This window comes from Furipterus horrens, unplaced genomic scaffold (assembly GCF_987537825.1).
Source record: "Furipterus horrens unplaced genomic scaffold, mFurHor1.1.pri manual_scaffold_2, whole genome shotgun sequence".
In the NCBI taxonomy this organism is placed as follows: domain Eukaryota; kingdom Metazoa; phylum Chordata; class Mammalia; order Chiroptera; family Furipteridae; genus Furipterus; species Furipterus horrens.
The window spans coordinates 144,015,034-144,232,115 of record NW_028327172.1 but is presented as its reverse complement, the minus strand read 5'-3'; the positions used below and the strand labels follow the sequence as shown (position 1 = coordinate 144,232,115).

Sequence of the window (217,082 nt, the reverse complement as noted above, 5' to 3'; positions counted from 1 at the left end):
TTACATATATTTTAAGGTTTTATAAACCCTCCCCACACACTTATAAACTGTTCCCAGTCCCTTATTAACCTTTCCCACTCCCTTATTAACCTTTTCCACACTTTTATAAACACTACTTATGTTCTTAAACATATTCTACACTCTTAAACCTACGTAACTTTAACAACATACGTGTACAGCACAGCAAAATCCTGCAATATAGTGAAAAATCAGCGATAAATAATTAAATATAATATTTTAAAAAATCCCGCAATACAGTGAGGCCATGATAAGTGAATCGTGATATAGAGAGGGACTACTGTACACCAATGTTCATAGCAGCATTTATTCAATATGGTAGCCAAAAGATAGGAGCAACACAAGCGTCTATCCGCCCACGAATGAATAAATAATATGTATATATGTATGTGTGTATGTATATGTACATTGTATTATTATTTAGCCATAAAAAGGAATTCTGAGACCTGCTTCAACATACACAACGCTAAAAACATTATGCTAAGTGAAAGAATCCAGACACAAAAGAACAATATTCTATGATTTCATTTATATGATGTATATAGAATAGGCAAATTCTTAGAGACAGAATAGAAGTTACCAGGGACTGGTGTGGGAGGGGAGAATGAGCATTATTGTTTAATGGGTACAGCATTTGTTTGGAATAATAAAAAGTTCTGAAAACAGTGGTGATAGTTACACAACATTGTGAAATACTTAAAGCCACTGAATTATACATGTAAAAATGGTTAAAATGGTTTTATATTATGTTTATTTAGCAACAATAAAAATAAAATTCAGCTCTTACCATCTTCTTTATACTCTACTCTTCTGCTAAGTTTTAGTTCTGGCTTTTGCTTAGTTATTGTTGATGATGGTTGTGCCTACGTAGTGTTTTCTTTAAGCCAATGATGTATTTCTATAAAATAAAAAAAAATCCTCATTTTTTAAATTTACAAGACAATTACTGGACTATTTCATTTCCTCCTAGACATTCTCTTTTGCAACTATCATTACCTCCTACCCACTCAATTCCATGTAAGATGAACTTGTTGAATCCTTTGTTCTGAAGTAGTTCCAAGAAACTCAGCTCAACAAATTCTATCATTTAAAACTGGTAAACTATTTCCCTCAGCCTAAACTAAGTGTAATGGGCAAAAGGGTTTTGGACAGGTGAGATGTGCCTAGCACACCTTCCTCCAAAGAAGCCCTTTTTTTCTTTCTTTTTTCTTTTTTTTTTTCTTTCTCCTAATATGGAACATTGAAAAATTAATCCTGCCTTTTGTCATCTAGTAGTTATGGATTGAATGATGTCTTTTAACCCTTTTCGCCAAATCTGTTGCCCCCAGAACACAACAAGGATGCCAGCCTGTTAAACCAAGCACGCCGTTGTCCGGGGACAGCCAACTGACCTGGAGTCTGCACGATCCTTCCCCATGTGGGAAGGCCACCCTCCCCTCCACACCCCCACTATTATTAGGGTTTTTTGGACCCAAGGGTAGGTAGGATGACGACCATGTCCAGCTTGAAGCAGCTAGAGGAGCCTGAGACCTTCGCCCATTGTCCTTTACAAGATTACAAAGGGTCTTAATATCTGAGAGGGGGGGGATAGTTATTTTTTACGATCCAGGGGTATGGACTTGGGGGGGGGATTGCTGGGGGAGGGAGATGCTGGGTGGAGGGGAGTAAAGGGGAGAAAATTGGAACTATTGTAACAATATAATCAATAAAATATATTTAAAAAAATAATAATAAAAAATAAAACTGGTAAACTGGTGATGGATACATAATTGTTTTGTTCAAGCAAGCCTGTTTTTTAACAGGTGAATTTGTACAAATGGTGTCAAGATAATTCTGACTCACACAGAAGAAAGAAGAAGATATAATGAAGCAGCTGAGTGAAAGTTTAAAAACATAAAAGATGAACACTTTTTTCAAGTTCTTATTCCTCAAATTTTCCAATCCTTACCATAATATATCAAAAGACCTATAAGGTGTTTGCAGTTTAATAGAAAAAAATTTCCTCACAATAATCAAAGACCTTTGTGTTAGGTTATTTATCCAAAATTTTGCTCTAATGATAATTATCTTCAGACAATATATTTAGATTTATTGTAATCTACTGTATATGTATGCAGACTATTTGAAGGGCTTGCAGGCTTTGCAGTTCTGTAATCAATGTTGTGCTTTGTTTGGCATGGCACACATCTTTATAATATACTTATTTAATTTACAAAATAATTTAATTAGAATGTTATTTGATCCATTTAATATTTGAAAACACTTTAAGAATAAAATGTAAAATATACATATTTTATGATATGAAAATTTCATAGATAGGAATCAAGTCACAAAAAAGTCAGGCTTCTTTTCAGAACTACAACAAATATGTAATGTTACTTATAATTCTTAGCAATTTAGAGTGTAAATTTTATATTTATTCACTCAAATATTCTCAAAAATATATTCTCTAAGGCATCAAAATTTTTTCAAAAATACATAGTAGAGAAAAAAGACAGTTCTTAAAAATCCATTAGTATTCCGATTTCAATGCAAAAAAATTAAGAGTTTTTTAATAAGCAAATCCTGGAAAATTAAGATTTGTGTATGTATAAATGTATAAATGTATAGCAAGTATTGCTATAGTAAATATTATCATCAAAAACTATACAAATTCACTTTGTGATATAGTTAAAATGACACTGCTTTTTAAAAAGACTTTAGATCAATTTAACATTTACAATAAAATTGAGAGGAAGGTACAGAGATTTCCCATGTACTCCTTGTCCCCAAATATACATAGCCTCCCCATTATCAGCATCCTCTGTATTCTGCCTGTTGTCCCTCCCCACCCTACCCCAACCATTGATATTATTTTTGATCTATATAGTTTCACCCTTTCCAAAATGTCATATAGTTCAAATCATACAGTATACAACCTTTTTCAGACTGGCTTTTTTTATTTAGTAATATGCAGTTAAGTTTCCTCTGTGGCCTTCAAGGCTTGATAGACATTTTTTAGCACTGAATAATACTTCATTGTTGAAATTACCAGTTTATTTATCCATTTACCTGCTGAAGGACATCTAGATTGCCCAGGTTTTGACAGCTATGAATGAAGCTGCTAAAAATATCTATGTTCAGTTTTTGTGTGCACATAAGTTCCCAACTCCCTTGGGTAAATACTGAAGAGCCTGATTGCTGGATGGTATGGTAAGAGTATGATTAGTTTTGTAAGAAACCATCAAATTGTCTTCCAAAGTGTCTGCACCATTTTGCATTCCCCCCAGCAATGAACGAGAGTTCCTGTTCCTCTTTATTCTCACCAGTATCTGGTGGTGTCAGTCTTTTTGTTTTGGTCATTCTAATTAGTATGTAATGTTCTCTCGTTGTTTTTAATTTGCATTTCTCTGATTACAAACAATGTGGAGCATCTTGTTGTATTTCACTTGCCATCTTTATAATTTCTTTGATGAGGTACCTATTTAGGTCCTTTGTCCATTTTTAAATTGGGTCGCTCATTTTTAAATTTCTAATAGTATTTTTTTTTTATGTGTTTGGATAACAGTATCAGATATATTTTAAAATTTTTTCAAGATTTCTTCTTAAACCCATGTGTTATTTACAAATGTGTCATTTAATCTTCATATAGTTTGGGATTTTTCTGTTATCTTTATGTTATGGATATCTAGTTTAATTCCATTATGTTATTAGAGCAGACATTGTTGATTTCTACTCTTTTAAAGTTGCTGAAGTGTGTTTTAAGGTCTAGAATGTGGTTGATATTAGTGAATGTTCCATATAAGCTTGAGAGGAATATGTATTATGATGTTATTGGAAGAAGTATTCTATAGATACCAATTATAGCCAATTGATTGATGGTGTTGAGCTCAACTATGTTCTTACTAATTTTCTGTCTACAGAAACTGTCAATTTCTGAGAGGATAAAGTCTCTAATATAATAGTGGATTCATACATTTCTCTTTGCAATTCTGTTAGTTTCGCCTCATGTACTTTGATGATTTTTACTAGAAATATACATGTTAAGTAAGAATTATGTCATCTTAAAGAATTAACTTTATTATTATGTAATCCTTTTTTCTTTTTGTTTTGTTTTTTACTTTTTTATTGAATTTATTGGTGTGGCATTGACTATTAAAATTATATAGGTTTCAGTTGTATAATTCTAAAATGCATTATCTGTATGTTGTATTGTGTGTTCATCATCCAAAGTCAAGTCTCCTTTCATCACCATTTATCCTCACTCTACTCTCTTCTTCCGGCCCTGGCTGGTTTAGCTCAGTGGATTGAGCGTCGGCCTGCGAGCTAAGTGTCGCTGGTTCGATCTTCCAGTCAGGGTACATCAGAGAAGGAAAACTCTGACTCCAAAAAACCTCCGCTGCCTTGCGGCATACCTCTTCAGGGGAAAGGCTAAGGGAGTAAACCCCGACAGAAAATCCGGAGCCGGAGTCCCTAAGGCGGTTTGACGTTGTAGTCAACACCGGCAACTCCTGCGGCGCACCTGAAGCCAAGCTGTATTGACTCCGTCTTTCCCTTGGATCCTTCAGCTGCGAAGAGAGGGGGGGTCTGCTGCATGGGCAACAGCAGACCCTCCATATCACCCTGCCCAGGCTCTGTAGCTTCAGCGTCATCGCAAGATGTCGATTCAACACGGGAGGAGACAGATACCGTGTCACTCCCGAGTCGGACTGCACAGCCATTCTCGGCGGTGCAGATAGACTCTTAAGAAGCTACACCATCGTCTCTCGAGACGGACGGCTGCCGACGACTCTCTTCTTCCTCACCCCACTCTCTTTTCTTCTGGTAATTACCATACTGTTGTCTGGGTCTATGATTTTTTTTTTCTTTGCTTAAAACCTTCACCTTTTTCTCCCAGACCCCCAACACCCCGTCCCTCTGACAGTTGTCAATCTGTTCTCTATCTGTGAGTCTGTTACTATTTTGTTTGTTAGTTAATTTTGTTCGTTAGTTTATTTTGTTCATTACATTCTACATGTGAGTGAAGTCACATGGTACTTGTCTTTCTCAGACTGGCTTATTTTACTTAGCAGAATGTTCTCCAGGTCTATTCATGCTATTGCAAAGGGTAAGATCTCCATGTTTTTTTTACAAGGATACTGAGTAGTATTCCACTGTGTAAATATACCACTCCTTTTTCTATCCACTCATCTACTGATGAATGCTTGGGCGGCTTCCAAACCTTGGCTATTGTAAAGAACACTGCAGTGAACATAGGGGTACATATATTCTTTCAAATAAGTGTTTCAGGTTTCTTCAAATAAATTCCCAAAAGTGGAATTGCTGGGTCATAAGGCAGTTTCATTTTTAAAGAATTTTTAAATCCTCACTGGAGGATATGTGTATTGATTTGAGAGAGACAGAGAGAGAGAAACATTAATGTGTGAGACAAATATCAGTTGGTTGCCTCCCATATGAGCTCTGACCAGGGATTGACTCCACAATGTGGGGATGTGCTCTGACCAAAAATCAAACCATTTGTTGTATGGGATGATGCTCCAGCCACCTCAGCCACCCAGCCAGGAAGAAAAGTAAGCTTTTCAAAGGACACAAAATTGATACGGGCCTTAGTGTCAACAACCATTAGAAGCTATGAGAATAGCAATATAATTTTAATAATATAACTTTTAATCACACACTGTAGAACTATAAATATTTCATTAGCATAACTTGCTGCAATTTCTATTACATACCACAGACTTGACTGTTATAAACATGTATATACTCTTAAAATAAAATATTAAAGTAGGTACTCAATAATTTTCCTCCTACATGTGATCTTTTGTACATGTCTTCATTATTTGTATAAAGTGTTACAAGTTTCCAAAATATCAGGCATATCCACATTCAAATATAAGATACAAAATGCATTCTAAATTCAAGTAAATAATATTTCTCTGTATGAGCGCTATTCACACTATATATTCCAATAAAGGTAAATATAAATTTATACAATATATATTTATATTTAAGGTTATTACAACTACTTAGTTTTAGGTCCTTAACAAAAAAATATTATGTCATAATTTAAAATAAATTATTTGTATTAAAATCTGTAGAGTTAAGTATTATAAGTTTGTTAGATTATTAAACAAGCTATCCTCAGGCCTTCTTTTAGGACTTTGGAAATTGATGAATAACTCAGAAAGGTAAACATACAATTAATGTCTTCAAAAACTGCTATAATATGGTTCTATGAGAACTCACAGGGGACACTCAAATGCCTGATTAATGAATACTCACATGCACGTTAATGTGTATATTCAGTACATTTCTTGCTTCTGAACATAACACTACTTGATAAAAATTTACAGTTTGCGGTAAACTGAAGATTTTACATATTATTTTTTACAAATTCATGGTAGAAATTATTATTTTTGAGGGTAAGCAGGGACACAAAAGAATACAACAGGGTTTATCTGTCCAATTTTCCCAGACCATTTGTGAATAAACTATTTTTAGCCCATTGTATGTGTTTGCTTCCTCTATCAAATATTGATTGACTATAAAGGTGTGGGTTTGTTTCTGGGATCTCTAATATGTTCCACTGATCCATGTGTGTGTTTGATATTAGATAGTATAATTCGTCCAACTTTGTTCTTCTTTCTCAGGATTATTACCAAGCGAAAACGGGGTTCTTCCATGTGGGGCCTTGGTGTAAAACCCAGCAATTAGTGTTGAGGAAAATAGGTTTTTATTTACAATATTCCAACCTGGGGAGGGCTGTGAGCATTCTTGCTCAGCACCCTGCTCTCCCACGGGACCCCAAAACCATGCCCAGAAGTTCCCCATTCCTTATCTGTCAGCTCTATCCAGCAAAACATGTGCCATGTTGCACTGGATCATGGTTAACTCCAAGTTTTAACAGAGTTTTTTCTGCCTGTGCCAAGTTCCAAGAATCCGGAAGTCCAAAATTCTAGGCTTTGGAGTCCACTGAAGTCGGCACGATGAAAGCAGCAGCAGCAGGCCGGCTTTCTTACTAGCCCAGGCTGCATGGCCTCCCTTTCCTTCTTCCAGACTGCATGGCTACGTGCCCTTTCAAAACCACGTGGTTCTTTCCTGCCTTTCAAACCCACATGGTTCTCCCCCTGCAAACGGCTGCCTCCTTATTTTTAAATCCCTGACTGCGGCCTGAGACGCAGTGGGTGTGGTAACTGGTTCTGACCATTCGCATAAACTTGTGCAGGTCCCACATGCTCTCTCCTCACCATACTATGGTCAAAACCCTCCCATTTCCTTTGGAAGAACCAAATCTATTTGCATAACTAAGACCCTAGCTACCAGCCACAGGTATGCAAAGGTATCTTGAAAGCTATCCCCTTCCCTAAACCACAGGCTCTGGGGAATTTTGGGGACTCTGTTCTGTAACAGGATCACTGTGTTATGCAGGGTCTTTTGTGGATCCATATAAAATTTTAAAATATTTGTTCTAGCACTGTGAAATACATCATTGGAATCTTGATAGGAATTGTATTGAATCTATAGATTGCCTTGGGTAGTATGGACATTTTAATGATGTTAATTCTTGCTATCCATGAACAAGACATGTGCTTCCACTTATTTGTATCTTCTTCAGTTTCTTTCTACAGTGTCTTATAATTTTCCAAGTACACATCTTTTACATCTTTGGTTAAGTTTATACCTAGGTATTTTTTTCTTTTTTGAAGCAATTACAAATAGGATTATTTTCTTAATTTCTTCCTTTCCAATTTGGATGCTTTTTATTTCTTCTTCTTGCCTGATTACTATGGCTAGGACTTAGTACTATGTCAAATAAAGAAGTGGGGAGGACATCCCTGTCTTATTCCCAGCCTTAAGGGGAACACTTGTAGTTTTTGTCTATTGAGTATGATGCTGGCAGTGGGTTTGTCATAAATGACCTTTATTATGTTTAGGTATGTCCCCTCTATTCCCACGTTGCTGAGTGTTTTTATCATAAATGGGCAAAGGATTTTATTAGATATCTTTACATGTAGAAAAATGAAACCAGACCCCCTTCTTACACCACACACAAGAATAAATTCAAAATAGATTAAAGACTTAAATGTTAAACCATAAAAATCCTAGAAGAAAACATAGGCAGCAAAATCTTGGACATTTCTTGTAGCAATATTTTATCAGATATATCTCCCCAGGCAAAGAAAACAAAAGAAAAAAAATGAGACTACATCAAACTGAAAAGGTATTGCACAGCAAAGGAAAACATCAACAAAATAAAAGACAACTCACAGGAAGGAAGATGCATCTGATAAGGGGTTAACATCCAAAATTTATAAAGAACTTACAAACTCAACACCAAAAAAACAAAAAAATCCAATTAAAAAATGGGCAAAGGACCTGAATAGACACTTCTCCATAGAGGACACACAGATGGCCAATAGACATATAAAAAGATGCTCAACGTCACTAATCATCATAGAAATGCAAATTAAAACCACAAGGAGATATCATCTCACACCTGTCAGAATGGCTATCATCAATAAATCAACAAACAAAAGTGCTGGTGAGGATGTGGAAAAGGGAACCCTTTTGCACTATTTGTGGGAATGCAGACTGGTGCAGCCACTATGGAAAGCAATGTGGAGATACCTCAAAAAATTAAAAATGGATCTGCCTTTGACCCAGCAATCCCACTCCTGGCAATATATCCAAAGGAACCCAAAACACGAATTCAAAAGAACATAAGCACCCTTACATTCATTGCAGTGGTATTTACAATTGCCAAGACATGGATTCAGCCCAACTGTTCATCAGTAGGTGAGTGGATAAAGAAACACTGGACTTGTGCTCGCTTTGGCAGCACATATACTAAAATTGGAACGATACAGAGAAGATTACCATGGCCCCTGCGCAAGGATGACACGCAAATTCGTGAAGCGTTCCATATTTTTAAAGGAACTAGATAGGACAAAGAGTAGAATAGTAGTCAATAGGGGGGAGGGGAGGGAGAGAAGGGGGATAAGTAAGGGAAGGGTTTAGTCAAAGAACCTGTATAAATGCCTCATGGACATGGACAACGGGGAGGGATATGATTGCGGGAGAGGGGGTGGGTAAGGTGGGGGAGAGAAATTGGGGGAAAAGGGGACAACTGTAATTGAAAAACTAAAAAAAAAAACAAGAAACACCGGACTTTTACACAATGGAATACTTCTTGGCCATAAAAAAAGAAGAAAGTTTTATCCTTTGCGACAGTATGGATGGGTTTGGAGAACATTGTGCTACGTGTAATAAGCCAGTCTGAGAAACACAAATACCATATGATTTCAGCCATATGTGGAATCAAATGAACAGACTGAACTAACAAGTAAAATAGAGACAGACTCAGATAGAGAGCAGGATGACAGCTAAGAGTAAGGGGGAGGGTAGGACGTGGAGGGATTGAGCAAAAAGGAAAAAGGACAGTAGTGTGGTGATTGCAGGGCAGGGGAGGGGTTATTAGGGGACTAAATGGTAATGGGAAAAAAATACCATAAAAAAATTTTTAAACAATGTTTAAAAAGAATACCACAAGAAAAGTAAAACAATGTATTTTGCTCCTTATCTTTCTTTAATTTAGTACAATTTAAAAAATACTACTGTTTGCCTGACAACAGAAAGAAAACATTCCCTCCCTCATTTAACCCTCTCAACCTATTAAAGTACTATTATTATGCTCATCTTTTACATGTAGACATGAGAACTTACCCAAAGTGATAAAGCCAGAGGCTAAGCTTTCAGCAGCTGCAACTAGACCTCTGACAGTGTGAGGGAAAATCATAAAGCATGAAACAGTGACTGGGACTTTAGTGGACAATAGGAGTGGCAGCCAAGTTTGGTTATCCAGCCTTAAGCTATTTGTTCCCAGAGATCATTGAAGAGACTGGCTCTGTAAAATGTTACTCAGCATGTATAAGTCTCTCACAAATCTTTTTAGCATCTGAAAACTCACATAAAATGAAGAGCCCCTACTATGAATATTCAAGAGAATCCCAACACAGTGAAGGCAAATTACATAATTATGTATCTAATTATTTACATCCAGATATTCATTATATAAAATTACATAGGACACTAGTGTATTTGCTGTTACATTGGTAACAAACTAATTTTAAACAGGGCTTGTATATGATTATTTTTCTGATGGTACCAAGTTCCACAAAATACTCTTATTTTGAGATTTATATCTTGAATTTATGACTTCCTATTACAAAAGTTTTTCTAGGTATTACTGATGTACCTTTTTTTTAAACTTTACTACATGCAATACATTCTGATATTTATTTTTAAGTATATTTTATTGATTATGCCATTATACTTGTCCCAATTTTCCCCCTTTATCCCCCTACCCAGCAACCCCTTCCCTCCAGCAATCCCCCCTTAGTTCATGTCCATGTGTTATGCGTGTAAGTTCTTTGGCTTCTCCATTTCCTGTACTATTAACATCCCCCTATTTTGTTCCTACCAATTATGCTTCTTAATCCCTGCACCACTTCTTCCATTCTTCCTCTTCCTTCTCCCAGCTGATAAGCCTCCATATGATCTCCATACCTATGGCTCTATTTCTATTCTGGTTGTTTGCTTAATTTTTTTAGATTCAGTTCTTGATAGATATGTGTTTATTAGCATTTTATTGTTCATAGTTTTGATCTTCTTTATCTTAAATAAGTCCCTTTAACATTTCATGTAATAATAGTTTGGTGGTGATGAATTCCTTTAGCTTTACCTTGTCTGGGAAGCACTTAATCTGCCTTTCCAGTCTAAATGGTAGCTTTGCTGAATAGAGTAATCTGGGTTGTAGGCCCTTGCTTTTCATCACTTTGAATACTTCTTGCCAGTCTCTTCTTGCCTACAAAGTTTCTTTTGAGAAGTCAGCAGATGGTCATATGGGAACACCTTTGTCTATAACTCTTTTCTTTACTCTTGATGCTTTTAAGATTTTCTCTTTATCTTTCACCCTTGGCATTTTAATTATGATGTGCCTTCTTGCGGTTCTCTTTGGGCCCAAATTGTTTGGGACCCTCTGTGCTTCCTGGGTTTATATGTCTATTTCCTTTGCCAAATTAGGAAAGTTTTCTTTCATTATTTTTTCAAATAAGCTTTCCATTTCTTGCTCTTCTTCTGGAATGCCTATGATTTGGATGCTGGTACACTTAAAGTTGTTCAGAGATTCCTAAGCATATCCTCATTTTTTTGAATTCTAGTTTCCTCTTTCTGTTCTCGTTGAATGTTTATTTCTTCCTAATGTTCCAAATCATTGATTTGAATCCCATCTTCCTTCCCGTCACTGTTGGTTCCCTGTGGATTTTTCTATTTTCACTTAGTGTAAGCTTCATTTCTTCTTTTATGTTGTTGCCATACCTAATGAGATCTCTGAGCATCCTGATGACAAGTGTTTTGAACTCTGTATCTGGTAGGTTGGCTATTCCTGTTTTGTTTAGTTCTCTTTCTTGGATTCTGTTCTGCTCTTTCATTTGGGCCATATTTGTTTGTCTCCCTAATTTGGCAGCCTCCCTGTGTTTGTTTCTCTGTATTAGGTAAAGCTACTTTGATTCCCTGTCTTAGCGCACTTGTTAAGTTGTGTGGGGTGGAACCTTAGATATTCACCAGGGTAGGGTGACTCACTTCACTCCTTTGTGACTCTGTGTATGGGGAGGGCTCAGAGAAGGGACAATGCCCACTGCCTGGCTTCTGGGGCTTTGCCCGGAACTCACTTCATTTCTAGTAACTTCGTCCACTTCCTGTTTGTGACTGGCCCCCATCCAGCTGCTGCCCTGGTGGTGAAACTTAGAGTGGGTGGGTTTGTGTATGTTCTAAGTCCATGCAAGTCCTTTAAGAGGCAAAAATCCAGCAGTTTTTTTCACCGCTCCAACCTCCACTAATTTTTACAGCCAGAGGTAATGGGGATTGATCTTTCCAGTGCTGGAACCCTGGGCTCTGTGGTCTGGCCTGAGGCTGGGATCTCTTGCTCCCAACATATCCCTCTCCACTTTTATCCACCACATGTGAATATGGGACTATCCTTTCTACCACCACTGCAACTACCTCTCCATGCCACACTGCCCCACCATGACTCTACCCCTCTTACCCCTCTGGATGAATGTGGCTTCTTTAAATCCTTGGTTGTTGGACTTCCATACAACTCAATTTTCTGACAGCCTGGGTGTTATTTGTTTTGAGGTCAAGTTGTAATTCTTTCCATGGTTGGATGAGGAGGTAAAGCATGTCTACCTGCACCTCTCTCTTGACCAGAAGTCCCTCTTAACTTTATTATAGTAAAAATTCTTTATGTTAGTACTTTAGTTCTAATGAAAGAGCTAAGCCGTAAACTGAGCCAAATATTTGTTAAACAGAATTCCTTTTTATGCTTAAATCAATTAGTTACATAAAAGTCACTTATGACAGTAGAATGAAGAACATAATTCAATGTTTGAGGAAGACTCTAAAACTGCAATTCAGATTTTTAAAATGTATAAACTAAAAATGACTGAATAAATCCAGGTTTATGTTCTAAAAATTAATTTAACTATTTCTTAAAATGTTCTTTAATTTAATATATGATTAATTTACTATAAATTATAAAAATCTCATTATTGGACTTAGTGGGGAAACATGTTCTCATTTTTTTACAGCATTTATGAAGGAATGTTTTAAGAAAGTTGCAGAATGTGTAACTAACTGAAATTATCTACTAATATTTTCAAGGGATCCACAGGAGCCAACTTATAGAAATATAAATTTACTTAAATTTAGCACCATTTATTCACATTTAAAAAATTTATATTAGGGTTTTTTAATAGTTTATTTTCTACAATCTAATTTTATTTCTTTATATATTGAAAAAATTAATAGCCCAGAAAATAATAAGAATACAAATGTATACACGTGTATAATAAAGAGGTTTGATGACATTACATTCTCTTTTTAAAATGAAGACAATTCAAAGGTAGAAAACACCCTGAATTTGGTTAAGTAATTGAAGTAAACATAAGAGAGAGTCACCAGTACATTTTTGCAAAGGCCTAATACAGGGGTGATAGTTCCCAAGTCAATGATTAAACTAAGTCTGACAAAAATAAAGGGTAAATCCTGGAGCAGGATGCCCAGGGAATTCAGAAGAGGGTTCTGGGGAGTGAGTATAATTCGCAGAAGAGAAATAAAACTGAATATATAGACTGGGTATAGCCAGGCTGACTTGTACACAGCTTGATGACCAGCCACACGCATCATTTCTATGGTGTCCGACCACAGCAAAAAGCTCCACAGGAAAATCTCCGCACGAACATCCTGTTGGGACATAGTTCTCAGAATTCCAGATTGGAAGGATGGCTCCTGGGGTCCAGCCTGCTCAGGAGCAGGGCTCTGCGTTATGGCTACTGGTGGCAGTGATACTGCTGTCCTCTTGGCTGGCTGGGGACACTCAAGGTTTCCTTCATTCTGCTTCCCTTCATCCATCACAGTTTTCATTCGTTGCAAAGTGGAGACATGGATATGCCTATCTTCATTACCTGAAATAAGTTTATTTATTTATTTTAATTTTATTTAAAATTTTAAAATTTTAGTTAACTTGAAAAGATTTTCATTTTTTCAATTATATCTAAATTTAAAATAAAATAATAAAACTGTAAACGTTCTTTTATTTGAGGTCCATTATATACATGGAACTTTAAGTAATGGGCAGCACACTGAAAAAATAGACAGAGAAGGCTCTTTGTGTCTTTGCATGTTCTTATATATGGATCCTAATTCATTTTTACCATTTAATAATAATCGCAATTATTGGTCCCTGGGTAATCGCTTTCACAGATTATCTCATTAAATTCTCAGAGAAATTGAGAATATGGAACTGGGGGCCAACGAGGTAAAATGATACCCAAATTCAAATACACAGTTAGTAATGAATGAACAGAGCTGGAACGGACACCCAGACCTATTTTATCCCAATTGACAATCTCTGAATTTTATGGCTGCTATTACTTATCTAGAGGCAATATATCATGTGCTAATTATAAAACATACACATACCATAAAATCAAATGAATCTAGTTCAACAGCAAATCAAAGTACAATGATCCAATCTTGTCATTTAATAAGAGGTCCACTGAAATTACTATAACCCAACCCAGATCTTCAGGCTTGGAGTTTAGTGCTAAGAGAAAGCCTTAGTAACGGGTGACATTGTGAATCAAGGTTTTAAACCTATATTTCTTACACTGTACTCTACATCCTCATGACTAATTTGAAACTAATACAAAAAATATATTGAATGAAAACTGTAATTACAAAATAAAGTTTAGAAAAAGATATTAAACCTGTTCTTTCCCCAAAGCTTTTGAACTTTGGTTAGACCAAAGTGTCTGAATGAGTAGAGCATTTTCTGATCAACATTACATTGTGTGTGTGTGCATGCCTCTTTGTGTACACATGGGTGTTGAGATTAGAGGTTATAAAGAGATCCTCAAACCTCAAGACTTACTAACAATGTCCATATTATGATTTTTATACATGAAAAAGGCATAGCATATTATTTTTCAAACATTTATCCATGTCACCATTTTTGTTGCTAAGAACTTATTCGTCCTTGACAAAGTTTACTCAGTAAATATGCTGAGTTTCCATATTTCTTGATAAGACAAAATTTACAGGGAGTCATTAGATTGAATATATATAAAGGTTAAAGAAATAAAATCAATAAACTTTGTTGAAATATATTGAGCTGAAGTAAAAACATTTTAAACTATTATGATTAATAAAATGTTTCATTACTATATATAGGTATTGTTTAAAAGAAAACTGTTTAAAAATTTTAAGTGTGAGTTGAGTATATTCATAAACCGAAAAGATAATGTAAATTCTTACTTAATAAAGTAAGTAATAATGTGAAATATTACTTACTTCTGGAATGAATCATTCATAAATAAATAGTAGGATCCATGACCCTTTGAAACTTCTTTACCAACCTTTGATGTCACCATGGCATGAATGAGTATCATTTAATAAATAATACTCAACTAAGAGGGAACATTATATACTAATTATTATTATTTTAATGTTCATAAAACCATCTCTTTTTAAAAGCAGTTGCCCCTTGGCATCAAGCTCTCATTTTACAAAAAACACCAGCACAATAAATATTTCTTAGAGTATGTCACATCCTAGCAAACTCTCCTTCACCGCTCTTAGAAGAGAAAGCTGTTTGAATGAGAATCCAAATTCTTTTTTCAACATGAAAAACACAATGTATAATATGCACTTTTGAAGATGATTGCGAAGTCAGCATTGTTTCAGTGCCAGGAATTGGCAACCTAAGTGACTCATGAACTTTTAAACAGTCAGTAAGAATCTTAATACCTGTAGATATGAGCTGATGGACGCACAATGAATTCTTAGCTAGAGTCAGTTTTTAATGAAATGCTAAGGTCCCTATCCATGTATATTTGGTGAAATCCAAGCCCAGAGCTTCTTATCTCTCCACAGCTCAATAGGGACCAGTTTAAGTTTGGGGATACAGGGACTCTGGTGTTCTCTTTCCAAGTGAGAAGCACTAAAACTATTAGCTGGAATGTTTTCCTGGCCTCTCAGAAGGCGAGGTCAAGCTGAACAAATCAAGAAATCGTTTGGTCATTAGGATAGACCAGCAAATTTATCCCTGGGCAATTTAAACTTTCCTGTATTTAATACCATTCCCCTTGGATCCTTGATTAGTTTCCCTCTGAATTATTCGTTTTTAATTTTCACTTAAACTTGGAATTCTTTTTGTTATTGTTGTTAGCTGTTAGTGTTCTATTTAGGTAAAACAATGTTGGTTTGTGCAAAACCCATAAAAGACATAAGCATGAAGAAAGATCTACTTGCTTGGAGGTTCACATTGCCCTATAAAAACTAAAAATAGCAGCCATTCTGTGGCACTCCCCAGACCAAATGCCAGTTGACAAAACAACTTTTTGCCTTCACCATGAGAGCTAAATAATTAAGGAAATGTAATTTTGATATAACAGATAAATGTTTAAGTAGGTAACTCATAGCTATTTTACTTCATTTTTTCTCTATAATCATGTATTTCTATCTCTAACTTGTTTCCCAGAACTTTTAGATGGCTTACAGGGAAACATAAGTACAAAATAACAAATCAGTAGTGAGTAATTTTCTAGAGTGAGCATACATTCCTTTTGCAAAAAAGAAAAGGAAAAGAATAAAAGTTATTTAAATAAAAGAGAAAGAACAAAAGAAGAATTACAAGGAAAGGTACCTAAGAACAGGACAGGAATAAGGCTGATACTAAAAAGGCAGCATTTAGGCTCCCAACTGCTATGAGCAGACACATTTCAGAGGGCTGTACCAGGCTTAGGCTGGGCATGGAGAATGAAGTAGCAAGTACAATGGAAACAGTCCCCGTCTGCACCACTCTACGGCTCCTGTGATCACATCGATAAACACAGAAGAATAAATTGTGGCAAGACTGTAAAAGGAAGATGAGTTCTGTGATGAGAGACAATTGCAGGGAGTCTGAATTAAACAGGGGGTCAGGATGGTTCAGCTGAGAAGTGAGAGTTAAGCAGAGATGTGAAACTAAGTAGAAATGAATTAGATGAAGAGTGGAAGAACTTGTGTAAACAATTTTCCCCTAGAGTGATTGAACGAGAGTTTGGAAGGGGGCCAGAGCAGCAGAGAGGGAGGAGGGAAGAGGAGAAGAGCTAATATTTATTAAGTTCTTTGTATATACCAGGCACTGTTGTAAGCCCTTTCGATCCATTAATTCACTTAGTCCTTATAAAAATTCTGATGTAGCCCTGGATGGTGTGGCTCAGTGGACTGAACACTGGCCTGTGAACCAAGGGTCATTGGTTCAGTTCCCAGTCAGACCACCTGCCTGGGTTGCAGGATGGGTCCCCACTTGGGGGTGTATGAAAGGCAATCACACGTTGATGTTTCTTTCTCTCCCTCTTTCCCTCCCTTATGCTCTCTCTAAAAATAAATAAATAAATAAATTTTAAACTCTATGTAGATACTATTATTTTCCCATTTTAAGGATTAGTAAACTGAGGCATAGAGAGATTAACAGTTGTTTTCAAGGTCACACAATTAGCAGGAAGAGAGACCAGACCATGAACCTCAAACCCTTAACCACTACAACACATTGTCTATGTCTGAGTCAGATTAAGTAGAACTTTATGGGCAATGATCAAGTTGCATGGAAAGCCACTGAAGATGAAAGGAACCCAAGGAAGCCAGAGAAGTCATGAAACACCAGCAGAGAGGCTCTTGAGGGCTGTACAGGGAGCTGATGAGAAGGGAAGTTGTTACTCAATTTATGACGACTAGATCAAATTACAGAATTATTCAGAAAAAATCTAGCTAGTCTTGATTGAGTCGCCAAAATCTGTTTATTTTTTATTTTTTCTGAGAGGTAAATGTTCCAGAGGAAGTTAATGATTTAGACATAACATTCTGGGGGGTGGGGTGGGGGTCTGGAAAAGTTGAAATTAACAGTCTTATTAAATTTTTTTTAAAAATCATGAAGCACACAAAGAACTTTTAGTCACAATACTCTTAGAGAATAAAAGAAAATGCAATAAAATAGACACCAGAGCTGTCAGGTGGGGGGAGGGTGATTGGAGAGCTGGGGAACGGTGGAGGGACTGAGAAAGAAAAGAGAAAATACTCATGGACATAGACACCAGTTGGGGATTGCTGGGGGTGGGGGAAGGGGATAAATGGTGATGAGAGGAGACTTGACTTAGGGAGGTGAGCACACAATACGGTATACAGATGACGTGTTGTCAAATTGTGGGCCTGAAGCCTGTATGATTTTGGTAGCCAGTGTCACCCCAATAAATTCAATAAAAAAGAAGAAAAGAAAAATTAAAAAATTTAAAAAAAAATAGACACCAGGGCAATTTATAAACATTGTCATTTTGATACTATCCATTGATTAAAATCACTGTACCATGTATAGTTTATTTCCTTTGAGGAACGTAACTGAGGTCAGTAAGACAAGTGATCAATGTAGAACCCAGCACCTACCTCTCAAGGTGGTAATGATGAAGGAACCAGTCAACATTTGTAAAGCATTTAAAATGGTGCCTGATACATAGAAACAGCCATATGTTTGTTAAATAAATAAAGTAGCAATCACTAAACAACTTACTGTTTTAAATGAATTAGAATAGAATAGAAAATATCAGAATGCAGTAAATAATAATAGTGATTACAGTGTGTTAAACTTTGGTTATAGTTACACTGTTACTCGGTATCTCTTTTTCCTGGGAGGTCAAACCGTTTGAGAAATAGTGTCACACTACAGAGTCTTAACAAGATCATGAGCTTAATTCCCATATTTGCCTGTCCACATCACAAAGAAAAACGCTAACCCACAGATACACCCTGTACAGCAGTCAAGAGCCTACCATGTGCATCTTCTCCCAAGTCCACGATCAGTGTTGAGTGACATCACCTTGATAGCTTGAAATTGGTCATGGTGAGAGTACTCACAGCAGAAAAACTGGCAAATTCTACAAATCAGGGCTATTGTCTGTCTACAGAGACAGTTGTCTAAACATTGACCAGTACACTTGCGCTCAAAACTAGATGCAAGTTTTCACCAAGATATAGTAAATAATAATGCTAATGAATTCAAAACATATATTCAACCCAACATCAGTTCTAGGAAAGGGCCCATGGGCATACGTTCCCAGCTGAGACAAAGTACCAGCAACTTTAAGAAAGGCATGGAGCCCTGGCTGCTGTGGCTCAGTGGATTGAGCGTCGGCCTGCAAGCCAAGTGTCACTGGTTCGATTCCCAGTCAGGGTACATGACTAGGTTGCACATCAGGTCCCCAGTTGGAGGCACAAGTGAGAGGAAACCACACAGTGATGTTTCTCTCCCTCTCTTTCTCCTTTTCCCTCTCTCTAAAAATAAATAAATAAATAAACAAAAACAAACAATTTAAAAATAAATAAATAAAGTACATTAAAAAGAAAAGAAAGGCATGGACCTGGAGATTGTTGTGCTAAGCAAAATAAGCCAGTCAGAGAATGATAAATACCATATGATCCCACCTTTATGTGGAATCTAATGAACAAAATAAACTGATGAACAAAATAGAAACAGAGGCATGGTCACATTATGGAACAGACTGACAACTATGGGGAGGGAGGTGAGGAGGGACTGGGTGAAAGAGAGTGAAGGGATCAGCCAAAGGACATATATGCATGACCCACCGACACAGACCACAGTGTGGTGACGGCCAGAGGGAAGGGGGAGTAGGGGCTGGGAGGAAGGGGGCAAAGAGAGGGAAAATGGGGACATCTGCAATAGTGACACTATTGCAGTCAACAATACATATAAAGAAAAAAAAGGAAGAAAGGCATTATTTTGTTATCCAGTAAAAGCAAAAGCCCTAAGATTCAGTTTCAGTTCCCTGCCAGGCATTGCATAAATCTGACAGTAAATAAATGTAATTTTTCTGGATTTTAGGCAATGCGAAATTGCAGACTCATCTAACACTGGACAAGAATTGCTAAAAATTGATAATATTACATATTTTAAAATATTCCATTTTTGAAGATTAAGAAAATTTTCTAATCTAATTTTTTTAATATTTAGTTTTTCATGTGGGATATTCTGGCCCTCCTACTTAGTTGGTATGTGTTTACACTAGAGAATGTGATTTGATTTACAATATATAAATTAAAAAATCATTTTTATGTATTCATATAAATATATATTTACCATAATTAATAATTATATTAATGTCGATAAAGATAATAGCTAATATGCAATATAATATGTATTAATATATTATATAATATCATATTGAGTATATTTAAATGACCCAGAAATTGTAAAGTAAAATGTTGAAAAGCATATAGTTATTTTATTTCCAAATATAAATAATTCTAGACTTTGAAATTGTTTGCAATGCCTCTGCTAGTAAAGTGCTTGGATGCAGAGCAAAGCTAGGAACCCCAGCATGAACCCAATCTGGGCAACAAAGCAACAAAGACAGATAAATGGGAATGAGTTGATATGTTGCCCTTATAGCACTTCCCTCAGCTTTATATGTATTTGTTAGCATAATTTATTGATGTGCTATTCTGTCCCCTAGACTGAGAGCTCTTTTCACTCACCATGGTACTCCCAGCACCTAACAGAGCCAGCACCTAACAGAGTGCCTGGCATGGAACAGAGTCTCCCTAAAGATTTACTGAATAAAAGATGGGGAAAGTTCCTGTTCTGGAGTCTATTGGTAAGAGGAAGCAACGGACATTCTGGGGTGAGGGGAGGAAAGTCTACATTAAGGCAAGTAAGCTAAAGCATAAAAAGGAGTTGTATAAATGTCTAACCATTATGCTATTAAAAAAATTAAAAAGTCCAACCTTTCATGTAGAAAAGCTGAACTCAGAGAAACAGAAAGTAAAATGGTAGTTACCAGGGACTGGGGGATTGGAGAAGTGGGGGGATGTTGATCAAAGGGTATAAACTTCCAGTTATAAGCTGAATAAGTTTTGGGGATCTAAGGTACAATATGGTGACTATAATTAAGAATATTGTGTTATATACTTGAAAGTTGCTAAGAGAGTAGATCTAAAATGTTCCCACTACAAAAAAACAAAAAAGGAGAGAGAGAGAGAGAGAGAGAAAGAAATGGAAATTATATGAGGTGATGGAGATTTTAACTGACCCTATTGTGGTAATCATTTCACAATATATAACTATACCATATCATCACACCATTCATCTTAAACTTATACAATGTTATATATCAATTATATTTCAGTAAATCGGGGAGGGGGGGAATAATGCAGCATAACGAACAGGCCAAATAACAATACTCCACACCCCTACCCTCAACCCCCAAATCAACAGGAAGAAGGCCTTTGGAGTCCTGCACAGGAGGACTGATCTGGCCAACAAGCTCTGGAGAACATTAGGAGCTCCTGGCTGGGCAGCCTGCAGACCTGCATGGCTCACTGGTAAGAGAATACGTAACATGACTTTGGGCTCAGCAGAGCATGCCCATATGGCATGGCATTTGCACGGCCCAGCAGGACTTGGGCTGACATGAACGGGAGGTGACACTGAGAGCAGCAGCAGCAGTCACGGGTCAGAAGTGCCAATGTGCGATTCTGAGAACATGGTGTTAGGGAGTTCAAAGCAAGCAACTTCTGAAAAGTCCATCATCCCCAGACATAGGAGGACCTGGTGTCCGAAAAGAGCATGTGGTAGCAGTCTCAGCAAAATGGTATTCCTGTACATAAGACCCCACTAATAATATACACAACATGTAAACAAACGAAAGACCAAAAATGTGTGTAGGCCATCAGCTCAACAACCGATTTCACTGTCTTCAATCCTAGACAAAAAAATCTAGATTTAATTTTTGTTGGTTAATAATGACATAAAGAACAAGGCTTCATATTGTAAAGTATGCATGGTGCATTCATGTTTTCTTGTTTGTATCAGCCTCCCCAAAATATTTATTTTGAAAATAGCTTGCAACTTTCAAGAATCTGACTCTATATCCTAAATTATTCATAATTTTTATCCATGTAGGAAAAATTTGACAATTAACACCAAATTGTTAATCATGTAAAGCTGCCCTAATCCATGAGAGCCCTAGCTCATGATTTGATAGCACTGGATGTCCTCATCTTTTGGGATCACTGCAACATAGTTTCTGGTCCAATCCACGTTGACCATATCCTGGCAGCTCTACTTCATTGGAATGTGTAAATCAGAAATTCTACCTTTCTCACACCCCAGTCTGGCGAATGGTGTGAGATGAGGAAAAAAATCCTGGAACTGACACAGATTCCTGAAACTTCCCTCTTCTAAAGAGCGAAGGGAGGGTATGAAAGGAAATACTTCCCCTCCTTGGCCATAGCCCCGAACACAGTGTTCCTCATACGTGCTCTCTAAACACATTGCAAAACACAGCATTGAAATCCAGCTCACACATGGGGCTCATATTGTATAATAAGCTTTTTCTTAAAAAGAAGCAAAGGGGAACTCAAAATGCTATTCATTTTCTGCAGAGAAAATCAACATCCCTCTTTTTTTTTGTCTTTTTCCTCCTGTGGAATCTCTCACATTTTATTTGGATGGATGATGAACTCCATTTCAAGGAAATCTGAAAAGCAGTTTCCTTTAGGAATTGGGATGTGGTCTCTCAGCTTTTAACTCATTATTTATCTCAGTTGTCTCAGTTCCTGCTGCTTCTTATAACCAGGGTGGACATCAGAATTGCTTGTGGAACTTTAAAAAATTACAGATTGCCAGGCCTTAAAACCTTGTATATTCTAGGAGCTAGAATTTGCACAATGCAGGCATCTGACCTAAAGATACGGTCACTTATGCTAAGGTCCCCTGATGTGCTGTTGATCAGTAGGTAGAGCTCTGCCAATGTGTTTCAAAGACCCTTCTGGGGGTTCTGGAGGGTACCTGAGGGTAAGAGCTTCTTGCACATAATTGAAAAGGTGGTCTGTGATTCACTAGGAATAACTAAGACATTCAATAAAAATCATTATTGTCATTCATTTAAGAAATTATGGTTTGGTAAACAAATAAAAAGACAAAATAGATCAGAAATGGATCTTTTTCTTCCTTCCATTCCTGTTCTAAAAACTCCCAACCTGGATCAGTCTTACAATCAATGCCCAGATGTCTGAGTATCATTGAAGAAAAGTCACATAATCTTGATAGGACCCAGGACAAAATCCTGGTTGCTACCCTTTGCTATACCTTAAGCATTGCTCATCTAGGCACATCACTGTCCATGACCCACTGTTTCCACTTCCTACAACAGTTACTCCAAATCTTGCCCATCCTATCACAGAGTCTCTCCCTTTCGTTCTTCACCATTTTTTTTCAGCAGATAGCCTCTCTTCCTATTTCACAAAGACCTTGAGGCATTATGAGGTTTAAATTGGCCCTGCTGTCTTTCTATCTATCCACTCCAATTATATTGCATGAGTGTGAATCACCTAGAGGGCTTCAAAAATTACTAGTGCCTAGAAGCCACTTACTCCCCAAAATAATAATTTAATTATTTGGGCTGCAGTCTAGGAGTCAAATAAAAATAAGTGGAAGCATATACTATGTTCATAGATTGGAAGAATTGACATCATTAAAGTGCCCGTACTACCCAAAGCAATCTATAGATTCAATGCAATTCTTATCAAAATATCTATGGTGTATTTCACAAAAGTAGAACAAATACTCCAGAATTTTATATGGAATCACGATGACCCCAAATAGCAAAAGCAATCTTGAGAAAGAAGAGCAAAGTTGGGGGAATCATGCTACCTAATGTCAAACTATACTACAAGGCTATAGTAATCAAAATAGTATGGTACTATAATAGAAACAGGCATATAGATCAATGGAACAGAATAGAGAGCCCAGAAGTAAACTTATGTCTTTATGGTCAATTAATATTTGACAAAGAAGGTAAGAACATACGATGTGCTAAATACAGTCTATTCGATAAATGGTGTTAGGAAAATTAGACAGATACCTGCAAAAAAAAAAAAAGTGAAACTAGACCACCATTCACCATGCAGAAGAATAAATGCAAAATAGATTAAAGACTTAAATGTTAGACTTGAAACCATAAAACTTCTTTTAAAAAAGCATAGACAGTAAAATCTCAGATATTTCTCGTAGTGATATTTTTTCTGGCAAGGGGGAAAAAAGAAAAAATGGAACTATATCAAACTTAAAAGGTTTTGCACAGCAAAGAAAACAATGAACAAACTGAAAAGACAACCCGCAGAATGGGAGAACATAGTCACCAATGATACATCTGATAATGTATTCAAAATTTATAAAGAACTTACACAACTCAGCACACAAACACACAAAAACCAAGGAATTCAATTTAAAAATAGGCAAAAGATATGAATAGATACTTTTTCAAAGAGGACATACAGATGACCGATAGACATATGAAAAGATGCTCAATGTCACTGATCATCAGAGAAATGCAAATTAAAATCACAAGGAGATATCAGTTCACATCTGTCAGAATGGCTATCATCAATAAATCAATAAATAACAAGTGCTGGTGAGGATGTAGAAAAAAGGGAACCTTTGTGCACTGTTGGTGGTGATGCAGATTGGTGCAGCCACTGTGGAAAGCAGTATGGCGTTTCTTTAAAAAATTTAAAATGGACCTGCTTTATGACCCAGCAATTTCAGTTCTGGGGACATATCCAAAGGAGCCCAAAACACTAATTCAAAAGAATATATGCACCCCTATGTTCATTGCAGCATTATTTATTATAGCCAAGATTTGGAAGCAGCCCAAATATCCATCAGTAAGAGTGGATAAAAAAGCAGTGGTATATTTACACAATGGAATACTCTCGGCCATAACAAAGAAGAAAATCTTACCCTTTGCAACGGAATTGATGAACCTGGAGAGCATTATGCTAAGTGAAATAAGTCAGTCAGAGAAAGACAAATGCCATATGATTTCACTCATTAGTGGAAATCTAATGAACAAAATAAACTAACAAACAAAATATAATCAGACTCATAGATAGAGAACATACTCACCAGCTGTCAAAGGGCAAGGGTATTGAGGAGTTGTGTGAGAATGGTGACAAGATTAAGCAAGGAAGGAAGGAAGAAAGGAAGGAAGGAAGGAAGAAAGGAAGGAAGGAAAGAAGGGAAACAAAGGAAGAGGAACAAAGAAAGAGAAAGAAAGGAAGAAAAGAAAAAAGTGCATAGACACAGAGTATGCTTATTTCCAGAGGGAAAGGGGTTGGGGGAAGTACTGGAGGGTAAAGAGGGGATAAATGGTGATGGAAGGAGACATGACTTGCAGTGGTGAAAACACAATAGGGTATACAGATGCTATATTGTATTATTGCACACCTGAAACATATATAATTTTATTAATCAATGTCACCCCAGTAAATTTAAGTTTGAAAATATTTTTGAGAAAATAATTGGTAAATATTTATATCACCTTGAAGTGAAAAATAAATTTTTTAGCATAACACCAAAGACAGAGTCTATAAGGAAACATTAATAGCCTGGATTATATCAAAATTAAGTATTTCCTATATAAAAAACACCATAGTGAAATGAAAAGGCAAATATTTCTGAAAGATATTACATATTATACATTTAGGACAGACAAAGCCTGACATTCTTACTATTACCCGAATTCATGAATCAGTACTGTAAAAAAAAAAAAAAAAATGGACATGGCAACAGAAAAACAGATCAAGGACATAAATATATGATATAAAAAAATAATACAAATATCCAATAAACCTATGATAAACTGTGTAACACAATTAATACTTTAAGCAAATTATTAAAACAATAAGATTATTTTAGCCTTTGAAATTGGCAGAGATGAAAAGGAATAAATTATCTAATGTTACAAGTTTGAGGAGGAACAGGTTTTTCTGACACTGCTGTTTAGAGGGTAAAGTAGGGCACTCTTTAGGGAGAGTTACTGATTGATTGACACAAAACCTTAAAACTCTGGATATACTTGAAGTCAGGAATTGTACACCTAGGCATTTAATCTAAAGAAACAATCATTATGCTGTTGAGGTCTTACAGTACTTGGCCCAAGTCTCTGGGTATTAAGGAGACTACACAGAAAGAACTGGACTAGGGCCACTGCAAGCAGATTTATTTGAAAACCTAATACTGCCAACATCATATCTGGCACCTCTTACTGATGTGATAGTGGAAACCAACTCCTCTGAAAAGCTCTGATGTTTTTACTCAAATAGCCTGTTGATCTCACCTCTAGCAAGTTGTCCCTGGCTCTGCAGATATACCTAATGTAGCCAAACTATCTTGTCATTCTGTACAATCCCCCACAACCCCCTGCATATTTGCCTGCATATGCGGCCAGTCCATAATAGTCCTTTTCTTCTGGAAAGCATTGCTGCCAAAGAGTCAAGCATGTGCGGATGCCCAGGGTCTTCTGAGGACACTCTGTAGTCATCATCCTGATACCATTCAGCTGTCGTCCAGCAGCATAACTGCTGTTAACATAACTCTCTCTGTACCCAGCCTCTGCCTGGCTAGTCACCTGGCAAAGTGGCTTCTGACTCCCATACACAGCACAGGATCCCCCTAAACACAGACCATCTGCACTATCTATATACCAATTATATTATTAGCTAATAAATCATGGCTCATCAATATAATGGAATATTATTCAACCAACAAAAATGACACAGCAGAAAAAGAGGTAATAATAAGAATGATACCCATGACATCTTGTTAAAGAAAAAAAGGAAGTTACAAAATAGGTTTTCTTAAGAATGCCCATCAAGATGCTATCAGTTGTAAATCTCTAAAGTGTTAAGAGGATGGCTGATTTCCATTTTCTTTTTTCCTGTGTCTACTTGACCACGTTTTAAAATGAATATGTATTATTTAAATAAAAAAAAGAAAATAGTAAAAATAAGACCGTTCAAAATAGAACGTTAAAAAAGTGATGTGTTTTGTGTGTGCATTGGGCCATAAACCTATGTGTGTGTAGACCTGCTCTACTGGCAAAGCTGTATTATATTGTGTTCTGTATTGTGTGTTATGTTGTCTTCTGTTGTATTATATTGTGCATCATATTGTATTTCATGTTATCGCAGAGCAGCAGCAGTCACAAGACTTTGGATGGGGCACACTTTATCTCTAGGTGGTGTAACGTCATGAGGCCCAGGGAGCCAGCAGCTGGAGAGGCAGAGAAGCGGCCACCTAAGTTACAGTACTGCCTTGGAAACAGATATAGCATATGATTCTAAAGGAGATCCTAGATGAATGGTTTTCAATCATTAGCAGAAGAACCATTTTTCAAATGAAATATTATGTAAAATACAAACTTCTAAACAAACAAGAACTGTTGCTCTGGCTCTAGTAGGAATTGGGGCATCCAGAAGTTTTCAGAGTAGCCCTTGAAGCAATTTCATAGATTTCCAAACTGACCATTTGGAAAAAAACAGTAGTTGGTGTTAAGAAGGCAACTTCCATTTCAGCAAGGTTTGTCAATTCAGGGTGTGAAATCCAACTGGAGATGTTTTTACTACCAAAACATATACACCTGACACCATAGATAAAATAAAGATTTCCCTCATCTGTGGCCCCAAAGTATTTTAACTATTATGTTCTGTGATACCACTTACAACATGGTGCCTGAGCAGGGCTTATGCTGTTCAAATGAGTCCTGCAGGTTGGACTGAAAATTTGTGCCCTGTCCATGGACTTCTTTATGTATCTTGTTAGCATTCGCTGGTTGATGTAAGGGTTAAGGGATCTAGGTGGAGGGCAGGGAAGGAAATCTAAAGGTGACCCTGATCTGGGGTTCAGACAATATAGACAAGCCTGATGTAAGGAGAACCTGAGATCCTCACGGGGAGAAAAAGAAGCCATGAGATCTAGTGACAGGAGGGAAGTGGTGTTTCCAGGGGAGTCGAATGGCCATAACCTGAAATCACTAAAGCTCAGTCAATCTGTTAGTACATAAGCACGCTGGGAATAAAAGGCTTATGTTTCCTTATGAAAATAGCTATTTCATTACTCTGTTTTGCCTTCCTAAAAAAGTAGACCTCAGTGGAAGAAAGTCAGTATTCCAACTTGTAAAGGAAAGGCAACCAGTGTACAGCTTCAGCAGAACATCAAGCAACATTCAGAGGCAGCAGCAGCAGTATTGAGTGTTCAGAGCATTGTGTCAATCAGGAACAGAAGGAAAATAGCACGTCAGATTGTACATGAGACTGACGACTAAGAGAAGAGCAGGAGCAACAGGACAGTTGACAGTCTGGACAGCAAATGGGACCACAGGACAATCACTTTGTGTCTACTTTAAAATGAGAGAGGGAAGAATGGGAGAGGAAGAGAGATGGAGCTCCAAGAATTAAAGGATGGGAGTGAGTTGCAAAATTCAAATGGAAATGTTAAGACATGCTCATTTGTACACAGATACTACTAAGAGCTGGGGCAACCTATATTTTATATTCTTTTTATTTTTTCCACAGGATTGTAGCTTGACATTACAGTAAGTCCTCACTTAATGTCATTGTTCTGTGACATATAACCAAACCAATTTTACGACATTGAACTTAACGTTATTCGAGGACTACGTACATCTGTGACACTGCCTGCCTCGGATGTCTATGTACCAGAAAACATTCCCACTTGAGGCTCGGGCTACGAGCAATGATGCCCTTAGACATATGGCATAGTAATCACTTGATACTCAGGTATTTCAATTGGTACAGGACGTAAGCAAAAGGGATTCCTTGGTCCAGTGAAGACTGCTTTAAGCATAAGCATATTTCCTATGAAGGATAACTTTCATTTTAACGTTTGGAAAAGGAAAAGCTATGTGATGATCAAACTTTGGTAGCTTGAAATTGAGCGCAAGGAACATTCAAGCATTGCAGATGACCTTAGTTTCATCTAGTATAAGGTCAAAACTGCTACAAGCCTAAAGGGAGCCAAATTATTCTAAACCCGGTTGTCACCCACCCTTCACTACCTCTTTGATTTTGACGTACCACACACAGTGAAACCATATTTATAGCTTACTTGCTTATTCAGATTTATGTATTACAATTTACATGTTAATGAATTTATGTATTAATTTAAGTTTCAGAACAAAAATACAAATTTCCCATGGATTCAAAACTCACGTAATTGATTTTATTAGTATGCATGCTAAAATAAGTATTGGAGACTATTTTAGTTCAAAATTTGCATAAAAATTAGGTGCACAAATAATATTTACAAAGGTATTTTGAGTGAATGCTAGTTTTTTAAAACACTTTTATTAAATGGCAGAGATTTTAAAACAGAATTAACCCTCTCAAATTTGGACAGAGAAGAGCACTAGCAGGAGGTTCCTCAACTAAGAAGACATGGTTATACACAGTGTCTATAACCTGACTTCTTCTTTGGGTTTTCTTATTTCGATTCTAAGTGTCATCATGACTTCTGATACAGAAAAAATTTCCCTTTAAAAATCCAACTCATCATTTAATATATAAAGTGCCACTAACTTCTTTCCAAAAATATAAATGTGCATTTTTAGAAGAGAATTTTCACTAAAAACTTGGACAGAAGAGTTCACATTCCCATATAAAATATAGAATCATTGAAAACAGTGCAATTTCACAATACATTTATGCCATTAAGGAGCCTAGAGAAATAGCAAAGGGTTTGATAATTCCAAAATCTCCTCAGTTGAAAAAAGTACATTTGACTTTGAAGGGCAGATGTAACGTAGGAGTACCATTTCCTCAAAAGATGGCCACTGACTGCCATCTTATCTAACTTGTTATGTGTGTTGTGTTAAACATAACCATTCACCACCCCCAACCAAAGGACAAAATGCAAGCTATGAAGCTCAGAGTCTCAGATTTCCTGGTGGTTTCCAACTCAGCTTTGCTTTTCAATTTGAGGACTAAAGAGTGACTGACTAGAAGGGTGGTGGCTCATAACGCACAAACTGATTGTCAGGTTTTTTGCTTCCTGGATGTAGTAGTCATGCTTGTTACTCCAAAGCATTCTCCTGACTCACTCAATTTACCCCATCCAGCCTGTCAGGAAGTGATTAGACAAAATACACTCATATCAAATACAAAATCTTAGTCATGCAATAACTCTGGCATAGAAAATAGAAGTAGTGTGAATTAAACAGATACTATCACATGAAATTAAATGAAAGTTGAGGGAATTTAGTGTTGACCAAACAAAACAGTCAATTAACAAAATATTAAAAAAAAAAAGGGCCAACCCTTATTGTGTTTTGACTGGTCCCATTAGAAGAATGTGGTATATCTTGTTTTTGTTCTTATTTGTTGTTGTTTTGGTGCGATCTTCAGCTTTTTGACAGTCCACCATGAAAAACAATTCTCTAGGATATAACTGCAATAGTCACATTAATTCCTGAATCAAAGGTATCTAAACTAAACTCTTTATATATTCTTCCAAACTTAAGGGTTTAAGAGAGTTCCTAAAAATACAAATCTATAATATTTTATTTAGATAATTTTCTTGCTAAACATTAAACTTTTGGTATTAAGTATTTGGTAACTTTATCAGTACTATCGAAATGTAAGTTAGAAATAACAATAATTGTCTAGTTATCAAAGTAGTTTAAAATAATTATATTTAGAGATCTTCATTTACAATCTTGCATCTGTAATGGTAGCTCTAAGAAGTTATCATTAAACATGTCAGTAGATAACAAAGTGGTAGAAAAGTGAACAGTATGTCAAACTTTTTAAAAATTTATATTTAAAAGAATACTCACTCTTTTGCCTCCCTCTAAGAGAATACATCCTGAGTTTTTCAATAATGTCAACCATGATCAAGGAAGTCAGAACCAGAGAGACTGGCAGGTCAGGCAAGGTGTCAGGTAAGACATCAGCAGTACCATTAATATTCTTTTGAACCTGTTTTGAGAAAACCACTTAGAAGCATTAAATTTTTTTGCTTTCTTTTTTAAAAATTCTTTTAATCATCTGAAAGCAGTGCTATATACATTTATTAAAAGACTAAAAGCTAGATTTTCATATTCTCAGCTATTCAACCACACAAGGTTTTGAACCATTTCTAAAGATGTAAGAAGGATTTATATCAATGAAAGAGTTTTCAGTTCAAGGTAATGTATGTGAATATAACATTGGGCTCCTGGTAGTGGTGGAATGGGCAATTTCTTCCAAACCTGCTGCTAAGCAGAGCCTCTGAACGTCCTTGCTCAAAGAGCTATGGGGAAAAGTATTAGAGTTTAGGCTCTTTCAAGACAGGAGAACCCAGGTAAACCCAGCTAGGCTTTGGGATACTTTCTTCATCTGATTACGATATCTACAAAAAAAAAACCTTTTGGCAAGCATCATATTAATGGTACTATGTTCAGAGTTTTCCCTCAGAAATTAGGAACAAAACAAAGGTTCCACCATGACTATTTCTATTCAACATTGCCCTAGAGGTTGTAGCCAGTGTAATAAGGTAAGATAAAGAAATAAACAATATAAGCATTGGTAAGAAAGAAAAACAAAATATCATTATTCATAGACTATATGATTGCATATGAGGAAAATCCCCCCAAAATGTATTATTTCTGCATACCAATAACAAAGAGAAAATGATATTTTAAAAAGTGATACCACTCAATGCAACTTCAATCAAAATTTCAAGTTTTTGTGGAAAATGATAAGCTGATTCTAAAATATATATAGAAATACAAAGGGAAAGACACTAGAAAAAAAAGAAAAGGATATGAAGATTTACTCTTCTGGATATATAGAGCTATTATAATGCTACAAGAATTAAGTCAGTGTGGTGTTGGCACAAGAATAAAAAAGTAGGTAATGGGACAGAACAGAAAACTCAGAAATAGACCATGTATATATACACCTGATTTATAACAAAAGTAGCACTACAGAGAGATGTGAGAAAATAGACTTGTTAATAAAAGGTGCACAGTCCATTGGGTGTTATTTGGAAAAAAATAAATAGAACTTGCCTCCCTACTGCATAATATGTACAACAATTAGCTCTACAGAAATTGTAAATCTAAAAGAGAATGGTAAAATAGTATTGGACTCAGAATATAAGAGAAGATCTTCAGGACCTCAAGATTCAGATTCACAATATGACAAAATCCTCTCAAGAAAGTTACTGAAAGTACTATCCATAAAGGAACAAAACTGATAAATTGGATTATTTTTAAATCAAGAACATCTCTTTATCAAAAAATACCATTAAAAGTATTAAGTCACAGAATATGAAGGTATTTGAAATACATATAATCAGTGAAGAGCTTGAAATCTGAATAATTTTCCAAATCAATTTAAAAAGATGGGCAACACAATAGGAAAAATAGGCAAGAAAAGATGTTCAATTTCATTAATTATTAGAAAATGAAACTTAAAACTACAATGAGATTCAAGAATATATCCATCAGAATGGCTAAAATAAAAAGATTTGCAATGCAAGTCTAGTAAGGATGTAGAGCAACAGAAATGCTCATTTTCTGCTAGTGTGGAAGTCTAAATTGCTATAATCTCTTTGGAAAACTGGCTTATCTGTTACATTTAAGCATTTGAATATCTTATGACCCATCAATTCTACTTCTGCATATTTAACCAACCGAAATGCTTCCACATGTGCACCAAAAGACAAATGTAAGGATGTTCACAGCAGCATCACTTAAAATAGTCAAAACTGGAAACATCTGAACTGGTCATTGGAGGTACAACTGATAAATGAATTGTGATATATTCATAAAATAACTCCACAAGAATGAAAATGAATGGCCACAGTTATACACAAAAATATGAATGCACCATACTTGTGAATAAAAGAAGCCAGGCACAAATTAGATAGATAGATAGATAGATAGATAGATAGATAGATAGATAGATAGATAGATAGATAATTTGATATCCCTTTGTAAAAAGTTCAAAAACAGACAAACTAATCTGTGGTATTAAAAGTGAAGGCAGAGCTACCTTTGGGGAGGAGATAGTCATTGCAAGGAACATGGGGTGGCCTTTAGGCAGCTGGAAAAGCTTTATTTTTTGACCGGAGCAGTGTTTACACAGGAGTTTGCTTTGTGGTAGCCCATTAATATTGTATATTTACGCTTTATGCACTTTTCTTTTTGTGTGTTACATTTCAGTGAAAAATTACCCTCGTACTCACCTCTCTCACAACACTTATAGTGAATCTAATTGTCTGTTTTTCTCTATACTATCAGTATATTACTAAAGACCAGAATCTCTGTCAGATTTCCTGAGTGGTTTATACCCAGTACCTAACATAGTGCTTGGCATGTAATATGTACTTAATGATATCTGCTCAACATATAAATGAAATACGCAAAGTCATTTAAGTTGTGTACCTTGAGAAAGTGAATATTTCATCTTTCACAGTACCTTACAAATAATTAAGATTAGTAGGGCATTCTTCTTTGAACTTCTTAAATAATAAATTCTCACAACTTGGAAGTTCTGCCTTTAATATTCCTGTCCTGCAGACATCCATCCATTAAGTCCTTTTGAAGTTGCATTTAGTCAAAACATAAAGTTATTTTCAATTAAGTATCATGTGCAAATTATTTGTCAATAGACATATTATCAAAGGCCTTAGAATGTAGGTAATTTTTCACTGGAATATTCTTCTGTTTCTTTAGAATTGAGTATGGTCATGAGAAACATCAGGTTAGAAGAAATAAATGTAGATCTTTGCTTTTAAAAATTATTTTGAAATAACATTTCTGCCTTTCACACACAAACACAGAAGTAATCGTCTTAAGAATTGGTTGCTAGACATTCCTCCATAATCTCAGCGGTAACAATGACTTTGGTGTGTATGTGTGTGTGTGTGTGTAATATATTTACACAATTTGGAAGAAGACTGGATAAAATAAACTAAGAAATTTGCTGGGCACACCACTCGCTCTAACAGGAAATCTTAAAAACTCAAAATCTTTCAGCAAAAGAAATAACAATTCCATACCTCAGTCACTGCTATAGAAAAGCTGAAGCTGGGGAGTGTGGTGAACACTACACACATCATCATAACAGGTCTCCTAGCAAAGGAGAAAAAAATAAGCAAAGCAATAATGTACAAGATCAACAGTTCCTGTTACTTTTTGCTAATTTTGCAGTTCCTGTTCCATTCATCTATAGTTTTTCTAAGAAGCTACTGCTTCCCTATTTCCATTTCCCAGATGCTTGACTATGGCAAAGAGGAACACATGCAACAACCAGAATGCTTTTCTGGGACAAAGGGGGATAGATTTCCAAATAATTAATAAATCATAGACAACCAAATGCATCACAGGGCAAGACACATGGCATGCAACATTTTCACAATTCACTAGTTAGGATCCCTCTTCAGAGCTCAGGCTCTTGTGCCAACTGGAAAAAAGAACAGCGTGACTTTTTCAAGTTCTGTTATGCCCAGTGTTGTAAAATTTATCTTTAAAAAAAGGAAAAAGCATTTAGAGATGATACTTAGATACTTAAGGATGACTTAAATTGAAAACATTTAGATATTATTTACTTGAAAAATGTCATATATACATAAAAATAACATAAGTTTTAAAACTTGATTTTGGACCACTTCTTAAACCTTTCAAGGTCAATAAATCAAATAGTTATGAGATAGAATATGTATGTAATAATCTATCTTATAAAGAAGAAAATTTATAGATACATTTAGCATCATTAATTTTGGGGAAAACAAAATATACTCAAAGGTTTTCTATAATGAAATATTTTACCACCTCTTTTCTTAAATAGATATTATATGAATTACATTTATAGGATAGTGTATATCTAAATACAAAAAGTGTTGCAGTTCTTCAAATAACTAAGAATTTCTCCTTGGTCCTGACATGCATCCCTCTAATTTCATCCCCATCTCAGATGTTCTAGGTTTAGACACAATTTATAGGGTGGGAGAGCTCCTCTCCTGTCACCAGACCTAGCACAACCTGCTAAAACTGTAAGTATGATCAGATTTTAAATACATAGCTTTGCCTCCCTTGTGAGTCCAGATCCAGGTTCCTGCAGTGCTCAGCTCTCGAAGACTGGCTAGAACATCCAGAATCCTCTTCTCAGCTTGCCACCTGGAACTATTCCTGCACCTCTTCTTTATCTGTACTATCTTCCTTGATTATCTCAGCCAACCCCATTGTTTTAAATACCATTCACTTGCCAATGACTCCCAAACATATTATAATGCATATACAAGTATACTGGCCTCTATCCTGAGCCCTGGACCTGTACACCCAACTATCTGGAACTGCCAACTGGATTTCTAATTGGCAGCTCAGAATTAACATGCCTAAAGAAGAACCCACATGCTTCTCCACACCTGTTCTGGTCATCTTCACATGCTGTCTGATTTTACTGCCAAAATACATTTGAATTCATCCTCTGCTATCATCTCTCATCTGCAGTATTTTCTAACCAGTTTCCTGTTAGTGCCTCTATTCTTATCTAGCAGCATTTTCTCCATGGAGTCAACAGTCATGTTTTCAAATGTGAAACATATTATCACTGCCCTGCTCAAAAACCTCCAATGCTGGTGTTGGGAGTTATTATTTATTGATTACAGAGTCTTAGTTTGGCAAGATGAAAAATAATTCTGTGGATAAAGGGTGGTGATAGCAGCACAACAGTCAATTAGCATAAAGTTGAAACCAATTACCCCAGCCTACATGCTCTGCATGATGTCACTTCTCTCATCTCCCCTACTCTCATCCTCACTTAGAATGACCTACATCTCTAACACCTACTTAACTCTGACCATATTGGCTTTCTGGTTATTTCCTGATCACACCAAGGTTGCCACACCTCCAAGTCACATGTTGTCCATTCCTTTTGCCAGGGTTCTCTACTCCTGGATATTCCATGTCTGGCTTCTTGTTGTTATAAAAAAATGTACATATATAAATATATATGGCTACCAGAAACTCTGCTATTTCTTTACTTGCTTATTGTTTGTTGTGTCCCTCTTTGCCCATATCCAAGGTAAGTTCCTTGGGAGCAGGGGCCTTATCTAATTGTCTACTACTTATTCTTCACCATCTAAAACAATGTTTTTCAACTTTTTTGTGCAATAAAACTTCTGGGACTCTGGTATGTCCTATGGAGTCTTCTCAGAATAGAACTTTTAAATGCATAAAATAAAATAACACAAGCAATTAGGTTGAAAAAGTAGTCCAAAACCTTAGAATTTTTTGACATTTTAATAAATGTATCTATCTATGAACAGAGCGTCTTCTTATTTTCTTTGAAGTGAACAATGTAGTCACTGGTGGAAACTGTAATCACTCATAACTTCACGGTAGTGAAGATCATAACCCTTGTCCTGCAGTATCTGCAACACTTGTAGTGGGTGCAAGATGGCAGCAGAGTAGCTTAAAGTTACACGCACCTCCTACCAGGACCAAACTGGAATTACAGCTAAAATATAGGGCAATCAACATTAATAACCAACTGAAAACTAGCTGAAGAGAAGTATCATAGCCAAGGATTTATAGGAGAAGTCACATCAAGACTGGTAGGAAGGGCAGAAAGTGGAAAAGAGCTGGTCCCGTCCCACCCCTATGAGTGGTGGCTGAGCTTTCAAGGGATAACTCAGCTGCAAAGGTTTCCCATCAGGAGGATGGGGATCTCAACCCCACACTGGACTCCACACTAAGAGCACCAGAGCCAGGAAGAGGCATCCACATAAAACCTGGCTGTGAAAATCAGCATGGACTTTGTCCAGCAGGGAGAGACTGGAGTTGCTAGATACACAGACACACTCTTAAAGGGCCAATGTACAAAATTTCATTTGTAGCCACTCACACTATGCTTCCGTAGAGGGAGAACAGAATGGGCTAGAGTCATATGAGGGCAGAATGGGTGGGGTTTGTGGCTCTGGGGAGAGAGCAGAAAGGAGAGCCATCAGAATCCATGTGCTGAGTCTCTCACCCACACCACAGATGCCATCTTTCTTGTGTGGAGCACTTGTTTCCTTATGGCATCAGCCTGGGAGAATGCAATAGCCTCACCCTGCAAAGCTCATGCCCTGCTGGGATGTCAGCTGCCTCGGCTGTGGTGTAGAGGGGATGTCAGTAAATAAGTTGTGTGGCTTTAGGACCAGAGGCCATTCCCCTCCATTTTCCCATGAACCTGATTGGTGCCTCAGAGAAGAACCACTAGCCTTACCCTCCCAACTCCTAGAGGCCCTGCCCTGCTGAGCTCAGTCTCCTAGCACAATCAGGGACAGACTGAGTTATGCGACTCTAGGACAGGGGCCATTTTTCCCTCACATGCACAAGCAGTGCAGAGCAGTTCCCTCCCACAGCCACAATCTTGGTCTGTTTGGGCCTGATAAACTTGGTTGACCTCATCCTGATGACTCTCTGAGACCCAGTCCCAACATGAAAGTCTGTGGGCAACTGGCAAGGGGCATCTGGACTAAATATTCCATGGGACTTTTGCTGAAAGGCCTCAGACCTAGCACTGGCACCAAGTTTGAACCTGTATCAATCTGGTGAACACCACTCACCCTTACTAGGTGACTCACTAAGAACCTACCTCATGCAACTCAAGTATACCAGAGACTGTTTCAGTGACTGAGCCTAACAGGCAGCAAGCAGGTGGAGGCAGGCAGATGTGGATCTTAGGATCCCTTGGGCATTTTGCCGACTGGCCTCTGAGTTCAGTGCTGGTGGAAGCTGGCCTTGGTGCACAGCTAGGTCCTCCACACACATACCAAGGCCCAGCAGAAGCAGCCACAAACTATGGATCTCTTTGTAGCTCAAACAGGTTGCCCAGGGCCATCACAGGCAGCATCTAACATTGGTCTGAAGCAGAGTACCTCCCAAGAGACCACAGAACTAACACATCCAGAGGCCAACTTCAGACAACATTGAGATTCAATTGGCTTCACAAGTAGCATATCCAAAAGGAGGTTTCAGCAGGCACCACAACCTACTCAGATGAATTCTGCTTTATATGGTCAGCACCTGCACAGCAGCTCATACACTGTAGTCAGTCTTGATACTCCCAGTCAGCCAGCTAGAGGATCAACATCATGCACAAACGGGCCAATAGCAAACAACACTCAGTTACAACAGCAGAGCTCACATAAACCACACAAGGAACACTCCTGGAGCATCCACCTCAGGTGATCAAAAAGATTGTGCTACTGGGTCCTACAAAACACCCACTACATAAGGCCACCCTACCAAGACTGGGAAATACAGCAGACCCAATACGCAGAAACAAACACAAACAGGCAGCCAAAATGGGGAGACAAAAAAAGACCCCAAGTGAAAGAACAAAAGAAATATCCATAAGGAGATAAATTAAATGGAGACAAGCAATTTACCAGGTATAAAGTTCAAAAATATGATTATAAGGATACTCAAGAAATTTAGTGAGAGCTTCAAAGAACTTAATGAGAACTTCAACAGCATGAAGAAAGACAGAGATCATAAATAAATAAATAAATAAATAAATAAATACAGTCAGAAATGAAGAAACAATATCTGAAATGAAGAATATACTAGAAGGAATAAAGAGTAGGTTGGATAAAGCAGAGGAACAAATGAATGATTTGGAAGACAAGGTAGCAGTAAACACCCAAATGAAACCAGCAAAAAGAAAAAATAATTTTAAAAAAATGAGCATAGTTTAAAAGACCTTGGGGACAACATGAAGCAAAAAAAATCTGCATCATAGGGGATACCAGAAGATGAAGAGAGAGCAAAGGATTGAGAACCTATCTTAAGAAGTAATGGCTGAAAGTTTCTCTAACCTGGTGAAAAAGACACACAAGTTTAGGAAGTACAGAGAGTTCCAAACAAGGTGAACTCAAAGGACCCATACCAAGATACATCATAATTAAAATGGCAAAGTTTGAAGAGAAAGAGAGAATCTTAAAAGCAGCAAAAGAAAACAGTTTACCTACAAAGGAGCTCCCATAAAACTGACAGCTGATTTCTCAAAAAAGGTATTTTAAGCCAGGAGGGATTGGCACGGAGTATTCAGTGATACAAAGCAAGGACCTACAATCAAGACTACTAACCCAGTAAGGGAATAACTTAAAAATGAAGGAGAAATATAAAGCTTCTCATACAAGAAAATGCTAAAGGAGTTCATTACCACCCACCCAGTATTTAAGGAAAGGTTAAAGGATCTTCTTTAAGAAGAAGAATTAAAAAAGAAGAAGAGGAACACAGTTATAAAGAATAAAATGTCAATAAATACACACCTACCAATACTCACTTTAAATGTAAATAATTTAAATACTCCAATCAAAAGACTTAGGGTAACTGAATTGATAAGAAAACAAGACACATATACAAGGTCAGTCCAGAAAGTATTCAGCCATGTAATATGAAAAATAGAGACATTTATCGAAGAAGATACAAGATACAAGAAACATTGTACATGGGTGATGACACCTCAGTCCCTTTCAAAGCAGGCACCTTGGGACCTCACACAATTCTCCCAATTGCCATCAGTTGCCCCATCGTATTTTCCTGAATCTCATCAATGGTCTGAAATCTCTTCCCTTTCAAAGATAATTTTAGTTTTTGAAAAAGCCAAAAGTCACAGGGTTCCAAATCTGGGCTGTAGGGGGGCTGAGTCACATGGGTGATTTGATGTTTTTCAAAAAAACTCTATGAGAGATGTGGTGCATGAGTGAGAGCATTATCATAATGAAGTTGTCAAGCACCAGTTGCCCATAGCTGCGGCCTTCTGAATCATCAGTATGGTTCCATGGAGGAATGTTCAAGCTTAATGCAAAATTGGATGCATATTCATTGTTCTGCTTGCTTAGTCATTTTGAATGCAATGGCCACACAGTACACATGCTCACTCAACAGCATCTACCAGCCCCTACTGACTAGTACAATGAAGTCATTGTTTACGCATGCACATTTCAGTCCACTCTCCTTGGCTATCAGGTTGTATCGATGTTGTGCAAACCATCTTGTTATATTAACAATGGCTGGACATTTTCCAGAAAGATCTTGTATATGCTGTTTACAGGTACCCATTTCAGAACAAAAGATACACACAGACTAAAATCTAAAAATTGCAAAAAAATATTTCATGTGCTCTGGCCACATGGCTCAATTGGTTGGGACATCAGTCCATATATCAATAGGTTGCTCATTCAATTCCCAGTCAGGGCACATTCCTAGGTAGTGGGTTCACTCCCTGGTAGGGGCACATATGGTAGTCAACCAACTGATCTTTCTCTCTCACATCGATGTTTCCCTTTCTCTCTTTCCCTTTCTCTCTCTCTAATAGAAACATGTCCTCAGGTGACCATTAAAAAGAACATATTTTACGCAAATGGAATGGAAGAAAAAGCTTGGTTAGCAATACTTATATCTCACAAAACAGACTTTAGAACAAAGGCTATAAAAAGATACAAAGAAGGACACTACATAATGATAAAAAGAGCAATTCAACAAGAGGATATAACCCTTGTAAACATTTATGCACTCAAGATAGGAACACCTAAATATGTAAAGCAAATCTAATGGATATAAAGGGAGAGACTGACAGTAATATAGTCATAGTAGGAGATTTTAACAAACCTATGACATCAATGGATAGATCTTCTAGAAAGAAAATTAACAAGGAAATGGTGGCCTTAAATGGCACACTAGATCAGATGGATTTAATTGATAGCTTCAGAGCATTTTACCCCCAAAACAGTGGAATATACATTCTTTTCAAGAACATTTCTTAGGATAGATGACATGTTAGGACACAACACAAATCTCAATACATTTAAGAAGATTGAAATCATATCAAACATCTTCTCTGACAATAATGATATGAAACTAAAAATCAATCACACACACACACATAAACCCTGAAACACACAAAGACATGGAAGTTAAATAACATGTTACTAAACAATGAATGGGTTAACAATTAGATTAAGGAGAAATTCAAAAGTTACCTTGAAACAAATGAAAATGAGAACACAACAACCTAAAATGTATGGTACACAATGGAAGTAGTCCTAGTAAGAAAATTCATAGCTGTACACACAGCCCTCCTCAGAAAAAGAAAAATCTCAAAGAAACTACCTAACTTTACAATTAAAGGTATTAGAAAAAGAACAAAAAAGCTCAAAGTGAGTAAAAGAAAGGAATTAATAAAAATCAGAGTAGAAATAAATAAGAGTCTAAAGAAATACAAAAGATCAATGAAACCAAGAGCTTGTTCTTTGAAAAGATAAACAAGATTGACAAACCTTTAGCCAGACTCATTAAAAACAAAATAAAACATAGAGCGAACCCAAATAAATAGAATAAGAAATGAAAAAGGAGACATAACAACGTACCACAAAGAAATACAAAGGATTGTAAGAAAATATTATGAATATCTATATGCCAACAAATTGGACAGTCTGAAAAACATGGATAAATTCCAAGAAACATATAATCTTTAAAACTAAATTGCAAAAAAATCAGAAATCTGAATAGACTGATTACAACTAATGAAATTGAAGCAGTAATTAAAAAAAAAAAAAGCTCCCCCAAAAGTCCTGGATCAGATGGCTTTTCAGGTGAATTTTACCGAACATTGAATGAAAAACTAACACTTATTCTTCTCAAACTATTCCAAAAAGTTTAAGAGAAGGGAAGACTCCCAAGCTCATTTTAGGAGGCCATCATTATCTTAATTCCAAAACCAGATAAAACATTACAAAAAGAATTCATATGCCTATTCCCTGGTGAACATGGATGCTAAAATTCTCAATGAGATATTTGCAAACTGTATCCACCAATACATTAAAAAGATCATATACCATGGTCAAATGGGGTTTATTCCAGGGGTGCAAGGTTCATACAATATTCATGAATCAATTAATGTGATACACCACATAAACAAAATAAAGAATAAAATTACATGAGCATATCAATAGATGCAGCAAAAGCATTTGATACAATCCAGCATCCATTTATGATATAAAAAAAAACTCTACAAATTGGGAATCGAAGGAACAAACCATATTTGAAAAACACACAGCCAACATTATACTCAATAGGCAAAAACTAAAAGCATTTCTCCTAAGATCAGGAAAAGACAGGGATGTCTGCCTTCACCACTTATTCAACATAGTACTGGAAGTCCTAGCCACAGCAATCAGATGACAAGAATAAATAAAATGCACCCAAATTGCAAAGGAAGAAGTAAACTGTCATTAACTGCAGATGACTTGATATCATATAGAGAGAACCCTAAAGATTATACCAAAAAGAAAACTACTAGAAGTGATAAAATAAATTTAGTAAAGCAGCAGGATGCAAACTTAATATTCAGAAATCAACTGAATTTTTATACACATAATAATGAACTATCAGAAAGAGAACTAAGAAAACAATCCCATTTACAATTGCATCAAAAAAATAAGATAAAATACCTAGGAATAAATTTAACCATGGAGGTAAAAGACTTGTACTAGGAAAATTATAAAACATCAAAGAAAGAAATTGAAGAGAATACAAATAAGTGGAAGCATATATTGTGTTAATGGATAGGAAGAATTAACATAATTAAAATGTCCATACTACCCAAAGCAATCTATAGGTTCAACACAATTCCTATCAGGACACTGTGGTGTATTTCAGAGAACTAGAACAAATATTCCAAAAATTTAAATGGAATTACAAAAGACCTTGAGTAGCCACAGCAATCTTGAGAAAGAAGAACAAAGTTGGAAAAATCTTGTTACCTTTTATCAGACTATATACTTCAAGGCCATACTAATCAAAACAACATGGAACTGTTATAAAAAGAGACATGTAGATAAATGGAACAGAATAGAGAGCCCACAAATAAACCCATGTCTTTAAGGTCAGTTAATATTTGACATACCATGAGGTAAAGACAGTCTATTCAATAAATGGTGATAGAAAAATTGGACACATACAGAAAAAAAAAAAAAAATAAGAAGAAAGAAAAGAAACTAGACTACCTTCTCATACAATACACAAGAATAAACTCAAAGTGGATTAAAGACTTAAATGTTAGAGTCAACACCATAAAATCCATAGAAGAAACCATAGGCAGTAAAATCTTATACATTTCTCTTAGTAATTTTTTTTTTTTTTTTTTGCTATATCTCCACAGGCTAGGGAAACAAAAGTAAAAGTAAACAAATAGAACTACATCAAACTGAAAAGACAGCTCACTGAATGGGAGAATATATTCATCAATGAAACCTGATAAGAGGTTAATATCAAAAATTTACAAAGAACTTATACAACTCAACACCAAAAAAAGCAAAAAATCCAAATAAAAAATGTGCAAAAGACCTGAACACACACCTCTTCAAAGAGAACATACAGATAGCCAATAGACATATGAAAGGATGGTTAATGTCACTAATCATCAGAAAAATGTTAATTAAAACCACAAGGAGATATCACCTCACATCTGTCAGAATGGCCATCCTCAATAAATCAACAAAGAACAAGTGTTGGTGAGGATGTGGAGAAAAGGGAACCCTCATGCACAGTTGGTGGGAATGCAGACTGGTGCAACCACTGTGGAAAACAATATAGAGTTCCCTCAAAAAATTAAAAATGGAACTGCCTTGTGACCCAGTAATTTCACTTCTGGGGAAAACTCCAAAGAAACTTAAAGAACTACTTTGAAAGGATATATACACCCCTATGTTCATTGCAGCATTACTTACAACGGCCAAGCTATAAAAGCAACCCAAGTGCCCATCAGTAGATTGATGGATAAAAAAGCTGTGGTACATTTATATAATGGAATACCACTTGGCTGTAAAAAAGAAGAAAATCTTACCTTTTATGACAGCATGGATGGACCTGGAGAGTATTATGCTAAGTAAAATAAGCCATTCAGAAAAGGCAAGAACCATATGATCTCACTTTTATGTGAAATCTAATGAACAAAATAAACTCACAAACAAAATAGAAACAGACTCATAGATACAGAGAACAGACTGACAGCTGTTTGAGGGGATGGAGGTTGGGGGCCTGGGCAAAGAAGGTGAAGGGATTAAGCAAAAACAAAACTCATAGACAGGGACTACAGTGGTTCCCAGAGGGCAAAGGGGGGTGGGGTGGGAGAGACAGAATAAGGTAAAGGGGGTCAAATATACGGTGACAGAGGAGATTTGACTTTGGGTGATGAACACACAAAACAATATACATATGATCTCTTATGGAATTGTACACTTGAAACATATATAATTTTTAACCAATGTCCCCCCAATAAATTCAATTTTAAAAATCTAAAAGACACTATATCATGATATGACATAATCTAAGGGATATGAATAAATCTATGTAATAAAATTACTGGTCCCGCTAATACCTCTATAGCTTTATCAACATTCAAAAAAAAGAAATGCTAGCTTTCAATTTGAAGTTAGGAAAAAAAATAATAAAACTTGTTTCTTAGCTCAGTTCAAGAATGTCATGATGCTAGAGAATGTCTGGAACATAATAGGAATTCAATAAATACTAATGAAACAAACAATCATTAATAAATAAATACTAATCCAAATCTCTAGAAATAATGATAACCTATATTTGAAAATTTTGATTTACTGCTAACATATGTTTATAACTTATTAATGAGCATTATGAATTGAATTCTGTTCCCTGAGAAATGTATGTTGTAAATCCCAAACCTTAGTACCTCATAGTGTAACCTTATTTGGAAACAGAGTTTTTAAAGAGGTAATAAGTTAAAATGAAGCCATTAAGGGGCCCCTAATTCAAAATGACTGATGTCCTTATAAAAAGGGGAAATTTGGAGAAAGATATACACAGAGAAAAGATAGATGAAGAAACACAGAAAGACGCCACATAAAGATGAAGGCAGAGATCAGTCATGGTGATGTATCTACAAGCCAAGGAACGCTAAAGAGGGCCAGCAAAACAACAGAAGCTAGGAGAAAGGCCTGGACCAGACTCTCCCTCACAGCCCTCAGATGGACCGACTCTGCCAACACCTCGAGCTCAGACTTCCAGCCTCCAGAACTGGGAGACAATGCATTTTGTTGCTTAAGTCACCCAGTGAGAAGTACTTTGTTGGCAGATGCAGGAAACTAACACAGAGCCTGCTTTAGGGAAGCAGGGTACTGCTGTAACAAATAACTAAAATGTGGAAGTGGCTTTGGAAATAAGTGATGGGTAGTATCAAAGAGTAGGAAGATGCAAGATAGAAAAAGGTTAGATCGCCTAGAAGAGACTGTTAGTGGGGATCCTTATGAGAGTATGAAAGAAAAGAGGAGAGCTGCAGAGAAAACCTCTCTCCCCCGAAAGAATACACATATTGTGAATAGATGTTCCTGAAAATATGAATGTTAAAGGTGCTCCTGGTGAGGTATCATATAGAAATAAAAATGATGTTATTGGTAACTGGGGGGAAAGAGATCCCTTTTATAAGTGGGCAGAAACCTTGGCTGAATTGTATTCTGTGGGGTAAAAAGTAGAACTTCTAAGCAATGAATTCAGGTCTTTAGCTGAGGAGATTTCTAAGTGAAGTGTTAAATGTACTGCCTGGTTTCTCCTTGCTGATTACAGTAAACTGCAAAAGGAAAGAGATAAATTGAAGAAATTATTAAGAAAAAAAAAGCCAGAACTTGAAGATTTGGAAAATTCTCAGCCTATCCATATTGTAAAAAATGAGAGAGTATGTTCTAGAGAGAAAACTAAGGGGGTGGTTGGTGAATCCAATTAACCACCTCAGCAGAAACCCCCCCCCAGGTTGCACTGAAGAGGGCCAGAGAGGGGAGGAAATGAAGGAAGGCTGTCAGCCTTCTGGGATTCAATAGGCAGGAAATAGGCTGATGGACATATTTGGATGCAAATATGGCTTATGCTTCAAGGAAAAGGAAGAATGACTCTGATGGTGTTTCAGAGGTCCCAGATGTGCCAGGGCCATCACCAAGGGGGTCCAGAGGTTCCCTCTTTGACTCCAAAAGGCAAGGCTGCAGCCCATGGCCAAGGGGGGTGAAGCCCCCATCCTGATGAGCCCAGAGGACAGAGCATCCGGTCACAGTGAATTCACAGCCTTAAAATTTAATGAAATTTGCCCTATTGGCTTTCAGATTTGCTTGGGACCCATGAACCCCTTTTTCCTTCCAATTTCTCCCTTTTGGAATGGGATGTCTGTGCTATGCCAGTCCCACATGGCATATCTGAGAAGCAAATAACTCATTGCCTTGTTTCATGGCTTTATAGACAGAGAGGAATTTTTGCCCCAGGATGAATCATACCCCGAGTCTCACCCAAAACTGATTAGGATGGCTTAGACAATGAGGTTAGGTGAGATTTTTTATTTAAGAGTTGATGCTGGAATGATTAAAACATTTGGAGATGTTGGAATGGAGTAAATGCTATCTCACACATGGGAAGAATATGAATTTGTTGTGTCTGGGGGGGGGGTGGCAAAAGGCAGGCTGTTATCAGTTGAATTGTCTCCAAAAAAAACATATTAAAGTTCCAACCCAAAGCACTTCAGAATGTGACTGTATTTGGAAATAGGGTCATTTCAGAGGTAATAAGTTAAAATGAAGCCATAATAGCAGGCCCTTATCCAACATGACGGGTGTCTTTATAAAAGGAAAGATTTGGAAATAGCCATGCCAAAAAGAAGACCATGTGAGGAGCCACAGGAGAGGGACATGTGAATGTGAAGGCAGAGCTCCATCAGGTGATACACCTACAAGCCAAGGGATGCCAATGAGGGGAGAGGCCTGGAACTAATTCTCCATCAGGGACCTCAGAAAGAACCAACTTTGACAACACTTTGATCTCAGACTTCCAGCCTCCAGAACTGGGAAATAATAAATAAATTTCTGTTGTTTAAGCCTCCAAGTCTGTGGTACTTCATAACAACAATCATAGGAAACCAATCCAAAGAGTAATAGCATTTATGTTAGAAATATCATAGACATTTCTTTCAAGATGTACTCAAGCTGAAACTAAAACAGGACTGAAACCACAGGACAGATTGGCTGAAGAGAAGGACATGTGGGCTTGGTGTAACTGCCAATGAAAGGCTGAGTTAGGGCACTAGCTCTGTGTACATCTGTAGTAAATTGTCAAGAAGAAGGACTCTCCCATGATCAGGCCTATGAAGAAAGACCTGTGCTCAGCCATAGTGAGTTTAATATTCCTGTTTGTGCAGCAAGAATTCTTGCCCTGAGATTTATCACACAGGAAGCATGGTGAGTGGAAAGGTTGGGTGGTAACTTGGGAAACCACTCCACTCAGAAAATCACAAAGGTTCTCTTTTACCTAAACCATTAAGTCAAAGATTCCTCCCTGCCTTTCAAGGCTTCCCACAAGGTGACCTTCACTCTGCAACATAAAACAATAGCACTCTGACTTTACACTCACCACAGGAAACTTGCTATGCCAAGTTCTGTAGAAAAGCGTTTTACAGACATTACTCAAACCCCACAACATCTCTCTGTGTTGGGGCATCATCCCTATTTTACAGATGAAGAAAGTGATAATGAAGTTTTGATTAATTTGCCCAAGATCCCATAGCTAGGTGAAAGATGAGTTTTAATCCAGGTCTTTCTGATGCCAAAACTCACCTTCCTACATACTCTGCAATCTGTCCAGGCGATTTCTCTCTACTCCCCCCTTTCTCAGCACATTGGTCTTCTTATTCCTATATCAGCTCATTACTCAGACTCATCACCCACTCTGGAATGTCTTCCTGCTCCCAACTTGGCTCAAATCCAGCTTTCCTTGTGAGAATTTCTCTTACTACTCCAAAGCACAGTGCTCTCTTAATAACCCTGAATCCACACACATCTACTGAATACCTGCTGAGTGCAGGGCATCGTGTGGTGGGGCTGATGGGGTGAGATAGAGAGTAGGAAAAGTGAATCAAAAAGGGCATCTGGGTGGCTCAGTTTGTTAGAGCGTCCTCTCATGCACCAAAAGGGATTTGATCCCCCTTTGGGGCATGTATGGGAGGCAACTGATAGATGTTTCTCTCTCACACCAGTGTTTTCTCTCTCTCTCTCTCTCTCTCTCTCTCTCTCTCTCTCTCTCTCTCTCTCTCTCTCTCTCTCTCTCTCCACCCCTCCCCACCTTCTTTCTCTCCAAAATCCAAATGTATCCTCAGGTAAAGATTTTTTTTTTTTTTTTAGGGGCACCTTCCTCACTATTAGTGCAAAATTCTTATGACTCTTCTCTGGGCTCATCAAGGACTTGTGGCAGTCACATACTGTTTAGTGGTTTAGTGTATATTGTTTTACATTACTTGCCAATATTTTCATGTGTAACTGTGCAGTCTCCACAGCTGACTACAAGCTCCCTGTGGAAGGAGACGATACCTAATGTGTATTCAGGTATTCCCCAACAGTAGCCTGGGAATAAAGAATCTTTGCAAGGGGGTGGTTTGGAAAAATAGATAGAAGTCAGAGAATGGAGAATCTTGAATGCCAGGCAGTCAACAACTATTCAGTAAATGTTTATTAAAAGGGGGACTGAGTGAATGAGAAATAGGAACTGCAAGTTCAGATAGGCCAGTTCACAGCTCTTCTAACACACCCTGAGAGTGGACCAGTGGATCACTGTCAACCTGGAGGATTTCTAGAAAAACTGTCCCATCAAATACATTCCTAGTAATTCTGGGAGAAGAGGAAGATATATGTGTTTATCTCATCTGCAGAGGACACAAAATTAAATGGGACAGCAAGCATTTTGAATGACACAATCAGGATTTAGAAGATTGCCATTGATTAAAAACATGACTAAAATCCATGAATGATATTGAATAGGGATAAGAGTATATTATTGAATTTGGGTTTAACAAATAGTTCAAGTATTCACCCACTGTCCTATTTATGTAAACTGTGTGAGTCCCACACTCTGTTTTAAGGATAAACACACATGTAAGACACACTCTGGCTTTAAGGCATGTACAGGCTATGTAGTTGCTTAGTCATAAGATGAGGAAATTGTGCACGGAGAACAAGTTTTCCAAGGAATTTTAGTCAATCACACCCTCAGTTATGAAACAAGGAACACAGCTACCACTGAAGTCAATACATTGCATCAAGAGCTAAAGTCAATAGCTGCATCAAGAGGACATCAGGGTATCATGAGGTCACATCCAGACACTAACAAGCCACCCATCATCCCAAAGAGACCTCCAAAAGGGAAAGGTTGATGACACCTGGACCCTGAAGAAGAGAAGAATTAGCAGACTGTGATGAGATGTGGTTGAGATGACAGAGTGATAGGCTATTCCAAATATCTGAAAAGCTTATATATATACAGTGAGCTCAGAGAAGTCAGCCAGGAGATAGAATTTTGGGAATCATTATGCAAGTGGCAGTTTCTATTATCAGAGCCAATGAGAGTGCTTGAAAAATAATGAAAAAGGATAATCAAGGGGCACTGGATAGTGCTGCTGGCCATGGCCAAATTCACAGGCAAACACAGGGTAGAGGACCTGCAGCCTACAAAAAAAAAAAAAAATGGGGAGGAAGTCACATGGTGGCAGATTTTATTTCAACACAGGGAAATAAGAAAGACTGTGCTCATAAGTAGAGACAAATATAGTGAATTTCCTTTAAAATCAGAGGTCAGCTGTCTATCTGCATTGTGAGAAATAGTATAGCAGAAAAACTCTAAGGCGCCATCCAGATTTAGGAATCTGTGGTACATGTATTGTCAACACTGAATTGTACAAGTAAGGGAAGAGTAGATCTTTCAGGGGTGGAACTGACATGCAGAAAACATTTTCCAAGGAGCTTATTTACTCTGAATAAGGATGTCACAGGAAAGGGGGAGTGGAGAAAAGTAAAGGACAAGAACACCTGTTGGTGAAGGTGACCCAGGCCCCAGCATTAATTAATACAATGCTCTTCATGCTTCCTTGAACAAAACAACCAGGACAATGATGTGACAACGCACTGGAACTGAAGGAAATTTGGGGAGCCACGTCCGTGTGAGGCAGCTCTGGAAAGAAGGGCCTAACTAGAGTGAGAAGTGTCACGGAGAACCAAGAGCTGAGGCAAGAGCGATGAAAGAGGAAGAGTTAATGGAATCTGATGATTTATTGTGTAGGCTGGGGAAAAAAATGCAGAAGTAATTATACTCTGGCAGATTTACTGCATATGGAGGAGGGGCAAGGAAGAGAAAGCCTGTAATCAGGTACCATACAATTACTGCTACTGAGTATTTAAGAGGATGACAGATCAACTGAGAGAAATGGCAGTGATCTGGGAAGAAGTAACTAATAAGCAACAGTGTTTATTTAGTCCATGGTAATCTATGATGACGTTCTCAGAGGTGCTGAAAAGAGCAAGCTCTATTTCCTTGAGGTTAGCCAGTCTTCCCAGCAGTGCCCAGATGTTACTGGTGTCGTGCCTACCACTGTGTGTGCTGCTGTGGAACAGTAAGGTGCTCTGGAGACAGACTCCCTGGGGTCAGTGTTGGCTCCAGTACTCACTGGCTATGTGGTCTTTTAACCTCTGTGCCCCATCTTCCTCTTTTGTAAAATGGGCACTGTAAGTGTTCTTACATATAAGGTTATAGAATTAATTACGATAATACAAGCAATGTGTTGACAACGATGCTTGGTACATAGTAACTGCTCAATAAATATTTGCTCTTATTTTACTATGACTACAACTACTATTACTATTACTACCACTACCTTAAATAAATCAACAGCAAAATCTCATCAGATATGTTAAGGACTTCAGCAAGGTAAAATGTAGTATAAAATGTGGAGTCTTTGAAACTTGGCCCTGCTCAGGATTCCAGACACCTCAGGTCTGAAGTAATTAAACTGTGAAAGACTTGAGAGAATTCCTGAAATTTAACCCTGGGTCCCACAGTAGCGTGGGAATCCTGACAAGCCCTCCAGTATTATCATGTCCTGAGGGACCCTCGTCTCAGAGGTCTGCAGCAGTTTCTGGCTAGCCTTACTCAATGGTTTCACGCATTCACCGTTATTACATGAAAGGATTTCTTAGTTATTGGGATATACCATTCAGTCTGTATATACATAGCTTTTCTTCATTCCCCAAACCATCTCCCTAGTCTGCTATGAATTATGACAGGCATTCCTGAAAAGGAACAGTCATTCTAAAAGAATGAGGAAGTGTTTGACAAGAATAAAGGAACATTGGGTTAAAGTTCAGACCCTGCTGTGTATCTTCAGCTCTCTGACATTGTTTCCTCCTACATAAAAATGGAAATTACATCTGTTTGGTCAACCTCACAACACTGGTATGCGGGTCAAATGAAAAAGTGAAATATAAAAGCATTGTATATATGCAGAACACCTTAAAACAGGGGTATCCCCCCTTAGGAAATGGGCTACACAGCAGGAGGTGAGTTTGAATGTAATGTGCTTGAATCATCCTGAAACTGTCCCCCTTCCCTAAAATTGTCTTCCTAGAAACACTGTCCCTGGTGCCAAAAAGGTTGGGGACTGCTGCCTTAGAAGATATTTATGATGTCACTCTACTGGCCCTAATATTCTCAAAGGAAAAGAAATACCTGTAAGATTCTCCAAACTTGAAGAGTATTGCTTAAATAGCATATAATTTTCTTCCATTTAACCAGCTTTATCATCACTTTCACCACTTCTCAGAGTCATTCTGAGGATTAAACAAGATCATATTTGAAGTGGAAACACTTAGTTCAGCCTGGGGTAATAACATTATCATTCACTTAGGTGCCAGGCACTACACTCAGAACTAATGTGAATAATCTTACTCAGTTTACCAAAGCAAAACTCCAATGAAGAAACTAGGCTGTCCTGTTTTGATCATGAGAAAACTAAAATTCAAAGAATTTAAATAACTCACACAAGGTGTCACAGTCCATGCCAAAGCTGGAATTTGAACTCAAGTCTGCACCTCTCAGCTGTACTTCCAGGGCACACCCTTTACTGGCTGGTGACTCACTCTGTTCTGAAACCAAACTCATAGGCTCATGAAGCCAATGTAGACCTGTGGGGAGGTTCTCAAATAGGCCCATCAACAATATAGCTGTGAATGCTAAGGATCTATGAAATTTCACATAAATAACTATTTATTCTTCAAAAAATAATTTATATTTCTAATACCTACTTTCTCTAGTAGCAATTATTTTTGCATCATCTACAGCTAGCAATTAAGATATATGATATACTCTATATCACCACATATATTAAAATATCCAAATTTACACTTTTGGGAATCATACATAAAATCCAAATATACACCTTTGGGGGAAATGTATGCTAACGACACTAAAAGGATCAAATTTTTCTTGAAACACTCTTGACATTCAAAGTCAGAAAGAATAAAGAAGTTTCATGAGACACAGGAAATATCACAGAATCAGACCAATCTGCACTCATCAATCCCAGTTCCACCCTTACGAAATTTATCACTTGATGGAGTTAATCATTTCTTTGAGTTTCTATTTCTTCATCTATAAAATGAGAACACTAGCACATAACTTACTAGGTTGTCGTCAAGTTCAAATGCAATAATACAGAATGCATGAAACTCCTAAAATAGTGCTTAATAGTTATTTCTTCTCTTCTGTGCCAGGAAGATGGCACTCATGCCATGAGGCCATGAGGGAATAGTTTTACAGTTTCACTGAAATTATAGATAACCTGTCATATATCTAAAACTATTTAGAACATTTATGGTCAGCCACATCCACAAGCAGAAAGGAAAGAGCAAAAGAGTATTTCCCAAAAGAAATTACTGAAAGATGTAATTGTTGAGACAGCCCAGGACACCTTAATACAAAGGGACAACCTGAACCAGATGTATGAAAGAATACATGTGCACTGGGGAGTAGACGTGAAACTTACTCTCTTCCTTATTCGCAATTGCCAAGAGCCTGGGACCTTCAAAGAGGCAGGTTAGTGTCACAATTATGGAGTTAGAGGGGCCTAGGTCCAGAGTCTGGCCCTTCCTCTCACTAGTTAACTGACTGGGGAAGTTGCATAACTATCTAATCATCAGTTTCCTCTTCCAAGTAATAATGACAAATTTATGAAAATACCTATTGCATGATGTGGTATAGGATGAAATGAAGTTCATATATAAATTTCTTAGCACATAAGTGAGCAGTAAAGAAACAATTATAGCTTAATGATAATGATGATAGGTGATATGGGAAGCTTTGCTGCATTAATAATATTAAGTACCTGGGATCTTAGGAATTTGAACCAATATAAGAGAGAGAAGGAGAGGGAGAGAGAGAGGAAGAGAAAGCTGCTTCCAGGGCTGCCACGGCCAATTTCCTATTGGTTTACTCCAATCGTCATTTGAACCTTCCACCATTCCCTCAAACCTCCCTGGCCCAGCCAGGAGAGGCAGACAGTCAAAGCAACTCCCATGGGCTATGAGGAATGGAGGGCCCAGCTCAGCTCCAAACCCAGCCCTTAGGTGACCTAGAGGCTTTGGGTCAAGGTTTGGAAAACCCCTAAACCACACTGATAAAAGCAGTGCCAACCGAATGGTTTATTTCCCAAAACCCCTCAGGAGCTCTGCCCACAGGGAACTAGAAGTCTCCTAGCAAGTATGATTCTTGAGGCCACCTTGGTATCAGTATTTCAAAAGCACTTCATTAACTCCGCACCCCAGCTCTCCCCTTCTGCACCCTCCCAACAGTGTTTCTAGCTATATCTGTATTTATTTTCACATTTCTACCCTTGATTATGTTAAAATTCACAGCTCCTTGCTTTTCAAATGCATTCTATGCTGTTCAACTTTTAAATAAAAGATCAGAATGAAAGAAAATTTAAGTTATCAAAGAAAACATAGAAATCCCAGATGAGTAAGAATCAGATCTGAAGATCTAAAAAGAGAAATATATTAGTATCTGAGATTATTTGCTCTTAATAGCTTTACATGGGTGAATACATTCCTTACCTAAATTGTCAGTTAAATCAATATTAAATCTTAATTTATTTAAAATATTTTGTATTATTATTGAAGTACTTCTGCCTCCCCCCACCAGGGGAACAGAATTTATCAATATAGTAAAGTATTATTTTTTAATCTAATTAAAGGACCCAGTTGCCTAAAAAAATCTCACTTGGTTAATGGTCAAAGGATGCCTGAGACCTGTAAAACATGCAACAAAGCATTTAAAAATAAACATTACTTAAGCTTTATAAAAAATTAAAATTCTATATTATAACCTGTGATTGTGATTTCTGTAAATTATCTGTGATAACTTTATGCAATAGAGTGTAAAAAGGAAATAGGTCCAACATTTACTACTCAAGGTATCATGGATTTATGCTAGCTCCTATTTTCTGAACACCTGTAACTAATTATTTTCAGCCAGTAAAAATGACCCTACAAAAATATGGAAGATAAGATACTATAATATCAATACATTTATAGAAACAGTGATCGTCATTTCTCCTTAATCTTACATTATGCACATTTCCGCTATGCTAACACCTTTACACACAGTACACGAGAAAGTATCTTTGCAAGCATCCAAGGGTCTCCCTACTAAAGAATTCTTTTACTTACCATCCTTTAATTTTTTTTGAAAGATGATGTTTCTTGTACAAGATAACTTTTATGGGAACCCAAAGCAATAGACTCACTGAAGCCACATAGGCAATAGAACAGGAAACGATCAGCCAATAATGAGTTGTTTCTGCTCTGTTCCTTGTTGTTTGATAGGCAGTGGCAAACTGTTCCATAGTCACAAGCGTGGGGATGGAGAAAGCAGCAAGCTCAAGAAGCTCAAATACCACAAGCTTGATTATCCTCCCAGAAGCCATCCCGAGGAAATGTGGCTGCTGAGACCAGATGCTCCCTTCTGACTGTCAGCAGCGTATGGACACAGATACTGAACTAGGATCAAGTTCCTTGTACTCAGATCACGAACCAATGACTTTTTATTATTTTATTGACCCTCATATGGTTCAATGATTTTCCAACTTAACAACCAAGGTCTCTTAAAGAAGCAGAGCTGTTGTGGAAGTGATCGCCTAATGTGTTTGCATATCCGTTATTAGTAGTCAAATAAACTTCAGAACATACATTGAGGCATTGTTAGAAAGAGGCCTTTTAATATAGGTTTTATTGCTAGTTTGAGCACCAAAAAATGTTTATGTAATATTTAACACTTTGTAAGTAGAATCATTGCAAGAATATAACTTTAAAGTTAAAGGGGAACTTAACCTCCTGTAATTTTATATCTAAGCACATTCAGACAAAGCATAATATCTAAAACCTGAGTCTTCAACTTGGAAAAAAACCCTCACTTCTCTTCAGTGTGCTTGAAAAGGGAGCTTGGATTTACTTTGCCAACTTTCTTCCTGGTACTTGATTGTTTATTTGTTCTTACACAGTAATTGCTATGTAACACAGACTGACATTTTTATTTTGCTAGTCAGGAAACTAACATGGCAATATTAGAAATCTGTTATCAGGATTCGTACTAAATTAAGAGCTATCTACATCTAGCGCCAAAGCATATCAAATACTTGAAACACAACAATCGTTTCCATGAATATCCTTCCTTAGCACCTGTGATGAGCACTTTACTAGGCGTTGGGGTGTGAGGATGAATGAGTGACGACAGAAGGTTCCTGCCATGAAACTGGTCACAGTCCACAGGAGGAAACAAGCCTATGAGCAACAAAAAATAACTGAGGTCAGAATTATAACCTAAATGCTATGGTGACACAGAAGAGAACTTCCTCTCTGGGCTGTGGGAAGGGGAGGGAATGTTAAGAATGAGGATTATGGATGGCAGGTATCAGGGCGTCAGTGACATTTCAGGCAGTAAAAAGAAGCAAGGGGAGTCTGGAATGGGTTACAGAGTCTAGTGAGGCATGTGGCAACAGGGGAAGGTAGTGTTAGAAAAGTCAGCTGGGGTTGGAATGTAAACATCCCTGGTGACTGTGGTGGAGGAGGGGGAGATGAGGGAGGGGGAGGGAGGGTATAGGGGAATAAATGGTGAGGGACAGAGACTTGACTCAGAAGGATGAATATACAATACAATATAAAGATGATGTATTATAGAATTGTACACCTGAAACCTAGTTTTACTAACCAATGTCACCCCAATAAATTCAATAAAAAGAAAAGTAATTATTGATTAGTAAAACTTACTAATGCCATTTAATTAAATTTTTTTGGCTGTTTTGTAGTTCCTTTTTTCCTCTCTTGCTATATCTTCCTTTATGAATAAATAATTTTCTGTAATGAAAAAATAATGTAAATGTCCCATGAAGGATTTGGGGTGTATATGTAAATATGTGCAACTTTTTCAGAACAGAGGAGTCCCTTAATCATCTGGAAAGGAGAGTGAGTGCAGGTGTGGAGGAAGGACAGGAACAACACTAATCTGGAGGCAGGAAGTGAGCTGGGAGCCACAGAGGCACCTGGGTGAGAGATGAGAGCCTGTCTATGGCAAATGGAGCGGGAGTGATGAGTCCTGCTCCACAGGCTTGCTGTGCAGATGGCTTCCCTGTACCTGCTGTCACACTGGGGCCAGCTAGCATTTCTCTAGGCTCCTCTCTCCCAAGGCCCTCTGCAGGAGTGGCCCTGTACTGTCTGGCTCTCCAGGTGAACCCAGGATTCTGGTGATGGCTGTGAGAAATAATACCTCCTCCCTCCCCTACTGCAGGGTAATTAGCCGGATGGTTCTCCTCAAGCTATTTATTGTAGTTTTTCACTTGAACCTGAAGTTGAATTCACTGAAGTTTAGCAGAAGTCCTCTCAATGAAAGACTGAAAGACGAGACTTGAAAGAATGGTGACAAGAATGTGGACGGATGGGACAGAAAGCCCTGTGAGCAGTGGTTCTGTGGCCAAATATTTCTAACATCATGTAATTCACATCAATTCTCTATATCATCCCTAACAAAATTTTTTGTTTAAAAGATAGTAGATACAAATTATATGTTAACCTCTGAACCCTTTACCTTGAGTCATCAGATGCTATGTTGTATTACAATTTCTTGTACAAATTTTGTGTATTAATAGGAATTGTGACCTGATTATTTGAAGACAGTTGTTAAATAAAAGTACCCCAGCTCCAGGGAAAAGAAACCTTGCCCAGGTCTATAATTACATGTTATTAAATGCTAACATTTTATTTCCATGTATGGGAATTTACAACTGACACTCACTTTACATTTTTTTACTTATCCTTTTCCTCTGGTTCCTAATCTCTCCCCACCTTCAGCTTCCAAGACCGTGTGCACCAAGAGGGTGAGCACTCCTGTGGTGAGGCCTGCAGCTCCCTGGAGAAGGGGCTGCTGTGAAAACCAGCTGTGCTTTCTCTGAGCACGAGGAAACTTGTGAGTCTCACTCTCTGTCCACAGTGAGCCCAACCCCTTGTAAAGGGAAGAGTGTGTTAACATGGTTCATTGAACACTTATTGTGTGCAAGTCATCGTAGACACACAGCCCGTAATGACTTCCACTCTGGTTGGGGAGATGTCACAAATGTGCAGGTAAGACCTGAGAACATTTAAGAAGTGAGCTGGGCAGGTTAGGTCTGTAAAAGTGCTGTCCTGCCCACAGTCATAGATCCCCTTTCTGCAGCCACATCTGGATGAACAGGCTCTGGGCCACAGAATGTCCAGACGCCTAAGTATGGCCTGGCAAAAACTGGGCCAATCACTTTCTCACCCTTAGGAATTTGAACTCAGAAACATGGGGAGAATTTGATAAGTGGAATTAAAAGGAGGCCATGATTTTAATCCAGTCAGGATTAGAGCAGCCCAAACTGTCTGTCCTAGAACCACTCCTAGCAAGTCACTGACGCTCAGTAACTACTTGCTGAGTGAATGAATGAACAAATGAATGAGTGAACAAATGGAAGCCAAATGATGAAGAAATATGAGTTGTTGAGTACGAAGCCAATACAGACTGAAAAACCGCTGGAAGAAGTCAACAGGGGAATGCAAGCACACCGAGAAAGACCAGTCCCTCAGTTGAACTTCCCAGTTCATGAGTATTCTTACAAAATGGGACCTTTGTTCTTTGTAACCAAAAGGGCTTGAGTATAAGACAAAAGAATATGCTTATGAGCAGGGGCCAAGTATCATATAGAAATAATATGTAAAACTACTGAATGATTCAGAGGAGAGGACAGAAAAAAAGAAATAAAAGAAGAGTTATCAGCGAAGGCCCCTTGGAGGAGATGAATTTCAGCATGTATTGATTTTTCTGTTGACTCAAAACAATATCTATCTATTGCTACAGCATCTTCTCTGTATCATATAATGACATTTCCTTTGAAAAATAGTCCTAAGGATGTTCATGATGTAGTGAGTTGGGAAGAGGGCTGGCAGAGAGAAGCAAGTGGCCGATGCTATGCATAACAATATAAATGACACAATCTCATTTTCACTTTAAAATATAGTTGCAGTTTTAAATGCAAATTAAAAATCCAGAAAGACACTCATCAAACTCTTAATAGTGCTGACCCTGGTGAATGGGTGAGGTGGAGTGGAGGGGTTTTTCACTTTTATTTATTGATATCTGTATAGTTGCAATATTTCACAGGCAAAAAATTAGAAAATAATTTTAGACTAATATAAATCAATTAAACAAGGCAATTCCAGCTGAATAAAAATTTAGTGTTCTATTTTTTTTTTTTTTATCTTTCCTTTACTAATTTGTTTTCCCTAACCCCTCAGTAGAAGCAAAGTAAACAATCCCACTTCCCCTCTATCGCTTTAAGGACAATACTAGTGAAGTAGACTAGAGGCAAGCAAAAGACAGGGGGAGGCCTGGGCGTTTGGTGTGGAATTTGATTGCCTTCTACTAATCTCATGAGGAGAGTGTGAAAAAGTACAGCCTTCATCCTCCAGTCCACAATTTAAGGCCTTTGTGAATCCTTTCCTTGCTCTCCTCCTCCCAGCAGAACTGAACACTCTCTCCTTTGTGTCAAAACACCTGTTCACTAGTCTGTGTTCATTCAGACTTCTATTGCAGCACCTCCCTACCTGTGCTGTTCACGCCTGGGTCCCCTACAAAACCCAAAGCTCTTTGAAGGTAGAGAATATCTGCTTTTATCTTTGTATCATCATGTCCCAGCACCATGCCTGCGGAAGGAAAGAATAAACAGATGAAGGGAAAGAGAAGGGGAGGGCAGCAGGGGAGATGTGTGAGGCTTTGAAAACGGCTCACTCATCTTTTATTCCCCAGGAATGCTGTCCCTCACACTGACCTTCAGAAGGAGAAATCATGTACCACTTGCCGCAGCACAGTCCGTTCTCTCACGGGCTTCGGTTTCCTTGTGTGGCCCTCGTTACAGCCTTCATTCTCCATCTTCCACAGTCGTGGCTTCTTGTTTCTAGCAAAGGGAGAAAAGAAGCCCCTGAGGACTGCAGTTTCTTAATCTCATCATGCATGTTAGGAAAAGACTGTACACCCCTCGGCAAGTACTCACAAAGACTTTACAGGTCCCAGTGTTAGAGTATCTTTCCCAGCTTTTCTCACTCATGTACCCTCCAAAAGGCATATTCAATAATGGATTGAACCATTAACGAAGGAGGCCGGTGAGGACTGTCTGGTATTTATTTGCCTGGGCCAGGGCACAGCCTTGAATTATTTCAGAGTCCTCAGTCTTTCTAACGTGTCCTTTGTCTACATTATCCTTAACAGACTGGGAGGCAAGGAAGTTTTCTTCACGAGGGATAAAGGAATTAGCTAGCTTGGCAAAGAAAAAAAACGCCATTAGCGATTATTCCAACATTAAGCTACCAGGAGAAACTAATGCCGGATCCCAAACATGGAGAAAAAGGCAAAGACAGATGAGGGAGGGTTTAAAATCACCTAACCTTCAGCTGGGACCAGTTTATGCCAATCCTGATTCTTTTCCTTCTAAGCCCCCTGATGAATCTGTCCTGCAATTACACCACCAGTAACTGGAAGGACATGAAGGGGGACATTTCCAAACCACCCAAATTCTTTACTTGGATTCATCCAAGACTGATTCAGAAAACTGTGCCCCCTAGTCTGCTCTTTAATGCTGGGTTTAACGACTTCCTGGTAGGAAACAGATTTGGTTTTCTGAAGCTGGGTCTGTGGTGGAAATACTGAGTCTTGTGGTTAGAACTCACTTCCATGTAGGAGTGTTGATGCAGTGGTTTTTATTTTAGTAAGCAGAAGATATCATGCTGTCCAGGGGAACACCTGTTCTCCACACTTCCAACTGTCATTTCCTTCCTGCAGGCAGGAAGTCAAAATTGAAAATCTCTTAAATTGTTAGTAAGACCATTTGTAATCTCAAGGTTTGTTCATTGTTTTCTGTGCAGAGTCTGTGAAACACAATGTACAAACTGCCAGGAATGTTCTGGCATATCTGTGGTTTGTTTCCTGCCATCAGAGGAGGTCGATGTGCAAAGAGGCAGGAGCCGGTGGCGCGAACCCACTCTGTGGATCCAGCCGGATCTGTGGAGAGCCTGGGGAGGAGGTGAGAGCGTGTCCCCGGGCCTCATTTACTGATTACTTATAACTTCCAAAATACATGTCATATTCTCACAAGCAGGTGCCACCAAATAAATCACCTGAAGTGAATTCAGTGAGATTGCTTCAACATTTCATAATGTTATGTTATCATAGTCCAAACTACACTAAATTTGTATTATGGAAAAAATATATAATTCCATCTCTCTGGCTATTAAATAAACAAATTTATAAAAGCAACGGTTTCACTTTTGGAACCCTTTTAATATCCAGTATTTATCTAATGACTCTATTCTTGAAATTAACAAAATGTAGAGAATGTTCTTACTTTTTAAAAATAATAATGCTCCGTTATATGTTTTTCTGTTGCAACTGTCCAGATCTCAAAATGAAAGGAAGAACGAAAGAAAGAAGGGAAGAAAGAAAGAATCAAGACTTCCCATCCCACTACATAGCCATCATACAAATTATGTGTAGTGGCGTATGACTAAATCAGAGCTAAGAATTAAAAATAGAATTTTAAAGGGAGAATTTAAGATCTTGCTTTTCAGCATTGTCATCAATTTCGCTCAAAAAACTCTTATTTAAAAAGACATAGAATATTAAGGAAAAGAGGAAGTGACTGCGTTCTTTACAACGGTTCTCAGATTTTATTTTTCAAGAGACTACAATAATTTGAGTTGATTTTCCAATATTCCAAAGTAACAACTTTAAGCAAGAGATAAAACCTATATAAATGTACATAAAAGTTTTAATTGTGTACATTCACCCCAAAGTTCACAAAAATTATTTAACCTAAATTTCCCAAACCTTAACTGTTATAAAATTGATATGTTTGCTGCTCTTCAACTTTTTCCTTGCTTATGGTAAAATAACTTGAAATTAGTAGTCATCCCCATATTCTACAAAGCATGCAGAAATGACAGCTATCCAGTTCTTTGGTTAATGTAGATAAAATAGTTTCCAAATGGTTTACCTAAATGCAGTGCTCTCTGACTCCACTGGGTGGTGCAGGTTTTGCTTTAATCACAGTTTTTAAGTGGCTATTTTAAAAGATATTGTGGGTTTGGAATCTCCTAGCCTAAATTACCCTTTTTAAAATTTAGACTAGAAAGGTATATGAGTGACATATCTTCTTATACTACATATATTAGACCCATTTTGTTTTACAAACATTTAATAAGTAAGTCAACTTATCTCTTCTCTGGCTAAAGGCCCCCAGTGGCTTCCCTCTCATTTAGAGTAAAAGCCCAAGGCTGCACTGGAATTTTCAAGACCCTACACAATCTCTCCCCCACCACCTCTCTCTCCAGCTATATGTCCTGTCACTCTCACTGTCCTCCTCAATATTCTTCACAGACACCTTCACACACATATTCTTTACCCCAGCCTTTGCTCTGGTTGCTCAGTTCCCCAGCTAGCCAAAAAGCCAACTACCTCACTTTCTTTAGGGCTTTATGTAACCACAATTTCTCAGTGAGACTGCTTTTCCAAAATTTCAATACACCCTCCTCCTCAATTTCCTAGCCTTCTCCCTGCTTTATTTTTCTTCTTATTACTTAACAAGAATATAATGCTTATTTGATGTATTTATTACATTAATTGTTGCTTCTCCAACTAGAACATAAGTTTCTTTAGGGTGGGAATTTTGCCAGTTCTGATTTCTGTTATATACTCATGCCTAGACTAGTGCTTGGCACATAATAAGATCTCAATAAATATTTGCTGACTGAATGAGTGACAGAGTGAATTCACAAATGAACTGAGTGGACTCCTTCTCATAGCTACTATGCTAATGCTGGGGTTAAAAAGGTGACCAAGACATTCTCTCTGCCTTTACAGGCTTATAGTCTAGTTGAAGAGAGATATTTCCATTATAATTTCAATAGAAGCACAATGAGAGATGTATGCTCAGTCATTATGGAAGTAAAGAAGCAAGGTATATGGTCAACCTAGAGGTTCAGGTAAAGTGTCCTGAGCAAAAAAAAAGGCACATTTGCTGTGCTCAAGACACTAGTCTAAGTAGACAAATGTAATATTCATATGCAATAATCAAAATGAAATTTAAAAATATCTTAAGACAAATGAAAATAAAAACATGACATACTAGCCCTGACTGGTGTGGCTCAGTGGATCGAGCACAGACCAGGAACCAAAGGGTAGCCAGTTCAAATCCCAGTCAGGGCACATGCCTGGGTTGTAGCCCAGGTCCCCAGTTGCGGGCATGTGAGAGGAAATCACACATTGATGTTTCTCTCCCGCTCTTTCTCCCTTCCTTTCCCTCTAGAAATAAATAAAATAAAGTAAAATAAAATAGAACTTGACATACTAAAGCGTACGGAATACAGCAAATACAGCAATAGAAGGGGAGTCTGTATAGATAAAAACTACATTTTAAAAAATCCCAAAGAGACAACCTAACTTTACACCTCAATTAACTAGAAAAAGAAAATAAGCTCAAAGTTAGCAGAAGAAAGGATAAAATGAAGATTAGAGAAGAACTAGATGAAATAAAGAATAGAAAAACAACTAACACTGACAAAGATAAGAGGTTTTTTTGAAAAGATGAGCAAAATTAACAAAACCTTAGCTAGACTTACTTTGAAAAAAACCTGAGAAGACTCAAATAAATAAAATCAGAAATGAGAGGAGATTTTATAATTGATGCCACGGTGGGGGTGGGGGGGGGTATCATAAGGGACTGTTAGGAACAACTATATAACAACAAATCAGACAGTTTAGGAGAAAAAGATAAATTCCTAGGAATGTAAAGCTTAACAAGACTAAATTAAGAAGAAATAGAAAGACTGAAAGATCAATAACAAATGAGACTGAGTCAATAATTTAGCATGTCCCAACAAAGGAAACCCCAGGACCAGATGGCCCCATTGGTGACTCCTATCAAACATTTAAACAGAATACCAATCTTCTTAAACTCTTCCAAAAAATATAAAAGGGAACACTTTCAAACTCATTTTAGGAGGTGAATATTATTACCCTGATATCAACACCAGACAAAAATACTACGAGAAAAGAAAACTACAGGCCAATATCTCTGATGAGCATGGATGTAAAAGTCCTCAACAAGATATTAACAAACTTAATTTGACAGCACCTTGAAAGGATTATACACCATGACCAAGTAGAATTCATCCTTGGGATGCAAGAATGGTTCGATATACACAAATCATTCAATGTGACACATCACATTAACAGAATGAAAGGTAAAAATCACATGATCATTTCAATAAATGAAGAACAAAGCATTTGATAAAATTTAGTACCTTGTCATGATACTTGCCCTCAAAAAAAGTATCGAATGAATTTTCCTCAACTCAATAATGGCCACATATGAAAAGCGTATAGCTAACATTGTCCTCAGTGGAGAAAAACCAAAATCTCTCCCCTTAAAATCTGAAACAAAACAACACTTGTTAGGATGGTGTATATATATATGCACACATATATGTATATGTATGTTGGTTAGGGTGGATACAGAGAAATTGGAACAACCCACTTCTAGGTATATATTCAAATGAATTGAAATTGGGATCTTTTAAGAGGTACGTGACTCCCATATTCATTGCAGCATGATTCATAACAACCAAGATATGAAAACATCCCAAATGTTCATAAGAGATGAATGGATATAGAAATTGTGGTATATACAAACAGTGGAATATTAATCAACCTTAAAAAAAAAAGGAAATCCTACTACTTGCAACAATACGGCTGGACTTGGAAGAAATGCCAAGTTGAATTAAGTCAGTCATAGGACAGATACTGCATATTCCTCTCCCATGAGGCCTCTAAAATAGTCAAATGTATAGAAGTAGAAAATGGTGTTTATCAGGGGATGGAATTAGGTAAGAGGAGGTGTTGTTCAATGGGTGTAAAGTTACAGTTATATATATATGAGTACGTTCTAGAGAGCTGCTGTACTGCATTGTGCCAATAGTCAACAAGTATTGTACACTCAAAAATTTGTTAAGAGGCTAGATCTCATGTTAGATATGCTTACTAAAAAAACAAAACACAAGAAAACTTTTGGGAGTGACTGATATATTTATTAACTGTGGTGATGGTAACAGGAGAGTGTACCTGTATCCAAACTCACAAAATTATATATATTGTGTGCAATTTCTATACTCCAATTATAACTTCAATAAGGCTGGAAAAAATTTTTGCTCCAAACATTGAAATGACTGAATACTATATCAAACTTCCCAGTTGCAAGCAATATTAGTCCCTACATCTTCTTATGTACTTAATATATTACTAAATTCTACCTTGTGCTCTACTTTTAAATGTACACATTTAATTTCCTCACACAGTTATTACCTCCTTAAAGGCAGTGACAGTAGCTTGCTGTGTTGCGGGGACCCCACCACCAACCCTAGTTTTGATGATTCACTAGGAGGACCCACAGGGCTCAGCATACTGTATTCATGGCTACGGTTTATTACAGAAAAAGGAGTCAACACAAAATCAGCAAAGGTAAAGTCCACAGGTAAAGTCCAGGGGAATCCAGGTATAAGCTTCCAAGAGTCTTCCCCTGGTAGAGTGACACAGGATGAGTTTACTTTCCCTAGCAACATGTGTGACATGTGTCACATGTTGTTGACCAGGAAATATTACTACACTTCAAAGCTGGGGCTTTTATTGGGGCTGATCACGTGGGCACTCTTTCTGTCATGTAACCCAATTCCAGACTCCCAGAAGGAAAGCGGGTGTTCAGCATAAAGCACATCTTTTGTGCAAACAGTTTGGGCACAGTGAACCACTTTTATCACTGCTGGGAATGGTGGGAACCCTCCCCAAATTCAAGTTCCCAAATGCCAGCCAAGGGCCAACCTCATAAACAGGACTCAAAAGACAGCATTCAGGCCTGCTACGTATGCTCTTTCCTGCCCACTGAGTCACTGTTAGAACCACCAGTGCTCACACATCTGATGAATTCCATTTTCAGCTTCATGCTATTGCGAAAATGAGACAATGGGAATCAAAGAAATAAAGTGTCATAGTTGTAAAGAATTATGCTTACATGTTAAAAATGCTGGCGTGTGTTTTTAAAAACTGCATGTCTTGCCACTTCATGAATTATGTTGTTTTTCCTATATTACTTAAGCTTGGATAAACCAATTTCATATATTTAGCTAATCACCATACTAAACACAGAAGTAAACCAAACTTAGTGGTTAAATCATTACTGCCACAGAGGTAATGGTCCAGATATGACTTCTATTTTTAACATCTATTTTTATATACCAAAAGTATTTAATCTATATGACTTTCTTCTGTAGTGATAATACTTCAAACTGATATCACAGTCAATATTAGACTGTTGATAAATTGATTCAGACTAGAAACAAACCAATTAGGCTCAATAATTAAAACCTTTGAAAATGACTTGACAAGGTAGCTGCTGGTAGAATCAAGCTGGACACTGAGGACGTTTTCGTAGAAGACTGTGAGCTCCGTGCTACTGGAATGACCTTTACTGGTGTGAGAAATAAAGCTCACAATGAAAACACCGGGACACAGGACTTAAGCAGTCAACGAGGCATTTTTTTATTCACGGATTTGCAAGTCTGGGCGCAGCCTAACAAAGGGCGCGCGCCAGGGCTTAAAGCCAGCCGCTTTTTATCCTAACACAAGAAAGAATGAAAAAAAAAAACCCTTTCTTTCCCCTCCCCTTCCTCTCCGTTTTTCCCTACTGGATACGCTGGAGTTACAATCTAACGCGATTGACTAAATCAACTAAGGGTAGCAATTAGCTCATCAATAAGTTTCCTTAACTCGCTGACCATGCATAATTCCCAGGTGATAAATATTCCATGTGGGTGCCCCTCACACTCTGGGTTAACTCTGACTGTTTATGTCTCTAGTCTCATGTCTCCAGCCACAATTTCCCAGGTGATAAATAATTTTTTAGCTCTGACAATCTGTGTCTCTAGCCCTCTTGAAAGTTTTCTTAACCTGCTTACCATATTCTCTTTTGCTGCTAATCACTTCTTACCGATCTGAGTGTCATTTTTCTTACCTGTTATCTCACACTGGGTATGACATGTCCCAAATTATGCTCTAAACAAGAGGCTTGTCCTTGAAAACAAAAGACGATGCACCTTGACAGATCAACAGTCTACTTTATCTTTTTTCTTTCTTTCTGTTTTTTTTGTTTTTGGAAGGTGCCAATGGATGTAAACTATGAAATTCTGCCTAGAGCATTCTCTTAATAAACTATATTCTGTGTTAAGAACTCATATAGTCTTGAAGGAAGCCATGAAGTTTCCTTTGATTTACTTTTCTGTGTGTCCAGAAATATAAATGGTAAAATCTGTTCATCTCCACAGCTCCTGATTATTATGGGCAAAGGCTCAATTAGAAAGGTGGACCAAGTTTATGAGAGGCCTTGAAATCTAGGCTGGGCTCTTTTAAACTGATTCTATAGGACAGAGGTTTGGAAGATAAGACACTAAGGGATCTCTGAAGTGCCCAAAATTACATGTAAAACTGTGGATAGGAACACATCTCTGGGGAGAGAGCCCATAGTTTTCTTCAGCCTTTCAGGGGCAGGTGTGACCCCAGAATGTTTGTGAAGCCTAAGGGCCAAGTGTTCAAGGAAACTTAGGTCAGAAGGAAGGTGCATAGTAGTATCATTGATTCCCAAATGAATGTGACCATGTGGATCACTTGACGTACTTGTTAAATTACAGATTTCCTCTCCTACCCCAAAATCAACAAACTCAGAATCTCCAGGCAAATGGCTTGGGGATCTGTACTTTACCAGTTAGTCCTGTGACATAAAGCCAGGTTAGACATTTTTAAACTCTATGATTTTTATGGGCCTAGTGCTATTGGTAAAGGCCTGTGATACTCTGTGTCTCCTGAGGGTTGATAGGAAAACGGTACTTCCCAGAGTAACCAACCTGTTGCTCACTTTTGTCTCATGAGATGATACTACCAGAAAATAAAGCTGTGAAGCTCTTGCATGTAGTTCTCTTCTCCAGGAAATGGAATCACTTTTAAAATATTGACAAACACCCATGATTCATTACTTATATCTCTAAAAGTGAATTAGAGCAAAAGACAGAAGTTATGCTCCCAATACATACAGCATGTCAGAAAATTATCAATTATATGTTCTATAACACACCCACCTTTCAGATTCTGTGGAGATACATCAGTTGCTGCTCCTTTGATTGTTGGGCAAATCCAAAATACTCCACCATTCAGTGAATCAAAATTCTAAAAGGTAATGCTTCACAAATTTCATGAATAATGAGTCATTAATTGACTACCCTGTCTTTCCCAAATAACCTGCCTACATAATCTTCAGTTATATGTCTATTTTAGATTTTTCAGAATTTAATCTCAGCAGCAGCACCTACTGGTAATTTAAATACTTTATGTAAATTCTTAGTAATGTTAATACTAAACAATTAACTTGAAAACACCTAGAACACATTGGCTTTTCATAAAATATGCATGATAACTGATAATGGAAAATTTTAGTCTTTTTACATGTGGTGGTAATCAAATTGCATTAAATGACAATGCATGCTTCAATCCTGCTATGGAATAAATGAGATTAGTGTCCTTATAGAAGAGAACCCAGATAATTGCCTACCCCTTTGTTCTGCCATGTAAGGTTGTAACAAGAGGGCCTTCTACAAACACGGAAGAGTGTTCTCACCAGACACTAAGATATGCCAGCACTTTGACCTTGGACTTTCTAGCTTCCAGAACTGTGATAAATAACTTTCTGTTGTTTATAGCCAGCCAATCTGCAGTATTCTGTTCAGTAGCCTGAATGGACTAAGACATGTCCAGATATGGTTCTAGCATGCTGGCTATTTTCTATTTGTCCCACTACCCTTCGATGTATTCTCTATCATTTGGTATTCCAGTTGGCTTCATCCAATGAGATTGGCAGGTCGGAGGGCACTAGGAGACACTGGGTTATTTATCCCAGTCACTCTGTCTTGCCTGCTGTGCCAGTCACGGCTCTGTCACTGTCCCTCCTCCATAATCTCCAGCTCCCACTGGGCTCCATGCATGTGTAAGTCCAAACAGCTGCCCCTTTTGGCCCAGGAGTCATGACAGTAGTGGATGCTTCAACAATCCTTGTTTGTCTCCTTAGTCTTCAGTAAATAGTTCTTACATGAAAGAACTAGTTGAACCTCCTGAGTGAATGCTGCTTCCTGCCTGGGCCCTGACAGATATATAGAGCTCTGGAGAATCATCTTGCATACAATGCAATTGATAGTTCACTCCATACTTAAGTGAATATATTGAAAAAAATATTGTTCTAGGGACAACACAGGGACAAAGATGAAAATGATCCCATTATTAGCTTCAAGAAACTCATACTATTACCAAACAAAAGTGGGATTTGGTTGCCTGATCACAGGCATATCCAAAGACAAAGGTTGTTGGGGAAGGAAAAAAGTCTGTTAAAATGTTGCATAATTTGGAGGAATGGGGAACTCCTCAACTCCAGGCCAATCTCTTCTGCAAAACACAGGAAAATACCCATCAGTTCCTCAAAAGACTGAAAACCGAAATCATGCCCAGAAATCCCACTCCCTCCTTCTCTGTCAATTGGAGACCAAGGCTACTACATGGACAGCCCTCTGGCTTCAAGCTCCCTGGAGTCTTCATGTGGGGCTGGCCACCATCACCACACCACTGCTTCTCGCACCTGGGGGCCTGGGGTCATTGCCAATCGCTGTGGCCAGAGGTGTGGGGGCTTCGTCATGCTGGCCATGGGGTCTGGTGCCCGCCACCTGGAAACGCGGCTTTCAGGGACCACCAGACCCTCAAGTGTTCTGGTTCACACATCTGTGGGGTAGATCCCAGAGGAAGAGAGAAGCAAGTCTCTGCCTTCCCTCCACTTAAGTCTCCTGGAACAAATTCCATGCACTCTGGAAGGGTTCAGCTCCACCAGCCAATCCTGTCCTTTTCCCAGGCTAGACTGATAGATCTTACTCCAGTGTAGCACCTCCCCTTCACCATGTTGGCCTTTAAGGTACATATACCTGGGGTAGGAGGGCTTTTCCTTTTGTCCATCACTCTCTAACCTCAGAAGACTTTGTGCAGGGATTCCTCCTATCACATTTCTGCCCAGAGGTAGGGAAATCTGTCAGCATAGACAGTTAGCACTGTGGCTTCTATGTTGCTGCCTCAGGCACTTCCTGTGACCTCTCCCTCACTCTGAGGCCTGGCCAGGCACTAATATCAAAACTAACATATAGAACAGGAGATTTGGGTTGAGAAAAACTTATAAGAAAAATTATTTAGTGTAACTAATTTCTATACATAATTTTATTAATTTAGGTGTCACTCAGGTAACCATTTGGCCATGTCCTCCACAGCCCCCAGATTAGAATGCTAAGATTTATTTAAACAACCTTAAATCAGGTAAAAACCTGAAACCAATTACTTAACCTGAAAATATACGAGGTCTGTCTGGGAGAAATCCAGCCATTGTTAATATAAAGAAAACAGTTTGCAAAGCATCAATCTAACCTGGTAGACAAGGAGAGTGGACTGGAATGTGCATGTATAAACAATGATGACTTCACTGTACTAGTCAGTGAGGGTGGAGATGCCATTGAGTGAGCATGTGTACTATGTGGCTGTTGCATTCAAACTGACTGAGTAGAACAAATCGGCATCAAATTTTGTGTTAAGCTTGAATCTTCCTCCATGGAAACTATTTGGATGATTCAGAAGGCTGAGCTATGGGCAACTGGTGACTGGTATCTTATCATGACAACACACTATGCATCACATCTCGTGCAGTTTTTTGGCAAAACATCACATCACACAGATGACCCATAACTAAAATCACCTTTGAAAGGGAAGAAATTTCAGGCTGCTGAAGATTCAGGGTAATACAATGGGACAATTGATGGTGATTAGGAGAACTGTGTGAGATCCCAAGGTGCCTACTTTGAAGGGGACTGAAGTATTATTGTCCTATGTACAATATTTCTTGTATTTGCTTCAATGAATATCTATTTTACATATTATATGGCTAGATACTCTCTGGACAGACCTCGCATACTTTTATATTCTAATGAGTTATTCTTACAAATGATTACCTTGAAGTCCTCCTATGGAAGACACACATACACACACTAAGTACAAAACCCTCCCTTAGTGCTAAGATTTTGCAGAGCAAGGACCTGCCTCACACTCATTTTCATCTATAGTTTTCAGAGTCCTCACGGTAGTGAATTAATTTTTTAATGACAGAGAGGAGTACAGCAGTGGGTGAAATACAAACTTTACTTACGTTTAAACCCAGCTATGCCACTTTCTAACTGGATGATCTTGAGCAAATTTCTATATTCTCTGCCTCATTTTCCTCACCTATAACATCACCCTAATTTGAGTGAGTTATCTGAAAAGCATCTAAAGTGGTATTTTCTCACAGTAAGAACAATGCAAGTGCTTATTAATAAAGTGACGTTTTTACATTGCCTAGAAGCTCTGTGGTTGGAAATGACCTTAAGAGATGTAATTCTCTTATTTTACCAATAATATAACTGAAGACCAGAGAAGTTAATGCAATAAGCTAGTGTAGAAGGTGTCACTGATCCAGATAGCCACACTTTTAGGAAAACCTACTCATTGACAGAAGATGCTTTAGAAAAAAATGGAGTGCTCTTATCCAACAAATTTTTTTTCCCCAGAGTACAAAAACATATGGACACCCTATACATTCTGGAAGTTTCAGTCATGAATGGATTAATTTCTCTCCCAGTAAAAGCAATGTCTTAACTTCATCATTATTATTATTATCCAACACAACTGTCCCTCCTACGAAGACTCTGAGATCTTACCTCACTTGACAGCTAACAAGCTAGCTCTGCACAGCTACAAGAATGCTAACAAGAGATACACGGTGCAGGGGGACAAGACTAAGAACTGTATTATTTACAGCATTAGCAGTAGCTAAAATATCAGCATTTTCTGGTGCCAGTCCCGAGCACGGGAATGTAAGCAGATAAGTCAGACGACACCTGCACATGCAGTGAGGTGCAAAGCGAAAGAGGAACCCCGAGTTTAAAGAATGTTTTACATCGGTAAGCTTGCCTGCACCTTGCTCCAAAGGGAGACACCATCTCTATCCCCCGAGGCTGTTTGCAATACAAATATCCTTGAAAAGATAGTCTAGAAAAAAAGTGCCTGCACTTGCTAGATGTGCAGAAACACAAGACTGTGGAGAATTATCTCTGGATATTTTCTACCATTCATTTCTACAGCATCTTAATTTGGGGCAAATTTGATCACTCCAATTAATCTGTTTGACAAAGGCAGGGATCGATCTGTTTGTTTCATACAGCATTTAATTAAAACGACAGGAACCAGGCAGCAGGATGAGGCCTATTGTAACCATGTCCCGGAGCCTGCACCCGTCAGTTAAACAAATCCTGCAAACCATCAGGGCTCACCTCCAAAAATCACTCTCCCAGAAGTGGACCTACACAGGGAAAAAGTAATAGTTAATTAATTGTTCGGAGCATGAAACCAAACAAGGCCAATTACGCTAACCTGAACCAAAGCCTTATGCATTAGCAGGGGACAATTTGTTTAAGGGGCTATAGTGCTCCAAATACATTGGCTAAGCTTCACTCTCCCTAGTAGATCCTCTTTTGCTAGACTTCCATAGTTTCACACTGCTCCTCCTTTTCCCAGGCTGTGTTTTCCATTACTGAGTAACAAATTAATGCACATTTAGTAGCCTAAGACAACATCGATCTATTATCTATCTCAGTTTCTGTGGGTGAGAAGCCTGGGCACGGCTGAGCTGGGCCCCTGCAGGCTACTGCACACAGGCGGTGTGGCCAGGGCTGGGTTCTCATCCAGACTCAACTCAGGAAGGATCTGCTTCCAAGCTCAGTCATGGAGCAAGACAGTCTTATACACATATTCACAGGAGCAATATCCTATTACCTTGCCACAGTTCCTTGGTTATTAGCAAGTGTAAGTCCTGCCCAAATTTAAAGGGAAGGGATTAAACAGAGGGATGAACATCAACAGGATGGGATCATGGGGAATCCACGCTAGACTCTAACTGCCACTTCATGCCAGCATATTCTTGAGAATTACATGGTCCAGTCCTAAAAGTCTTAGATCAGCACTGTCCAATAGGAAGAGAATGTGAACCACATAAGTTTTCTAGTAGCTACATTAAAAATAATTAAATACACAAACACATCACAATAACACTACTTAACCTAATGCAATGGTTACAATGAAATATAGTCCTACCAAAATGATAATTAAAAAGAAAACTATTTTTACATTGCTTCAGATTTGAAATTTAAGCTAATTCAAATTTAAAATTCAGTTCCTTAATTGCATTAGTCCATCACAAGTGTTCAACTGTCCAACTGGACAGTGCTGCTTTAGATCCACTCTCTTTAAAGCAGGAATCAAAGCCTCAGATTTTATCACTAAGGCTGAAGCCAATATGAGTGGTGATAAAATGCTCTCCTTGACCAAACTTAAGTCAGGTTCCTCTAAACCCTTTTCTCAACTAGGCCATTCTCTACTTGCGCCCATACTTGCCTAAGTAGCCAGTTTTAGCAAGAATCCACCCACCCTCCTTTATAACACACAACACCCTGGCCTGAACTCAGCAAGAACCACCTTACTCTTGCTGTCTCCTTAGTAACTTTCTATCTACAGAACCCCCTCCTCTGCTCCTCAGCTATAAATCCAGTTGTGTTTATTGTATTCGGAAATGAGGCCTGATCTATGCGGAGGCCACCTTCTGCTCTACTGCAATAGTTTCTGACCCCATTAACTAGTGTCTTGTTCTGGTTCTCTTTGACAATGGGAGGATGAAAAGCTGTAAATAAAGGCTCAATGGCAAACCAGACAGCGTGGCCAGTGTGAGAAAAATCCAGGCATCATATTGTTAGATCATCTATTTTCAAGAAGCCAAAAAACGATTTTTCACGGGAAACCACCCAGTCATATATACCATTTACTTAAAAATTTTAAACTCTATGAAGGCAAAATAAAACATGTTGACTGTATCTGGCTGAACCACCAGTGTTTAACATGCACTTATTTAAGGTGCCCATTTTTCTACTATGGTTCATTCACTTATTTTTCAGTTTACTCACAAGAGGTAATATTACTTACTTCTGAAGTTTGGGGGAGTTACATCACTGACGGCATTCAGCAACAACCATCCAGACAAGAAAGGCTTCTCTAAGGCTGTGAGAATCTCTCTTCCCCAGCCTTCCCTTTGAGATCCCACCCCATGCCTGTCCTTAGTTTCTAGACTAAAGGGAAGTCTGCGAGGCAAGCAGAGAAGATCACCTAGTTTTCATTAGGCTCTCTTCCCTAAACTCTCAAATGTCAAGGAAGAAAAAAAAGGGTGTGTTTTTCTGATTAACTTTATTTTGTTCTTTTGTACACTTGCCACTTTCCCCATGTAAGAATGCAAAGAGCAAGCAAGGAGGCGAACAAGCTTACCTTGGTGCTTCCTGGAGATGAACTAAGATATAAGACTTGAAATTGCTGGCATCATAAGGAAATGAAAATGTAGTATGTACTTGGAAACCCACAGAAAGGGTAATATAGGGAAAGATCATTTCATAGGGTGCTTGTGGATGAGGAAAAAGACCACCCCCCTTCCACTCCCCTCCACCCCACCCACCAAAGGCTGTGCTCTAAAAACAGATGGTTGCTAAACTACCTTCTCAGGATGGGTACAGGGCTTTGATCCCCTAGGTGAGTCTCTGTGAAATAAAGATAAACGAATTTAAGGATTATGTTGAATAAACACCAAATTAGCCTGGGACCTGTTTCAGTTCAGCCTTGGTGCTTCCAGCCATAGTCAGAAAACCACAAAAATAGGTGCTTAGGAGAAAGGGAGGAGCTGTGAAACTTTCATCCTCTCAAGGGTCAGGTGAAGAGGAAATTTGAACTGAAGCTGAAAGTTATAAAAATGGGGGGACAGATAGAGCTCTCAAAAAGAACAGGAGCCCTGGCCAGGTGGCGCAGTAGGTTAGAACCCTCCGGTACACCACAAGGTTGCAGTTTTCATCCCAGGTAGGGAGGCAACTGATGGGCGTTTCTCCCACAATTGCATGTTTCTCTCTCTGAAGTCAATAAAAACATAGCCTCAGGTGAGGATTAAAAAAAAAAAAAAAAAAAAGGAACAGGAGAGCAGGAGAGCAAACGGCCTAAGTTGGGTCCTCTGAGGTTGAAATAAGATAAGCCTCACTGCTTAAGAGTAGATGGAAATTCCGGAACCACCAAGGAGTTAGGCACTAAGCTCTGAGAACCTACATTTGGACTCTTTTGAGTGTGTCTTCCTATAAAGCAACCATGATGTATGAATCCAGCATACCTTTAACACAGTGCTGCACCACTTTGGTTACATCATGGATTTAACAGAGTTTAGATACTAGCCTCCACCGGCAACTCCTGCGGCGCACCTGAAGCCAAGCTGTATTGACTCCGTCTTTCCCTTGGACCCTTCAGCTGCGAAGAGAGGGGGGGTCTGCTGCATGGGCAACAGCAGACCCTCCATATCACCCTGCCCAGGCTCTGTAGCTTCAGCTTCACTGGAGAGGACACTCCAGCGTCATCGCAAGATGTCGATTCAACACGGGAGGAGACAGATACCGTGTCACTCCCGAGTCGGACTGCACAGCCATTCTCGGCGGTGCAGATAGACTCTTAAGAAGCTACACCATCGTCTCTCGAGACGGACGGCTGCCGACGACGACGAGATACTAGCCTGGCATCCCAATCACCAGGTTTAACATGGTCCCTCAAATGCTTCCCATACTAGGTTACAAATAAATTCAGGGAACAGATAAATTAGGCATGACATATGTAAAAGACTTCCTAACGTATTATATATCAAATTTTGACACAAGTGGACCCATTATTTTCTTTATTGTTCATGATTTTAATGTTTCTTTATTGATATTTGTAAATAAATTGCTTTATTTTCTGACCTGTAAAGGTATTTAAATACTTAAGTAAATGCCTACCATATTTAGTGCTTTAACATGTAAAACTTTTGAAAGCAATTAATAAACTTTGAAAACCTGGGATACAGTCAAGTTAACCAAAGAATAAACCTAAACAAAAATCAATGAAAATGATGTAATGGCTATGCCTATTTTAATCAGAAAATGTTTATCCTTAATTCTCCTCTTCTCTTTCCTTTCTGGGGGGAGAGGGAGAGGGCAGGATGGTAGGGCATATAATTTTTCATAGACTGAATTTAAGCAAAATACCAAATTCTTTTAATGTGCTCACATTTAATTGGGATACTTTCAGATCTGATAAGGGGGAAGACAGTTTTGTATCCTAGATGTCCTTCACTTTTATCAACTGCTTAAAAATATAAAAGGCATTTTTCTAAAATTAGAAATGGTGAGTAGCACTCATTCTCCATCTCTAAATTTTAGTCAGGTTTGATATAAAAATTGTTTGGAAAACACAAACCTGTTGCAGAAGATGGATATACTAGGAAACAGTATCAGCAAAACGCAAATTTGTTTATGTATGATTTTGTCCAAGAAACCAGTGAAATTTAGAAAATTGCACCCAGCTGAACTGAGCTATGGAGGAACACATGGAACACACACACACACACACACCTCACACCACTACCACCAGCACCCTCGCAAGGTTTACTGCCACGTCTGAATTAAACTCACCCACATCCGGTGTCACAACTTGACCTCCAATTGCAGCAGTCCTTCCTTCCACCTTCACAGTAAAACTCACAAGACACAACCTTTCCAAAAGCTTCTTCCACAGGCACGCTTCAGGTTTTTGAAGGTAAAATGCCACATTTTATTGTAATATTCATGTGTTTATTAACCATTTAACATGTTTATTAAAACTGTGCTTTTTATTAGATTCCTATCTTTATTCTAAAGTGTGTCGTTGCTGAAGTGTTGGTGTTGTGCCTCTAACCCCACAAGCCCTCAGGTTTTTTATTTCACAATTATGCACAATACAGTGATATTCAGAACACTGCATTACAGCAGAAGTCACTGTATTCTACTATGAGCTCCAGTTCATCAAAATTATAATTCAAGTCCAATATACAAGTTATCTGCTAGAAATCACTGCCAATGTTCAGGTTTCTCTGATTAGTAAGCATTCTGTATAGAATTTTACATTTCTCAAACAACAGCTCTTAGAATAAATATCAAGAAAAAATAAGTTATAAGCAGCATTTGATTAAAAAGCTGTGAATTACTAAATAAAAAGCACATAAGAATGTCACTTTCAAAAGATATTAAACACAGTAATTAAGATCAGGCTACTGTATTTTAATTTAGTAATACTTACCTCTTAGTCAAAAATGGAAAATATCACTTGATTTTTTAATCTCAAAATGTTTACTTTTGAAAAAAACTCCTAAAACATATTACCTAGGATCAGCTCCTTTAGCTATTAATCTATCCTCTTTGGCTCAATATCTTGAAAACAATTTTCCTGATGATTTTCCATTATGACATTGTATTGGGTTGGCCAAAAAGTTTGTTTTTTTTTTCTGTAAGATGGCTCTAGTAGTGCTTGTCTTTAAATTCATTCAAAACAATTTTGTTAGACTGTATTGTGACAGCTGTCATATTAGATGCACTTTTTAAAAACTTATCAAAATCAGTGAATTTTTGTGTAGCCATTTTAATATTGAAGATGGAAGAAAATATGCAACATTTTTGGCATATTATGCTTTATTACTTCAAGAAAGGTAAACATGCAACTGAAATGCAAAGAAAAGATTTGTGCAGTGTATGGAGAAGGTGCTGTGACTTATCAAATGTGTCAAAGTGGTTTGCGAAGTTGCATGCTGGAGATTTCTTGCTGGACAATGCTCCATAGCTGGGTAGACCAGCTGAAGTAGATAGAGATCAAATGGAGACATTAATTGAAAATAATCAGTGTTCTACCATGTAAGAGATAGCACACGTAACTCCAAATACCCAAGTCAATAGTAATTGCTGAGAATGAAAAACGTGTTTTATTTTATGGAAAAAAATCATATGGACTTTTTGGCCAACCTAACACTTACCCTTAGGAGAATGTACTTAATCCTTATAAAACACATAATGAAATAGTTAGGAGTACAGTTTACAATGTCTAGAACTTGTCTATTCACACAATTAAGTATGTGTGCATACATATATAGGTGTAACTACACAATAAACATGTACCTATGTATATGTAAACATACATAAAGAAGCAAATGTGACAATATGTTAATGACCAGTGAATCTAGATGAAGAATATGTGGGTGTTCAATGTATTATTCTTCCAGTCTTTCTGTAGGTGTGAAAATCATCAACATAAAAAGTTTCTAGGAAAAGCACCACTTACAGCATCAGATACTTATGCAAGTAGTCAACTTAGTTAATACCCTACTCCCTTTCTCTGTTTAATCTAAACATCTACAATAGTGGTCTCCAAATTGGGTATATACACACATCTTAGGGCACAGACTAAGAAAACTGGAGATATGGGATAAAATATTTGATTTTTCTATTAATAATTTTTTCACTCACCCTCTTAAGACTTCTATTTTTGGTATGTTTTAAAACGTACAGTATATATTTACACAGAACTTGTACAATTTATAAATACATACACATACATATTTTGAGGCTATATAAAAAATATTTGTTACTGATGAAGGTATAACAAAACCATTTTTTTAAAAGTCTCTGACCACCAAAAGATCATTAAAACCAGTACCTTTTACTTTTGTCCAGGGGCTTGCTGACTCTTATTACTTTAATAAGTAATCCTTATCAGAAATACTGTGAGTCTCTAAGAAGCAGTTAAACAGACAATGATGGCAGTGGAAAGTATTAGCATAAGCTAGAGTCTGAAAATCATCTAAGTTCAGTATGACCATAAGTCATCACCAACGAAACATTAAATTTTGTTCAGCAAGGACACCTAAGATTTAAACACTGAGATTTAAAATCCTCTAGACATAAAAATATATTGTTAAAGCCAGGGACACTTTAGAAAAAAATTACGTTTTATAATTTTAAAGGAAGATCATACTAAAAAAGAACACATAAAACTCAGACAGCTTTGCTTAAAAACCAGGGAGGATATGTCATTACATATAGTATAGGAAATAATCTAGATACTTGATAAGGACATGTAATCAAATCATTATTCTAAAACAAAAAATAACTAAACACAGATCTTTAAGAAACGATTTAAGTAATTTTCTTCTATATCTGTTATTCTAAGGGGTATAAACAGTTAACAAAAAAAAAAGAAAATTTCAGAAAATGATACAATAGTGAAAAATTTAAGCTATATTATTAAATGTTTTAAAAGTGATAAAACAGGAAACTGTATTAGTACAATTGTTACAGGAACTAAGAAAATGTATGAGAAAAAGAAAACTGCTTTTCATGTACTAAGTAGATAAAAATATGAACAAATTACATCAATGGACTTCATTTTAAAAATAAATTTATAGTTTTTATAGTTACATAGTTTATCATAAAGGGTACTAATTTGTGTTATATAAACTTGAAGCTTTGGACTAAAAATATTTTCAAGCTGAATTATAATGTCATATATAAAAACTGTATCAAAAAGAATATTAGTGGTCTGTTAAGCATTTTAAGTATAATAATTAACAGGTAAAAAAACAAAGCTTCAGAAGTTTTTAATATAAAGAAGTCCCTCACTGGGGAGAGATAGGTAACAGTGAAGAGGGCCACAAAGTTAAAAAACATCATAAAATCACAGTAAGTAATGCACTACATATTGTTCCTAGCAGGTTTAGGGCATTACTATATTATCATATCCAACTAGCCATGGGGTTTGTTGACTATTTATGCTAGATAGTAACTGAACTCAATTTTATTTAGATGTCACTGATTTATGGCTACACAGTTAAAACTTTGTAAAGGAAATAAATAGAGAAGTAAAATTTGCTTCACAGAAATTCGTATTATAGTAAACAATCCTATTCTTTAAAAAAAAAAAAAAAGAAACTGTTACATTTTAGAGAAAGGTTTTTTTTGGGGGGGAAAGTGTAACATACACTGGTCCCAGAACAAACTTACTGTGCTCCTAACTAACTGGTCCTTCCCTCCTTCCCTATTTCTGTCCTCGCCATGTCATCTAAAAGACAGAACACCCAGTGGTTCCTTTTCATTGAAATTTTTCCATCTGGTATTTTAATAGCTAACAAATGAAAAGCACAAACTAGTACAGTATCAGTATTAAGCATCCATCATTAAAACCTTTATAAGCATACTAATAAGTTTAAAAATGTATGCATATATTGTAGCAAGGGTAGCTTTTTTCAATTTTACCATTCTTGGACTTTTTACAGGGTAAAAAGTAAGAGATTAATTAATTTTATAGCATGAAAGATATTAAAATAAAATGGGGAATGATACATTTGCCATTGGTAAACATAAATTTATTAAAAAGACAAAGAGAAAAATAGAGTATGATGGGGAAAAAAGTATATCAGTTAAACTAGAATATTCAAATTGGAATAAAGATTATGATGTTTGACAATGTTTATCAAAAGAAACCCCTACATACTAAAAATTTTTAAATGTAAAGTTTGAATTCAACTTTAAAAATTTCTATCAGAGGGCAACATACCTAGAGTCAGGAAAACAACATCAGGGTAAAACGCTTATGTTAAAGATGGTGCTTTAAATTTGGAACCATAATTCAGTCACCATTAAGAGTCCTTGCCAAAGATGAAACCATTTATCAAAAGGGAAGGAAAAAAGTTATCTGATTATAATAGTCTTAGAAAATGAAAATTAAATTTTCATTTATGGTGTGAAATCTGTTACAGTAAATCAATTCATTTAATATGATGCTCAACTTTTCAGTTGATAGTATAGCACAACCAGGAAAATTATAAATATTTAAGAAGATTAAAATGTAAGTGGAAAACATATTTCATGTGGGTTAAAAAAAAAGCATTCATTGAAAAATACTCCTGACTAGGAAGCCAACATAATTCCATTAGAACTTTAAAAAGAGAGAAAGAGAAAGAAAGAGGGAGAGAGCAGCCCCATCCAGTTTGAAAGAATAAACATACAAACTGTTAAGCAAAGTAGGAATATTGATTACTTTGAAACATCTGCTTATATCGATTTTAATGAAGAATTAAAGGATACAATGTGTTAAAGACATATTTAAAAGACTAATAGTGGAATAACACAAATGAATCAAAATTTTAATATCCTACATAAGTACAAGACTTTGAAAATGTAGTGTTATTCACGGTTTCTTTCCAGTTTAAAAATTTCTATCCATTGCCTCTATCTTTGGTGTCACTGCCACCAATAAACACAGTATACAGTTGATAAACCTAATTACTATCTTCAACAAGGAAAAAAGTAAATCAACATTATTTCTTTAAAAATAAGATATAAAGGATGTGATCCTACTTATTAAATTTTGTCTCATGGTCCCACGATACTCTGAAATATCATGCCAAAATGTATACATTTAAAAGGGAACATCATTTGCTATAACTGCACCAAAAATTTAGCTACTGTATGCTGGTGTGATGACAGCCAGTAGTATGCAGAGGCTACAGAAAGACATAATGTACATGTTTATCTCACCATCAGTCAAAGGAAAGTTCAGTTTAATGTAAAAACTAAAACATCTGACAACAGAATGCTGTCGTGTAAATATGCTACAACTTTGTTCTCTTGAAGTTTAAAAGGATAAAGTAATTATCTTAAATTTACACAAAACATTACAAAACATGGTAGTTGTTCATGATTAAAATAAAATAGCAACGTAAATTAATTTAAGTGTTAAATATATTCACATGATCACCACTGTGATTCAAAATGGCCACTAATGAAGTTACATAGCAATATATGTACATAACATTTGCCACAACAATTTTTTTAAGTTCGACTTTTTGCAGACCAGGTAATTTTATTAGACAAGTAATCTTTTATCAATTCTTTCATATTATGAAAGGAATTAAATGTTGTTACGTAGTTTCATTCCTCTGGGAGGGGGAGGTGAGAACCTCTAAAGAGTCAGTGCAAATTGAAGAGTTCTAATTTCTTGAATATTTGAACTTGTTGACCAAGACAGATTCCTATAAGCTGAGGATAAACAAACCTTAAGACATCAAAGAATCATGTAACAATGTCAGCGGCATTTAGCAGATCAAAGAGGAATCCCAAATCCTATAGCAGAGCCTTCTGAGAATATGGTTGCTGTGGCTGAGGTGGCTGTTGACTGCCTCCTGGTTGAGGCAGCGCTGAGGATGTGAAATTATAGTTTGGCACATGGGACATATTAGTTCCTGCATTCTGGTATATAGTGACATCAGCAGCAGCAGCAGCAGCAGCAGGAGGACTGTATACTGAAGCCTGGTTGGGATATGTATTTCCTTGAACAGAACTGACCATTGTGCTGTAGAAAGAAAAAAACACTTAGATCAATATTGACTTACATACCCATTTAGAGATAAATAGGAAAAGCTATTCATTAAACATTCATTCAAACCATTCAATAAATATTTATTAAATAGCCATAATGAGTCAAACATTGTTTTTAAGGTACTGAGATATTAAAAAAGAAGAAAAAAAGTCCCACTCTCATGAAGTTTACATTCTAGTAGGAGAAAAAATAAAGTAGGAGAACTAAGAAGTCCTAAGACAAGAGATTCTGCCTTATACACAGTATGGTAGGAAAAGGCATTTCAGATAAGGAAAAATTTAGGCAGAGACCTGAAAAAAGTGAGCGACGGAATCACGGTGATTATATAGGAAAACCAGCTGATCAAGCAAAGAGAATGGCAAGCACAGAAGCCTTCCACAAAAAAAATACCACACATGTTGGACCAGAAAGGAGACCATGATGGCTGAAGCAGAGCAAGCAAGAAGGAGAGTAGCATACGCAAAAGCGGCAGAAATAAAGGGGAGAGAAGCCTTAGAATATACAGTGCTGTACAGATAATAGCAAGGATTCCGGATTATATTTGAGTGAGATGAAAAGACACTGGTTGATTTTGGACAGAAGAATGAGATGATTTCACTGAGGTTTTAACAGGTTCACTGTACGTCAAGGATAGAAGCAAGGATGTCTGACTGGGGCTATTACAACTGTCCAGGCAAGAGCTGACAGGAGGCTAGAGCCGTGGTGGACTTGGTGAAGAAGACGGGAAAGGGTAAGATTTTGAAGGCAGTGCCATCAAAATTTTCTTTTGGTCAAGAATGTCTGAGGTTTTACAACAGCATTATTGGTAGAAATAACTGATAAGAGTGGCCATTTGCAGAAAAAGACTATTACAGATGGCAGATAAGGAGCACAGTAAATTTGAGGAAGGATAATCAGCACAGTTTGGACATGTCAAGTGAGATATCTAGGAGATGAACAAGAAAAGATAATGAAAGTTGGTCAGCTATCCAAGTCAGAAACTAGAGGAGATTTAGGACTAGAAATATTATTTGGGAGTCACCAGCATATACCTGGTATTTAGAGTCAAGGGCCTGAATAAAAAGAATCCCCCCCAGGGAATGACAACAGAGTAAAAAGCAGGCCATATTTTGAGCCCTACACTTAGAAATCAGGAGGATAGAGAAGCACTAGGCAAAGAAGATTGAGGAGTGACAATAAAGTAGAAGAAAAACTAAAAGAATGTCATAGTCAAGTAAAGAAAGTACTGCAAAAAGAAAGTGATCGTTAAATCTGGCAATATGGAAATCACCAGTCCTTGATAAGAACAGTTCTGGTGGAGTAGGGGAGATGAAAGCCTGATAACCTTGTACTTATTTCCTTGAAAATATAGAAGCAAATACAAGAGATCTTCCTTCTACTCCCACATTTATCTGTTCCTACACACATACATACGCTGTGCCTTCCCTCCTGCAGTAACTCATTAGCGGTCAGTGCTCCCATGCAAGGCACCCTCCACTTGTGCACTGCTTCCACTACACCAGAACATTTCCTTCAGAGTTGTCTTTATCTACTGTCTCTGCTTCCTCCTTTCCATTCCCAGCCTGACACTTGAGTTTCTACCATGTATAAGACACTAGCTATATAAAGAGAAATACTAACAGCTTTAATATTGAGATTTTCCCCACATTTCTATTAAAAATGTAAAACAAATTACACAACAGGAGGTTTTCAAATTGTTGCCTATTTTTAAACTTTTCTTCAATTGCTAGATTGTTTATAAATCAATCGCTGGTAAACTCAATGCTCTAGGACTCTGCACAAATTATACAATTCATTATCATAACTGACGAGTCTTTTAGTGCTACATTACACCCAACTAATGGACTCACTTAAGTAATGTTTAAAGTCACCATCATTCCATATGTGCTGCTTTGTGAGATAAAAAGTATTACAAGTTAGATTTCTTGATGAAATTATTTACATTAAGGGCTACAATACTGCTATAATATAATGTAGGGACTAAGTGCTAAAGCTCTGGAGGCAAAATGCCTGGTTTTGTATCTTAGCTAAGTCGAACCTTAGTCCTCCCTCCAATGCCTCAGTTTTCTGATCTATAACATGTGATAATAGTGTACCTACTTCTTCACAGATTATTAGAGTAAATGAGTTAATATGTGTAAAGCATATAATACAGTGCTTAGCATTTACTAAACATCACAATATGTTAGTTAATATGTTAGTTACTACTGTAATTATTTGTACTTTGTACTGTATTCCTTATCTCAACTTTTAGTTTCACCATTCACCCAGTTAACCAAGGGCAAAACCCAGCAATTCACCCAATACTTCTCTCTCTCATATCTGCTCTGCACTATGTCCCCACCTTGTCACCCACATGAAATCTTTTGCTAATCTCCTAAACAACTTTTTCATCTCTATCATTATATCTTGCAGTTAGACACCCATAATTTCTGGTCTAATACAGCCTCTTAGCTTCTCACCTAGAAACTATGCATTCACCTGTCTTATTGCCATTTAAAGGTCTTTACAGGCTTTCCCAGACAAGACCCCATCTTCTTAACATGATGCCTAGGAACACTCATTATCTTTGTCAATAACTCCAAGTACATCTCTCACTTCTTCCACCACAGCTTTTAATCCTTTGGTAACATGCATTTTCACAACTCCATATGGGTACCGTACCATCCCACACTGCAACAGGTTTGCTCATGATAGAAAATCTTTCTTACTTTTTTTCCCTCCACTTAAAATAACACAGCTTGAGCTTACTTTCTCAGAAATCTTCCCTTTACCCCGAGGCTCCTAAAGCACTCTGCATGTATCTTTATTTGTATTTTATGTTATAATTATAACTTATTTGTATGGTTTTCTCTACTAGCCAGTAGGCACATGGAGGCTAAGAAATTCTAAGTCAACAGTTAACTAATATGACCAGGGAGCCAAGTATACTCATTGGGGAATGTACAGTCTCTACCATAAATGGTACTGGGAGAAGTGGATAACCACATGCAGAAGAATGAAAGTGGACCCCCGTCTTACACCACTCACAAAAAAAAAGTAACCTGAAATGAGTTAAAGACTTAAATTTAAGAGCTGAAACCATAAAACCCCTAGAAGAAAACACAGGAAAAAGACTCCTTGACAATGGTCTCAACAGCGACTTCCTGTATGTGACAGCAAAAGCACAAGCAACAAAAGCAAAAATCAACAACTGGGAATGCATGAAACTAAAAATCTTCTGAATAGCAAAAGAAACAATCAACAAAACTGAAATACAACCTATGGAATAAGAGTAAAGATCTGCAAATCATCTATCTAAAGAGGGATTAATATCCGAAATATATACAAAAGTCACACAACTCAATAGTAAAGAAACTAATGACCACATTAAAAATAGGCAGAGGAACTGAATCCATAGTTTTCCAAAGAAGACATACAAATAGCCAGTAAGACAAGAAAAAGTGCTCAGCATCACTAATCATCAGGGAAACGAAAATCAAAACCAAAATGAGACACTACCTCACACCTGTGAGAATGGTTATCAAACACAAGTGATGAAAAGTGTTCGAGTGTTGGCAAGAATGTGGAGAAAAGGGAACCCTTATGCAGTGCTGGTGGGGATGTAAATCAGTGCAGCCACTTGGAAAACAGTATGGAGGTTCCTTAAAATATTAAATATTAAACTATCATATGATCCAGCAGTTCTACTTATGAGTATATATCACAAAGAACTGAAATCAGGATCTTTTGGGGGACTTGCATCCCCATGTTCACTGCAATATAACTCAGAACAGCCAAATGCGGAAATGCTCAAAGTCTCCATCAACAGATGAATGGGTAAAAAGAGGTGGTGGATGTATACATACATACAGACATCACACACACACACACACACACACACACACACACACACACACACACACCCATATACTATGGAATATTATTCAGCCACAAGAAAAAGGAAAATTCTGCCATTTGTAACAACTTGGATGAGACTTGAGAGCATTATGCTAAGTAAAATATGTAAGACAGAGAAGAGAAATACTGTATGACCTACTGTGGAATCTAAAGAAAGTCAAACTAAGACAAAAAGAGTAGAGTGGTGGTTACCAAGGGTTGGAAGTGGGAAAACGGGGAGATATTAAGACAGTGGATACAAACTTCCATTTATAAGGTGAGCAACTTTAGGAATTTAATGTATAGCACAGCGATTTTACCTAATAATACTGTTATCATATATTTGAATGTTGCTGAGAGTAAATCTTAAATGTCCTCACCATACAAAAGAAAAGGTAACTATGAGATGGGATGTAGTTGTTAGCTAATGCTATGGTGGTAATCACTTTGCAACTTACAAATGTATCAAATCAAGTCTTATACCTTAAACTTACATAATGTTGTATGTCAGTTATGTCTCAGTAAAGCTGGAATAGGGAAAGAAACACACTTGTATGTCAAGTGTCTAGCATAGTGTCTGGCACAGACTAAATGTTCAATAACCAATCATTTGTTTAATGCTTGGAATAATAGACAATTAAGTATATAGCTTTGGTTGCCTGAGTATTATCATCACCACCATCACTCCAGGTGGGTTTAGAAAACTGCATCCGCGCTATCTTCCCCGATTAATCAGTAAGATCATCCTAGGGTGACACAGTCTGGAAAAGAGACAACTCTAGCACCAAAATTAATACGTAAGAAAATAAGGAACTGTCTCCTAGATATGAACTAGAGCCACTAAAAAACCCTGCCCACCAAAAAAATTTAAAAAGGTTGTTCAAATGGAAAATACAATAATTAATAAATAATGCAAGAGTAAACTGTTCCATGTACTTACAACTATAAACCTACTTTGACCCATCCTGTGTAATTGTTCTTATATAGTGTTATACATTTATATATCCTTTTAAAAACTGCCTTGAAGCCTTTGTCAAGAATTCAAAAGTATATCCTAGTGATCAAACACAGCATTTGAAATTCTCATCTGAAACACTTATTTATCAAATACTTACTGAGTTCCAACCAGGTGCAAAATTCTGTGCTATACAGTGTAGTTGTAAAGGTAAAAGAGACTCAGCTCCAGCTCTCAAGGTAGCTTAGTGCGGATACAGATAAGTCTAAAGGTAATTACAAGACAGTACAGTGTGCTAGGGTCCTGTGATAGTAAGAGAGCCGGAACACTGCTGGGGTGGTGGAAAGGTGTTCTAGTGAAAACAAATCTATGAACAAATAGGAATTAGCCAAAGACAGTGAAAGATATCAAAGAAATGCTCTACACAAGCACCTGTTGAAGTGCACATGTGTTTCTGGAGGGCTGACATTAATAGCTAGTTATCAGTAGAGTCAGGCTCCGAAATACAGTGCAGGCCCTGCAACAGATATTTCACATTCGGACTGCAAAAGCAGAGAGAAAAATCCCCACAGAAGAGCAGCAAGGTGTTACAGCTCTACAGCACAGCGTGTTTAAACACCGTGCAAGGGATTCTCTCATTTACAAGGACATTTCTCAAGGCCCTGAACTAAGAAAGGGTCTCAAGTAATCTCCAGAACCAAGATGGTTAGAGCAGAATGTAACACGCTAGCAGAAGACTAGCTGGGAAAGAGGCAGCATTTTGGGATGACACTAAAATATTTAAGAGATTCCTATATAGCTCATGCACACTGGCTGATTTCTCAACATCTACCTCTACTCACTTTGTATTTGGTTTTTAAGGTAGCATGCTAATCTTCTGACAATAGCTGTTCCTTACTTGTTTCTTTTCCATATAAGGGCATTCATTTTCCTAGGACAAAAGAGCTACACCTAACTTATTTGTGTGTGTGTGAGCTACTTTCAGTAGGGTATATCCTGTTTTTTGATATCATAATAGGCTTCCTTATTACCCTCCCTCTTAAGGTCCCGTCACAATGCTAGATGTGACCACAAAATGTTTGCAAATCTCTAAGCATCCCTGTAGTGTGACTCTTTTGAGGAAGACTAAAGCAACAGTAAGGTCAGTATAGGAGAATTCCTGGGCAACTCCAATATTAAAGAAAAGGTTTCTAGAAATTGCACCTGTGCTACCAAGAAACTTCTACTTCAGTCAGAATATCATGACTTCTAGAATTACCCACTAATGAACTCTAAAGCCTATCTTTTGTTTTGAGGGAAAGACTTCAGCTAAGATTCACGATGAAACAGAAAAGGGATTTATTTTACACAATATAAAATCATTTAGCTACATGATAGAGGGCATTATAAATAAACAGCCAAAACAATGAGCCATACTATCTATGTAGTAAGGCTCTTACCAACTGTTAAGATAGTAGCACAATCAGCAAGTGACAAGACAACAATCATCTTAGCACTTCTGTTCAGGCCTAAGAGACTCACTGTTATATTCAGATACTTGCCCTATGAACCACAGGGGCAAATAACTTCTTGCACCATCTCTTTTCAAATAATTTATCTTGCAGTGGAATTTATCTAAATTCCAACACAAAGCAAAAAAGTCTTTAAGAGATGCTTTAAGAGATGGCCCAGAACCATAAATTCTGAAACAATAATGATAAAAACATTTTGACTTTCTATGAAATTTGTGGAAAGTACTTATTAACTAATTTTCATTAAAGTCCTTAGCAAGTACCATTATAGATTGAAATAGGAACAAAAACAAATTATGACAGAGTTAAAACCAGAATACAGCAATTCAATGAGACAGTAAGAAAGACAGAGGACGAGCTTGCTGGTTAGCAGTATAACACTGCAGGTGTTCCTGGAGAACCCATTCATCACCACAAATGGGGCTAAGCTTCTAGTATCAGTGATGACATCTATTACGCAGTTTTCTTATCCAGTTCTTACGGTTACAAATGATCAGGGGCACTTAAGAATTTTAATAGCACTAACTCCAAAGAACAGTCAATAATGAAATTACTTAGGGTAAGAAGCCTGAGTCTGCTGACTAGGAAGGGCTGGGTTTGCAGATGGTGGAAGTGCTCCTTGGTTGAGAGAAGACAGCTGCTCTGGGGGAAGGCTGTAGCTCTGGAGATGGCTCATCTGGGCATTCCCTGCAACCAGGTAAGCACCACTCTGAGGAGGCCCTGGATACACCTAGAACAGTTCATGACAAACATACATTAGATTTTCTAAGATTTTTAATAGGTATGCCAAACTCTTTGTAGAGGCATTCAGTTACAAAAAGAACAATTGCATCCCTAAAATCTTTTTTATAGCTACATCTGTTAACAGGCATTTAAAAAAATATTTTTCAATGAAGTTGACTTCTGATGATTTTATTTTTAGGCAACACTGGCTAAACTTGTGTATCTCTATCCAGCAGTAAAGGAACTTATCTCAAATCTTTACAGTAATATTACTCTTTTTTCATATTGGTATTTTTAGTACTCTAAAAGGAATACCAAAGGTTGTTTAAGAAGTGTCTTATAGAAGTGCTTATAAAAACAATTTATATTTCTTAAATTACTGCTTACTGAATACAAAACAAACTTTTTAAAGTAGGATTCAGGCAGCAAACTTTCTTGTAAACGTCCAGTGAATAAATATTTTAGGCTCTGTGGGAATATAGTCTCTGTCACAACTACTGAACTCGACCAATATAGAAAGCAGCCAGAAACAATTCATAAATGAAAGAGAATGGCTGTATTCCAATAAAAATTTATTTAAACAGATGGGACTGGATTTGGCCCTTGGACCGTTATCTGCCTACCCCTGCATCTAAAAACTGTTATCTGTGGCTCAGTTAATTGGATTGTGTTTCCATACACCAAAAGGCTGCGGGATTTGATCCCTGGTCGGGGCATGTATAGGAGAAAACCAATCGATGCATCTGTCTCTCTCTCTCTCAAATCAATAAACATATCCTAGAGTGAGGATTAAATAAATAAATAAAAGTAAAAACTACTTGTTTGAATATAAAGAGACTGATGTCTTAAATTCCCAAAGCCTTAAACTTGCATCATGTTCTAGTTTTCTGTAGTACGTGTTCATCATATCCTTCCATTTCACATGTCTGAGGATAGAACTCTACTATCTATGTAAGTAAGGCTCTTATCAACTGTTAAGATAGTAATACAGTCAGCAAGTGACAAGACAACAATAATCTTAGCACTTCCGTTAAGGCCTAAGAGACTTACCAGGCATCAGAATTCAAAAGGTCTTCATTGTAAACACAGCTATTCCAGTCCTCATAAATGCATTATTTTTTACTTTGCAAATTGAACATGAAGGGTTGTCTTACTTTCTAGCTCAAACTGATACTAAGGCCGATGAGTAGGTGTCATCTAGCCACACATTACTCAGGACTGACTGCTCATCTCCAGGGTTCTGGTCCCTCATTTCACAGTAAATTAATCTAGTCAATGTTTGTGCCATTCTAATGGAAAAAATGGAGTGCCTGGCTAATTACTCCCTGTGCCCGGAACTCACTGAGTTTGTGGGAAAGGAGCTCCTCAAAGAGTTGCTTGAAGTAAAGACATGGAAAGGGCTCTGTATTGCATTGCATGTGTTATGTAAACAAAGGGAGGAAATCAGATTAGCTCACTATAAAATCGAAAACAGTAGATACCCAGAAGGACTTATAATAATTAGAAATTTTACTGAGACAAAAACTGCAGTTCTTAAGCAGATAATTACAATAAAGCTTTAAAAATATATAGATGTTTGGGCCTCCCTCCTGAAGATTTTGATTAAACAGGTCTGGGTGGAACCAAAGCATCTGTATCTTTTCAAAAAACTTGATGGGTGAGTCTGATGTGTACCCCTGAAGAAAAATAATTTAAAAAGAAAAGAGCTATTGATATAATTGTATATTATACATTGTATTTGTCAAGTAAAAAATTCTTCTAAAATCTATTTTTATTCTAAACATTACTTGTAGAAAGTTTCACATTTTGAGAATTTAAAATGATATACTTGAGTTTTTAAAAGTTTACCTGAGAAGCAGAAACACCAGATGACTGCATATAATATTGCTGATTCTGTAATTTTGCATACATGGAATACATTGGGTCTTCATTCATTAACTTGGTATACAGTGAAAGTGCCTCCATCACTTTAACATTAAGTTCTGAGAGCTCTGAATGTTTTCTGAAATATTATACAATAATTTGAGACAAAACTGCTATTTAAAATATACAATGTTCTAAACAATAATACACATCAAAACAGGCAAAATAGCAAAAAGTGGTATAAGCAGACATTATTAAAAATTTAACCTTGTGCCAGAAAATAGCCTATATTTTAACTGCAAGGCTATCAAAACTACGATTTAGGTACTGTGCTAGGACAGCTTATCACATGTGACTTGACTTTAAATTATCTAGGGTTCCCTAAATAATAACAGATGAGTCATGTGAGCTCTGGTAATGCTACTTATAGCAAACATGATTATAATATTTAACCCTTAGTTTTAAAAAAGACTAATACAGTGAAGGTCAAATAAATTCTTACTCAAAAAAAAAAAAAAAAAAGACTAGTCTAATTCCCAAATCTAATAGAAAACAAGTAAATGAGAACTGATTCCTTTAGCACATAAAAAATAATGAACATTAAAAAATAAAGTAAATCAAATGAAACAGAATAGAAAAATTAAGAAGTAAAATAAAATAAATAAACAAAAATATTAATAATATAAAACGGCAACTCTATCCCAGTACACAGTTTACAGAGAGCTCCAGGGAAAAAACTACATACTACAGAGAGGGAGCATGTTCTTTTACCTATCAATATCTTCCAGAGCTCCAGGGGAAAAAACTACATACTACAGAGAGGGAGCATGTTCTTTTACCTATCAATATCTTCCAGCTTTTCATCAATGAGAGGTCCCATCTGGTGACACATTGCTAAAATGGCAAAATTTGAAGAAATATAAGAAAACAGCAACAAAAAAAAAAGCGAAACTCTGATTAAGATTCATATAATTTAAGAAATACAAGATATAATTTGGAGTAATAAAAATTATATTAATAAGCCTTAGACCAGAGAACCCAGGATTGATTTTCTTGATCTCAAATATATTAAAGTATCAATATTTATTTGACAACATTCTAAAATGTTGAAAAAAAAATGAATATTTTGAATAAAATAGAAAAGTATAAGAATGTGAACTCTACCAAGGGTTTAAATGGCATATAAATGTAAGACTGTGTCATAGAAGAGTGAGAAATGTAAATATTTTTTATATTACTCATTATTTTATTGAAATACAAACCATTCTGTACATTACAGTAGATATGACCTCTAATTTTCCTTTATTTGCAAGGTAAATGAAAAACAAGGTTTACCTTCAAGATGAAGTAACTCTGGAAGATCTGGTTGATCATCACTGGGATCTGTACTTTGCAACATCTGCAGCAATTGGTCCATTTTATCCTACAGGAATGAAATAGTTAATATAAAAAGCAACAGATTATGCAACAATAGGTACTCACTTCGTAAATTAGATAATGGATAGAGAATTTTTGTAATTCACAGATATGGAGACTCCAATTTTGGTTTTATGTATTGAATATCTAAGTACCATGTGAAGTTAGAGCCTTGAAAGCTCTACCTACTTGTTTTTGAAACTGCTTACAGATATCCTCTTACATGAGAAGAAACAGGACTACATTTAAACTTATAACGTGAGTTTTTCAATCTCTTATGCCATGTTAGTTAATTACACTTTGTTTTGAAGCAATTGTAGCCTTGACATGCTAACAGGTGTAACCTCTCTCTCAAAATGGCATTACTTATGACTAACAACTCAGTTATTACTTCTCCCCCAGGGTGAGTACAACAGCTGTTCTAGTAAGGCATAGCTCAGCTATATTACAGCTGTTCTCTTTCTATGTGGGGCCAAAAGGACTACATTTCCTTTCCACTGATGTTTCAGTGTGTGGTTTCTCTATTCTCCTATGTGGGAAAGGCTAGGAGGCATCTCAAGGCAACGACTTAGATCTATTTCAGAATCTTTTGTTGTAATTAACCAATGGGATTAATGAAACCATTATTACATAAATATCTCTATACATTATATAAATATTTATAAGTAGATTTTAAAAAATAAAAATATAGAGCTCACATACCGAAGAATACTACTGTAATAATTACAAACTTTTCTTCATGCATGGTTTTTACATGGTTATTCTATTAAACTGAGATATATTAGATAAATAATATAAAAACTACCAATTCAAAGCAAGGTACTTATTTAACCCGATACAAAAACTCTGTACTATAAGTAAAAGAACAGTCTGAGAGATAAATTACTAGAGTGAGAGTGACACAGCATATAAGAAAATTTCTGAAGTCAAAAGAATTTTATATTTTGAAATTGGTATTGTTCAATGTAAAAGATTCATAATTTTCATTGTAAGTAATCTAAAAAAGAAGGCAACTAACACATGAATAATTTTTGTTGTGTGTACAGAATACTACATTCTATTTGAAATTACCTACTATCAGAAAAATAAGGTATCTAGATAGACCCCTAAATTGACCTTACATGCATTTTCTTAGTTAATACGATCAGCTAATTAACTTTCCCTGACTCAGGTGGTTTCCATGCTCCTACCAGTTTTCTACAATCTATTTCTCTAAATGAGCACTCTTTTCAGCTTTCTGCTTCTGACTCCCCCAAAAGAAGGCTGAAAATCTATAAATCCCCTCACAGATTTTAAAGATTACATCTCATTTTTCATCACAAGTTTAAAATGTCACCAGGAATATAATTTCCAGAGCTTTAAATGTGGACATTGTAAAATAAAAGTTATGCATTCTTTTAAGTATATCTCCCCCCAAATCTCAAAATAGTGTTTATAATAGCAAAAACACCATAAATAACTGAAAAGATCTTAGTGTCCAACAACAGAATAATCAAGTCATGATATATCCGTTGTATAAAATATTAAGCAGAAATTTAAAATAATGAGACACAACTACATGTGCTGACATGGTAAGAACAGGACTATATTTACATTTTTCATAATAACAAAATACATGCATTAATTTTTTAAAAGAAGACAAGAAAAACATTTCAACGTCAATACCCAATATTAAGTGCTTTTATAGAGGAAATCACTTACTTCATCAATAAAGGCCTGTTCCGGCTCTGGCTCTATTGTTTCTACCTGAACATCATCACTAAATTGTACCGTCTTCTTCTCCGTTTTTACTGTAAAACATGGAATATTTATCTTTTCCTTATAACAGATTTAAAATTCTATTTGAAAACACTTTAAGTTCGAAGAGAGAATTTGAGTTTTTAAAATATTCCTCAAGCTGAGAGACTCAATTTGAAGAATAATTAGGTTGCAGATTTAGGCAATAATGACAGAACATTGATTCATATCAAGATTTCTTAATTTTTTCTTCTAGAGTTTTTACATTTTCCATAAAAGACACTTTACTAAAAATAAGATGTATATTTCTGAAAAAAAAAAAAAAAAAGACTAATCACCTATTATACAAGAGAGGTTAGTAAATTGATAAACACAAAGTTTTACATTGGCATACATAAATTGTGAAATTTTAGATAAATTCTCTTTTTAAATTATACATTTTTTTTCAAAGAAAAATCTCATTTGATTGACCATGCTATTTCAAATGCAATGAACTGGGAAGCTAGCTGTATGTTCTTCAGCATGACACTCTGACTTTTTACTAAGAGAATGACATCCAAGATAGTGGAGAATCTGACAAGTGGCCTTGGCAGGGATCTGAATTTTCCACTTTATCATTCTGGTTTTTTGTTGTTTTTTTTTAGTTACATTATACTTTGCAATGAAAAAACTGATTAAGGGATCCACAAACCATTGGCCAGAAACACATATTTCTCTTGTTCAACAAAGCAAACTTTAAAAATCTAGTCAATATAACTAATTAACTGGTACACAGAGGATATGATTAATACAGCAATTAACTTTCTCCAAAAGAATACCCAGGCACAATACAGCTTAAACAAAAAGAACTTCCTCTCTGAATTTTCTATCCTTGTATCAACATGGTCTATCAGTATTCATAAAACTACTAAGAATCAAGATAAAAGGGGGGTGGACATGGGGTAGAATTAAGGGAGAGAAATAATATCTATTAAATTATTTAATGTGCTTAATGGAATACATATTATATTTCCTTCAATGAATCTATAATACATTCCTATGAGATGTGCTCACTTCATAAGATGTTTAACAATGGCTTAGAAAGATTACAAATTCTTGCATAGGTGAAAGCTAATAAATGGCAAAGCTTGGATCTGAATGCCAATCTATCTGGCTGTATTAGCCCACACTACTGGAATCTGGCCTGTGATTTCACTCTGAGAACAAGCAAGCACATCACTTACATATTCTGTGTTGTGTGATTTAATATAAAATGCAAAGTTTGATTCATCCCATTCAAATCATCATAAAGCAAAAGTTTGCATATAAAAAAGTTTCAAAAAGTTTCAGCTGATTTCATTTTCCCATGGGATAAAAAAAGAAATATCTGCTATACATATTGCTTCTTATATCCTGAGCTACTAACAAGCAGAAAGCTGGGAGAGCACCATTGTATTGTCTGCTACGCGTAAGAGACACATGGTAGACTCACATCCTAACAGCTGACCATGCACAAATTTGCAGTGTTTTTTTTCTCATAGAAACTAATACTATTACTATGTGTACATGTGTATATGAACATTATGTGTGTATATAAAAATACTATTATATATACAAAAGATAAAGTGCTTTCACAATATCTTAACTGCATCTCCAAAACAAAAGCAAGCTAAGGAGGCCAGGTATTTCTACTTGACACATTAAGCGAAGTAGGTTTCTGTTTCCTCACAAAAAATTATGCTGCAAGGATCACCCTAGCACTTGTTTTCCAAACTCAAGAACTAAAACAATTACATAAGCTCTGCTGCTCCTGTTTCTCTTTTAGGCGGTCCACAGTGAAACACATGAAATGAGCTGAAATACTCATTTTAGAGCTGCAATGCTACATAAGAGGAAAAAGATGAGATGGCTAGATGATCTACATGAGCTTTTGGAGCTCATCCTGAATAGAAGTCCAAGGCAATTTTACCTTCCCAACAGTTGATTCAGGACAAGAAAACCCAAACCCCAAAAAACCAACAAAAATAAGCACCACCATCAGCCCAGACTAAAAGTCAGCACAGTATGCAACTGCCGTTTTAAAAAGGTTCTACAATATGTTTCTTTGAGTTCTAACAATAAGGAACTCTATTAAAAGAGGAATGGGTATCATAAATCTGTCTCTATAAAAATGTCAAAAAAACAATCTGGCAACAATTATGCGAGGGCATTGTTTTATCGAAGATTCTTAATATCTGATTTGTTGTTAAAGCCGTCTCTTGAAAGAGAAGTGTTTTTATGTTTTTAAAAAAAATGTATCTCCTTATTGTTAATCTACGTATCTCTATACATATTTATTGTATAAATACTTACATATATAGCTTGCATTCTGGAAAAGATTCAGTACTTGTACTACTGGAAATAAGAAGATGACTAACACAAAAATGACTAACACAAAGATCTCTTTTTAAAATTCTTGTAAACTCAAAAAGATCTAAGGATCTTGCAGTTTATAACTTTGATTTCTTCTACCTGTCATTATATAGACAGATAAGCTGAGCTAAGATATTCTGTCAGATAACTGTAGCTTACTGACTTATATACAAAAATTCTAAAGATTTCAATCACTAACAAAAATCTTTCTAGACTAGATTATATTTCTGTTTCCTTAAACAGAGGCAGGTTATGCCTTAATCCTGATGACTCAAACTCATTATGAAGATTCATTAAAGTACATGATTATGAAGAAATACAGTCAACTGTCTACCAACATTTTGATAAGCTACCGCCAGTTACATCTCCTGCAACTATCATGCCTGGTCAGTAATATCACTTTTTCCTTGGCCCCACTTTCTACTTTATTTCTATTAGTCAGCAAAGATTTGGAAACCAAACAACTATTTATATGATGAGTTATGGCTACTTCTGAAAATGAAATGAGGGTTTACGATAGCATTATTGTTGCTTAGAGGCCACAGCTCCCAAGTTTGAGGGCTACAACATTAAAGAAATGGTCTCACCCTTGAATAAGAATTCTCTATGAGGTTACACTGCATTTTGTCACACTTTTGTCAACTGATAATAATAAAAATACATAATGCATAAGTTCCATTAACACTTTTTAATGTGCACTTTTACAATAGCACATATCTACATATATATGTGTGTGTGTATAGATATCTATGTTTTTTCCTAAGAAAAAGTCCATAGTCTCTCTGAAGATAATCTTGGTAGACAAATGATTGCAATTCTTACATGATTTCTGGTAAATAATCTACTGAGCAGGAAGCTGCCTTTTTAGTCAACATCTTGAAGGCACTAACATTTGAAAGTCCCTGCTCCAGAAAGTTGAATTTATTCAACTTTCATTAAGAAGAGGATTACTGATTATCATCCATCGACAGACTTGAAGATACTTACTCATTTCTGGTTCAGCAGTGAGATCTGCAGTCACAAAATTAGACGGAAATAATCCCATGCCTTGATGAGTTTCACCTTTCCACCAGTTGGGATCACTATGAGAAAGAAGCAAACAAACAAACAAACAAAAATATATATAACAAAGATTTTTATTTCTATAAATCTTTCCCTTTCATAGTTTTAACTTACATTATTAACCAGACTTAAATCCTACAACAGTCCACTAAAGAATGAAATGAATGTATCATTATTACAAATAGGAGATGAGGCCTCAAAGAAAATAAAAAGTTTTTAAACACAGTTCTTTATCTCTTAGAAGGCTGGTGAAGGTTCTGAGGATCTAATATAAGGCTCTGACCTCTCTGCCCAAAACACAGGCCCCTGCTCTTAAGAACTGCCAACTTCAGGTGGTTTACGGGCTCCAAAGTAAGAATCTTTTGTTAATAAGATATATGGTAGGATTTTAATCAAGATGCCCATTCTAAATCAGTGTTCTATCTAGTACATATCAGGCAATTTTTCCCCACAAGAAAAGACATGACAGATACTATTTATAGCACAAAACATTCACAAGGAACAAACTTCAAGGTGCATACCCATGTTCTCCACTGTATCCCAATGTCTCGTATAAGAAAAGCTGGCAAGCTCTCAATATGTATTTTAAATGAATGAATAATCAAGGTTTTGTGCAATTTCCAGCAAAACAGTTCAAATGTAACTTCATTTTCTTCCATTCAAGAAATTGTATTATAGCGTAATATTATAGAAATAACCTTAAATCTATTTGAATTTCTTTTTAAAAACCATTTGCAAGGTTTAGTAGTTCATTATTAGTAACAATTTTCATGTAATCATAAAACTAGTAAAAGACAGACGCATTAAACCACCTCTCCTATAAATGTATAACTCCACATAAAATGAAATTGTTCAAAATACACTAAATGATAAATTCACTATATTCTGTATTTCTTACAAATTTCATAAATACATATACATACTTGATATATTTTCTAAAAATATTGTTTTACTAATGTTAGATGAAACCAAAGATAGATTAAACTACACCTCCAAAAATATTAAAACTATTTAAATATTATAGATAGGAAAAAATTTACACTACAAAACAAAAACCCAGCTAGTATGACATAACCAAAGCAACCAACTGTCATACAAAGAAAAAAGACAGCTGGGTCAGTATTTTTTTAATAGTATCTGGTGACAGCATTCAATAGGAATATTATGAAACACAGAAGTAACATGTTATATGTTTTCATATGAATGTTCCATCACCTGTCATCAAGAACTGTAATAATTTCGCCAGCTTTAAAAGTAAGTTCATTATCTTCAGCAGCTTCAAAGTCATATATAGCACGAACTTTCCGGCCTTCATGCTGGTGGTTGGTTAAGAGACTTGATGTGCTTGGATACAAAGTGGAAAGGGTGGTGGACTGCTGCCTTTGTTCCTTCAGGGACAACTCAATAGCTAGAAAATAATGTGTTTAAAGAGACCCAAAATGTTAATATAGTCAATAACCCCCAAAAGTACAAAAAGATATCTGAAGGTAAAAAGTATTCTCTCAACAGTGTAACTGGACACTAGAATATATCCTGACATAATATAATGAACAAAAATAATTTCATCTGTTTTATTCATTCATTCACAACTGAAAGTTCAAAAAAATAAACTAAAAAAATTGAACAGCCTGATGACAATTTTTATTGAACTAATAAAATTTAAATAATTCTGGGTAATAAAAACATAAAAACTCTTAGATCCATTTTTAAAATTTTAGCTGCAGATATATTTTGTTATCTTTTTAATGTATTCCTATAGCTTAAGTTCCCAAAATGATAATCAAAATCACTTGGGAAGTCAAGAGTCTCAAGCTTCATTGGGAACTTACTAAGAGACTCAAAGGTCATAGCCAGGAGCCAGTCAGTGTTTTATTGCTCCAAAGATAATTCTTACATAATCAGTCTAGGAACTGAAATTTAGAAATAACTAAAGACTCACCTAACAAATTCCCCCAAATAGATTTCAAATGCATCTCCTTTATCTCTACCACTCCTCCCCCAATGCAAGCCATCAATCATCACATGCCACTCAGGCTCTGCAATGTCATTTTAGGGATTGATTACCCTGCTTTCAAACAAGCCTTAACCCCTTCTTACCTCCACCTCTGTTCTAGATCAATAAAGGACCTAATGAGAAAATAAAACTTTAGAACTATTTAAAAATATAGAAAAAAATCTTTTATGATCTTGGGGTAGAAAAAAATACCTTAATACATAAAAAAGCAAAAATAACAGAAAAGCAAAAATTTGACTACATCAAAATTTATAATTTGTTTGATAAAACACACCATTATCAAAGTTAAAGCAGAAGCCAAAAATCAAGAGTAGATATCTACTATAGATATAACAGGCAAAAGATTTGCATCCAAAATAAAAGACTTTCTAGATATTTTGGTTTAAGGAGACTCAACAGAAAAAGAGACAATCAGAACACTAATAAACACAAAAAAGGACTCAACCTCACTAGTAAAAAAGGAAATAAAATTTAAAATAATGGTACATCACTTCAAGCCTATCAGATTCATAAAACTTAAAACTCTGACAATTCCAATTGTTGTCAGGAGGTTAAAAATAATAATAGCTTTCATATATTGCTGATGGAAGAGTAAATAAAACTATGTAGCCAAGCTGAAAATGTGCCTACCCCTTGAGCCAATAATACTTCACTTTCAGTCACACAAAATGGCCGCCAAACATGCACAAGGATATTAATACAACATACTTGCTATAGTAGATATAAAAACCATAAAATCCGATGTCTACCAGCAGGGAAAAGAAACTATAGTACGTATTTATTAATATGCAGGAATATTAGATAGCATTTAAAACAAACGTGGTTTATATGTCTAATCATGAATAGATCTCAAATGTTGTATGTAAAAGCAGGTTGTAGGTAGATGATACCTAGAGTATATTAGTTATGAAAACAAATTTTGCGGGACACAAAAAGTTTGGTACAAGTTATGAGTGTTTGTGGGTAAATTATGTAGTAAAAATACTGACTGGAAGGACATACATGTTGCCTCAGGAGAGGAGAGGAAAGAAGTGATACTGAGGAGGAGAACAAAGTAGACTTCAGCTTTAGCTGTAAAGTCCTATTTCTTTTATTTTAAAATATCTCAGGGAAAAAAAGTATTAAGAGACCTATCTTCTTGTCACCATCAGGAACTTAAAGACATACCTTTTGCTAAATCTTCCTCCTCTTTTTTGTTAGCCACAGTACCAGGATCCTTGGCTACCAGAGCTGGGCTGGCTTTTGCTTGTTCTGCAGCCTAACACACAAAAAGAAATACAATATTTGACGGTTGATCTCCAATATTCCTACCCCATCTAATCTACAAAGGTGCAAGAACCTTCTTGTCAATCTAAGACAAGCTTCTTAAGAATAAAGAAATCCAAATGAAGCAGCCTGAGGAGAGGAGTTAGCATTAGAGAAAACGGACTCAGGGCAGTTGCACACTTAAGAAGAGCCAACAGGTGCACATTCTCCTGGCTGAGGGTGCACTGGGCTCTGCAGACCCATGAATAAATTCCTCGCTTTACTGCTCAAAAAAAAAAAAAAAAGAAGAGCCAACAGCTTAACAACACTGTTGCAGATTTGTGTAGACATTAAACTAAAAGCAGGCAGTACACAAACCAAAATACACTAGGGACTAAAATTTCTAGAAAAACTGTAAAACCAGAAAAGGGGCTGAGAGAGGGCAGATAGTTAAAAAAATTTTTTAAGTATGTATTTAGGAGTTATACTTTATTGCTTGCTTCCAGATCAAAAGTCAGGATGCTATCTTTAGAGACCCATATTTATATATAACAATATAAATGTTCATAGAGTTATACTATTTGGTAACCAAAGTAGAGGTAGTTAATTCTGGGAATTTATTACTGTCCATCTTAAACATATTTTGTAAATAAGGTAGTATACAAGTAAATAAATATGTAAACTGATTCACGCTTATGGAATTATAAGCTTCTAAACCTCGCTGACCTCTTACTTTTTCCATGGCAGTCAAGGCATATCAGACTGCAGCCTATCTTTACCAGTCTTATTTTCAACCATTCTATCAGTTACCAGAAACTGTTAGCATATATATAGATGTATTACAGTATTCCCTCAGTTATCGTGGGTATTACGTTCTAGATCCCCCCTCCCGCGATAGGTGAAAATCCGCAAAGTAGGAACCTCACATTTATTTTAGTATTTATATACATTTTAAGGCTTTATAAACCCTTCCCACACACTTATAAACTGTTCCCAATCCCTTATTAACCTTTCCCACTCCCTTATTAAGCTTTTCCACACTTTTATAAACACTACTTATGTTCTTTCCCTTGGACCCTTCAGCTGCGAAGAGAGGGGGGGGTCTGCTGCATGGGCAACAGCAGACCCTCCATATCACCCTGCCCAGGCTCTGTAGCTTCAGCGTCATCACAAGATGTCGATTCAACACGGGAGGAGACAGATACCATGTCACTCCCGAGTCGAACTGCACAGCCATTCTCAGCGGTGCAGATAGACTCTTAAGAAGCTACACCATCGTCTCTCGAGACGGACGGCTGCCGACGACGACGACTTATGTTCTTTAACATATTCTACACTCTTAAACCTACGTAACTTTAACAACATACGTATACAGTACCGCAAAATCCCCCAATATAGTGAAAAATCCGCGATAACAGTGCAGCTGCGATAAGTGAACCACAATATAGAGAGGGACTACTGTAATAGCACCTACGCACTATAGGATGTTAGGAGGATTAAATTAACACATGCAGCTTCCAAAAACAGTTAAGATGAGGGCCATTCAGGGTTTAAAACAAAAAGTACAACATTGTCTTCTGGGATTTACAATGTATGTAAGGAGAATAGATGTCATATATTAGATGAGTATAAGATGCTAAAGTGTAGACCCTATACTGTTGCAGGGTTTCTACATTTTACATGAAATAATACAATATTAAGTCAAAATAGATTGTAAAAAGTTACAAATGTATACTGTAATTACCAGAGCAACCAATAAAAAATTGGAATCCTAATTTTTAAATTATTGTTGAGTAAATGAAAGGCAAAATATGATAGTAAAATACAGTTCTGTATTTTTCACTTCGTATATTTTATAATGTCAAACAAATGCACAAAGCATTTATTTTTAGAAAAGCTGATTAGAAAAAAGCTTTTTATAGTTCACTGAATTGAATTTTAAGCACTTACAATTCTGAGCCACCTCTTGTAACATTTTAATCATGTGACTCTAAAAATTGAAAGTACTCTTGGTCAGGGGCAATCTTTTTTATAATGTATACAATTTTTTTTCATATTTTGGTGAATTTCACAAAACAGACATCGATCTTTTGTGGTCTATGAAGAAATCTCTATTGGTCCAGAAGGCAAAGCAGAAAATTGCATTAGCCCTGCAGTCCTGAACTGCACACTTTTCAAAGTTCCTTTCTATCACCAGGTTCTAAGTGTAGTAATGACACTTGTTTTATTAACTAGCTAAATACAGTAACAGTGTAGCATTGCTTTCCTCTGTCAAAAATTAGTGCTAACAAAACACAGCAGCATAAAAATAAGTTAGGTGACTAAAGCATTTTAATATTTTTATATTATTTTCTGTACTTAGGATTTAAAAGATACACTTTAAAAATTCTTATATTTTCAACGGTTTCTGTTAAGTATGTTAACAAAGGTCTCATCTAACTAAATGTAATGACAAACAACTAAGTGACTTCAAAACCTACAGGGATTTCTGCAGTTGAGCCTAGATGATAGATTTTTTTCATGAAACATTAAGTCCTTTACAAACATGGATTTCAATGATACACTTTTCAGAATCTACTATAAAAAACTCACCATTCTACCTCACCATATTTTACTTTATTTGTATTTTATATGTTTCTTGTGGCTAAAAGATAGCACCTATAATGGAATTAGCTTTTACATACTTTATAACATATACCTAGATGAAAAGAAAAGTAACTCTTAACTTTACTGTTACTGATCTATGTTCTGAATCTTTTGAACAGGCGAGTAAACTAACTTCTATGCCAATCAATCAATAAATGCTCTTGCCAGTGTTCACTCCACTTCTGGTCCTTTGAAGCCTAGTCCAGACAGACACATATCCACTAACCTCTATATCAAACAGAAGGCAGGATCATGTAGTGGAAAGAACACTGGACTGAGAGTCGGGAGGCCTGTGTTCTACTTCCAGCTCTGTCAACTACTAGCTGTGGCCCTGGGCAAGTCACTTAACCATTCTGGGTCTCAGTTTTCTCATCTGTAAAATGAGGGGATTATATTAGAGTTCCTAAAGTTGCTCTCACAACTACCTGAGATTCTGGGTTAACCATAACCAAACAATACTATATATCAAATATATAATTCTTCCTCTTATAGAAGAAATAAGTCCCTGTGGATGGATATGCAGTTTTCACATGCACTGAAAGCTGTACTCTAGAGCAGTGCATCTCAAACTTCAATGTGTATACATAATAATCTGGGGATCTTGTTAAAATGAAGATAATAAACCCATGGGTCTGGAATGGCACCTGAGATGCTGCATTTCTAACAAGCTTCCAGGTGGTGATGATGATGATGGTCAATGAACCACATTCTGAGTAACAAGCTCTAGAATAGGTTCTCAGGGTACAGAATCTACAGTTCCACTAAGCATCTACATTCTTTGGTTCTCTGTAGTGAATGTAATTTGATAACTGAACACTGCTCCTATTGTCCAGAAATTTATTATAAGACTATTAGATTATTCTGCATAAAATTATTCCTTAATTATATAAATTTTGGAAATTATTCTGAGAGTAGTAAAACTGGGCTGTCAATTATGAATGAATACTTCTAAAAGATATAATTTATCATTATAAAACTATTCATAAGTCAAGTTTTTTCAAGTAAAAAGAAAAATAGCCTTCGTTCCTTCCTCTACCAAGTATATTTCTGGTTTCTCACAGTTTAAGAGTACACAGATAAACTAGAAGCACCTTGGGAAGAAAGTCTAGGTAAATCTGGATGAATCACTGCATGACTCCCTGAAGTTGTCAAAACCCCAAACTTGAGCCATCCACAGTTGATGCTGTGCTCATGCTTTTATACCACCCAATGCATACAGTGAGGCAAGCCAGTAGTGTAAATTACCACACACTTTAAAACACCATTGACTAGCTGGGTATGTTATCCACAACAGAAAAAGAGCACGAGATACCTTTTGATTTTTTAATGACATAAACTAGAAACTGGTCTCATTACATAAATTTTTTTAAAAGGAAAGTTAAGCCTTACAGTCAATCATATTTACTAGGAGAAAGAAAAAAGATGTTTTTATTAAGGGAAAAGGTGCTTCACGTGCTTTTCCTATTGACCTTATTTTATCTCCTTCCCACTTTTAACATAGGTATTCATAGATTTCAAAATCAAAAGAACTTCTATACTCATCCTTCAATTTTAAGGAATTTTTATTTTTGAGTTGTCATTCTTTGTAGATAAAATGATATAGCATTAAGAGCATTTGAGACTGTATTACCAGATATAATAAAGTACTTTTGCCTATATTATTAAAAATAAATTAAAAAATTTTAATGGCAAAATGTTAAAGCAATTCATTTATAAAGGAGAAATAGCGGGAAAGCAGAAGTTGGAACACATTAATATTCCACTATATTTTTCTGGCACTTCTAAATGCAAGATTATTATTATTAACAAAAATTCCAAAGCTACCTGAGTTCAAAAAAAAAAAAAATTTCAAATAAACATGGCTACTTTAGAAAAGCAAACTGTAGGACACATACAACTTTCCAAAATACCTGAGAGCCAACAGCTGGAAATGTAACTCCTTGTTCCTTGAGGTTCTTAATCATTGCCGATATTAGACTAAGCTGTGGATCATTCTTAAATTCATCTGTCCATTCAACCATAAGAGCCTTTAATTTTTCACACACTTTAGGATGACCCTAAAAATGGAGAAAAAATTAATAAGATTTTATTAATAAAAATTAATAAAATTAATAAGAACTGAAATAATCAGTTCTTATGAAAACAAGCCCATAGAGAAATATTAGTAATCCAAATCTGAATTTTAAGTCATTTAGATGGTTTATTTCATTTTTGCATGAGTAATGTTTTCATACCAAAATATAAAAAAATTAATAAAAAAATACTGATTTGCTGGCCATTGATTTAATAGATACATTACACATAAAAATTATGAAATGTTATAGATCTCTTTTTAAATCACAAATTATTACCCCTAGTTACAGACAATATATAAAAAAAATATAGTTGGTTATTAACCCTTTGAGTGCCAATGTCGCTGTGAGCAACGCTGACAAATTTTCCCAAAAGTGCCAGCGTCGCTCCCAGCAACTTTTTCAATGGCTATAAATGTAAATAACAATGGAATAATTAGTATTTTATGTTTTGTTCTCTTTTTTGGTACCTCAGGTTATATATTGATATAATTTTTTCTCACGTTGATTCAGATTTCAAATTATGCAAAGAAACATTTTATTTTCACACTATGAAAAAACAATAAATACCTCACATCAAATTCACACAGATTAAATATGTAATAACTTGTTTTGGATGTCAGAAAGACAGAACTTTTGAGAGTATTTTGCAAACAGAAAAGTTTTGTACATCAGGAAGATAAAGCAGTTCGTTTTGTTCACCGAAGACCAATATTATAAAAATAAGTTGGAAATAATAAATAATAAATAATAAATTGGGAAATAATTATTCCCAATTCCTGACTTTTAACGTACATTACTATGTGTTCTTCCCAAGTTGCCTAATTATATAAGATCTGATTTGAGGTCCACTGCATGTCATTATCTCTAGAAATGTTATTTCTTCTAAAAAATACCTCACCTAAAGTATAAAACCAGTAGTTTCATTCTAAAACATTTGAACTATGAAGAGAAGTCCTTTCTTCTATACATAGCTGGTTTTCAAAATACCTGTTCATGTTACTAAGTACAAGTACTAAGTACTGTATCTTCAATTGAATTATATAAAACATCATCTTTTCATAAACTGTGGTACATTTTGGTGGATATTCAGAACATTAAAAGAATGGTTATTAATTAGTAGAAAATAGCTAAATATTGGGTTGATCCAAAAGTCCATTTAGTTTTTTCCATATAATAAAAGACACATTTTTTTCATTTTTCACCAATAACTTTATTGATTTGGATATTCTGTATATGTTGGCTATCTCCGGTGTGGTATAACATTAATTGTTCTCAATTAATCACTACCAACTTCAACTGATCTATCCAATGTGGAGCACTGTCCAGCAAGAAATCTCCAGCACCAAACTTTGCAAATCACTTCTGACACGTTCAACTAGTCACAGCACCCTGTCCATACACTGCACAAATCTTTTTTTGTGTGTTTCAGTAGCATTTTTATCTTTCTCAAAATAATGAAGCATAATATGCCAAAAATGCTGGGTATTTTCTTCCACCTTTAACATTAAGACAGCTTCACAAAAATTCACCAATTTTTGTTTGTTTGTTTTTTAATGTACGCTGATATGACAGCTGTCACAACACAATCTAAGACAATTGTTCTGAGTGAGGTTAAAGACAACTAAGCGCTACTAGAGCCACCTCACAAAACAAACCAAATGAACTTTTTGACCAACCCAATATAACTTAACTTTAAAGCAGAACAAGAAAAAGATTATCACATAATCATGTTCGAAAAGAAGTACAGAATTTTAAATTCTTATATCATTTCTGTACTGTTTTCTATAAAAACCTGATATACTCATTTTAAAAAAAAAGGCATTTTCCTTTTAACACTTTAACATTTTTCTCGATACAGAATGCATCCTCCCCACCCCCAGAACAAAAGCCAGAAATAATTACTTTTAGAATGCACATATTTTTCTGGGAAAACTCACATATTACTTAGTAACTTAAATATTTTTAAGTCCTTAAATTGCATGATTTGAATTCTTCGTTCTCCATTTGGTTAAGCAGATAGCATAGTATTAAAATCCATTGATGATGGTCAGGTAGTGAGTGGCCTTATTTGTATCAAGATGAAACTCAACAGTGCCATATTGTGGCAGTATTTTGAAACACTTCTACATTGGGAAAATACTTCTGTGACTACAAAAATGGTTACAAAAACTGCCTAGAAATCAACTGGTATTATTTAATCAGCTAGAGAAACACACTTATTTACCTATTAGATGAAAGGAATGATCAAGGAAAGAGGTTAAACATACTCCAGTTTGGCTTTAAAAAACCAACTTTCATTATTATAAATGTGTAGTCTTCAGCAAAATATAACATTTACATATATATTAGATAGACAAGGCCTAGAAAGAGTTTAAAAAAAACCCACAGGTTAGTCTTTGTGATACAAATGTGAGGAACTGAACAATAAAATAGGAAGTAAAAAGACTGTCTTAATTCATTTGGGGGAATAATGTTCCTTACCTTGTTTAATACGTTGCTTACTTCACTAGCAAAATCTCTTGAACATACTTCTAAATGAAAAATTTTGCCACAGTTTGATACACATGCTCCTAGAAGCTAAAAGCATAAATTTCAATGTTAAAAGGGCTCAATTTCAGCAGGTAATTTTGTGGTAGAACCTAAAATAAAATCACTCACAGTCAGAGCTTGCATAGCAACATGAGGATCTTTATGGTTCACCCTCCTCATAATAGATCGAAGACAATCCTTAGGTCTAAAAAATATGAGATGTAACCATTAATCAGTAGTACATCCAGCTCCCCGCCTCCCTCCTTAACTATAACAGGCAACAGACTACTATACAAGGGAAAATATGGTAAAGAAGTTTAATTTTTATTAATGACACAATTCAAAACCTGTACACTGACAAGTTTCTTTAAATTTTCAAGCAAGATTAACAGACTCTCTTCTTTAGCAATAACAAATTATGCACTTTAGGCTCATTCTGAGTGAAAAAAGTTTTGAGGAAAAAAGAGACCAAGACTTCCACTTTTAGTCATGATGGAATAACTGAAACCAAACTTGTACTCCTACTATAAACAATTACAAAACTAGAAAAACATATGTAAAACTTACAGTGGTGGGCAAAAGTAGGTTTATAGCTGTAATACAAATAAACAATAATTAACAAATAATAATACAAGAATAAACTGTGTTTTGCATACTCACAACTGTAAAGCTACTTTTGTCAACCCCTGTATATTGAGGTAACTGTTTAGTATGCAAGACCACAGGCAGTGAGTGCATAATGATGATCTCTAGGAAGGAATACAAATTAGATAAGCCAGACCTTTGCCTCAACTTCTACCTAGAGGCACTTCCAGATATCAATACCAGCTTTCTGCCTAAAGGCAGTTCTGGATCTCAGTGTTGCCAAGAAGATCTCAAGAAGAGAACCATGATCTCACTGAATTGAGATTACAGAAATCAGAATTCAGAAGGCTGAGGGAACTAAAATTTGTAGGACAGAACAGCAGAAACTACATGAAGAAAGAGTTCTATATATTTGGATAGGGGGTCCACTTAAGTCTGCTGTGGGAAAAACACCACAAGGCTGGGCAAAAAGTGAGAGCTATATGGTGAAGAGCCAAACAAAAGGACAAATGCTATATGACTCCACTTATATGAAGTCTCTAAAAATGGGAACTGCAATTGTGAGACAGCACACATGTAAGCTTCCTAAATGAACGGCAGAGACAAGTTTTTAGGAAAAGTAAAATTTGAGGGGCTGCAAAAGAATACTGTTAAATTCAGTAAGCTAAGCAGGCATATGATGCAGGCTCAAATCTACTGTCAGAGGATCAAGGAAAACTAAAACTACTTTTGCAATCCTACAATTCTCTTTTCAAAGAATAATGAAATTTTAAATGTCTTTGAATAGCTGAGTAAATTTCTGAAATTGTCACCACATTATTTATAAGTATCTACCCACTTATACTTATGTCGTTGTAGTTATGACAGATAAATAGCTCAACATTTGTCTATAGGCACGAGTTAGTGAGATCACCTGAAAAGGTCTTTCCATTAATATATAAGGAGAAAGCCAAAAATATTTAATGATTTTGTTGGATAGAGAAGTCAAGATTTTGTGACATCTTATACTTTATAAAACTTTTTTAAAGTCTCCTATTTCAAATTATGTCTCACCTCTATCTCCCATTTGGAAAGTCCTTTGTATTATAAAAATAATAGGTTAAGCTTGATAAAAAGATTATTTTATACTCTTAAGAAAATTATTACCATTGAAAAGACAGTCAAGTTCAAAATTAATTATTACACCTATTACTAATCAATCAATGATTTTAGATCCATCAACTTTTCTCCCTCAGGGGCATTAAAGAAGAAGAGTACACTTTCCTTAAAGTATTGCAAACATAAAAGAAAAATAGTAAAATATATATTAATAGTAATAATAATACTAAGCTCAGTTAATAAATGTGCTTGCATAGCTCTAATCACCTATGAAATAGAACTAAAAGAGTACAAAGATACTAGCAGTAAGTTTCTAAATAGTAGTACATCTGGTTGTTCAGGGCAGAAAAATTTTACAGTAAGACTATCTGGCATGTCACACCCCCGTTCTCCGCTTAATCTAGTCAGTAGTGACCCTTTGTCAGTGTGACAACCAAAACCATCCCTAATAGAGCAATTCCACCAGGGCTGAGAACCACTGCTAGACAAAAGCAGCACTGTGATACAGTAGAACAAGATCTGTAGCTTGACAGACCTCATCTGTAATAGGGAATTCTAATGCTTCCTTATCAGTATGTTATTATAATACAATACTATAATGGTGCCAGGGACTTAAAGAGACATTCAACAACATTAGTATAAAAAGCATAAACATGTCTTATTCTTCCATAAAGTTGCTCTTACAACTTGAGCTTTCAATGTTATTTTTAGAGTGATTAAATTTTACATTTTCATCTGACATACTATAAAAAGTACTTTACTAAAACATATACATTCGAGGATATATGTATACTATATTGTGGAGGGAGGAAGGGTATACACGTATGTGTATGCATAGCTTTTATAGGTCTTAGTATGCTACTACATAGTACACACATACTACATTGATATGGGAACGCAAATCTTTGCTGAACGAAGTAACTATACAATCACACATAACTGTAAGGAAACTAATATACAATGTAAAAGAAATTAGAACTTGGATGAATAATAACTGTATATTCAACGGCATATTCAAAATGCATAGTTGATTTGTAATACACATTACATAACAGTCTAAAAATCACAAGGGGAAGAAGGGCGAAACAGAGTACAAATATCAAATTCTCAATTTCGAGCTTGTAAAGTAGGCATTTCTTACGTGATCACTCATGGAACATGAATATAACAGATGATGTTATTTGACTATTTAAAGAACCCAGTGATTCTACCTCTGGGAATATATCTGGAAAAAAAATAAATAAACTGAAACATTATTTAAAAGAATATATGCACCCCTACGTACATTGCAGCATTATTTACAATAGCCAAGATATGGAAGCAGCGCAAGTGCCCATCAGTAGATGAGTGGCTAAAAAAGCTGTGGTATATTTATACAATGGAATACTACTCAAAAGTAAAAAAGGAGATCTCACCCTTTGTGATACATGGATGGACCTGGAGTACATGAATAGACAAATACCACTGGAACAAAAGAGCAAATTCAAAAAACAGATCCAAATACATATGAAAATGTAATAATACAAAGGTAGTGTTTCAAATCAGAAAGGAAAAAAATCAACAATTAACTAAATGATGTTGCAACTTTTGAGAAGCCACATTGATAAGAATAAAGTTAAATCCATACCTCATACTATAGTACATAACAGCATAGATTCCAAATAGATCAAAGACTTAACTGTTAAACTGAAACCACAGGTAGTCTTTGAAAGCTAGTTGATTGCTTTTTACAAAGCAAACAGTCTTACCATATGATCCAGCAACCATGTTCCTAATTATTTACCCAATTGAGTTGAAAACTTATGTGTATACACACACACAAACTATATATACATAAATGTATTTTATAGAAGCTTTATTCACAATCACCCAAAACTAGAAGCAATTCAATATGAGAAGATAAACTATGGTATATCCCTACAATGTAATATTTCAGAAAGAAAAATGAGCTATTGAGCCATAAAAAGACATAAATTAAGTTTTAGTGCATTTTGCTTATTTAGCAAAAAGCCAGTCTGAAAAGACTCCATACTATATTATTCCAATTATATGATATTTTGAAAAAGGCAAGAACAGTAAAAAAAAAATTAGTGGCTGTCCAAGGTTCAGTTTGGACCATTTAATTTCTTGTTCTTGTCTGATTGCTGTGGCTAGGACTTCCAGTACTATGTTGAATAAGAGAGATGTGAAAGTGGACATCCCTGTCTTGTTCCTCATCTCACAGGGAATGCTTGTAGTTTTTGCCTGTTGAGTGTGATGCTGGCAGTGGATTTGTCATATTTGGCTTTTATTATGTTGAGGTGTGTTCCCTCCAGTCCACTTTGCTGAGTTTTTATCATAAATGGCTGCTGGATTTTATCAAAAACTGTTTCTGCATCTATTGATATAATCATGTGGATTTTAGTCTTCATTTTGTTTATGTGGTAAATCACATTTATTGATTTGCAAATGTGATCAATGGAACAGAAGAGAGAGTCCAGAAATAAATCCACACCTTTATAGTCAAGTAGTATTCGGCAGAGGAAGCAAGTATATACAATAGACTAAAGATAGTTTATTCAATATGTGGTCTTGGGAAAACTGGACAGATAATGTGCAGAAAAATGAAACTAGACCACTTTCTTACACCACACACAAGAATAAATTCAAAAGGGATCAACAACGTAAATGTTACACCTGAAATCATAAAAGTTCTAGAAGAAAACATAGGTAGCAAAATCTTGGAAACTGCTCATGGCAGTTTTTTATCAGCTATATCTCCCTAGGCAAGGGAAACAAAAGAAAAAATAAACAAATGGGACTACATCAAACTAAAAAGTTTGTGCACAGAAAAGGAAATCATAAATAAAGACAACCCACACAATGGGAGAATATATCTGATAAGGGGTTAATATCCAAACTTTATAAAGTATTTACAAAACTCAACACCAAAAACAAACAAACCCAATTAAAAAATGCACAAAGGACCTAAATACACACTTCTCCAAAGAGGACATACAGATGGCCAACAGACGAATGAAACAATGCTCAAAATCACTAATCATCAGAGAAATGCAAATTGAAACTACAATGAAATACCATCTCACACCGTCAGAATGGCTATCATCAATACACCAACAAACAAATGCTGGCGAGGATGTAGAGAGAGGAGAACCTTTTGCACTGTTGGTGGGAATGCAGACTGGTGCAGTCACTGTGGATGGCAGTTTGGAGATACCTCAAAAAAATTACAAATGGATCTGACCTGCCTTTTGACCCAGTGACCCCACTTCTGGGAATATATCCCAAGAAACCAAAAATACTAATTCAAAAGAACATAAGCATCCCTATGTTCATTGCAGCATTATTCACAATCGCCAAGATATGGAAGCAGTCCAAGTGTCTAGCAACAGATGAGTAGATAAAACAACTATGGGACATTGACACACTGGAATTCTACTCGGCCATAAAAAAGAAGAAAATTTTACCCTTTGCAACAGTATGAATGGACCTGGAGAGTATTATGCTAAGTGAAATAAGCCTGTCAGAGAAAGACAAATACCATATGATTTCACTGATGTGGAATCTAATGAACAAACTGAACAAGCAAAACAGATACAGACTCACAAATGGAAAGCAGATGACAGCTCACTGGGGGAGGATTAGGGGTAGAGGGACTGAGCAAAAAGGAAAAGGACTCGTGGACATGTACAACAGTGTGGTGATTGCTGGGGGTGGGGAGTATAAAGGAACTAAATGGTAATGGAAACAAAATACAATGAAGATTAAATCAAAAAAATAAAATAATAGCACAAATTAATCGGTTGTCACAGAACTTTAATTTTAACTTTGTTGTGAATAAGCAATAGCTACACACTCACATTTTTTACATATTATATAAACAAATCAATCAAAAGTAAAAGACAAAAGATATTTTTATTATGTGAAGACATGTTAAAGAAAACTGCTACTATCATTCTGAAAGTTCTTAATAATAAACAGACTTTTCAGTCTATCATATGACTTCACTGGCTAGGCATTTTTTCAGTACTTACTCATATACTAGAACTGCACACTAAAAATCATGTGAGTATCTTAGGAAGTCAGAAAAAAAAATTAAGAATGTTTCTAAAGTTTTAAGTCCAGCGTATTCAAACATTTCAGGCAAAACAAAACAAAACAAAATAAAACCCTCTAGCCTATATGAAGCAAACAGGAATTACATCTACTAGATTTCCTGAAATTTATTGTTACCTGAGAGTACTGAATATTTTAAATTAATAATTATTAAAGTTATGTTAAACATTTTATTTGCCACATATCAAAACTAATGCTAAACTAGAAAATTATTTCTAAATTTCTCAATTTTTACAACCAATGTAATACTACTGTAACAGACGTTAAAAGAAATACATTTCTAAGGCTGTAGGATAGTGTATACAATATGCCTATTGTCTATTCTCATAACTGTGTAAAGAAACAATGAAAAGATATAAAAGAAACATAAGTGGTTACATATAGAGGGTGGGGAAGGGAAACACAGATATGAGTCAGGTTTGTCAATGTTCACTTTTTTAAGCTGCTTTAATTTTGAGCCATGTAAATATGTATCTATTTTTAAAACAAAAAAGTACATTTTCATTATATAAAAATACTATAATTTTTTAAATCAACAAACACAGACACACATATGTGATTTAAAGAACAGAAGAGTAAGCTTTTTTAAAAAGAGGAAGAATTAAGGAGGGATTTTCAAAACACCACTGGGAGCCATGTTTCTGGGTCACAGTTCTGACTAAAGATAATTTCACAATAATGTCTTTTTCCTTTTAAAACTTGTGAATATTTTCCAGAACCCTAAAACAGGTGATTGTAACAAAAAAAGAAAAACAAATTATCTCCTTAAGGAAGACTTAATATAAATTTTATGTATGCATTAAATAATAAATTGCTAGTTACAAAGCATTTTGATTAAAATATAAATAAATAAACCTTACTGAAAGAGAAATGTTTTTCCTAAAGTTCCCTTCACCATCCCTAAATCAGCCCTCTTAAATAGATCTGTACATTTTATAAAATTACAGATTAATACCAAATGGTAATACTTTTAAAAAGTCTAGACTATTGCCTCGTAAAAAAATAACCTCATAAATTGCATTCCAATCCCTAACTTTCCCCCAACATTAAGCTACCCTGTCTAAATTTGTCTCAGGAAAACTCACATCCCCTTTCCTCTCTCATACCAATAACATGTCTCAGTCTTCTCTAAAGCATACCAGCTATCGAGACTACCTCACCGACAACCTCCAAAACTGTTCAATATTCTTAGGCTACCATCAGTAACCCATATCTAAACACACGTATCTAGGTTCCTAGATATATAAACCAGATAAATTTCCATTAAGTTTTCTTATACACTAACTATAAAGTGAGTTAAAAGATTTTTTAAAAAATTTATTAGTGGTTTTTGGGTGCTGGGAGAAGGGAGAATGGAAAGTTGTATGATAGGTATTGGGGATGATCAAAAGTTTTGGAGATGGCCTTGGCCGGGTGGATCAGTTGGCTGGAGCACCCTCCCATGTAGCAAAAGGTTGCAGGCTTGATCCCCAGTCAGGGCACATACCCTAAGTTGCAGGTTCAGTCTCCAGTCAGGGTGAGTACAGGAGACAACCAATTCACATTTTTCTCTCCCATCGATGTTTATTTCTCTCTCTCTCTCTCTCTCTCTCTGTCACTCTGTCTCTGTCTCTCTCTCCCCAATCAATCAATCCATCAACCAACCAACAAATAAATGATATATTAGAAACTTCTCTGTAAGTATTCCACAGTTTATTGCTTGCCTAAAAAGAATCTTAATATTTTTATTATTAAGTTGACCTGATAATATATAACCCAATTCTATAATACTATCCTTAGGCATGTAGGCACAATGCCTAGGGCTCACAATTATTTTAGGGGCCCACAAAAATATTTTAATTAAAAAAAAAATTTTAGATAAAAGAAAATGTTTTAATGTACAATATACTTGTCTTTACGAGAATGTAATTATAAAATATTTTTATCATTTTTTTTTAATGGAGCAATGAACCCAGGAAGTCAAAGGTACCAATTGTCCATGAAAGTCATAATATGGTCCTGATGCTTATGTAAAACACTTTTGAAGAGAAATGACACACATGAATAAATATGAAGTATGTGACATTTTTTTAAAAAGTCAATATTAGAATAATATAATTATTTAATTCTTTTCAAACAATTCTTTATTAACAAATGCTATAAAGAAACATTGCATTTATACAAATAAATAAATGCTCATGAATTAATTTAATAAAAACTGAAAGGAACTAGGGAGCCATATTGCCAAGAGAGGGGGTTAAAAAGTAAGAGAAGGAAAGAGGAAGGAGAAATAATATTGATTAAAAAGACAATAAAACCACCCTTCATTATTTAAATTAGCAAAGTCGATAACACATCCTAAATAAATATATAGATTTAGCATAATGTCAATTAAAATCTCCAAAGGTTGACTGAAATATTAAGAAATATACCGAGAGAAAGTATACTGGCTAATTTTTAAAAAATTTAAAATGAGCATGTATCTAAACCTATGGATAATGGATTTTTTAAAAAAGACAAAAAAGTATTTTTAAGCTATACATTAGTACATCTTAAATATATGTGGACAACAAGGTCCATGAACCTTGAGGGTACTGACACTAAATGAAATGAATCAACAAAGATAAAATAAATATTGTTATGATCTCCTTGGTGTGTGACATATAAAACAACTCATAGAAACAGAGAACAGACTAGGGGAGGGGGACAGAATGGGTAAATGTGGTCAAAAGGTACAAGCTTCTAGTTATGATAAATAAGTTCTGAGGCTGTAATGTATGGTGATCACAGTTAACAATACTGTATATCTGAAAGCTGCTAAGAGTGTGGATCTTAAAAGTTCTCATCACAAGAAAAAATAGGGGAAAAAAACCAAATGTTTCTAGTAAAACTATGTTAACAATGAAGAAAAACAAATTGATCTCTTCATCTTCATCATACACTACACAGAATTTCAGATGTATTACAAATTTAATTTTTAACTAGAAAAATATGGACTATTTCTAGTAATGAAAGAGTTTTGTCTTTTTATGTCAAGCAACTAACCAAATTATCATAAAAATTATCTACAAAATGAAGAACACCAAAATAAAGATAAAAAGAAAACCAACAGAGTGAAAAAAGAGAGAGGAACATTGCAACTGGAATGTTAGATAAAAGTTTTATCTCTAAAATACACAGGGATGGAACTAGGTCTATACTCACTCCTCAATAAACTGTCACAAAATATGACTTCAATCAAAAAGAGGCAGAGCTGCACCCATTTAACCATGTGCCAGGTACTACTCAAAAGCCCCTTATGAAGAAGATACCCTTTTCATTATGTAGCAAACCAGAAAGATAAGTTAGTTACTCAATGTAAGTAGTTAGAGGGTAACAGCTAGGATTTGAACCTAGGTGGTCACACTCCAGGGTCCATCCTCTCAGCCACTAAGCTTCTTGCTTCTTTCCTCTGTTCAACAAAAATTCATGGACCTTTCATTCTACAAATCCAAGTCTACTAAATAGATATAAATTACTATTAAAAAAGACAAAACAAATAAGAATAGTTTTGGTATAATGTTTTAAGGATTTAGAGGACTACAATATGATTTTCAATAAAAGAGGTAAGGAAAAGTTTTGTGGAAGAAATAATATCTATATTGGCACTGGAAAGATATGAGGCAGGTAGGAAATGGCAGAAGAAAATATTCCATACTGACTGAATAGAATGACAAACAGCACTAAATTAAGGTAGAAAAGCACTGACAATTCAAATGCTTGAGCTGAACAGAATGGTACATATGAAAGAAGTAAATGAAAAATAAATGATTCAGAGGCCTAAGGAGGTTAGACAATTCAATACAGAAGGAAGGATAGTAACATGGTCACAGTTTTTACATGGCAACTGGACATAAGAGATGAAGTGGAAAGGACAGGAGGTCAATTCAAAAATCCATGTATGTTAAAGAATGTTTTAAGTAAAGGGGTTGGAGGCAACAGAAATACAAAAAAAGTAATATATATGTAGTACACAGCTATTCAAACTTGGATTATACTAAGGAACTAACAAGGTCAGAAAGAACAACGACAGTATATTACAATATAAAGACAACAAAAGGGATGATAAAGCCACACGTGGAGGCCACATTTTTGGGAACCTAACAGAGGGAGAACATTAGAGGCAAAAAGAGCTAAAGTGAAGGGGTAAAAAGGACCTGAAGACAAACTGCTCCGGCCTGGTTTAGCCATGTTCAAGAATTTAACTAAGGAGACTTTACAGCATCAACATTCTAAGAGATATTATGGAGTGTCTCTTAGATTGACAGAATCCAGTAACAAACGTGGCAGTGACTGAGATTTTAAGTGCAAATGAAAGGACAATCTTTTCATTGATAGGGAACAAAGGAGGGAAAGTAGGTTTAAAGATAAGAGAGAGGAGTTCAGCTTTAGAAATGGTGAGATTAAGGCTTACATGGTATGATTATCCAGAAATAATGCTGTGTCCACAGGACTGGTGCTTGGGTAAGAAAAGTTAAGAGCTGAAAATACATATGCTACCCACATACAGATACCTGGAAGTAGTCAGATTTCAAAAGAAAAGGTATTAGAAAAGTAAAAAGTATTAGGGGAAAAACAGATCAAAAAAGCTTAAGAAACTACCTATATTTAGAAGGGGAGGAAGAAAAGCCAAAGAAGGTACTTCGGAGGTTAAAATCACCACCAGAAGAATCAAGTAGAATACAGCAGTGCTCCCTAACATTTTTCACATGAACATGTGTGAATAAGACAGCATGTGTGGGGCATGAAGGCGTAAATAAAGCTGTTAATAGCTGGACATTACTAGCCTAGGAACTAAGGAAATCTTTAATCTATCTACCAGTCAACCCATTCATTGAACTGTTTAGAAAGCTCCGTATTTCCTCAAAACCCATATGCCAAAAAGTTTAATATTCTACTTCCCTAAAGTGTCTCGTCCAGTAATCACTGATCAGTTGGGTAGAATGTTGCAGATGTGACAAAGAAGATAAGAACTCAGAAATGACCACCGTACTTTTTAACTAAGAAATCCCTGATGACTTTAAAAATCAGTGTAAAAGGCTAGATTTCAGGATGAAGGAGAGATTAAAGTAAAGTAGCGACATTTTTATTAGTCATTTTACCCTAACTGGTTTATAAGAAATAACCTAAATAGGATGATTCTTCAAATCTTTCTATGAAGAACATTCTCTTTTAAAATAAATTATATTTGGCCCTGGTTGGTTTGGCTCAGCTGACTAGAGCGCCATCCATAACCAAAATGTTGTGTGTTTGATTCCCGGTCAGGGTATAAAAGATTTCCAGTCCAGGTGTGTATGGGAGGCAACCAATCAATGTTTCTCACATCAATGTTTCTCTTCCCCTAACTCTCTCTTTAAAATCAATGAAAAAATGTTCTTCAGTAAGGATAAAATAAAATAAAATATAAAAATAAATAAGTTATAATTGCAATATGTTCTACCTCCTAAATCTTGTTTTACTCATATTAATAAAAAGAAAAAACGAATAAAAGTCCTTTGAAACTCTGCAACACTTACCCAGTGCGAGACTGACCGACTTTATCACAGATATCCAAAATGAGGCCCCAATCCTCAGCAGTATTCATCTCACTGGTTGCTTTCTCTGTATATTATAAAAAGATATTGCAGAAATATTATTTTTAAAAAACTTGTAAGAGGTAAATAATCAGATTCATATCACCAAATTGTATTATAATCAAATAACAACAAATCATAACAACTGCCAGCAGTCTGGTTAATAAAGATGTTCAAGTTCATCTTTAAAAGGAAGGAGGGACACCTTTATTACCTATCACAATTATTTTTCCCATTCACGTCTCAGTTGCTTGCTACTTAGTATAAAAAATAAGCCACTGTTTTTTCTTTATTAAAAAATTATATATAGGTCTACCTCCTTCTGCATATAGAAAGACAAAAATAAGAAATATGTTTATTATCAAATAATTCTTAGTTAACTTTACTTGCCAGTGAAAGAACATGACTAGGCACAGATTTCTATAAAATGTTTAAGGTAATTAAATTATAGTTTTGATTCTAGGTTCTCATAAGGGGGAACTGAACAAAGGAAAAACAAGCTCTAACTAAATATATCTCAAATAAAAACTTGATAAATTAAAGATATCAATAGAGGGAAAACATGAGAAGCAATAACAGCAACAATAACTCAAAATCTATATAACAATGTAGATATATGGTACATCACTCAGAAGACCCAAGAAAGGTGAATCATATATTGGTAATAAGAAAAAATATATAGGAAACAGCCTTTTTTACATCATTGAATTCTCAGAAAATTCAAGTATTAGTAAGTCTACAATAAAGAAGACTTAAAAGTTCAGTGAAATGGGTTAATGATGTTTGAAATGTACATAGGTCCCCACTTTGCCTTCCTTACTCTAGCAACCATCTCTCCTCCACCTAAGAAAATTAAGTGAAGGTTTGTTTTTTGGAGGTAAAGCAAAGTTTTTCTAGACAAGGAGACAACAGACATATTTGAGACACAGGCAACAAAAATAAGGAATTACTTCTGGTTTCCAGTCCAGCATCTAAGGTGCTTAAGAAATCATCACTCCATTCTAACAAGTAAAACACTAAAAAAGTGAAAAACTAACAACTTTTCTTAGATTCCTAAGAAGTACCCCTTAAAGTAGAAACACAGACAGGTGAATACACAGAATCACAAATTAAAGTAGAAACAAGTATGACGAAATGAAAATTTAAACTGTAACAAATTGCCCTGGACCAATGGCTTAGGTCGTTATGACTATCATCTCCCTACAACCCAAGGTTGTGGGTTTAATCCCTGTTGAGGGAATTTAGAAGAACCAACAGAAGAATGCATGGATGAAGGAAACAACAAACTGATGTGTGTCTGTTTGTCCCTCTCAAATCAACAAAAAAGTTTTAAAAAAATTACTAGAGACTAAGTGTGTATAAGTCTAAGAGTCAAAGTTCTAGAGGGGCCATTATGGGGATGTCCCACACTTCTGTGAGATTTATAGGAGAAAAGTTTCCTTGCTTTTCCATCAGGGGGAGAACAGGAACCATTTTGGAAGACAACAGAGCATTTTCTTCTTAATAAGGCCCACTCAAGAGAAACTATTTACCAGCAACAAACCAACAAGGGTTTTACCAGAGATTAACCCACCCAGGTAAGTGAAATACCCAACTCCAACCCACTCTGGCCACCCTGTTCTAGCTAAGTGGTGCAGGAGGTACTGATAGGCACGTAAGTAATTCACGTGCCAGGGGTAGAGGTTCACTACAAGTCTGAGACATAATCACAGGAATCCAGAATCCTTCTGCACTGACACCTTACCATCCCACCACTAAAGGCTGGTGTGCCTTTTATCTAACACATCATGTCTAACTTTCAGCAAGGCACACTTACAAGTCAAAAAACAGTCTGAAGAGGCAGAGCAAGCATCAGAATCAGACTCACATGGGAGGGATGTTGGAATTATCAGACCAAGAATTTTTAAAACTATGATAAATGTGCTAAGAATTCTAATGGAATTCAACATGTAAGAACAAAAGACAATGTAAAAAAAGATGGAAAATTGTTTAAACAAAGAGAAATATTAAAGATTAAAAATACCATAAAATAAAGAATGCCATTGATCAACTAAACTGGACATGACTGAGAAAAGAATCTCTGAGCTTGAGGATATGTCAACAGAAACGTCCAAAACTAAAATGCAAAGACAAAAAATGACTGGAAAAAATTTGAACAGATTATCCCAGAACTGTGGGAAACTTGTTACAAAAGGTGCAATATAGTCATAATTGGCCCTGGCTGGTTTAGCTCAGTGGATTGAGCGTCGGCCTGCGAGCTAAGTGTCGCTGGTTCGATCTTCCAGTCAGGGTACATCAGAGAAGGAAAACTCTGACTCCAAAAAACCTCCGCTGCCTTGCGGCATACCTCTTCAGGGGAAAGGCTAAGGGAGTAAACCCCGACAGAAAATCCGGAGCCGGAGTCCCTAAGGCGGTTTGACGTTGTAGTCAACACCGGCAACTCCTGCGGCGCACCTGAAGCCAAGCTGTATTGACTCCGTCTTTCCCTTGGACCCTTCAGCTGCGAAGAGAGGGGGGGTCTGCTGCATGGGCAACAGCAGACCCTCCATATCACCCTGCCCAGGCTCTGTAGCTTCAGCGTCATCGCATGATGTCGATTCAACACGGGAGGAGACAGATACCATGTCACTCCCGAGTCGGACTGCACAGCCATTCTCGGCGGTGCAGATAGACTCTTAAGAAGCTACACCATTGTCTCTCGAGACGGACGGCTGCCGACGAGTCATAATTGGAATACCAGAGAAGAATAAATAAAATTTTAAAAAAGAGAAGAAATATTTGAAACAACAATAACTAAGAATTTCCCCAACTTAATGTGAGACACCAAACCACACGTTCTAGAAGCTCTGAGGATGCTGAGATGACAACACCTAGGCATATCATATTCACACTGCAGAAAATCAGACATAAAGAAAAAATAGAAAAAGCCATTAGGAAACACACACACACACACAACCTACCTTACCCTATATAGTAGCAAATATAATTACATCTGTGTCTCAGAAACCATGGAAACAGGAGAGAATGGAGTGAAATAGCTAGTGTTGAGAGAAAATAACTACAACCTAGGATTATGTACCCTGTGAAATTATTCACGAAAAGGAAAAGAGAAATAAAGACTTTCTCAAACAAAGAAACACTGAGGAAATCTGTTGTCAATAGAGTGGCCTTTCAAGAAATGCTAAAAGTTCTTCGGAGGGAGGGAGGGAGGGAGAGAGAAAGTGAAAAGAAGGAAAATGATATTCAGCAAACCAGCTATAAAAGAGAACAGCCTCAACATAATAAAGAACATTTACAAAAAAAATAATACATTTAATGGTGAGAAACTGGGAGCTTTATCACTGTGGCAAGAATGTCCCCCTCACCACACCTTTCCACCATCGTATGGGAAGTCCTAGCTAATACAAAAAGACAAGAAAAGGATATACTGTAAAAGGTACACAAATAAAGAAGGAAGAAGTCAAAAAATTTTTCACAGACAACGTAATTGTCTACAAGGAAAATCCAAAAGAATCAACCAAAGTGTGTGTGGGGGGGGGAGGGGACGACTAATAAGTGATTATAGCAAGATTGCAAGATGCAAGGTTAATTAATATACAAAAGTAAATTACTGGGAGAGTAAGACAGATGTTGTTTAAGGGTACAAACTTGCAAGGACTAGTAAATAAGTCATAGAGGTCTAATGCACAGTAAAATGAACACAAACAACAATAGTGTAGTATAATCAAACTTCCTGAGACTAGAACTTAACTATTCCAACCTCTTAAAAAAAAAAAAAAAAAAGGCAGCTGCACTGTGATAGTCATGCTAACTATACAACAGCAATCATGTTATAATATAAATGTAACAAATTAACATAGTTACACCTTAAATTTATACAATGTTACACGTCAAACAGAGAAGGAAAACCCTGACTCCAAAAAACCTCCGCTGCCTTGCGGCATACCTCTTCAGGGGAAAGGCTAAGGGAGTAAACCCCGACAGAAAATCCGGAGCCGGAGTCCCTAAGGCGGTTTGACGTTGTAGTCAACACCGGCAACTCCTGTGGCGCACCTGAAGCCAAGCTGTATCGACTCCGTCTTTCCCTTGGATCCTTCAGCTGCGAAGAGAGGGGGGGTCTGCTGCATGGGCAACAGCAGACCCTCCATATCACCCTGCCCAGGCTCTGTAGCTTCAGCTTCACTGGAGAGGACACTCCAGCGTCATCGCAAGATGTCGATTCAACACGGGAGGAGACAGATACCGTGTCACTCCCGAGTCGGACTGCACAGCCATTCTCGGCGGTGCAGATAGACTCTTAAGAAGCTACACCATCGTCTCTCGAGACGGACGGCTGCCAACGACGACGACACGTCAAATATATTAAAGTAAAAAAAGTCAATTGCTTTCCAGCAATGAACAAGAGGAATTTTAATTTAAAAACACCGTATCATTTAGCATTACATTAGCACTCAAAAAAATGAAATATTTAAGTTTAAATCTAACTAAATATATCAGGACCTATATAAGGAACACTACAAAAACCTGACAACAAAATAAATTAAAGAAACAAATGAAGAACGATTCCATGTACACTGATAGAAGACTATATTAATTGTCAAGATGTCAGTTCTTCCCAACTCAAAATGGATCACAGATCTAAGTGTAAAATAATCTATGAAACTCCTAGAAGATAACATAGGATAAAATCTAGATGACCTGATTATGGCAACAACTTTTTAAATATAACACCAAAGACATGATCCATGAAGGAAATAATCAATAATATGGACTTCATTAAAATAAAAAACCTCTGTTGTCTGAAAGACTCTGTAAAGAAAATGAAATAACAAGCTACAGAGTGAGAATAAATATTCGCCAAACACATCTGATAAAGAACTGGTAAAAAAAAAACAAACTCCTAAAACTCAGTAAGAAAACAAACCAATTGAAAAAAGGGCAAAAGACCTAAACAGGTACATCACCAGAGACAGCAAATAAATACATGAAAAGATGCTCCACATCATATGTCATTAAGGAATTACAGATTAAAACTACAAGCTATCATTACACACCTATTCGTCGTCGTCGTCGGCAGCCGTCCGTCTCGAGAGACGATGGTGTAGCTTCTTCAGAGTCTATCTGCACCGCCAAGAATGGCTGTGCAGTCCGACTCGGGAGTGACATGGTATCTGTCTCCTCCCGTGTTGAATCGACATCTTGCGATGACGCTGAAGCTACAGAGCCTGGGCAGGGTAATATGGAGGGTCTGCTGTTGCCCATGCAGCAGACCCCCCCTCTCTTCGCAGCTGAAGGGTCCAAGGGAAAGACGGAGTCGATACAGCTTGGGTTCAGGTGCGCCGCAGGAGTTGCCGGTGTTGACTACAACGTCAAACCGCCTTAGGGACTCCGGCTCCGGATTTTCTGTCGGGGTTTACTCCCTTAGCCTTTCCCCTGAAGAGGTATGCCGCAAGGCAGCGGAGGTTTTTTGGAATCAGAGTTTTCCTTCTCTGATGTACCCTGACTGGAAGATCGAACCAGCGACACTTAGCTCGCAGGCCGACGCTCAATCCACTGAGCTAAACCAGCCAGGGCAATACACACCTATTAGAATGGTCAAAATCTAGAACATTAACATCAGCACATGCTGGCAAAAATGTAGAGGAACAGTAACTTACACTCACTGCTGGTGAAAACGCAAAATGGTACAGACACTTTGGAAGACATCTGACGGTTTTCTACAAAACTAAACATACTCTTACCATGTATCTTGGTATTTACTCAAAGGAGCTGAAACATGTCCATACAAAAACCTGTATATGGATATTTTTGGCAGCTTTACTCATAATTGCCAAAACTTGGGAGCAATCAAGATGCCCTTCAGTTGGTAAATGGGTTAATAAACTGTGGTAACATCTGGCCAATGAAATGTTATTCAGTGCTAAAAAGAAATCAGCTATCCCCCTGACAGGTATGGCTCAGTTGTTTGGGCATTCCTGGTCAGGGCACATATCTGGGTTGCGGGTTGTAGTCCCAGGTAGGAGAGCATGAGAGGCAATCAACTGATGTCTCTCTCTCACATTGATATTTCTCTCCTTCTCCCTCCCTCTCCCTATCTCTAAAATCAATGGGCATGACCTCAGGTGAGAATAAAAGAAAAAAAAAAGAATTAATACCAATGTCCAAAACATTGAGATCTTGGTCCCGTAACTTACTTGCAGAAAATTATAAAATTTGGACATATATGAAAAATGGAATTAGGGTTCTAGTCTATGCCAGGACTGATCTGAGGCAACTTACAATATAAAAATGAAAATGAAAGTGGGAATGTAAAATGGCACAGGCACTACAGAAAACAGTATGGAGTGTCCTCAAAAAATTAAGAACAGAGCTACCATATGATCCAGCAATCCATCTCGTAGGTATCTACTGGAAAAAAATGAAAACATTTATTTGTAAAGATATATGGAGCCCTATGTTCACTGGAGCATTCTTCACAGTAGCCAAGACATAAAAACAACCCAAGCGTCCTTCAATGGATAACTGGATAAAGAAGATGCAGTACATATATACAATGGAATACTCCTCAGCCATAAGAAAAGATGAAATTCTACCACTGACGACGACATGGGTAAATCTTGAGAGCATCATGCTAAGCAATGTAAGTCAAACAGAAAAGGGAAAAAATCATAAGATTTCACTCACATGTGGGATATAAAACAAAGCAACAAATGAACAAACAAAACAAACAAAAATTCATTGACACAGACAACAGTATGATGGCTACCTGAGGGTAAGAGGGGGTGGGGGTAAGTTGAAGACAGGAAAGGGGAACAGAAGGAGACTAAACTTTGGGTGATGAGCACACAATGCAATATAGATGATGTATTATAATGTTGTATACTTGAAACACTTATATAATCTTATTAACCTATGTTTCAATATAGATGAGCTATTATAATATCGTACACATAAACATCTTTTTAACCTATGTTACCCTAATAAACTTAATTTTAAAAAGAAAAAACATGAATATAGAACTCGACCAGCAAAAAAGAAAAAGAAAGAAAATGAAACCAACAGACAGACATAAACATAAACATAAAACAGAAAAGGAGTCAAAGGGGAAAAAAAAAAAAAAAGCAAAGCCTGAAACAAATTGAGAAAAGGGTAAAGACCTGGGAGGAAAAACAAAGAGTATCCCCAAAAACTTCTTCTTGATATATAGAAGAGAACAAGATTACTAATAAACTGTTTCTACTTAAGTGAATACAGTAGTAGTTATGAAAACTGAAGAGACATATAATGGAGAATCTAGGCTGGCTGTTCTAGACCATTTCATGAAAGGCTGGAACCAGTCTAAAACCTAAAATACCAATTGAGGTGTTTGTATTAATTCAAAAAAACATTAGAGAGCAAAGAAAGTTTTAAGCAAGGAAATAATCTGATCAGAGCTGGACTTTTAGGGGGAAAAAAACAATCTACAGCCAATATATATATAAATGGTTTTGAAGAGGGAAAGTAAGAAAACATGAGAAATTAACTCTGCTCTGAAAACTAAATGGGTTACTCAGAAACCAAATGTTGACATGGTGGTTAATTTTGTTCCACAAGGGCCAAGAGGATAACTGAGTCAAATTTACCTGTTACTGCCCAAGTTTCCATAATATATCCTAAAACCCTTGAAAATAGTAACAATTTCTGCTTTGGGTATTTCTTTCAATACCCATGCTTTCAAGTCTCTGTGCTCAATAAATATTAAATCTACTGTAATCACATAACTGCAATATTGATGGGAAAACTCAAGAGTTAAAGATTTTGGCCTTATTTGATAGGCTTAAGTGACTAATGCATGTTATTTCAGAAACTGGAATGCATGACCTATGTGATCCCAAGAGGTCAACAAGCAATTCAACCTCTGTGTCCCAGGGGGTCTGCAAATTGATGAAGATGGTATCTGAGCCACTGTGTTCCAGGAAGGAAACAAGAGGAGTGATGCAGATAAAGAATTGTTGATCATCATATAAAGAAGTACTAGGGAAATCTCTGCTGGACTACAACTCTTATCCAATTAATCTTTTCCCCAAACCCCTTAACTACCCTTTCTTCTCCTTATAAAAAGGTCAGCTTGAAATGAGATGTTAAGATGGTTTCCTGCCATCTCCTCAGATCGTGTACCATCTGAATAAAGCGCCCATATGACTCAATGTTTGTCTCTACTCATTGGTTCTGGTAGTGACAGGCAGCATGTACACTGACTTTTCCAGTTTCAATATGAATTCATAAAAGTCACAGAAACACACAGACTTTAAGTGGCAACAACTTCATTGGTTTTCAATTTTTACTGTTCAATGCAAACCCTCTACAGTGTAATTCTGATGCTAACTTTCCAGAGTTAATGCAGACTTCACAGGTTGAAAGCAGAGAACTTCACAACTCTTCGCTCACTTCAGACAACAGCAACAAGTTCAGGGTTTCCCAAGTCACATACACTTCTGGCCAACTTGCTGCAAATTCAGGGGTTCCCACAACCCCCTCAGGTTCAATAAGTCACTGTAATAACTCAAAGAACTCAGAAAGCACTTATGATTACAGTTTTATTATAAAAGATACAAAGCTGAACCAGGCAATGAAGAAATGAGGGCTAGCTCTGGGAGGATCCCAAATGTGAAGAAAGCTTTTGTGACCTCAGGATGCATCACCTTCCCGGCACATCAGTGTGTATCACTGTAGTAGGCAGTTAGACAGGCATGAGCAGGGTAGAAACAATAGGCCAGGTGTGGAATGTCATCAGGGTGAAAAGCCTGCAATGGGAAAACAAGGACCTTACCCCCTGGGTGAACATTCCTTCCCTGGCCATGTGGTTTAGACCCCCTTTCATATTGCCAGTCATATGGTTAAGACTCTCCCCTGGCCTTTCCTCCCCTAGCATATGCTAGTCATGTGCCAATGATACAGAGAGATCTAATCAGATTACTGGGAAGGAATAGGAGGGGCTATAGGAGGAAGTTGCCTGAGGCAATGGTAAACAGTCTAGGATGAGATTGGCTGAGAAGATGAATGCCTCTGGAATTATGGGCTGGAAGATTTCAACAGAAGGAAAGCAGAGACTGGCACGCTCTCTCTCTCTCTTTCTCAGGAATGACTGGGTCATCATGCTGTAGCTGCCTGCGTTTCCCCAAGGATGTTTCTGGCTTGTTTTTTGTTTTTTTCAGCGAAAAGTGGGATTTTGCAGCTCAGAAAATACTCTTTTCATCTTTGTTATTTAACATTTTAGTATGATACTGTACTAATGTAGCAATTATCTAACTAAAGCTAAAAGTAAAAATAATTATGCTAAGGAAGGGAAAAAGGAAGGTAGGAGGTGGTTAGCCGTTTCTTGGTGCTCAAGTCCCTCAATCCCATTTATTTTTACACAATTGAAAGAGATTTGATAAACATTCACCAGCACTTTAACATCGGAGTTACATTTTCTTGGCCGTTATCTATTTTACTGTATTTCTTACACCTTCATTCTAATAATATAAAAAAATCAAAATAGAACAAAGGGCCAAAGAAAAACCCTGCTCCAAAAGGATTCAGAAAAATGTTTTTATAGTCAAGTCCATCATCTATTTATTTTTTTATTTAATCTTTATTGTATTTTTTCCGTTATCATTTAGCTCCCTATAACCCCTTATCCCCAGCAATCACCACACTGTTGTCCACATTCATGATTTCTTTTTCCTCTTTGCTCAATCCCTCTACCTCCTAACTTCCCCACTACTGTGAGAAATGTTCACAATAAAAACCAGGACACAGGGCTTGAGCAGCAAAGCAAGGTGTTTATTCAGGAGTCTGCAGAGTCGGGCGCACCCTCAGCCAGGAGAATGTGTGCACCAAGTAAACAAAGAAAACTGGTTTTGTAGTAATGTGATTAGCTCCCCCTCCCTAACACGATTAGCTCCCTCACCCCTCTCCTTCTTCCCCGTTTCTCCATTACTGGTTACCCTGGAGTTTCAATCTAACAGGATTATCTAAATGCCCCTATTGTGATTTGTAAATATGCTAATGCTGTCAGCTCCCTTCTCAGAGATCCTCTAATTACATTTGCCCTTGAGACCCTTTAATTACATTTGCCCTTTGTTACTAATGATTTTCTACTGGTTTGGGAGTCACTATTTCCTTGTTTCTTTCACTACTAGCTATCATCCTGTTCTCCATCTATGAGTGTCTCTATTTTCCTTGTTAGTTCAGTTTGTTCATTAGATTCCACATCGGCGGCAGCCGTCCGTCTCGAGAGACGATGGTATAGCTTCTTAAGAGTCTATCTGCACCGCCGAGAATGGTTGTGCAGTCCGACTCGGTAGTGACACGGTATCTGTCTCCTCCCGTGTTGAATCGACATCTTGCGATGACGCTGGAGTGTCCTCTCCAGTGAAGCTAAAGCTACAGAGCCTGGGCAGGGTGATATGGAGGGTCTGCTGTTGCCCATGCAGCAGACCCCCCCTCTCTTCGCAGCTGAAGGATCCAAGGGAAAGACGGAGTCGATACAGCTTGGCTTCAGGTGCGCCGCAGGAGTTGACGGTGTTGACTACAACGTCAAACCGCCTTAGGGACTCCGGCTCCGGATTTTCTGTCGGGGTTTACTCCCTTAGCCTTTCCCCTGAAGAGGTATGCCGCAAGGCAGCGGAGGTTTTTTGGAATCAGAGTTTTCCTTCTCTGATGTGCCCTGAGTAGCTTTTGAATAAAGACTCCTTTTTCTTTTTCACTAAACCTCTACCTCCAGAATTCTGCCTAGAGGGGCACAGACCTCACTTGCTGTTCTGTAATAGCACACTCCCTTAGAGGAGGAACAAAGAGACCAGAGAATAGCCTCATATGACTCCCATTCAAGCCCTTGCTCAACCACTCCCTTAAGCATTAAACCCTTAGGACAGTGAGGTTCTGGCCCACATCAAATAATCTTAACAACAAAGTCTTGGTTCTGTTGACCACAGAGACAGAGTTCTGTTCAAACTAGAGATGACATTTAGGCCTCAGTTGTGTTTCAGCTCCAGACCTAGGAAAGCAGCAAAACCAGAAGTGCTGAGGTTGCTGGACTGAGGTCCAATCACCAGTGCCATTTAGCCACTAAAATCACCAGCCAGGAAGTTCAACTGAGCTTCAGTTTCCCGAGTTTTTATTAAGAGTTTGCTTATTAAGATACAATTGATCATCTCCTGGAATTCTATCTCCAGTCCCCTCCCTGCTTCCTGGTGGGGCTGATATCATGTGACTCAAGCCCCAACTATCTAATCACAAGATTATTCCTTCTGGAATGGCCAGCCCCCTTGCTGAGTAAGTATACCTAAACTAAGGTATAGTATTACGAAACCCCACAATGAATAACAAAGATGTCCTATCACTCAGGAAATTCCAGGGATTTAGAGGCTCCCTCCCAGGAAATGGAACAAAGACCATTCAAATTCTTTGTTATTTAGCACTCTCTTTTAATGGAAAATCTTATTTTAAAAACAAAAACAGAAAATATGTAAAGCTACTTCAAGTGGAACTAGAAGTTCTAATAAAGGAATCTCATAGCCCTACCTGATTGACTCTCAGCCCCTCTGAAGCCCAAGAAGATTGAGTGAGTCATCCTGGACAATACCCTCCAGTATAGCATTTACTCCTTAGAAAAGGAAAGCAGTTGTTACTTTGATCTGGTAGTGCCTTTAAATAATTAATTCATCATCCTACTGACTGGTAGCCAAGCAGACTTTTTAAAAAACATAGTGCTTTTTTTTAAAAAGAACACATTTAAATCTTAAAACCTATCACCTTATTTAAAAGCATAATAGCTATGCTTATTAAAACTTAATGTTAAAATGCTAATGGTTAACTAGAAATGACAGGCTGGTGTCTGATAAAATATAAATTGCCTATATCATAAATAAGTATGACCTTACAGTTCCTGAATTAAGTCACATCCAGGAGTGTCTGGTATAGTCATTAGCAGATACTATGCTGAACACTTATGAACTACCTTTGTTATTTTCATACGCACAAACAAGTCAGTATCAGAAATGCAACCTATTCAGAACTCTAAAACTGTTCACATCATTTACTGAGGCTGCCTCAGGTTCAACAAGCATAGAAGTGGAATTCTTCTCTGTTTTAAAACAACAAGTACTTTTTAAATCAGAAGAATATAAATTATTGCTAGCAGCAGTTCATGTGGTTTTGTAAATAGCAAATGAAATCAAAACTATTTACTTTCTAAGACAAAAACAGGGTTTGTGGGAAAGGGAAAAATGTCAATGAAAATAAAACATCTGCTTCTAAAGAATTCAAAGCTTCTTAACTACCTCATTCCATCCTCATATTATCCTTACACAAATACTGAATAAGTGAGATTAATAAATTTGCCTGGCAATACCCAGAAAATGACACACACAGCCTTATTTAAATTTCAATAGTCTCAATAGATTGGAGAACTTTTTCTGATAAGCAGCTTCCTCTGATCTTCTCAAAATTCATGATTGTCAAAGATTTAGGGAGGTGAGAAATGCTGACAGGATCACTGCCCACCAGACTCAGGCTACAGGAAAAACTCATTCAATCAACTTGGAGATGCTCATAAAAAAGGGGCAATGGAGAAAGGTGGAAAAGTGAACTCAGAGGGGTTCTGTACTTGCCCAAGTCCATACTTTGCCCACTTACTAATAGTAAATGCTGCAGCTGCAATTTAAACCCAAAGGCCAAGGTCCTTCCATCACACAATACTGCAAGGGAATAATGGGACATTAACATTTATGAAGATTAATCTGGCTGTGATTTATGACAGTGAGTAGACAAAGGAAAACCATAGTTAACTCTGTTGGATACAAACTGGTCCAAAATAAACTGACTAGGAAGGAATGCAAATTTACTATTATAAAAACAAAACAATGATTTAGCAAAGACAGAGGAATCATTCAAAATGCTTCTTGGATTGCAAGTCTAAATAACTACAGAACATTATAAAATTACCAAACAATGAATGAAGTACCAGATTGGGGAAGATAAGTTCAGTTTTCTGATAGATTTATTCGTTCTCAGTGATAACAGAAGACTGAATAGAAATACAGGACTGGAGATCTAAAATAATATCAATAATTCATTATTGATAAATACTTACTGAGTGCTTACTATGTACCAGGCACTGTCCCTAAGGTACTAGGGATAGACATGAAAAGTTCTTATCCTTATGGAGTTTGTATTCCACAGTCAGCTAGTCAATCAGTCAATCAATCACTCACTCACTTAGTCAATGTCAGATAGTTGAATACTATATAGAAAAATAAAAACAATGTAACAGTGAGTGGGTCAAGATGAATTTTTTTTTTTTTTTTTACAGAGGGTAATTTGGGAAAGCCTCTCTTAAAAACTGGTTTGAATAGTCTTGAATGATGTGATTGGAGGATCTTCAAATACCTGAGGGGAAGAATATCATTGGCAAAGAAAACAGCACAATATAGATTCGCAGGCAGAATGAGCTTGGAGTGTTAAGACCCAGGAGGCCTAGAATGAGAGACTGGGGGTCAAAATCACGTAAGAGACCCAAGAAGGGGCCTGACTGTGCACCACAATAAGGAATTTGCATTTCCCCAATAAGTGGAATGGGAAGGTACTGGAGAGTTCTGAGCGGGTGACATTACCTGACATTTTTCAAAGATCACTGACCTCTGTAGATGAGAACTGATTATAGGAGGCAAAAGTGGTAGCAAAGAAGCCTTAGTAGAAGGCTTTTGCCACAGTCTAAGAGGTAATGATGACTGGAATGAGATAATCATGGTGAGGTAAGGAAAAGTGATGAGATTCAATATATATTTTTTAAGTAGAGCCAAAAGATCTTCCTGATAGCATGGATGAGTGAAGGAAAAAGAACAATGATGATCCCTAGACAATAGAGATGAGTGACAGGAAATACCAATGGTGCCATCTACTGAAATAGGTAATGATGAAGGAATGAGCAGTTTTGGAGAACTAAGAACTATTACTATCTCTATATTCCATATTAAAGATAAGAAAACTGAGGCACAAAGTATCTAAGCAACTAGACCAAAGTCACCCTGCTAGTAAGCAGCAAACCCAAGAAATGAATTCAGGCACTATATAGCTCCAGAATCTGAACTCAATAACAAATTTAATAACCTAGGAGAAATGAATAAGTTCCTAGAAATATATAACCTTCCTAGAGTGAATCATGAAGAATTAGAAAATCTAAACAGACCAACCAACAGTGAGAAAATTAAAACTATCAAAAACCTCCCACAAAATAAGTCCAGGACTAGATAGCCTTACCAGTGAATTTTACCAAACATTCAAAGATTTGATACATATCCTTCTCAAACTCTTCCAAAATATTGAAGAAGAGGTAATACTTCCTAACACATTTTATGAGGCCAACATAACCGTTATGCTAAGACCTGGCAAGGATAACACAAAAAAAGAAAACTACAGACCAGTCTCTCTGATGACTACAGATGCAAAAATCCTAAACAAAATACTAGCAAATCAAATAAAAATACATTAAAAATAATATACATCATGATCAAGTGGGGTTCATTCCAGGAGCACAAGGAAGGTTCAACATATACAAAACAAAGAATAAAAATCATATAATTTTCTGCATCTATTTATAGATATAATATCCATCTATGATTAAAACACTAAAAAAATGGATATAGAAAGAATCTCAGCATAATAAAAGCCATATATGATAAATCCTCAGCTCATATCATACTCAGTGCTGAAAAACTGAAAGCTTTTCCTCTAAAATCAGAAACAAGACAAAGGCGTCCACTTTTACCACTCTTATTCAACACTGCTCTGAAGTCCTAGTCAGAGCAATCAGATAAGAGAAAGAAATAAAAGGTATCCAAACTGGGAATGAAGAAGTAAAAGAGTCACTGTTTGCAAGTAACATGATTTTACATATAGAAAATCCTAAAGGCACCACCAAAAAACTATCAGTAACAATAAGCAAATACAGTAGAGTTGCAGGATACAAAATCTATAAATACAAAAATCCACTGCATTCCTAAATACTAACAATGAATTTCAGAAAAAGAAATTAAAAAAATTCTTTTTGAAATTGCAACAAAAAGAATAATACCCAGGAATAAACTTAAAGGATGTGAAGGACCTATATACAGAAAACTATAAGACAATAAAATGGGAAGATATTCCGTGTTCATGGATTGGGAGAATAAACAGTTAAAATGTTCATATTAACTAAAGCAATTATACAGATGTAATGTCATACCCATCAAAATTCCAATGTCATTTTTTGAAAGAAATAAAACCAAAAAAAAAAAAAAATCATCACATTTGTATGGAACCACAAAAGAACGCAAATAGCCAGAGCAATCGTGAGAACAATGCAAAAAGCCAGAGGTACCATCCCCCTGACTTCAAATTATACTACAGACTATGATAATCAAAACAACATGGTATTGCAGGAAAACACACACACAGATCAATGCAATAGAATTGAGAACCCCAAAATAAACCCACATGTATGTGGGCAAATAATTTTTGACAAAGGAGCCAAAAACATATAGCGGAGTAAAGAAAGCCTCTTAAATAAATGGCTCTGGGAAAACTGTAAAGTCACATGCAAAAGAATGAAATTAGACTATAGTTTGTCCCATGTACAAAAATTAATTCAAAATAGATCAAAGACCTAAATAGAACATCTGAAACAATAAATCACATAGATGAAAAACATAGGCACTAAACTTATAGATCTTGGTTTTAGAAGATTTTATGAACTTGACCCCAAAGGCAAGGGAAGTAAAGGCAAAAATAAATGAATGGGACTATATAAAAGTAAAAAGCTTCTGCACAGCAAAAGAAATTACCACCATCACCACCACCAACAACAAAAAATGGTAACCAACTGAATGGGAGACGATATTTGCAAACAGCTCCAACAAGGGTTTAATAATCAAAATATTTAAAAACTCATAAAACTCAACACCAAACAAATAATATAATTTAAAAATAGGTAGAGGACCTGAGGAGACACTTCTCTCAAAAAGACATACAAATGGCCAACAGATACATGAAAAGATGCTCAACTTCACCAGCTATTAGGGAGATGCAAATAAAAACTACAATGAGATACCACCTCACACCTGTTAGAATGGCTGTTATCAACAAGACAAGCAGCAACAAATGCAGGAGAGTTGTGGAGAAAAAGAAACCCTCATTCACTGCTGGTAGAAATGTGAACTTGTTACAACCACTGTGGAAAACAGTAGGAAAGCTCCTCAAAAAATTAAGAACAGAATTACCATATGACCCAAAATCCCTCTTCTTGGTTTCTACCTGAAAAACTTGAAAACATATATTCACAAAGATATATGCACCCCTACTGTCACTGCAGCACTTTTCACGGTGGCCAAGATGCGGAAACAACAGAGGAGTCCTGTGCTAGATGACTGGATAAAGATGTGGTACATAAGATGAAATACTGCCATTTGCAACATGGGTGGACCTTGAGAGTATCATTCTAAGCTAAATAGTCTGAAAAAAAGTTAAGAACCATATGATTTCACTTATATGTGGGATACAAAACTGAAATTCATAGACATAGACAACAACGGTATGATGATGACCAGAGGGAAGGACGGTGGGGATGGGAGAGCAGTAAAGGTGTAAAGGGAGCCAAATATATGGTGAGAGATGATTTGATTTTGGGTGGTGGGCACACAATGCAATATACAGATCATGTATCATAGAAATTTACACTTGAAACCTACAAAATCTTATTAACCAAGTATCACCCTGATAAATTTAATTTAAAAAAATGAATTCTTAAAGCTAAGTTAAATTGCCTAAAAGACTAAGGGAAAAAAATTTCAAGGAAGTTCTAAATCTGAGTTCCAGGCCCAGTCCAACATTTAGAAAGCACAAAAAGGAGAGGCCAAAAAAGACCAAAAAAGGGCTATGCAGAAAATCAGAAGAAGTGCTGTGTCCTGGAAACCAAGTGAATAAAGCACATCAAAGAGGAATGTTAAGAGATCAACAAAGAAATGGACTAGAAATTGACCATTGGATTGGGCAAGATGGACTTCGCTAGGGACTTAAAATAAAAGCTTAATGGAATGAGTTACTTTATCATTAGAGTTGAACTTGGCAAAAAATGTGAAATCCAAAATGAGATTCATTCATTCAATGCTTACTGAACATGTATTAGTGTCAGATGCACTACATGCTGGGAATATCGTAGGGAGCAAACCAAACAAAAATCCCTGTCCTCGTGGAGCTCACATTCTAATAACATGTTTAGCCATTCCTTCAATGGAAGAACTATTCCCAGTATTTTGCTTCTTTATTTGAAATGTTACTTTACATAAAGCAGTTCCTGAATTTCTGACTCACCATTTCAGTTTATAAATAAAGTGGAAGATAATTTTGAAGAAGTACAAATGTATACTAATGTTAAATGGTTAATAATTATATCAAGTGATTTAGTGGTAACACTTTAATATCACTAGAATATTCATTGATGGATAAAGTGAGTAGTGTTAAGTGTATTCTACATACTATAGTCTACATGCTAGCCTAGTAAAAAATTTAACATGGTAGTCTATTGGACTTTGTCCAAGGATTATTTACTAGGAGTCTCTGATGGGTCTTCTTAGATAACCGTTCATGATATTTTGATACATGGATCATGAAGAGAGAATTGATCCAAGTACCCAAACCTGACTACCTTTAAAAAGTAAGCTTTTCTGAAGCAAAACAATATTCCTACACTCAAGAAACTTACTACCCAGCAAGCTCAAGTGGCACATTCTTAATTCAACAAATATTTATTAAGCACCTATTATATAGCAACCAATAAAATAGTTAAGGGACATAACACAGGATATAACTATCTTTAATGCAAAATTATTTGGTAATGACAAAATGTGTTCCAGGTCTGAAAAGAGATTATGGTGAACTAGAGCAATGGTTCTCAACTGGGAGCTATTTTGTAGGCCTAGGAGACACTTAGCAATTTTGGGGAAACATTTTAAAATGTGAGTGGGGGTGGAAGGTGCACTGGCATCTAGTGGGTATATGTCAAGGATGCTGCTAAACACCTCACATTAGAGAGCTCAGACCACCCCCACCCCCACCCCCAGCACCGAAGACATTTATCTGGGCAAAACCATCAATAGTGTTGCTACTGAAAAATCGTAGGACAGAGTAATCAGGAAATGATTCAGGTATAATGAGTTGGAATTTGAGTTGGCCTTTAATCATGAGGACATGTGGAAAGGTAGAAAGATAATAGAAGCAAACATACACAGGCAAGAAGGAACCTGTATTGAACTTTATGTTGTAGGAACTGAGGAAGGGTTTTATATTAAGAAATGTATTTGAATCCAATGGACATGTGCACTGAAAGAGTGAGTAGGATATAAAGGTGATTGGGTAATTGGAAGCTAGATTATATAAAAACTAGTAAAGGTACTGGGAACAAAAGAAGCAGATATTTAAAAAATTGTTTTAGTTTAAGCGTTTGTCCTAGAAATTAACGTAGTAATTTGCAAAAGTGCTTAAGAACAGCAACCATGTCGTATTATTAACTCTATTTCTTATGTCACTGTTCTGTAAATAATGTGTGCTAAGTACTTATTAAATTAAATGCAATTTTCCAGTTAATTATTTACAAGTATTATTGGTGATCTCTAAAGTTCCATCTATTGTTAGTATTCAGGACATTCATTTAAACTAAAAACAAAAACAAAAACAAACAGCCACCGTTTCATAGGTGACTTACTATATAAAAAGGCTCCGTAGTAGGCCTTCTACACATATTATTTCACTTAATCACGAACAAAATCTGTTTTTTGCTCTTTAAAGATGAGGATACAGTGACTCAAAGAGCTTAAGTAACTTGTCCTTGATTTCACTCAGCTAGAAAATGGCAAATATAAATTTAACCCTTTCCTAGCTAAACCCAAATCTGCAAGCTTCCGTGATATGCTGGAAGGAAGGATTAAGAAGACAAAATCTGACACCTACCATTCACAATTAAAATACACAAGCAAATATATATATATATATATATATATATATATATAAATATACAAGAAAAAAGTTTTTCAGTAAATTGAGCTTAAGAACTTATATGCACGACCCATGGACATGAACTAAGTGGGGGGGGGGGGGACTGCTGGAGAGAAGGGGGATATCCGGTGGAAGGGGGCCAAGGGAAAAAACTGGGACAACTGTAAGGGCACAATCAATAAAATATACTTTAAAAAATATATGTATATATACAAGCAACTCTACTTAAAAGCTGCCCTTATATTTCTTTACTACAGTAATTAGTAAATTCTGCCTTAAGGAATTTGGACACGCTATTTGGTTTGCTTTCCATTCCACACCTATGGGCCAAGGTGGTTCCTAACTGCATTCAAATCACCCCAAAATTATTTTCCCGGAAACTCAAAGTCCTGTAGTTACTACCTTTAAACCAGGGGAAAAAAAAAAAAATCTAACCTGTTGAATAGGTCTGATCAGTACCTACTACCAATAATTAAGAAAGCACACACACACATGACATTTCAAATTCAAAACAAATGAGCATTTTCAAATTCAAGGTCCTCCTCCACACTTCTTAAAAGTACAGAGACCTCCTCTGAGGCGGCCCAGCAGCTCAGGGCCTCAATTCTTTCTCAGCTGTTGCCAAATATTCCATTTGCAGCTCTCCCAACGTTTTCAAGTCTGCCCTTAAACAGAAGCTCTCTCCTCCCGTTACTGTTACAAAATAGATTTTAAAATCCATTAAGGAACCTAACCTAAAACATTCTCCTAGTTCCAAGTGCTTAACATTTGTCCAGGGAAACACTTTATTATATGGCTTATAATTCTATCCTAGTCGAGATGCTCGTCATCCCTCAGCCCTGTTCTTCCAGAAGCACTGTCCCAGCACCAGATGCTACACCAGCTGTTCCTCTGAAGCTCTTCCTACAGCAACCCTTTAAACAGTCCTTCCCAAACCCACGATTCCAGCTCAAAGCCCATTTTGCAGTCGGAGTACCATTTCTTTCAAAGAGGATGCGCCAAGCCCGCAACCTCCTCGGAACTCTTAAGGTTGGAGCCTCAGTAAAAGGAAACAGCTTGTCCCCGGCCCGGAAGTCCAGGAGGTACGCAGAGACCAGGCAGAGCGGACTTGCAGTTCGGGGGCGGGTGCACAGGGAGCGGCAGAAGCACTTACCAACATCCTGATCGAAGGGATTAGTGGCAAAGAGAGGCATCTCCACGGCGTGCCGAGGTGTCCGCAGGGACTCCCCGTCGACACCACGGGAGTCAGGGTGCGACGGAGGAAGGATGACTCCTCAGGCAAAAACAACAACAGACATAGACTATACAGGGTCCCCGACAGGTTCTCGCCTCACCAAACCGCAGCAACCGCGGCGGCGGCCACAACGAAGAAGCCGAGAAGGCCCCCGCGTGGAGCCTGTCGGGAATCTGGGCGACCTCAGCTCTGCCTGACCAGAACCTGCCCAGGACCTGCCTCACCCAAAAAGGCCCAATGAAAGCACCCCCTCGTCCCGACTCCTCACTTGATTAGTCACACAGGCGAGGAGGGTAATGCCTGCGTTTTCTGCTTTTGCCTTGGCCGGCAGTTGCCGGAGGATGGGGTCTTGAAGGCGCGTCAAAGCCGACTACCACTCCCAAGAGTGAATCAGAGACTGAGAAAGAGGAGGGGTCGCGTTTATGTTGAGTGGAACCCCTTTTCCCAGTCTCAGTCGGTTGTCATAACTTTGCAGTCCCTGCGGAGGGGGATGGGACGTTCTTCGTTTGGAGTTATCTAGGTAAAAATGGCTATAAGTAATATGCTGTGTGAGGCGACAAGAAACTTGCTTGGATGAAGTCATGTGAGCTGAATGGATTAGCTCGAGTCCCTAAAGACGGGAGTGTCGGCGCGCGCCTCCCCTGCAGAGGGCTCGAGTCCTTGAACGCCCGGCTTCAGAATCTGTCGAAAGCACTCCTAGTTGGGCATTGGTTAGTAGTGACTAACTGTGCAGTTACTAAGCAGTTGTGTTTGGGAAATAAGTTTCACAACCCAGGAGTGCCCCCCTAAAAGTGAGCAAAAAACAAAACTGAGAAATGGAGCTAGAAATTGATTAGTGATTCCTCATCACTTAAAATGTTTATTTAGTAATTTTATTTGTTTATTTAAGAAATAACTATATTCACGTAGGAATTTTAAGGGGCACTACTGTATTTTGCGTCCCACTTGGAACAAAGGATCTTGCACGTGAATAGAAATTATGTAAATTATGTCCAAAAAGAAAGTGCGTACTTCCAAAAGTAGAATGCAAACAAATATTTACAAAGTGTCGACAACAGCATTAGTATTAGTGGTATACAAAGAGTGCTTACAAAAAGCCATTAAGATTGAGGATCCATTTCTAAAAGTGAAAATGCAAATTAAAGTAGCATTTAGATTAATTTTTGTCATTCACACAAAGAATAGAAAGAATCAGAAATGCGGGGAATAATACAATCACAGTGTTGAGTTAAATGTATAGTACTATATTCTTCCTAAAAGAAATATTTACAACTATGTAACCAAATCCTTTGAAAATGGACCCAGTAATTGTACTTTTTTGGGATTTATCCTAAAGACATTCTTTCAGAACATGAACAGAGCTAATTCTGAGCAACATTGCTTATATTATCAATCAGAGCATTGTTAACTACTAAAATGTCTAACATTAAGAGGTCAAACAAATTCTGTAAGAAACGGGAGAAATAATAGTGTTGTGAGGATCAAATTCATTAACACAAGTGAAAACCTTAGGTGCCTAGCATATGGTAAGCAATAAATAAGTATAAGCAATAGTTATAATTAGTATTGGTCCATAAATTACAGTACACACGATGTAAAAACACCCCAGCTATTAAAGGTGATAATACAGATCTATTTACATAGAGATATTAGTGCGTAAGTTTTTTAAAACAGGTTTTAAGAAAAAATAAAGCATGGAGAATTATAAAATAACCCAAATTTTTAAAGTCTGAAAGGAAATACATGAGAATATTATGACATGATTCTCTGTCAGTGGTAAGATTGGAGATAGTTCTTAGTTCTTTATGCATTTTATGTTTTCCAAATATTTTAATAACCTATTATCTTTCAAAAGCTGGGGTGTGGGGAGTAAAAACACAATGTGAAAAATAATGTTCTATGTTTGTATCACTGGTTCTTAACATTTTGAGTAGTCAGTACAAAAAGCTTGCTTGTTGTTTCATTATGACAGTATAAAATGCTTCCAAAACATCACTATTGGTCCGTGAACCAGAAAATTCTCTCCAAAAAACCAGTTCTTGATGACTAGTCTGAAAGAATCAGGTGACAACCTGTCCACTTCAAGCTACTGAGCAGAGTCTGGGGAACATTATTATAATCACCCTGTATCACAGCCAAATGTTTATGGAAATTAATCTGGATGTTCTTTGTGGTTCAGTAATGAGACTAAAGTATTCTATTGCCAGCAATAAGCTATTGATCAAATTGTTCAAGCTTTGATTATCAGTATGTGAGCACCGGGGACAGTGAAGGAATAGCAACTATTAGTCTTGATACCATTATCTATATATTCTGACCTGGAAAGATGAATTTAGCTATTTGGGGCCTTTATGATTAATATGCTATGAATAATAAACATTTTTAAATGTAAAATTTTTAACATCATTATGTTTAACAAAAAGGTCAAATATAAAAAGTTAAATGGGTTCTTATTTTAAGGTTAGCTTTTCATTATTCTCCTTTAAAACACTGAAACTGCAGGAGTTTTACTTGTAGTATTTCCATAGTTTTAAAAACACGGTTGGGACTACATATCAATTTCACATGCAAATGTTTCTGTAATGTGTGTTCACTAAATTCTGTGATTAAAGTGCCAAATGCCTTTTTTATTTTAGGGTTTGATTTTGAAAATTCTTACACATTAAAAAAGATAGCAACATACAAATGGAGTTGCTCTAAGAAAAATACATAATTTTAAGGATTAGGGAAAAAAATGTCCTAGGAAGATTATTAACGCTAATTCACACCCTCATCATCTCTTAGATGAATGATTACATTTACCTCCTACTATGTTTTTCTCCTTTCTTAATGCTAAGGACTGAATTTTGTCCTCCCAGAATTCATATATTGATATTCATAATACCAATGTGATAATATTTGGAGATGGGGCCTTTGGTGGATAATTAAGTAATTAGGTTTAGATGAGATCTTGAGGGTGAGGCGCCCATGATGGGATTAGTGCCCTTATAAGAAGAAACCCCAGGGAGCTTGATCTCCCTCTCTTCTCTCTGCCATGTGAACACGCAGTTGGCAGCTATGCCTGCAAGTCAGGACAAGAGTTATCACTGGAACCTAACCATGCAGGCACCCTGATCTGGAATCCAGCCTCCAGAACTATAATAGAAATAAATTTCTGTCGTTTAAGACACACAATCTATTTTCATATCTCATGGCACCAAACCGAGTAAGCCACCTACCTATCTCCCAACCATTCTCCAAACCTCTGCTTGCATTATTTTTCTAGCACACAGATCTGATCATGTCATACCTATGAAATTTTCACATGGTACTTTAGTCAGTTAATCAGTCACTCAGTATACATTTATTAACTCCTTATGTGTGCCAGGTACCATTCTAGATGCTGGAAACTTCATAGGGAATAAAAATTCTATGTGAGATAAATTTCTTTGGAGCATAGTCTATGGGAAATAGTCATTAAATAAATGAGTGGTTACAAGTGTGCAAATTAGTCTCTTGCCTTCAGGATTAAATTATAATTCTTCAGTATCACATCCTTACTGAACCGGCCCCTGAGTACCTCATCGCCTCACAATCTTTCTCCATACCCTCTACTTTAGTTTTTCTGATGTCCCCATGTTTTCAACGGCTTCAAACAAGCAACTCTTTCTGCCTTTCTTGCTCTGATTCTATACCTTCTCTAAACCTCCACTCATATGTCATTTTTCAAAAGCCTTTTCTGACACAGTACCTGACCATTAATAGGCATGTGATAAATATTTGTTAATTCTTGATTATTGGTCACCTCTATCATAGCACTTAATGGTACTATATTTGTTCCAGGTGTCTTTTACTACATAAAAATCACTCCGAACTTGGTATCTTAGGGTAACAATAACCATTTATTTTGCTTACAAATCAGAAATGTGCTCAGAGCTCTGCAAGCACAGCTTGCCTCTCTTCCACAATGTCAGCAGGAGTGGCTCAAGGCTGGGATGACTACATCTGGGGCTGCAATCTTTTGAAAACTTACACACTTAACACGTCTGGCAACTGATGCTGGCAATCTGCTGGATAATTGGGGTTGCCAGCCAGAACAACTACACGAGAACTCCTTTTTGTCTACTTGGTTCCTTCCAGCATATTGGACTGAACATTTCAAGAGACAGGAGAAGGAAACTACCACTTTCTTACAATCTGAGCTAGAAAATGGGCACAGCATCATTTCAGTCATAGTGTATCAAACAAGGAGTCCCAGTATCTGCACTCAAGGAGAAGAAGTAAATCTCACCTCCTGATGGAAGGAATATTAAAGAATTTGAGGGCCATATTTGAAAACTACTGCAGTATTGTAACTTAGTCTGTGACTCATTTATCTCTGTATTTCTGAGCTTTGCCCAGGTGTTCCATAAATATTTGTTAAATGTAGTAAATAAATATGACATGATTAAAATGGCATACTATCATTACCAGCCATACAGGAGTAACAAGATCTGGATTTTTCACCATGACCAAATAGAACACTGGACAAAATATATAGAATAATTAATTTCAAACATGGGACAATAGACTCTGATACCAACGAGAAAAGAAACATGCAATAAACCCTATGATCGCTGTAGCATCATGTCTAGAGTCATTTTTCTGAACTGTGCCACATGGATTGAAAACTCGAAAAGAACCAGAAGGTCCTATTGTATAAAAAGATAAAAAATCAGAGTTTGGGTTGCAAGCAACACTCTGTGGCAGAAGATTAAAACTGTCTGACACAATTTGAGCTTGCTATAGCAACAAAGTCTAACCTATTGAGGTGCTCTCTCTATGAGACAAGCTGTTATATAGACTTAGTTAAAAAAATAATGGAATAAAAATCAGTTTGAGGAAGACAAAGGGCTAGAATTTGAAGGAAAGAATACTAGGAGGGTGCTCCAAAAATCTGCACAGGGGTTCCCTTGAGGCTATGGCTAAATGCTAATCTAGTCGGATATGATAAAACTACAAGTCTGAGTAGACTTGAGGGTAAGAGGTATTACCAAGGAAGCAAAATCTGAAAAATCCCAAGAATTCATGCAAGTCTGATACTCATTTCAGTTCTCAAAGCCAAAAGGAAGATACCTAATCGAATACCCAGGATATTTAGTAAATACCCACAAAGGGTAATATCTTAGTGGTGGGGAGTAGCCTGAGAGAAACAGCTACTCTAGATCTTCTTTTAAAAAAAGAAGCTTAAAAATGTTACTCTTAAGATCAAGATGGATAACACATAACTAACTTATATGAATGTCAGAACAAAATATGAAATTTAAAAGGAATACTCTCCCACTTAAAAAAAAATACAGCACTTAGAAATATAAAATTCTACAGTGGCTAGACTCCAATAAAAAGTTACAAAACATGAAGGGCTAGGAAAATGTGACCTGTTCGGAAATCAGTCTTTATAAATAAACCCAGAAATTAAAGAGATAATTGAACTAACACATAAGAGTGTTTAACAAGCTATTGCAACTACAGTCAATATGCTCAAGGAAATTACAAAAAGATGAACATAATTAAGAGAGAAATAAGTATTCCCTCACTTATCGCAGGTATTACATTCTAAACCCCCCCCCCCGTGAAGTAGGAACCTTACACTTATTTTACACTCTTAAACCTATGTAACTTGAACAACATATGTATACAGTATTGCAAAATCCCACGATATAGCAAAAAATCTGCAATAAATAATTAATTATAATATTTTTAAAAATCCTGCGATACAGTGAGGCCGCGATAAGTGAACCGTGATATAGAGTGACTACTGTATAAAAAAGAAGCAAATGGAAATTCTAGAGATGAAAATACAATATCTAAGATGAAACTTTCACTAAATAGGATTACCAAATTAGACACTACAGAAGATAAATAAACTTGAAGATACAGCAACAGGATGTCTACAAATTGAAGCACACAGAGGAAAAAAATTGAAAAAAATTAACAGAACCTCAATGACATGTAGGAAAATATAAAGCAGCCTAACATATGTATGGAATTTCACAGTAAGTGAAAAATGGGGAAGTAAAAATCTTTTTTAAATGCCCAAATTTCCCCAAATTTAATGAAAACTATATTCCCACAGATCTGAGACTATAAATGAACCCTGACCATAATTAACAATAATAAAAATGACATCAAAGCACAGCATAATCAAATTGATGAAAATCACTGATGAAGACAGTCTTAAAAGCATTCAGAAAACAAAAAGACATTATAAACAGGAATGAAAATACAAATTACAGTAGACTTCTAATCAAACTATGCATAATAAAAATAACAGTGAAACAGTACCTCTAAAGTTGTCAACTTAAAATTTTCTATCAGCAAAAATGTGTTTCAAAATGAAGGTGATGTCCCTGTTGTGGGTAGAGTTACACCTGGTTTGGTGGTGCTTGTCTCATATTGGCCAGGAGCAAAGTAACTCCTTGTTTATCCCAGTTTAGTTTTGGGTCTGTGCCATGCCAGGTTCATGCCCTGTACACATGGGGGGAGGGGGGATGAAGGTGAAATAATGAATTACATACAAAAAATATCATCACCAGCAGACCTATACAATGAGAAATGTTAAAACATACAAACAAAAGTAACTTCTTCAGACAAAAGAACTATGGTACCTATGATATTAATCCTCACATAGTCATGAAGAGCATCAGAATGATTGTGCTGATAACATAGGAAGAAGTAAAATACAGGAAAAACAATAACAGAGTATGGGAGAAGGAAAATAAAAATGTAGTGTTGGAAGAGTTCTTACATTATATATTAAGTGGTATAAATATTATTTGAAAATAGACTGATTAGTTAAAAAATATATTCTGTAAGCCCCAGAGCAACAGCCCCCCTCAGAAGAAAATCAAGCAAAGGTGATCGACAATGGTGGAAATAGAACTTAAAAAAAAAATAATGCAACAAATAGAAAACAAATAGTAACAGATAGATTTAAATCCAACCATATTAATAACAACATTAAATGCAAAAAGTCTCAACATTCCAATTAAAAATAGAGATTGTCAAATTTCATTTTTTTAAAAAAGGACTCAGTTGTATTATGTGTATAAGAAACTTGTTTTAAAAATAAAGACAAATATATATTAAAAGTAAACGGATGGAAAAAGATATACTCTGAAAACACTAATTTAAAGGAAGGGGCTGGCTATATTAATATCAGACAAAATAAACTAAAAAAAACAAAACCAGAAAACTTCCTTGGGACAATGAATGACATTTCATAATGTTAAAGGGATCAATTCACTAAGAAGACATAATAATATGAAATGTGTATCAACCTAATGACAGAATTTGAAAAAAGAAAAAAAAAAAGGATGCAAACCATAAAACTGAAAAGAGAAATCTACATACATAGTTTTATTGGCTATTTTAACACTTCTCTCTCAGGTAAAGCCAGTACAAATAGAAAATCAGTAATTATAAATATATAGAAGACTCAAAGAACACTATTAACCATCTTGACCTGACATTTATGACGGCCCACCCAACACTGCAAGATAAACATTCTTATCAAATGGACACAGGACATTAACAAAGATAGATAGTAGACTGTCCTTAAAATGACTCTTAATCAAATTTAAAAGGTAAAATCATATAGATTTTGTTCCTTGACTAAAACAGAATTAACTTAGAAAGGTAACAGGAATATATATGGAAAATTCTATCTTATATAAACAATACAGTTCTAAATAACCTATATGTCATAACACTGGACATCAGGTAATGAAGGACAGTGATCATTTAGGGATGCGACATAATTGAATTGTCCTCATGAGTGCCCTAGCTTACTACCTGGATAGATTTGCCAGGCCATGGTATAGAGCATCAGTCTCCTTGAGATGAGGAAACAGAGCTGGGAGTCCAGAGGGGCCAAAGCTGCTAGGGTTTGCAGGGCAGAGTACGAGAGACATACTAGAACATAAAAATATCCATCACTTGACAAGATAGAATATACAATGTCTGACATCCAATAAAAAATTACCCAGCTATCCACAAAAGAAACCCACTTTAAGTATAAAATTACATTATTGTATATAAAGATCTATCATGCTAACAGTAATTAAAAGAAATCTGGAATAGCTAATTTAATATCAAAGTAGGTTTGAGATCAAAGAATATTACCAGAGAAACAGAATGTTACTTTATAATGAAAAAGGGGTTACATAATCAAGAGAACATAATAAACCTATGTGGTTTTGCATACAGGAACAGAACTTTAAAGAACATGAAACAAAAACTGATGGAAGTTCAAGGAAAAATCAATGACTCCATGTTTATAGTTGGAAATTTCAACTTCCCTCTCTCAATACTAATAGAATAAGTAGACAGAAAATCAGTAAACCTGTAGAGGACTTGAACAATACTGTCAACCCATTTGACTTAATTGAAATTGATAGACTACTACATCCAATAAAAGTTGGATACGTATTATGAGTACATATATTTGATATGTATATATCATATTTGATATGACATATATCAAATTAGAGAATATTCTAGGCCATTAAACAAATTTCAATAAATTTAAAAGGATTCAAGTCATATAAAATACATCCTCTGACTACAATAGAATTAAATTAAAAATAAATGAAGAAGGATATTTGAAAGTCCTGAAATATCTGGAAACTAAAAAACACACCTCTTAATAACCCATTGGTCAAAGGAGAAATAAAAATGAAAATTAGAAAGTATATTGAATGACATGAAAATGAAAATACAATATATTAAAATGTGTGGGCAGAAGTTAAATCAATATTTAGAGAGATTTTTTTAATATTTATCTTTAGAGAGAGGAGAAGAGAGCAAGGGAAACATTGATGTGAGAGAGAAACATAAATTGGTTGCCTCTTGCATACAACCAAACCAGCAACCTAGGCATGTGCCTTGACCAGGAATGGAACCAGAGACTCTTCACTTTATGGGATGAGACCCAACCAACAGAATCATATTGATCAGGGCTAGAGATATTTATAATATAATAGAGCATATATACTAGAAAAGAAGAAAGATCTCAAGTCAATTATTTCAGCATTCATTTTAAGAATTTAGAAGAACTGCAAAAGAAACCCATAATAAGCAGAAAATAGGTTACAATAAATATCAGAGAGGAAAGTGATAAAAAGGAAAACAAAAACAATAGGAAAAATAAAACTAAAAGCTAGTTTTTTGAGGAAAGAAAACTGATAAAATGATATAGTCAGACTGATGATAAAAAGAAAAGACACAAATTACCAATTTCAAGAATGAAAGAAGTTATTTCACTACAGGTGCTACAGATATTAAAAGCATAATAAGGAAATATTATACCCATTCCCTTTATACCTATAAGTTGGGTAACTTAATGGAAATGGCAAATTCCTTGAAAGGCACAAACTACTAAAGTTCATGAAGGAAATAGTTAACTTGAATAACTATTTCTATTAAACACATGTAACTTCTTTTTAAAAACCTTCAACTAAATTAACTTATAGTTTTCATGTTTTTTTCTTGAGATTACAAAGGGGTATGAGGACAATATGAGGGAGAGGGCAGTTGATAGGCTATCTTTATCACTGTGACAGTGATAGTTTCATGGATATATCTATATATACATATATGTCAATACTTATCAAATTGTACAATTTATGTGAAGATCACTGTGTGTCAATTATACATTAATAAAGCTGTTAAAATAAACGTAAATTATATCCTTTGCAACAATTTAAAGATTTGATGAAATATCTTTGATGATTACATAAAAATATGAGTGAAGATAAAAATATTTGAAAACAACAGCCTTAGCCCCTTCCGCAACCACCGACTGCTTCACCTCCCCAGCCTCTCCTAATAGACAATTTTGAATCAGTTGCTTCTTCTGACTAACATGGTTTAACATCTTTTGTTGAGCAGGTTGGACCAATCTGTATAATGCCACGGTCTATAAATAGCCTTCCCACAATAAACGATAGATTTATAATAAACATCAATTTCCTTGATTTATTATAGCTCAACTCATGACTTCCACTTTCGCCCCCTTTCCTATTATAATGATCATGTATATTCTTTAACCTAAAAACTGCCAAAGACTGGGTAAATGGATGAGCAACACTCACCAGCTGGTCAGGGTTTATGGTGATTCTGCTGACTCATTTTGCAGCTGGTGTAGACTGAAGGGTCTTTGGAAATGAAGACCTCACTAAGGAATCTGCTCCTTTCAAGCATTTACTATTCAAAGAATTTTCAGAGGCTTTCATGGATATTAAAATAAGCCATGGATTTTCAGAACAGGTAACTCCAGTTTTGAAAGTAATTCAAAGTTCTGGGTACAATGAAAAATGTATGTGCTTACTGCAGGAAAATTTACAACAAAAAGACATCTTCAATCTCAAGTTCCCTGTACTATCTATGTGTCTATGTAAAAAATGTTCCCCAAAGGAGCATTTAAAATATTAATTTTTATATTGTATTTAGTCAAACATAATTGTTGTAATACCATGTGTATGTTTTGTTTCATTTTCATGATCAATTTTGTAAGGTATGAAATGGTTCTTCAGGGATGAAGTTTTTATTTATAACAAAACATCTATAGATTGGAAATATTTTCTCACAAAGATTTGACTTTCAACTGTCAAACTAGCACCAAATTTTTATAAGTCGATTCTGTTTGAGAGGAGATTCTAGATAAACTCTTATGTGAGGACTTCAATGTGCCTCTGTTTTCACATCAATGAGAAATTAAATTAATCTCACTGTTCCTTCCAAACCACAGTACTCAATTTATCATTTTGTAGGTTAATACCTATGTGTTTAGAGGTTTCTCACTCTTCATATTTCAGTCCTCGTTAAGCTTTCTTTGTGTTTATTTTTAATTGTTCTTCCATTATGTACTTACTTCTGCTGCATTTCAGTCTTTTCCTGAATCCACCAATTTTCTTCTCTTTCACATTCATTCCAATTTTGATACTGACAAATAGAAAAACTGGTTAAAATAAAATTTTTTTTTCTCTCAATGGTATTACTTCCCATTAATGTTATCATTGCTCTTACCTAGTCAAGTTTTATCCCGTGCTAAAAACATGTATCACAGATCAGGAACATCACTAACACAAGTCATTAACCTTATCTGATTTCAAGATTTATCATAATGCTGTGATAATCCAGATAGTATGGTACTGTTGTAAAGATAGACAAACAGATGAATGGAACAAAAGAGATATTTCAGAAATGTATCTATACATATATGGACAATGATTTTTGACAAAGGTACAAAAGCAGTTTAGTGGAGAAAGGATGAGTTTTCAACAAATGATGTTGTAACACTTGTTAAGTGCAAGCAAAAAGTATGAACTTTGCTTACGTCTCACACCATATAAAAATATTAACTCAAAAGGGATCATAGACCTAAAGGTAGAACTTTAAACTATTAATCTTCCACAAAAAAAAAATTGGCAAAATCTTTTGAGACCTTGGTTTAGGCAAAGGTTCTTGGATATGACATTAAAAATACAATCTGTAGACTTCCGGCCAAGATGGAGGCTTAGACGGACACGCTAGGTCTCCCTCTACAACTATACAGGAATACAACTACTTCAAAACAAAGGATAACTAGAAATTCCAGAAAATAAAACTACACGGAAGTCCAACATATGAAGTTATAAACCAACGGTGCCATTTGGGCAGGTAAGAGTTAAAGTGGGCAGTGCTGTTTGCGGTCGCACCCGGAGCGGCGGGCGGCGAGGAGTCCCGGTGGCCAAGCCCCTGGCGGTGCGCGACCCCGGCGAGGAGTCCCGGTGGCCAAGTCCCTGGCGGTGCGCGACTCCGACTCCGGAGCTAGGGAGAGCGGCTACGCAAGCCCCTGGCAGTGAGCGACCCCGGCGAGGAGTCCCGGTGGCCAAGTCCCTGGCGGTGCGCGACTCCGGAGCTGGAGAGAGCGGCCGCCGCATCGCCTTGAACAGTGAGGCCCAGGGGGGCGGGAGGACGGATCCCGGTCTCCTAGCTGAATAACTGTGTGAATCCATCTTGGACCCCCGCCCCCACAGAAAGCACCACAGGGCTGCGAAATAGGTCGCGGACAAGCAGGCGCCGGTCGCTAATTTGTGTCGCGTACGCAGGCACTGCCCCCACAGCCAGCCCAAGAAAACAAAAAGCATCTGTCAAAATGAGGCAGGCAACTTTAGAAATACCGGTAACACAACTCACCAGGCAGCAGATAGAGAACCTGACAGATGAACAGATAAGAAACCTGTCAGAGGCTCAGTTCTGGGCCATTGTTATCAGGTGGCTTACAGAATTCACAAAAGAGCAGGAAAAAGATATGAAAGAAGCGAAAAACTTTCATAACGAAAGGAACAAAACCGCATACGAGATAGAAGGAAAGGAAATAAAATCCAGAGTTCATTTCAACAAACTGGAATTTGGAGAAGGAACAAGCAGTCAACCAATGCAGAGAGAGGAAATGGGAAGCAACAACGAAAGGATCAGAAACCTCTGGGACAGCTATAAAAGGCCCAACATAAGAATCATTGGTTTGCCAGAGAGTGAGGAAGATGAACTAGAACTTGAAAAATTGAGTGAAAATATAATAAAGGAGAACTTCCCAGACTTGGGAAAGGGAATAGACCTGCAGGTCCAGGAAGCAAGGAGAGTTCCCAAGAGACTGGACCCAGGGAGAACCACTCCAAGACACATTATAATCAAAATGTCAAAAATTAAAGATAAAGAGAGAATCTTAAAAGCAGCAAGAGAGAAGAAAAGAATTATGTACAAAGGGGTCCCAATTAGACTATCAGCTGACTTCTCAAGGGAAACCCTACAGGCAAGAAGAAACTGGCAAGAAATATTCAAAGTAATGAAAATCCAAAACCTACAACCACGAATACTCTATCCAGCGAAATTGTCATTCAGAATAGAAGGACAGAGAAAGTGTTTCCAGGACAAAATAAAACTGAAAGAGTTCATTAGATCCAAACCACTGTTATATGAGATGTTAAAGGGACTGGTTTAAAAAAAAAAAAACAGAAGCTAGGGAGATGAAACAAAGGCAAACTAAATAGGCAACGAGAGGGAAAGAGGAACTGTGGGTACGGGAAGCATATTGGGGGGAGGTCAACAGGGAGGGGGAATGGGGAAAGGGAGGGAGATGATATAGGAATTGGGGATCAAGGTAGGAGGGAATGGAATAGACGGAGAGAGGTTGGGAGGAACTGTATGCACAACTAATGGACATAATCTAAAAGGGGGGGACAACTGGAGGGAGGGGGGCCACCGGGTGGAGGGGAGCAGAGGGAAGGGAAATTGGCACAAATGTAATAATTTAATCAATAAAACACATTAAATCATTAAAAAAAAAAAATACAATCTGTAAAAAAAAAAAAAATCAGCAAAATTAAGACCTATTTTTTGAAAGACATAATTAACAAAATGAAAAACCACTCACAAATGGAGAGAAAAATGCTTGCCAAGCACATATCTGATAAAGACTTGTATCCAGAATACATGAAGTACTCTCAAAACTTAATACCACAATTGTACACTAAGAAAATTGGAAAGAAATATGAATAAGCCTCTAAAGCAAATATACAACTGATAAATAAGCACATGAGAAGAAGCTCAGCATCATTAGGTATTAGAAAAATGAAAATTAAAACCACAATAAGCTAGCACAACACACATATTAGAATATGTAAAGTTTCAAAGACTGACCATACCAAGCCTTGGCCCGGATGTGGAACAACTAAGACTCTTATATATAGCTGGAGAGAATGTAAAACAGTACAACCATTTTGGAAAAACACTTTGGCAGTTTCTCAAAAAACTCAAGACACACATCTACTTACTATATGACCCAGTCATTCCACTCTTAGGTATGTATCTAAGAAAAATGAAAGCATATATTTACATAACAACTTGTCAACAAATGTTCACAGATGCTTTATTTGTAACTGGAAAAAAACCTCAAATGTCTAAATATGAATGGATAAACAAATTATGTGGTGAGTGATAAACAAATGGTGGCATATCCATACAATGGGATACTTACTGCTAAGCAATAAAAAGGAGTGAATTATTGATATACTGTATACCATAGCATGGATGAATCTTTAATTCTGGACCAGCTACATAATTTGTGAGACACAGTGCAAAATGAAAATATGGGATCCCTTGCTCATAAATTATTAAGAATTTCAAAACAGTGACAACAGAGCATTAAACTGTCAGGCCCTTTTAAGCACAGGATCCTGAGAGACTGCACAGCTCCCATCCCATGAAGCTGAACCTGCTCAAAATAATTATCTTGAGTGAAATAAGCCAGACAGAAAAGAGTATATATTGTGTGACCTCATTTATATAAAATTATTGAAAATGCAAACTAATCTGTAGTGATGAAAATCTGATCAGTAGTTGCCTGGGGACATTTGGAGGGTGAGATGGGGTAGAAGAAAGGGATTAAAAAGTATCACAGGTAAACTTTTGGGGATAATGGATATGTTTACCATTTTCATTGTGGTGAAGTTTGCAGAGATGATACATATGCCAAAACTTGTGAACTTATACATTTAAAATACAGGCATTTTACTGTATGTCAACTATACCTCAATAAAACTGTTAAAAGTGCAAAACCGATTGACCTTTGAGAAGGATTTTAAAAATATAGTTCACTATCTCTGATATACAATTCTTTCCCACAGACAAAACATACACAAGTGTAAGTTAAGTAAAAGCAAAAAACAATCTATAATTAATTATCTGCTACAATGAATGACATTTTGCCAATACAAACTGGTTAAGCTGGGGAAAAATAAGCATCCACTATGATGAGCTGGAGTGCTCAGAAAAAGAACTGGTATTGAATGCAGCCTTGAAGAATGAATGAGACTAATACAAACAAGAAAGAAGGCAAAATAGCAGTTTGAGTAGGATCGAAAGAATGGAGAATTGGATTAGTTTATGGACAATAAATAGACCAGTTGGATCATAGTATTCTGGTGACAGGTACTTACTAAAAAGTAATGTTCTATTGGTTTCTTTGGGCTCAGGTTATAGCAGAGAGCCCAGAAGGTAAGCTAAATAACCAGTTTTTATCCTAAATGCTAAGGGCTAATCCATATAGATTGATAAAAGATGTTTTCAGAAGTCAAACCCTCTTTGCTTTCAGTTAGGCTATCTACCTCAATTTTCTTCTCTCTACCTCAAACTATCTTCTCTAGTTTCTTTACGCCTATCTTTTTTTTTTTTAATGTCTTTTCTCTTTGAAACCTGATTTCTCCACTCCATTTTCCTAATCCTTTACTCTTCCAACAATCAGAGGGAGCTTGCTTCATAAAATAGACTATTTTACATAGACGATCAATCTCTATCTTATGGCACCTTTGCTTCAGCAAAAAAAGAGAGAAAAACCTAATTTTTAACTTCATTGTGTCTCAAGATAAGTTCTTATTCATTCCCCTCTTCATGCTGAAACTGAACACCAACCTAGTTCTGAACTTTATTCTTTCCTAAACTACTGAACTCATTTACTGCATCACCCCCTCCCCCATCCATGCCCATCTATCAATACACTATTGCCAAACCTTTGAAAAGAGGTTTCTTCAATATTATTTTCTTTCTCATCAATCTTCAGAAGTTTGCCACTGCCTTTTAAAATAGATGGAAGATGAAAAAAAGATGAATCCTTGATGGCATCAGAGTCCTATTGAATGATTTCTGGACCTTGTCTGAAAAAAAAAATCAACCCCTTATTTGTGTAAGTCATTGTTTAATAGATTTTCTTCTGCTGTCAGCAGAGTACATTCCTAACTGATATAAATATTAATGAACACTGGTTTCATATATCATAGCTCAAATTTTGTGAATTAAAAACTTCTTTCCTAGATAGATAAATAAGTGGTTCTCAGCGCATTTATATTGTATTTCTCCTAATACTTTTAAGATGTAGCCAAATTGCACAATGTAATACTAGTTCCTGAAAACTATTTGTTTTCCTGCCCTCATATTCACGGTGAGCCCTTAGCTTGCAGTAACCTCTTGCAATTTATCTGTTGGAATCATACTCATTCTTCAAATATTCATATTCAAGTGATTTCCTGCATGAGGCAAGCCTTTCTGAGCCCCCAAACAAGTTACACTTTCTGACAGCTCTTTAACTCCCACAGTACTTTGCCATTCACTTTTACAATTTATTTTATTCTGCGTTTGATAATAGAATGTGGACTTCGGAGTGAGGCAGAACTTCAAAATTACTACTTATTAGTTTTAGACCTTGGGCATGTTTCTTAATCTCCCCAGACTCCAATTACCCCATTTGTAAAATGTGACTACTAATCCGTCCATCGGCAGCCGCCCGTCTCGAGAGACGATGGTGTAGCTTCTTAAGAGTCTATCTGCACCGCCGAGAATGGTTGTGCAGTCCGACTCGGGAGTGACATGGTATCTGTCTCCTCCCGTGTTGAATTGACATCTTGCGATGACGCTGGAGTGTCCTCTCCAGTGAAGCTGAAGCTAAAGAGCCTGGGCAGGGTGATATGGAGGGTCTGCTGTTGCCCATGCAGCAGACCCCCCCTCTCTTCGCAGCTGAAGGGTCCAAGGGAAAGACGGAGTCAATACAGCTTGGCTTCAGGTGCGCCGCAGGAGTTGCCGGTGTTGACTACAACGTCAAACCGCCTTAGGGACTCCGGCTCCGGATTTTCTGTCGGGGTTTACTCCCTTAGCCTTTCCCCTGAAGAGGTATGCCGCAAGGCAGCGGAGGTTTTTGGGGGTCAGAGTTTTCCTTCTCTGATGTGCCCTGACTGGAAGATCGAACCAGCGACACTTAGCTCGCAGGCCGACGCTCAATCCACTGAGCCAAACCAGCCAGGGCTCATGACTACTAATACCTACCTGTAAAGAGTGTTGTGTGGATTAAATCAGCTGAAGTGCCTGGCAAAGAAGAAGAGGTGGTATGTTACTAACATATTTTGGAACACATTTATTTGTATGACTTTCTTGTCCATTATAAAGTGTTGTGAGCTTCATGAGGATAAGCACCACTTTTAATTCATTTTGGTATCACCTATCTGAACATTGTACAAAGTAATTTATTTACCTTTTAAAGAGATTTTACAAGTCTGTTAGCACGCATGTTATTCTTAAGATATTTAAAACTTCTTTTCAAAATGTTACATTCAATGTTGTAAAAAACATTGTGAAACTGAGTTACATTGCACGTCATATTCAATGGTTTAAAGGAATAATTGGAAGAGAAACTATTAACTGCAACATACGAGCCCATCCTGCCACAATATTTGGGCTTTATATTAAACATATCAATAATATTATACATTTTACATTAAAAACTTCTTATTGTTCATGATACTTTAAAATCAACTCATAGTAATAATTTGTACACAAAGAAATGCATCTGTTTTATGTGTTTAGTATGATGAGTTTTGACAAATATTTATACCTGTTTAACACCAAAATCAATTAATAGAACATTTACATTACTCCAAAATGGTTCCTGTGTCTATCCCCAGTCTGTTCTATCAACACACACATCACTAGCCCCAGGTATCAACATTTCTGTTTTGTTTGTTTGTTTATAGATTTTTCTTTTCTAGAGTTTTGTACACATGTAATCATACACTGTGTATATCTTTTGTGTCTGTCCTTTTTTCCTCAGCTAAAGTATGAGATTTATTCATGTTGTGTGTTCAGTAATATCCCTTTTCAGTGCTGAGTAATATTCCATTGCATGAGTCTACTACAATTTGTTTATCCATTCACATGTTGATAGATTATTTTTGGTTTGCAGTTACTATGAATAAAGCTGCTACAAACATTTGTGTCCAAGTTTTGTGTAGATCTGTTTCCCTTCTCTTGAATAAATACCTAGGAATGAAGTTGCTGGGTCATATGGTGAGTGTTGATGTTTTAAAGAAATAGCCAAATTGTTTTCCAAAGTTGTTCCTCTTTAGCCACTTATGAGAAGGCCAATTACTCCACATCCATGCCAACATTTATAAATATTACATGTAGACCTTGTCAGGGTAGCTCAGTTGGTTGGAGCATCATCCCATACACCAAAAGACTGAGGGTTCAATTCCTGGTTAGGGCACATACTTAAGTTGCAGGATTGATACCCTGTAAGGGTGCATATGGGAAGCAACTAACCGATGGTTCTCTCTCACATCAATGGTTTCTCTCTCACTCTCCCTTTCTCTCTTTAAAATCAATAAACAGGACCCAAGTGGTAGAGGAGTAAGTAAAAGCTACACTAATGTCCTCCCAGGACCAAACTGAAATTACAACTAAATCATAGAAAAATCATCTTGAATAACCAACTGAACACTAGCTGGAGAGAAGACTTATAATTATGGACAGGTGGAACAAGCCATATCACCACAACGAGACTGGTAGGGAATGAAAGGGTGGACTGGACTCTCATGGGTGACAGCTGAAGTTCCACAGGGATATTTCAGCAGCCAGGGGGTTCCCCCTGAGAAATGTACGGTCTAAACTTCAAACTGGGCTCCCCAGCCTACAGCACCAGAGCCATGAAAAGAACCCAAATGACATACGGCTGTACAAAGCAGCAGGGTTTCTGTCTGCCAGGGAGAGCTGGAGATGCAGAAAACCTCTTAAAGGGCAATGCACAAAATTTCATTTGCAGACATTTAAGTTAAACCTGGGCTCCAGCAGAGGGAGGGCAGAGTGGGCTAGAGACGTTTAAGAAGAATCTGGGGCTGGTGGCTCAGAGGAGAGAACTGAAGGAACAGTCACCAGGATCCCTGTGCTCTGTCATTTCCCATTCTTCAGGAACCATCTTTCTTAAGCAGAGCACTCACCATCAAGTGGCATTAGCCTGAGGGGAGGCAGTAGCCTCACTCACAGGAATTAAGCACCCTGTGGTGCTTAAGCCCTGCTGCTGAGGAGTACAGCTGGAAGACTTTCACTCTTTAAGCCTAACAGAAAGCCTGCAGGCAGAGGCAAAGCTCTGGGAGCTCTGAAACTGTAGCTAATCCTCCCCTGGGCCCAGTGCTGGTAAAAGCCAGCCTTGGTGCTCAACTTGGTTATTTCTGCATACATTCAGGCCCAGCAGAGGGAGCGATAAGCTGTGGATTGCTGATAGCTCCAAATAGGTTGCCCAGGGCCAGTCACAGACAGGGTTTGACTTAGGCATACACCATAGTATTGCAGATCTACCTCATACATGAAACAAAAACAAAGAGACAGCCAAATGGAGACGGTAAAGAAGCATGCCCCAGAGAAAAGAACAAGATAGTTCTCCAGAAGAAAAACTAGGTAAAATGGAGGCAGGCAATTTAACAGATAGGAAGTTTACAGTAATAATTATAAGGATACTCAACAGCATGAAAAAAGACATAGAAACCATAACAAAAAGGACCAGTCAGAAATAAAGAATGCAATATCTGAAATAAATAATACACTGGAAGGGATAAAAGTAGGTTAGATGAAGCAGAGGACTGAATCAGTGATTTGGAAGACAAGGTAGAAAAAACACCCAAGCAAAGCAGCAAAAAGGAAAAAGAATTTTTAAAAATGAGGAGAGCTGAAGAAACATTTTGGACAACATGAAATGCAACAACATCGATATCATGGGAAAACCAGAAGGAGAAAAGAGTGAGCAAGGGATCAAGAACCTACTTGAAGAAATAATGACTAAAACTTCCCTAATCTCATGAAGGAAAAAAGATACACAAGTCCAGGAAGCTCAGAGAGTCCCAAACAAGTTGGACCCAAAGAGGCCTACACCAAGACACACCATAATCAAAATGGCAAGGCTTAAAGACAAGGAGAGAATCCTAAAAGCTGCAAGAGAAAAGCAGGTAGTTACCTAAAAGGGAGCTCCAATTAGACTGTCATCTGAGTTCTCAACAGAAACATTTTATGCCACAAGAGAGTGGCATGAAATATTTAAGGTGATGACAAGCAAGGACCTACAACAAAGGCTACTTTACCCAGCAAGGCTATCATTTAAAATTGAAGGAGAAATAAGGTGTTTTCCAGAAGAGAAAAAACTAAAGCAGTTTGTTAAAACTAAACCAATACTGCAATAAATCCTAAAGGGCTAAAAGGAGGAGAAGAAGATATCGCAGATGTCTGACTAGCAGAGTCCATGGTGTTGTGAATGAGGGAATAAATGCATAGTGACTGCTAGAATCCTGTGGAGAAGAGGGGACAGAACTGGCCACTTTCTAGAGGAGAAAGCGCAGTTTGCCCCTACCTTAACAGGCTTTTATTGATTTCTGAAGTGGATTATATCCAAGAAAATTGTGAATCATTGTGCTAATCATTGCCTTATATGATTATATACTTTTATGTTACAAAGAAAAGAATGTTACACATGCATGGATGATAGGATAGCTTGTCTAGCCATATCCTGTTCTTAGAAATTGGCCCAGAATAGGCCCTAAGAAACCGCCTCAAGTTTACACGCTGAACATCTGTTGTTCTCAGCCCAGGAGGAGGGGGTCTTTTAGCAGAAAGCAAGCTTTTTAACTATTATAGAAATGCAGGCCTGGTTTCCCACAGGAAAACGGGTGTGTGGAGTGGGCCCTGCATGCCACCACGTTCCCAGTAGTTTTCCACTCTGAGGCTGAGCTGCATTTGCCACCACCAAGCACCATGGCTTCCCATAAGGAGAAGAAAAGGAAGAGGAAGGAGGAGAGGAAGAAGGAGAGGAAAAAGGAGAGGAAGGAGGAGAGGAAGAAGGAGAGGAAGGAAGAGGAAGAAGGAGGAAGAAGAAGAAGGAGGAGGAGAAGAAGAAGAAGGAGGAGAGGAAGAAGGAAAAGAAGAAGAAAATGGAGAAAAAATGTCTAACAATAAAATAGCACTACATACGTATCTGTCAATAATCACCTTAAATGTAAATGGCTTAAATACTCCAACCAAAAGACATAGGGTAGCTAAATGGATAAGAACATAAGACCCATATATATGCTACCTCCAAGAGACCCATCTCAGATTGAAAGATACACACAGACTAAAAGTAAAGGGGTGGAAGAAGGTATTTCATGCAAATGGAAAGGGAAAAAAGGCTTGGGTAGCCATACTTATATCCAGAAAAATAGATTTTAAAATCAAGGCTATAGTAAGAGAGAAAGAAGGACACTATATAATGATAAACGGAACAATCCAACAAGAGGATATAACCTTAATAAACACACATTCAACATAGGAGCACCTAAATATGTAAATCACATCTTGATGCACATAAAGGAAAGATCCACAGAAATACAGTAATAGTCTGGGATTTTAACACACCTTCGACTTCAATGAATAGATCTTCCAGGCAGAAAATAAACAAGGAGACAGAGGCCCTAAATGACTAACTAGTTCAAGTGGATTTAATTGATATCTTCAGAGCATTTCACACCAAAGCAGCAGAATATACATACTTTTCAAGTGCATGTGAAACATTCTCTATTTGGTAGACCACATGTTAGGACAGAAAACAAGTCTCAACAAATTTAAGAATACTGAAACAATATCAAGCATTTTCTCTGACCACAATGCTATAAAACTAGAAATCAACCACAAGAACACTGAAAAACACACAAAGATGGGGAAGCTAGATAACATGTTATTAAACAAAGAATGGGTCAACAACGAGATCAAGGAAGAAATCAAGATACCTTGAAACAAATGAAAATGAGACCACAACAATCCAAAAGCTGCGGGACACTAGGAAAGCAATCCTAAGAGGGAAATTCATAGCATTACAGGCCTATCTCAAAAAAAAAAAAAAAAAAAAGCTCAAATAAACAATCTAACTTTACACTTAAAGGAACTTGAAAGAGAACAACAAGCAAAGCCCAAAGTGAGTAGAAGGAAGGAAATAATAAAGATCAGAAGGAATAAATGAAATAGATTCTAAAAAATGATACAAAAGATCAATGAATCCAAGAGCTGGTTCTTTGAAGAGATAATCAAGATTGACAAACCTTTAACCGAACTTATCAAGAAAAAAAGAGAGAGGACCCAAATAAATAAAATCAGAAATGAAAGAGGAGAAATAACAACTGACGCTAAAGAAACATAAAGGACTGTAAGAAAATATTATGAACAACTATATGCCAACAAACTGGACAAACCAGATGAAATGGATAAATTTCTAGAAACATACAATCTTCCAAAATTAAATCAGGAAGAGTTAGAGAATCTGAATAGATGGATTCCACCTAGTGAAATTGAAGTAGTAATCAAAAACTCCCAACAAACAAAAGCCCTGGACTGGATGGCTTCACAGATGAATTTTACCAAACATTCTGAGAAGAACTAACACCTCTCCTTCTCAAACTATTTCAAAAAATTCAAGAGGAGGAAAGGTTCCCAAGCTCATTTTACAAGGCCAGCATTATCTTAATTCCAAAACCAGGTAAAGACACTATAAAAAAGGAAAATTATAGGCCAATATCCCTGATGAACATAGATACTAAAATCCTCAACAAAATATGAACAAACCAAACACAGCAATGCATTAAAAATATCATATATGTACTATAATCAAGTGGGATTTATCCAGGAATGCAAAGTTGGTACAACACTTGCAAATCAATAAATGTGATTCATCACATAAACAAAATGGAGGGATAAAAACATATGATCATAACAATAGACACAGAAAAAGCATCTGATAAAATCCAGCACCAATTTATGATAAAAACTCTCAGCAAAGTGGGAATAGAGGGACCATACCCAAACATAATAAAAGCCATATATGATAAACCCACTACCAACATCATACTCAGTGAGCAAAACTACAAGCATTCCCCATAAGATCAGGAACAAGATGGAAATGTCTGCTTTCACCTCTCTTATTTAACATAGTACTGAAGTCCTAGCCACTGCCATCAGACAAAAAAAAGAAAGAAAGAAAGAAAGAAAGAAGAAAGAAAGGAAGAAAGAAAGAAAGAAAGAAAGGAAGGAAGGAAGGAAGGAAGGAAGGAAGGAAGGAAGGAAGGAAGGAAGGAAGGAAGGAAGGAAGGAAGAAAGAAAGAAAGAAGAAAGAAAGGAAGAAAGGAAGAAAGGAAGGAAGGAAGGAAGGAAGGAAGGAAGGAAGGAAGGAAGGAAGGAAGGAAGGAAGAAAGAAAGAAAGAAAGAAAGAAAGGAAAAGAAAGAAAGAAAGAAAGGGAGGGAGGGAGGGAGGGAGGGAGGGAGGGAGAGAGAGAGAGAGGAAGGAAGGAGGGAAGGAAGGAGGGAAGGAAGGAAGGAAGGAAGAAAGAAAGAAAGAAAGAAAGAAAGAAAGAAAGAAAGAAAGAAAGAAAGAAAGAAAGAGAGAGAGAGAGAAAGAAAGAAAGAAAGAAAGGAAGGAAGGAAGAAAGAAAGAAAGAAAGAAAGAAAGAAAAGGCATCCAAAATGGAAAGGAAAAAGTAAAACTGTCCTTATTTGTAAATGACATGATATGGTACATAGAGAACCCCAAAGATTCCACCTTGAAACTACTAGGACTGATAAATGAATTCAGCAAAGTAGCAGGATACAAAATTAATATCCAGAATCAGTTGCATTTTTATATGCCAATAATGAACTAACAGAAAGGGAAATTTAAAAAAACAATCCCATTTACAATTGCTTCAAAAAGAACATAATACCTAGAAATAAATCTAACCAAGGATGTAAAAGACCTGTAATTGGAAAATTATAAAATACTGAAGAAAGAAATTGAAGAAGATACAAATAAGTGGAAGCACATACTGTGTTCATGGATAAGAAAAATTAACGTCATAAAAATGTCCAAACTGTCCAAAGCATTTTATAGATTCAATGCAATTCTTATCAAGATTCCAACGACATATTTCACAGAACTAGAACGAATATTCCAAAACTTTATATGGAATCTCAAAAGTCCCCACATAGCAATAGTGATCCTGAGAAAAAAGAACAAAGTTGGAGGAATCACTCTACGAAACTATACTATAAGCCTGTAGTAGTAAAAACAGCATGGCACTGGTGTAAAAACAGGTACATAGATCAATGGAACAGAACAGAGAGCTCAGAAATATAACCACTTTCATAGTCAATTAATATTTGACAGAGAAAGCAAGCACATACAATAGGCTCAAGGTGGTTTATTCAACAAATGGTGTTGGCAAAATTGGACAGATACATGCAGAAAAATGAAACTAGACTGCATTCTAACACCGCACATAACAATAAACTCAAAATGGATTAAAGACATAAATGTTAGATCTGAAACCATAAAAATCTTAGAAGAAAAAACACAGACAGCAAAACCTCGGACAGCTCCTGGAAATATTTTATCAGCTGTATCTCCACAGGCAAGGGAAACAAAAGAAAAAATAAACAAATGGGACTACATCAAACTAAAAAGTTTGTTCACAGAAAAGGAAAACATCAACAAAATAAAAAGACAACCCATGCAATGGGAGAACATATTTGCTGATACATCTGATAAGGGGTTAATATCCAAAATTTATAAAGAACTTACAAAACTCAACACACACACAAACACACACACAAACACACACACACGCACACACGCACACACACACACACACGCCCCCACCCAAACAGCCCCATTAAAAAATGGGCAAAGGACCTGAATAGACACTTCTCCAAGAGGACATACAGATGGCCAAGACACCTGAAAAGATGCTCAATGCCATAATCATCAGAGAAATGCAAATTAAAACCACAATGAGATAACATCTCACATCTGTCAGAATGGCCATCATCAACAAATCAACAAACAAGTGCTGGTGAGCTTGTTGAGAAAGTGGAACCTTTTTATACTGTTGGTGGGAATGTTGACTGGTGTGACCACTGTGGAAAGCAGTATGGAGGTACCTCAAAAAATTAAAAATGGATATGCCTTCTGATCCAGTGACCCCACTTCTGGGAGTATATCCAAAGGAACCCAAAACACTAATTGGAAAGATCATATGCACTCCTATCTTCATTGCCATATTATTTACCATCACCAAGATATGGAAGAGGCCCCAGTGTCCATTAGTTGATGAGCAGATAAAACAACTGTGGGACATTTACACAATGGAATACTCCCTGGTAGTAAAAAAGAGGAAAGATTTACCCTTCACAACAGTATGGATGGACCTGGCGAACATTATGCTAAAAAAGATAAGCCAGGTAGAGGAAGACAAATACTATATGACTTCACTCATACGTGGCATCTAATGAACAAACTAAACTAACAAGGAAAACAGAGAGAGACTCATAGATAGCAGGATGATAGCTAAATGTGGGAGGTTAGGGAGTGGAGGGATTGAGCAAAAAGGACTCATACACATGGACAACAGTGTGGTGATTGCAGTGGGGGATAAGGGTATAAGGGGACTAAATGGTAATGGGAAATGCAATAAAACTCTTTAAAAATCAATAAATATATCAAAATTCAAAAAATTAATAAAAATATTTAATGTAGTGATATCTCACTGTGCATTTAATTTGCATTTCTTTAATGACAAAGGAGACTGAGCATCTTTGCATGTTCTATTGTTACTTCTATATCTTCTTTGTGAAGTGTCTATTCAAATCTTTTGCTCATTTAAAAATTGGGTTGTTATTATTGAGTTGTAAGGATTCGTTATATATATGGATTTTTGGATACAAGTTCCTTGTCAGATACATTGCGAATATTTTCACTTTTTAAATGGTATCTTTGGAATAACAAGTTTATATTTTAATGACTACATCTGTCTCTTTAATTCTGTAGTCAGACTCCCATTCAACTTGATTTCTGATGGTTCTGAGTAATGGTTTTTCTTCTATATTTTAGTTGTAGTTTTTTATGTGGTTGTGCAAGGAGGTGTGTCATGTTTACCTGTGCTGTCATCTCAATTGGAAGTCTCACATAATTGGGCTTTATATATTAAGATATAATTTTTGCTATATTTACTTTTGATTACAAAGTTGGATATCAAGTAAAATCCAAATATGAATATATTTTAATGAATTATGAATGTTTTTATTAAAAATTGCTTAGACTTAATGCACAGAAGCTTTAGGTAGGGTTATATGTATGTTTCTCTATTTAATATCCCAATTTTGAATTGTCTCCTACCATGCAAAAATCATAAAAAACTAATGAAAGAGAGGGAGTAATAAAAGAAATAGAAATATGGCAGTAAAGAAGTTTGGTTTTATTGCTCTTCCAAGTGTACCCAGGAAAGTCTGGTGACCCAGGTATTTTGTAAATTGTAATACTTGTCTTAATCTATCACCCATATCTTTGTCCAGCTTAGATAAGAAGTTAAAACTAATTTGTAAGGCATATCAGTTAGTTCATATAGTGTCGCATAATGTTAAAATGGTATTATATACTTCTTTGAAGTATGGTATGAATCATACCATTGTTTGAATCATAGTATAAAAACTAGAATTAAGTGTTATCTGGTAAAGCCAAATAAGGGAACAATTTTATTATTTCTTCAAAAATTAAAATTGCATCTGACTTATGAACCATAAAGTTCAAATCTGTATGTGTAAACAACATAGAGAAACACTGCAGAGGTATACCAGAAATCATAGAGGAGTAGTCATTTGTAACCTTGTTTATAATTATGAAAAATTATCAGCATCTAAATACCCATTAATAGCAGTATAAATAGATAAACAAATAAACAAATAACTTTGCTTGATAAAATATTATTCAGCAGGTAAAATACATGAAGTTGTTATAAAAGTTGTTATAACCTGAAAACTATTAATTTTTCAGCTTCTTGAGATATAATTGACATATGACATTAAGGATAAGACGTACATTGTGATGATTTGATATATATGCATGTTGAAAAAATGATTACAAGCATATTAGTTAACACATCCATCACCTCACATAATTACAAGTTCTGTGGTGAGACCATTTAAAATCTATTATGTTAGTAACTTCCAAATATACAATATAGTGTCGTTATCTCTAGTTGCCATGCTATACATTAAATCCCCAAGAGTTATTCATTTCATAACTGAAAGTATGTACTCTTTGACCAACAGCTCCTGGCATCTGGCAACATTTCTGTTTCTATGAGTTCAGCTTTATTTGAGTGCACATAAAATTGAGATCATACAGTATTTATCTTTCTCTTATTTCATTGAGCATAATGTACTCAAGTTTTATCCATGTTGTTGCAAATTGTTAGGATTTCCTTATTTTTCAGGGCTGTGTATACACACACACACACACACACACACACATTATATATATATATATATATATATATATATATATATACGTATATATATATACCCCTGGCTGGTTTGGCTCAGCGGATTGAGCGTCGGCCTGCGAGCTAAGTGTCGCTGGTTCGATCTTCCAGTCAGGGCACATCAGAGAAGGAAAACTCTGACTCCAAAAAACCTCTGCTGCCTTGCGGCATACCTCTTCAGGGGAAAGGCTAAGGGAGTAAACCCCGACAGAAAATCCGGAGCCGGAGTCCCTAAGGCGGTTTGACGTTGTAGTCAACACCGGCAACTCCTGCGGCGCACCTGAAGCCAAGCTGTATTGACTCTGTCTTTCCCTTGGACCCTTCAGCTGCGAAGAGAGGGGGGGTCTGCTGCATGGGCAACAGCAGACCCTCCATATCACCCTGCCCAGGCTCTGTAGCTTCAGCTCCACTGGAGAGGACATTCCAGCGTCATCGCAAGATGTCGATTCAACACGGGAGGAGACAGATACCATGTCACTCCCGAGTCGGACTGCACAGCCATTCTCGGCGGTGCAGATAGACTCTTAAGAAGCTACACCATCGTCTCTCAAGACGGACGGCTGCCGACATCTGTCTCTTCTGCTTAATGCCTTTTTTTTTTTGTCATTTTATCTAATAAATCTTTGCCTTCTTCAAGGTCACGAAGATTCTGTTGTTGTTTTTTTCTAGAATTTTATCTAGTTTTTAGCTTTTCTGATAAGGTCTATGATCCATATCAAATTAATACTTGCATATGGTGTAAGGTAAGGATCAAGGTTCTTTTCTCCCCGCTGTGGATATCCTGTTGTTTCAGCACCATTTGTTGAAGACACTTACCTTGACATCTGTTGAAAATCAGTTGACATATGGGTCTGGACTGTATTCTGTTTCATTGATCTATGTGTCTATCTTTATGCCTACCTACCACACTATCCTATAAACTGTGGTTTTATACTAAGGTTTGGAAACAGGTATGCATGCACTCCAACTTTGTTCTTCCTATGCACTTCCGTATAAATTTGAGAAACTTTGTCAAATTAACATTTTTTTCTTCTGCGATTTGGGGACATCTGACAATTTTAACAATCCGGTTTTGTAATTCATGAACGTGGAGTAGCTATTTAGTTAAAAAAAAATTTTTTGGCAGTGATTTATAGGGTTCATGTTGTGTTAAATTTATCCCTATGCATTTCACGTTTTAGGATGCTGATGAGCATTATATGCTTTTATATTCAATTTCAACTTGCAGTTGCTCTTTTCCAGTGTGTAGAAAATGATTTTTGCTGCATTGATCTTGTATCCTGCAACCAGTTCCAGGAACCTTTTTGTAGCTTCCTTAGGATTTTCTAATTACACAATGTTGTCATTTGCAAATAGTTTGACTTCTTCCTTTCCAATTTAAATGTGTTTTAAAAATAGTTGTTCATAGTGTTCATCAAATTTGAACAATTTTGAGCCATTGTTTCTTCCCCAGGCATACCTCAAACTCCCTATCCCGCACCCTACCTTCCCCTATTGCAATGCCGTCTTCAAAATTAACTAAATTACTTGGAGCAGGCTGGTAGTGCCGCCTGGACGATGGGCCAAGAGCCTGGATCGCGACCATGTGGGTCAGGTTCTGTGTTCTCTGCTTTGGTGCCCTCTCCCACACTCTCCTCCACAGGGGGATGACCCATATCCTTAGAAGGTTTCAGACCTAGGTCTCTGTAGTCCTCACGTGGTCATCCCCTGACTGGGGCCAGGCTCAAGTTCCAGGTGTAAGGCCTAACAAGCTGAACGCTTCTGTTGGCCTGTGCAGAAATTCTTAAGCTGGATCAACGGAATTCTGGAATCGCCAGAAAAGTGCTAACACGCTACTTTAGGGTGACTCAAAGTGTTTCAGGCCTGTAAGTGGTTTACACGGATCCTTTCACTTAAATCTCACAATAATCTCACGATGTGGGTTTTTAAAGTCTTCCCATTGAGGAAATTGAGGCATATAGGGGTATAATTAATTGCCCTCATTCACACAGCTAATAACTGGTGGAGCCAGAAATTTGCAGTTTGAATTTCAGTACTCTGACTCCAGAGCCTACCTTCTTAACTGTGTTCTTTAAAGGCAAATAGGGAAGAGCTATTAGAAGAAAGCCTAGGTATTTGGAGGAAAATGCGGGGCGGAGGGTGGGGGAGGGGGAAGGAAGGAAAGAGAAAGAGTGGAGAGCAGTGGGACACTATCTTTCCTGTGGGAAAGGGTTCTTTTGAGCCCTACATCTGTGCATTTCTTATATTTATTCAAACTTTTCTCATTTGGCATCTTGCCATGTCCTCTTTCCTCCAGGTTCCCTCTAACACCTACCATTCTGCGCTGCACTGAAATTATGCCCCTAGAACACCTGGCGCCATGGGATCCACAAAGTGAGCCACTCCTATTGTATTCCCGCCATCCATGCCCCACAGGCAAGTACAAATGAAACGGGGCGAAGTGGACTCTTCTTCTCCAAACGCTCTTAAGAATGAGTCTTTGGCAGTAAGATCTCAGTAACTAGCTCCGCATCCAGAAACAACTTTATGACAAGCCGGGTGGGGCAGGACCACTCTAAACCCAGGTGAGTTCTCTCTGTCCCGAGGGTATGTCGCCAGGGCACACGGCGTTCGGGGCATCCGTCTGAGACGAGGATCCCCTCAGTCAGCTCGGTGAACAGATTTTGCATGGGAGTTTCGAAATAGTACCCAGGGACTCGCGGAGCTCGGAGCTCCCGCACTCCGGGCTGGTGGCCGGGTCTCCGCCTCGCGCGCGCTCCCGGGCCGGGGGCGGGGCGCGCGGGGCGCGCGGAGCGGCGGCCGGGGGCGCCTGCTCCTCCCCCCGCGAGCCGCCTGGCTGGCGGCGCCGAGCCCCCTGTGCGCCGCGGCACATGGGGCGCCTGACTGAGGCGGCGGCTGCGGACAGCGGCGCTTCAGCTGCGCGCTCTGCAGGGCCCCCGCCCACTCCCCTTCCCCTCTCGGCCACCCACCCCGACTGCACGGCCACCATGGCGTCCAGCGAGGAGGACAGCACCAACGGCGGCGCCTCGGAGGCCGGCGAGGAGAGGGAAGCCCCCAGCAAGAGAAGGCGCCTGGGCTGGGCGGCCACCGCCTGGCTCACCTTCTACAACATTGCCATGACCGCGGGGTACGTGCGCCCCACAGGTCCCTGCTCTCCCTTAGGCCCTCCCCGCGCTGCTGTTCCCCGATACTCCGCACCCGGAGCGCTCTCTGGGGGGTAGGGGGCTCCGGGCTCGGAGTGGGACGAGCGGGTGGGGCCCCCGGAGGTGAGTGCGGGGCCGCGAGGCAGGGTGGTCACGGCGCACAGGACACGGCAGAGGCCGTGGGGGAGGGGCGCGGGCGTTGCTGCCGCTGCCGGCAAGTTGAATGGAGCGGGGCGGGGGATCGGGCCCTGTTCACCCGGCATTGCCTAATACGGTGCACTGCGTGGCGCGGCGGCCGCGGGGCGCGGGCCGGAGGTTAAGTATAGACCCGGGCAGGAATGCGGGGCCGACCCAGGGGGAGGCCGCTTGGGCCCGACCGTCCGGCGCGCTGCCGCTGCTCCTGCAGTTGAAGAAACGCCTGGGTCCAGCCACCCCGGAGCTGTCCCGTCGGTGTCCCAACCTGCTTTTCCGGCCGCCGGCCCCTAGCGTGCATTTCCTCGTGTTGCAAATTGTTGGGCAGAGTTTTCTTAACTGTTAACGTCACCACGATTTTTTAAGCCATAGTACTCCGGAGAGCTTCTTACTTGGGACGATGTAAATTTTTTTAAAAAATGCCTTATTGGAGCGTGTGACTCCTGTCCTGTATCTTCATAGCCCCCTGCTCCATTACTGATACCCTATACTTTTACTTCTGGCTTTGAGTTACACGTTAAGGTTACATAATGACTATCGCTCTTCAAAGAGCTGTCAAAGTGACTTGTGTGTCCAATGCTTTTCAAAAGCTGTTAATTACATGCTCTTCTGTATCTAAATGGCATTGCCTTTAAAAAGAAGTGATTTTCGAAATGGTCTGAAATTAACCTATATAAATGTGGGGAACATTTAAGAAGCTTTTATAGAAAGTTTAGAGAAATGTGATTGGCAAAAATTTAATAAATGATTTGACACAGTACCGAGTTTAGTGTACAATCCTGAATATCAAACACAGTTGCTAAGAAACATAATATTTATTGAGGATTACTGTGTGTCAGGCACTGTGTGGGTACCAACTCATTTTTAGTCCTCTACAATCCTGTGAGGGGGTACATGATATTATATTTGATAGATTAGGAAACTGAGGCACAAAGAAGTTGGGTAACTTGCTCAAGATCACACAACCAGCAATTGTCAGGCTTGGTCTTCAGCTTAGACAGTCTGATTCCAGAGCCATGTTTCTTCTTCACCTTTCTGCTTTACTAAATTTTATGGTCTTGAAAGTGGAAAACTAATATATTCAAAGCAACTGGAGAACAGTTAAAGTCATAGATATAGTGGGGGCTGAAAGAATTCTCTCTTCATTGTGGTAGTCTCATCCAGTTAATAAACATTTTTGGGACACCTGCTATTTATTAACTGATTTGCTGTACCTTATCTTTTCAGTCCAGCCTTTCTTTAGAAGCATAAGTTACCTTTTAAAATATGAAAGTCAGTGCATAACTCCAGTTTAAAGCCTTCGTTGGCTCACCATTACCTTCACCATAATTGGGATTCAGGCTGTCTGTCATTCAAAGCCCTTTGCAATATGCTTCCGAATCCCAGTTTTATTGCATTTGAAATCCCCCCTAACACATGATGCCCTCAGAGCACCATGCATATTAATTTTCATGGCTCTCTTCATCTTTACTCAGACTGTTCACTCTGCATAATATTCTCCATATACCTTTCATGGCTTCTAACCAATCCACTTTCTTTGAAGTTTTCTAGGTCTCTTACCCGACCTGGAACAGAATTAAATGCTCTCTCCTTTTGTTTCCACATTTCATTCCTCTCCTTAACTACCAGCCCCAGCATATTACTGCTTGTCAGAAACTTGTCTGTTTCCCTGCCTGTAGTGAGAAGGTCTCTTGTCACTTTCATCTTTGTTTAAAGGCAAGGATAACAGAAATTGAACAGTCTAGGTAACTAACTCTTTGGAGATTTGCTAGGGGCATTGAAATTTGAAGAAGGAATAGGATTTGCACATGCAGAGGTTAGACATTTCAAGTAAGATAAATTCTGGAAATATACATGAGATATCTTGATTTAATTGGAAGGTTGGCAAATAGTAGCAAATAAGGTTGGAGAAGCTGTGTTGGAAATGGGACACCAAGGTCTATACTTTAATGGGGTAGATAGCAGAGAGTTAGCTGAGGGTCTTAGTAGTTTAGAAAACAATAAGATAATATTTAAGAAATAAATTTTTATATAAATATAAAAGAGAACTTGCTTAATTCTCTAAGCTTAGCACGACCTTTAATTTTTTCTACTTTTTTTGTGTATAAGTATCTAACCTCCTTCAGGTTTTTATTCAAACCTCCATTCTCTTTATTCAAATAACAGCCCTACCCAAACACTCCTTATTGCCCTTGCCTGCTTTTCTGCATCCCACTTATTGATATGTCACTGTACATTCTATTTTATTAGTTTGTCTTGTTGCTTATTGTCAGTCATCCCTATTAGAGTGTAAGCTCTGTGAAACACTCAGAAATATTCATTGTGAATCAATGCATATTATAGACCATAGTAGTTATAGTATCTGCTCTGTTGTATATTCTGGTTTCACTTATTATTTTGTCAAATATCTGTAATTTTTATAAATAAACTTTCATGGTTAACATAAGAGTATATAGAATTAATGTATAACATTAAATCATGCACTAATGACATTTTGCTTTTGTTTATGTTGAATTAGTTGTTTAGGATGATTTCTCAGAAGTGGAATTATACATTTAAAGGATTCTTATGGTACTTTTTTTAAAAAATTGATTTTAGAGGGAGAAAGGGAATGAGAGAGAGAGAGAGAGAGAAATCGATTTGTTGTTCCACTTACGCATTCATTGGTTGCTTCATGTATGTGCCCTGGCCAGGGATTAACCTGCAACCTTGGCATATTGGGACAGTGCTCTAACCAATTGAACTACCTGGCCAGAGCTTTTGTTCCCCCAACTTTTCAACAAAAACTATTGAGGCTGTTAAGTGCATTGTCCTAGGTTAAGTAAGTGGCATAAGATAAATATTTTAGGCCCTGCCTTGGAAGAAGTGTAACCTGGAGCATTTATATATGGCAATAATAGACATATGAAATAAGTCTCTACAGAGATGTCAGGTCAGACAGGTACGGAGAAAGCTTTGTGAGGGGGACCATAGTATTTCAGCTGAGCTTTGAATGATGAGTAGGATTTAAGAGGCCTCATAGGGGAACAGCATGAGCTAGGGTACAGAAGTGGACATCGCTGGCCCTCCTGATGAGGCAACAACAGATAGGCTGAAGTATAGAGATGGGAATGGATGGATAGCCTGAGTCATGGCAAATGCTTTAAATGCCTTGCTAACATGTTTGGATTTAATTTGTAAACAATACTGGAAGGTGTTGATTAAAAGTTATGTTTCACTCCTTTTTTAGCTGGGTAACCTCAGATAAGTTATTTAACCTCTGTGACCCTGAGTTTTCTTATCTGTAAAATTGGAACAACACAGCTTTGCTAGATTATTACAAGGAATAAACAGATCATGTACATAAAGTGTTCAGCAGGTTGCCTGACGCACAGTGGATGTTTAAAAATGATAATTCATATTCACAGTGGTTAATTTAAAAATGCATGTCTTGCAGAAAGAGCAACTATTTAAGATAGTTTCACAGTATACATAGTGTGAGTTAATTAGAGCACTGAACCTAAGGTTCAGGGAGACAGGGTGGGGCAAAAGTAGGTTTACAGTTGTTTGTATTGAAAATAATTCAATAATTAATAAATAATAATACAAGAATAAACTCTGACCCTGGCCAGCTAGCCCATATAGTTAGAATGTCATCCCAATATGCCAAGATTGTGGGTTCAATCCCTGGTTAGGGCACATACAGGGCACATTGGTTAATGAATAGTTGGAACAACAGGCAGTGTTTCTTTCTCCATTCCTCTCACCTTTTCCCTCTCTCTCTCAAATCAATAAAAAAATAATGAACTGTTTTCTATACTCATAATTGTAAAGCTACTTTCGCCCCACCCTATACATGTTTCCCAAAATGTTAAGTATATATATTTTATTCCTGAAGAGGACATATCCAGGCATGGGTCTGCCACAACTTGTTTATCCGTTCAACTGTTGATGGACATTTGAGTTCTTTCTTGTTTTGGGCTATGACAAATAAAACTATGAACATTCATGTACAGAGTTTTATATGGACACATGCTTTTATTTTTCTTGGGTAAATACCTACGAGTGAAGTGGCTGGGTCATATGGTAGTCACAGTCTTGATTTCTTAAGAAACTGCTAAACTTTTCCGAAGTGGTTGTACCATTTTCCAATACTGCAATTAATCAATGAGAGTTCCAGTTGCTCCATAACCTCATATTCTAATAGGTATGTTATCTCATTGTGATTTTGTTTTAATTTTAATTTTTAAAAATATTTCTGTTTTTAAAAGACTTTATTTTTAGAGGGGAAGGGAGGGAGAAAGAGAGGGAGATAAACATTGATGTGCAAGAGAAACATCAATTGGTTGCCTCCCTCAGGTTGCCAGGGACCTGGCCCCCAACCCAGGCATGTGCCCTGACTGGGAATTGAACTGGTGACTTTTCAGTTCACAGGCCGGTTCCCAATCCATTGAGCCACACCATGCAGGGCTCATTGTGATTTTAATTTCCATTTCCCTAGGAACTAAAGACACTGAACATCTTTTAATGTGGTTACTTACCAGTTGTTTATCTTTTTTGGTATAGTGTCTGTTCATATCTTGTGCCCATATTTTATGGGATTGTTTCATTTTCTGTTAAGTTTGAGAGTACTTTGTATAATGTGGATACAAGTCCTTTATCAGGTTATGTGATTTGTCCAAGTTGTGGCTTGGCTTTTCATTCTCTTCACTGTCTCTCAAAGAGCAGATGGTCTTAATCAAGTCCAGATTATTTTTTCTTTTTCTTTCATTAATCTTTTAGTCTTAACATGATTGACATGAGTGTGTTATGTGCAATAAGTTAAAACACTCATTGGCTGCTAGAAAGTTTCAGTGTAGTCTAGGAAAGGAGGTTTAAAGGTGTCAGTGAACAGTACATGAAAGTGCAGATGGTATGAGCGTGGTACGAACCTCCAAATGGTTACTTTAAAGGAGGTACAATATAAAGAAGAAATGATAAAATTATAATATAATTTTTTAATAACTGCTTAAATAATGGGTATGGACAATAATTATCAATGATGGGCAACATCACAGACAAGAGGGGCAGCCAGAAATTATGTACTCCTATCAGAGTACAGCCTATAAAGTATCCAGAATGTTTACATATATGATCAAGCCTGTAGAGCTATCAATTTACAGGCATTATAGGGGGCAGAAGAACATAATTATGACATGTGAGTATTTGATTAGCACAGTCAAGACTGAGGGTAACTGCAGGACAAACCACTCAGTGCCTTCAACAGAAAATTATAAGAGAAAGCAAATGGAGAGTGTGAGGGGAAACCTGTAGAATAAAAAAGACCTAAAAGACTCAGCAACTAATTACAGTGTACAATTTTTATTTCAATCATGATGTAAAAAAAGTTATGAGACAGTTGAGGAAATTTGTATCCTGTTTCGTGAATCAAGAAGTTATTGTCAATTTTTAAAAGTGGGATAGTGGTATTATGGTTGCTTATTAAAATAATGCTTTTAGAGGTGCATAATTAAGCATTTATGAATTATAGGATGTATGATTTGATTCAAAATAATGAGGGGAGGGGACAGTGGAGAGAGAAGTGAATAGAGGTTTAGATAAAACAAGGTTGAAGGTAGGCAATAGGCACAGTATACCATTCTCTGTATCTTTGTGTTTGAAATGGTTGGTAATAAAAAAGCAGTGTTGACATTTTTTTTTTAAAGGAGATATAGATAACCAAGTTCTTCATGGAGCAGGTGGTCTCCAAGACATCTCAGGAGAAAAAGAGGCATGAGAAGACAGCTAGAGGAAAGCTCCTCTATAGGGTTTTTCAGGGTCATTATAGCCATACTGGCAAGAGGAGAAAGCTCTGTGTTTAGCAAGTGATGGCAAATATCTCCTGTTACGCATTGTTCTGTTATCTCCACTTACTAATTTAGTTCCTTGAAGTAAGTACTGTCCTGTCTACCTCTAATTTCCCGGCATCTAGCATACTACCTGGCTTAGAAATAAATATTGAACCTAAAGGTGAATGAATAAACAAATGAATTAAGCAAGCAAGCAAGGAAACTTCTACAAATAGAACACGTGTTTTTATTTTCCCCAGAGAGCATTTAATCAAAGACTGTGTCTTTTGGATTCATATTTGGGTGATCAGTAGCTCTGGTTTACTTTAAAATATGTAGAACTTTTCAGAAAAGAATTCTAAATGCAAAAGTTCTAATTGTTTTTGGAATTGCTTTTGTATGTAGGAAGTCTAAAGTTAGGTAAACATAGGGCTCTTAGGAAGACTTTGTTATGGTGGGACTTGAGAGGTAACACTTACTAGTTCAGGTGTGTTTCTGGCCATATATACTGAAAAACAGGTGACAGGTTAGCATAGATGGTTCGGTGGTTTTTATATCCTTTATTTTAAACAGGTTAGTGTTTAGTATTATCATAAAACTATACCAGTTGGTACAATACTGCCATCTATGGAGCAACAGTAAAATTTGTTACGTTAACAATGCATGGAGTTTTATATCATGCTATTTAAAAACATAGAAAACAAATGAATCCTTTGATGAATTCTTTGGTAGGTTAATAACTACATCTCAAATTGATCTTTAAAAATCTGATTTTAGATTTGCCTATAAAAAGACAAGTGTATGGAAAATATGAATTAAAACATCTTACTAATTTTTTTGTTTTCTTATTAGAAGTAGTATAGGGTTTTGGAATTGAGGAGTTAATGAAAAAACATTTTGAACCTGGAAGGTACCTGAAACATTATCCAGATCAGTGGTGTCAGACTGGCCTAGCACAGAATTCAGTGTTGGCTCTCATCTGGAGGGGACACCATCAGTTGAGTTCCCGTGGAAAGGGAACAGCACTGGGGTTTGGACACTCAAGGGTTGTATTTCAGAATCAACCATAACTTACTCTAAGATTTAGGATAAGTCACATTATTTCTCTGTGTGGTGATAGTCTCATATAAAACAGTGGCCTTCAAACTTTTTTGATAGGACACTACTATCACTTATATTTGAGTATAACTCTCCATATAACTTTTTAAATTTACATGAATTACTATGATTAGCAAATATCTCAAGGCACAGTATATATAATACTTAGAACCAGACCAGCACAGCATAGTGGCTCAAGAATATAGACTCTGAGCTCAGGGGTGGGTTTAGGTCTCAGCTGAATGGTTACATGACCCTTCTGTGTATTTCCACAGCAGTAAAATAGGATAATAGTAGTTGCTTTCTCATAGAGTTGCTTGAGGATGAAATAGTAATATGTTAAGTATGTATTTAGAACAGTGTGTAGAACTGTGAAAGCTCTCTGACTGTGTACTTGTTATTGTTGTTATTATCATTCATATTTCCACATTTCAAAGGTCTTTGTGATAGTTTCAGGCATTCATTTGACTTCTTGTTTTGTCTCATGAGAAAGTCCTGGCTTTCCCCCCATTATGTGCGGAGGTGGAATAAAAGTTCCAAGAGTAAAAAAGTCATTCTGCCATTTTCTTATTGTTCTGTTGAGCTTGCATTTTCATCTTATTCAATCAGTAGTGTATCTGTAGGAATCTTAAAGCCATTTGTCCATTTATGACTGTTTTTTAATTAAAAAGTTAAAAACTGTATAATAGTTTTTTTTCTTTTGATTAAGTTTATTGGGGCGACATTATACAATTCTCTAACACATCATCTGTATATTGCATTGTGTGTTCAACACCGAAAATCAAGTTTTCTTCTGTCCCTATATATTTGACCCCTTTTACCCTTTGCTACCTCTCATCCCCCACTTTCCTCTGATAACCACCTTACTGTTGTCTGTGTCTGTGTATTTTTGTTTGTTTTTCTTGTTTATTCATTTGTTGCTTTGTTTTATATCCCACATGAGTGAAATCATTATTTTGCTTAGCATGATATTCTCAGGGTCCATCCATGTTGTTACAAATGGCAGTATTTCATCTTTTCTTATGGCTGAGTAGTATTCCATTGTATATGTACCGCATCTTTATCCAGTCATCTAGTGAAGGACACTTTGGTTGTTTCCATGTCTTGGCAGCTGTGAATAATGCTTCAGTAAACATAGGGATGTGCATATCTTTGTGAATAATTGTTTTCAAATTTGAGTAGATGCCTAGAGGAGGGTTTGCTGGCTCATATGGTAACACTATTGTTAGTTTCTTGAGGAACGTCCATACTGTTTTCCATAGTGGTTGTACCAGTTTACATTCCCACCAGAAGTGAATGAGGGTTTCTTTTTCTTCACAACCTTTCCAGCACTTGTTATTAACTTGTCTTGTTGATAACAGCCATTCTAACAGGTGTGAGGTGGTATCTCATTGTAGTTTTCATTTGTATTTCTCTAATAGCTAGTTAAATTGAGCATCTTTTCATATATCTGTTGGTCATCTGTATGTCTGCTTGGGAGAAGTGTCTGTTCAGGTCCGCTGCCTAGTTTGCAAATATCATCTCCCATTTGGTTGGTTGCCCCCTACCCTTTTTTTTGTTATTGTTGGTGGTGGTTTCTTTTGCTGTGCAGAAGCTTTTCAGTCTCATATAATCCCATTTCTTTATTTTTGCCTTCAATTCCCTGGCCTTTGGGGTCAAATTCATAAAATCTTCTCTAAGTCCAAGGTCCATAAATTTAGTACCTATGTGTTCTTCTATATAATTCATTGTTTCAGATCTTATATTTAGGTCTTTGATCCATTTTTAAATAATTTTTATACATGAGAACAAACTAATCTAGTTTTATTCTTTTGCATGTGGCTTTCCAATTTTCCTAGCACCATTTATTGAAGAAACTTTCTCTTCTCTATTGTATGTTTTTGGCTCCTTTATAAAAATTAATTTGCCCATAAACATGTGGGTTTATTTCTGGGCTCTCAATTCTGTCCCACTGGTTTGTGTGTCTGTTTTTCTGCTAATACAGTGCTGTTTTGATTATCGTTGCTTTGCAGTATGATTTGAAGTCAGGGAGTGTGATACCTCTGTCTGTGTTCTTTCTTCACAGGATTGCTTTGGCTCTTTGAGATCTTTTGTGGTTCCAAACAAATCTGATGATTGTTTTTTGTTTTACTTTTTAAAATAATTTTTAAAAATTATTCATAAACCCATTTAACTAGGCATTTTGGAGACCATGGATTTAAAAGCCTGAGGTAGCTACTAATTTCCATGGTTATATCATTAAAGGTTTAAAAAAGTTACAGATAGTGGATCTTTTAAAATTTTATTTGTGTTTTTGTAACTGTGAAGGAAACCAGAAAAAAAGATGATCTCTCTTCACTGACACTAGGAGGGTGAAAAAGCTGGTCTTCTCAGATGTAGTATGTATTTTAAGTGCTATGAATTCATAGTATAGCATCTGTATTTGATGTGCAAATATAAGTTGAAAAGGGAGGACATAGGTATTCTTTCTTTTTTAAAAAATTAACTCTATGGATTAGGACCCATGCCTGACCTTCTGTATGTGTCCCTTTTGTGGCACAGCAATTGTTATTTAGTGAAAATTTAAAAAATATTAATTCTTATTAAAGATTTACTTATAATTACATATAGTTATATACTGTGTATTTGTATAAAGTACCTATTTACACACACACAGCTTTTCATCTTAAGAAATCACTATATAATTATTAAATGCTTTATAATAACTTCATTTTTTGGTAATAAACCTGATTTCTTCAGTCTGTCTGTTTATATGCTGAAACCAAAGAAACACTGGACATTGATATTTGTATGTAGTTGGTCTCAAATGTTCTGTTTATCCTCTTGAAGAATCGATGTAAAATAATACCTGTCATTTCTTCCTGAGGTTTTAAAAAATGGAATAATGAACTGAGAACATAATAAAACATGCATGTTATTACTATATAAATTATGACATTCTTTTTAGGAAGATTAGTGGTATTCACTTTGGTAGAATGTTATAAAATACTTCTATTTTCTCTAGGTGGTTGGTTCTAGCTATTGCCATGGTACGCTTTTATATGGAAAAAGGAACACACAAAGGTTTATATAAAACTATTCAGAAGACACTTAAATTTTTCCAGACATTTGCCTTGCTTGAGGTAAGTTTTCAATGATGCTTTTTTCTGTCATTGTAATATTTATTTGAAAATATATTTGTTGAGCAAAAGCAATTTTGCTGATTACATACCTCCTACAGATTAATTTAAAACCAAAGTTAACAGGGATTTATTTTATGTTCTATGCTACTGACTTGTGATTTTTTTTTTTTTTTATTTGCTTATAGGTAGTCCACTGTTTAATTGGTGAGTTTTTAATTTAATTTTTATTTTGGGCATGAATTGCCTTGAAGACAATGGTTGACTTGTTTCTCTCGTTCAGGAATTGTACCTACTTCTGTGCTTGTGACTGGGGTCCAAGTGAGTTCCCGAATCTTTATGGTGTGGCTCATTACTCACAGTATAAAACCAGTAAGTGGCACGAACGCGTTCTCTACTTGACCTACAGGACAGCTTTTGTATTAATAGGAATCTAAAGTATTAGCCCTGGTATATGTCAGGAAGCAGAACCATTGGACAAAAAAGGGTTGGGTTTGGACCGTTGGCTCAGTGAACTAGCACAGTAACTTTGAAACACAAGCAAAGCCAATTACTGGTATTTTATATTCATAATATAGTCTCTTCTGGTGTTTTCCAATTTTTAAAATTAATATTCTGTATCAAATGGTTAACTGAAAATTTTATTTTCTACTGAAGTTATAAGTATTGTTTTTGTTTATGTAATTGAAATTGTCAGTATAAACAGTTTATTTTTCCTTATTTAGCATTGAGTGTTGTAGCAACAGACATGAAAACTGAGTGTAGCTCTGGAGGTTTGAACAAATGGCAAAGACTAAAAGTTAGAAGCGTTAAGGAACTTAGGGAAAAATAAGCACATTATTGATTGAGGCATGACAGGAGACTGACCTGAATCTAGTTAATGGCTTAAACCCTTTTAGGCAAACAAATACATGCTTGCTATGTCAAGACATTGGGGCTTTTAAACCCATGACAGAAACATTTTCCAGATGGGCCCTTCTGACCTTCTTGACAGCCCCTGGAGTCTGCTGTCTACTTGAGGACAGATCTCTAGTCTCCTTTCCATTCCTCAGATGCCTTTCTCATCTATTCTGCTTGGGATGATTACTTAACCTGCAAGACTCACTGGCCTGCTGTCTTTGTGGGGACAGATTGCTGATACTGCCCTTTTATTGCTCTACACTTCAGCTCTCTTGACTACTATCTTTCAGTTGACTTACTGAATCCACCTGGACCCTAACCAATGACTGCCATATAGATAGCAATCTGTGCATGCCACATAGAGAGCCAGACTTTTAATTCAGATTGCCATGTAATTTAAGAGCAAAAGTCCAACATTTACAGAATAAAAGAGAGACTATTCTGAACAGTGAATGAATATCGCAGCCGGACCAGGACTGTAGTCTGAAGACTGAGGAGGGAAAAAGAAAAGACAGGGTGGCAACATTAACAGAAGAAAGGAATTTTAAAAGCAAGCTATGATCTCCACAAGCTATATGGAGTCTAATGAACAAAATAAACTGATATACAAAACAGAAACAGGCATGGGCACATGGGACACACTGACAGCTGTCAGAGGCGAGGGGTTGGGAGGGACTGGATGAAAGATGGTGAAGGGATTAGCCAGAGAACATGTATGCATAACCCATAGACACAGACCACGTGTGGTGATGGCCAGAGGGAAGGGGTGGGGGCTGAGCAGAGGTGGGCAAAGCAGTGGGGTGGAGAAAGGGGACATCTGTAATATTGTCAACAATGAAAATTAAGTTAAAACATAGAAAGAAAAAAAAAAAAAAAGCTAAAAGGTGACTAGACCCCAAGTGAAAAAAGATCCACCTGCTTGCTTTTTTTTTTGTCCTTCAGAGGATTTCTGTCTTAATATTACTATTTAATTTTATCCAATAGTAGCTTCCACTGGCACCTTTTTACCACTCTTTAATTAATTCAACCAACATTTATTGAGTATATTCTATACACCTGGCCCTGTGTTAATTTCTGGATTTATAAAGTGAATAAGGCAATCAGCCATTATGTGTACTGGCTGTTGTAGAATGAGGGGCAGTCATACAGATGTTGAATCAATCAGCAAATACTAATTATGCACCTGCTCTGTGTTTGACACTGTGCTGTGTATCTGGCTATTAGTAATACAAATGTAGTTCCCATCTCATGGAGACACTATAATTGGGAGAGATACTAAACAAGTTGTTGAACAAATAATTATTTCCTTATTTTAATGTTAGTGCTTTGAAACAACAGACCAGCAGGTACGGCAGTATACTTGGGGACTTAGTCTGAGCTAGGGAGTGAAGAAAGTCTCCCTGAGAAAAGAATGTCTAAGCCAAACACTGACTGATATACAAGAGTCAGGCAGGATAATTTTAGTACAAAATTAGCAAGTATTGTAATACAGATATGAACAAAATACTGTGAGAATAAGGAAGGTGAGCAAATAACTGCTCAGCGTGAGAGGAGGGATTTGGAAAAGTTTCAAAGGGTATAATGTTTTAGCTGAATCTTAAAAGATGGGATGAGAAAGGATTTTCTATGGGAGTAGCATTCTAGTTAGAGGGAATAGCACAAACGTTCAGAGCATATTCTGTTGGAGATGCAGAGCTGGGGGGGTCAAGATGGGGGTGGGTCAAGTTTCTGCAGATGAAGTTGGAGAGATTTTGAACCTTTAACTTCATGCTTAGGTGGTAGGATTGTAGCCTTTCCTCTTGTTAAGCAACAGGGTACCAGTGAGGCTTTTATTTTAAGTTTTTAATTTTAATTTTATTGATTATGCTATTATAGTTGTCCCGAATTTCCCCCCTTTGCTGCCTTCCACCCGGCAACCCCCCCCCCCACTTCATCAGGCAATCCCCACACCATTGTTCATGTCCGTGGGTCATGCATATCAGTTCTTTGGCAACTCCATTTCCTATACTTGCTCTTAACATCCCCCTGCCTATTCTGTGCCTACCAATTTGTACTTCTTAATCCCTATACTTTTTCCCCCATTTCCCCGAACCCATCTCCCAACTAGCCACCATCCCAGTGTCCTCCATATCTATGATTCCGTTTCTGTTCTGCTTGTTTGCTTAGTTTGTTTTTTAGGTTCAATTATTTATATTTATTTATTGCCAATTTAATGTCCATAGTTTTGGTTTTCTTCTTTTTCTTAAATAAGTCCCTTTAACATTTCATATAATAATGGCTTGGTGATGATGAACTCCTTTAGCTTTACCTTGTCTGGGGAGCACTTTATCTGCCCTTCAATCTTAAGTGATAGTTTTGCTAGATAGAGTAATCTTGGTTATAGGTACTTGCTTTTCATCACTTTGAATATTTCTTGCCAATCCCTTCTAGCCAGCAAAGCTTCTTTTGAGAAATCAGCTGCATTTAAGATTCTCTCTTTATGTTTAACCTTTGGCATTTTAATTTTGGTGTATCTTGGAGTGGATCTCTTTGCATCCATCTTGTTTGGGACTCTGTGTTTCCTAGACTTGGATGTCTATATCCTTTACCAAATTAGGGAAGTTTCTTTTATTATTTTTTTAAACCAAGTTTCCAATTTCTTGTTCTTTCTCTTCTCCTTTTGGCACCCCATAATGCAAATGTTGGGATGCTTGAAGTTGTCCCAGAAGCTTCTTACACTACCCTCAACTTTCTTGGATTCTTTTTTTCTTCGTGCTGTACTGATTGGATGTCTTTTTCTTCCTTATGTTCCAAATCATTGATTTTATTCTCAGTTTCATCCACTCTGCTGTTGATTTTCTGTAAATCGTTCTTTATTTTAGGTAGTGTCTCCTTTATTTCTGATTGGATCCTTCTGTGTGGTTGAAGTACCCACTGAGTTCCTTGACCATCCTTATAACCACTGTTTTAAACTCTGCATCTGATAGATTGCTTATCTCTATTTTGTTTAGTTCTTTTTCTGGAGTTTTGTTCTGTTCTTTCATTTGAGTCATATTTCTTTGTCTCCTCGTTTTGGCAGCTTCCTTGTGTTTGTTTCTATGTATTAGGTAGAGCTTCTTTGTCTCTGAGTCTTGGTAGCATGGTATAATATAGTAGGTGTCCTATAGGGTCCAGTAGCACAGTCTCCCCATCCCCCAAGCTGGGTGCTCGAGGTGTGCTCTCCGTGTGAACTGAGTACACCCTCCTCTTGTAATTGAGTCTTGATTGCTGGCAGAAGATCAATGGAAGGGATTTACTCAGGCCAGACAGCTGGTAGGACTGGCTGTGACCTCTGGCCAGCAACTACCTCCTGCCATGGCTTGTGGAGGTTTTTGAGTGGTGGTGCTTTGGCGTGGTCTGTAACTGTCCACTAGGTGCACAGGCTCTGGGGTTTCCTGGGTGCTACAGGCTAAGGTCAGCCACCACCCGTCTTCTGTCTGGGGCCCTTTGGTGTATGCTGTAAAGCAATTTGCAGATGGCTGCTGCTAATGCTGGGCCTGGGGCCACTCAATGAGAGGGACAGTGGCTGAGCACAGCTGTTTCTTATTGGAGTGGATTTAGGTCTGAAGCCTGCATGTAGCCCAGCGATTCATATGGAAAAGCCACCATTACCAGCTTGAGTGGGTCTGTAAGTTGGATGGGACAGAGCGTTAGGTACCATCAGTGCGAAGTTAACTGTGTGATCCAGCTTGATGGAGGCTCAGGTACAATATGCCACACTGTGGCTCTGTTGAGGAGGGCTCAGAAAAGGAACAATGGCTGCTATCCGCAGTTCTGTCTGATAGAAAACTTTCCCCCAGCTCTTGCTTTCATGCCAGACACTTTGGCTCCTCCCTGTATGCCATTGGTGCCCTTCAAGTTGCTGCCTCAGTGCTGGATCCCAGAGTGAGTAAGTCCATGTATGGGGTCCTCCGGGAGGAGATGCCTGAGAATTCTGCAGTTTCTTCTGCTGACCCAACCCCACTGGTTTTTACAGCCAGAAGTTATAGGCACTTACCTTCGTGGCACTGGAACTCTGGGCTGGGTGGTCTGGTGTGGAGCTGGGATCCCTCTCTCCGGAGATAGCCCTGTTTTACAACCACCACATGTTTGGGACCAGCCCGTTCCATATCTCCGCCCCCCCTACTCGTCTGGATGAATATGATTTCTTTAATTTCTTAGTTGTCAGACTTCTATATAGCTCAATTTTCTGATGGTTCTGAATGATAATTCTGTAGTTTAGCTGTAATTTTGCTGTGGTTGTGCAAGAAGCTGAGCTGTGTTTACCTACGCCCCTATCTTGTCCCCCCAGTGAGGCTTTTAAATCACAGGACTAGCTGCCTCCAATTTTGTTTTTGTTTGATTGCTTCTTTGTTTTGCTTTTAAGAGAACTTTTGTCCATGAAGAGAATAAATAGTGAAGATACTTTTTAGGAGGGAGAATAAATAGTGAAGATACTTTTTAGGAGGCTGTCACAATAGTCTGAATGAGAGATGAGAAGACCCTGGATTAAATATGTGATAGCAAAGCCAAAGATGAGTGGACAGTTTGAAGACTTACTGCTACAGTAGAGTGGCTCTTATTTGATGACTAATAGAAAGTTGGAGGGTTAGATTGTTACCATGCTCTTTTGAGGGGGTATTGTTGTCCTGGGATAGTTGAGTTATTGGCTGAAGTAAAGGGTGAAAGAGAAGCCAGTAGAAATGTGATCATTCCTGTACTAAGGACATATTTACATTGTGTGTTAATGAATTATATAGTGGTGACTGTATTAGTTTTCTGTATTACATCTGTTTAACCCTACCATTTCATTATATATAATGAAAGACACACAACAAGTGATTTGAATAAAGTATCTTCATGGAGAAAAAGATTTCAAGCTTAAACGACACTGGATTTCTCTGTCATTCTGCAGATCCAGAATGAGGAGAGTGTGGTGCTTTTTCTGGTCGCGTGGACTGTGACAGAGATTACTCGCTATTCCTTCTACACATTCAGTCTTCTCAACCACTTGCCATACTTCATTAAATGGGCCAGGTGGTGATACTGTGTAGTTTAGTTTCTCACAGTCCTATGCATGCGTAATTTGTTGCTAAGCTAACACTAGCAAATTAAAATTTGTGTTTCAGCTCTGTGATGCCAGCTGGTGCTGTTTTGCATGTTTAACAATGTTATAAGTTGCATTCTAAAGGCTTAATGATCAGAGAGAAGTCATATTAATATATATTTTTAGTGAAGTCAGCGTAAGACAAATTATATTAGTATCCTTAATCTCTAAATCATTTATTTTACTTTGAAAGCAAAATACACATTTTTGCAATTATATTAAACTGCTAAAAATAGGGCATTTTGTCTGATCAATTTAAATTATTTTAATATTCAATCCAGTAGCCACAAGTTTTAGCATCTTATACATACAATGTCAAGTTTTCTCAGTATGTTTTAAGTAGCAGAGGCAGACATTTTTAAAAAGTCACACTTATTTGAAATTGTATTATTTAGAATTGAGACAAAATTTATATTTCAAAGGTGCTAAATATATCTATCCTAAAACAATTTTTAAAGCAAAAGATGTTCTGTTCTTTTTAAAGTTTGAATTCTTTGAGCAGCTCATATTTTACAAAATTATTACAAAAATGAGACTGTTCTTTGGAGAACAAACCATGAACCAGCATAGATCTGTTCATTTTATTCTCTGTGTTGTACTTATGGTTGCAATAGCAGCAGTAACTTAGTTTGCCATGCACCAGCTGCATATCTGAGATGCAGGCATGAACAGAACAGAATCTCTGTCCTCTCAGAATGGAGGAGACAAAAAATAAAATCACTAACAGCTATGTGAAATGCTGTGTGGTAAGAAGTTCAAGGAGACACACAGTGTAAGAGGGTGTCTTTCGTACACATCTGTTCCAGGTAGGAAGGGTAAAAGAGTTCCACAATATTTTCATTTCTTTAGATTTTGTTTTTGTTACACTACAGAAATAGTATGTTTTCACTGTAAAAAGCTCAAACACTACAGAAGTTTGTAGAATAAATGCAGAAAGCTCCTGTTGGTAGTCTTATCTGACCCACTTTGTTCCCCTTGGAGGGAAAATGTTTGGTGTTTATCCATTCAGATATTTTCTTATTAACAAAAATGTGAATGCAGTGTGAGTTTTTAAAAGCATAAATAGGATGACATTGTACTTGCTTTTTGTTTATTTCTTGGAACTCTTTTTTTAAAAAAATAAATCACTACAGGTATATTTCATTTTAGTTCATAGTGTGACTGACCCAGTTCTCTGTTGCTGGAATTTAGACCACTTTCAGTTTTTGGATGTTATAAATACTGCTTTGAGCTATTATTAATAATGCATTGTCCACATTTCTGTTATTTTTAAAAACTGTGCTATTTCTATAAATATATTCCAAACTTGTTTGAAGGTAATCTGTAACTAGTGTCCAATTTGTTTTTGATCCTCATATATTAAAAACCTACCATTTTTTTTAGTGATTACTCCTTGTACTCCTTGTTTATAATTCATATATTATGCATGCTCACATGTAGTAAATGAGAATATATAACCAGTAAACCAAAAAAGAAGAAAAAGAAAAACTTAAATTCCTTATAATCTCCCCGCACAAGGATAACTGTTGTTATATAATTTTTTAGACTTTTAAAATATTTTCTAGCTCTTTTTAGACATTTGTGATTTATCATTTTGTATGTAATAAAATACTTTAAATTATATTTTGAGCTTAAATATATTGTCTGTGTTAAGAAGGTTGCATTACCATTTATATGTGTTTAGTTTTGTTCCTGATGTACCTGAAAACTTACTTTTAGAGATTGGACCTTTCACAAGGTTGGCGATTTGAAGGGTAGCTGACTGCTAATCCTAGAATGCTGTCAGTGCCATTTTGCATGACCTTCTGGACATCTAGTGCCCTGAAAATACTAATTCATGATAATAGTCTTTTTTTAAAAAATTTGCTGTATTTATAACATTTATTTATGGGAGATAATGGTCTTTAATGCTTTGTCTGCCTTCTGGAATGCAATTGCATGTCTTGAATTTCTGGAGAAGTTCACAGCTCTGCCATTCATTGCATGTTGAAATTTGCTGTTAAGAAATCCTTTGTCAATTGCCTTAATGTTAAACAAGATACTATAAAACCTTTCCACTTTGAAATTCACATATCAGCATAATACATCATGTCAGTTCATAATAATCGTGAATATTTTGTCAAAATCATAAAGATCTCAGCCCTCTGTGTATACATGCCAACACTCTTAAATAACTTAAAATTATATTTGTACTGATGTTCAAATGTTGAAGCTATTGTTCTCAAATAAAGCTTCACTTTAGAACTGCCTTTTTATTTATAACTAGTTGGCCTACTGTGATGGTTTGAATTTAATTTGATTCTGTTTGTGTTGGAAGTGTTCTTAGAAAAGTCCACCAAACAGATAATTGTATATTGTTATGTTTTCATGTTGATTTCCATTTTAGTTTCAAAAATCCATTTCCTTCCAAACATTTTAGATGACAATTGGGAAGGAACATTATACTTTTTCTGAATGGTAGTTAAATGCTGCCATCAGAACTTAGATTGTTCGTGACATGTAATTTTTTTTAATGCAAATAAATTCAAATAAATTACATAATGTATTCCCATGTTAGTAAAATAATATCTTTTGAAGTCTTTAAACTAATTTATTCTAGGAATGATTTCTTTTTTCTGTTAACAATACTACAAAAAATATCAGAGTCACAAAGTTTAAAAAAACTACTTAAATATTTGAATGTTTTACTTTAAAAAGGAATATAGTTATATGATTTTAAATTGAGATAAGAAATTGATATACCTGCAAAGAAAGCAGGCGATAGATAGACTGAAGGAAGGGAAGGGATAAACAGGGACAGTAAAAGGATCATTTTCTTTCTTTACCAGTTATTCTATGTTGGCAAATAATTCTGTCTTTATCCACCATCTCTTATTCTTGTATATCCTTGGCATAGAGGAATAAGGTCATTCATTTTTAGGTTGTCTCCAAGCTTCTATCATACTGACAAATTTGACTTCTCTTTACACATTTTTTCTTGATGCCAACAAAATGATTAAATGAAATAGGGATTATTTTTCCACCAAAATTTTGACTGTAATTTTCTGCTGTATAATGATTGACTTGGAGAAAAATGATTTTCATTCGTTGAGAAATGTCATTGCTTTGGGTCCTTGAGGCTCTTGCAGCTGGACCCCAGCAGAAACCTGGAGACGGTCCCCTAACTGGCTTAAGTGATGCCAGGCCTGCTCCGTGTCTGAGAACTGGCCACGATCTAAATGAACAAATTGTGATTTTGGATTTTGAATAGAATTTTCTCAGCTCTATTTTAAGCAAGCTAAACTTTTTTAATGTGGGAATTCAGGAAACAACTTGTCTTGTTTTGTTGTGAAAGTAGTTTTAGACAATGTATTCTTTAGTTGTTATTAATGCTTTAGGTAGTATTATCAGTTTTCTGAAATACTAATTCTCTTTTACTTAGTAGCCACAAAGGGTTTTTCAAATACCTCTCAAGAAATACTTTGGTAATTTCTAGGTTTAAATGTAAAAGTAGGATCATAACTGGTCTTTTAAAGCACAGCATTTGAACAGTACATATCTAGCTGCAGCAGAAAAAATCAGTTATTCTAGGTGTCAGAGAATTTACCTTCACAATACCTTACAATGCTTATGTATGCTTTACAATATTTACATACTTTAAAACACTTTAAAAAACTGCATATACATTAAAAATGTATACAGTTATTTTAGTACTTTAAATTGACATTTTATTACAATCTTGCCATTTAAAGTGGAAACTGTTACAAGAAAAGGATGATAATTAAATTAATAAGCACGTGATTAAGGTAGAAAAAGTCTTTTTATGTGAGGTAATTGTAAATATGTTAAGGAAGGAGAATTTTTAAGTTCAAACATAGTAGTAGCAAAAGAGCCATGATATACAATCCAGTACTTTTTTTTTTTGAAGTTTCTTATATTTATTTATTTATTTATTTATTGATTATATTGTTACAACAGTTCCAATTTTCTCCCCCTTGCTCCCCTCCACCCAGCACCCCCCCAATCCAATACTTATTCTAGAAAAATAATTCCCCAAAGTTTTTCTTTCTCCAGATATAATTTTTTTATCATCTTATATCCTGTTGGAGTTGCTGGTGAACTTCTCACGATATACGCTGCCTTACCCTATGTGAAGAAAACTGGAATGTTTTCAATAAGACTTCCTAATAAATACAATGTCTCTTTCGACTACTATTATTTTCTTCTTATAACCATGGCCTCATATATACCACGTAAGTATGTATTTATTAGTACTTTGATTTATCATATGCTATGAAAAATTTTGGAAAGATATCATAATTGCTAGCTTAATAAGCAAAGAGAAATAAGTTTGCAAATACACTAAAACCTCTATTCAATCCCACATATTTTCATTAATTTGAAATAATTGAAGAGCTAGTGAGTCAAAAGACTTTCCTAGTTAGGAGAAGAAGGTAAGTAAGTTAATACACAAATGATTGCCTTCTCAGAATTACTTAAAAATAAGCTTATTATGATATATTCTTAAAGAAAAGATAAAGCATGCAACAGTGAACTATTTGTAGGCATTTAGAATTATGGGTCTTAATAGAAACATTTTATTCAAGAAAATGGTCATTTCTATCCATTAAGCATATACTTGGAAAAATCACCTAGGAGTACTTTTTTAGTCTTGTGTGTGTTGCTCTATGCACGGAAAACAATGAAGCTACTTTTCTTAAAATATATTGAATAATTCAGCCTCTTTACTAATGTTCATCAACTTTCAGTAGTTGAAAAGTGAGGCTTTATCCACTTCATTTAATTACTAACAGTGGTATGTGTTTAGGTCAGATTTGGGTAGTCACTAGCAGGAAATAATGTAAAACAAGGTGGTTAGTTACCCTCTCATTAAAATTAGAGACTGATGTCAGTGGGGGAAAAGGGAAATAAGAAAAGTTCATAGAATCTAAAATCTACATTGATACAATATAAAACATTGTGATCTAAAGGGGATGAGCATAAGATTTAGCCAGCACTTGGAGGCCTCCAATTTTTAAGCTTTCCAAAATCAAAATTGACTTGATGGTCAGGTAATGTTTTTAATCCCCTCCTCTTGCAGCATTTCAGCCTGACTGTCTTTAGATTTCCCCCCGAGTCAGTTCAGAAGGGCTAAGGAGTGAGACTCCTGTAACACTGTTTATAACCCCTGCTTTTCTCAACACCCAGTGACAGGCAACACACCTTGAACAGAGCCAGACCTGGCTTCAGTGTCTGTTATACATAGTTACAGGTTCAGGTATTGGGTTCTCCTCTTCCTCATGACCACTGAGACATCTGTGTAGAAACCCCGAACCCAACAGATTATGGTTTGAAACCAGCAAACTAGTAACTTTTGACTGGGTGTTTTCAGGTGTCCTGGGAGACGTAGACAGTGTCTTCTGCCAGTAGCAGCTTCTCAGTTCATCATGCTGACATTTACCTGAGAGGCCCATTTGCTAGAAGATCAGTCAGCCAGGGGAATGTTTTTGACTTGATTATTAGCAATAATCACTAATTTTGCTTTGCTTACTAAATTCTTTCCTACTTAAAAGTACTTTTTGAGTATTTTAATACTCAAAAGAAGTACTGTTAATTATCTATTTGGGAACTTTACAGATTAGAGAGGTTAAGTGGATGGATTAAAAATTACCCAGCTATTCAACAAGACCAGAATTTGAACTCAAGCTGATATTTTTACTAAACTATTCAGAATGTTAGAGAACCATTTGCAATCATCAGTCAGTTAGCTTTAAGTATATCTGACCTGAATATATTAGGCCCTAAGGTATTGTATCATTACTATTATCAAGATGAGTAGTAACTAAACTTAAAAAAGTAAAATCTGTTGTGTATTTTTGCTCTATTTGAGCTAAGTTCTATACAGATGTAAGATAAAAGAGATTAAGTAAAAACTATCTAGTCCTGTATAAAATAAATAAAATGAAAAAGTTACCTGAAGTTGCCTAAGCAAGATAATCAAAGCTTACTTGTTATTAAAGTCATTGGTTTGATTATTCTGTTTATCATTTTCAGAGATGTTTTTATATTTGTATTGTTGATAGTTGATGTGAATTTGTACATCCACTAACATATACACTATAATTTAAAGCACTAATTCAAATAGCCTCAGAATAATCCTCCAAAATTGGATAGGGCAGGTGACCATTTGTCTTATTGGTCTAATACATGTACATATATGTGTTTGTATATGACAGACCATTATACCCAGCCAGGAGGGGCTTCTGATCTGAGCCCTATTCTGGCGCTCCACTGGTCACTCTTCACACAGGTCCCATGCCTTCTAGATCACACTGGAAACTGGGAACCGTGGAATTTGCTACCCACATGGCACTGAACGTACATCTTGGAACTGCTTACGCCTCTTCCCCCATTTGCTCTCCCGAGGGTTAACCGTGTCAACAATGTACACAGCCCTGAAGTCCAGGCATGGCTAGGGCAGCTGTTTGTGAGAGGTGTGGGCGGTGTGGGCTTGCATATCCACACATGTATTCACAAGACTTCTTGCAGTACAAGACAGCCAATAAATAGCCTGGAGAACACTGGGCCAGGTGTGCCGTTTCCCTTGGGCTGGAATGTTCTGGCACAGCGTTCCAAATTGTTACAGGGTTCTAAATTCACACGTCGCCTTCCAGGTCATTAGGAAGATTTATCTATCAAGGTATTAAAGTTTGCTAAAATCCCCCACAGCTTATGGCATTAAAACATTTAGGCAGATGGTATGTGGGCCTCCATTTGTACTTGTACCTGAGCCCTAAATATTAGGGGAGAGCAGTGGTATCTGATGTGTTTGTGCTCAAACTTTGCCACCTTTAAGAGGTTTCAAGTATAAATAATTCCCAGCAATAGCTTATCTTTCTTTGTTTTCTTTTTTTCAATTAAGTGTTTCCACAACTCTATTTTCACATGTTACGTCAAAGAAGAAAGGTGCTTCACGGAGAGGTGATTGTAGAAAAGGATGATTAGATGACCTCTGCAACAAGGTGCTTTTTCCAGGATAACCAGGATTACTTGAGTCCAAGTTTTATTAACAAGAATAAACAACTTCATGAAATATTAAAGATTGTATTATTTCTTCAAATATAAGCTGAGACACATGGTTTTTGTCAATATTTGTCTTCACATTGTGCCAGGTCCATTTTCTAAAAGAACTATGCAAGCATTTATCAACTCCTGGGTAGGTGATTAATAATTAAGAAAATAATTGGTATTTTATAATACCTTAAAAAACCTTTTGTTTTTTCTTTTTTAGTTTTACTAAATTTTTTGCAACATATGCTCAAAGTTTTTTAAATCAATATTTAGAAATAAGTTTAGTGATTTAACATTATATGCCTGCCAGTGATAATCTATGATATTTATAAATGAAAGTAAACACAGAATTATAATAACTTTTTAATAATGTATTGATGTTTCTTGAACCCAAGATTTATTTCTTCAAGGTATAAGAGAGCATTTTGATTAAAAACAATTTTTGGAAACATGGATATAATTTACTGTTGTGAGACTTTAACTATAGATATCAGAATTGGGAAGTATTCTTTGGAAATATGTCTAGGCCATTGAAATTACTTATACTACAAAGGAAATTTATTTTTATTTGAATTAGCCATTCAGGGACAACCTTTTCAAATCCAAAGGTCTTAAGGATTAGAAACAACATAAGTATATACTTTGCCTCACTTATTAAAAACTGATGACATTACGTCTGTTCATAATGTTATATGCAGAGAACTCTGGCTGAGAAAGGCTGCTCTATACTATGGAATTATCTATTGAAATCAGGTTATGATAATCTTTTTGTGGTACTAAAGTAAGAAGTTTTGGGATATGGTCTGAAACCAGACTCATTTTATCTGAATTCCACTGAAGAGCAAAAGTGTTATAACAAAGCTTCTATCTGTATGTGTAATAGAAAGATACACTGAAAGATATACTTTCGTACTGTTTTACTTCTTAAGTCCTTTAAGAATTTTCCCCTTATATTAAGGTACGCTGCTTTACTGACCCAATTCAGAGAGAATACTAGATATGTGACTTGAAAAGGAACTCTTGCCTACTATAATGTATAGGTGTAATTTTGGCTTTAAATGCTCTGTGTTGTTTGCATTTACATCAACATGTAACATTACACTTCAAAATTTTGTTACCACCTCCTTTTCACATGATTTGTAGTTCAGAATAGTTTTGCAGACTTTCATTTTACCTAACTTGATTTTTAAAGGTGCTACTTTTATTACATTTTACTATTTCCTTTGCAGCTGAATGTTTTAATGAGCACTATGTATTATGTTACTAATTCTCAAAGTGCAGATGTATATTCTCTGTTTACATGGCTTGATCAGTTTTCATCTTGAATTTTTATATGGAAGAAGTTTTCAGAAAAGTTTTATCTTTGGTAACATAGTATAAAATAGTCACATATTTATTTTGTTAGCTACTGGTCTCAGAAATATATTTCAAGTCCTCCTGAAATTTGCATTAGTTCAACTTGTACTTTAAGCAGCTGTAATACTCTTTTTTCCCACCCCGTTAAGTTGGAATATCTTGAAGTAGGAATTGTGATTAAATAAAAATGAAAATGTCCCTTGTACACTGTTGGTGGGAATCCAGACTGGTGCAGCCACTGTGGAAGACAGTATGGAGTTGCCTGCTTTATGACCCAGCGATTCCACTTCTGAGAATACTATCCGAAGAAACCAGAAACACTAATTTGAAAAAAATATATGCACCCTATGTTCATTGCAGTGTTATTTGCAATAGCCAAGATTTGGAAGCAGCCCAAGTGTCCATCAGTAGATGAGTGGATAAAAAAGCTGTGATGCCTTTACATAATGGAATACTACTCAGTCATAAAAAAGAAGGAAATCTTGCCTTTTGCAGCATCATGGATGCACCTGGAGAGTATTATGCTAAGTGAAATAAGCCAATCAGAGACAAATACCATATGATTTCACATATATGTGGAGTCTAATGAACAAAATAACAGACGTATACAGAGAACAGACTTAACAGCAGTCAGAAGGGAGGGGGTTTGGGCACCTTGGTGAAAAACGTAAAGGGAATAAACAAAAAAACAGACATAACAGTATGGTGATTACCAGAGGGTAAAGGGGCAATAAATGGCGATGGAAGGAGACTTGGGGTGGTGAAAACTATAATATGCAGATGAGGTATTATAGAATTATATACCCGAAACATTATCATTTAACCAATGTCACCCCAATATTTAATAAAATATAATTAAAAAAACAAAGTACTAACTCACTGAGATTGGAAAAGTGTCTTAGACTGTCTCTATGCCCCACACTGCCATATGTGTAAAAGGTGTTCAATAAATTCATACATAATGATGAAAAAAATAAAAATGCTTCAAACTATTCAGTGACCAACAAGAGGGGGCCCTCCAAAAAACTGAAATTATCTTCTGAAGGATGGGCCCCTTGTAATACAGGCTTTCCCCACTAGGTGAGTGTTCTAGGTACTCGTCTGTATCAGCACGCTAGCTGGCATTGTGAGAGACTGGCTTCGGTGAATTTTCTTTTGAAAACTTGAATCGCGTTTGCCCTTTTCACGATGGGTGATTTACTAGCACACCTGCCCACACTGCGCTGAGTGTTCAGCAGTTTTTGACCAAAAACAGCATGATCTTAGTGCCCCACCCTCCCTGTCACCTGATCTCGCCCCAAGCAACTTCTTTTTGTTTCCCTGGAGGAAAAATTTCTCAAAAGGGAACGTTTTGCTGATGTAGTAGAGGTCAAACAAAAAATGGCAGAAGCACTAAAATCAAAATAGATGAGTTCAAAAACTTGAGCAGTGGAAAAAACATCTTGATAGGCATATTCCATTAAGTGGAGAGTACTGTAAGAACTGAAGTTTAATGTACAAGTTTTAATAAATTGCATTTTGGGTCCCCTTCATATATTAATATACTCAAAGTATGCATAACTAAGTTTAGTTTATCTTCAGTATGTTCTACTTACTTTAAGTCATCCCTTTTTTAAAAAAATTTATTTTTAGAGAGGGGAAGGGAAGAGAAAGAGAGGGAGTGAAATATTGGTGTGTGAGAGAAACATTGATGGGTTGCCTCCTGTATGCACCCCACCAGGGTTTCAGCCTGTAACTTGAGCAAGTGTCCTGACCAGGAATCAACCAATGAATCAACCGCCTGTGGGATGATGCCCAACCCACTGGGCCTCACTGGTCAGGGCCTACTCTGTGCCAATTACTGCTGTAGGGAAATTACTATCTTCCTCCTGTCATACCTCTCTACCTAAACCTTTGACAACAATTAACAGGTTAAATTGGTTAGGAAATCACATTGCAAAATATTTACCTGTGCTTTAACAAAATAGAGTGCATTGGTAATCTGATGGTTGCAAGGTTCTTTGTTACTGATACTGTATATGTATAAGTGTATCAGAGCACCACTAAATAGATAACATTCTGGTTTCAAACTACTTTCAAACAAACAACTATTGATCTGAAACTGATATAAAATAAATCATTAAGGCATCATTTAAAGGAAAATTAACATTTAAACTTTTTCAAATGCAAAATGAAGTATTTTTTAATGTAGATCTGGAATATACATACATAATTGATAAATATATGAGCAACAAAGGTATGTCATTTCTAGTTGAGAATTAAATGGAATCGAAAGTTTAGTTCATATTTTTAGGCTAAATTTACAACATCTTAAAGGGACATAAATCTTCTAGATAAGCTTAAATATGTATTCTAAAGTTTTGAGATCTTTTTAGTGTTATTGATAACAGCTTTAAAAATATTTTTATCACTTTTTTATTTGAAAGAATTCCAAACTTACAGGAAAGTTGCAAAAATATAGAAAGCCTTCACTTAAATGCCCCACCTGTTAACATTCTTTTCTATTTGCTGTAGGTTTCTTTCCATATATATTTATAATATTTTGTGAATCATTTAAAAGAAGTTGAAAACATTGATCCCTAGTTACTTCAGTGTATATTTCCTGAGAACAAGGAAATTCTCTGACATAGCCACAGTACAATGATCAAAATCAGGAAATTAAACCAGAGACTTCATTCAAATCTTATTAGCATAATGTTCTGAACATGTATGTGTTCTGGGTCCAGATCCAATCCAGGTTCAGGCATTACATTTAGTCATCATTTGTTTTAGTCTGGCGTAGTTCCTTGGTTTTTCTTCATGTTTCATGATTGACATTTTCAACAGTACAGGGCAAGAATTTTATAGAAAGTCCCTCAATAAGGGTTTGTTTGATGTTTCCTCATTATATTTAATTTATTCACTCGGGCAGAAATGTTGATTTGTTCCATTTACCGGTGATACTAACTTTGATGTTTTAGGGTTTGGTTTTTTAATATTTTGGTTGCAGATTAACACACAGGTATTTTGCTAATAGAACACCTTTTGGTCTAATTCATTAGAGCATAAAGGCTTTGACATGAGGCACTGGGATTTTTTCCTTTTTTTTTTTCACCTGAATGTGCCTGTGTTTTGATACATGGAGATTAATGTCTTTTTTTTTTTTAAGTATATTTTACTGTTTCTGTTGTTACAGTAGTTCCAATTTTTTCTTCCCTTTGTTCCCCTCTGCCCAGTACCCCTCTTCCCTCCAGCAGTCCCACCCCCCTTAGTCATGTCCATGGATCGTGCATATAAGTTCTTTGGCTTCACCCTTTCCTATATTATTCTTAAATTTCCCCTGTCTACTTTGTACCAACCAATTATGCTTCTTAGTCCCTGCACCATTTCCCCACTTTTCCCCCTTCCCCCTCCCAGCTGCTAACCCTCCAAATGATCCCCATACCTATGATTCTGTTCCTATTCTGGTTTGCTTAGTTGAATTTTGTTTTTATTTTTTAGATTCAGTTGTTGATAGCTGTGAATTTGTTGTCATTTTAGTGTTCATAATTTTGATCTTTTTCTTAAGTAAGTCCCTTTGAGATTTCATATAATAATATCTTAGTGATGATGGACTTCTTTAGCTTTACCTTGTCTGGGAAGCACTTTATCTGTCCTTCAATTCTAAATAATAGCTTTGCTGGACAGAGTAATCTTGGTTGTAAGTCCTTGCTTTTCATCACCTTGAATACTTCTTGCAAAGTTTCTTTTCAGAAATCAGATGATAGTCTCGTAGGCGCACCCCTTTGTAGGAACTCTGCTTTTCTCTTGCTCCTTTTAAAATTCTCTCTTTGTCTTTAACTTTCGGCATTTTAATTATGATGTGTCTTGGTCTGGTCCTTTTTGGGTCTAGCTTGTTTGGGACTCTGTGCTTTCTGGACCTGTATGTCTATTTCCTTCACCAAATTTGGAGAGTTTTCCATCATTATTTTCTCACGTAAGTTTTCAATTTCTTGCTCTTCGTCTTCTTCTGGCACCCCTATGATTCAGATGTTGGCATGTTTAAAGTTGTCCCAGAGCTTCCTAAGCCTCTCCTCATTTTTCTCAATTCTTGTTTCTTCATTCTGTATTGGATGACTATTTTTTTCTTCCTTATGTTCCAAATCATTGATTTGAACCCCGGGTTCCTTCCCTTCACCATTGGTTTTGTGTGGGTTATCCTTCATTTCATTTAGCATAGCCTTCACTTCTTTCCTTATGTGTCTGCCATACTCAAGCATATCTGTCAAGCCGGTGAGCATCTTTATCACCAGTGTTTTAAACTCTGAATCTGTTAGGTTGACTGTCTTCTCATCTGTTAGGTTGGCTATCTTCTTGTTGCTTAATTCTCCCACTGGAACCTTGATCGGTTCCCCTTTTGGGCCATACTTCTCTGTCTTCTCATCTCAACAGGCTCCTTTGTTTGTTTGCCTCTGTGTCTTAGGTAGAGTTGTCACTCTTGTTATGTTGTAAGGGGCCTTAGGTATTTGTCAGTACAGGGCACCTGTTTCACCACATTGTGGCGCTGTGTGTGGGGGGAGGGGTCTGAGAGGGAACAATTCCACTTGCTCAGCACTCACCCCTTTTTCAGACACTTCTCCCACTTTGTATTGGACTGGCACCTCTAGCTGTTGCCCTGGATGTTGTTCCCAGTGTGGGTGGGTCTGCAGATGTTCTAGGACCATGGGGGCCCTTTAAACAGATGGTCTCTGCTGAGAGACTGGCAGTTTCTTCCTCTGCCCCAACCCCCACTGGTTTGCACAGTCAAAAGCAATGAGGCTTTTTTCCCCCCAGCACTGGGACCATGAGCTGTGCGGTCTGGTCTTATGCTGGGAATGCTCCCCAGGTGTCCCTCCTGACTTTTAAAAATGTGTGACTGTGCTTTCCGCCAGCCTGCTGCTGCCTCCACCACACCATGTCTTCTCCACCCCAGCTCTGCCCTTCCTACCTGTCTAGATGAGTATTTCTTCTTTATATCTCTGTTGAACTTCCATGCAGCTTGATTTTCTGAAACTTCTGGTTGTTTCTAGTTTTGAGGTAGTTGTATTCCTTCTTAGTTGTGGAGGGAGATGCAGCATGTCTGTCTAGGTCTCCATCTTGGTTGGAAGTCCAAGATTAATGTCTTTTTAAGTGCTTAACAAATAGTAAATTTTTTTTATACATGCAATTTCCAGGCATATTATTAACTCACTTTTATATTGGCTTTTATGCCTCTAGGCTGTAAAACTATTGAGTAATTAATACACTTCAATGTTGCTTTAAATTTTCTTAACTACAGCATTCTGTTATACATTACTATATGTATACTTTTTCCATAGTATTCTGCTTTACTAAAATGACATATAATGCAGGATTGATATTGCTGTAAAAATATGTTTTATTTTTTTATTTATGTTGGTGTCTTTAAAAATGCAATTTGTACAATTTGAAAATCAAACACCTTAAATCCACTTAACACTTTGTGGTTTTAATTGAGAATAATGACTGTACAATAATGGTTTCCAGACCACAGATTTTATAAGAGTCATCTGAGAAACCCAAAGTTCCTCCCTGAGATATTTTGCATCATTGGCTGTGGGACTGAGACTATTCATTTCTGGCAAGGCGCTGGGTAGTTCTGATGCATGCAGTTGAGTTGTTTGACCAACCTTTGAGAAATACTGCAACAGAAAAATATCAGAGTGGAGTGAGATGACTTCTCACAAATGCCATACTCACTGTTCTTAATGAATTGAAAAGTTAGTATTTTACATCATTCTAATCAAAATGACTTTTAAGTTATAAAAATAACACTGATATTTACATAGTATGAAGTAGTAAGACATTGTGTGTGTGTTTTTAAAACATTTAGATCATTTGAGTGGTCTGTCCATTCACTTAAGTAGAGCATAAGACAGATACAGTAATAAAATTCAGATTAATAGTCAGGTTTTCTATTGTGCTGAATTTAATGACATGAAATAAGTGGACAGTATTATAGTTAGTAACTAGGTTAAAAGATTTTTCTTTAGTAGTATTGTTAATGGAAGAAAACCTCTACTCTTTTCTTTAAAACATGAATTTTAGGAATAAATTCAAGATTGGGGGAAAACAAACATGATCCAGTTTTTGAGAACTCTGTATGACAGAAGTAATTATAATTTGCCTCAATGATTTTTACTTGAATCATAAGTTGACTAAAATAGATTTGTGGCAAAATTAATATGTTCAGAAGCTATTTTATTGAGTTAAACTTTAAATGAACTTTACTAAAACCCTTATCATACAAATTAATTTTAAGAACTGAGGAAATGAAAGATTAATTTACATTAAGTGCACTCAAGAAAAAGAGACTTTAAAACAATTTTCAGCTGGAAGAATGTAGATTTTTAAGCATCAAATATTAAATTATTTTCAAAGCTACAACTTAATTTGTAACTTGTATGTTTGCCCCAAAATCTGGTGTTACTTTTTGTTTCAATTCCAAAATCAACATGTATGAGATATTTTACGTAGAAGCTGAATTTGTGCCATTTAAAGTATAAATATTTTTATGAAAACTCTAATTTTAGAAAGTTCAGAATTTTTTTCGCAGAGGAGTCAAGATCCTCTGTAGTAAGCAGTATGAACTACAGTACAGTGTGATGATGGGTAGCAAAGGTTGGGTATGGGCATGGCTAGGAAAAAAGGCTTTTAAAGATACATTGTGAAAATGTTGGTTATTTTACAGGTTGTACATGTTCATAGTTATGAATCATTTTTGGCCTGGAAACTTTCTAATTATTTATTATGCTTATGGGGTTAACTGCTTTATGTAAATGCATTCAGACAGTTTTTGAGGAAGTATTTTAAAAATACTTTCTGTGAATTAACCTTAGAGGCATATATACTTTGCAAGCACTCCTTGAGTTTTCTTACATTAAAATAGGGTTTTTTTGGCTAAACAAACATGAAGAGAAAATAAATTATTACCACATTTATTTAAAAGTTTTGTGGAAGCGAGGCTGAGCTATTTAGTACCAATTCTAGTTTAGAGTGAGTGAAATAGATTAAAGCTATAAATATTTCTTTAGCGGTAAAGTGTATATAGATATCTTTATGGACAAATACCAGCAAAATAAATACAAACAATATCATAGGATATTATTATTTTTAGACTCTGATAACACATGAAATTCTGTTTTATCAGTCACATTGAGTGTGTAATGGTGACATGTGTAATGTTTAAGAACTGGGGTCTGGGACTGAGACCTGTGCTAGATTTGGGAAAAGTACTTAACTTACTTCAGCTTCAGAACCCTCATCTGTAACATGGGGTAAGAAGTTGTCTGAGTTGCAAAGGAACTAACATCTATAACTAAGTAGCACAGAGCTTGACAAATATACTCAATAAATGTTAGCTATTAATGATATTTTTTGCTTTTAATGGCTTTTGATTTAATCTTTATTGTATTTTTTCCATTACCGTTTAGTCCCCTTATACTCCCTTAACCTCCAGCAATTATCACACTGTTAATTCACTTTTAATTAATTTATTTTTTAACAAGGTTACTTTATTTTTAATTTATCTGTTTTTAGAGAGAGGGGAAAGGAGAAAGAGAGGGAGAGAAACATCATTGTGTGGTTGCCTCTCATGCACCCCCAACTGGGGACCTGGCATGCAACCTAGTCATGTGCCCTGACTGGGAATCGAACCAGTGACACTTGGTTCACAGGCCAGCGCTCAATCCACTGAGCCACAGCAGCCAGGGTTGTTAATGCACTTTTAATGGTTTTATAACAACTATGTTGTGCCAGGTGAAATTTCTAAAGTCATACAATTTATTTCGTAGATAGAATTTAATGTCACATAGAGAATTGTTTTAGTATAAGTTTATTTTTCTACATTTTTTCTCTTTTGGTTTGAAAGATTGCTTATATTGAACTATTTTTCTTATTGGGAGTTAGAAGTAGAAGGCTGAATTTTCATTGAGTAGTAGAACAGTGGAAAGGAGCTTCCTATAAATTGGTCTCCTTTGGGATATATGTGGTATCCTGATGATTGTGTCTCTTGATAGTGTTTCAAACAAGGCAGAAACTATGGTGAGAAGCTCTCCAGCCAGCTGGCCCCCAGGCAGTGCTTGTGGTGAAAGAAGTGGCTTAGATCCCCTGACAGGAGTGTCAGGGATAGAAAGATATCATACCACTATTGTTACAACAGGAGATTCTTTCAGAGAATTCTATTGTGTCAGGTTAATATTCATAATTTTCATGTGTGTTATTAATAGAAGAATATAAAAGATTTATAGGTTTCTCAAATGAAGAATTCCCTAATCAGAATATGATGAAATAATTTTGTTTGGAAATGTCTCATTAATCTGCCATTGTTAGCAATAAGATGATTTTTCAAAAAAAAAAATAATAATAAAACTCACTTTATGTATCCATTTAAAAAATTGATGTAAATCTCTGTTATCCTAAATGGTGTACAAAATATAGATCATAACCTATCTTTTATCATTTTTAATCTGAAAAACCAGATGACCAAATTTGGCTAGAATTGACTAAAGTCATATGGTCCAGCTATTATAATTTCAGATGTGGCAAATTGACTGGTTTTAAGAGGTACATTGCAGCTTCTTTTGGCCCATCAGAAAAGTCAAAATTCAAACAATATAGAGTGATACAGGGTAAAAAATATAAGTTTCTCTTCACTTGTTCCTTGTGTTCCAATACTTCAGGCATTAAACAGCCTGGTATCTTCAGACATTTTACACACATAAACAGAATTAAATAAATAGGAATAATCTATACATACTGTATATGATTTTACTTGCACAATGTCTTGGAGATTCATGCACATACATATATGTGCATGTTATGTCTTATGTTTCTTTGTTGATAGACATTTTTGTTTATGATCTATAATTATAACCATGTCAAAATTAAGTGGTGATGATAATAATGGTAACATCAATAGGTAACATTTATTGAAAGTTATATATCAGGCCATGTGCTAATTTATCATTCAAACTTTATAACCAAATAAAGCATACACTATTAAACATTTTACCAGTGAAGGATTAGTTTCAAAGAGATTAGTAACAGGCCCAAGTACATTGTACCTTTGAATAGATGTATACATTTATTAATAAGAAAGATAAGTGTAAAATTCTCAGGTGAAAGGGAACACCCATTTTAAATTCTGATAGATGCTTCTCAATTGTGTTCTAAAATGCTATGTCAGTTCAATCCTAACACCAAGATGTGGGAGCACCTGTTTTCTTTTATTGTTACACTAAATGGTATAAATCTTAAAACTTTTTAATTTGTATTTATCTGATTATTAAAATGGAAGATATTTTGACTTCTGGCCAAGATGGAGACATAGGTAGGCACGTTGCATCTCCCTCCACAACTAAGAAGAAATACAACTACCTCAAAACTGTAGACAACCAGAAGCTTCAGAAAATCGAGCTGCATGGAAGTCCAACAAACAAAGATATAAAGAAATACTCATCCTGACAGGTAGGAGGGGTGACGCCAGGGTGGAGAGGATGTGGTCTGGTGGGGGCGGTGGCAGTGGCTGTGGCTGGCTGGCATAAAGCTCAGTCACACATTAAAAAAATGGTAGGGAGGGATACCTGGGGAGTGCTCTCAGCACCAAACCAGACCACAGAGCTCATGGTTCCAGCGCCAGGGAAAATAAAGCCTCATTGCTTCTGACTGTGAAATCCAGTGGGGGTTGGGGCAGTGAAATAAACTGCTAGTCTTTCAGGAGAGTTTGTTTAGAGGGACCCCATAGTTCTAGAATGTATGCAAATCTACCCACTCTGGCAACCATCACCAGGGCAACAGCTAGCAGGGCACTAGTCCCATGCAGGAAGTGGGAGAAGTGCCTAGAAAAAGGGTGAGTGCTGAGGAAGTGGCATTTTTCCCTCTCAGACCCTCGCATATAGCATCACAATGTGGTGAAATGGGTCACCTAGCACTGGCGAATACCCCTTACAATGTAACAGGTGCGACAGCTCTGCCTAAGACACAGAGGCAAACACAGGAGCCTGTCAAGTTGAGGAGACAAGTATGGCCCAAAGGAGGGAACGGATCAAGGTTCCAGTGGGAGAACTAAGCAACGAGGAGATAGCCAACTAACAGACAAGGAGATAGCTAACCTAACATGAAGAGTTCAAAACCCTGGTGATAAAGATGCTAACAGACTTGACAGATATTCTTGAGTATGGCAAACAAGAAGGGAAGAAGTGAAGGCTATGCTAAATGAAATGAAAGAAAATTCACATGAAACCAACGGTGAAGGGAAGGACACTGGGGTTCAAATCAATGATTTGGAACATAAGGAAGGAATAAACAGTCAACCAATACAGAGTGAAAAAACTAACAAAAAGAGAGGCTTAGAAACCTCTGGGACAACTTTAAATGTGCCAACAGCTGAATCATAGGGGTGCCAGAAGGAGAAGAAGAGCAAGAAATTGACAACGTATGTGAGAAAATGATGAAAAACTCTCCGAAGTTGGTGAAGGAAATAGACATATAAGTCCAGGGAGCACAGAGAGTCCCAAACAAGCTAGACCCAAAGAGGACCACACCAAGACACATCATCATTAAAATGCAAAGGTTAATGATAAAGAGAGAATCTTAAAAGGAGCACAAGAAAAGAATTACCTACAAAGGGGTGCCTATGAGACTATCAGCTGATTTTTCAAAAGAAACTTTGCATGCAAGAAGGGACTGGCAAGAAGTCTTCAAAGTGATGAAAAGCAAGGACCTCCAACCTTGATTATTCAGCAAAGCTTTCATTTAGAATGGAAGGGCAGATAAAGTGCTTCCCAGACAAGGTAAGGATAAAGAAGTTAATGATCACCAAGCCCTTATAATATGAAATGTTATAGGGACTTACTTAAGAAAAAAAGATCAAAATTATGAACATTAAAATGACACCAAACTCACAACTATCATCAACTGAATCTAAAAAATAGAAACAAAGCAAACAAGCAGAGCAGGGACAGAGTCATAGGTATGAGGATCATTTGGAAGGTTATCAACTGGGAGGGGGAGGAGGGAGAAATGGAGAAATAGTGCAGGGATTTAGAAGCATAATTGATAAGTACAAAATAGGGAGAAGTTAAGAATAATATAGGAAACGGTGAAGCCAAAGAACTTACATGTATGATCCATGGACATGAATTAAGGGGGGTGGGACTGCTGGAGGGGAGGTGGATACTGGGTGGAAGGGAGCAAAGGGAAAAGAAATTGGGACAACTGTAACAGCATAATCAATAAAATATACTTTAAAAAATCGAACATATTTTCTTATGCTTATTGGTTATTTGTATTCTGTGAATTGCTTTTCCATATTGTTTTCCCACTATTCTGTGAAATTGTTAATCTTTTTTATTGATCTGTAGTTGCACATAAGTTGCATTCATGTATGTGCATGCCTTGTCATATGTTTCCATCAAGTGCTTTTGTTAAGCTTTGTTTTGATGGCTTTTGTCTTATAGGAGATTTATATTCTTGTGTAAAAATATACAACTTTTCCTTGATTTTATACTTTGTTCAAAAAGACTTAGTTACCTCATAATCTTTTTTTTTTAGTTACCTCATAATCTTAAGTACATTTTTCTTATTTCTATATTTTTAATGGGTTGTGTGACTTTTCATTTGAAATTTTGAGTGTTATGGTGTAGGGTAGGGACCTATTTATTTTTACCTGCGTGAATTTTATATTATTCTAACAGTATTATTGAGTGTTGCCGTTCTCTCACCAAAGTGAAATGCTGCCTATGGTGTATATCAGGGGAACTTTTCATTTCAAGGTTACTTAAATATACAATTACTATTATGAGACAAAGGAAAAGATTCTTGGACTTGTCACATGTGTAGGGGATTTGTGTGTTTCATTTCCCATTCTTTCCTCCATTTTTTTTTTTTTTTTTGTATCCAAGTCTCTCTAAGTAAAAGCATGAATGTACTTGCACTTGAAACTGAAATATTTGGTGAAGGTGAGTTTTGTGTGACAGCTTATGGAGATTGAATGCTATCAGCTGGGAATGCCTGGGACACTCACCTAGGCCCCCATTGTGGTTGGACCTGCCTGTGAGGTGGTTCTTATTATGATTGCAAGACTCACCTCAGGAACAACCATCAGGAAAGTTTGAGGTTCATTCTTCCTCCTCCTGGAGGCCACCCTGGAGGTCATGGGTAAAGAGAGAGACCCTGGACCAGGGCTTCTAGCTAACACCATAAGATTTTGAGGATTCGCTCTTTATTGGTGAATTAAAGCAAGAGCAGCAATTAAAGCATGAGAAGGAGAAAGCCAGTGGTCAAATGGTCAGTGATCTCGGTCACCCAGGGCTTTAAAAAGGAGAACTTCATGAGTGGATTGCCTATGTTGTGTAGCTGGCCCTGTGGTGTGTTTATTCTGCATGGGTGTCTTTGAAATGGATGTCTCAGCAATCAAAAGCTTAATTTCAGGCACTTACATTATAGTCAGAACTAATTGTCATGCACTTAACTACAAGGTGAAATGGGAAAAATCTATTTATGGTCTACCTGTTGATTTTTTTTTTCATACTAGGGCAGACTTCAATGAGAAATGGGATATTTGACCATTTCTGAATCTAAAATTTCTTACCTTTCAGTGGGCTGTGTAGAAATCCTCTAGTGGGGTAAGTAGCATTTTAATCTAGAACTAGCAATATGGTAGAAGTTTTTTTAAGGACTATGATCATAAAATTCAGTTCCTTACATATAAAAATCCCCAACTCATGTTGTTAATGAGGGAAATAAACAAGGGAGAGGAAAAGTGTGTATAAGATGTATATTTTGTTTAAAAGTATAAAGGGGAAAATGTATATTTATATGCACATATAGAAATTCTAGAAAGATAGCTAAGAAAGTAAGATAGTTTTTACCCATTGGGAGCAGAGGTGGGAGTAAACTTGATCAGGTGTGGGAAGAAATAGAGGGGAAATTTTTTGCTGGTGACAATTTTAAACTTTCTAGTTTCTGAACCATGTGGAAATATTACATATATATAAAGAGGGAGGAGTGGTCAGTAATCAAACGTGTCAAGGATTTCAGTAAGGGAAGAATGGGAAGGTGCATATGAGGTGTCCCAATGATATATTAAATTAGGAGCTTTACTGGAAAAGATTGTTTGGAGTGTTAGTGGCAGAAGCAAGACTGTATGCAATGAATTGTAATGTAAATATGAAATATTTTTAATAATATATTTCTGAGTTAATAAACCACTGCAAAACTTAGTGGCTTTAAAACAAGAATTACTTTACTCTCTTACCATCCTCTGAGTTGACTGGACTCAGCTGGGCAGGGTTTTTGTTTGTTTGTTTTTTGCTCTTTTCTCCATGTGATGTCAGCTCATCACCTGGAGACTCAGAGCAGGTAAAAAAGTCATGCTGCTGTTTTCAAGATACTTAATCTCTCAGAAACTCTTGCTTATGGATGCCCTGTCCTTCGTATGGAAAGTAAAATGGATTTCCTTAATGCAATAACTAGTATCTATAAAGAGCCTACAGAAGACATACTACACGGTGGTCTAGTGCATGTTTTCTTTGTCATAACAAGACAAGTGTGTTCACTATTACATCTTCAGTTTAACTGTGTTCTGGGGGTCCTGGCTAGTGAAATACAACAGCGAGGTGTGTGTGTGTGGTAGGGTGAGAGATTATAAGGATGAGAAAGAAAAACACAAAACTGTTATTATTCACAGAAGATATTGGAAAATTTTAGACAACAAATAAGGTGTTCCTAGTTACCAGGAATAAAGGAGAAGTGAAAGTTGTAATAGATTGCAGACATAGAAATGTCTGCAAAATGAAAGGTGGCATTCTAGTTCATAGTAGAGATCTCTAGTTGTCTTCCAAATCTAGTCTCCACTTTTATAGCAATGGAGCCCTTGAGTTACAACTTGGCACTGAGAATAAAGCAATTTTCCAGTGTCCCTTACAGCCTGGCGTGGCGGTGTGACTAAGTTCTAGAAAATGGAATGTGAGTGGAAGTGACACATGCAGCTTCCAGTAAGCATGCTGTTACGGAATGTGGGTGTGGTGGCAGTGAGCCATCTGAGAATGTGACAGATTTTGGAAGGGGGTTATAGGAAAATGGAGCAGGATCTCTACCACCATCGAGCAGCCACAGGGCTGCTGAGTACAGCTGTACAACTAGCACAGCAGCACCCTTCCCACGGACCACAGTGTGAATGGGACCCATGGAATGGTGCAGTGCCCATTCCTCATAACCATGCATGGTGGTCCAAGACCACCTGCAAAGGTCAGCTAGACTGGGGAGGAAGTCTTGGGAAGCTTGCACCTGGACTGTTGAAACCACTAAACCATTGTTACTTTGGATCTCACTTCTAGCTTCTGAACCTGTATTATAAGTAATCCAGGATTCTAAATCATGGATAGGCTGAAATGTCCTTTAGCAAAGAAAGGAAGTCACATGTGTAGTTAGCCAAGGGGCAAGATGAATCTCCCATTTCCTGAGTGAATGCTATGTGCAAAGCTCTATGGTGAGAGTTGGTGGCATAGAAAGGATAGTTCCTGCCCTCCAGGAATTTAGAGTATAGTGAGGGAAAAACACACTTATAAGTACCAATAGTTTAAGGGAATTATAATCTAGTGAATAAAAACTATATAACAATAATTTTAATACACAAGGGTGAATGAAGTGTGGCTCTGAGGACAACAGTCTAGTAGGAAAAGACATTTATACCAATTTCGTTGATACACAGCAATTAAGTGGCTTCTAGAGGCATTCATGATATTAATCAGATGATCCAGCTGGCCTCAAGTTTCCAAATCACAGCATCCATCAGTTTTCCCTTAAGATATCCTTAAGTTATGAGACACTAATTTATCTATTTCAGTGCCCCTAGACATCTGACTTTCTGCAGCACATAACCAGTTTGCCTAATGTGTTTCAAAGGATTTTTTTTCAGTTAAGAAAAATAAAAATCAATATATTTTATTTGCACACAGAAATGATGTTTTTGTTCCTCAGAGGAACAAAACATCTAATTTATTTTTACAGTGTTTTCTAAATATTACTCCAGAGAGGCTATTATTTATAGAGTATTTGAACATGACCTTTAAAATAATTGTTTTGGTGAAGTTATTCTGAACAGAATATGATGATATCCTGTAAAAGAAAGTGTACTTTAAAAATGTGTGCATGTGTGCGTGCGTACTGGTTATGTGTGAGGATCAACCAAAAATTCTGCAAATCTTTTCTCGAAATTAAGACTGTTCTCATTGCAGTAGTGTTTTGCTATTTAAACCTACTACAAACATTTATTGACAATCTATTCTGAGCAGTACTCTGCTTAGAACTGTAGAGATATGGTTAATAAAATAAATTCTTAATTCTCACACAGTAGGGCACTGTCCAAAAGGAGATACAGAAATATACATAAATAAACACTACAGAAGCCCAAAGGGTGTGAGGATGTAGGGGAGGAAAGATTAGTTCTTGTCTGATGACGCTTGAAGGCTTCATCTGAATGATGGATATTAAAGGATTGGAAACATTCCAACAAGCACAGTTAGAAGTTAATTTGGGGCTGGGACAGGTTTTGGAAGAAGGAGCAATGTAAACCAATAGAACCGAGATTCCAGGAGAATATGCAACAGAAACCAGGGACGTGTGGTGGGCCATGTCATGGGATGCAAGGCCAGAAAAGCACTGCATGTGGATTCTTGCCCAGTGAAGAGGGATGGTTTTTATTCAGCATGCAAGTGCCATCAGATTTTTTAACGAGATCGGGACAATTCCATCTGTGCTTCCGTTATCATGGGAGGGACTGGAGATGTCAGACTGAAGGCTGGAGACCAACTAGGAAGCTGCTGCATTATTTGAAGCAGGAAGTACTGAGGAGATGTGAAAGAAAGGGTCAAAGTGGCTGAGGCATCTTAAGGTGTTGAGGGACAAACTTCAAGGTTTAGTGAGTGGGAAAAAAATGGAAGAGGAAAAGGTACACAACTCAAATAATCAGAAAATTAATTATATAAGTTATAAACATGTTCTTAATAGAAAAATTAAATACAGAACACATGATCTGGATTTTCCCCAAAGACACACATTAATGAAATCCCATACCTCAGTAAATGGCACCTCTGGTCTATTCCCCTCATCCTGCAGTTGTCATTGACCTGTCATCTCTCTCACACCTCACATTGTGTTGGCTTGACCTTCCAAATACATCCAGGATACACATTTCATGTCTCCACTGCTGAGATCATTCTGGGTTTGGCTACAATTTTGTTTTGCCTGTATCATTGCTGTAGTCCCTAACTATTTTCCCCAATTCACCCCTTGCTCCCTGTTGTCTGCTCTTAGCAGCAGAGTAATTTTCAAAACGAGTAGAATCATGTCATTCATCTTCTCAAAACCTTCCAGTGATCCCTCACTTACAATAAAAGCCAAAACTCTGTCCAACTCTGCCCTGCGTAATTGGCTTCTGTCTTCCCCACTGCCTCAGTCACCTTCTACCTATTTTTTTTCTACTTTTTGCTCCAGTCACCCTTGACTTCTTGCTGTTCCTGGAGAATACCAACATGTTTTTGCCTTAGGGCCATTGCACTTGCTGTACACATGCTCTTCCCATTCGATTTTTCTCTAAAATGTCGTTTTATCAGACAGGCCTTCCCTGACTACCCTGTGAAGTAGTAACCCTATTCCCTTCATTGCATTCTGTATCCACAACACTACAACTCACTATTTCTCATAACACTTGACAAAATATATCTGTACAGGTTGTGTCTCCCCATGTGTAGAATGTAAATTCAGTGAGGCTGATTGGTCTTTTTATTTATTTTTATGGCAGCATTTCCAACACCTAGAACAGTGCCACATAGAGTAGGCATTAAAATGATTATTGAATGGGTGAATGAATAAATGAATGGTTTCTATCAACAGAAAGCTGAATTCCACAAATGTGTACTACGTGCTCCCATTGTTAATGTGTGCCTATAATATAGCCACTGATAAGTAGAGACAAGCAGCTTGCTAGGAATTTCTGATAAACTATTTATAAATTGTAACAAGGCAAAACAAAAAAACCCCTAGACTCAACAAATATAATCTCTACAATATCTTAGTAACCATGCTACTCAACTGCATTCTAGCAAACTAAAAAGCTTTGAGGTGTGGGGTAAAGTTAAGAAGTGATCTTGGCATTATTTTCCAAATAGGTATCATCATCGGCAGCTGTCCGTCTCGAGAGACGATGGCGTAGCTTCTTGAGAGTCTATCTGCACCGCCGAGAATGGCTGTGCAGTCCGATTCGGGAGTGACAATCCCTGCCGCACTTGTTACAGGTGAAGGCAGATGGCTGTTGTTGCTGCTGTTGACGCTGCTTCCGCCTCGATCTTTTCTGGACCGCCTCCTCGTTGCGCGCAGCCTCTGCGCGTGAGGTACCTTGCCTGACCGCGAGCCTCCAGGCTAGGCGGTCGTCTGCTTGAACTTCCCATGTGTTGAGATTGATGGAGCATTGTGTCATGTCCTTTTTGCAGATGTCTTTGAACCGCAGTTTTGGGCTCCCTGTCATCCTCTGGCCTTCTGCTAGCTCGCTGTAGAGGAGGTCTTTGGGAATACGGCCTGCATCCATTCTTTTGACATGGCCGAGCCACCTGAGGCGTCTCTCACTAAGAACTGCATGCAAACTGCTCATGTTGGCTCGCTTCAGCACCTCGGTGTTGGGAACCTTATCCTGCCAGGCGACATGCAGGACGCGTCGCAGGCACCTCATGTGGAAGCTGTTGAGTTTCCTTTCGTGCCTTGCGTAGGTGGTCCACGTCTCGCTGCCATAGAGGAGAGTGCTGAGTACGCAGGCTTGGTAGATGCGCAGTCTGGTTTTCTCAGTGAGGCTGGAATTGTTCCACACTCGCCGGTACAGTTTGGCCATAACTGTGGCTGCCCTGGAGATTCTCTGGTTGACCTCCAAGTCAACTGACAGAGAGCTCGAGATGGTGGACCCGAGGTAAGTGAAGTCGTTGACAACCTCCAGGGTGTATCCGTCGATGGTGATGCATGGGGGAGTCCCCGTGCCTTGAGCCATAACGTTCATCTTCATCAGGCTGATGGCTAGTCCGAACTCCTTGCATGCGTGGGAAAGGCAAGTGACTAGCTGCTGGAGTCCCTCTTCGGAGTGTGATGTCAAGGCTGCATCGTCGGCGAAGAGCATCTCACGGATGAGCACCTCTTTGACTTTGGTTTTGGCTCGTAGACGGGCCAGGTTGTAGAGCTTGCCATCGGATCTGGTGTGAATGAAGACACCCTCGCTGCAGTCCTTAAAGGCGTATTGGAGGAGCATGGAGAAGAAGATTCCGAACAGCGTAGGCACGAGGACGCAGCCCTGCTTTACTCCGCTGCTGACTGGGAAGGCCTCAGAGGTTGCGACGTTGTAGGACACCGTGCTGTGCATGTTGTCGTGAAAGGACATGACCACAGCAAGCAGATGTGGTGGAGAGCCAATCTTCTGTAGCAAGCTGAAGAGTCCGCTTCGACTGACCAGATCAAACACCTTCGTGAGGTCGATAAAGGCGAGGTAGAGTGGTTTATGCTGCTCGTGACACTTCTCCTGCAGCTGGCGTAGGGAGAAGATCATGTCCACTGTTGATCGGCCAGCTCTGAAGCCACACTGGGACTCTGGGTAGACGCGGGAAGCAAGGGTCTGCAGGCGGGCAAGAGCGACCCGGGAGAATACTTTGCCGACGACGCTGAGGAGAGAGATGCCCCGGTAGTTGTTGCAGTCGCTGCGGTCTCCTTTGTTCTTGTACATGGTGATAATGTTGGCGTCTCTCATATCCTGGGGGATAACCTTCCTTCCAGCAGAGACAGAGTAGATGGTGGAGCGGCTGTAGCAGGACTGGTTTCCCGCTCTTTAGGATTTCTGGAGGGATTCCGTCGCTTCCTGGTGCTTTCCCGCAAGCGAGGCGGTCGATGGCTTTGCCGAGCTCTGCCGCAGTAGGTGGGGTGTCTAGCTCCTCCATGACTGGTAGGTCTGGGATGGCGTTAAGAGCAGTGTCTGTTACGGTGTTCCTCGTCACGTACAGCTCGAGGTAGTGCTCGGTCCACCGCCGCATTTGCTGTTCCTGGTCAGTGATGACCTCACCTGTCTTGGACTTAAGGGGGGCGATCTTGGAGGGGATTGGGCCTGTTGCCGTCTTGATACCCTCATACATTCCTCGTGCGTTGCCTATATCGGCGGCTTCCTGGATGGTTCTGCACAGGTTTAGCCAATAGGTGTTGGCACAGTGGCGGGCGGTCTTCTGGACTTTGTTCCTGGCAGCCCGTAGAGCTTGAAGTGTACTGGGAGTGGGCGTGGCCTTGTAAGCCAGTAGGGCCTTCCTCTTAGCCTCGATCATGGGTTCCATTTCTTCCCAGTGAGCCTCGTACCAGTCAGCGTTCTTCCGCTCTTTCTTCCCGTAAGCAATAATGGCGGAGTTGTATATGGCGTTGCGGAGACGTGACCAATTGGATTCGATAATGTCGTCTGCCGCCATTCCCTCGCCGAGTGCATCTTCCATCCTGTTGATGAATTGCTGGGTCTTAACTGGGTTGCTGGCACAACTGGTGTTGATGCGTGGGCGACCCTTCATCTTGGAGTGGTGCAACCTCTTCGGCATTATGCACACCTTGCTTACCACGAGGGCATGGTCCGTGTCGCAGTCTGCACTGTGGTAGCTGCGGGTGAGGAGGGTGCTGCCAATATCCGTTCTTCTGGTGATGACGAGGTCAAGCTGGTGCCAGTGGCGGGAGCGGGGGTGCCTCCATGACACCTGGTGGATCTCTTTGCACTTGAAGAATGTGTTTGTCACGCACAGGCCGTGGTGACACAAAAGCTCAAGCAGTCGCTGACCATTCTCATTGATCTTTCCTCTCCCAAAGTTTCCGAGGCAGGTGGGCCAGGCCATGTGGTCAGCTCCTACTCTTGCGTTGAAGTCTCCAAGGAGATAAAGAGCGTTACTTCTGGGGATCTTGGATAACGCTTCGTCCAGTGCATGGTAGAACTGTTCTTTCTCTTCAGTGGTGGCGCAGAGGGTTGGGGCGTACGCGCTAAGAACACTGACTGGGCCGAAAGTTGTTGACAATCGGAGGGTAAGTAATCTCTCTGTGCCTCCTGTGGGTGGCTCTATGGAGTTAACAAGCGTGTTCTTCACAGCGAACCCAACACCGTGCTGTCTTGGTTGGTCCGGAGACTTCCCTTGCCAGTAGAAGGTGTAGTTGGTTTCTCTGATAGTTCCGTTGTCGGCCAACCGGGTCTCCTGTAGAGCCGCAATGTCGATGTTTAGTCGTGCCAGTTCCCTGTCGATGACGGCGGTTTTCCTAGCACCATTGATCCACGGAAGGTCTGCAGTAAGTCCGGGACACATGGTCCTGATGTTCCAGCTAGCGAGGCGAAGAGCTGGAGGCTTCTTTCTTGTTGTTTGCTTGGAATTGCCTGGTGCGAGTGTTTTGTGGCCCACTTTTCAAGAGACGCCTCTCTGATCCCCACGCACCCAGTGGGGCAGGTGAGCCATGGCGAGACGGCACCTAATTGGCTGGGGGCTGCCCAGCTTGAGGCGGGTGGTAGCTGTCCAGTGAGGTGCGATGACCTCTCCCACCGTCAGAGGAGACCCCTGGCGCTCGTTTGCTTCGCCAATCGGATGAGCTTATAACCGGTAACTGTCTCCTCCCGTGTTAAGTCGACATCTTGTGATGACGCTGGAGTGTCCTCTCCAGTGAAGCTACAAAGCCTGGGCAGGGTGATATGGAGGGCCAGCTGTTGCCCATGCAGCAGACCCCCCCTCTCTTCGCAGCTGAAGGATCCAAGGGGAAAGACAGAGTCAATACAGCTTGGCTTCAGGTGCGCCGCAGGAGTTGCCGGTGTTGACTACAACGTCAAACCGCCTTAGGGACTCCGGCTCCTGATTTTCTGTCGGGGTTTACTCCCTTAGCCTTTCCCCTGAGGAGGTATGCCGCAAGGCAGCGGAGGTTTGGAGTCAGAGTTTCCCTTCTCCTTAGCCTTTCCCCTGAAGAGGTATGCCGCAAGGCAGCGGAGGTTTTTTGGAATCAGAGTTTTCCTTCTCTGCCAAATAGGTATAAACTGCAGAATTCATTCCACCAATCACATAATGAATTTATTAAACAGCTACCTATATGCCAACACTGTGCTCTGAGCATGCAAAGATCAAAGATTGTTTCTGACTTCAAGGGGCTTACAGTATATAAATAAAATAAAATAAAAAAAGACAAGTCAGCTTTCAGTTAAAAATGTGTGTGCCAAGTGCTTTATATTTATGTTCTTGGAACACAGAAGAGGGACAACTAACCCAGGAAAGATTCTGCAAAGAAGGCCAGACTTGGGGTGAGACTTGAAGGATGAAGTAGATTCCACGTTGAGTGGAAAAGGTGGGGCAGGGTGTGCTGGGCAGAGGTACCCACTGCCTGAGCAGAGGCAGGCAGTTCTGGAGGAATTTGTGGTAGAAAACTCCAGGTAGTTCCGCATGGCTGGTGTATAAGGAGGTATCTTCTGAAAAGTGATGAAGGATAAGGATACAGGCAAGGCCCACCCAGATGATAAAATAGAAGAGGATAGAAAACAAATGTATGATGGTCATTCAGGTAGGGGCACACTGTGATAGAGTGGGGACCTGTCAGGAGGAGAGGGTCAGACAATGCACATATATTGCCATATTGAAGTTTACATTTAATTCCAGGTGTCATTTAATAGTAGTTTTTCTTAAAAAAGATTTCAAGTAATAGAGGTTTAAGAATAAATAAGACTTTGGCTCTGATCACACACCAAATCTGATTAGATTATTTGGATTTATAATTATAGACTGAAATTTACACTTGTTTCATTTGTATCATAAAAGTTAATAGTACAGTTTGTGATTTTTAAGGTTTAAAAATGTGTACATTTTTTTCTGTTCAAGATTTCATATTTCTGATTTTTTACTCCTTTATCAAGGCACTTAAATCATTTTGGCAGCTTCATAATGCCCTCCCACCTCTGAGGGCAAGTAGCCCTGAGCTACAATTGCAAGACCCTTAGAGAAATTCTCAGCCTTTGTAGCAGAACAAGAATCTCTGACATCACCTACCAACTGATTGATTGTTAGCAGCTGCTAGGACACTGCCCAGGATTCAGAATCGGCGGAAAAGAATGCCAAGATCATTAGTGATATCTGCATGGGCATTAGACAGCCAGTGCTGGCATATGATTCCAAATACTGCTCTGCCTGATGCTGAGAATATACTCTGACAATACGAACTGGTTTTAGTGGCAAGATATTCAACAACTCTTCTTCGCCTTCTCCCCAAAGCCTTTGAACCTTAGAAATTTTCTGAACCAATGCTCTGGTAATCACATTGATTCTTAAACACTTTGAACCATCAGAGGTACAGTGACTAAACTTTGGCATACACAAGCACTCATGGCCATGAGCTCTTAGACTTCCTTTTCCTTGGTTCAATCTAGCTGCACTTATGTCCACCCAGCATCCACCTGACATAATTAGCTCTCATGCTCCTTCCTCCATATGACATCAGGTAGGTAGGTTGTTTTCAAACGCTTAGTGATATGATAATTTGACACCAAAATTATGAGTTTTTACTTAGATGAAAAAAAATAAAGTCTAAACAGGAAGAAGTGGGGCTGACAGATGAGAGAACAAACAGTTTTTATTGAAAAAGAAGGAGACAGGGTTATCTGAGTGGGAGCTACAAAGTTCTAACTGGGAATTTTTGCCTGACTGAGCTCCGACTTGTTTCTTTTAATTCCTTGCTGAAGTTAATTGGAAATCAAACTGCAAGTCAGGGAGCAGTAGAATAAGGCTAGCTACTCTAACCAATGATAACATATCCAGAAATCTCAGCAGCTCACCCTGTGGTTAAAGATAGATTGGTGTGCAGCTCACTCCAATGATTGGGCCTCTTCTATCCTATGGCTGTGCCATGTTTCACGTATGACTTCCAGGATCA

The 217,082-nt window shown here is 37.1% G+C and overlaps 3 protein-coding genes and 3 non-coding genes across 6 annotated transcripts; 4 read left to right on the top strand and 2 right to left on the bottom strand.

Moving 5' to 3' along the window:
• Positions 1-8,820: 8,820 nt before the first annotated feature.
• On the top strand, positions 8,821-8,927 carry LOC150019661 (U6 spliceosomal RNA). Its single transcript, XR_016509372.1, has one exon. It is a non-coding gene; the product is annotated as a U6 spliceosomal RNA (small nuclear RNA).
• A 3,843-nt stretch (positions 8,928-12,770) lies between these two features.
• Positions 12,771-54,372, bottom strand: TMEM236 (transmembrane protein 236). Its single transcript, XM_090268024.1, has 4 exons — positions 54,059-54,372; positions 33,515-33,587; positions 30,303-30,444; positions 12,771-13,520 (listed from the first exon to the last, which is right to left on the bottom strand). Exons 1-4 carry the CDS (start codon positions 54,313-54,315, stop codon positions 12,937-12,939), a joined length of 1,056 nt encoding a protein of 351 aa, XP_090124150.1. The 5' UTR covers positions 54,316-54,372; the 3' UTR covers positions 12,771-12,936.
• Positions 54,373-79,031: 24,659 nt separating this feature from the next.
• STAM (signal transducing adaptor molecule) lies at positions 79,032-139,316 on the bottom strand. The gene is made up of 14 exons (XM_090266569.1): positions 139,086-139,316; positions 118,826-118,910; positions 107,622-107,697; positions 107,445-107,540; positions 104,799-104,945; positions 100,165-100,255; positions 98,199-98,391; positions 96,909-97,003; positions 93,495-93,583; positions 91,713-91,800; positions 91,217-91,271; positions 90,363-90,516; positions 88,346-88,521; positions 79,032-81,419 (listed from the first exon to the last, which is right to left on the bottom strand). The coding sequence occupies exons 1-14, from the start codon at positions 139,123-139,125 to the stop codon at positions 81,191-81,193; spliced, it is 1,614 nt and encodes a 537-aa protein (XP_090122695.1). The 5' UTR covers positions 139,126-139,316; the 3' UTR covers positions 79,032-81,190.
• A 4,559-nt stretch (positions 139,317-143,875) lies between these two features.
• LOC150019658 (small nucleolar RNA SNORA28) lies at positions 143,876-143,998 on the top strand. Its single transcript, XR_016509541.1, has one exon. It is a non-coding gene; the product is annotated as a small nucleolar RNA SNORA28 (small nucleolar RNA).
• Positions 143,999-145,529: 1,531 nt separating this feature from the next.
• LOC150019657 (small nucleolar RNA SNORA48) lies at positions 145,530-145,664 on the top strand. The gene has a single exon (XR_016509565.1). It is a non-coding gene; the product is annotated as a small nucleolar RNA SNORA48 (small nucleolar RNA).
• Positions 145,665-169,157: 23,493 nt separating this feature from the next.
• HACD1 (3-hydroxyacyl-CoA dehydratase 1) lies at positions 169,158-192,793 on the top strand. Its single transcript, XM_090268023.1, has 7 exons — positions 169,158-169,478; positions 179,596-179,713; positions 179,899-179,917; positions 179,994-180,082; positions 185,523-185,644; positions 189,768-189,946; positions 192,616-192,793. Exons 1-7 carry the CDS (start codon positions 169,222-169,224, stop codon positions 192,696-192,698), a joined length of 867 nt encoding a protein of 288 aa, XP_090124149.1. The 5' UTR covers positions 169,158-169,221; the 3' UTR covers positions 192,699-192,793.
• Positions 192,794-217,082: the final 24,289 nt, after the last annotated feature.

What these genes read in the sequence shown, in the direction of transcription:
- TMEM236 (XM_090268024.1), bottom strand. Translation starts at nt 54,315, where the DNA reads ATGGCTTCTGGGAGGATAATCAAGCTTGTGGTATTTGAGCTTCTTGAG. An exon ending in TCAAAAAAAATTAAAGGATG is followed by an intron (nt 33,588 to 54,058) that starts GTAAGTAAAAGA and finishes CTCCTTTGCTAG; the next exon opens with GAGACCTGTTATGATGATGT. An exon ending in TTTCTATAGCAGTGACTGAG is followed by an intron (nt 30,445 to 33,514) that starts GTATGGAATTGT and finishes TTCTCAAAACAG; the next exon opens with GTTCAAAAGAATATTAATGG.
- STAM (XM_090266569.1), bottom strand. Translation starts at nt 139,125, where the DNA reads ATGCCTCTCTTTGCCACTAATCCCTTCGATCAGGATGTTG. An exon ending in TCCCTTCGATCAGGATGTTG is followed by an intron (nt 118,911 to 139,085) that starts GTAAGTGCTTCT and finishes TATAATATACAG; the next exon opens with AGAAAGCAACCAGTGAGATG. An exon ending in GTCGGTCAGTCTCGCACTGG is followed by an intron (nt 107,698 to 118,825) that starts GTAAGTGTTGCA and finishes CATATTTTTTAG; the next exon opens with ACCTAAGGATTGTCTTCGAT.
- HACD1 (XM_090268023.1), top strand. Translation starts at nt 169,222, where the DNA reads ATGGGGCGCCTGACTGAGGCGGCGGCTGCGGACAGCGGCGCTTCAGCT. An exon ending in TACTTCATTAAATGGGCCAG is followed by an intron (nt 185,645 to 189,767) that starts GTGGTGATACTG and finishes TTCTTTCTCCAG; the next exon opens with ATATAATTTTTTTATCATCT. An exon ending in CATGGCCTCATATATACCAC is followed by an intron (nt 189,947 to 192,615) that starts GTAAGTATGTAT and finishes TTTTCAATTAAG; the next exon opens with TGTTTCCACAACTCTATTTT.